Source organism: Arachis ipaensis, chromosome B5, assembly GCF_059453495.1.
Source record: "Arachis ipaensis isolate K30076 ecotype BB chromosome B5, ASM5945349v1, whole genome shotgun sequence".
NCBI classification, from domain to species: domain Eukaryota; kingdom Viridiplantae; phylum Streptophyta; class Magnoliopsida; order Fabales; family Fabaceae; genus Arachis; species Arachis ipaensis.
Window position 1 is genome coordinate 142,916,294 of NC_142440.1, and position 210,830 is coordinate 143,127,123.

The 210,830-nt window shown below is 35.0% G+C and overlaps 13 protein-coding genes, 2 long non-coding RNA genes, 2 other non-coding genes and 5 pseudogenes across 53 annotated transcripts; 14 read left to right on the top strand and 8 right to left on the bottom strand.

The window, feature by feature from the left end:
- The first annotated feature begins 30,742 nt into the window (after positions 1-30,742).
- On the top strand, positions 30,743-38,404 carry LOC107644228 (uncharacterized). Of its 2 annotated transcripts, none has more exons than XM_088488185.1 (19): positions 30,743-30,934; positions 31,518-31,559; positions 31,689-31,763; positions 32,121-32,168; positions 32,328-32,423; positions 33,325-33,436; positions 34,208-34,253; positions 34,367-34,438; positions 34,592-34,654; positions 34,761-34,915; positions 35,058-35,122; positions 35,695-35,845; positions 35,957-36,062; positions 36,214-36,349; positions 36,874-36,938; positions 37,021-37,185; positions 37,411-37,483; positions 37,560-37,620; positions 38,076-38,404. In XM_088488185.1, exons 1-18 carry the CDS (start codon positions 30,931-30,933, stop codon positions 37,595-37,597), a joined length of 1,512 nt encoding a protein of 503 aa, XP_088344311.1. In that variant the 5' UTR covers positions 30,743-30,930; the 3' UTR covers positions 37,598-37,620; positions 38,076-38,404. The 2 variants fall into 2 exon arrangements, with proteins under 2 accessions (XP_088344311.1, XP_088344312.1); XM_088488186.1 differs by having other exon boundaries at positions 30,761-30,934; positions 38,098-38,404.
- A 2,521-nt stretch (positions 38,405-40,925) lies between these two features.
- On the bottom strand, positions 40,926-44,303 carry LOC107644229 (protein PLASTID MOVEMENT IMPAIRED 1 pseudogene; annotated as a pseudogene). Its single transcript, XR_015883786.1, has one exon. The product of XR_015883786.1 is annotated as a protein PLASTID MOVEMENT IMPAIRED 1 pseudogene (transcript).
- An 11,534-nt stretch (positions 44,304-55,837) lies between these two features.
- Positions 55,838-59,141, bottom strand: LOC107644230 (putative glutathione S-transferase). The gene is made up of 2 exons (XM_016348040.3): positions 58,718-59,141; positions 55,838-56,479 (listed from the first exon to the last, which is right to left on the bottom strand). The coding sequence occupies exons 1-2, from the start codon at positions 59,033-59,035 to the stop codon at positions 56,111-56,113; spliced, it is 687 nt and encodes a 228-aa protein (XP_016203526.1). The 5' UTR covers positions 59,036-59,141; the 3' UTR covers positions 55,838-56,110.
- A 9,915-nt stretch (positions 59,142-69,056) lies between these two features.
- On the top strand, positions 69,057-73,517 carry LOC107644231 (cyclin-dependent kinase D-3). Its single transcript, XM_088488187.1, has 7 exons — positions 69,057-69,559; positions 69,857-70,155; positions 70,239-70,347; positions 71,663-71,788; positions 72,267-72,502; positions 72,596-72,910; positions 73,075-73,517. Exons 1-7 carry the CDS (start codon positions 69,455-69,457, stop codon positions 73,133-73,135), a joined length of 1,251 nt encoding a protein of 416 aa, XP_088344313.1. The 5' UTR covers positions 69,057-69,454; the 3' UTR covers positions 73,136-73,517.
- A 1,414-nt stretch (positions 73,518-74,931) lies between these two features.
- On the bottom strand, positions 74,932-79,597 carry LOC107644232 (protein DETOXIFICATION 16). The gene is made up of 8 exons (XM_016348043.3): positions 79,145-79,597; positions 77,886-78,430; positions 77,249-77,335; positions 77,080-77,136; positions 76,652-76,890; positions 75,565-75,683; positions 75,381-75,467; positions 74,932-75,297 (listed from the first exon to the last, which is right to left on the bottom strand). The coding sequence occupies exons 1-8, from the start codon at positions 79,415-79,417 to the stop codon at positions 75,238-75,240; spliced, it is 1,467 nt and encodes a 488-aa protein (XP_016203529.1). The 5' UTR covers positions 79,418-79,597; the 3' UTR covers positions 74,932-75,237.
- A 7,725-nt stretch (positions 79,598-87,322) lies between these two features.
- On the top strand, positions 87,323-88,062 carry LOC148566049 (uncharacterized; annotated as a pseudogene).
- A 1,147-nt stretch (positions 88,063-89,209) lies between these two features.
- Positions 89,210-93,078, bottom strand: LOC148566050 (uncharacterized). Its single transcript, XM_088487348.1, has 6 exons — positions 92,947-93,078; positions 90,427-90,862; positions 90,179-90,203; positions 90,063-90,122; positions 89,672-89,963; positions 89,210-89,581 (listed from the first exon to the last, which is right to left on the bottom strand). The coding sequence occupies exons 1-6, from the start codon at positions 93,076-93,078 to the stop codon at positions 89,210-89,212; spliced, it is 1,317 nt and encodes a 438-aa protein (XP_088343474.1).
- A 6,583-nt stretch (positions 93,079-99,661) lies between these two features.
- On the top strand, positions 99,662-99,857 carry LOC148566051 (U2 spliceosomal RNA). Its single transcript, XR_015885204.1, has one exon. It is a non-coding gene; the product is annotated as a U2 spliceosomal RNA (small nuclear RNA).
- A 14,778-nt stretch (positions 99,858-114,635) lies between these two features.
- Positions 114,636-116,499, top strand: LOC107641167 (phosphopantothenoylcysteine decarboxylase-like). Its single transcript, XM_016344672.3, has 3 exons — positions 114,636-114,759; positions 115,269-115,642; positions 116,176-116,499. The coding sequence occupies exons 2-3, from the start codon at positions 115,289-115,291 to the stop codon at positions 116,425-116,427; spliced, it is 606 nt and encodes a 201-aa protein (XP_016200158.1). The 5' UTR covers positions 114,636-114,759; positions 115,269-115,288; the 3' UTR covers positions 116,428-116,499.
- Positions 116,500-117,728: 1,229 nt separating this feature from the next.
- LOC107644233 (Protein phosphatase 2C family protein) lies at positions 117,729-121,743 on the top strand. Its single transcript, XM_016348044.3, has 10 exons — positions 117,729-118,080; positions 118,292-118,400; positions 119,176-119,212; positions 119,352-119,396; positions 119,727-119,779; positions 119,911-120,072; positions 120,619-120,702; positions 120,826-120,915; positions 121,013-121,060; positions 121,363-121,743. Exons 1-10 carry the CDS (start codon positions 117,833-117,835, stop codon positions 121,471-121,473), a joined length of 987 nt encoding a protein of 328 aa, XP_016203530.1. The 5' UTR covers positions 117,729-117,832; the 3' UTR covers positions 121,474-121,743.
- Positions 121,744-123,772: 2,029 nt separating this feature from the next.
- LOC107642095 (WAT1-related protein At3g18200-like) lies at positions 123,773-125,677 on the top strand. The gene is made up of 7 exons (XM_016345412.3): positions 123,773-123,966; positions 124,050-124,112; positions 124,215-124,331; positions 124,477-124,711; positions 124,795-124,953; positions 125,044-125,195; positions 125,443-125,677. The coding sequence occupies exons 1-7, from the start codon at positions 123,776-123,778 to the stop codon at positions 125,606-125,608; spliced, it is 1,083 nt and encodes a 360-aa protein (XP_016200898.1). The 5' UTR covers positions 123,773-123,775; the 3' UTR covers positions 125,609-125,677.
- Positions 125,678-125,909: 232 nt separating this feature from the next.
- LOC148566052 (U2 spliceosomal RNA) lies at positions 125,910-126,105 on the bottom strand. Its single transcript, XR_015885280.1, has one exon. It is a non-coding gene; the product is annotated as a U2 spliceosomal RNA (small nuclear RNA).
- Positions 126,106-126,165: 60 nt separating this feature from the next.
- On the top strand, positions 126,166-128,619 carry LOC148566053 (uncharacterized). Its single transcript, XR_015883731.1, has 2 exons — positions 126,166-126,586; positions 127,032-128,619. It is a non-coding gene; the product is annotated as an uncharacterized LOC148566053 (long non-coding RNA).
- On the bottom strand, positions 126,308-127,374 carry LOC107641168 (phosphopantothenoylcysteine decarboxylase-like). The gene is made up of 2 exons (XM_016344673.3): positions 127,012-127,374; positions 126,308-126,550 (listed from the first exon to the last, which is right to left on the bottom strand). The coding sequence occupies exons 1-2, from the start codon at positions 127,372-127,374 to the stop codon at positions 126,308-126,310; spliced, it is 606 nt and encodes a 201-aa protein (XP_016200159.1).
- A 6,696-nt stretch (positions 128,620-135,315) lies between the features above and the next one.
- On the bottom strand, positions 135,316-137,042 carry LOC148566054 (uncharacterized; annotated as a pseudogene).
- Positions 137,043-138,727: 1,685 nt separating this feature from the next.
- LOC148566055 (uncharacterized) lies at positions 138,728-141,046 on the top strand. Its single transcript, XR_015883265.1, has 5 exons — positions 138,728-138,817; positions 138,944-139,101; positions 139,232-139,277; positions 140,213-140,271; positions 141,030-141,046. It is a non-coding gene; the product is annotated as an uncharacterized LOC148566055 (long non-coding RNA).
- Positions 141,047-146,148: 5,102 nt separating this feature from the next.
- Positions 146,149-152,087, top strand: LOC107644234 (uncharacterized). 30 transcript variants are annotated; one of them, XR_002347252.2, is made up of 7 exons: positions 146,149-146,396; positions 146,511-146,796; positions 148,770-148,835; positions 149,464-149,531; positions 149,614-149,673; positions 151,395-151,592; positions 151,683-152,083. XR_002347252.2 is itself a non-coding variant. In XM_021102826.2 (7 exons), the coding sequence occupies exons 2-6, from the start codon at positions 146,589-146,591 to the stop codon at positions 151,509-151,511; spliced, it is 519 nt and encodes a 172-aa protein (XP_020958485.1). In that variant the 5' UTR covers positions 146,149-146,396; positions 146,511-146,588; the 3' UTR covers positions 151,512-151,521; positions 151,652-152,082. The 30 variants fall into 30 exon arrangements, 6 of the variants coding, with proteins under 6 accessions (XP_020958485.1, XP_020958486.1, XP_020958491.1 ...); XR_002347257.2 differs by lacking the exon at positions 151,683-152,083 and adding an exon at positions 150,532-150,661 and having other exon boundaries at positions 151,395-151,524; XM_021102826.2 differs by having other exon boundaries at positions 151,395-151,521; positions 151,652-152,082.
- A 7,832-nt stretch (positions 152,088-159,919) lies between these two features.
- LOC148566056 (uncharacterized) lies at positions 159,920-162,700 on the top strand (annotated as a pseudogene). Its single transcript, XR_015883462.1, has 2 exons — positions 159,920-161,747; positions 162,597-162,700. The product of XR_015883462.1 is annotated as an uncharacterized LOC148566056 (transcript).
- Positions 162,701-163,364: 664 nt separating this feature from the next.
- Positions 163,365-164,448, top strand: LOC110262554 (double-stranded RNA-binding protein 3-like). Its single transcript, XM_088487350.1, has 4 exons — positions 163,365-163,610; positions 164,175-164,206; positions 164,311-164,389; positions 164,434-164,448. Exons 1-4 carry the CDS (start codon positions 163,365-163,367, stop codon positions 164,446-164,448), a joined length of 372 nt encoding a protein of 123 aa, XP_088343476.1.
- A 698-nt stretch (positions 164,449-165,146) lies between these two features.
- Positions 165,147-169,450, bottom strand: LOC107644235 (uncharacterized). 5 transcript variants are annotated; one of them, XM_021102834.2, is made up of 10 exons: positions 168,947-169,444; positions 168,580-168,695; positions 168,422-168,481; positions 167,589-167,708; positions 167,205-167,503; positions 166,566-166,627; positions 166,400-166,468; positions 165,899-166,190; positions 165,655-165,809; positions 165,147-165,456 (listed from the first exon to the last, which is right to left on the bottom strand). In XM_021102834.2, exons 2-8 carry the CDS (start codon positions 168,685-168,687, stop codon positions 166,084-166,086), a joined length of 825 nt encoding a protein of 274 aa, XP_020958493.1. In that variant the 5' UTR covers positions 168,688-168,695; positions 168,947-169,444; the 3' UTR covers positions 165,147-165,456; positions 165,655-165,809; positions 165,899-166,083. The 5 variants fall into 5 exon arrangements, with proteins under 5 accessions (XP_020958493.1, XP_016203534.1, XP_020958492.1 ...); XM_016348048.3 differs by having other exon boundaries at positions 165,899-166,203; XM_021102833.2 differs by having other exon boundaries at positions 166,400-166,471.
- Positions 169,451-175,799: 6,349 nt separating this feature from the next.
- On the top strand, positions 175,800-177,849 carry LOC148566057 (pentatricopeptide repeat-containing protein At5g48730, chloroplastic-like; annotated as a pseudogene).
- Positions 177,850-183,755: 5,906 nt separating this feature from the next.
- On the top strand, positions 183,756-187,457 carry LOC148566058 (uncharacterized). Its single transcript, XM_088487351.1, has 4 exons — positions 183,756-184,109; positions 184,564-184,629; positions 185,689-186,133; positions 186,481-187,457. Exons 1-4 carry the CDS (start codon positions 183,756-183,758, stop codon positions 187,455-187,457), a joined length of 1,842 nt encoding a protein of 613 aa, XP_088343477.1.
- The last annotated feature ends 23,373 nt before the right edge of the window (positions 187,458-210,830 follow it).

Below are 210,830 nucleotides of genomic sequence, written 5' to 3' on the forward strand. Positions count from 1 at the left end.
CACAAGCCACCATAACAGAAGAGCTCACCAAACGTCCAACTTAAGGACTTTAACTAAAAGTGCTAGGTGGGAGACAACCCACTATGGTATGATCGTTCATTTTTCATTTTTATTTAAGTTTTATTTGTTTTTGAGTTTTATTTTATTATATTAAACCTGTAGTTTTGCATCACATTCATATTAACACTGCATTCTGCATCTTTTCAGATTAAAAAAAAAAAAGCGACTACGCGACCGCATCAGTGACGCGTCCGCGTTGCAAGGAGATGGGAGATAATATTAATATGAACAGAGAGTTTCACAGGAGCAGCGCTGGAGGCGTGCCAATGGCACAAATCACCCCACGCGACCGCGTCATATGGGAATAATGGCCTCCTACGCGACCGCGTCACCCACGCGGCCGCGTGACCTGAAATCGGCGTAAAAAAGGTTTATGGCAGAAAGTTGAGCTGGAGTTGGGCTGGACCCGTGCTAGTAGCACAAGCCCTGTCATGCGAACGCGTCACCCATGCGTCCGCGTCATATTGGAAATAAGGCCACCCGCGCGATCGCGTCGACCACGCGACCGCGTCACCCTGGATTTTGGCAATACTGAGTTTTGAACAGAGAGTTGTGCGACCGCGAAGCTGCACTCGCGCCACTAGCACAAATCGAGTCACGCGATCGCGTGCCCCACACGTCCGCGTCGCCCAACCTTATCGCGCACCACGCGACCGCGTCACCCACGCGACCGCGTCGCCAGAGTCGCACAACCTATCCAGATTAGTGCCAATTTTCTTATCTTTTCTTCTCCGAATCCTTATTCTTCTTATCTTTTCTTATTTCTTTCTTCTTCCTTTCTTATTTTCTCTCACTTCCATTCTATTTTATTTTAATTATTTGCATACTTCCATTCATTGCATATTTTTTTTATTTTTTTAAAATTATTGGTGTTCAAATGTTCTTATTCAACTGTTACATCTTTTCTGGTATTTTCTTAGTGCTTAGTGACTTGTTTCATTCTTATTGAATAATATTATTTAAATCAATGCCAATATTTTATATCTATATTACTCTTGCATTGACATGAATTTATATTATCTCTCCTTCCCCATTCTCTTCTCCATTGTTGCAAATTTTCGCACCACTGGTATGCCATGTGCTTCTATTGTTTTCTCACTTGCATGTTGTAGCTACCATGTAATTGAGACCCTCATTATTTGGCATCAACCAACCTATGTTTTATTTATTTTCCTATCTTTTTTTTTCTGGGTTACTCGTCTTCCCTTTTTTCTTTTAGGATGGCCACCCGGAATGGAACCGGAAGACGTTTACATGGGGAGACAGACAAGTCCATCTGCACAATCCTTAGAGAAAAGCAACAGTTGAAACAACCCGTCCACCTGCACATCTCAGTATGCACCGAGGACGGTGCAATCTTTAAGTGTGGGGAGGTCGATACCGATCTCCATGGGTTAGTACTTTCCTGTCTCAAACACCAATATTTTATTTTCTTTGTTAATTGTTACATTTGCATATTTAATTGCATGTTTATTTGATTTTATGCATTTAGTTACTACTTGGTTGAAGTAATATTTTCTTTTTCAAGAAATTTTTATAATATTTCACTAATTTAAATTGAAAAATTTTTTTATGTTAGACTTGTTTGGAAGTTGTATTTGGAACATGGTTTTTGAGCTAAAGAACACACAATCTGTGAGATTTTGAGCTTATTTATATGGTTACATTATTTAACCATAAATTTTTATTCTTGTGTGTTTACTTCTCTATGATTGCAATCTTAGCTTTGTTCCATTCTATATGTCCATTATTTAGTATATTTACATGCTTGCATAGGATTGAGGCCATTGTTTGATTTTAGCTCACTTATCCCAAATAAGCCTACCCTTTAAATCACCCTTGTCAGCCACTTTGAGCCTTTTAATCCCTATTTGTTCTATATTTTACCACATCACTAGCCTTAAGCGGAAAATAAATTAATTATCCCAATTGAATCTTTGGTTAGCTTAAGATAGAGATTGTGTATCAAATAAGTGTGGGGAAATTGTGGGAACATGGATTGATAAGGGAATGTAACATGTTTCTAATTTATTTGAATATTAGGAATTTGGGAACCTACTCATGAAAAAAAACCAAAATAGAAAAATAATAGAAAATCCATGTGCATTGATAAGTTATGTTTATTTCTCTACAATATATATATATATATATATATATATATATATATATATATATATATATATATATATAAATAAATAAATAAGGGGACAAAATTACCCCAATGTTAAGTTAATAAAAGATCAATGCACATGTGATAAAAATTAAAGAAAATTTGGTACATGAGTATGGGAATTATACAAAAGTGGGAATTATGGGTAGCTAGGCATGAATTTAAAAGTATATAGAGTATATGTATATTAGGTGAGAGCTTAGGTTAATTGAAGATTCATATTATAGCTCACTTGGCCATACATATATCCTTACCTTTACCTCAGCCCCATTACAACCTTGAAAAGACCTCATGATGTTTGTATTGGTACATTAAATTTTTGTTGATTGGTTAGATGAAGAACAAGGTTTAGAAAGCATGACTAGAGAAGAGTAGAGTGAATAACCCTATACACTTGAAAGATTAGAGTGATATACACTTCCAGTGAGGGTTCAACGCTTAAATTCTATGTTCCCTGCTTTCATGAGCTGTCTTCTTACAAGTTCACTTGCTTTTTATTGTCTGATTTGAATTAGTGAAAATTGGTTTGTATTTGTCTTGGAGAACTTATTTACTCTTAACCAAGTAAGTAAAGGCATTTAGCATGCAGTTGCATTCATAGGTTGCATTTCATACCATTCCTCTTCATCTTTATAACTTCTCTTGAGCTTAGCATGAGGACATGCTAGTGTTTAAGTGTGGGGAGGTTGATAAACCACTATTTTATGGTTTATCTTGTGCTCAATTGAGTGGTTTTTATCTACTCTTTACCCACTTATTCATACTATTTGCATGGTTTTACATTTGCCTTCCTAATTATGTGCTATGATTAAAAACATGCTTCTTTGATCTTATATTTGCTTATTATTAATCCTCTCTTATTACCATTAGATGCCTTGATATGTATGTTAAGTGATTTCAGAGATTACAGGGCAGGAATGACTCAGAGGATGGAAAGGAAGCATGCAAAAGTGGAAGGGATACAATAAGTTGGAGAAATTGCTAAGCTGTCCAGCCTGACCTCTTCGCACTCAAACAGCTATAACTTTAGCTACATAGGTCCAAATGATGCGGTTCCAGTTGCATTAGAAAGCTAACGTCCGGGGCTTCGATTTGATATATAATATGATATAGTTTCCCTGACTCTAGGTGACGCGACCGCGTGATCCATACGGCCGCGTCGCAGTGACGAAAAATCAGCGTGGCAAAATTCGAAACCAGCGAATTCTGGATTGTTTTTGACCCAGTTTGCGGCCCAGAAAATACAGATTAGAGGCTATAAAGTGGGGGAATGTATCCATTCATGAGGAGGCTTTCACAATTCACAATTTTAGGAGTAGATGTAGTTTTTAGAGAGAGAGGTTCTCTCCTCTCTCTTAGGATTAGGATTTAGGATTTCTCTTAGTTTTAGGAGTGCCTCTAAATCCCAGGTTCAATGTTCTTCAGTTATTATTTCTCTTCTACTTTTAGATACTCTAATACTTTTATTTGTTAATTACTTATGTTGCCCATTTGATTCATAAATCTTTCATGTTAGATTGGATTGCTTTTATTAATATAATTTGAGGAATTTTCAGATTTAATTTTGCTTTGCTTTATTTATATTGATGCTATTTAATTTAGATATTTTCTTCCTTTTGGCTTTGGTTAAGTAATTGGTAACGCTTGAGCTGTCAATAAAGCAGTGATTGAAATTGGGAGTTGCTCCAATAACTCTAGTCTTTCCATCGGAATTGACTAGGACCTGAGGATTAAGCTAATTAATCCACTTGATCTACCTTCATAGTTAGAGGTTAACAAAGTGAGATTAAAATCCAAATTTCATCACAATTGATAAGGATAGGACCTCCAGTTCTAATACCTTGCCAAGAGTTTATTTTTATTATTATTATTTTATTTTACTTGTCATATAACATATTCCCACCTTACTTCCTAATAAACCCCAATTTACAAACTCATAACCAATAATAAGAACATACTTCCCTGCAATTCCTTGAGAAGACGACCTGAGGTTTGAATACTCGGTTAACAATTTTTAAAGGGGTTTGTTACTTGTGACAACCACAACTTTTGTAAGAAAGGTTGATTGCTTGGTTTAGTAACTATACTTACAGCGAGAGTTTCTATAACCTCTAAACCATCAATCTTCAGTTCTCATCAGTCGTTTGAGGTATGTTTAGAAACAAAACCTCTGTGATCACTTCATCTTCCTCTTCGTCTTCTGAAAACCAAAACAATGCACCATGAAATCCTGAGTTCTGGCCACTGTATAGGGTTTGAAGGTTGAAAATGTTTGGCTCCGTGGAGTTCACTGCCATTGTGATAGCTTTGTGCGATCGTTGTCGCTGACGGAAGGAGAAGGAGTTCATCGCGAGCACACGAAAGTACGTCTGAACTCGCAAAAAATAATGCTTTTCAACAAAAGATATGCATCAATGTTTGTGTTTGTTGAAAATTTGATTTTGGTTGATGAAAGTTTAAAGTTTTTCATTATTTGTTAGGGTTTTTGTGGGTAGTGGAGAAATTTTTTCCATGCTCTGTTTTTAATACAATCTTAGTTGGGTTGGTCGATGGGTGTTTCTGGTGTTTTGTATGTGGTTGAATGTCAATGTTTGTTTTTGCATGTGTGAATCTGATTGTTTTATTCCTCAATTTGGTTTTTTTTTTTTTTGCATAATGCAGCTGGAGACTTTGATGGATATCATGTTCCATTATGGGAGAACATTTAAAAAAATGATGATGGAATACTAGTGTACTCACCAAAATAACAGAACTTGCTTAGGAGATTTAGATGAGGACACATTGGATGTGTTCTTCGTAAGGAATTATTACAAAGAGCTTGGGTATGACAACATACTTCAGTGTTGGTGGCTGCCTCTGGAGAGGTGCTTAGATGGTGGACTGAGGGCTCTTACATGTGATGGTGAGTTAAGAGAGATGTGTTTTTTTGCACAGAAGAATGATGGAGTTGTTGATGTGTACTTTGAGCATGGGGTGTCCACACCAGAGGTAATTGCAGGGAAGGAAGTTGTAGTATGGCTTGATGATACTTGTGAGGTTGACTTGGTGAGCAAGAAGAACACAAGTGAAGGTCCCAAAGCTGATGGTAACATGTCGAACCCAACTACAGAACTGAATCCTATCCCGAATGCAAACTCAAGCCCCATAAACAAACCTATTCTAACCCCCCTGAAACCAATCCTGTCACTATTCTAAACCCCATTGATGATAACATAACCCCTAATCTAAATCCTACTAGGGCTCATGACAAACCCATTCTGATGCCCAATTCTAATCCAAAGCCCAAGCCTAAGTCAAAGCCCAACACAACATCTATCTCCAAACCCAAACTGGCTGAAAAGCCCATTCAAAAGCCCAACCCAAGCCTGAAAACCAAGTTGAGAGAGACTACCAAGGCATGCTCCACAGCAAAAGGCAAATGCAAATAAAAAATGAAGTCCAAACCTCAGTTCTTACCTAGGAGAATTACAAGATCTCAGGCTGTTAGAACATATAGAAGGTCTGCTAATAAGGGTAAGGAAGCTCTTCATGTTAACTTAACTATAAATGATAACTCCAGTGATGATGATAGTTCAGAGGATAGTTCCTTTAAGCCAATCCAAGAAGACAGCTCTAGCAGTGAAGACAATGCAAGTATATCCAAACCAAGAAATAAGAAACTAAAAGACATCAAGAGAGGTGCATATGCTGCTGCTAAGACAAAGGAGAACATAATACAACCAGATGATGCATTGGTTGAGGATGTGTCATATGGAGAGGTGGACTTAGGGTTTGTGGGAACTCCAGGGATTGTTGATGTATATGAAGCACTTGACGTAGGTGCAGAGTTTGATGGTGCTAATTCTTGGCACTCAGAGGAGATGAAGACTCCTTTTAATTCTGAGGATGAGCTGCAATCTGATAAGGACTCAGATGAATTTCCAATCTTTAGAAATGGGGTAAGATTCGGTGAGCTACAACTACAAGTGGGTATGAAATTCAACACCAAGTATGAGTTCAGAAAGGCTGTGGGAGAGTATACTATCCAAGAGGGGAGGAGAATTAAGTTCAAGAAAAATGACAATATTAGATACAGGGCTGTGTGCAAGGTGAAAGAGTGTGCATGAGTTGTGTATGCCTCAAGAGACTGTGATGACTCATGTTGGAAAATTAAAACTTTCAACGACGATCATACTTGTGCGAGGGAGAACACTAACAGGGATGCTAATAGGGCTTGGGTTGCTAGTAAATTAGTGAACAAGGTAAGGAAATACCCCAATTTCAAGGAATGTGAGGCTGTTGTGTACTTTAGGACAAAGTGTGACCTTATGCTGAATAGGAATTCCATTGCAAGGGCACTGGCAGATGCAAGGAATGTAGTATACGGGGATGAGAAGACACAATATGCGAAAATAAGGGACTATGCTGAAACTTTACTGAAGACGAATTCTGGATCTATGGTTTAGATTTGTGTCGAACCTCAACCAGATGGAGAGGTCATATTTGATAAGATGTACGTCTGTTTGCATGGTTGCAAGATGGGATTTAAGGCATGTTGTTGATAAACCCCAATTTGGTAGTTTATCTTATGCTTAATTTAGGGGATTTTATCAACTTTTCTTATATTTATTCAATGAAATAGCATGGCTTCATAATTCTCCCTTGATTTGTGCTTAAGTGTGAAAACATACTTTTTAGGCCCTTAATTGGTTAATTTTAAATCACCTTTGATTCCACTAGATGCCTTGATGTGTTTGTTAGTGAATTCAGATTGAAAAGGCTAGGAATGAACAAAGGAGTGAAGAGAAAAGCATGCAAAGTGGAGAATTCATGGAAAAATATGGATTTGGAGTGCATACATCGATGTGCACGCGTAAAAGATGCGCACGCGTGGATATGAAGTCGCACGGCGACGCGTACGCATGACATGACGTGTACGCGTGGGAAGTAAAATGCCAAGTGACGCATACGCGTGACCCATGCGTACGCGTCGAAGCTCGCACATGACCTCATTAAAGTGAAAATGTTGGGGTGATTTATGAGCTTCCCAGGCCCAAATTCAACTAATTCCAGAGACTATTTCACGCGGAATTCAAGAAGAGTCAATTGGAGGGGGGAGCAAGGAGTCTAGTCTTCATCATGCTTTAGTTAGTTTCTAGAGAGAGAAACTCTCTCTTCTCTCTAGAATTAGGTTAGATGTAGATTATGATTTCTTTAGATCTAGGTTTAATTCATGCTTTGATTTACTTTTCCTTTCTAATTTTTTGTTCCTTTACCTTTGCTTTCCTAATTTAGTATTTTACTCTTTGTATTTGTTTACCTTATTGTTGATGCACTCTTGTTCCTTTTAATTTCCTTTAATGCAATTTATGTTTGATTTCTTTTATTGTTTAATTGCTTTGTTGTTATTAATTCTTTGTATTTGGTAGTGTTAGATTTTATATTTCTTGTCATTTTATTATACTTCCTGATGAGCGGATATTTTATACGCTTTTTGGGGTTAATTTCATATAGTTTTTAGTATGTTTTAGTTAGTTTTTAGTTTATTTTCATTAGTTTCTAGGAAAAATTTATATTTCTGGACTTTACTATGAGTTTGTGTGTTTTTCTGTAATTTCAGGTATTTTCTAGCTAAAATTGAGGGAGCTGAGCAAAAATCTGATTCAGGCTGAAAAAATACTGCTGATGTTGTTGGATCCTGACCTCTCTGCACTCGAAATGGAATTTCTGGAGCTACAGGAGCCCAATTGACGCGCTTTTAATTGCGTTGGAAAGTAGACATCCAGAGCTTTCCAGCAATATATAATAGTCCATACTTTGCTCAAAGATAGATGACGTAAACTGGCGTTCAACGCCAGTTCCATGTTGCAGTCTGGCGTCCAGCGCCAGAAACACGTTACAAGTTGGAGTTCAACGCCAGAAACAGGTTACAGCCTGGCGTTGAACGCCCAAAACAGCCCAGGCACGTGAGAAGCTTTAGTCTCAGCCCCAGCACACACCAAGTGGGACCCAGAAGTGGATTTCTGCACTATCTATCATAGTTTACTCATTTTCTGTAAACCTAGGTTACTAGTTTAGTATTTAAACAACTTTTAGAGATTTATTTTGTATCTCATGACATTTTAGATCTGAACTTTGTACTCTTTGACGGCATGAGTCTCTAAACTCCATTGTTGGGGTGAGGAGCTCTGCTGTGTCCTGATGAATTAATGCAAGTATTTCTGTTTTCCATTCAAACATGCGTGTTCCTATCTAAGATATACATTCGCACTTCAACATGAATGTGATGAACGTGACAATCATCATCATTCCCCCACGAACGCGTGCCTGACAACCATTTCCGTTCACCGTAGAATGAATGAATATCTCTTGGATCTCTTAATCAGAATCTTCGTGGTATAAGCTAGATTGATGGCAGCATTCAAGAGAATCCGGAAGGTTTAAACCTTGTCTGTGGTATTCCGAGTAGAATTCAGGGATTGAATGACTATGACGAGCTTCAAACTCATGAGTGCTGGGCGTAGTGACAGACGCAAAAGGATAGTAAATCCTATTCTGGTATGATTGAGAACCTGCAGATGATTAGCCGTGCGGTGACAGCGCACCTGGACCCTTTTCACTGGAAGGATGGATGGTAGCCATTGACAACGGTGATCCACCACATACAGCTTGCCATAGGAGGACTTGCGTGCGTGAATCAGAAAACAGAGGAAAGCAAAATTTCAGAAGACAAAGCATCTCCGAAACTCCAACATATTCTCCATCATTGCACAATAAGTATTTATATTTATGCCCTCTCACTTTTTACAATTGAACTAAAAAAACACTGTTATTGGCATCCTGACTAAGAATAATAAGATAACCATAGCTTGCTTCAAACCAACAATCTCTGTGGGATTCGACCCTTACTCACGTAAGGTATTACTTGGACGATCCAGTGCACTTGCTGGTTAGTTGTGCGAAGTTATAAGAGAGTAATGTGAACATTGACATTACAATTTCGTGCACCAAGTTTTTGGCACCGTTGCCAGGGATTGTTCGAGTTTGGACAACTGACGGTTTATTTTGTTGCTTAGATTAGGAAAAATTTTTCTTTTTGGTTTAGAGTCTTCTAATATTGTTTTTGGTTAAAATTTTCTTTTTAAAATCCTTTCTTTTAATTTTTCAAAAATTTTATTCTTAGTTTTTAAAAATACTTTTTCAAAACAAGTGTTACATTTACTGCCCAATTGGCTAGAGCGTTGGTTTGTGTTCTTGGTAATTGGGTACCTTCTTTTTTAAAATTCTTTTTTCAAAAATAATTTTTACATTAAATCTTGTGCCAAACTTTAAGTTTGGTGTTTTCTTGTTGATTTTTCTTTGGTTTTCGAAAATCTTATTTTGGTTTTCTAAAAATTTTAAGTTTGGTGTTCTTTCTTCATGTTCTTGTGTTCTTGTGAGTCTTCAAAGTGTTCTTGAGTTTTCCTTGTGTCTTGATCTTAAAATTTTTAAGTTTGGTGTTCCTTGGTGTTTTCCCTCCAAAATTTTCGAAAACTAGGAGCATTAGATCTAAAAATTTTAAATCTTGTGCTATCTTAGTGTTTTTCTCTCTCCTCTTTAAATTCAAAAATATCTTTTCTCTCTATTTTAAAGCAAATTTTCGAAATTTACTTTTAAAATTCAGTTTTTTATTTCAAAATTTAAAATCTTTTTCAAATCATATCTTTTTCAAAACTTCCTAACCATTTTTTCTCTCTCTCCATTTTTCGAAAATCTTCACCCATTTTTATTTATTTTAATTTAATTTATTTTATTTTCAAAATAAATAAATACTAAATAAATAAATAAAAATATTTTTTCTCTATTTTACATCATCTCCCTTTCTCCATCATGGATCTAAGTGGAAATGAACAGTCCAGAAGGACTCTGGGGTCATATGCTAACCCCTCTACTACTTCATATAGGAGTAGTATCTGCATACCCTCCATTGGAGTCAGTAGCTTTGAGTTGAATCCTCAGCTCATTATCATGGTGCAGCAAAGCTGCCAGTATTCCGGTCTTCCACAGGAAGAACCTACAGAGTTTCTGGCACAATTTTTACAAATTGCTGACACAGTACATGATAAGGAAGTAGATCAGGATGTCTACAGATTGTTACTGTTTCCATTTGCTGTAAAAGACCAAGCCAAGAGATGGTTAAATAACCAACCTAAGGCTAGCATAAAGACATGGAAACAGCTGACAGAGAAATTCCTGAATCAATACTTTCCTCCAAAACGAATGACACAGCTAAGGCTGGACATCCAAGGCTTTAAACAAGGAGATAATGAATCTCTTTATGATGCCTGGGAAAGATACAGAGAGATGCTAAGAAAATGCCCCTCTAAAATGTTTCCAGAGTGAGTTCAGTTAGACATCTTCTATTATGGACTTGCAGAAAGAGCTCAGATGTCTCTAGATTACTCAGCTGGTGGATCTATCCACATGAGAAAGACAATTGAAGAAGCTCAAGAGCTCATTGATACAGTTGCCAGAAATCAGCATCTGTACCTAAGTAGTGACCCTTCCATGAGAGAAGAGGCTAAAACAGTAACTGCTGAACTCAGTCCTGTAAAACAAGCTGCTGAATTCAATCAGCAATTGAACTTTCTAACAAAGCAGTTAGCCGAATTCAATGATAGACTACAAGAGACAAGGATGGCTAATATAAATATGGAAGTACAATTAAAGCAAACAAAGCAGCAGCTGTCAAAACAAATAACAGAAGAATGCCAAGCAGTTCAATTAAGAAGTGGAAAAACATTAAATACCCCACCTCAAGGCAGCAGGAAGCCAAGAAATGAGCAAACCACCCAAAATCCATCTGAGGACAGTAAGAGCCCAGAAAAAAATAATTCTGGCGTTAAAACGCCAAAAATTGGGTGGAAGGCTGGCGCTAAACGCCCAGACCATGCTCAGGACTGGCGTTCAATGCCAGAAACAAGCAAGGAACTGGCGTTGAACGCCCAAAAGAAGCACAGTTTTGGCGTTCAGACGCCAGGAACAGATGAGGAGTTGGCGTCTAACGTCACTCCAGCTTCTAACTCTGGCACTCAATTGCCAGAGAGGGATCAGACACACACAAGTGCTGATGACAACCCATCCAAAAAGGCTTCTTCAACCACTTCTGTAGGAAATAAACCTACAGCAACCAAGGGTGAGGAATATAAAGCCAAGATACCTTATCCTCAAAAACTCCGCCAAGAGGAGCAGGATAAGCAATTTGCTCGCTTTGCAGATTATCTCAGGACTCTTGAAATAAAGATTCCGTTTGCAGAAGCACTTGAGCAAATACCTTCTTACGCCAAGTTCATGAAAGAGATCTTGAGTCATAAGAAGGATTTGAGAGAAACTGAAAGAGTTCTCCTCACTGAAGAATGCAGTGCAGTCATTCTGAAAAGCTTTCCTGAAAAGCTTAAAGATCCCGGAAGCTTTCTGATACCATGCACATTAGAGGGAAATTGCATCAGGACAGCTTTATGCGATCTTGGAGCAAGCATCAACCTAATACCTGCATCCACCATCAGAACGCTTGGTTTAACTGAAGAAGTTAAACCAACCCGGATATGTCTCCAACTTGCTGATGGCTCCATCAAATACCCATCAGGCGTGATTGAGGACATGATTGTCAGGGTTGGGCCATTCGCCTTTCCCACTGACTTTGTTGTGCTGGAAATGGAGGAGCACAAGAGTGCTACTCTCATTCTAGGAAGACCTTTCCTAGCAACTGGACGAACTCTCATTGATGTCCAAAAGGGGGAAGTCACCCTGAGAGTCAATGAGGATGAGTTTAAGTTGAATGCTGTCAATGCCATGCAGCATCCAGACACACCAAAAGACTGCATGAAAGTTGATCTTATTGACTCTCTGGTGGAGGAGATCAACATGGCTGAGAGTCTCGAATCAGAGCTGGAAGACATCTTTAAAGATGTTCCGCCTGATCTAGAGGATTCAGAGGAATTGAAAGAGCCTCTGAAATTTCCTCAGGGAAAGGAAAAACCTCCCAAACCCGAGCTCAAACCATTACCACCATCCCTGAAATATGTATTTCTGGGAGAAGGTGATACTTTTCCAGTGATCATAAGCTCTGCTTTAAATCCACAGGAAGAGGAAGCACTAATCCAAGTGCTAAGGACACACAAGGCAGCTCTTGGGTGGTCCATAAGTGACCTTCGGGGCATAAGCCCAGCTAGATGCATGCACAAAATTCTATTGGAGGATGATGCGAAGCCAGTGGTTCAACCACAGAGGTGGCTAAATCCAGCCATGAAGAAAGTGGTGCAGAAAGAGGTCACTAAATTACTGGAGGCTGGGATTATTTATCCTATTTCTGATAGCCCCTGGGTGAGTCCTTTTCAAGTTGTCCCTAAAAAGGGAGGCATGACAGTGGTTCATAATGAAAAAAATGAACTGGTTCCTACAAGAACAGTTACAGGGTGGCGCATGTGTATTGATTACAGAAGGCTCAATACAGCCACCAGAAAGGATCATTTTCCTTTACCATTCATAGACCAGATGCTAGAAAGACTAGCAGGTCATAATTATTACTGCTTTTTGGATGGTTATTCAGGCTACAACCAAATTGCAGCAGATCCCCAGGATCAAGATAAAAAAGCATTCACATGTCCATCTGGAGTATTTGCTTACAGAAGGATGCCTTTTGGGCTGTGTAATGCGCCTGCAACCTTTCAGAGATGCATGCTCTCTATTTTCTCTGATATGGTGGAAAAATTTCTGGAAGTCTTCATGGATGACTTCTCAGTATATGGAGACTCATTCAGCTCCTGTCTTGATCACCTGACACTGGTTTTGAAAAGATGCCAAGAGACCAACCTGGTTTTAAACTGGGAAAAATGTCACTTTATGGTGACTGAAGGGATTGTCCTTGGACATAAAATTTCAAACAAGAGAATAGAGGTGGATCAAGCTAAAATAGAGGTAATTGAAAAATTACCACCTGTCAATGTTAAGGCAATCAGAAGCTTTCTGGGGCATGCAGGATTCTATAGGAGGTTTATAAAGGATTTTTCAAAAATTGCAAAACCTCTAAGCAACCTGCTAGCTGCTGATACGCCATTTGTGTTTGACACAGAGTGCCTACAGGCGTTTGAAACTCTGAAAGCTAAGCTGGTCACAGCACCAGTTATCTCTGCACTAGACTGGACATTGCCATTCGAATTAATGTGTGATGCCAGTGATCACGCCATTGGTGCAGTACTGGGGCAGAGGCATGACAAGCTTCTGCATGTCATTTATTATGCTAGCCGTGTTCTGAATGATGTCCAGAAAAATTACACAACCACAGAAAAAGAATTGCTTGCAGTGGTTTATGCCATTGACAAGTTTAGATCATACTTAGTAGGATCAAAGGTGATTGTGTACATAGATCATGCTGCTCTTAAATATCTACTTACAAAACAGGATTCAAAACCCAGACTCATAAGATGGGTGTTGCTTCTGCAAGAGTTTGATATAGAAATAAGAGACAGAAAAGGGACAGAGAACCAAGTGGCTGACCATCTGTCCCGGATAGAACCAGTGGAAGGGGCGTCCTCCCCCTCTATTGAGATCTCTGAAACCTTTCCGGATGAGCATTTGTTCGCCATTCAGGAATTACCATGGTTTGCAGACATTGCAAACTACAAAGCTGCAAGGTTCATTCCCAAAGAGTACAGCAGGCAACAAAAGAAAAAATTAATTACTGATGCAAAGTACTACTTATGGGATGAACCCTATCTCTTTAAGAGATGTGCAGACGGCATAATCTGTAGGTGTGTGCCTAAGGAAGAAGCACAAAGGATCTTGTGGCATTGCCATGGGTCACAATATGGAGGTCATTTCGGAGGTGAGCGAACAGCCACCAAGGTCCTCCAATGTGGTTTCTACTGGCCTATACTTTACAGAGATTCCCGAGAGTTTGTACGTAACTGTGACAGTTGCCAGAGAGCTGGTAATTTACCTCTCAGTTACGCCATGCCTCAACAAGAAATCCTGGAGATTTAGCTGTTTGACGTATGGGGTATTGATTTTATGGGGCCTTTCCCACCATCATACTCAAACACTTATATTCTAGTGGCAGTTGACTATGTATCAAAATGGGTTGAGGCCATTGCCACACCCACCAATGATACTAAAACAGTGCTGAAGTTCCTTCAGAAATATATATTCAGCAGGTTTGGTGTCCCTAGAGTACTAATCAGTGATGGGGGCACTCACTTCTGCAACAAACAGCTTTACTCTGCCATGGTCCGGTATGGGATTCGCCACAAGGTGGCAACTCCATATCATCCACAGACAAATGGGCAAGCTGAAGTCTCTAACAGAGAACTTAAAAGAATCCTGGAACGGACTGTAAGTACCCGTAGAAAGGATTGGGCACGAAGCTTGGATGATGCTCTGTGGGCTTACAGAACAGCATTCAAGACTCCTATAGGGACCTCTCCGTACCAACTTGTGTATGGTAAGGCTTGTCACCTGCCCGTGGAACTGGAACATAAGGCCTACTGGGCAACCAGATTCCTAAACTTTGATGCCAAACTAGCTGGAGAAAAAAGATTGCTCCAGCTGAATGAGCTAGAGGAATTCAGATTCACTGCCTTCGAAAATGTCAAGCTGTATAAAGAGAAATAAAAAAGGTGGCATGACAGAAAGCTGTCATCTAGAATCTTTGAACCAGGACAAAAGGTTCTGTTGTTTAACTCTAGGCTCAGGCTATTCCCCGGGAAACTGAAGTCCCGATGGAAGGGACCATATGTGATTACAAGTGTATCACCATATGGTTATGTGGAGCTTTAAGATATTGATTCTGATAAGAAGTTCATTGTTAATGGACAGAGAATCAAGCACTATCTTGAAGGCAATGTTGAGCAAGAGTGCTCAAGGCTGAGGCTAGATTAAAAACTCAGCAAGGTCCAGCTAAAGACAATAAAGAAGCGCTTGCTGGGAGGCAACCCAGCCATGGGGCATCACTTCCTCTAAGCATTTTGCCCTATTCTTGATCTTATTTGTTTATATAAAGTTCATTGATACTAAGGTAAAGAGTCAATTGTATAAGTTTACAGGGTTACAGAAGGATTCTGCACACAAAACAGAGAAAAAGAGCTCACTGGCAAGAAAACGCCAGTAAAAGTCTGTTTTGGGCGTTCAACGCCTAAAAGAAGCATCCATTGGGCGTTGAACGCCAGTAAGGATAGCCATCTGGGCGTTTAACGCCAGATTTACAGCGTCCTGGGCGTTCAGAAAAATGCCCAGTGACAAAGGAGTTCTTGGCGTTCAACGCCAGAAAGAAGCAACAACTGGGCGTTGAACGCCCAGGAGAAGCAGCAGTTGGGCGTTCAAACGCCAAGATGGTGGGGAGGAGGTAAATTCGTTTTTTCTTCATATTTTTCATCTTAATCTTAATTTTCATGTTTCAATTCATGATTTCTTGCATAAACATGTTACAAACCCTGATTTCTAAAATCCCTAATTTCTAAAAATCCTACTTTAAAAATATCAAATGTATCTTAATCCATAAGCACAAATCCTTTTTTTTCAATCTAATTCAACTCTTTTTCAAATTTTCAAAACAAATCTATCTCTTTTCATTCTAAAATCTTTTCAACTAATCAATATCTTTTTTTAAAAAAATCTCCATATTATCTTTTTCAAAAATCCAAATTTATCTTTTTCAAATATCTTTCATATCTCTTCAATTTTAAATTATATCTTTTCTTATCATACTTATTTCTTTTTAAATCATATCTTCTATCTTATCTTTCTCCCTATTTTCGAAAACCCACCCCCCCTCCCTTTTAAAAACACATTCGGCCTCCTTCCTCTCATCCACCATTCAACACTAGCTCTCCTTCTATCCCTCTCCTTTCTTTTCTTTTGCTTGAGGACAAGCAATCCTCTAAGTTTGGTGTGTTTATCCGTGATCACTAAACCATACCCACTAAGATCATGGCTCCTAAAGGAAAACAATCCACTCCAAGAGGCAAGAAAGAGAGTGTTCCAAAACCACTTTGGAATCAAGGGAGGTTCTTAACCAAAGAACATTCAGACCATTACTACAAAATAATGGGTCTAAGATCTGTGATCCCGGAAGTCAAGTTCGATCTGAAAGAAGATGAATATCCGGAGATCCAAGAGCAGATTCGAAACAGGAACTGGGAAGTCCTAGCTAATCCTGAAATGAAAGTGGGAAGGAATATGGTTCAGAAATTCTACGCTAATTTGTGGCAAACAGACAGGCAGAGAATATCTGGAGCTGCCCTCTATGACTATAGGACTGTGGTCAGAGGAAAGATTGTTCACATCCACCCTGACAAAATCAGGGAGATCTTTAAGCTACCCCAGCTGAAAGATGATCCAGACTCCTTCAATAGGAGAATGATGAGAACAAACAAGGGCCTGGATAAGATTCTAGAGGATATATGCATCTCTGGAGCCAGGTGGACCACCAGCACGAAGGGTGTCCCAAATCAACTCAAGAGAGAAGATCTCAAACCAGTTGCCAGAGGATGGCTGGACTTCATTGGGCGTTCTATATTGCCCACCAGCAATCGTTCTGAAGTCAATATTAGAAGAGCAGTGATGATCCATTGCATTATGTTGGGAAAAGAAGTAGAAGTTCATCAACTGATCCCATCTGAATTCTACATACTTGCCAACAAGAACTCCAAGGATGCCAGGTTGGCTTATCCAAGCCTAATCTCTATGCTCTGCAAAGATGCTGGAGTAAAGATGGGAATAACAGAGTATATCTCAGTGGAGCAGCCAATCACTAAAATCACAATGGAAAAACAACAAATGCAGGATGACCCCATCAAGAGGAGGGCGCAAGAATTCCTACCAAAACTCCCTCAATTTGAATACTGGGAGCATATTGAGGCATCTGTCACTAAGTTGCAAGAAACCATGGACCAATTGAAGGAAGAACAGCAAAATCAAAACAGCATACTTTGCAAACTGCTCAGAGAACAAGAGGTGCAAGGGCTTGAATTAAGAGAACTAAAGCGTCAGAAACTATCTCTTGAAGGGCCAAGCACCCCACAGACTAAAGAGGCATCCGCTTCCCAAAGTCAAGGTTGTTGAGTTCTGATCTTAACCTTAACCCTGTGATAACTTTTTTTTATTATTATTATTTGAGTTTTACCTTAGGAGTCATATAGTGGTAATTAGTATTTATATTTTGATTTTATCCCCAATTAAGCTATAATTTATTTTTCTCATCATCATTAAACATGAATAAAATAGAAGATTTTCTTTAGAATAAGGAGGCAATAATTTTCGAGTTTTTAATAAAACAAATTCTAATTGTTTACATGTGGTGGCAATGCTTTCTGCCTTCTGAATGAATGCTTGAACAGTGCATATGTCTTTGGAATTTGATGTTCTTGAATGTTAAATATGTTGGCTCTTGAAAGAATGATAAACATGAGACATGTTATTGGTAATATGAAAAATCATAAAAATGATTCTTGAAACAAGAAAAAGCAGTGAATACAAAGCTTGCAAAAAAAAAAAAAAAAGCAAGCAGAAAAAGCCAATAACCCTTAAAACCAAAAGGCAAGGGTAATAAAAAGGATCCAAGGCTTTGAGCATCAGTGGATAGGAGGGCCTAAGGAAATCAAATCCTGGTCTAAGCGGCTAAACTAAGTTGTCCCTAACCATGTGCTTGTGGCGTGAAGGTGTCAAGTGAAAACTTGAGACTGAGCGGTTAAAGTCAAGGTCCAAAGCAAAGAGAAGAGTGTGCTTAAGAACCCTGGACACCTCTAATTGGGGGCTTTAGCAAAGCTGAGTCACAATCTGAAAAGGTTCACCCAATTATGTGTCTGTGGCATTTATGTATCCGGTGGTAATACGGGAAAACAAAGTGCTTAGGGCCACGGCCAAGACTCATAAAAGTAGCGGTGTTCAAGAATCAACATACTGAACTAGGAGAATCAATAACACTATCTGAATTTTAAGTTCCTATAGATGCCAATCATTCTGAGCTTCAATGGATAAAGTGAGATGCCAAAACTGTTCGGAAGCAAAAAGCTACTAGCCCCGCTCATTTAATTAGAATCTGAGCTTCACTCAAAAACTCTGAGATATTATTGTTTCTTGACTCATTTGTATTCTATATTATTTATCTAGTTGCTTGAGGACAAGCAACATTTTAAGTTTGGTGTTGTGATGAGCGGATATTTTATACGCTTTTGGGGTTAATTTCATATAGTTTTTAGTATGTTTTAGTTAGTTTTTAGTTTATTTTCATTAGTTTCTGGGCAAAATTCATATTTCTGAACTTTACTATAAGTTTGTGTGTTTTTCTGTAATTTCAGGTATTTTTTGGCTGAAATTGAGGGAGCTGAGCAAAAATCTGATTCAGGCTGAAAAAGGACTGCTGATGCTGTTGGATCCTGACCTCACTGCACTCGGAATGGAATTTCTGGAGCTACAAGGACCCAATTGATGCGCTTCCAATTGCGTTGGAAAGTAGACATCTAGGGCTTTCCAGCAATATATAATAGTCCATACTTTGCTCAAGGATAGATGACGTAAACTGGCGTTCAACGCCAGTTCCATGTTGCAGTCTGGCGTCCAGCGCCAGAAACACGTTACAAGTTGGAGTTCAACACCAGAAACAGGTTACAGCCTGGCGTTGAACACCTAAAACAGCCCAGGCACGTGAGAAGCTTTAGTCTCATCCCCAACACACACCAAGTGGGCCCCAGAAGTGGATTTTTGCACTATCTATCATAGTTTACTCATTTTCTGTAAACCTAGGTTACTAGTTTAGTATTTAAACAACTTTTAGAGATTTATTTTGTATCTCATGACATTTTAGATCTGAACTTTGTACTCTTTGACAGCATGAGTCTCTAAACTCCATTGTTGGGGGTGAGGAGCTCTGCTGTGTCCTGATGAATTAATGCAAGTATTTCTGTTTTCCATTCAAACATGCGTGTTCCTATCTAAGATATCCATTCGCACTTCAACATGAATGTGATGAACGTGACAATCATCATCATTCCCCCACGAACGCGTGCCTGACAACCACTTCCGTTCACCGTAGAATGAATGAATATCTCTTGGATCTCTTAATCAGAATCTTCGTGGTATAAGCTAGATTGATGGCAGCATTCAAGAGAATCCGGAAGGTCTAAACCTTGTCTGTGGTATTCCGAGTAGGATTCAGGGATTGAATGACTGTGACGAGCTTCAAACTCATGAGTGCTGGGCATAGTGACAGACACAAAAGGATAGTAAATCCTATTCCGGTACGATTGAGAACCTGCAGATGATTAGCTGTGCGGTGACAGCGCACCTGGACCCTTTTCACTGGAAGGATGGATGGTAGCCATTGACAACGGTGATCCACCACATACAGCTTGCCATAGGAGGACTTGCGTGCGTGAATCAGAAAACAGAGGAAAGCAGAATTTCAGAAGACAAAGCATCTTCAAAACTCCAACATATTTTCCATCATTGCACAATAAGTATTTATATTTATGCCCTCTCACTTTTTACAATTGAACTAAAAAAACACTGTTATTGGCATCCTGACTAAGAATAATAAGATAACCATAGCTTGTTTCAAACCAACAATCTCCGTGGGATTCGACCCTTACTCACGTAAGGTATTACTTGGACGACCCAGTGCACTTGTTGGTTAGTTGTGCGAAGTTGTAAGAGAGTAATGTGAACATTGACCTTACAATTTCGTGCACCACTTCCCTTTTATGCCTTCCAAGCGTTTGATTAAATGTTTGGAGGGATGTTAGAGTATATTTTTATGTTCTTGGATTGGGATGATAACTTAGGTGAACTTGAGTTGCTATTGTCCAAGTAATTGATGATTGGTGTCCATTGACTCTAGCTTCCACTAAGTTAATTAGTGAGATGGCTAGGACTTATGGATTAGGATTGATGTAGCTCATTTGACTTTCCTTCACTTGTTAGAGGATGACTTAATGAGATTGATCCTTGCAATTATCATGTTGTGGTTAATAACAAGGATAAATATCCTTAACCATCATTCCTTGCCAAGACCTTTTTTTATCATTTGAGTTCCATTTACTTTCTTTCCATTCACATTTCTTGTTTCTTATTCAAAACCCCAAAAATACTTGTACCATAACCAATAACAAGAACACTTTTCTGCAATTTCTTGAGAGACGATCCGAGGTTTAAATACTTCGGTTATTTTTATTGAGGTTTGTACTTGTGACAAACAAATTTTTTATTGAGGATTGTTTGTTGGTTTAGAGCTATACTTACAACGAGAATTTATTGTGAAAATCTATACTGACAATTTTTCCTTCATCAAAATGGCGCCGTTGCAAGGGAATTGCAAATGTGTGCCTTGTTATTGGTTATTGTATATATGTGAATATTGTGAATATGTTTGCCTTTTGCTTCTTTGTTAGTTTTTGGTAGTTGTAGGAGTTTGTTCTCTTTATTTGTTACTAGTTTTTGTTTTTATTTTCCCTTGCTACCATGAATTCTCATCTTTTTGGCTATGAGTGTGGTTACAACTATGTTGTAAGAAGTGGAGATTACAATGAGAACATGCATCAAGGATGGAATAATCAAAGGTGGGAGGAGCCTCAAGCATATGCTCAATCTTCTTGGCAACAACCTCCTCCGGTCTCTTATAGGTATAATTCCACTCCTGATGCATATCCATCCAATGGCTATGGTAGACCTCCTTGTGACTATCACCAACCATACTCACAAGTCCCTTTCCACCAAATACCTTCCTACGACCTTCATCCATCATATAACCAATCACTCTTACCTCATTCTTGTGACCATTATGTAAGAAAATTCATAGAGCCACCACAATTCCAGCATCAATACTCCCAAGAACCACACATGTCATATACACCACCTCTATACCCTTACCAAGAAGAACCACCTTCTTATCATGAACCCTTCTTCTAAAATAATGAATCCTCCTATCTACCCCAATCTCTAATAGATGACACCCTTGATCTCATTCTTCAAGGGCAAAGAGAAATGCAAAGGGAGGTAATAGAACTCATAAACTGATTAGCCTCCCAATGCTTGAACACTCAAAGTACTCCCATGGCCACATGTGGAGAATTAAATGAAGAGCATAGCATGAAAGAGAGATTGGAAACTCCGGTGGAAAATGAGGAATGTTGCTTTGTGTTAGAACAATTGGAGGAACCTATGATTATTGAAGAAGAGGAAGAAATGGTTGAAGATTTAGGAGATGCGGAACCTCCATGGGAACCTAGAGTTAAGGAAAATCCCTCCAAGAAGATTGAAGTTGATATTAAGGAGGAAAGTGCACAACCTCCAAAGCATATTCCATATGAAGAATTGGACAGGATAGAGCGAGAATTGAGTTCCCTTGGTGATGAAGATCAATCATCAAACATTCTTGGTGGTGAATCCTTTGAACTTGGAAAACCTTCTCCCGATGAGATAGAAAGCAATGTGGAGGTATACTTCTCTCATCCTCCCATTTATGATTTGAGTGACGGAGAAGAGTTAGACGAAATTGATGAACAAAGGATTGAATTTGAGAAATCTTGTGAAGAGGTGGAAGTCCTTAGAAAAAGAAGGACAGAAGTTGAATACGTTTTGTCAAGATCCTTGGAAGCCTCTTTACCTAGGTTGTCATCTACTCCTACATTTGAGTGGGTAAAAGTCATCTCTATTAGCTTTATTGTCCCACTCGAATATGGCTTTCTTGAAATAGATGGTCAACTTAGGGTGCTTTGTGGGATGAAGCGTAAGAGAAGAATATTTCGTGGTTGGCGTTGCGAATCAAGGCTCATTTTGGTTGATACATCAAAGATGAGATACAAAGGTTGGACTAGTGCTCAATTAGGTGGGTCTAGAAGGAGAATTTGACACTTTATTGAGAATTCATCTTGCTTGGCACCGGGATGAATTAATGATAATCAACTTGAAGACATGTGTAGAAACAAGATATGGGATTCGGGAATATATGAGGATCAATTTTGGGAGCCCTTAGCTTGTGCGGAACTCCATCAAGACTTGGCAATATTAATTTTGAAGAATGGAGCTCATTGGAAGTCCAAGTATTGGTGGTTGTTCAAGGAAGAGTTCAAGCACAAGCCACCTTGATGAGGAGCTCTCCATAAGTCCAACTTAAGGACAATAAACAAAAGTGCTAGGTGGGAGACACCCCACCATGGTAACATCTTTTCACTTTTCTCTTTTGTAAATATTGGTAAAATTAGTTTAATTTCATATTTTGATTGGTTTGTTGAGTTTAGTTAGTAGTCTAGGATGTTAAATAAGGTTTTATGGTGTTTTGGTAGCTGTTTGGAGGTTTGGAATGCTTGGTTTGGTGCAAGAACCTAGAAAAAAAATTTGAAAAACAGAACACCAACCCACGCGTGCCCGTCAATCACGCGTACGCGTGATCCCAAGCTTTTGACCATCCACGCGTGCGCGTCATCCACGCGTACGCGTGGATCCAAAATTCCCACCTCCATACAAATTCCAGAGAGTTGTGCGAGTTTTGGGCTGGAATTGTGCCTTTAGCACAAAATCCACCCACGCGTACGTGTCGCCGCTCTGAATAACCCATCACACGTACGCGTGACCTACGTGTACATGTCACTCCCATTTCACCTTACCACGCGCACGCGTCACACCATGCGTACGTGTGGATTGCCCTGTTTCACCGCTCTTCTTTTCTCATCTTCTTTCCATTTCTTTCCTTCTTCTTTCTTCTCTTCTTTTCTCTCACTTCTTCAACCATCATCCAACACTATCATACACCATCAACCACTAGTTGGTTTAGTTAGTTGGCTATTTAGTTAGTTTTAATTTTTTTTAATTTTTGTTTTCATGATAAGTGTTAGATTATTAATTTTGTTTGCTGTATATTGCTGCTTATTACTAATTGAATGCTATTTTAGCATAATTGTTTTTGGATATTCATTGTTGGATTCTCTTGTTGAGGTTACAATTTATTACTTGGTTTTGAATTTTTCATGCTTACCCTTTGTGAACATCAAGTGCATGAGAATTGCCTTTAACGAATGTTAAATCTTTTTGAATTTCATGATTTGGTCACCATGTGATTTAAACCCTTTTCTTTGGTTCGGCAATTTCTTGATGGATGTTGTGCATTTATCTTAATGCGTTGTATTCTGGATCATATGCATCCATATGTTATGCTTATGCCCTAAATGACATGATTGACCATTAATTGTTTACTTATGTGCTCTACACATATTTGAGACTAGTCATTTTGGCATAATATTTCTCTTGTGAAATTGGATTGGAAGCTCACTTAGGGACATCATTTTGAATTTCTCAAGCTATATGGACCATGCTTGCTATGTGATTGACTTTTCACCTCTAGTTCTCTTTTACTACATTGCATAGCAATCATGTTTTCCATCTTATGTCCACTAGGTGAGGTGAGCCCAAATTCAAAGTGTGTCATTGATTGATGTGTAAGTTTCATATATCACTTGGTCCATTAAGTTCTCTTGCACATCAATCAATATTCATTCATTATCCAATTCATAATTGCTTGTCTTTGCTTGAATGCTTTCATGCTTCTTTATTACTTATTTGGTTGTCTTAACTTACGAGTTTAGAGCATTTCAAGCACACTAGAATGAGTGAAGTGCATATTCCTTTTTGTGTAACTGTGACAGTTTTTTTTATGTTAGTGCGTGTGTTCTAAACAACGCGCAACTTAGAATGCACACTTACTTTTATCCATGTCGCACATTGGGTCACTCACTTCATTCTAGTAATTATTACCTCATTCCAACAATATATGCTTCCTTGCTTTTGCATTTACTTGTTTTCTTATCTGGTTTCTATTTTTCGTGGAGGATGCACCATAAGCAACAAGGGAAGCAGGAGAAAGAACATGCAGCAACCGGTTGACCCACCAGCTGAGACTCGGAGAGTCGCCGTACCCCCTTGTTCATCTTTGAATGCACCGAGGATGATGCAAACTTTTAAGTGTGGGGAGGTTGTCTGACCGAATCGGCATTTTTGGGTGACAAGTTTCTAATCCCAAAACTTGTGCATTTCATTTTTAGGTCTTTTAGGATTTTAGTCGCATTTTCTTATTTTTGCATATATATACATAATAAGCTTAGTCAAAATAATGAAATTTTTCAAGAAATCTATCTATAGGGCATTGACATCCCAATTGATTTGAGTAAAAAAATTTCATTGAAACTTGCTTGAACTATACATTGTGGAACATGTTTTTGAGCTAAGAACACATAAGCATGTGAGATTTGAGCCTAATTGTGTGGTTACATCATATAACCACTTATTTTCATTCTTGTGTGTGATTATTCTCTCTATATGATTGTAATCTTTGATTTGTTTGATTCTTTATTTCCATTATTTTATGTATACATGCACTTATATGATTGAGGTCATTGTTCATTGAGCTCACTTACCCAAATAGCCTACCTTTTATCTTCTATTGTTATCCAATTTTGAGCCTATGATTAACCCTCTTGTTCTTAATTTTAGCACATTACAAGCCTTGAAGCGAAAAACAATAAATATCCTTAATTTGGATCTTTGATTAGCTTAGGCTAGTGAGTGTGTGTATCATTCAAGTGGAGAAAAACTCGGGACATTGGTTGAGATAAAAGTGTATTTTGTAGTTTTGTTGAAAATCATGGAAATTGGGTACATACTCATGTGTTAATTGAATGTTAAACCATATGCATTGATGCTTTGGTATATTTTAGTTTGAAAAGAAAAAAAAAGAAAAAGAAAAAAATAGAAAAAGAAAGAAAAGAAGAAAAGCAATAAAAAGGGGACAAAATGCCCCAAAGTGAAGTTCAATAATAATCAATGCATATGGAATGTGAATTAAACATAATGCATGAGTGTGTGAAAAAGTGAAGAATGGGTAGTTAGGTTAGCATTTAAATTGTATAGGTTATTATATAGGTTAGGTGGGCACTACTAGAAATAGGACTTTTTTGGACGAATTTTGAGACGAAATTGAAATAAATTTCGAACAAATTAGAGACAAATTTTTTCTTTCAAACAAAATTGGGACGAATTTTTTTTGTCCCAAAAAGCCTTGTTGCTAATTTAAATTTTGTCTGAAATTTCGTCCAAAATTTTTTCAGACGATTTTGTGACATATTTCGAATAGGCATTTATCTGCTAGATTTCTAACTATTATGATGTATTTTAGACGAATTTTAGATAGATTAGCCAACATAAAAACAACATATTTCAGACAATTTTCAAATTTTTAGTCTACTTAACCATATACAATCCTACCTTGACCCTAGCCCCATTACAACCCTGTGGAAAGACCTCATAATATTTGTATGCATGCATGAAATAATTGTTGATTGTTAGAAGAAAAACAAATCTTGGAGAGAATGATTATGGGAGAATTGAGTGAATCAACCCTATACACTTGAGTGACGAGAGCGGATACACATCCGGTGAGGGTTCGATTGCTCAATTACATGTTCTCACCTATGATCATCCCTTTCCTTGCAAGTTTGTAAAATCTTTCAATAATTCATTTCAATTATGGATTTGACTTGGTTGTTAATACCTTTAGCCCCTATGCGTATATATGTTTTCTTGGGGATTGATTTATTTTGACAAAGTAATTGCATCCATTAAGATAGATTGCATGTAGGTAGAATGCATCTAGTTAGTTTGCATTTAATAATTGATGATACCCTTTGTCTCTTTCTTGATTTAGCATGAGGACATGCTTGGTTTAAGTGTGGAGAGATTTGATAAACCCCAATTTGGTGGTTTATCTTGTGCTTAATTTAGGGGATTTTATCAACTTTTCTCACATTTATTCAATGAAATAGCATGGTTTCGTAATTCTCCCTTAATTTGTGCTGAAGTGTAAAAACATGCTTTTTAGGCCCTTAATTGGTTAATTTTAATACACCTTTGATTCCACTAGATGTCTTGATGTGTTTGTTAGTGAATTTAGATTAAAAAGGCTAGGAATGGAACAAAGGAGTGAAGAGAAAAGCATACAAAGTGGAGAATTCATGGAAAAATAAGGATTTGGAGTGCATACATCGACGCGCACGTGTAACAGACGTGCACGCGTGGATATGAAGTCGCACGGCGACGCGTACGCGTGACATGACGCGTACGCGTGACCCATGCGTACGCGTCGAAGCTCGCACGTGACCTCATTAAAGTGAAAACGCTGAGGGCAATTTCTGAGCTTCCTAGGCCCAAATCAAACTGATTCCAGAGACTATTTCATGCAAAATTCAAGAAGAGTCAATTGGGGGGGGGGGGAGCAAGGAGTCTAGTCTTCATCATGCTTTAGTTAGTTTCTAGAGAGAGAAGCTCTCTCTTCTCTCTAGAATTAGGTTAGATGTAGATTAGGATTTCTTTAGATCTAGATTTAATTCATGCTTTGATTTACTTTTCCTTTCTAATTTCTTGTTCCTTTACCTTTGCTTTTCTAATTTAGTATTTTACTCTTTGTATTTGTTTACCTTGTTGTTGATGCACTCTTGTTCCTTTTATTTTCCTTTAATGCAATTTATGTTTGATTTCTTTTATTGTTTAATTGCTTTGTTATTGTTAATTCCTTGCATTTGGTAGTGTTAGATTTTATATTTCTCGTCATTTTATTATGCTTCTCTTTTATGCCTTCCAAGTGTTTGATTAAATGTTTAGAGGGATGTTAGAGTAGATTTTTATGTTCTTAGTTTGGGATGGTAACTTAGGTGAACTTGAGTTGCTAATGTCTAAGTGATTGATGATTGGTGTCCATTGACTCTAGCTTCCACTAAGTTAATTAGTGAGGTTGCTAGGACTTATGGATTAGGATTGATGTAGCTCATTTGACTTTCCTTCACTTGTTAGAGGATGACTTAATGAGATTGATCCTTGCAATTATTATGTTGTGGTTAGTAACAAGGATAAAGATCCTTAACCATCATTCCTTGCCAAGACCTTTTTTTATCATTTGAGTTCCATTTACTTTCTTGCCATTCACATTTCTTGTTTCTTATTCAAAACCCCAAAAATACTTGTACCATAACCAATAACAAGAACACTTCCCTGCAATTCCTTGAGAGACGATCCGAGGTTTAAATACTTCGGTTATTTTTATTGGGGTTTGTACTTGTGACAAACAAATTTTTGATTGAGGATTGTTTGTTGGTTTGAGTTATACTTGCAACGAGAATTTATTGTGAAAATCTATACCAACAATTTTTCCTTCATCAGTTGTCGCCCCTTGATTGGGCTTGATGGGGCATTTCTGAAGACACAATTTGGAGGTCAGATCTTGGCTGCTGTGGCACAAGATGCCAATCATCACATTTACATGATTGCCTAGGCTATAGTTGAAATAGAGAATACAGACACTTGGAAATGGTTCCTGGAGCTGCTTCATGCTGATCTTGGAGACTACAAGAATAACGGATGATGCTTTATTTCTGATATGCAGAAGGTAATGTTACCTTTCATGTGTTTTTAACGATCTGAGTCTCTGGATGTAAGTGAACTGATCTTGGAATAATGGTTGTTAAATTTGTATCTTATATATGTCCTTTGGATTTTGTATGCATAAAATTGTATTAAATGAAGGGACTAAATTGTATTAAAATGGAAAAGTCAGGGACTATATTAGGGTCATTAATGTAAACTCAGGGACTATTATGTGGCACGATAAAAGTGTGTACATCACTTTTTGGTTATAATACATAGTGTAATATTGTCTTGCAGGGTTTAATTCATGCTGTCCAGGAGGTGATGCCAAGAGTTCACCACCGTTTCTGCGTTTGGCACCTCTGGAGGAACTTCAACAAATAATGGAAGGACCTTGAGTTGAGGAGACTGCTTTGGAAATGTGCCAGATCAACAACATTCTAGGATTTCATTGATAATCTGAACAAGATTAAGAGGGTGTACGAGGAGGCTTGGGCATATCTCAACAAATGGCCTAGAGAGTCATGGACAAAGTTCCAGTTCAGCCATAGGACAAAACTGGATAACATTTGCAACAACGCCTGTGAGATTTTCAACGCAAGAATCAAAGAGGCCAGAAGCAAACCCATCATCACATTACTTGAGGAGATGAGAATGTTTGTGATGAGAACTATTGCGAAGAATAAGGTAAAACTGGAAAATCATGTTGGCATACTCCCCCCTGTAATTCAAAGTCGCCTAGATAAAATCAGAAAAGAATTAAAGAACTGGATGCCTATCTGGACCGATGATGAAGATTATGAAAAATTTGAGGTTCATGGCCATCCAAGAAATATGGTGGTGGATCTTGGAAAAAGACTATGCACTTGCTAATTCTAGATGCTGACCAGTGACCTTTATCAATCTCTTTAACTTAATTATTAATATTTGTGTACTTTGATGATTGTGATTGTCTTACTCTACATTTGTGTTACTAACTATATGCATTTCATGTGTTCATGCCTGGGCTGCCCTTGCAAGGGTAAACAAGAGGCCAGAAGACTTTTGTCACCAACTGTGTACTATGGAGGCATACAACAAGACTTATGCCCATCACATTAACCCTCTTCTTGGCCAATCATTGTGGAAAAAATCCATGTACACTCAGCCACAGGCCCCTAACATTAGGAGGAGGCCTGGAGCTCTGACAAAGAAAAGGAGAAAAGATGCTGATGAGGGCAACAATGGTAACAAGAAAGTCAAACCAAGTGGACGTTTGAAAAGGCATTTGAAGCCATTCACATGTAGGTATTGTGGGGGTAAAAGGGCATACTAAGAGAGGATGCTCAAAGAAGAGACTGGATGAAGTAGCTGTTGCAGCTGCAAAGGTTGCTGCAGATAAAGCCAAATCAAATGCTGCTGCTTCTACTTCTGAGGCTAGCCCTCAACCTCATACTGCTGCTGCACTAGTTGATAAACCTCCTGCTGTGGAGATTGAGATATCACAACCAAACTACAAAGGATCACAGGTAATACACTTCTTGACGTCACAACATAACAAAATATATTTTTTTTGTTATCTAGGCTCATGTGTTGAACTGTTTTTCTGCTGTAGGACATAGCAGGATCTGCTGCACCTGCACCATCAAGGTCAGAGAAGTTGCCCACCAAAAGGAGGAGCTCACCACCACCTCAATCCATTGGTGTGGATCCAACTCCCGGTTTCAAAGCACCAAGGAAAAAGAACAATTGATGACTTTCACACTAGGATGTTTAGGACAGTACTTCTTTGTTTTGTTAAAGGCAGTTAATAGATAGTAGCTTTGTTTAGAATAATTGTGAAAACTTTTGTATTGCCAGCCTTGATATCTTAGTTATGGCACTTCTTTTGTTCCTTTAATGTTTGCTACTCAAATATGTTTATCTTTGCTACTTTTATATGTTTATCTTTGCTACTTTTGTAATTATGCATTAGGCATTATGCATTATGCTATTATGATGTCAGATGATCTGTAATTATTTCTCTTTATAATAACTAGTCTATTAAAAATAGGGCATATAACTGAAGATAAAAAATCAACTCTTGCTTTCATTCATCCATGAACACATTACATACAACATTGTCAGAACTTCAAAGTCATAACCAATACAACAACTACAGTGAAAAACACCACTATGTCTAAGAATTGTATCATACATTTTTGGGTTCTCACTTCAGCTTCCAATTTTCTAATTCTCTAGGCTAAATTGACTCTCACTTGCTCATTGTCAATTGCAGTTGCATCCACTCTTCCTTCATGTTCCTCTTCTTCTTCTACATCATCAGCCCAGAGAAAAAATCCACACCATGTTTTGCCCCTAGTCTGAATATGAGATATGATAAAAAGTAAAGAAAAGAAAATCACTAAACAATTTTTCTTACCAAAATCTCACATTGTAATTCGGACAACCAAAGAAGGGATTATCTGGGTTGGTATTTGTTCTGGACCAACGAAGCACGGGCCGACAGCCGCACCCACAGCGCTCTGGCACTCGCGACAGTCTATTCTGACTCCGCGTTCTCGCTGTCGATCGTGTAGAGCTTCCTTGACCCTGGCTCGCACACCCAATCATGATTTTCGTTTCAGTTCAACGAGTGACAACAACGAAGCAGGAGAAGAACGTTGCTGGGCAGAGACAAGAAGATGAAGAGGGATAACGAGGTCATCCTAGAAATTATGGTTATAACTAGGTACAGGGATCACATTGGGTCAAACAGTTTCAATTGCCACCTCAGCTAGCCGTTATCTACGCCAGCGTGGCTACTCAGCGCCATGTCACTGCCGACGGCGGTTAATTTGCCCGGAGATGTGGGCAGAGACGACCCTGGTACAATTTTAACAGAATCGGAAATATAACTGGTGCAATTGATAAGTCAAAAATTAAATTAGTAAAATCGTGAATCTCAAAGACCACTTTGGAGTTTAACTCTGCATATTATCACCCCTGTTCTAGAATGTTTTTCCCATAATGACACTTTTGTAGTTTTGTGTATGATCAAGCGAATGTTAATGTATAAATGAAACTTGAGTCGGTTCGACCGATTTTCGGTCCTACAGAAGCCGAACCCCTTTGAAAATTGAAACACGAGTGATTGATGCACGCTGGGTGAGGTTATTCCAATCCAAACACACACACACTAACACACTCACTCACTCGTATTTTCACTTTCACACAACGCGCCGCCTTCCTCTTTCACCTGCGAGCTTCCCCAAACCCTCTGCAACCCTTGTTTCTCTTCACTTTCTCGCTCTCTCTTTTCTTCATCAATGGGTACGTCTTTACAATTCACCTCCAATACATGTTTCTCATTCTCTCCAATTCTTCATTTTATTATGCTTCGGATCCTCCAATCCGTCTTTTTTTCTTTGTTTTTCGATTTGAGAATTATGATCTGTGCCGCGTCATTGTTCAATCCATATAATAGAAATATGCTCACTTTGAGTTATGGATTCCTTCAATTTGTTCTTTTTGTGTTTTAATTTTTAATTTATTATTATTATTTTTGCCATTGTGCTCTTTTAGAATTGCTTTAGAGAGGCGTTGGTTTAGCTTAATTTGTATTTAAAATAAAAATAAATGGCAGTTTTAGCTTTAAAAGTTAGCAAAAACAAAACCTACATTGATCTGTGATTACATTGAGACTGGGGTTGTGAGGTTCCAATTTGTAGTCTTGCATTGTGCTTTTAGTAATTTTGACTTAGATGGTGAAGTAGTAGTCTGTAGTTTGTTTCGACGGTAATAAAAATTGAATGTTTTTCCTAAACTAAGCCAAAGCAATTGTACTATTTTTTTTCCTTTAAAGAAAATCGGGCAATTGATGTTAATGCTCATGTGAATTTTGTTTGAATGCTAGATATCGAGGAGGACATTCGTTCTTTACAACTTGATTCTGCGGGTAACTAAATATCCTTGCAATCTTTTAATGGTTTTCAACTATACAAGAGTGTTTTAGTTCTTATTTGTTATATCACCCCCCCCCCCTCCCCACCAGAAAAAAAAAAAAACTAATCTTTGGTTCATGCAGAAGAGACTAATGGATCAGTAACGCCAGAGGATGTGAAGCCAGAAGAAGTTGATAAATCTGAACATATGGATGAAGGTTGGTGGTAAAGAATTTAGTAATTCCAATTTTGAATGAATGATCTCATTCATAATTCCAATTAGCAGATTACATACATAGTTTGCACATTATTTTATCTACTACCTAATATTTGATTATATTAGAAGAAAATCATTCAATGTCATTCGGTAGATGACACAAATGAACAGACTCACATTTGAGAATAATATTGAAAGTTGAAACAATTTTGTATTTTATAACAATAAAATTATACTCACTTCTTAAGCAAGGAGGAATTCCAATTGCATTAGCTCTACGTTATTTTTATTTACATTACTGTATATTGATTATTGAGCATTGCAATTTTATAGAGAAGTTTTTCCTTGGTGATTGCAGATCCAAAACCAGAAGTTCAAGCAGAACCTATCGATGTTGAACCAAAAGGTAGAAAGAGAATTTTAAATTTCTTTCTTATAGCTGCATATGAATTTAAATTTCCTTTTCAAAATTAGACAGCTCATTTCCAATAATGATGAGAATTGGCAGTGTTCTCTTTTTTTCTTTATCTTTTTTGGGGGCTGATTGCATGACCTTGATTTTTAGCAAAAGAGAAGGAAATTCCTCCTACACAGGATGAAGATGATGAGGCGGAGATGATGAAAAAAAGGCACTTAAATGTTGTGTTTATTGGTCATGTAGGTAAGTTGATGGATTATAAAAGTTCCTTCCTATGTCATTATTTTTTAATCAGGAGTTCCCATGTTTGGTTTTCTACAGTATCATCTATTCGTCAGCTATCAATCATTTAAGTGTATTGTCATCCATGTGTATCGTATGAATTATAGGCTTTGTAGATATTAAGTTATTAACCTTGTGTTCAATTGTCTCACCTATCAAACTCTCTTTAATAAAATGGCGTATAAGCTCTACTGTCACAATCTTGCATCATGAGGGTCTCATGATGGTAAAATTGGCTAGCTATAAATTTTTTTAATTTAAACACTTGAAAAGTAAAGCTAGACTGAGGTATGTGATGTTAAAGTGTGAATATTTCGTAGGCCCTAACGGGTTTGTTTGGCAAGCTTAATAACTGAATCAAATAGTTGGAATCAAATCAATTAAATCTGCAGAAAATTGAAATTTTCTTAAACAGTACAGTGCACATTTGTAATCCGGTGTTGAACCAATGATGTAGCGTCAGTTTTGGTAAATGACTTCTTTGGCGAATATTGGCTTATTCGCACAAATAGCACATGGTTTATACATTAGAATGTCTAAACAAGCTGAATTATGGATTATTAGTGATATAGGATAAAAATTGCATCTCGTGCTTGGACAGTTGAGCGAATAAAGATACAGTTTGTTTTCATAGGATATTGATTTGATCTGAAAGGTGTTTTGCTTATTATAATTGGATAAAACAGAAATTGTTCAATTTATAAACTGCAATGGTTTGGCTAGAAAGGAAATAAATAATTGAGTTTTTCGGCTTGCATACTCTAACATAAGGGATCCTTAGAGAGGCTTAAAATGTTAGATCATATACTATTAGAGAAGTTACATAAGTGTTGTAAGTGTTTTGACTTGCTTCTTGTTCCAGATGCTGGTAAGTCTACAACAGGAGGTCAGATATTGTTTCTAAGTGGCCAGGTTGATGAAAGAACTATCCAAAAATATGAGAAAGAAGCTAAAGACAAAAGTAGAGAAAGCTGGTAAACTTTCACTGATTTATTGATGGAAGATGTTGTAAATATATCTTTTGCCGCTTTGTTGAAATTGGGTCAGGTAGCATAAACTTATTTGGGGCTATAATCATGCTAGCCAGTCCAATTGCCTCCTGCTGAAATTAATTGTGCTGCTTGATCACCTTTTTCATTTTTTTAAAATGCATTTGCCTTTGATCACTTCTTTTTCTGTAATTATCTAAGGAGTTTTATATATTATGTTTCTGTCAGTTTTATGTCCATGACAAGTGTGGACCTTGAGCCTTTCTTTGATCTTCCCTTATGATGGTTTTATTTATTTTTCAACAGCATAACTACAAATATGTATGTGAAATTTAAGGTTAATTTTTAAAAATAGAAGAGAAATTTGTTACAAGCTATTTTTTTAATTTTGAAGTCATCTTGAATTTGTTGGATGACTATTCTATCATAGTTATTGCACTCTTCTAATCAAGTTTGACTATACTGATCTTTTGGCAAGTCTTCTGTTGGTTTGTAACTTTTTTACTAGTTGCTAGTAATTGAAGTTTTATAGATTATAATCTGTTTAGAGATGTAGTCATTATGAGAAGAACTGACAATGAGAAGGACTGGCATTTAAAGAGAAATTGATGTTTGTGTTGCAATTAACACTTAAAAAAAAAGGCTTGGATTCTTTCAATTTTCTGCATATATATACCTTTTTCAAAATTTTGCGGCTTCCAAGGTCTGTGTCCTTGTATATATTTTTAATGATTAATGCTGAAATTTATTTGCTAGGTATATGGCTTATATTATGGACACAAATGAGGAGGAGAGGGTAAAGGTATGAATATATAAGTGATAAAATTAAGAGTATCCCAAATGATTGGCCTTCATTTTTGCATGTTAATTATAGTTATGTGAATGCAGTAATTTGGATATATGTGTTGATTGTAGGGAAAGACAGTTGAAGTTGGAAGAGCACATTTTGAAACAGAGACAACAAGGTTTACAATTTTGGATGCACCTGTAAGTATTGTTATTGCATGATCCATTAACTTCAAGTCTATTCATGATCTACCGTGTCATATCCTTTTTTCTGATGCAAACAAAAATTTGTTAATGAATATGTAATATTTAGTATGAAGTACATTGTTTATATGAATTACAATGTTCCTGCAGGGTCACAAAAGTTATGTACCTAACATGATCAGTGGTGCATCTCAGGCCGATATTGGAGTGTTGGTGAGTTTATCTATGATGTATGGCACTTTCTTTTTTAACTTGCAATAGGTGCTTCTTGACAAGCATTTGATGATATCTTTGTGTTTCTCCATGCCTTATCAATCAGGTAATTTCAGCTCGAAAGGGAGAATTTGAAACAGGATACGAGAGAGGTGGACAAACTCGTGAACATGTCCAGCTCGCAAAAACGTTGGGGGTGGCTAAATTGCTTGTTGTTGTCAATAAAATGGATGAGCCGACTGTGGAATGGTCAAAAGAAAGGTTCTCTCTCTCTCTCTCTCTCACGCACACGCACACACACACACACACACACGCACACGCACACACATGCACATATCTAGTGTTTGATTCTGAACTTCTGTCTACAATTTTAATGAGATTCATCACACTGGTTTGACACTAGGTATGATGAAATTGAGTCCAAAATGACACCATTTCTAAAACAATCAGGATACAATGTGAAAAAAGGTATGCTGGTACTTAGTTTTTCCTCGTTTTTGGGCCTGTATTCGATTCTGGGATGCTGCTATAAGTTAAAGTGTGTGAATTATGTTGCTTAACAGCTTTATACAACGATGAACATGATTGCAAATATTTAAAACATGTTTGTCATGTTTCACTAAGAAATTCTGGTTCTCATTTAGAGTGGTGACTGCTCATGTCTTGCTGCATGCTAGTGGAGGTGTATCGAAGATGGCTGAAGTGTTAGTAGCTTTTTTGGGAAAAAATGTTGACATGTTGGACATGGTTTGACATGTTAGATACGGTCAGGATGATGTTAAGGTTGGAAGTGGAAGGTAGCATGTTTTGTATTAAGAAGGAGGATCAAGTTTTGTGGGTGTTCGGTTTGTGCTGCATAGTTTTTTATTTCACCTGTTCCGTAGGCCATTTCTTTGGAGTAGGTTTGGGGAAGTTTCGTATATGAAAGTGGAAGTGCTAAAAGCCTCTTTACAAACAAGTTCTTATATATTTTCTCATTTTATCTTGTTTGATGGGTGGCATAAGTGAAATTCCTCTACTAAGTCTGTATCTTTTACCAGATGTCATTTTTCTACCAATATCTGGGTTGGTCGGTACAAATATGAAGACAAGAGTGGATAAAAAGATCTGCCCATGGTGGAATGGCCCATGCTTATTTGAAGCACTTGATGCTGTTGAAGTTCCTGAGCGAGACCCCAAAGGCCCTTTTAGGTAATCTGTGGCCTAACATTGTGTTGTATTGCTTCACTTTCTCTCTCAAATGTCAAATATAATAATTTTACTTAGTTTGTTCTAATAAGGGAGAATTTCTTATTGGCACAGGATGCCTATAATTGACAAATTCAAAGACATGGGAACTGTTGTTATGGGAAAAGTGGAATCTGGTACCGTTCGTGAGGGAGATTCCTTGTTGGTTATGCCAAATAAGGTAGTTTATATTTTGGATTTGTATTTGTGATAGTTTTTAAGTTACTCTGAGCCTTTGTTCTTTTTCATCGTCGTCTTCTGCTTTTCTCTCTCTTCTTTTTCTTTTTCATTGTCTTATCCCCTTTTATGGACTACTGCATATAATTTTGTAGGCTCAAGTAAAAGTTGTTGCTATATATATTGATGAGGATAAGGTCAAACGTGCTGGACCTGGTGAAAATTTAAGGATTAGATTATCTGGTGTTGAAGAAGACGACATATCAAGTGGGTTTGTCCTATCAAGTGTTGGTAAGCTTTTGTAAACTTTGAAAGATGTGATGCTTCAGAATACATTTGACAAGAAATTTTAGTGGGGAAAAAAGCTGATCTAGGAAATATAATTTTACTAATAGTTTGAGTATATGTGCAAAGGTTTGTCTCAACTTTCATGGTGTTCATTTGTTGTTTTTGTCTTCCATGTGAAATTGAAAATGCTAGCGGTAGAGTAATGTGTCACGTGATGAGCTGTTATATACCAATAGTAATCTGCTAATGTGCTGCATTTCAATTCTTTTCAAGAAGTTAATTGATTTCGTTCTTCAATTTTATTGAGGCTTTTGGCATGATTACTCAAATTGAAGAGGCTAGGATAATATTGGTAATTGGTTACATTATAAATTATTTATTCTAGAATACTGAGAAAGGAGCTATTCCTGTCCACAAATGTCTAATAATTTTATTTAGTTTCTTTGCTTTTAGATTGTTTGCTTTGACCATATCCTGTTGCACATTTGCTAATTAGCATGTCTGTGTGGTTTTTCTCTTTCTTTCAGCAAATTCAATACCAGCTGTTACTGAGTTTGTTGCTCAATTGGCAATCCTTGAATTGCTGGACAATGTATTTATTCGCTTTCTCTCTGTCTTTGCATTTGAATACTAGCAAAGTTTCCAAGAGCTTATGTATGTTATATAATGTCCAGGCTATTTTTACTGCGGGGTATAAGGCTGTTTTGCATATCCACTCTGTTGTTGAAGAATGTGAGATTATTGAGCTCTTACATCAAATTGATCCAAAAACAAGGAAGCCTATGAAAAAGAAGGTCCTCTTTGTGAAGAACGGGGCTAATGTTGTGTGCCGAATTCAGGTGCATTTATGTCTTTGTAAAATTGGATAGATGTTTGTAATATTATCATATTTATACTTGGGCTTCCAAGGACTTTGAAGGTAACTGCCCAACAATCTTGGGTTATGATTGTTGAGTATTAATAGAGAGGGATTAATTTGTTAATTTTAGTCTAATTGCATTACATTTTCAATCTATTTTAATCTTAATCTGATTTGGATAGTTTTTTTCTTTTCTTTTTTACAGGTTAATAGCATGATATGCATTGAGAAGTTCTCTGATTTTCCACAGCTTGGGAGATTTACTCTTCGCAGTGAAGGTAATATTTAAGAATGCTGTCTTGTGTCGCAAACTGGTATCAACATATGTTGAAACCCTTTTCGTTTATCGTGCAGGGAAAACTGTTGCAGTGGGGAAGGTTACTGCCCTGTAAGTTTGTGACAATTTTGACTTAAGGTAAAAGATATTTTAACTGCATACTGCTTTATTATTTTTGTTTCTCTTGTCAAGCTTCTTTTGATTTTAATGGTCAACGTTGTTGATTTTAGATGTTCTCTGTGTTTCACTATCATGTGTGTGTGTGCTAGTTCTTTTGGGTAAAATATGCTACTTATAATGTCTGTGATTTTTTTCAAAAATGCTCATAACATTTACTTTCATTCAATTTTGCCCCTAATATTTTTGATACGTGTCAAAATTACTCTTGGCTAACACCATCTAAAATGTTGACAAAATTGAAAACATCGAGGGATAGCTTTGACACAAATCGAAAACGGTAAAAAGAAAATTGAATGAAATTAAACATTAGAGGTATTTTTGAAAAAAATTGCAAACGTTAAGGACAAAAGGTATACTTTATCCTAATTCTTTTCTTAATTTAGTTTGACACTTGCATTCCATGTTTCCAACAGATCTTTGTCACTGTGTGAGCAGGACATAATTTGTGCAAAGACAAATGCTGTGGCAGCAGTGAGGCATCAAGTTTGAAATATAATACTCATTTGGGTATTTCTTTTGATTTATTTGGGTACTGAGTTCTAGAAGAGTTCTATGTTGGTGCTGTTTTGCTTGTGTATTCTTCTTATGTGGCCTTGCAAGGCCTTTAGCTGCTTTGTTATTTTGAAATTGATCCACCGATTAGCTGTGGAAATCTGATATTATCAATTCTCTATGCTGTGACCTGTATATTTTAGAGACATGTTTTTGAAAACATTATTGAGATATAGTTGTTTTTTCTTCAGATATGCTGGGGAACTTACGATTATAAATTGGTGGATCTAAAATAAGTAAAATTTACACACATTTAGCCTAAAAGTTGGTTTTTTCCCTTGCTTGGTGGAACACGAGATGTGAAATATTGAGTAATTTAGAGATTTTACGAACTTTTTGAAAACCAAATTGGTTATCGAATCAGTAAATTAGGAGTTTAATAGTTTGAAAGTTTAACTAAAGTTGAACGCATATAATAAAATATATGTATCTTTTAAAAAATTAGTTGTTTTATTTTAGAATAATTGGTTTATTATTTTTTCTGGTTTGTTGACAACCAGTTTTTACTATAAATTAGACCAATTTAGTGGTTGGCTTTTTATTAACCGGATTGAATTAGCCAATTTGATTTGGTTTTTAGAACCATGAACTTTACTTGAGCCTTTTTTGTGAAACAATTTCTATACTAATTACTAATAGACTTTTGTATTTGTGTTGTTATAAATTCCAACTGTTTCTTCACTCAACGATTAGATGTGCTTCACAACACATTTCAGATATGTTGTTCTAAGAATATTCCATCACTATAAACCTTAAATTTTTTTTTTATTTAAATAAGTTAAAAACAAAAAAAAAAAAATAAAGGCTAGAAATTACTTAAATAGGAGGCAGTTTGGTTTTTTCTTGTGACTAAAGCAGTTGCTTTAGCGATACAATTTGTAACACTATTCACATTTTTCTGAATTAAAAGAATAGAGATTTTTCAATTCCAATTTCAATTCATAACTTTCTATATATGTTTTGCCAAATTCCATTCCGGAATATCATTACAAGCATTTTTTGGTTTACCAAGAAAAGGGTTTCTAAACAGTTTGTTTTACAAATAACCTCATGAAATCCACTATTCCAAACTAGAAGTAAACCTCTCCAAATCACATACAATTCAGTAAAAAGAACACTGCACACTTCGACTTTTCCAATGTAACATTTCAACCAACATCCATCAGAATTGTGAACGATACAACCAAAACCAGCATAGCCAAAAGGAGCAAAACAACTAGCATCACAATTCAATTTAACAGAATGAAACCCAATGTAAACAAAGTGAAGGAGGAGACAAAAATTGATGCATAGCAAAAATGGTGTGGAACTCCCTTATTGAACTACAAATCAAACTCATCACTTTACTAGCACTCCAAGAGTCATCTGTATTAAATAAGTCATGATTCATACTCCTTCAAATCCACCAGATGGTCGAGAAGAAAAGAAAAACATATGCATCTTTGCACCTCTATAGAGCCAATCACGTAAATTTGAGTTATCTGAATATAGGCTTAAAAGATTCCAGACTTCTTTGGCACTACGACACTTCCGAAGACAATGAAGCATGGATTTAGAACCACTTTGACACGGATGACAAGTGCTAGATAAAGTTAAGCCATGATCCAATTGAAATTCTGCCGAAGGAATAGCATTATGAAGACTGACCCAAATCAAGAACTTGTACTTCTCAGGAATATGTAGTCACCATACCCACAACCAATTATCACATTCATTCCAATCAAACTTTCTTTTGGCTATCCAACTGTATCCACTCCTAGTTGAGTAGAGTGTAGAAGATGTCACACTCCATGACCAACCCGAACTCTCCCCATCATTCAAATTTGGATTATAAGCATTCAAACGATGTCTGACATCTTCTGGAATGTTAGAGAAAACATCATGGAGATTCTATTGGCTATCTTTTCAAATGTCTCTAATAGTTAAATCTGAGTAAGATATATGAACAAAATAGAAATCTTAAGCAATTGGACCCTCAATACCCTACTTGTCAAACAAAAAAATTTGATCAAGTGATCCAACACATCAAGAGAAAGCATCTTTAAGAGTACCAAAAGCCTTTGAAATACTCTTCCAAACATGAGAAGTATTACAAGAAAAAAGGCCATCTAAAATTTCTTCATTTCTCAAATACTTCGTTATCAATAGAGCAACCCAAAGTTTGCCCTGACAATGAAAAAGTTGCCATACCAATTTACCAAGTAAAGATATATTAGCACACGTAAAATCTTTAACACTCAAGTCACCAAATTTTTTTGAAGTGACTACGATCCTCTAATTAATTATTAAAACTAAAATTAAAATTACAATTTTGAGTAATAGATCAATAAACTTTAAGTTGATAATATTAAGGTTGTTTCAACTAAAATTTGCGGAGTATCTTTTAATGATCGCAGCTTACGAGTTATGACTTATGACACAAGTTTGTGTTCCCACTTCTCAGGACTTAAGTAACACTAACACCTCCTTTCAGGCCATGTTACATGCAGAAGTGGCTATTGTTATAAAATTTGATCCTATAAATAAATATTTTGAAATGATATTTTCAAAAAATAATTTATTGAAAAAGTGAAAAACTCGAACAATATTTAATATTAACTATTTTTTCCCCATATCTTTTCCAATATTGTTGTTTTTTTTTATCTCGTCCTGTTTGGTGTTTCCATTGTAACTTTCTACGATTATTATTTTTTTAAAAAAAGTCCTTGTAATTTTCTAAATTGTAAACTGAGAATTAGATTCTACTAACAGTGGTTATCAAAAACCATATACAACAAATTTTACATCGAGATTCTTAATTGCCTTAATCCATCTAAATAATACATAAATAAGTGCATGCTTTTGAATCAACAGAAATCTAACCAAATAACTAACACATTGACAGGCCTAATAAAAGGGTTTCACTAATATTGAAAATCATAAGGACGAATGAAACTTGCATAGTTCTAGTATTCCTTTATCTGCAAGCTCAAGCCACTCCTCTTGGAAGATCTGCAAAACTTTCGGACAAAGATTTGATTTGACATGCTTATTGGTTCACCACAAGTTTGATATCTGGGTTCCTCATGGTGTTGAGCCACATGTCACCCATGATGTTTGATGAAATGCTCCACAGAGAATCTTGTCCTTTGATCAATGCATTATTCTTGATTTTCTTCCCTGCCTTTCCCAATCCATATTCCACCAGCCATTGCATTGCAGTTAGTCTTTGCTTCTGTCCGTCCCATGCATAATTCTTTACACCACTCCTAACCTTGAAGCCCCCAACATCCATGTTAGTTACCTTAAACTTTTGCTCCTCACCATCTTCATGATCATAATTATATTCATTCCTCTTTGTGTCTGCAGTTGCATGAACTAGTACCATCATAGGACCCCCAACCGCCTCATAGCGCCTTTTTGGATCCCTCAATTGGACAACAAATATCAGTGTGATATGTGATGCTTCTTTGTAAGAACTTGCACTGGTTTCATTGTAGCTTTGATCTTTGACCCAGTCCTCAAGTGAAATAGCAGAACTCAACAGATCTTTGTCATTGTTTTCTTCCTTTGAGGTGGTCACAGAAACATCAAATGGAGCTTCTTCCTCGGCCATATCGGCTTGAATTTTCAGCGCCTCAATCGCCATGGACTCAATCTTCTGCATTGTGAATGCAAGGATTTGCTCTGCAGTGAGTGGATTTTCATCTATATTCCAAAGCCCTGTTGAAATCCTTTCCTTCCTTCCTGAACTCATAGCATTCGCCATACTATTCAGGGCAGAAACTATGCGTGCAGCACTTGAACTCGCTCCTTCCTTGTTCCTACCTTGTATGATGGCAGAAGCAATGCCTTCAAAAGCAACCTGTTCTGCACTTTTGCCTATCATTTCATCTATTGGCATCAAGGAGAGAACTTCAGAGCTGAAATCTTCAATACCATTGGCAACCAGTTTCTGAAACAACTCTAACCCCATTGAGAATTGATGTGATTGCAACACAAAAGGCTTTGACATCTGCATTGCTAGCTTTGGAGTATCATTTCTGGCCACAACACTGTCCAAAGGATTCATGGATGCCAAGTAGCCCCCATCTTTTGTTTGAATCACACAACCCAAGCCCTTGCCAAGATGAGGAAGATAAACTTTGGATTCCTCCTTCTCAGAAGAATCTTCATTTCCATGTTCACGTGCATGCCCTTCAAGTTGGAAAGGTGGAATTTCAGATTGGTTTATTTTGTATCTTCTGGTCACTTTATCCTCAAGAATCTGAAGAAACTCTCTTGTCACTGTTTCTTCATCAGAATCCAATCTTTGTGAGTCTGTATCCCTTGCTTTTATCAAGTTGATATCCTCCCCTATCATGGTCTCAAGAGCCTTTAACTGCTGTGCAATCGAATCAAGCTCGGTTAATCTAGTGAGGTGCAATTGGTCATGTACTATCTCCTTGACCACCTCACTTGAAGCTGATTTCACTTCCACAGACCTCTCAGATTCTTCTCCATCACCTTTTTTCTGCTTTTGAACCTCAACACCTTTATCAACGATATCAAAATCCAGAAGATGGAAATCATCTACCTTCTCCTTGCCATCATCAAGTTTTTGGACAGAAGCTGAGGAATCCTGGACCGAAATTGTGTCATCAAGACTCAAATCATGCAATCCATGAAAATCCCCTATTGACCTTATATCTGAAGGAGTCCAAGCATCATTTCTGCTTGTTATTCTTGCACTAGGAACACTGAAGGATCTCTTGGATTGTTTGCGAAACGAAGATGCCAGGCTTATGAACCTGCTGGACTTGGAATTCAAGTTCTCGTCCTGATTGTAAATTGCAATCCCTGCACCATCTTTCTCCATGATTTGGAAACCGAATTTCAGAACCAGCTCACCTCCTTTTGCCTTGCCACACAAGGAAAAGCTTGTCTCCCATTGCCGAACCCGGGTGCCTTGCCAGCTTTTCTCAATGGATTCTTGAACCAACCGGCTCAAGTCCACCGAGGTTCTTCCAAAGTTAAGCTCTTTAGCATCAACCGCAACAAGGTATATATAAAATGGCCTCGGCTCGAACTTAAGCTGCTTTCCACTGCCATGGTTGCAATAAACATGGCACCTGATGAAAAGAGTCTCTTCAAAATCTGCAGCTCCTTGAACAACCCTTGATGGCATTGTTTGGACAGCACCATCTTTTGTTTCCTTCTTTCTAACACAGACAGAAAGCCTTAGTCCATTCATTGATGAAGGAAGGTTTTGAGCAGTTACAACTTCAACAGAAAACAAACAACTTAGTTTCTGCATTGTAATGTGAGAAAGAGCCCTCATAGGCTTCCAGCTCCAAATCCCTCTCTTCTCAACCAAATTCTCTGTTTGTTGTGGCTTTGAGGGGGGTGCCTTGTTATCCTCTCGCTTCGGCCTTGATCTCCACGGCGACAAGGACAACCTGCGTGTGCGAGGTTTGTTACTGCTTTGGATATCAATTTTAGCACTGGCATTGTCATCTTCAACAGATTTGACAGGAGGAGGAGCTGAATCTCTTGGCAAAGCAAGGGAAGCTGTTCTTCTAGCTGTGTGTGATTGGTAAAGGGATTTGCTTAGAGCCTCTAACTCTTCAAGAAGCCTAGCATTGGAATTTCTTTTGGGAGAGTAAGAATAATTACCAGTTTCCATATCTCTAGTGAATGAAGAACAAGAAGAAGTTGTTTGTTGTTGCAACAAAATCTTGATATGATGAATGACAAAAGTGTTTGGAACTGGAAGAGGAAGAAAGAAGTTAGTTAAATTGAGGTGGGAAAAGACTAAGCTATTTAATGCAGAGGAAAATACTCAAGTTGCTGGTTCTTTCTGAACCAAGAAAATTCTGATGGAATATGTTTGTGGTGGATTAAACATGAACGATGGCATTGCATTGTACCTTGTGGAGCAAGAACATACAAAAATTGAAAATTAGGTGTAACTGTGTAGGTGGTCCCAACAAATTGAATGCTGATTGCTTTTCCCTTTGTTAGAAGTAAATGTTAACTGCCATATGTGACAATCTTATACTACCTAGGTGGGGGAAACGTGTAATGACAAACAACATTCAAAGATATCAATATGAAAAAGGCTTCTTAATGTACCATTCTGCGCCATTTAGAATAAAGAACAGTCATAGAATGACTTATTTTTCTTGTATTCATTATGTATTTCTGATTCTCTTAATCATAAGATGACTTGTGAGAATGGAATGATGAGTATATAACGAGTATTAAAAAAAATGAGTCATATAAACATTTCTTGTCTCGTCATTGAGTTTGACACTTTTTATTTTTTATATTAGATTGAAAATAGTGTTTTTTTGGATTATGAACTGTTGGGATGTTAAAAGATCAGACTCTCTAATTTCTGGGAGGTACAGAAATATAAAAATCGAACATTCCAATTTTCTGAAATTAGACTGTCTAATATTTTGTTTCAAAAAAATTAAAAAATTTGAAGTACAAATATCAGATTCACTTTTGATTTGTTGACTTTCCACAATTTTAAAAACGCAAACAATTATAATGTTTGAGTTTATGATTCATCTCACTTCCATGCAAAAAAAAAAAATAGCCTGAATTTGATAAAGTTGGAAATGATCGGGTGACGTGGCACAAGTAGAGGAGGCTGCCACCCTATACTTGTTCCATACTTATAGGCAAATATAGCTGTTGAAATGATTAACTTAATTATGTAGAGTAGTTATATAATTCAAAGTTAATTATGTTCAAATTATGCACATAACTGTGCTCATTATTTCTCTTTGATCTTTTAGTTTTCTCAATGATTAGCCTAGAAATATATATAATCTAGGAAAAAGTGTTTAGATTTAAGCTAGATTTAGGTTAGAGCTGCAGCTAAAAATCTTCTTCCATCAATGTCAAGTTTCATTGAGAAGTTGCCAACATAATGGTTGGATTAATTAAGTTGCTACAAGTGATTTGCATGGTCACGGTGCAACCATGTATATAAGCAAGTAACCATTTGTTACCAAAGAAGTCATCATAGGATGTTTTTAAAGAGAAATTCTTTCACAATTAAGAACCAAGAGTGTAGTGTGGCCCATAATGTATTAACGTGTACACTTAAATGTTGGCCTCACAAGAGTATGCATAGTGTGTTTTCTGGACCTTAAAGAGGTAATAAATGAGGATGAAGATTGGAAAAGTATGAAGTCTTTTTCCTTTGTTATCTGGCTTACCTTTCTTTTTTTTTTTTTTTGGTCCGCCTAGTGTTTGGAGTTTTAGATCCAAACTCAATTCAAATTGTGCATCTGGCTCCCGTGGATGAGTCTTCCAATGAGAATAGTTGTATAGACTAAAGGTCCGTTTGAGAAGTTTCAAAAGTAACTTTTTGAACTTTTGACTTATAAAAAGTATTAGTATTAATGTATGGTATAATTTTCAAAACCAAATTGCAGCTTTCTAAGAAGTTATTTAAGAGCTTATAGAGAAGTTAAAAAAAAAGACTTCTCTCATAATACTGCTACCTTTTATCACATTTTTATAAAATAAGCACTTTTAAAACTAAAAATCTAAACACAAAATAACTTATAAGTTACTTTTGATATAGTCATTTATTGTTTAAGTTATTTTTCCAAAAGTAGCTTAATTAAAATGGACAGCCTTAAACTCGAGACCCGTTTAAGCGAATTCGAGGTGTTTACCATTCACACCAATTCTATTATTGGTTTACCTACTTTTATTATAGAGTGCAATTTAGTTGATGAAGGGTACAATTTAATTATTGTAATTTAATAAAAAAATCAACATTTTAAGAATTTATTATGTAGGTTTGGAAGAGCATGTCAAGGCCATTATTCTATCTTTATACATTTTATTCTTTAGTTTCGTGTTTAAATTTGAAATTAATCTAGACAAAGTCAAACTCTAATTATCTTTACGTGTACTATGCTTGTGGGTAGATTATGTACTTTCGGCTTCAAGTTCAAACAGTTTACCAATCACTTTTCATTACATCCTGAACTCAACATGCTACTCATATATGTGCATTAAGTTCAGTTTATTCTTCAATATTTTTCTGTTCAAATGTGAATATAATGAAAATAACAATCTGCCTCTTAATTATTTTTATAAAAGAGCTGGTGTGTTTAATGAAAAAGAAGAATAAGGAGTAAATTGTCATTTTTCAATCGATAAGATGTGAGTAGTCTAAATTGAAAAAGAATAAAAGCCGAAAAGAGATTTTACTTAATAAATGTTGAAAAAACTCAATAAAGATTTAAATAAGAATATGTCTAACCGTAGAAGTACCAAAAATAATTTTTTCACAACCTGTGCGATTAAATAGACAATACCAAAGATACTCCAAATAACAAATATAATGGCAGAATTTAAATAATCAGACATCAGAATTTTAACATGGAAAAACTCCCCCAAAAAGAGGGACAAAAAATTCATAGAACCTAGTGTAGTAAAAATTTCCACTATCAAAATAATGGGTACATAAACAGTCTTTCTAGTAGTATTAGAGCATCTCAACAATCAACAAAATACATCATCAAAATTGATGGAATCAATATAAATCTTCCACAAAGTGGATATCTCAAATCAGACAAAAGAGAAGGCAATACAACTAACAAGTTATATCCTAATGTTCATCTCTACACCAATAATAACATACTAAAATTTCATAAGAAATGGAGCAAATTTACGGGTTCAATCGCATAAAAAATGACTTGCCCTTTTCCCCCAAATTTTCTTCTTCTCCCTCGATGTCGAAGCAGGGCTTCGTTTTTCTTTTCATTCAAAAAGAGAATCTTCTTTCTCTCTCATGGCGTTTGCCACTTTCTTTATTTACTTATTTATTTTGTTTTAAGTTGTGTGGGCCCTACTTAAGATTGGGGACCCACCAATAAATATTTTCCTCATCAATTCAAGTGGGGTAGGCTGCTCCACCAAGCCCGTCTTCTCTTTGCAGGAATTAAACTTCACTACAGGTAAACTATTAGTCATCATATCTGAACCATTATTATCAGTATGGATCTTCTCAAGTTCATATGACTCATCTCAAGCGCTTGACGTATCCAATGATACCTCACCTCTATGTGCTTCAATCTGGAATGAAACATCGGATTCTTGCTGCGATGGATAGCACTCTGACTGTCATAGAATAACACAAACTTCTCTTGATTGATGCCTAACTCTTATAGAAACTTCTTCATCCACAAGAGTTCCTTAGAAGCTTCAACAACAGCAATGTATTCTGCCTCTGTAGTAGACAAAGCAACACATTTTTGAAGTCAAGATTGGCATGACACAACTTCCCCTACAAAAGTCATCATATAACTAGAAGTAGACTTTCTTGAATCAAGATCTCCAGCCATATCCGCATCTGTGTAACCATCCAACACAAGTTGGTCACCCCCAAAGTATAAACAAACTCTGGAAGTACCATTAAGGTATCTGAGAATCCACTTCACTGCTTGTCAGTGTTTCTTGTCAGGATTAGAGAGAAACCGACTAACAACTCCAACGGCATGAGCAATATCCGGCTTGATGCAAACCATAGTATACATCAAACTGCCAACTGCAAATGCATATGGAATCTTCTTCATTTTTGCTTTTTCTTCCTCACTTGTAGGACATTGCCGTGAACTCGGCTTGAAATGACTAGCAAGTGGAGTACTAACAGGTTTGGAATTACTCATGGTAAACCTTTCTAAAACCTTCTCAATGTACTTCTGCTGTGACAACCACAGTTTTTCATTCTTCCTGTCACGAGTGATACTCATGCCAAGAATTTTCTTTGCAAGACCTAGATCTTTCATAGCAAAAGATATGTTCAAGTCTTTCTTAAGACTTTCAATCTTCTTAGTGTCATGACCAACAATCAACATGTCATCAACATAAAGCAAGAGAATTATAAAATCACCATCAGAGAATTTCTTAACATACACACAATGATCAGAAGAAGTCTTACTATACCTATGACCTTCCATGAAGGAATTAAAGTTCGTGTACCACTGTCTTGGCGCTTGCTTCAGCCCATATAAGTTCTTCTTCAACTTGTATACAAAATGCTCCTTTTCTTTAACCTCAAAACTCTTTGGTTGCTCCATATAAATTTCTTTATCTATGTCACCGTGAAGGAATGCAGTCTTCACATCAAGCTGCTCAACCTCTAAATTCAAGCTAGCCACTAATCCAAGCATAACTCGAATAGAGGATATCTTCACAACTAGAGAGAAAATCTCCTCAAAATTAATACCTTTCTTTTGCTCAAAACCTTTCACAACCAATCAAGCTTTGTACCTTAGCCGTAAGACATTTTCATCCGCTTTCAGTTTGAACACCCATTTATTCTTGAATGCTCTCTTACCTTTCCGTAGCATCACCAATTCAAACGTATAATTCTCATGCAAGGATTTCATTTCTTCTTGCATGGCCTTCAACCAATCTTCTTTATGCTCATTAGACATAGCTTCCTGGAAGCTCTCTGCCTTCCCAATCTCAGTGTTCATCACATATTCATGAGGAGAGTATTTTTGAGAAGGATGACGCTCTCTAGTAGATCTTCTCAATTCAGGCTCAACTGGTAGTTCAGATGGGACTTCAACATCTGGTGGAACTTCTACATCTGGCACCTTAGATTGAGGTGTAGGTTCATCATGAAAATCATCACCATCATGATCAACTTATACATCTCCCCCATCAACAGGTCTAGTTGAAGGACCAGGTTCATCATCAGCAAAACGTCTAACAGTTATTGTTGACTTATCTGTCTTCTCAAGGTCTTCAATACTTTGGTCTTCAAGAAAAATCACATCTCGACTTCTAATTATCTTCTTGTTCACCGGGTCCCATAATCTGTAACCAAAGTCTTCGTAACCATAACCCATGAAGATACACTGCTTTGACTTTTCATCAAGTTTAGACCTTTCATCTCTTGGAATTTGAACAAAAGACCTACAGCCAAACACTCGCAAATGACTATAGGAGACATCTTTCTCTCTCTAAACTTTCTCTGGAACATCACTATTTAGTGGAGTTAAAGGACAAAGGTTGATCAAATCTATCGCAGTCCTCATTGCTTCACCCAAAAGGATTTAGGCAACTTTGCATGAGAAAGCATACACCTGACTCTATCATTGCCCAAAACAATTTAGGCAACTTTCTTTATTTATTGATATGATTCCGATGAGTTGGAACATCAAAAAGGAAAATAATTGGATGGGCACCTTTGTCTTTCCACATGGTGTGTCAAAAGTGAACCTGATTTTTGAACTTCGTGAACCAAGAATGGTATGAACCATAACAATGCACTGAGAATTTAGAAGAGTATCAGAGAATACTAAGAGAAGAAGAGAACACTAATATCAATATTAGAGAAAGAATTTTACAATGACTCGCATATCAAGTAACTACAGTATGCTACCAAATATATAGTACTAAGTTATAACAAACTTCGAAAACTAACTTTGCACACACACCAATTAAGTGTAACAAACTTTCAAAAATTAAACTAGGACTCAAACTTCTTAATTTCAGCTCTATCATCAATATCCTCCCTCAAAATGAGATTTGGTCTATGGACAACTCTCAATTTGCACCTCAATCTTTCGAAAGCACAGTTGAAAATGGCTTAGTCAAAGCATCAGCAATTTGCTCATTCCCAACGATATGCACCACTTGAAGTGCTTGCTACTTGAATTTGTCCCTGATGGATTGGATATCAATTTGAAAATTTTTGGTCTTGTCATGCAAAATTGGATTTGCTGTTAGAAGAACGGTGCTAAGATTGTCACAAAATATTGTAGGGAGGTTGCCAAAGCTACTTTTAATTCTGCTAGCATATTACTAAACCAAACAATTTCAGCTTCATAATTTGCTAAGCTCCTGAATTTAGCTTCTGGTAAGGATCTACTAATGGTGGTTTGCTTCCTATAAGACCAAGAAAGAAGATTAGTTCCAAGAAAAATGCAAAAGCCAGACACAGACCTTCGATCCTCAAGATCCGAAGACCAGTCTGAGTCTGAAAATCTATATAACTGAAATCTTAACACTTGTGAAAGATTAATCCATATTCTTTTGTCCCTTGAAGATATTGCAAAATTCGTTTCACTGCCTTCCAATGAGACAGCCTGGGATCATGCATATATTGGCTCACTTTACACACTGCAAAAGCTAAATCAAGGTGAGTTATAGTTGTATAATGAAGAGAGCCAACAACAGATCTATATAACTTGGGATCTTCAAAAGATTTTGAGCCACTACTAGTTAGTTGAAGTGATGAGAGCATAGGTGTTAGCATTGGTGCAACATCTTGCATGCCTACTTTTGAGAGAAGATCATTAATGTATTTAGTTTGTGTTAAATATAGATGACCACTACTTGTTCTCAACACTTCAATTCCAAGAAAATATCACAATTCACTTAAGTCTTTCAATGAAAAAATTTTATCAAAATTTTTTTTATCATCATATCAATCTCAATGGAATTATTTCCTGTAATTATTATATCATCAACATATCATAGGATAAAAATAATAGATTTAACACCACACTTAATACAGAGAGACATGCTAGATTTGGAACCTTGAAAACTAAAAGATTGAAGAGTGGTGCTCAATTTGAGAAACCACTCTCTTGGGACTTGTTTAAGTCCATAAAGAGACTTGTTCAACATGCAAATTTAACTATCTGAGTTAGTTTCAAATTCAATAGGTTGTGCTATAAAGATAGTCACATGCAAATTTCATTGAGAAAAGCATTGTTAAAGTCGAATTGTCTTACCACCCAATCTCTAGAGAGCAATGCTAAGTATTAACCTCATAGTAGCTGGCCTAATCACAGGACTAAATACCTAATCAAAATCAAAACCTACACTTTGATAAAAGTCTTGTTCCACCAATCTTGCTTTGAACTTCTGAATCTTACCATTTGGCAATTTCTTGACAGCAAACACTCACTTGCAACCTATGATTTTAACATCTTTTGGTGGTTGCACCAATGGTCAAATCTGATTCCTCATCAAAGCCCTATATTCTTCCTCCATTGCCTATTTTTAATGAGGGATAGTAAGAGCTACAACTGCTGTGTTAGATAATTCTAGCTCAATTTTATTGTCTGACTTAGTTGTAATTAGAGCTTTTGGCTTAATTATGCCAGGCTTTGCTCTAATAACCATAGGATGTTAATTTTTTGGTAAGGGATTAGTAGAAGTAGGGGGAGGGGGAGTTGTGTTTCAATTCTATAATTTGGAATAGAATTTGGAGACACTGAGCTAGATGTGGCCTCAGAAGATATGTTAGTAGTGTTAATATTGGAATGAAGAGGTATGAGGCAGTGTGTGAGGCTTCATTAAAATTAATTGTAGGGTGAGGGCTATTTGAGACTAAACTTCTATTAATAAAAGGCATAGAGTTAGTAAAAGAGGGGTAGGTGACATATTCATGAACATTTTGTTGAGATATTTGAGAGTTAGCATTAGTGCAAAGTTTAGGAACATTCTAATAAAAAAACAACAATTGATAAATGGTGTCATCTGTGATGGCTTGGGAAAAGTCATGGCTATGGTGGCTAAGAGTGATAAACCTGTAATAACATGACACGTGGTGGTTTGACTCTCACGAGAAAATTTGGAAAAATAGTAACTTTCATAATCAGGACGGTAATTGTTAGATGTGGGTAATCGGTTTTTTCTTGTCTTTTTTGTTTTTGGCTTTTAGCTAACAAGCTGGTCCTTACTGAAACAGATCGGGTTTCAACCCGAAATGAGAAAACTTACCTAATCCCAACCCATTTCTCTACTGAACTATCATGGATATGCTCCACCTTCTTTGTCGGACTTTCCTCTACACTTGCTACAAGAATATATCTGGCCATTTCATCCCGCCACCGCTGATGCACCTGGATCCAACATAGTCCGCCTCAGCAGAAGGTGCTGCTGCACGTATCTATGCTACTTGTCGCCACCGCTTGATTTCTGGTGCACACTCGAGTTTTTTGGCTTTGTTGGTATTTTTGACCGCTACTGCGCTGACGAGGTGCTCAAGCCTCCTTGCTGCAACCCTCGAGCTTTATTTGCAGCGCTTGGTATTCTCTTCAAATGAAAAGCTTTGCTGTCTCCATCATTCATATGCTTCACGTGCTTGATGTCCTTGAAGAACGGAGATGCTGCTGCTAAAGTGATTAAGCCCACAAGATTCAATACCGAAACCACGTGGCCTTCTTTCACCGCACTGATTTTCTCTAACAATATCTACCGCACATCTCGTCTATTTCCGATGGTTGCTGGCCACGCCCTCAATCACCGACAGGCCATTCCACTAAATGACATTTATATCCCTTGGCACATCACTTATTTACACTATTAGCCATGCGGTAACGAACCACGATTTACCGTAGTTAGCAAATTAATACAAGGCTTAAGGACAATATACCACACTCCAGCTGTCAGTTCTTCATTCGTTGGTCAACCTATAGCTACCATTAGCCACCGAAACCATAGCCACCAGAGACACCACCTTGATAAATCACCATTAGAAGATGTAATAAGTAAAGAAAATAAAGTAGTAAAGAAGAAAATATGTTCATCAAAAAGCACATTTCTGAATATATAAAATTTTCCAAAAGGGGATAAGCACTTATATCCCTTGTAATTTTGTTCATAATCGATAAAAATGCATTGATGTGATCTGTAATTGAATTTATTGTTGTTATATGGTCTCAAGTGTGGATAACAGAAACTACCAAAGACCTTCAAATAATTATAATCTGGAGGTTGTTTAAACAAAATCTCAAACGATGACTTGCCATCCAAGATAGTTGTAGGCAGTCTATTAATTAGAAAAGCTGAAGTTAAAATAGCCTCATCCCAGTAAATTAAGGGCATTTTAGTAGTAGAGAGCATAACTAGAGACTAAAGCCATTTTTGCGAGGTGGCGATGCTTCCTCTTAGCGCTGCCATTCTGTTCATGAACATATGGGCAAGAGAATCTATACTCTATGCTATATTGTTGTAAAAAAGATGTAAAAGCATTTGATACGTATTTCTTTTTATTATCTACAAGTATTTCATAGTATATCTTGTAAAGTTCTTAATTTATGCTTTATATTGCACAAAAGCATGAAAAACTTTAGATTTGTTAACCAAAAGGGAAAGGCAAGTATATCTTGAATATGCATCAATAAAAATGACATAGTAGCTATAGCCTAGATGTGAAATCATTGGAGAAGGCCCTAAACATCACTATATACTAGCTATAATGGTTTCTCATATATAGTAGTGGAAGGAGAAAAAAAATAATTTGTGCATTTTGGCACATGCACAGTTATCACAAATTGAAGGAATGCTAGTATTATTAGATTCTGAAACTGAAAACATTTATTTAAGACAACTTTTACAATAGTTGAATTACCATGACCTAAATATTTATGCCAAGTCTGAAAATCATCAATAGAGACAAAATATAGAATGGGAGAAAAAGAAACAGATTCTGGTCTAGATACCGTAAAGGATCAAAAACGGAAGAAGGTATGGCCATGTATGCTAAGGGATTATGAAAAGAGGGTGGTGGTGGTGGGGGTGTAGACTGGATAGTAGATGTATTGGATGATGATGATGCTCAGAAGAGAATGATGATGAAGAAGGTGAAAAACGAGAAGCTTGAGAGGGAGGTGGTTGATCTTGATTAAAGCATTGGAAACAGCTTCATGCAATATGTCTCAAACGTCCACATACCTGGCATTGAGGATGAGAATTACTAAAAAAATGATCCTCTACCTCGTGAGAATATTCCTCCACGTCCTATATGGCCACCAAATCCTCTTCTAGAAAAATTTGTAGAGAGTAAAACAGCCTGTGCCACATGAGCTTGAGAAAGAAAATTATCTAATTTGCGAAATTTCTCCAACATATCATCTTGAGAGAGGATAGAATTTTCTACTTCATGCAAAGAATATGATCATCTTCGTTTAGACCTTCTAAGAGAGCCTCAATGTGTTCCTCAGCTGTAAGAGGACTATCCAAAGTTGCCAAAGAATTCACAATCTTCTTTATCTTCGAAACATAATCAGATGCAGAGGTAATTTGCTTCTTGGTGAGTTTTAATTAAGATTTCAATTGCTTGATCTGATATTTGGTTGATTTGGAGAAGTAATCTTCAATCTTGTCCCATATATTATGAGCATATGTGCAACCAACCATCTTACTCGTTAGAAACAAGAGACTAAATTGGAGAAAGAATTTGTGTATTATTGAGTGTATTCAAGTTGTCTGAAATGATACAATATAAAACTGCCGCTATCTGAAGGAAGCGAAGACAGAACTGCCGCTGTTTGAAGGGAGTGCAAAAGGAACTGCCACAAAAAATGTTGACGGAAATGGCATATAAAAACACAGACAGAATTGGCGGAAGAGTGGCCGACGGCCAAAAAACTGTTGAAAAGATGGCAAATTGTCGGAAAACTGCTGAAAAAGTTACAGTGTAAAGAAATGGTAAATTATCGAAAGGTGATGGAAACATATGCTTTCTCTTTGAGAATAAGTAAGTAGTGAATGAGCTAATCAGTGAGGTGAAAAAATATTAAAGTATTGACAAAAGAGAAAGAAAAAAAAAATACGGTGATTTCAACCCAAGAAAAACAACCTATCCTCCTCAAGGAGGATACCATGGCTCTGATACTATGTTAGAAACAAGAGACTAATCTGGAGAAAGGATTTATGTAGTATTGAGTGTATTCAAGTTATTTGGAATGATACAATATAAAAGGGTATTTATAGGTACTAAGAGAATCGTAATAATAAAGACTTAATATTCTATAATAAATATTCAAATATACTAAATAATTCTAATGAATGCTAATTGATCCTATTATATTCTAACATTACTCTTGAAAGACTCATCCATTGAAGGAAGTAACCAAGAGATGATGTTATAATCCTCTTGTCTCAATCTTCTGTAAATTGTTGAAAGATCTTCATCATTTTAAAACTGTAATAAAACTTTTTCTAGATCTAGATGATCTTAAAGATCTTGTCCAAAGATAGCTGCTAATGCTTGTTGCTGCTAGGTCTTATGATTCTTTTCATTGAATTTGTTTCCAATTAGATTATCAAAAGAACATAGGTTGAAAACAGCAAGTGAGGACGATGAAGAGAGAGATGAGTTTGAATTTGCAATACTTAAAACCATGGATCATCAAAATAACAAGACTCTTGATACCATGAACTAAGAATGGTATGAACCATAACAATGTACTGAGAATTTAGAACAGTAGCACAGAATACTAAGAGAAGAGAATACTGATATCAATATTAGAAAAAGAATTTTACAATAACTCACATATCAAGTAACCACACTATGCTATCAAATATATAGTACTCCCAGTGAAAAAATTATATCAAACTTTCAAAATCAACTCTGCACATACACCAATTAAGTGTAACAAATCTTTAAAAATTAAACTAGAATTCAGACTTTTTAATTTCAGCTCTATCATCAATTTTTTTTTTTTTTTTTGCAGATATCTACTCTCTTTTTTACATATAAGAACAAGTTAGATGCGTGATTTCAATTTCTTCTAAATTATCATATTTTTGTGTAAATGTATGTCCACCTCATCATACTTAAATTTTAGTAGAAAATTGCTAGATAGCGCAAACTAACTACCAGAATTTATGCATTGCTTAGTATTAAACAAGTAAACAGCATTACCAAAGAAAGAAAAAGTGGCACATTAGTCTGGGACATTGTAATTTCTTAGTACAATCATACTCCATCCAACTCTCAAATTTAATAACACTGAATCACACCTTGGTGGAATTGAACAATAATCTACCCATCGTCATAGCATACAACTTTTACTACTATTACAATACATAATATCAACAAAACCATACGATCAAATCAATGCATTATTTCTTCAAAAGTTTTATACCATCATGCTTTATTGGCTGCCATGGAACGCACATAATTGATGCCAAAGCTGAAATAAGCAATCACATCTTCTCTGGGTGGAATGCAATCTTTGATAGGTGAAGTGTTAATGAAATTCTTTCCCCATTCATGAAGACATGGGAACCTCTCAGCATTAACAAGTTCAATTTCTCCAAGTTCTTCAAGAACACTTAGCCAATAGGATAACCAACCAGCTACAATATCAAGGTACCCTATCTTCTCTCCACCAAAGAACTTCTTCCCTTTGATTTGCTTCTCAAGATGTGAAAGTGTCTCAATGGCACCTTCTACAGCTTTCTCTTTCTCTTCTCCTTCTTGGGCCACACAAGCTCCCCATACACTTATCACACACTGTTTTTAAGCAAAATAATAACAAGCTTATATATTAAGGCCAATTCTCTTGTGTCTTATTATTTGTGTGTCAAATTTGTCCAACTTATCTTTTAAAATAAATATTAAATATTTAAAATTTATTAGTTTTGTATTTTTGAATTAAACATTACTATTTAACCTTTTTTAATAAATTAAGCACTATATCTTTAGGGATCATAACAAACACCAAATATTAATTTCACATAATAAGCTAAAGTCATGCATGCATCATATAGTTTATATAACAAAATTTTTAATAATTTTTTGTTTAATTATTCTCTTCATTTTTATAATTTCACTGAATTATTTATTAATTAAGTACTTATCAGTAATTATCTTTGAGAAAAAAAAAACGCAAAAAAATATTAGAGTATTCACTTCTAAAATATTTTGTGATCTATTACATCAAATACAAAAACGATTAACAAGAAGCTAATAATAAAAAGTTTTATCTATATAAAGATTTAATTACAAACTTTAAACAATCAAATAAAGCTAATAATTAAACCTAATTTATCATCATGATGTTGTGACCAAACAATCAAATAAAAATAAAAGTTAAAAATTCACATACAGATATTTTTTGTGTGAAATTAATAGTTAAAAATTATTAGATAATTTAACATATTTAACTAAATTATCATTTAATAATTCTAAATCATTAACTCCACATTAAAATTCACGTGAGTTTTTACCAAAATAAAATTAAAATACTAACAGACATTTATGTATTATAGAAGTAGAAATAAGGGAAGTTCTATATATGATTTCTTATGGCAAATCCATATATAGGGTGGCAACACCACCCGAACTCGCGGGTACCCACCCTGTTCCTATCCGTTTGGGGCGGGTAATTACTCGCCTCCTGCACCGGGGCGGATTCTTGGGCGGGGCGGGACAGGGTCAGGTTTAGAGTAAACCCGTCCCTACCTGCCCCGGTATATATAATATATATAACATATATAAAATAATTAATAAATGATTAATAATATTATATCATATATAAATTTTTACTTTAATTTATGTTATGTATGTAAATGGTGGTTATATAATTTTTAAAATTTTATTTTATTTGTTGGATTTAATAATTATAATGGCGGATAGGAGCGGAGCGGATACCCGCAGGAGCGGGTTAGGATTTAACATTTTACTACCGGCGAGTAGGACGGGGCGGGTTTCATGCAGATTTTTTGTCGGACGGGGCAAGATCGGGTAGAATAAAAACCCGCCCCTACCCGCCCCATTGCCACCCCTATCCATATATATTGTAATATCAAAATTTGACATTAAATTATTTGGTTTGCCATTATATACAGAAGGGGAAAGAAAATGACTAGTTATTGATTTCTTCAGAGCTTATGTTTTGGAGGACGTCTCTGGTTTGCTCTAAATGAAAAACTGGAAATAAAACATTATAAACATCTACTGATTTATGATTTAATTACTTTAATAGTATATAATTAATTAAGGATAAAGTATATTTTTTGTTTATGAAGTTTGGCAAAAATTTTAAAAATATCCCTAAGTTTTATTTTGTTTCAATTTTATCCCAAAAGTTTTTTATTTGCATCAAATAGATCCTCAACGACTAAATTTTCAAAAAATTTAAGATCAATCTAACAATAATGCATAAAAAGCATGCTTGATTTGCTTGTGTTGAGGAATTATTCTTATGAAATTGTTGTTGAATCGGTCTTAAATTTTTTGAAAAATTAGCCGTCAAGAGTATATTTGATGCAAATAAAAAACTTTTGAAATAAAATAAAACTTAGAGGTATTTTTAAAACTTTTGTCAAATTCTAGATAAAAAAATATATTTTATCCATTAATTAATTATATATTTTTATTTAAGAAGCAAGCAATCAAATTTCATTCAAGTAAAAACTTCTTTTTCTTATTAATTAGAGAAAAAATCATTGAAAAAGAAAATCCATATATAAGAAATATTGTATGATAAATGAAAATCATCTATTAAATCAACTATTATATATGTCATAATAAACAAAATAAATAATTTTTTTATAATAGATAATATCAAATATATATCATTAAACCAATTATTAATACATAATATATATTAAAATATAAAATATACATTAAAAATAAATAAAATAATATATTTATTTATACACAAATATTTAACGACAAATTTAGTAATTAATTAATTTTGAGTGACACAATAGCTAGTTAACAATTGATTTGTGTGTGAGAGATTACCTTCTCATCAATAAAGCGAGCCCAGAAGCGTGCGAGTGCTCTCTCATAAGGGTCCTGTGGTAGCAAACAGTGGCCGTTGTTGTCCTTCCATGTTTCATCTATGTACTCAAGAATCACAAGTGATTCAGCAATTGGCTTTCCCCTGTGAATAAGAACAGGGACTTTCTTGTGAACAGGATTTGACTGAATAAGCAAATCACTCTTATTAGACAGATCCTCTTTTAAGTACTCATATTCTACGCCCTTTATCTTCAGACCCCATTCTATTCTTGCACATGGGAAGCTTTGGTGTGTGCCAATCAGCTTCACTTCTCCCATTATTGTGTTTCAGATACATGTACCTTTGTCATTCACTTCTCCGTTGACTTTTTATAGGGATTATTTCTCTTGGGGATTAGTTATTCATTGAGAAGCAGTCAAAGATGGTAAGATTAGAATCATTTTTTTATTATAAATATATAATTATTTTGTTAGCAAGGAGATTTAGAATCTATTTATTGAGGTAAATTTGAGTTTATACTAAATAAGTCTCTAAGAAATTTTTTATTGGATGTTTTCAACTTTTGTTTTTAAAATTTTTTTATTACATTGATGTTTTTATCTATAAAAAATAAGTCTTATTTTTATAAAATTTAAAGATCTCAATGTAATAATTTTTTTTAGAACGAAAATATTTAATGCCCAAACTTTATAGGAACCTATTTAAATATATACTCTAGATTAAATGTGTTTTCTTTAACGGATGATATTTATCTTTTTAAATTTTAGTGATTTTCAATAAGAAAAATTTTAAGTAAATAATTATATTTATGAATCTAAATAATTTTGGTTATATAGCAAAAATATATAAAGATAATTTTGTTTAGTATACATATATTTAAAATTTGAAACTAAAACTATATAAATAAAATTTTTGAAAATTTATTATTAACATAATTAAATATTATTTTTTATATATACCCTCAAATGAAGCAAATGAAGAGGATAAATGGCTAGATTTCGTTTTTTGAAAAAAAGAAAATTGAATAGTATTAATTTAAATATAAAATAAAAAAATATTAGTTATTTAATCGATTTAAGTGATAAATAGATGCAATACCATCATTGCAATTATAAAAGTATTCATAGTTGCAATAATATATATTTTTTATTTTTTATTAATAATTAGTTAATAATATTAAAATGTATTAACTAATAATATGGCTTTTTTATGAAAATAAATACAGAATCATTTTTATTTTTCAAAATATGCATAAATCAAGTCACCAAAAAAATACGCATAAATCAAAACCTTTTTTAAAATGTGCAGCATTAAATAATGGAAATCACCTACGAATTAGAAATAGCCTATATTTTAATATTGGCGCCCATGAAATGGTGGCAGAAATTTATCTTGTATATTTTGATTCCTGCCACTATTTTATGGACACCAGCGTTGAGATGGAAACTATTTTCAATTTGTGGATGCTTCTCATGATTTAGTGCTGCGCATTTTAAAAAAAAAAAATTAATCCATGCGATTTAGAGAAATAATGATTTTTCTATATTTATTTTAATAAAAAATCCTAAAAATATAATATTAAATTATTAATTAAAAATATTGATTAGTATAAATTAAATTTGCTGTACTTAAAGTAGATATATATATTAAAATCAAGCTAGCTAATTAATTCCAATTTCCAACCAAAGTTGGTCGTTGAAATGTTCTCTGCATACGCAAATGAAATAATCAACAATGATAAAATATCTTTGAAGTTTTCCGCTGACTTCTAAATAACACATCAAATTGTAGTTGTAAAAATCGAATTGATTTAGTTAGTCACATTAAAAAATTAGTGAATTAATTAAAAATGTTTAAATTTAAATTAAATTATTTATCCAATTCAATTCAAATTTAAAATCGATTAAAATGGTATTAGTTTGGATTTGATTGTATTATATTTTTTACAAATCGCATAAATTAAATTGAATTTCGGATCTATTTTTCAAAATCGATCCAATCTAATCTAAACCGCACAATGTGTTATAATATTATCATTTTATTATTATATTTACAATTTTGTTTATAATATGTTAAATTTATTATACATTTTTATATTATTCATATATTATTATTTAATAACTATTTTGTGTTCAAAATATTTTTATTTATTTATTTTAATTAACTTATACTTTTATTTTTATTGTTATATTATTGTTGATTTTTCAAGATATTGTTAAGATTTATTATGTTATTATTGAATTAAGCCTTAAAGTGGTCTTTGAAATTGCACTCGAACCTTAAAGTGGTCCTTGAAGTTAATAATTACTCAATTTTGTCCTCAAATTTGCACTCTGAAACTCATATTAGCCCCTAAAACACTTTCCGTTCATGGAAACACTGAAAACGACGTCGTTTTGTATTTATTAAAAAAAAAAAAGTGGTCCCCTTCCCCAACCCGAGGCCCTTCTCCTTTCTCTTTCCCTTCCCCTTTTCCTTTTCCTTCCCCAACTTGAGGCCCTTCCCTTCCCCTTTCCCTTCTCCTTCCCTAACCTGAGACTTTTGCCACTGCCTTTCGCTGGCTTCCGTTACGGTGCCACGCTACTCCCCCCCCCCCTTTTCAACCTAGTCTCTCTTCTCTGTCTTTTCTCTTGTATGGGTTCTTTTTTTCAATTTTTTTTACTGCAATAGAGTTTATTCTGTCACTGGTTGCATAAAATTTTGAACTTGATAAATGAATTTTGTGATTTTAGTGGAAGATGATTTTGAATTGAGTTTGTTGAAATGGTGTGTATTGATGAATAATGAAAATGTTTAGTTAATTCATCTGTGAAAATTGATAGTTGGTTATGTATAAAGAAAAATAAAATGGGGTAATGGAAAAATTAATTTTGGGATCAGGGAGGCAGAGGGAGACAGAGAGGAGACAAGAGAAGAGGGAGAGGCAGAAAGAGATAGAGAGGAGACAAGAGTGTAAGAGACTAGGTTGAGGAAGGGGGCATGCGGCACGGCGCCGTGACAGAGGCCGCAAGAAGCGGCAATAGAGAAAAAGGGGAAGGGAAGGGGAATGGGCTTGGGTTGGCAAAGGAAAAGGGGAGACTCAGGTTTTTTTTATAAATATAAAACGACGTCGTTTCAGTGTTCCGATGAACGAAAAGCACATTAGGGACTAGTATGAGTCCCAAAGTGCAAGTTCGAGGACAAAATTGAGTAATTATTAACTTCAATTACCACTTTTAGGCTCGAGTGCAACTTCAGGAACTATTTTGAGACTTAACTCATTATTGTTGGTTATTTAAAATTTAATATTGAGACTTGTTATATATATTTAACTTTTTTTTAATTTACAAAACAGCAAATCAAATCCAATCCAATCCAAATTGCTTGAAAATTGGATCGGATTTCTTTAAAAAAACATCCAATCCAAATCGCACTGTAAGTAAAATTAGTATTCGGATCGGATGAGTTTTTGATTCAAAATCGATTCAAACCGCACCACGAACACCCCTAAAACTAATCATAAAATCAGTCTGAGTAGAGTATAAAATCGGATAAAGAGAAGAACCAGTTTATTGGTTTGATCCAGCCAATTTTGATAAAAATCGGTGAACCGACGGGTTAAAAAATTTGAACCGATTCAATTTCTTTTTAAAACTCCCTTCAAAACGACATCGTTTTGAATTTAAAAAAAATAAAAAGTAATTACCCAAATCAGTTCCTGAGATTTTTAGAATCAGATACTTTAGTCCCCCAACTTTTAAAATACACAAAAAAATTCTCCCACTTTTAATTTCGGTAGATAAATCAGTCCCTAACTTTATTTTTCCATCGATAACAAATGAAAAAAACTAACATGGAGGTTTGGATTAGCACACGTGGCAGTCAATTGTCCACATGTGCCAAGAGGACAAATTAGTCCATGTGCCTTGAAACCCTCAAAACACAGGTGAAGGTGAAAGATGGATTCCTTTTTCGCATGCCTCCAAAACACTATTGTTTACTCACCATGATTTCTAGATAATTCTAAAATATAGAGAGGACATTATGGTCACAATGTACCAAGTATCTCCCTCCTAAAAATGCATATTCTAGTTCTTCACCCTTTCACCTATGTTTCAATTTTTTCCGTTCACACTCAATCCTCGCCAATTCCAATTTTCAATCCCAAATCCCTAATTTCTTGAAGCCCATATATTCCATTCGCATCACGTAGTAGCTTCTCCAATTTTCATTTAGTGTGAATCCATAACCGCTGGAACAATGGCCACTTTCGTCGGAGCTGTGATGCTCATGTACCTCGTGCTCAGCAAAAAGCTCATTACTAAAAGAAAGAAAAAGGAGGAGAAGGAAGAGGAGGAGGAGACATGGATTTGTTGAGACCGAGTAGATCGATAAGGAGGATGTTTTCTTGGAGGCCAGCTCAAGTACCAATGAATCTCTTGGAGTCGATCGTGACGCTGTCAGAAACTCTGAGGTTCACGTACTCAGAGACTCTCGAAAAGTGTATATGGAGGGAGTACTATGTGGAACTGAAAGAGCGTGAGATAATTGAGTTGAATGTGGGTGACGTCGGAGGTGACACGGTTGAATGTGGGTGACCAGGGGGGTTTGAAGGTGACACGGATGAAAGTGGTTGATGGTGATGATGTGGTTAATGAAGTGGGGGTTTAACGTTGCAAGTTGTTAGGGAAGTCTGTAAAATGAAGAAGATAGAACAAGGTTTTGTATACATGGTGGGTAGTGCATATATACAGAGCATTCTTAAAACGCTGCGTTTTGAGGGTTTTAGGGCAAAGAGACTAATTTGTTCTCTTGGCACAAGTGGATAACTGACTGCCACATGTGCTAATCCAGGCCTCCATGTCAGCATTTTTCATTTGTCATTGACGAAGAAAAAAGTTCAGGGACTAATTTGTCTACCAGAGTTAAAAGTGAGGGAGCTTTTTGTGTATTTCAAAAACTAGGGGACTAAAGTGTATTGTACTGAAAATCTCAAGGACTAATTTGGGTAATTACTCAAAACCAAAACACCCCCTAATCCCAGCCTAGGATCCCCCTCCCCACCCACTCTCACTCTGAAAGTTTGAAACGGGTAAGGTTGGCAAGAGCACCCGAATTCGTGGGTATCCGACCCGCCCTACCCAGTGTAGAATGGGTACTAACCCGACCCAGTGCGGGATGGGTTTTGTTCAGGACAGGTGTTCGAGCGAGACGGCATGGGGTCGGGTTTATGGTGTACTTGCCCCTAAGGTTTGACTCATTTGTGCCTCCATTGCAGATCATAGCCTCCCCTGAGTCCATACCTGGAACCAAAGTCTCCTTCTTCTCCGCAGCCCAGTCTGGTCACCGTCGCTTAGCCCCTTGCCAGTTGTTGTTCAGCCCCTCGCCGTTGCTGTAGTGAGCCCATTTCCTCTAACTGTGTCTATGTCTTCCTCCGCGGCTGAGCCCCTTGACTTCGCTACTGAGCTCGTCACTGGTCCTTGTCGCTGTTGCTGTTGAGCCCCTTGCCATCATCATCTGTAAGTCCCCCTCTTTCTCTCTCTCTTTCTCCCCCACACTCGTTCACTCTCTCCATGAGTCTGTAACTCCCCTTTTCTCTTCTTCTTCCAAAGAGTCGCCGTGGCTGTGTTGTTGCAACTTCTTGTGTCACCATCACCGAGGCTCCTTTCCTCTGAGCACATCTTTGTCTTCCTCCTCTCTCTCTCTCTCTCTGTCTGTGAGTAAGTAAGTTCCCCCTCTCTCTTACATTATGAATGACACTTCACTGAATTTGCACTTTGTGATTTTGCTTGGTTTATATAATTGCCGATGTTGGGAGTTTGCAATAGTTTATATATATTGATTGAGAATTCTTTATTATTTTTCTTGGTTTATATATGTTAATATGTGCAGTGTCGATGTTGGGAGTTTGTAGTAGTTTATATGTGTTGATTGAGAATTAGAGTCTTTGTGATTTTGCTTGGTTTATATATGTTAATATGTACAGTGCTGATGTTAGGAGTTTATGATAGTTTATACATGTTGATTGAGAATCAGGGTCTTTATGATTTTGTTTGGTTCATATATGTTAATATGTGTCGTGGGTCTAATTGCTTGTTGATGTTGCAATGATTTGCTCAGTTTTTTTAATAGGTGATTTATATATAGTTTGCTTAGTTTTCTCAATTTTTTCAATATAGATCCTTTAAGATTATTTCATGACTAGTAGTGTTAGAGAAGACGCACAAAACAACAATGTTGCTTCTAATGATAATGGGATTGAAATTGAGAATAATGCTAATCCAACTTCAGAAATTCCACAAGCAACGGATATATTATCTTATCTTCATTTACGTTAACTTTTTACACAATACTTTAAATTGTTTTTTCTTTTGATTTTCAAGTTTAAATCTTAACTCTTTGACTTTTAATGATGACAAAGAGTTGGAAAGTTAAGAATAAGGATTGAAAACTTATTTATATCTAATGTTGTATTTTTTTTTATTATATATGGTGTTAAATTTCTAGTGATGAGACATTAGTTTTTATTTTAATTTCATGTTATTTGATATGGTATGAATTTTATGTTTGTATCTTAAATTATATATGAATTTTACATGTTTATCTTAATTTATGTATGAATATGCAAATTTTAATGTGTTATTTAATTTTATAGGGGAGGGTAGGGATAGAGTATTCTACTACCCGGGGATAGAAGTGGGGTGGATAGTAAAGAAGATGAATGAGGGCGGGGCAAGGGTCGGGTTGGGCGAAAAATCGCCTCTACCGACCCCACTGCCAACCCTAGAAACGGGTAAAGGGGAGAACGCGACGCTTCGACCTTCTCCCTCTCGCCGCACGGTTGCCATCTCGTCGCCGACTCTTCTGTTTCCGCCAGCTCCTACGCCTTCAGCTTTACTGATATCACGTTGTCTGTATCTCTGTTTGCGTCGCGTCGTCCTTGTGCCTTCATTACGTCTGCCAGCTCTCGTGCCTTCACTGCAACCGGATCCAGAAGCGATTCAAGATGGAATAAGAAGATGGCCAAGCAAGCAAAAACGAAAAGGATTAGCATGAAGTCAATGGCCTCGACTTCCCCTGTTTTCGAGGTCAGTTCCCCTTCTTTATTCAATTGAGGTTTGAGGCATGCTCCTGATTGCTATATTATAAAGAAATCATCATAAACATAACCATTTGAGACTGGAAAATAAATGATTTTATGGTTTGAAAGCTTAATTTGTTCCTTTATTTGTTATCAGGCTATTACTAATTGCAATTTTTTAACTCTTTCAATTTGTTGTCTCATGTTTCTGATTCTTTTTTTTTTTTATGATTGTCACTGTTTAGGGTTGATTGATGTTGTTTAGGGTTGATTTGTTTTAAGTAGTTGCTATTTTGTGGCCTTGTAAAAATATTGACTATTGATTGATACTTTTTTTTAGAGATGTTAATTTATATCTTACTTGATTGGAATATGCGATGGTTAGATAAGCTATGAATTGTTTATTTACATGAGATCGAGTCAATCGATTCAACCCATGATTTACCAGTTGAACTAATAACCTAGTGATCCAGTAGCCTAACCTATTCAATTATCAGTTTGATTCTGACAATTATGCATAAAATATATATTTTCATTAATAGTAAGTAAGAAATATTATAAAAACAAAATAATAAAAGAGATGGCGAATTTTGATTTTAGTTGTATAAATAAATCACATTTCTTTTATACAAATTCGCTCTTGATGAAATTATATTATTTATAGTTTTCCAAAGGAACATTTTAATTTATTGTGGAGCTACCAATTCCTAAATTCTTGCCCTAAAATCCTTTCTGGATGATAGTATATTTTGATTGTGTCTTTACCATATATGCTGCCATATTAAAATACTCTAGTATGACCTTTTACTTTGTGTTTGCAAAACTTTTATAAATTATTGAGAATAAAATAGCATTTCAAATTGTTTAAATTCTAAGATTTATCCTCATGATTTTAGCAGCTCTCGGACCTTGATATGCATTCTAATTGCTTACCGTTCATTTCTCTAGCAAATTAGTTATCTTGTCATACCTTAATTTTTTTTATTGTCTATACTCTATGGCCTATTCCTCCTTAAAAATTCTTTTTCTAGATCAAACTTAACTATACTTACTAATAAATTGTTGCTCAAATGTCATATATCCTTCTTTTTTAATAAGAGATTTTGAATTTGAGTATTTTCTAATGTAATTTGACCTCCAAAAAGAAAAAAACTATGCCAATGATAAAATGCTTACTGGCATGGCGATGGAGATAGGGAATGGGAGGAGTACCCTGTTTTGGAAAGATGACTGGCTGCAAGGTGGTCCATTGAAGGTGACATTTCTAAGACTTTTCTCAATTTCTACTCAGCAAGGATCGAAGGTAGGGGTGTGGATTTTGGGATGGACTTGAGTGGATATGGAACTTCCAGTGGCGGAGAGAGTTGTTCCAATGGGAGCTGGAACTCGTCCACCAACTTCATGAGCGGCTTAGGCAGGTGAAATTGTCAGAGGATAAACATGATAATTTGGTTTGGAAGTTTGATGGTAAAGGGGTATTTTCTACCAAATATGTTGTGCAGGTACTACAATCGGAGACTCTGTCGGATGAGATAACGAGCTACAGTTTCACAAGTTCTATTTGGAGGGGAGTGGTACCGCCGAGGATTGAGCTTTTTGGGTGGTTTGTACTTATTGGCAGAGTAAATACAAAGGAGAGATTGATTAGACTAGGCGTTCTTAGGCCCAGTGATAATATCTGTGTTCTTTGTAATAAGGAGGTAGAGTCGGTGGAGCATTTATTTCTTAGGTGTGAGCTAACATGGAAGGTGTGGTGTAGTTGTTTGAGGTATGTTGGGGAGGTGTGGTCTATGCCTGGAACCATAAAGGAACTGTTTGAGCAGTGGGCCGGTAGGCATAAGCGGAAACATGATAAGAAGAAATGGCTGCCGGGGTTCTTTGCAGTTATTTGGAACATTTGGGTGGAACGCAATGCGCGGATCTTCAATAAGCAGAACACAGATGTGGAGGTCGTAATAAGAAAGACGATTCTGAGCTACAACGAATGGACTACGAGTGTTCCGTAGGGGTTGATGGCATGGCTGGAAGTTAAAAAGTTTTATGTAATTTTTTAAGTACTTATTATTTCTACTGTTGCTCCACTTCAGTGTGTTGAACTTACTTTATTTAAAAAAAAATGATCTTTTTCTATTCTTTATTCTAAAATGAATTGTTTAAAAAGTGAATATCCAATATAGTTTACAACCAATGATCTTTTTTTATTATTTTTTTTTGGATTTTCCACAGTATTTACAACCAACTCGACAGGTCAAAAGGTTGCTGCATGCACAAGGCGAGATTCAAATCCCCGTTACTTGCTTAAGTGGATAAATGAGTTGACCACTCGACCAACCCAAGTTGGTTGATATTTTTGTTATAATTTTAAATCCTAACTAATGGATTAATAACCCTTTAGTGGGCCTAGTACAAATAAAAAATTGGGCTTTGAGTTGCATCAATCAAATATTCAACGTAGATTCAAGAAATTCGAAAAAAAAAAAAAAAAAAAACGTAGATTCAAGCCGCGGAGCGTTGTTAAAGTGGAAGAGGAGCTTACTTGAAAAGTGAGTTGTTTTAAAGTTTAAACATATATGCCCTATTAAACGGATAAGATTATATTCTTAATTAATTAAATATTAGATATTACTTTTCTAAAATTAGCGTGATTCTTTTGAAAATTTATACAACCTGTATCATCCACACATAATAAAGTTATATGCCATAGTGTTTACTATAAAATTATTTTATTCACCACATGCATATCGATGGTTATGGCGAACATCACGAAAGCTGAGAAGTGAAGGCAAATTTGATGATTTTCGGGGAAAATAAAAGTCTGTAATTAATAACAAAAAGCCGAAACCAAAATAATGCATGTGGAAACCCAAGTGGATCACATCAATTAATGGCTAATAATAAAAGGACCGAACCCAACCTCATGATAACAAAAAAAAAAGTTAACTCATGCCATGGACCACAATTTTCAGTGGTCAACATTAACATTATTGATCAAACAACATTTAATCTAATACTAATAGAATATGGAGGATTAGATTCTTAGAATAAACACCCAAATCTTTATCCATGTTAAATTGTTAACTCTATAATTATTCACCATTATTATTTAGTTTTTCAATCTTCCTTTTCAAAAATCTTAAATTCTTAATTACATTGAGACTTAATTGACTAATTAAGTTTGACTCATATTGTGAATAATAAACATACTCCAACCTTGATACTATGATAAGCGTTAGACCTACTTAAATTTGTAATAAAAAATACAAAAAATAATAACACCAAAAGCAATTTTGTGAACCCAGAAAAGAAAAAGAGGAAAACAGTGTTATTAAGGTTGTGGGCTTCTATAATTCTAGCCGTTGCGTTTCTCTCTCTCTCTCTCTCTCTCTCTCATTGGAGCATACGCTCCCTGTTCCGCTTTCTCTCTCTACCCCCACACTCAGATTAGAGCACAAATCTCTCCTTTTTGATGAAGCATTCCAAATCCCAACCCCTTTTATAAACCCTAATTGGTCCCGTAATACTCCACTTGCGTGAAGTCTCAATCTTTCTGTTGAAAGACTAAACCCTAACCGTTTTTTTTCACATGGAAAAATGGTAAATTTCCCAATTCTTTGAGCTGAATTTCAGCAGTCAATAATTGATTGGTAACATCACAGTATCAAAATTTCGGAAGAAAATGGCAGAGCTTGATCCATCCAAGAAAGTAGCTGATAGGTATCTCAAGCGTGAGGTTCTTGGTGAAGGTACCTATGGAGTCGTTTACAAAGCCATTGATACACAGGTAGGTGCCCCCCAACTTTTTCTAATTATACTGTGTACTTGTTCTGGTTTCTACATGTGTGTATTTCAATTGTCAACAGAATCTTGTGAAAAAATGCTTCTTTTTTTTTGGGTATATTTTCTGGGTTTTTGAGAATTGAGTCTGTAACTAAAATATGAAACTTGGAAGACTAGTTTCAATGTTAAAGAAAGTAAGTTATAGGATATAAATTTAGCTTCATAATTTTCATGCTTGAGTATATTCCTTGATGATATTGCTCTAGTGGTTGTAATAAAGATGTGTTCTTTGCTTGGACAGACGGGGCAGACGGTTGCGATTAAGAAGATTCGGCTTGGTAAGCAGAAAGAAGGGGTGAATTTTACAGCACTTCGAGAAATAAAATTGCTCAAAGAGCTCAAAGATCCAAATATTATTGAGTTGATTGATGCATTCCCACACAAAGGGAACTTGCATCTTGTGTTTGAGTTCATGGAGACTGACCTTGAAGCTGTGATACGGGACAGAAATATTTTTCTTTCGCCGGGGGATATAAAATCTTACCTTCAGATGACACTAAAAGGTCTTGCAGTTTGCCACAAGAAATGGGTTTTGCATAGGTAGAGTTGCTGAAATTATCAATATCCCTTTGTTATTTGCATTATGTTCTGACTGCTGAGCAAGTTTACTTCTATGCTTTCAGGGATATGAAACCAAATAACTTGTTGATAGGGTCTAATGGACAGCTAAAACTTGCAGATTTTGGCTTAGCACGGATATTTGGAAGCCCAGATCGCAGGTTCACACATCAGGTTTGCTTTGTTCTGTAGAATTCTTCTAGGTATGTGGGAGCTAGCGCTTTGATTTAGAGGGCGTCCAGAAATGAACTCATTTATTTTGATAAGCATTCGGATTAGGCTGCGAGTGCTCATTAGGTTCCTTTCCAATAAAGTGAGCAAACTTTCCTACAAGTTTGATTGTTGGATTGCAGTCTGAAAGACTAAACATGGACGTACCATGGTACCCTAAATTCTTTTATTGTCAGTTTTTCTCACACAATGGATGTCTAACAAACTAAGTGGATGAAATGGAGAGTGCCTCCGGTGTTATTTGTGATAAAAGAATACCATTTAAGCTTAAGAGAAATCTTTATTGCATGGCTATAAGACCAACAATTTGTCTAAAGACCAGATGGTAGTGATAAAAGGCCAATAAAAATGTTAGCTCAATGTTGCGGATAATGATGATGTTGCATTGGATAAGTGGACACATTAGACAAGATATGATTAGGAATGAAAACATTGTGAGAAAATTGTAAATGTCCCTACTCCCTATTGTGGAAAGCGTAATGTATCTTGCATTAAATGGTTTGGTAATGTCTAATGTGTAAAGAAGAAGGTCTATAAAATTAAAACTCCCAGTAAGGAAACTAGATCAGGTGAATGGTAGCCCAATAGTTAGAGGCAGAGGGAAATGCTGGAAAACCATTATAAAGAATTAAGTTTTAATGGTTCCATGTAGACATGGCTTACAAGAGGATATTATGGTATTGCCTAAGCCACACATTTGGTACAAGGCTTGGTTGTTGTTGTTGACTTACTAGGTTTTAGCTTCAAATATTTGTTGTTGTTTCCTGATCCTGTGCCAAGCCTAATGAGAACAAGGAAGAAAAGAAAATTTTGTAGTACATACTTGAGATTGAAATAGAACTCCGCCGAGGTTGAGTGTGTGTGGACTGTGGTTCTCTATGATAACCACGTATTATAATGACTCGGGAGTATATTACAATCTGTTGAACCACTTGCAGCTTACTTAGGACTTAGAAGTCTTTCCTCCCTTTCAGTTGAATAGTCTCTTCTAGAAGTTGGCTTCTGCATATTACTGAACACGAATGTTTAATCTTTGTGTTTTGCATTTTGCACTGTTAGTTGATCTACACCGTTGACACTTGCTAATACATGAGTAGGTATTTGCTCGGTGGTACAGAGCACCCGAGTTATTATTTGAAATAGTCTCTTCTAGAAGTTGGCTTCTGCATATTACTGAACACGAATGTTTAATCTTTGTGTTTTGCATTTTGCACTGTTAGTTGATCTACACCGTTGACACTTGCTAATACATGAGTAGGTATTTGCTCGGTGGTACAGAGCACCCGAGTTATTATTTGGTACCAAGCAGTATGGGGCAGGGGTAGATGTTTGGGCTGCAGCTTGTATTTTTGCTGAACTACTTCTTCGTCGTCCCTTCCTCCAGGTAATCAAGATTGTCATGGTGACTAAGTTACACATGGATATAATTATAACTGTGGCAAATTGTGGAAAGTGGTTTTAATTCTGAAATAGACAAGATCTCCCCCCGCCCCCCCAAAAAAAAAACCACCAACGAAAATAAATGACCATTTATTTGGAATTTTAACCATTTAATCCCCCCAAACTCCTTTTCTTTGTTGACTTTGTGAATGAAACCATTTATTTCATTTATCTAATCCACCCTTCAAATCTGTTTATAGAGCCAGATGAACACTTCAGAGGTGTTGACATTATTAGCCATCGATTTTTTTTTTCCTCTTCCATATTAAACCTGCCCTGGCCCTGATATGTTTTTGTGTAGCTGTATTTGTTTTATAATTTCTAGCAGTTTAGATGCTATCTATTGCATTGGTTATTCATTTGTTTGAGTGCTGAGACTTTATTCTTCTGGTGTTTTATTGACTGTTGTTCACATTTTGTAGGGTTCAAGTGATATTGATCAATTAGGGAAGATTTTTGCAGCATTTGGAACCCCATCACCTGCTCAGTGGCCTGATATGGTATATCTTCCTGACTATGTTGAATACCAACATGTTCCTGCTCCACCTTTGCGTTCTTTATTTCCAATGGCAAGTGATGATGCTTTAGATTTGTTGTCAAAGATGTTTACATATGATCCGAATGCTAGAATTTCAGCTCAGCAGGCATTAGAACATAGGTATGTTGCTTCGGCATTCCATTCAGAAAGGGGGGGGGGGATGCTATTTTTTATTCCTTTCTCCCGCATTGAATCTCTGCTATTCCTCTTCAGGTATTTCTCTTCCGCACCTCTGCCTACAGTTCCAGAGAAGCTTCCACGACCTGCCCCTAAGAAGGAATCTAAAGCTTCAGATGTCGATTCACAGGATGGTCCTACTGTGTTATCACCTCCGAGAAAGTCGAGGAGAATTATGCCGGGGCGTGATGGATTTGAAGGAAATTCTTTGCAGGAAGATAAGTTTGATGACAATGCCGGTAATTTCCGGCAAACAGTAGCTGATAATACAGGAAAGAATGGGCCAGCACCGATGTCACTAGATTTTTCTCTCTTCGGATTAAAACCTCCTAATAGACCTACAATTACAAGGTAAAATGAGGATATTGAACCAACTCATCTTTTCATATAGCCACAGTTTCCAATAATGGCCAATTTGACAATAAAATATACAAGTTTGCATATTGATAACCTTACCAAATATTAAAATTCTGTTTGTAAATCATGTTAATTTAGTTCTTGATTTTGCTACGCAGTGCTGACAGATCGCATTTAAAAAGAAAATTAGATTTGGAATTCGGCAACCAGAATGACTAATCCAACTTGACCAACATAACGAGTGGTCCGATGAATTTGAGGACATGCGGCGAATGTGAATCTTTTGATTGTGTTGTTCTTCCTCGAATCTGCCTACTCCATATGAAGCTACTACCGATGTGTAGATGTTTCCGAGAGTGAAGAAGTAGTAGTGGCAACACAGAAGATTAGCATCTCACTATTGTAGTTCAAAGACAAAATAACTATTATAGGGGAAAAAATGATTGTTTTATAATAACCATAATCTCTCTGTATTTTAGTTCTTAATTCTTTTGTCCACGGAAGGCCTTGAATGTGAGGGCATTTTCTTGAGCCCTTGCTTTATCTGAATGGAAAACACTAATTTGTTATATTCAACATAAATGAAACTATTGTTGTTTCACACACTTTTTGTATTGATATGTAATACTTTAAGGAGTGATTCAATTCTAGATGTTTTAGTATATACTTGATATTGTCCTTGTTTCATTGAATATTTGGTCTGCAAGTTGGTATTTTTTTTTTCTCTTCCTTTGCATAGTGTTTGCCGAGCAGTTCCTTTTTTTGGTGTGTGTCAAATTTTTGGTATTTCTTTTTGGGTAATTCACAAAAACAAATTAAATAACCCTCAATATTACACCAACTTCCTGAAAAAAGATTTGCCCCCTAAACTAGATTGGTCTAGTGGTTAGCTCACTAACCCGCTTAAACAAGTGTTGGGAGTTTGAATTCCGTCTTATGCATGCAGCAACTCATTAGGGGTTTGAATTCCGTCTTGTGCATGCAGCAACTCATTGGCCAGCGACAAACCCTTAAATGGAGCTCAATATCGCGGCGAATTAGTTTTTGACCTGTCGGGCTAAGAAATACCATGAGAAATCAAAACAAGATTTGCCCCCTAAATAAATCGGGTCTATGATTCGATTTACCTTGAAAACGAGCCAACCATACAATTTAAATTTAACCAATTGGATTTACCTAATTCATTCATTCATTTTGTATTCAAATATTGTTATAATTTTTAATTATACAAATAAAAAAATGATTTAATTAACATATGTTCTTAATGACTTGCATCATTTGCTGGAAAATATGAATCTATAAAAAATACACTGCATTTTTATAAAGTTTAAAAATTTTTATTATATAATAGATACGTAACAAAAAAATTTTATAGACTCATTTAAACTATAATGAAAATTTTTTAAACTTTATAAAATGCAATGTATTTTTTATAGACTCATATTTTCTATCAAATGATGCGAGTCATTAAGAACATATTAACTAAATCGTGTTATTTTATTTGTATAATTAAAAATTATAACAATATATGAATACAAAATGAATGAACGAATTAGGGGACAACACGTTCAGTAAATCGAAACAACTTGTTTCGAATGACATGGTGTATGATTCTCCTTTAGTTAATCGAATTTGCTAACTTCGATTTACTACTGCTTCAGCTAAATTGAATTCGATATACATAGAGTTAGTTTAAATCGAGTTTCATTCATTCGATATACATAGAAACCATTTCGGACATGCAATCTCATTTCGAACATTGGTGTAATATTGAGGGCCACTTAATTTATTTGTGTGAATTACCTATCTTTTCTAGGATAAAATGTTTTTTATCCCTAAAACTTTTTTTAAAACTAAACATTTAATTCAATTCTGTTTCTGACAATATTTGAATAAATTTTAATTTTAATTTTATCATTTAATTTTTTTTTTAAATTCTAACTTTGCCCTTATCTTCATCTGTGTCTTTTTTTTTTTTTTTTTCAATTCTGGAGCAATGAAGAAAATCAAGAACGTTGCTAAATATAATAGGTCATAGATGTATATAACCCTTGTTTTTAGCCAAAACTACAAACCATTAATCCATTGGAATAAAATTCTCTAGAGTGAGAAGGTTGATATATAAGAAAATAAAATCTAATAATTTATTTGATTATTTTATTAATCTTTCACTTTGGAGAATTTTTTTCCAACTCAACCATATATAATTGCATAGTGAAGCTAGAATTTTCTTTTCTAAGAATGGTAACAAAGTTTGCTTTGCTTTCTTCCAAAAAATAGAACCTACAGAGAGTGTGCGTGGATATGACATTATTGCAGCTTCATGAGACTATACTGTCTGGTGTGATTGAATCAAAGACTCTATCTGTAGCCTTCTTTGCCTATAACAAATAGTTATATAGCCACATCAGCACCCATCATAAAATAAATAAATAAAAAATGAAAGGATGAAAAACTACTTAACCTCTTGGTCCCAATCAGTTCTTATAGTAATGGTCAGTAGAGAAAGTACTTGAACAATTAGTGCACATATGATCCCTAGCCATAACCCCTACACAGTATAATAAAAATCAGGTGATTAACTGATTATACATATGTGTGACAAAGGAATGAAACTTGGGTTTTTTTTTTTTTAATTTTTTTTTCACCTTGCCGCCAATATGAAACGTAAAAGCCAAGAGAATAGCTGATGGAATCCCAACTAAGTAGTATGATCCCAGATTCACATATGCGCCAATTTTCTGCCAACCACATCCTCTAGCAGTGCCTGCAATTATACAAGTTGGCACAATGAATCATTCTCCTAACTCAGGCAGTTATCATAGACTCTGTCGATTCTCTTCTAGGTAAAGACTCACGTGCAGTTGTTTTTATGTGAAGTTGATAGTTGAAAACTGTTAGATGATAATTTAGTCAAATTTGTCAAATCATCTAAAGTTCTCAAATATCAACTTCATATAAAAACATTTGAGTTTTCACCTCTCTTTATGATTTTATCTATCATTATCATTTTTTGGTATATCATTGGATCATTTATCTTGATATCTTCTATTTAGATGCATTCATCTAAGGATGTACAAAAAAAAGGGAATGCTGATAGAGCACAGTCTCACTAAAGTTGCATTCTTAATTAACATTTCACTGTAAGTTTCTTTTCAAGACTTCCTTTTTAGAAAAAATTAGATCCATTAATTTCCATTTTCTTTTTTCATAGGGAATAGAATGTGATGCCATTCATATATTTTATGCAAAATTGATTACAGAATCAAAAGAAGATCAAGTCCTAGGATTGTAGTTGGTGTTATCATCTTGTGTATTACAAAAATGATTTCGTATACCAAAATCAGCCATTAAAATTAGCCACCAATGTATTTGTGTATAAATACATGTGTGATATAATTTATTTTCAATGTGTATTCATATTCCAACATGTATTTTATACTGGTGGCTGATTTTGGTGTACACGTAGCATAGTCATGTTTATTAAAATACAAAATCACTGTAGTTTACATCTTCCTTTCTAGAATTGGTTGTTTCAAATCAAAACTTCCTTGTCCTGTTTCATTACTGAAATATGCCTCGGATTAAAAAGAAAAAAATAAAAAAATCCTAAGTGAAAATGTAAACTAGCACATGGTGCAGAATATTACTTCTTTCTTGCAATTTTCTCTTAAAAAATGTTGGGAGTCATTGACTTGTATCAACAAGATTTGGCCAAAAGAATGAGAAAAAAACCTGAAAGAACACATTGGAGCCCATCAAGAAAGTTGGATGTTGCAAGAATTGGCAGCATAACTGCAACATAATCGACCACTTCGCCTTCGTTACTATACGCATAGCCCCAAACGTGGCGAATTAATATTAGTACTAATCCAACTATGAGTCCCTCAATGATGGCCATTACTAACACAACACACACTGCTAAGCGTGCAGTCCTGGGATTACCAGCTCCAAGTTCATTCGAGACGCGAGTGCTGAAACAATCACACAACCATTACCAGGAATACATAATATGTCACGAAACTAAAAAGCTTAAGCTGATAGGAAGAGGCAAACGAAGAGTTATATCTGTAACAGTATATTAGTAAGTTGAAAGATGAGTATTTGAATATTAGTAAGTTGCAATTATCATGTGACTGTGAGATTTCATAAGAAATACTAACCTTACAGCTCCACTGAGTCCAAAGGGTATCATCCAAACTGCTGCTGCTGTATTCAAGCTAAGAAAACAAACAATGGGGTGGTCAAAACAATAATTGTTACAATAGTTAATGCAAGTTATGTGTAGTACTGTAGTATGATTGAGAAAAGTATCTGAAATGAGAAACCAACCAAATAGAAAGAACTGATGTCTCCAATTGTGGATTTGGAAGAAGACCGGAAAGGAGAACCATCATTTCAAATGACCACATTTCCAAGCTGTTCACCATAACAATGGTAACAAAAAATTGGAGTCAATAAGATCTCATCAAGAGTCAAAACTTTAATGTTTTGAAAAGGTAACAAAAAATGCATTTGGTTTTGATTTAAAAGTGTATTGTTAGAAAACTAACTTTTTCCGGTCTATCTCAGTCAATTATTTTAAAATTATTATATCTATCTTAAATTCTAAATCATAAATCATAAATACTTAATCATAATTCTAAATTATAAACCTAAATACTAAAGTCGACTAATGTTTGCTAACTAGAAGTTAGTTCTTGTATTTTTTCCTTAAAAAAATTATAAGGAATCAACTTTTAAATAGTCAACATTAGTCAACTTTTTTTCTTTTTATTGTAAATTATTTTTTTTAATCTTTGTGTTTAGAGAATTTAAGATTTAGAGTTAGAATTTAAGATATAAAATTTAAAATTTAAATTTTATGATTAAAAAATGTTGACTGATGTTAACCTAAAAAAGTTGGTTCCTTAATTGAACTACATTGAGTTATGAATGTACACAAATTCTAAAGAGTTGGATATTTTACCAAACCATAACAGCTGAAGGAATTGCAAGCCTAAGAAATGAGGGAATATTTTGAAATGCCTCTTTAGAAAACCCTGACCAAGTCCTTGCACAAGAAGGAGAAAGCTTGACATAAAGTGAGAGCAATAAAACATTGATCCAATAAGATATAGAATTTGCTATGGCAGCTCCTCTACTCCCCAATCCAGATTTGAACACCATAATCCAACAAATAAGGACATGTAGCAAAGTAGTGATTCCAGAGCAGAACACCATTGGAAACACTATGTTCTGTGTTTGCAAGAATCTGTTTAGGCACTGAAGAAGGCCATAAGCAAACAGGCTTGGAACCATTAACTGAGCATAGCTTCCTGCTTCTGTAGAAATCTCAGGATCTTGGCCAAGAAACATCAGAATTGATCTTGTGTTGATCCAAATAACCGCGAGCGGAACGCTGACAATCATGAGAATCAGCATTGCTCTCTGCATGTGTATGCCTAACATTCTGTGCTGTTTTGCTCCATATGATTGCCCACATAAGGTGTCCAAGGCACTAGCCATTCCCACCTGTTTAAAACACAAAACCAACTATGATCCATTCTCTATCTTCATTACCATCCGCAAATTTCATCCGTTTACATATAACTATCAATTTAGATAAAATATTACCTTAAATTCCTCTATCAGTCTATATAGTTTTAATAGATTTGTAATTACAAATAAGTCCTTTAGTTTAAAAATTAATCCTTAGCCTTATGCTATTTAAATTTTGTAGTTAGGTCTTTGCCGTGCTAAAAATATTAAGAGTTATCAGAAAGGAAAGGGCGTTCAACTTAGCCCGGGACAAAACGGCATAGAAACTCGATTGAAAGCTTTTAAATTAAAGGAATGCTAGGAGACAGTAACTTTTGTGATTTGTAGCCATCAAATAGCCATCAATGATGGTTTTAATGGTGTGAAATTAGTATGAGATTTCATCCAATGACTCACTTTTCTTTGCTGGTTGCACGCTGGCCAGATTTTAACAAAGTTGCTGGCCCATAAACTTTTCCTTTAAATTACAGAGACTTATTACAAATTTGGTGAAATTACAGGAAAGGACAGAGTAATTTAACCTTAATTTGCTAATGTACCATTTTGTAACAGTACTTGATAGACTAAGTTTGTAACACTTGACAATGTTTCTGCTTCATATTGAATCAATTTATGATCAACCAATAAAAACATAGGATCCAATTGAATATATCATGATATCAAAGATGAAAGGGAAAGAAGACTAACCAATAAGCTAAAACCTGTGACAGAGGCAAAAGAAGTGGCCATTGAAGCGCCGGAAAGCGGCAACTCGCCGAGATGACCAACAAACATGACAGATATGACTTGCAGGCAATAATTGAGCAAGCTCACAGATACCAAAGGCCCTGATAGCCATAGCTGCTTCTTCACTTCTTCAAGTACCTCACTCTTTTCTATTGATTTTGTTTTGTCCTGCTCTCCCCAATCTTGAACCAAAGGAGAATGGAGAGACGCCTTTTGGTGTTCTTCTCTCTCCATTTCCCTTTCTTGTGTCTGATGACTTGGTTACTCACTTACTTGTGAACTCAATTATATTTTCATAGAAAATCTTTGATTTTTAGAGACATTTAATTTATAGTTGGAAACATCATGGGTCCAAATGTCACATGTGGCAGAGAATAACTTTGCAGAAGATCATCATACACATGCACAAGTTTCGGTAATAGTTTACTACTAGTACATAAAAATACAAAAGTGATTATATGCTTTATTGAAAATTAAAATTCATATAAAGGACCTTACACTTTTTTTCTATGTACTTAGAAAATCTGCTCAGGTCATTAATAAAAAGTTATTTCTCAACGATTCAGAATAAAATCAATAAATGAGTCGTCATAATTTAAATTTGGGTTGTCTATTTTATATGTTAAAGATACATGTTAATATTATAAATTGAGAATATTTTTATTAAAAATATAAAAATATAAATTTTTAATGTATTTATTAAATAAAAAATTTTAAAATATTTTATTAATAATATATTTATCATGTATTTTTAAGACATATTAGCTAAATATTTTAATTTAAATTTAAATTTGGAATTTAATTTGTTTAATCTTAGTTTATTATAATCATTTTAATTTTTAAGTGAGTTAGCTAAATTCTAATTATTATTATAAGTTAGGAAAAGTTGACTTGACTGTACGTGATTTTGAAACATTTAACTAGGAATTTGTATCCACGGAAAAAATTCTCAATGCATCCATATATACTTCATAAATATTCTTTCAGCCTTTGATATTTGTTTGTCATGTTTCCTTGATGTAACCTACGCAGTAGTCAACAAAAGAGAAATGTCTATGGTATCTTGTAGAAAGAAAGATCGTTAATAGTATAAATAAATAGTATAAATGTGTAATGTTGTATGGCTGGCGTGGATTTGTGTTACATGGATGTGCCTAATACGACAAATGTGGATTAGGAAAGCCAAGTCATAGACGTATCTGTGTCGAAATGAAAAGGGAGATAATCATAAAACAAGGCATGCTTTTATTGATTAAAAAGAACCATACAAAAAAGTCCAGCACTTGGAGTAAACAAACTTGGATTTGGGTATTCGTCATTTTATTGAGAATCAGAGTGCTGACCAGATACCCTTTGTAATACGACATCTTTTGTTACTCTAAATTCAACCAAATTCAATATAATACGTTAATTCTTGGGTAAGCTATGTTAATAAACTAAATGACTCCCAAAATTAAAGATGTAGTTTGAGATTACGAGTCAACTAAGACATTATGTAGTGATAGGTATAATATGAATTTTATTAAAAAGTGTCGGGAGAATGTTGGTGAGGAGTTCAATGCAGTTGTGATGGAATTTTTTCAGTCAGATATTTTACCTAGGAATGTAAATGTTACTTGGGTTAAGGATAGAGTTAGATAAAATATTAGAGAGGGACAAAAAATATTTACACACTAAAATAAGACTAAAATAAAATTTTAAGGGTGACTAAACTGAAATTTACATATAAGTTACATGTAAAAAATTAAAATTAAGGGGGCATTGCCCTCCTTTCCTACAATGTAGCTCCGCCTCTACTTGGGTGGCTTTGGCACTAAAGTTTGTCGGAGCTAAAGATATCGAAGACTTTAGGCAAATTAGTATGGTGGGTTGTGTTTATAAGGTTATATCAAAGATCCTGGTACGGAGGATGCGGAAGATAATGCCAGGGTTGGTAGGAGAAACACATAGTGCGTTTGTGCAGGATAGGAAGATACATAATGGAGCTTTGATTGCATGTGAAACTGTGCGTGTCTGAAGTTGAGGAAAAAGAGCTCGGCAATTAGTAAACTAGACTTCCAAAAGGCTTATGATCGAGTCAAGTGGAGTTTTGTGAATATTGTTTTGCATAAGATGAGGTTTGGCCGTAGATGGAGGGAGTGGATAAAGGAGTGTGTGTGTGTTCTGAGTCTATGTCGATCCTAATAAATGGCTCTCCCTCTAAGCCCTTCAAAATGGAAAGGGGTTTACGACAAGGGGATCCTCTTTCTCCCTTTCTATTTGTTCTTGTTGTGGATGTTCTACATAGGATGATTAGAGATGTGGTGTGGAATGGACGTATTACTCCATTGTTGGTTGGAAGGGATAACATTGAATTGTCACATTTGCAGTTTGCAGATGATACTATATTTTTTTGCCCTTCTGAAAAAGACACGATCAGAAACTATAAGCGGTTGCTGCGCTGCTTTGAGATGATGTCAGATTTGAGTATCAATTTTGACAAGTACAGCTTAATCCCAGTTGATTGTGAGCAAAGTTGGGCACGACAGAAGTGTCGATTGTTGGGGTGTAAAGAGGCGTATTTACCTGTCAGATATCTTGGCATTTCTCTGGAAGCGAATTTGAGGCTGGTCAAGACATGAAAATCAGTAATTGATAAGGTAGAGGAAAAGTTAAGTCTATGAAAAGCAAAGTCTCTGAATAAAGCGGGTAAGTTGGTTCTCATTAAATCTATTCTTAATAGCCTGCCTATTTACTATCTCAACTTGTACAAAATGTCGAAGGCAGTAGCAGACAAAATAATATCCTTACAGAGACGCTTTTTGTGGAGCAAGGAGGAGGGGAGGGACGAGATGCCTCTAGTGAAATGAAAAGTTATACAGGCCCTAAAAAGGCAGGAGGTTTGGGAGTTGGTGACGCAGTAATTTGGAATACAGCGCTTCTGTTCAAGTGGTGGTGGAGATTTTCGAAAGAGGATTGTCCACTTTGGAAGAAAATTGTATGTTCTTGTAATAACATGAATCCTTCTAAAATGATTTGTGATAAGCTTGTACCTACAAGAGGGGGTCCTTAGAAGGATATTTGTCAACTATAAATCAGGGAGTCACAAGTGAGAGAGAAGATGATCAGAGGCTTGGCTATGGAACTAGGGGATGACAGGATAATCCACTTCTGGGAGGATAGCTGGTTACCTTGTGGTGTTCTGAAAGTTACTTTTTAAAGATTTTTTTTGGTCTCAAATCTTCAAGGATCTGTCATCGGAGATTGTGGGTTCTGGGATGGGTTAGAGTGGATTTAGAATTTCTAGTGGCGATGAGAGTTATTTCAGTGGGAGATAGAACTAGTAAACCAGTTTCATGCGGTTATACAATCAGTGAAACTAACAACTGAGAGAGAGGACAGAGTGATTTGGAAATTTGATAAAAAAAAAAGGTGGTTATTCTACTATCTCCTTTGTGGAGGTATTGCAGGCAGAGGTACTTCTGGCAGATATCACAAGCTATAGCTTTACTAGTACTATTTGGAGAGAATTTGTCCCACCAAGGGTTGAGTTGTTTACTTGATTTGCACTGGTTGGTAGGGTGAATACAAGGAAAAGACTGTGGAGATTAGGTGTTATTGACCAGAATGATAACATGTGTGTTTTATGTCATAAATATGTTGAAACTGCTTTTCACTAGTTCATTAGTTGTGAGCTCACTTGGCAGATGTGGTGTGCTTGATTGTTCACTCTTGAAAGGATGTGGACTATTCCAGGTACGCTCAAGCAACACTATAAAAGTTGAACGGATATATCAACAAGAAAGATGGAATGGAAGCGGTGGTTAGTTGATTTTTGTGCGGTCATCTGAACAATTTGGCTAGAAAGAAATGATAGAATCTTCAAAAATCAAGGTTCAAGTGTGGTGAATATTATTAATAGGCCAATTCTATGGTGCCTTTTGTTTGGTGCCTAACTTTTGCCTAAATTACTTTTTATAGTAACTTTAAAATATTTAAAAATTTTTAAATTTTATACTTTTAAATTTAAAATTAATTATCTTACCTATTTTAGTAATTAGGCCATACTTTTTAGGCACTATAGCAAACACCTTATTAATATATCCTTTACAAGTTATGATGAGTGGATTGGTGGTGAACCCTGTGATCGTTGATGGCAATGGCGGAGATGGCTAGGGGTTGTTATTTTTAGCGTTATGAGTTTTTGTTTCTTTTCTTTTATTTCACCTTGTTTTGAGCTTTTTTACTTCAAAAAAAAATTACTCAAATTCCCAAAATGAAAAAGGTTACCTGAATGTCCCAAGTTGTATTTTTATATAAATTGAATTGATTAAATTCGATTTATATAAAATGGTACTAAATCGAACCCGTTAGATTCGAATTACATGCAAACGCAAATTATCTATCATCGAAGCTAATGGCTTCGAATTCTATACAAGCACTAAATCGAAACAATGAGATTCGATTTTTCTTTGCATGTAAATCGAACCAATTCAGTTCGATTTACACACGTAAACAGCAGACCATACTAAATCAAAGCCAATTTAATGGTTTATGTAAATCGAAACCCACGATTTACCATACTAAATCAAAGCCAATTTAATGGTTTATGTAAATCGAAACCCACGATTTACAAGCAACATCTCCCTCAATAATTTTCAATAAGCATAACTAATAATCATTATATTTAATAAATAATTTTTTAATTTTAAAATATTATAATAAATATAAATATATAAATTTTAAATAAATTTATATATTTATTAATATATAAAATTATATTAAATTTTTTTATTTTAATTAAAACAAATTATATATTTATTAATGACTTAGTCACTCAACATATTCTTTTAATACTTTTTTTAAATATTCTCAATATTATTATTATTATTATTATTATTATTATTATTATTATTATTATTATTATTATTATTATATATGATCAATTTTTTATTTACTTTGTCCAAAAAGAATCAATAATTCATACATAATAATCTTATTATTGAGAGTACCTAAAAAAAATACTAAAATATATTATTTTATATGTTAATTTTAATTTAATAAATAAATATTAATTTAAAAAAATTTCGTAATTAAATATTTTGTTAGTTTATTTTTTTTAAGGCATGGAATAAAATATTTTTTAATTTTTAAATTATTATTGATTAGAAAAGTATTGTATTTGAAAATTGAGTAAATATATTTTTTAATAAATTTATTTATATTATACCACAAGAAAATATTTTATTTCATGCAAAATAATTTTAAAAAAATGACTTAAGAGATGTTAGTACTATAAAAGACTTAGGTAAATATACTTTTCTGGACAAAATAAATAAAATATTTAATTATGAGATTTTTTTAAAATTAATATTTATTTATTAAATTAAAAATAACATATAAAATAATATATTTTAGTATTTTTTTTAAGTACTTTCAATAATAAGATTATTAGGGTAAAAAACAGAAATAAGCTAAGGGATGCCAGAAATTACCCAAATTCGCCAAACTGGAAATTGCTTCAAGAATGAGCCAAAGCACATTACTATATAATTCGAACCAAGGTAGCTCGAATAATGATGGAACAAGTGATGAATGTAATTCGAACCTAGTTGCCTCGAATAGTAATTCGAATTGGGCTGGTTCGAATTACACAGGTCTCCGCTATATAAGGAGTTCGAATCAGCCTCATTCGAACCACGTTTCTATTCTCATACCCCACCAAATCCCAGAGAAAACGACCCAGATTTGATCCGACAAAGACTCGAACAGAATACTCAGCCGATGGGGGACGATCCGGAAAGGCTATATCGGTTGGACGGAGTTGCTCATATAGCCGGGGTCATCAATGACGAGGTTAGTTGATAGAAAATTTTGTGGTAGTGGTTTATCTAAGTTAGTGATTTTGCATGCGGTTTTAGTAGCGGTTTATCCTAGTGGTATTGCTAGTGGTTTATTTGAGAGGTTTTGTATACGGTTTAGTTGGTGGTTTAGTCGGTGGTTTATGTTAGTGGTTTTTGTTAGTTGTTTAGCATGCGGTTTTAGTTGGTAGTTTAGTTGGTGGTTTATGTTAGTGGTTTTTGTTAGTTGTTTAGCATGCGGTTTTAGTTGGTAGTTTACTTGGTGGTTTATGTTAGTGGTTTTTGTTAGTGATTTTGTTTGCGATTTTGTTGATGGTTTATGTTGGCGGTTTATTTTGGTGGTATTAGAAGTGGTTTATTATGTGATTTTGTGTGCGGTTTATGTTAGTGGTTTTTGTTAGTGGTTTTGTTTGCGGTTTTGTTGATGGTTTATGTTGGCGGTTTATTTTGGTGGTATTAGAAGTGGTTTATTATGTGATTTTGTGTGCGGTTTATGATAGTGGTTTTGCATGTGGTTTTCGTAAGTGGATTAGTATGCGGTTTATGTTAGCGGTTTGGGCATGTGGTTTTGCAGCTAGTTTGTTATATTGGTTTTGCATGTAGATTCTGTTAGTGGTTTTCATTAGTGGTTTCTGTTGTTGGTTATTTTTGTCACTGGTGTTCTACGTGGTTCTAATAATGCGGTGCATGTAATGCGCAGCCACAGCGATGCATCAGGAGCATGCGGCGGCAGCAGGGCATGCGACTCGATGAGCGGTATGTTCCGTACTTGCAGATGGCCGGATTATACCATCTTGCGAGGCTGAACGATAGATGGTTCCGGTTAGATGAGCCCCCTTGTCAGTGCCTTCGTCGAGCGGTGGCGTCCAGAGACGCACACCTTCCATATGCCGTTCGGAGAGTGCACGATCACACTTCAGGACGTGGCGTACCAGTTGGGGTTGCCAGTAGACGGGCGTTATGTCAGCGGTTGCCTTACAGATTTCCAGATATACATCCAGGGGGCTGTCTAGCTTGGGTGTGGTTCCAGGAGTTGCTTGGAGTGATTCCTCCTCCGAGCCAGGTTCAGAAGTTCGCAGTAAACTGCACCTGGTTCCAGGAGACTTTTGGAGAGTGCCCTGAGGGAGCCGATGAGGAGACTATGCGACGCTTTGCACGTGCCTACATCATGATGTTGTTGGGCACTCAGCTGTTTGCTGACAAGTCCGGGAACCGCATTCACATCAGATGGCTTCCCTACGTAGCTAGGCTTGAGGAGATGGGGACCTACAATTGGGGGTCTGCAGCACTGGCATGATTGTACCGGTGCATGTGCCGAGTGGCGAACAGACATGTGGTCAAGTTAGCAGGCCCACTTCAGCTACTTCAGTCTTGGATCTTCTAGCGCTTTCCTAGGTTTAGGCCTGCTGGGCATGATACATGCAGCTAGCCGTTGGCCTCGAGGTACTTTAGTCATGCTTCTCTGTTTCAATTTAACATAGTTAAATCCATGTACGCTTCTAATGTATTACAAATCTGTCACACTTTTAATTAGCCGTAACACCCATGTGAGATGTAGGTGGTCAGGTTACAACCCTTCCGGTAGTGAGAAGGGTCCTAGAGTGCAGAAGTGGAGACTGAGGATAGACATGTTACAGGACAGGGATGTGAGTATACTACTGCCTAAGTTTGTCTAGTAAACCAAACTTTATGAATTTGTTGCATGAGTTAGCCTGACAATGTTTAGTTCTTTGTGCAGTTTATCTGGATGCCGTATAACTTCCCCGAGGTACTGCAGGTTGTGCATCCGGAGGCGTTGGAGCCTTGGCATACGGCGTTGTGGCGGTCTGTGACGTCATTGATATACTTTGCCGTCATAGAGTGGTATCAGATAGATAGGGTTCTACCGCAGTTCGGCGGAGTCCAGCCCCGTCCGCATCCCGCCCTGAACATCGACTTTCTGATGTTGAAGGATGGCAGAGGCGGTGATCGTTGGTTCCCGTACGCTTTGCAGTCATGGCATCTCCATTGGGAGACTCGTGCGGACCACGTGCTCAGGTTCGATGTTGTTGCAGACCCTGGACCGTCACATGAGTTCCTGGAGTGGTGGGGTCAGCATAGAAAGAGGTTCTTGTATCCAGAGATGTATTTGGGAGATCTGAGGGCCGTTCCTATTCCTGTGGAGGCGTCACAGACGGGTGCTAGGTGAGTTCCTGACATGGATCGTGTTGACGACGTGCCGGACAAGCATCGGGTCGAGAGGAGAGCTCGTGTGGGAACACGACGGAGCCAGCGTGAGTGGAGGTGGCTGGACTAGGCTATGGACGAGGCTGACGGGGGTGGTCGACGTGGAGGTGGACGACGAGGGCATGGAGGGAGACGGAGAGGGCGTGCTGCGGCAGACGAGCATGGTGATCATGGTGACGATGACGACGATCAGCACGGGCCCGCGGGGAGGGTTGCTGCAGGGCATGTTGCAGTTGGTGGTGTTAGTCCCCATGATGGCGGACATGGAGGCAAGTGGTATGGGTCAGACATGGGTGACGGGGCTGACTCTAGTGATGGTTGACTTGGTTCAGGGCCGCTTGGAGATTACTTCGTTGGAGTACCAGCCCATGACCAGACCCTTCAGGAGAGTACGCCATGGCTTAGTCTGGGGACGATGTTTTTAGACTTCCTTGCATTAGATGGGCTTGATGCGGACTTCGGCGGGTCACACTTTCTAGACGAGATTACTGCCATCATGCAGGAGGATGTGGCAGCCCGTAGGCGTGGTCAGAGCTCCGGCACACAGGCACCTTTAGATGTCGATCTGCACGAGCCTCCAACGATACCTGTTGCTGACCATTTTGCATTGGGGGTACCCCTCCTTCCACATTCACTGCTGCGTCACATTCAGTTGCCGAGCCGTCTGCGGCCCCCGTCCAGCTTAGGCCACCTGCACAGCCTGTCCCAGATGATGAGGAGGATGAGATCGAGGACGAGGAGCCGCTTATCCGCAGAGGTCAGAGGACACGGGTACCCCGTCGTTGCTTCACCGGCTCGCATCTGTTTAGATGATTCATGTCTCATGTATGTTGTTTGTTCATGTTCATTGTTGTATGTTAGCCAGGTTTACTTTTGTAGTTGATGTACTCTTACGATCGAACATGTAGGAAGGTTATTTATGTTTCAGTTTGTTGTTCCGAATAATGATATTGTACTTTGAAAACGGCTGTTTAGTTTCCGCATCATGTATCTATTTAATATGTAAATTTTTGTATTACCGTTTACATTCAACGGACTTTTCGGTCAAAACTCCGGAAACAGAAAATATTCATTAATTCATGCACCATGCATAGTACAACTCATTAACATTAACAAATTAAATGACTTATCAACTACAAGTTCAGAAAGGCGTAACAATGGAATCTAAACTCGAAAGTTAAATAAACTAAGTACCAAACCTAAGAATAAACCTACTCATGGCCCGCTGTGTGTGCTGCTCCTCCGACCTGTGGGCAACTCTGACGTGTGTGTCCGGGTTGACGACAGAGGCCACATCTCTTTGGCCGGTTCGGATCTGCTTCGTCCATATTGGTCCGTATCCTAGTGGACCTCGGACGACCCTCTCTCGCACGCCTCTTGTTAGGATCCGGGATCACAGTCGACCCGTCATATGGTGGTCAGAAACCCTCCGGAATGGGTGGTGTGAATCCCATCCGATACACATTGAACACCGTACTAAGACGATACACCCGGTGGACGTAAGCGGTCCAGGTAACCCGTGAGTAGGCACAACATGCCAATGCGTGCGGACACGGGAAATGAAGTGCCTGGAAGTATCCGCAGTCACATGTCTGAGACGCAAGCGATACTCTGTAGCTACCCAATGAGAAAGAACCAGTCGGAGTGGTCTCTGCTACGGTGAACTCGGAGTTATCCCTGTCGTACAAAGTCACCGTGAAGCACCTCGCCGTCTTCAAGTTGGCCTCAATACACTTCACCAAGTACTGACTAAATTCTTGTCCGGTTCCCAACTGAGCCTCAGCCTCTCTCCCCTTGCGAACAAACAGTTCGGCAAGCCTTCCATATGTTGCCTTCACCAGCGAGCACACAGGAAGGTTTCTGACACCTTTGAGGATTGAGTTCACACACTCGGAGATATTCGTCGTCATGTGCCCAAATCTCCGCCCCTCATCACAATGCTGAGTCCACAAGGAATACTCTATCCGATTCGCCCACTCACAATCGCCAAGTCTTCAGACCGCAGAATATCAAACCAGTAATCAAACTCCACCTCGGTCTTAGCGTACGCCGCGTTAACAAGAAGCCTCCGTGCGTCTTTGCCCTTGAAGGTTAGGGTGAAATTTGCCGCCACATGTCGAATGCAGAATGCCTGGTATGCAGAAGGAGGTAACCAGCCTCTGTTAAGAGCCTCAAGCGCGGCCTTGATTCCGTTATGCCTGTCCGATATCACCAGTAGACCCGGCTGCGGTGTCACGTGCTGACGCAAGTGGGAGAGAAAGAATGACAAAGACACAGCATTCTCACCCTCGACTAGTGCAAATGCAACAGGGAGTATGTTGGAATTGCCGTCCTGTGCAATCACGACAAGCAACGTTCCCCCATACTTGCCATACAGATGGGTGCCGTCAATACTAACCAGCGGCTTGCAATGACGGAATGCCTTGATACACGGTGGAAACGTCCAGAACAGTCTGTGAAAATAAGCTTGAGACTCGTCTAGCTGTCCACCAACTCGAACAGGGCTCGTCCTAAGGACTGCAACAGTACCAGGCATCGTCAACTGGACTCCCAACACCCACATGGGGATCTCGTTGTACGACTCATCCCATTCACCATAGATGAGGGCAATAGCCTTCTGCTTCGCCAACCAGGCCCTCCTGTACGTCGGCCTAAACCTAAAGTGTGCGGCCGTGGCATTAAGGAGCACCTTGATGATGACGGAAGCATCATCCCTAACCATTGGCATAATGAATGCCGATATCACATGATAATCCAAACTTATGTGGTCGCTGGAGATGGAGGTGGCAAGATAGGTATGAGGTCCATTATACCGTTTGACCTCCCAAATGCCCTTGCGCTGCCGGAGACTCAGCCGAATCAACCATCTGCACCTATTCCCGAACTCAGAACACTTGCCCATATACCGGCGATAGTCAGACTCCACTACCTTGTACTGTACCCTTCGGCGAATGCTGTAAGTCTTCACACTTAACAGGGCCTCATCTTTATCCTGAAATTGCTGACCAACCTGAAACTCTGTCAGACCGGCAGTCCCTTCCGCATGTCTAGCTCCAAATCCAGCAGGCTACCCAGAAACCCCCTCCTGCCTCATGGCATCCAAGTCCAAAGAGGAAAAATGTGGTGGATACTGCTGTGTGCCAGAGCTAGAACCACCTCCCATCCCGGCAGGCTCACTCGCTCCAATATCATCGCCACTGTCATCATCAATCATATCCGGTTCGACATCATCGTCCTCTGGATCACCCAACAATCCCTCTCCAACCCCAGGCGGTGCAACACACTGTAAAGAGGTCGGCAGAAATTCCCCTGTTCCGACCTCATCCCCTATATTGCCATTGAGATCAACAGCGAATGAAGGGGAGGCGACAGGTTGGACGGGTGGCTCGTACGCAGGGACGGAAGAAGAAGCAACGGCAGATCTGGAGCTAGAACCGGCTGCCGTGGCTAAAGTGGTGGTATTTCGGTTCAAACCCCCTGAGATGGATACCACATCAGCCAACTTTGCCAATAGTTCTGGTGTCCTCACTTCTGGAAACTGCCGGTGACAATGAAACATAACCTGCAAGTCCTTATCACTCCCGATCGTGAAACAATCATACTTCACAGTTTCCTAGAGCACCGTGATTAGAATGCGATAGAAAAATTTTTTAACCCGCTTCACACCATCTAGACCAAGTTTCTGCAATATAGAGCTAACAAGGTCATCATAGCTCGTCGTAGGCCTCACGATAATACAGAGAGAATCCTTATCGGTGAACTTCACACCGGAACGAGTTTTCCTCTTAATCGATCCTCTGTAGTGAACCAACACTACAAAACTCTCCTCACTAGCCATCTTACCCCCTCTAATGAGAGCAACTCACGTTTACAACCATATATATACAGGTCTGGTGCTCACTAATTCGAACCAGCCTGGTTCGAAATATGGTTTGTGTAATTCGAACCAACCTGGTTCGAATTACTTTGGGAAGCTTCCACCTATATAATTCGAACTCATCTAGTTCGAATTATGTATGCTTTTAGTTCGAACCAAGCTGGTTCGAATTAGTTAGAATTTCGCTGAACAATTCGAGCTAATTCGGTTCAAATTATATACAAATGCAATTTGAACTAAGCTGGTTCGAATTGCATAGAGAAGTGCTTTGGTTGATTGATGAAGCAATTTTCAACTTGGCGGATTTGCGTAATTTCTGGCCTCCCTTGTCTTATTTCTGTTTTTTACCCAGATTATTATGTATGAATTGTTGACCTTTTTAGACAAAGTAAATAAAAAATTGATCATATATAATAATAAGATTATTAAGAGTATTTAAAGAATATGTGGAGTGACTAAGTCATTCATAAATATATAATTTGTTCTATCTTTTTTTTTGAAACAAAAAGCTCAACACAATAAGGTGGAGTATCAATGAAAAAGTACTAAACAGATAAAATAAACTAATTTCTAATTATCTTCGGCAAAAGCCATCAATAACCCAAAAGATCAAATATCACTCTACTCTTTGTAACTCCTAATCGACCTGATGACTACTCCTGCCACACCTATTTCTTGATTTATGAAGATTCTGACATTCTTTTTAACCAAGTGCTCCAAATGATAACAATAAAACCAAATTCACCAACATTCTATCAATTCGACTACACGATTGACCCATAACCCAGGATTTAGAAAGTTGTGATAGTGAGGGAAAAATATATATAAAATAATAATAATTATTTGGGTTTAAGTAACATGTGTCCTAAGGGCACATGACAAGTTTACCATTAACGGAAGGTTTTAAAATTTTATTTAATAACTGCAAAATAAATACATTAAAAATTTAAATTATTTGTATTTTCAATAAAAATATTCTCCATTTATAATTTTAATATGTGTCTTTAGGACACGAGATAGATAAGCTCTAATAATTTTTTAATAAAAATATTATATGTGCATAAAAATCAGTTATCAAATTATTCATTAATCATTATGTATTTGTGTATAAATATATTTATTGTTTAATTCATTTTCAATGTGTATTTTGTATTTCAATATATATTCTATACGAGTACTCGAGTAGTTACTTTTTATGTACATATAGCATAATTATTGCTATAATTATATTTTATTATTCTAAAATATGATTAGTCTTTAAAATATATAATTTATAAATTAAAATACTAAAATATTAATTTCAATAATAATATATAATTTAGAATTTTATTTTTTAGGTTCCATATTTTTTAAAAAAATGGAGTAATCTTTTTTTAAACAATACAATCAAAATGTCTCTCTTTCTATATATATCACTAAATAATTATTTAAAAATTCTCTTCTCACACAATCAAAAGTCAACTCTCAGTGATATTCATAGTTAAAAAAATTCTTTCAGTTGATGTAGTTGTTATAGAAAAAAATAAAACTAATTTTAGAAAAAGATAAACAATATCTTTTGAGTTTATTTTTAAGAAAGAACACCAATTTCATTTAAATTGAGAATTGATCATTCTAATAAACATCTAATATGAAATTCTTAAATTGACTATTAAGTACAAAAAATTGAGTAAAAAATTATTGTGGGGTCAAATTCAATAATTTAATATGGGCAAACAAATATTATTATCATATACTACTCAAAAAAATTTTAAATTGTAGTGGGGGCATTTGATTGCTTCGTTACCGATTGTTTGACATCCCATAGATTATGCACTCACCATAACTGCCGGATACACCAAAGGATTATCCATTCGTGTTTTCAAAAAATTCTCATGCCACTCAACCAAATCCTCAACAGCAATTACCTTTTTATCCTTGTCATGCTCTGCCTCCCGTAGCCCTTGTGGCATCATTACCACCGCATTCCATCCCAACTCCAACGGTTTCCTCTGAGCTTCTAGTTCTTCACTTCTATAGTGTTTCAAGACAATCCCTTTCTCGTTCACCTCAATATCTTTTTCTTTAATTTTTTTTATTTTGCATCAGGAGACACCTGGCACCTTCATCGTGCCTAGTGATTTTTTCTCGAACATCAATCCTCTTATATTTAGCCTCACTCACAAGTGATTCTTTTTCGGACATCAATCCTCCTATACTTAGCCTCACCCACAAAGATCTCTTTACTCCTTAATCACATTCCATTCATCTTCTTGATGGCCTTTAATGCCCCTCCTTTTGTAGTATATCTGATAAAAACAAACAGATGGATCCGGTCATACTTCTCCTTATGTGCCAAATAGATGTCATTTATCCTTCCTATCTACTTGAACATATAAAACAATTCATTCTTTGAAACATTGCCTGGTAAATTATCCACAAAAATGGTGAATGATTCACTCTCCAATCGGAGATACGCTTTCCAATTCCAAATCTGTGATCTTTCTCAACATGGGACTATCTAACTTTATCCCACTTTACATTAGATATAATTTGTTCAAATTAAAATAAAAAAATTTAATATAACTTTATATATTAATAAATATATAAATTTATTTAAAAGTTATATATTTATATTTATTATAATATTTTAAAATTAAAAAATTATTTATTAAACATAATTATTATTAATTATGCTTATTAAAAATTATTGAGGGAGATGTTGCTTGTAAATCGAATCTATGGGTTTGAATTGACATAAACTATTAAATCGAAACAATTGGCTTCGATTTACCATGAACTGCTATTCACGTGTCTAATAAATCGAAGTGAATTAGTTCAATTTACATGCAAATAAAATTCGAATCTCATTGTTTCGATTTAGTTCTTATATAGAATTCGAAGCCATTAGCTTCGATTTATAAACAATTTGCGTTTGCATGCAATTCGAATCTAATGGATTCGATTTAGTACCATTTTGCACAAATCGAATTTAATCAATTCGATTTATATAGAAATGCAACTTGAGACATTCAGGTAGCCTTTTTCGTTTTGGGAGATTTGGATAATTTTAAAAGCTAATTGGTTTATTATAATAATTTATCCTTAATTTTTTGTTTTGTATAATAATAATAATAATAATAATAATAATAATAATAATAATAATAATAATAATAATAATAATATGAACTTCATAAAGAAGTGTTGGGGGGAGATTGGTCAGGAGTTTACTGCAGCTGTATTGGGCTTCTTTCAGACTGCTAGGTTACCAACAGATGCTAATGTCACGTGGGTGGCGCTAGCTCCAAAATTTGTGGGGGCTAAGGAAATCAAAGACCTTAGACCGATTAGTATGGTTGGCTGTGTTTATAAGGTGATATCCAAGGTGCTGGTAAGAAGAATGCGGTTAGTGATGCCATAGTTAGTGGAGGAGACCCAGTCTGCGTTTGTTAAGGGCCGCAAAATACATGATGGTGCTCTCATTGCTTGTGAAACGGTCCAATGGCTGAAGTTGAGAAAGAAGCATGCGGCTATTGTTAAACTAGACTTCTAGAAAGCATACGACAGAGTGAGATGGAGTTTTGTGGATATAGTGCTGCAGAAGATGGGGTTTGGTATTACATGGAGGACTTGGGTGAAAGAATGTGTGACTACAACGTCTATGTCGGTGTTGATCAATGGTTCACCATCCAAGCCTTTCAAGATGGAGAGAGGACTCAGACAAGGAGACCCCCTATCGCCTTTCCTATTTGTTCTTGTTGTTGATGTGCTACACAGGATGGTGGGTGAGGCGGTAAGAAATGGAAGAATTTTCCCACTGTTGGTGGGAAGGGACAATATAGAACTGTCGCATCTTCAGTTTGCAGATGATACGATATTGTTTTGTCCACAGGACACGGAGACGCTTGTGAATTATAAGAGGCTATTGAGGTTCTTTGAGTTAATGTCTGGCCTGAGTATCAACTTTGATAAGTCGAGCATAATTCCAATCAACTGTGAGAAGGAATGGGTGACGAATGTGTGTGGTTTGTTGGGATGTGCCGAAGCTGTGTTACCTGTCAGGTACTTAGGAATTTCTCTTGGTGCTAATCCTCGGCTGGTAAGGACTTGGAAACCAATCATAGACAAGGTGGAAGAGAAGCTGAGTTTATGGAAAGCTAGATCTCTTAATAAAGCGGGTAAGTTGGTCCTCATAAAATCTGTTCTCAATAGCCTACCGATTTACTACTTAAGCTTGTATAAGATGCCAAAGGCGGTTGCAGAAAAGATAATTGGACTGCAGAGAAGATTCTTGTGGTGTAAAGAGGATGGGAATAACGGTTTACCCCTGGTGAAATGGGAGGTAGTTCAAGCTCCAAAAAAGCTAGGTGGCTTGGGGGTGGGAGATGCTTTACTTAGAAATGCGGCGCTTCTGTTTAAGTGGTGGTGGCGCTTCTCAAAGGAGGAATGCCCACTGTGGAATAAAGTTGTATGCTCTTGTAATCAGTTGGACCCAACTGTAGTGCTGTCAAACCAAACTTTGCCATCAAGAGGGGGCCCGTGGAAAGATATCTGCCAGCTTAATATAAAGGAGCAACGTGTCAGAGATATGATGATTAGTGGTTTGTCTATGGAGGTGGGTAATGGTAGAAGAACTCGTTTTTGGGAGGATACTTGGTTACAAGGTGGTTCATTGAGAGATAGTTTTCCGAGACTCTTCTCTGTTTCAAATCAACAAGGGTGTGTAATAGGGGACTGTGGGTTCTGGGATGGGTTAGAGTGGGTATGGAACCTCCAGTGGAGGAGAGAACTGTTCCAATGGGAGTTAGAGTTACTCACCCAGCTTCATGATCGACTTCGTGTTGTGAGATTGTCGAGTGATAGAGAGGATTCAGTTATTTAGAAGTTTGACAAAAAAAAGGTGTTTTTTCTACTAATTCCTTTGTGCATGTGTTGCAGCAAGAGACTCTCTCACAGGACATCATGGATTATAGCTTCACTAGCTCCATTTGGAGAGGCTTGGTGCCTCCAAGAATTGAACTTTTTGCATGGTTTGTTCTAATAGGCAGGGTCAACACCAAGGAGAGGCTAAGTAGGCTCGGCATTATTAACCATAATGACAATATATGTGTTTTGTGTAAAAAGGATATAGAATTTGTGCATCATCTCTTTTTTGCCTGTGAGTTTACGTGGCAGGTGTGGTGTGCTTGGTTAAAGTATGCTGATAGAGCTTGGGCCATTCCGGGGACCGTTAAAGAGTTCTTTGAGAGTTGGACTAGTGTACGAAGATGCAAGTCTGAGCAAAAGAAATGGCTGGTAGGCTTCTTTGCGGTTACTTGGAACATTTGGTTGGAGCGGAATAGCAGAATGTTTCAGAACTTAGAGACAAGTGTTGAAGGAGTAAAGATTAGATCGTTTTTGAGTTACAGGGAATGGTGTGGAGTTGATCCGTTTGGTTGTTGATGGCAATGCCGGAGATGACTACGGATTATACCGTTTGTGCTTCTGTCGTCCTTTTTATGCTTTCTTTTGCTCTACTTTATTGTGTTGAGCTCCATTTGTTCAAAAAAAAAAAAATAATAATAATAATAGTTTTTTTATATTTATAATCTTAATTAATTAATTAATTTTTATACGTCTAATTAGTGGATTTATAGTAACAATATTCCCGTTAAAATAATTTTATCCTCAAAATTAATAAAAATAAAAATAAATAATTAAATTTTTAATTATATTTATCAAAAAATAATTATTCAAATCGATCATTAAAATTTTTAAAAGCGAATGCTATAATTTTGTAGTTTTAAAATATATAAAATTTTTTAAATATTTACTTTCATTAGACAATATTGTCTTTTTTTATTAATCATTAACGGTAATTACTGACATAAAACATTAACTCGCATACATAATTGATAAATATTCATGTGTGAGTTAGACAAATCAATTCCAAGTAAAATATAAAACCTTACTCGAAAAATTTATAAAATTTCAAAACAGTTTCTTAAAAATTTAAAAAAAAATTAAAAAAGGTCTATTATAATATTTTTAATCTTTTTCAAAAGGCAACACTTATAATATTTTTATTAATCAAATTAATAAAATATTATTAAAAAATATATAATAAATAATATATATATATATATATATATATATATATATATATATACTATAAAATAATTTTATTTATTAACACTAAAATATCATAAAAAATAATATTATTTAATAATTAACTTATAATACCTACACTGAGATGATGTAGAAACCATAATAATAACAACTAAATTTAAGAGGTCATTGCATGATAGAGGCCATTATATACCTAAACTCCTAAAATATTGACACCAAATAAACTTAAAAAAATATTTTTAAGTTAAAAAAAATCTTTTTTTTGATATAATTATTAATTATGGTACCACAAACAACTGAACTACAAGACTTTGTGCGATATTACAACTAGTGAATCCAAAATTTTTCTAAAAAATATGAATAAAACACTTAAATTTGTTAAGACATTTATTCTTCATGTGTTTCGAAGTATTAAGAGCTTCATATTGGAATTTTGTAAATGATCCACATTGATTTTGTGGTTGACTAAAATTTACAAATTTAACTTCATAGATGACTTATTTTGCATTGTATACAAGTTTCAAAGTGTTATCTTCATAAGTATTTATACAAATATTCTCGATTGTTTATGTGAAAAATTTTATGTTAACTGAGAGCTCTCTTATCTCTTTAAACAACATTAACTTATTCTCTTCTTTATTATTAAAAAATGACAATAGAATATGATATCTACAAATTAAATTAAATTAAACTAGTATCTTGCATAGTAAAAAATAAATACGGGTCCATTTGTTTTAAAAAAAAATTTTGAAAAAAAATAGTGCCTTTTCAAAATTAATTTATAATTTATTTTGAAATTACATAGAAAATTTTTGTGTATATAAATAATCAAATTTGAGATAAATAGACCAAAAGTTTTGAGAAATTAAAATTTATTACTTTAAAAATAATTATATATAAAAATTCTAAAAAGACTACTTTAAAATTTTGAAAAATGTTCAGAAATTATTTTGAGATATTTTAAATTTTTTGGAGACTGTTTTATACTTCATTATGGATATTGATTTGTCTAACTCGTATATATAGACACTTAACTACTAAGTGTGCTAGTTAACATTCTATGTCAATAGTTATTATTAGTGACTAATGAAAGGAAATGATATTGTCTAATAGAAGTAAATGTTAAAAATTATTTTGTATATTTTTAAATTTAAAGGACTAAAATGTCCAATTTTAAAAACTTTATAAACTAATTTAAATAATTACCTTTATTAAATTTTTAGAATATAAATGAGACAACTAAGTAATCTATTCTAAAACATATTTTTACTAAAAATCCCATTGATAACGTTTTTTGTGATGGGCAGGGCCTGGAGACCCGACCCGATCCGGGAATAGACTCGAGATCACCCACAAAATTCAAACAAAAAAGCAAAAACCAACTCCCTCCCAAAAATCCCAACCACGCCTAATCATAGTCATCGCGCACGAAGAACTTCTACCTATACCACTTGCTGTAGCTGCCATTCCGGCGAGGACAGAGACGCTAAGGTCGCCGGAGTTGATGCCAGCCTTCATGACCGCTTCGATGGTGACTTGTCTCATATGATTCTCCTCGAACGATCTTCTACCGGGAAAGGGGAGCGGCTGACTGACGCTTCTGAGCACTCCTTTCCGTCGTCAGCGACCAATCCTGGCCTTCCCTAGGTGCTGACCAATCTTTCTGAGTTTTGACTATATTAAAAATAATTTATAAATAAGTTTTGAAATAACGACAATACCAAATCTACCATTAAAAAAAAAAACTTTTGAAAACAATGACAATACCGAATCTAACGTAACTCTCGCATATGCAAAATGTAATTCTTCCATATGCGAAATGTAATTCTATATCATAATTTGAGTGCAACTTTATTATTTAACTTTGTAAGCATAATTTAATTTATTTTAGTGACCAATTTATTTTTGAAAATGAATATATATTTATGTTGTCCATGAAAGTACACTTCTTGTTATAATTTTGTTTGCTCAATCCATATATAGAGAGTTTATTCGTGAAACTTTACTCACATTTCATTTCAGTTAACATGAAGGAAAAGTTTAATTTAGTTTACCCTTTTGCCTCCCATTATGACCAAAACATAAGAAAAAAGTAACTGCAGCACGTTCAAGCGCCACGGGGTCTATAAATATTAATTTAGTGTTCTTGGATATAAAGTTCTATCTTCATGGATAATTTCTTCTTCCTCAGATCAATCAAGGCTTCATAATGAGGTGTTTTTAGTTACAAGTGCCTCACCAAATATCTTGATTTTCTTCATTGCATAAATTTCAGATCCAAAAGAATGAACGATGTTGTAGATTCTTCTTCGGTTCACACATATGTATGTGTATATGAATGAAATAAGTTTTGAAGTTAGTTTAATGATAGAGTCTCACATCGATGGGTCAAGGAAGCAGTGTTGCGCAAACTGAATATAAAAGGCTAAGTAAGCAACGTTAATAAGCATACCTTTCTCGGCCTTTTGGCTAAGATCAAGTGTAGTATCTGTTCTTATCAGTTTAATATCTGATATGTGGGCCATTGGCCCACACGATATTAAATTTATTTTTTGAGGGGGATGGGCCATCACGGTAGCTTGCTACTGGGCCTGTCAAGCGTCGCCCAAGCCTTACACTGTTGCATGGGCCTGGCGCACCCCACCAAATTAAGTCTAAAATTTTTCCGTAATTCTTAATTAATTAAATGATTTAGCTTTTTTTCCTACTAAGTCATCGTTTAAAATTACTTATATTTGTATTTACTAAAAAAAATTTAATGTATGTGTGTAGAGTTCATACATATTTTAAAGAAATAGTTTTTATATTTAATTTATAAAATTAAATGATAATTTTGTGGCCTAGTTCGAACTCTGACGCACACACCCAACAGTAATTACAACTGACCAGATTCGAATGAATTACTCCCAACTGATTCGAATTTCACTGATTCGAATTTCATAGGCCAGATTCGAAAGAATTCGAATTACGGTAATTCGAATCTCTTACACACAGTAATGCTCATTTTTTTATTAAAAAATTAATAATTGATTAAAAAATTTTAAAAAATATATATTTTATTTCATACATTAAAAAAAAGTTAATAAGATTTTTTTAAAATATTAATGAACTATTAATTTAAATTTTATACAATATTTTTTTCTTCATTTTTAATAGTTCAATAGTTCATTAGTTCATGAATATTTTTCTTAAAATTTTTTAAATAAATTTATTTAAATTATACCACAAAAAAATATTTTTTTCTATATAAAATAATTAAAAAAATAGTTTAAAAGATGTTAGGAGTACTATAAAAATTTGTAATGTAGGACACTAAAGAAATACTCTACATAGTCAATAATAATTTAGAAATTAAAAAAAATATAGTTATAACCAGTATTTACCTAAATTACTAGAATATTATAAACTTTTATAGTACTCCTAACATTTTTTAAACTTTTTTTAAAAAAAAATTATTTTGCATAGAAGATGGCTTAAAATGACTTAAAATGCCTTTTATTTGCGTAAATTTTTCCCCTTGGCTTAATTGAGTGTTTTGCCCAAAAATGGGCAAAAGAGTATTGTATAAAATTCGAATTGAAAGCTCATTAATATTTTAAAGAAGTCGTAATTAAATATTTTATTAGCTTTTTTAATGTATGAAATAAAATATATATTTTTTATTTTTAAATTATTAATTTTTTTAATCAATTATTAATTTTTTAATAAAAAAAATGGGCAAAATTAAATCATGAGTAATTCGAATCTGGCCAATTCGAATTACTATGTGCAGCGTGTATGAGTGTAATTCGAATCATCCTGATTCGAATTACTGTGGGTGTAATTCGAATCAGGTTTATTCGAATTAGTAGGTGTGTGCGTGTGTGAGTAGTTCGAATCAGTGTGATTCGAATTACATGTAATTAGAGTTCAAATTAGGCTGATTCGAACTATATATAAATGACTCTTAATTGATTCATGAACCAATTTTTGGTTTGGCAGATTTCTGTAATTTTTTTCTCCCATTGACTTAATATAGTGATTTGTCCTAATTTTGTTGATATAGTATTTTAATTAGAACAAAAACCCAAATTAAATCAAATGGGCCAAAAGTCAAAGCTAAATTATTCGTGACATGGATCACCAAGCATAATTCAAACTAAGAGCTAATAAACCAATAGTAATTCGAATTATTGGTCAATTAGTTTCGAAACCAATTATTGGTCAATTCAAACTAAGAACTAAAAAACTAATAGTAATTCGAATTAACTCAACTCATTTATTTTGGAAACCAATAATTCGAATTAAGTTTGGAAGTGTAATGCATTTGAATTAGAGGAGTGCTAGGGGCCAGCAAGTTTTGTGTTTTATAACCATCAATTGGCCATCGATAGTATTTTTAATGGTGTGAGATTATATCTAATGGTGAGAGATCACTCACTTTTCTTTTGATGGTTAAGTGCTGGCCAGATTATTAAAATAGTGCTGGCCCCCTAGACTTTTCCTTTGAATTAACCCAATTCAAATTTATTTTGGAAACCAATAATTCGAATTAAGGTTGGAAGTGTAATTGAATTATGCATGCATTATGTCCCAGGTAATTCGAAGGGATAATTACTTTTTTCGTCCCCAAAGTCTGGGGTCAAAATCAAAATCGTCCCCAAACTTTTTTTTTTATTAAAATCATCCTCAACGTTCAAAAACACTTTAAAATCGTCCTTTTCTATTTTTTGGACCAAATTACCCTTAACTATTAATAAAAATTAAAAATAATATTAAAAAAAATAAAACCCCACCCCCACCCACACCCATTTCTTCGTCTCTCTCCTCTTCCCCTGACCCCAATTTCCCTTCCTCCTACACCCACCCCCAAACCCTCACTCCATCACTCCATCACACCCTCACCCCCGCCGCCCCGCGTCCATCCCGCCCCTGCCCCGCGTCCATCCCGCCGCCGCTTCTGCTTTTCTGCTTTTGCTTTCTGCCTTCTCCTTCTTCTTCTTCTTCTTCTTCTTTTTCTTCTTCTGTGAACTGGATTTTTGATGAAATTTGTTGTTGTTGATGAAATTTGTTGTTGCTGAAATTTGAATTTCTAAATTTTTGATGAAATTTGTTGTTGTTGATGAAATCTGTTGATGATGATGATGATGACCATGAAGAGAAGGGCATGAGGAAGGGAGTTGGAGGTTACGGTGAGGGAGTGGGGTGAGGGGGTGGGGGGTTACGATGACGGGGTGAGGGGGTGAGGGGTGGGGAGGGTTACGGTGAGGGAGGGGGTGAGGGGTGGGGGGGGTTACGGTGAGGGAGTGGGTGAGGGTGTTGTTGCTGTTTGTTGGTGTTGGTGTTGGTGGTGGTAGTGGTGGTGATGGTGATGGTGTTGGTGTTAATGGTGGTGTTGATGGTAGTGTTGGTATTGATGGTGGTTGTGGTGGTAATGTTGGTGAGGAAGGTGAAGAAGAGAATGATGATGAGGGTATTTTGGTCCAAAAATTCGGGAAAGGATGATTTTAAAGCGTTTTTGAACGTTGAGGATGATTTTAATAAAAAAAAAAGGTTGGGGACGATTTTGATTTCGACCCCAGACCTTGGGGACGAAAAAAGTACTTATTCCTAATTCGAATTATACATGCATCTTACGTTAATGTAGTTTGAATCATACTGATTCGAATTATGCAGCAATCATATCTAATAGTTTGAACCCGGTTGATTTGAAATATGTATATATATAGTTCAAAATTGGTTGGTTTGAATTATGAAGCCCCAAACGTGTATAAGTATGGTGTGAATGTGAATTCCTCTCATTAGAGTGAAACGCAATGGCTAGTGAGGAGAGTATTTTAGTGTTGGTGCATTATAGAGGGTCAATTAAGAAAAAAACACGTTCTGGCATTAAGTTACTGATAAGGATCCCCTCAGTATTTTTTTGAAACCTACGAATTTTGCTGACTTCCTGAATTCCATAATACGAAAACTTGGACTACAAGGTGTGAAACGGGTTGAGAAGTTATTCTATCGCATTCCGATCTCAGTGCTGCGAGATGACGTGAAGTACGATTCGTTTGTTATAGGAAGTGACAAGGATTTAGAGGTCCTCTTCCATTGTCGTCGGCAGTTTCCCGAGGTCAGGACTCTTGAGCTGTTGGCAAATCTGGTTGATGTGGTCTCTAGCTCAGGTGGTTCGAACATGAATACCTAAACTGCAGGAACGGTAGCCTGTTCTAGTTCGAGACCTGTTGGTGCATCGTCATCCGTGCCTGTGATTGCACCTTAGGATGAGAATGTGACCTCCCCGTCGTTCGCCATTGATCTCAACCGCAGTGGTGGTGGTGGAGACGTCGGTATCATTGAGAGGGCGCCGATGTCATTGCATTGTGGGGCATCGACCGGTGTGGATGATGCATTGCCGGATGATGATGTCGCTGATGATGTGGAGCCGGACATCATTGCTGATGACGTGGAGCCGGACATCATTGCTGATGACAATGGTGATGACATAGCAGCGAGTGGTCCAGCTGGGGCTAGCGGTGGTTCCAACTCAGGGACTTAGCAATACCCCCCGCACTTTTCATCTCTGGACTTGGATGCGATGAGACAGGAGGGGGTTCCTGGGGAACCTATTGGATTTGGTGCCAGAGATACCCAGGGTATCAGAAGTCTATCAGAGTTTCAGGTTGGTCAACAGTTTCAGGATAAAGAGGAGGCTGTGTTGAGCGTGAAGACGTATAGCATCCGACGCGGGGTACGATACAAAGTGGTGGAGTCCGATTATCGCAAGTATCTTGGAAAGTGTATTGAATTTGGCAACGGGTGCACATGGTTGATTAGGATCAGTCTCCGCCAGCGCATGGGTATTTGGGAGGTGAAACGGTATAACGGACCTCATACTTTTCTGGCCACGTCGATCTTGAGCGATTACAGGAGTCTTGATTATCACGTGATCTCGGCATTCGTCATGCCAATGGTTAGAGCTGATGCATCCATCTGTATCAAGGTACTGCTGAATGCGACAGAAGCACATTTCGGGTTTAGGCCGACTTATAGGAGGGTTTGGTTGGCTAAGCAGAAGGCCGTGGCACAAATTTACAGAGACTGGGATGAGTCATACAACGAGCTGCCGCGGTGAGTCTTAGGTGTGCAGTTGACGATGCCTGGTAGTGTTGCAGTGTTGAGGACGAGTCCTGTTCGTGTTGGTGGTCAGGTGGATGACTCGCATGCCTAGTTTCATCGACTTTTCTGGACATTTCCACCGTGTATAGAGGCATTCCGTCATTGCAAGTTGTTGGTGAGTATTGACGGGACCCACCTGTATGGTGAATACGGGGGTACGCTTCTTGTTACGATTGCACAAGACGAAAACTCGAACATCCTGGCTGTTGCCTTTGCACTCGTGAAAGGTGAGAATGCTGAGTCCTGATCATTTTTTCTATCCTATCTCCGTCAGCACGTGACCCCGCAGCCCGGTATCCTGGTGATATTAGATAGGCACAACGGCATCAAGGCCGCACTTGAGGCTCCTGACGGAGGTTGGCTACCACCTACTGCATTCCGTACATCCTGTATTCGACATGTAGCTGCAAATTTTGCTCTCACTTTTAAGGGGAAGGATGCACGGAGACTTCTTGTGAATGCGGTATATGCCAAGACTGAGGTTGAATTCGATTACTGGTTTGATATTCTACGAACTGAAGACCCTGCCGTGTTTGACCCAGGTTGGGTGACCACCCTCGATGTACGTCTTAAAATCTATAAGGCAACCCCTAACATAATGTCCATCGATCGATAGCCTTAACTGGTACGCCATGTCCTACAATGTGATCGTGCACTCCCCGAACAGCATATGAAACGTGTGCATCTCCGGGCGCCAGCGCTCCACGAATGCACTAACCAGGGGCTCATCCAGCCTAAACCATCTCTCGTTAAGCCTCGCTAGATGGTATACGCCGGGCATCTGCAAGTACGGAACGTACCTCTCGTCCAGGCGCATGCCCTGCTGCCGTCGCATGCTCGAAATACATCGGTGGGCTGCATAAAGAATGTATCAGATTGTGTCTCGGCATCGGAACATATTGACACAACATCATTCACTAATGCATATTGTATAGCAGAACATACAACTTGTATTCTACCAAATCATGTTACACATCAAACTCTGACTAATGAGAAAATATTTTTAAAACATTTTCGTAAAAAGAGTGTACTTAATTACGATAAAAAAATTTATCCTACGAGGACTAGTCAAGTAAGCAAAAAAACATTTTCTCTAGATAACTTTTTCTACTTATTTGTGTTCACCCATAAACCACTAATATAACCACTTAACAACAATATATAATGACTACCATTATAACATACAAAAGGTCAAAATATAAAAAATAACACATTAATTCCTACTTTAAAAGGAAAAATCACACTAACCTGTTCATTGATGACACCAGCTATATGTGCGACCCCATCCAAACGATAGAGTCGATCCGGGTCATCCCCCATCAGCTGAATATTCTATTGAACACTTAGTTGGGGTCATTTTCTCTAAGATTTGGTGGGGCAGAGAGTTTGGAATAGTGGTTCGAATGAGCTTGACTCGAACTCTATTTATAGGGCAAGCCTTTGTAATTCGAATTGGGTTGTTTCAAATTACTAGGGATAGCCAAACAAGGGGTAATTTGTACCATGTTAATTCGAATTACTAGGGGCTTCAATTCGGTGTGCTAGTTCGAAACAAGCTTATTCGAACTAGTATGCATCTTATTTGTATGTAATTCGAATCTAGTTGATTCGAATTACCTTAGGAGCTCATGCAGGCACAATTCAAGTCATATTGATTCAAATTACTAGGGGTTTCTATTGCTTTGTGTAATTCGAATTAATTTGATTCGAATTACTATTGATTTGTTTAATTCAAATTTGGTTGATTCGAATTACAGAGTATATTGTTCTTGGGAGATTCACGTTGCAGTTTTGGTTTTTGTTGAATTGTGTAATTTTTTTCTCCCCTTGGTTTAGTTACATGATTTGCCCTTTTAATTATTTAATTATAATCTTGTATAAATATAATTGGTTATTTATATTATTTTAAAAAATTTTAATTTAAATTCTTATGTTATCTGTGAGAATTATATTTTATATTAAATTTTAATTTTAAAAATTCTGATAATGAATTTTTGGAGGCTAATGAATTAAAAGATGATTTTTAATGAATTTTTAGAAATTATTTATTATTCTTTTTTAAATTCAAGATCAAAAGATGATTTTTGAAGGGCTATTTACCTATATAAAATGAATGGAAGAAAAGTTTACTCAAATACAACAAATGAGAATCCCTTATCTCTTCGTGTCCTTTTTCATTTTTATGTAATCCGTGGTAACATGCCACATTTTCTCAATTGTACATAAACCGTGGAAAGTAATCACGGATTAGGCATTGAATATTATGGGTGAAAATCGTGCTAAGTTATCACGGTTTAAGAAGGAATTTTGGTCATAAAACCTGGTAAGCTACCACGGTATATGAGAGCCTATATATATACATAATCCTCGTGAACTCTTGACAAATTTCATTGTGGGTGGGCAAAAATTTTTGTGGTGAGGAGCTGAGAGAGAATCCGGGGCCATCAAGACTCTAGCGCGGTGGAGCCATGGAAGACGAAGCTCACATGTACCGATTGAATGGCGTTGCGCACTTGGCTGGAAACATCGACCAAGAGGTTAGTGAACCATTTTTTATTCTAATTTGAGATGTGTTGAATTAATTTTTTCGGAAATAAATTCTATATTTTTAAAATTTCATTAGTGTTGACATAATGTTGTCTTCCACATTTGCAGCCGACTAGGGTTATTTCATGTGTTAGGAGACAACAAAATATGCCTCGCACGAACAGATTATACCGTATTTGGAGACTGTGGGTTTGTATCACTTGGATAGGCTGAACAGTCAGTGGTTCTGGGTTGATGAGGCTCTAGTTAGCGCATTCGTTGAGAGGTGGTGTCCTGAGACGCACATATTTCACATGCCGTTTGGAGAGTGCACTATCACTTTGTAGGATGTGGCATATCAACTGGGTTTGCCCATTGATGGAGAGGCCGTTAGTGGGTGCCTCATTGACTTTGAGAATCTGACGGACAACGGAAGACCAGCATGGGAGTGGTTTCCGGAATTGTTTGGCGAGCTACCGCCACCGAATAAAGTCAAGCAGATGAAGTTTCACTTCACATGGTTCCATGAGAGGTTTCGGGTTCTCCCAGCAGATGCTAATGAAGAGACAGTGCATATATACGCGCGTGCTTACATTATGATATTGCTGTCGTCTCAGCTATTTGGGGACAAGAACGCGAACCGGGTTCACCTTCGTTGGTTGTCATATCTGGCATCGATGGACAAGTTGGGAAAATATAGCTGGGGCTCGGCTGCACTGGCCTGGTTGTATAGATTTCTGTGTCGTACGATAAACAGAAACATTGTTAACTTGGCCGGACCACTTCAACTACTACAGTTTTAGATTTTCTGGAGGTTTTCCACTCTCAGACCTAGTGGTTTTGATGTGTTTGGATTTCCGCTGGCCTCCAGGTATGGATTATTATTTTGTATGGATTACATGTGTATTTTGATGTGGAATCGTTTCTATTGAAATGCTCACAACGACATTTGTAGGTGTGCAACATATCTACCTACAACCAATGTCGGGGAGCAAAGAGTGGTGTCAGCACGCCTTTCATTGGATAGATTGCGTGATTGCGACGTGAGTCATTTCTAATTTGATCTTTGTTTAATTCAGTGCTCATACGATGCTTACATTGATGGTGTTATCTAACATTAGCTTGTCCATCACAGTTTCTATGGGAGCCTTATTCTGCCCTCGATGTGGCAGCTATTGTTCATCCGGAGATACTTGTTGTGGAGCACAGTAGGCTATGGAGGGCGGTCACATGCTTGATATATTTTGCCCCGATAGAGTGGCATCAGGTGCATAGAGTGGTACCGCAGTTTGGCGGGGTTCAGCATCTCTCCCAGCTGGCTCTGAACATAGATTGGCTCCATGCGAAGGATAGTAGGGGTGGAGATCGATGGTTTTCCAGTTATTATCAGGAAGGGCATCTGCACTGGAACAACAGGCTTTATTCAGTCATCCAGGTCGATAGAGTAGCTGATCCAGGTCCATTAGTGGAGTACCTGGACTAGTGGCATCGTGTGGCCCACAGATTGCTGTCCCCAAATGCTGCATTTCATGATCCTAGGCCGATGGTTGTGTCGGAGGAGGCTCGTCACAGAGGATCGTCCCAGGCACCTCCCAGGGTGCAAGTACCGGACAGACCTGACAACAGGCGTGTTGAGAGGCGTCAGCGAATCGGCACACGTGCCACCGACCGAGAGTGGCGATGGCTCGACGTCCTTATGGATGAAGACGAAGGGTGTACTTATGATGGAGGCCAGGTGGATCATCGTGTTCCTCGACGTCGAGCCGGACGGTATGGTCGGAGGGATGGTCGTGGACGAGCTAGAGGTAGAGGTATCCCCACTGGTGATGAGCAAGTTGAAATTTCTGCGGGTGAGGGTGCCGAAGGTTTAAACACAGGGATAGCTCATGCCACCTACGAAGTTGGTGGTAGCTCTCAGTTGTTCAGGGATGTCGGGACACATGTATTCACTGATTTGCCTACCGCGGACGTTGGCATGGACATCGGGGATCATGTCAGTGAGTCACATTTCTATATGGACATAGCAGACATGCTGAGGGACGACGATGCTACCATTATAGGCCACAGATGTCAGATGGACAGTCCCAGGTTGCCGAGTACCAGCCACAAATGCAGGATGTTCAGCCACAGATGCAGGGTGTTCAGGCTTAGTTTGGGGTGGATCTCAATAAGTCTGCAGCATCTCCATATGACCCATGGTTCACTATGGGTGGGACTCCTGCATCAACATTTAATGCCGTTTTGCCACATACATCCCCAGCAGGGCATGGTCAGCGACCGACGAGGGTGCAGCATCCTGCTAGATATGGCACCGGGTCTCACCTAATCGGTGGTTTCGACGTTGATGATGATGATACCATCGAGGATTTGGAATAGCATTCGGATTATGTATGTGTGTCTTATTATATTGTGGTATTGTGTGTGTGTGTGTGTGTGTTACATATATTTTATGATATTTGCTTATGAACACCTTTGTAACAACTTTTTAGCTCTTTTATGAATCTGTCATCATGCTTTAATTAAACATCATATAAAATTAAACGACTTAAACATACGTAATACAATGAACTCAACAACAACAACAACCATGAAGTCAACATCTAATATTAAACAACTTAAGCATTCGTAATATAATGAACTCAACATTAACCGTGGTAAGTCACCAAGGTTTATGTTCGCAAAGCTCTCTTGAATAAACCGTGATATGTTACCATGATTTATGTTCAAAAAGCCCCTTTATAAACCGTGTCATGTTATCACAGTTTACGTGTAATTCACTAAAACGTGGTAAGTTACCACGGATTACATAAAAATGAAACAGGATATGAAAGTAAAGGATTCTCAATTGTTGCATTTGAGTAAACATTTCCTCAATCTATTTCATTTAGGTAAATTGCCCACTTTTGAATTTTTAGAAATCCTTTATTGTCCCGTTTTAAATTTATTAGATTTTCTAGAATTTGAACTAATTTTTTTTTTGATATTTTATTTGAGTCCAAATAAGGATATTACTTTATTGACATTTATGTTTTAAAGTTAATATAGAATAAATAAATAATTAAGGTCAATTCACTTAAATAAAATATTTGTTGGAGAAGAATATTACTCAAATACAAGTGAAGGTAAGTCAAGTGAGCAATTCAACTTGAGTTCACAAGTCCTAATCAAAGACTAGAGTTAGTGAAGCTCAACCTAACTAGCAACTTTCAATCACAAACCAACAAGAGACTTTGACAATTCAAGAGTTTCCAATTTACTCAATCTAAACTAAGAACATAAAAATCTAATGTAAAATCCAACCAAACATTTTATCAAACACTTGGAAGGTATAAAATAAAAACATGGAAACTAACAAGATATAGCAAAATCTAAGACTAACAATTGCAAGAGGAAACAATAACAACAAAGTAAAGGAAGCAATCATAAACATAAAAACATAAATTGCATTAATATGGATTAAAGGAAACAGAAGAGTTCATAAACTAAATTGGCAACATAAAGGAATCAATGATAGAAGTAGACAAACCAAAGTACTAGAACAAATAAAAGTAGAAGAAAACTAAATAAAAGTAAGGTAGAAATCTGAATTTGAGAAAACTACATCTAAACCTAACTAATGTGAAAGAATGTGAAGTAAATGATTGATTCCCTTCTTCCAGCTTCACTCTACAGCCTCTAATAAGTATTCTCGGGCCTGAAACTGGGTCCAAAGGAGCCCAAAAACCGCCCTCAGTATTTTTTGTAAGTTGTAGCACGTGACGCTCTGTTACGCGTACGCATCGCTGGTCTTTTTTCCTATCCACGCGTAGGCGTCAGCCACGCGTGCGCTCGTATGCCTGCTGCGCTGGTCATGCGTACGCGTCACCCATGCGTGCGCGTCGCTACCAGATTCTGAAATACTTCAATTCTTGTATTCTTTCTACTTTTGCATGCTTCCTTTCCATCCTCTAAACCATTCCTGTCCTATAAATCCTAAAAATACTTAACAAACATATCACGTCATCGAATGGTAATAAGAGAGGATCAAAATTAGCAAATTTGAGGCCAAATAAGCATGTTTTCAATCATAACACAAAATTAGGAAGGAAAATGTAAAATATGCGAATTATATACATAAGTGTGAGAATAATGGATAAAATCCGCTCAATTCAATACAAAATAAGCCGTAAAATAGCGGTTTATCAAAGCCAGCCGCGGATTCCTCATTTGGTGTGGAGTTAGAATTTTGTTAGAGAGAGGAAATTCTAGAGAGGGAGGAGCACTTTGAGAGTGGATTCAGATTTTCTCAGCACTGACCTTCAATTGGACATCATGGCAGACAAACAGAGCTTGTACCGACTGAACGGTGTTGCCCATATTACCGGTGCCATTGTCGACGAGGTTAGCTTTGTTTTATTTTTCTGAGTAATAGAATTTTTTAAATAGAATATAGTATGGAGGGTATACTAGAATTTATAATTTAACCTTTATAGTTGAGTATTAGACTTTGCAATTTAGGATGTAGAATGTAGTAGGGGTATACATCCAAAAACCAAAATATCGTTAACTGGTTAAAATATCATAACCACATTTTGGTTAACTAACACAACAAAACAAATTTAAAACTGTATCCATGTTTTTCAAAATTGGTTAATCAGAATCAAATTTAAAAAAATCGTTTTTTAACCGATTAAACAAAACCAGAACCAAATTTTAAAAAATTTTGATTTCAAACTTTTATTTTAAATATTCGATTTTTAAAAAAGGTTTTTTTTTTAAGAAACTGGTTTTTTGATCTAGAAACCGGTTTTTGTCCAAAACGGGTTTATTTTTTATAACTGATTAAAAACCGATTTTTAAATTTTATCACCGATTGATAAGTAGTTTTTAAATTTAACAATTTGATTTCTTAATTAAATAATAATTAAATTTTTTAATTATTTCATTGTTTAGTTATGGTATTATTTATTTATTTGGTGTAATTAGTTAGGATTTTTCCGTGTATCAAGTAGAATTTAATTGTTTTGTGTATATCTTTTCTGCATGGTGCAGCCAAGTAGGTGTATCTATAGCATTCGGCAGAAACAAAATATGTCTATGCTTGAATAGATCATATCTTATTTAGAGAGGGCTACTTTGTACCACTTGGCCACGCTAAACAGTCGTTGGTTCTGGTTGGATGAGCCTATGGTCAGTGTGTTCATTGAGAGGTGGCGTCTCGAGACGCACACTTTTCACATGTCTTTTGGAGTGTACATGGTGACGCTGCAAGATGTGGCGTTTCAGCTTGGGTTGCCTGTCGACGGGAAGGCCGTGAGTGGGTGCCTGGCAGAGTTTGAAAAATTTATGGAGGATGGCCGACCAACTTGAGAATGGTTTCAGGAGTTATTCGCTATAAGACTCATTCCAATCGCCGTAGATCTATGCTACTGCCTTCTTCTTGGCCATCCAGACCTTCCTGTAGCTAGGCGTAAAACCATAGGTTGCTTCAGTTGCTACCTGCAACACCTTAATCGTAACTGACGCATTGGCTCTGACCAACAAAAAGATCCTCGTATGTATGACATGAAGCAGAATAAGTAATAAATTGAATCAAGCTGATTCAATTTACTATATATATGCTGCAGAAGTAGTAAATCAAATAAACTTGATTCGATTTACATGTAAATAACATAATATAGAGATGTTCTAGGACATGCGTGTAATAAAAATTGATTTAAGACATTTGTGTAATTTTGAACCTCGTTCAGTTTATTAATGTAAATGACCCTAGTAAATATAAGAGGTAAATATAAATCAGTATTCAAAAGATTCTGGCACTGATAAAATAGTACCTAACTTTTGTTATTAACAAAATAGTCTCTGAATGATTTTAAAATTTGACAAGCGTGTCCCTGAACTCGCCAGAGTACATCTTTGATGAGAATGCTGTTAAGCTAGCCACTATATTTTGCTGAGATAGCAACCTTGTTAATGTTAATGTATATACTTAATTGAAATTTTTAATTAAACACCCTAATCCAACCTGAAAAATCAAAACATCAAAATCCCATTTTTTTTGAAACCTTAATCCGCTCCCTCCCCAATGCACTCACTATGAGTTGCCCAAACCTAAAAAATCCAGCGAAGGATTCCCCTCTCCAACACACTAAGTTTACCTTAATTTTTCCAAATCTCTCTCCCAACGCACTCATTTATAACCATAAACCATACTGATAACCACAAACATAACAATATAAAAATTCATATTCCAATCAGGTCATCAATCTTGGTATCAAAATCACAACATTCATTAAAAAAATTAGAGAAAGAGAATGAAAAATGGAGAAAGATAGATTGATTCTCTAAGAGAATGAAAATCAGAGAAAGACGGAATGAAAATAGATAATGAAAATTTATGAATTGGACACCACAATAAAGCTTCAAGAAGAGGACGGTAGAGATGCTGGCTAGACAAAGGTGGCGAAACACGAGAAAAAGACAAATTGATTCAGTGAGAGAAACGGAGTCACGGAAACAATTCGACAACACCAGAGAGACAGACCCACAAAGACGAACTCAAGGCGGAAGAGAAGCGGCACGTAGAAGCAGAGGCGGAGGCCGAGAAGGCGAGTCACGTCGGAGCCAAGACGACAGCTTTAACACTGGCAAAGGAGGCACGGAGATGTGGTGCAGGGATGGCGCTGAGAAGACATTAGCGAAGATGCAGGGATGACGCGACGCAGAAGACCCGGCGATGAGTCGGCGACCGTGCAGTGTCGGCGACAGAGAGTGAGAAGGTTGAGGCGCCATTTCAAAGTGAGAGAGCGAGAGAGTACGTTGGGGAGGAAGAGAATTAGGGTTTTAGAAAAGGGGGTCGGTGTTTTGATTTTTCAGGGTGGAATTTTTAATTAATTATCTACGTATTTCACATTAATAAGGTTGCCATATCATCAAAATATGATGGCCTTCGAAATGAGGCGGTTTTAGAAATGAAAAGATATGTAATGCGATTGAAGCTATTAGAGAATTCTACACCCATTTACCTTAGCATCGTTCTCGTCAGAGATGTACTCCAGCGAGCTCAGGGGTACACTAGTTAAATTTTAAAATTATTTAGGGACTATTTTATCAATAACAAAAATCAGATACTATTTCATCAATTTTAGAATCTTTCGAATACTAATTTGATATTTACTTCTAAATATAAAGTTGAAGCTTTTAATTATTCTTTTAAAATTTGATCGAGTTAAAACTCAACATTCTTTTGTGCAAGCTCATAACTTTTTTTTTTTTTGGTGGATTGATCTTGTTATTATTAACAAAAATTCTCCACTAAAAAATCAGCACCCACAAAGACATTGATTTCTAATCAAAAAATAATTTAGCTTTAGCATATGCAGCACCACAAACTTCCTTGATTCACATCACCGTAGCAAAGTCTTCTTTAAGTTTTTTATTGTAATTTTCTTTTAAAATCTAAGCAAGGTACAAACCTGTAAAGTAATCATACGACAAAACAAATTTAGAATTTAAATAAGGGAATATAAACATTTTTTAACAAGGTAAAATTGATACCCGAAATGGAGTATCCATTTGGGGTTAAAATTTCTTTCTTGTGATTAAAATTTCTTTCTTGTGATTAAAATTTCTTTTTAAGGTTAATTGAATTTAGTTTTGTAAACAAAAACGTTTCTTCTTGTTTAATAAAATAAGGACCATAGTTAAATTTTTATTGTGAATTCAGCAAGCAAAGAACCCTCTATATAAACCCAACTAACTCACCATCATTTCTAATTTCTCTGTTACGAGAAAAAATATTCAAGAAGCTTATGCTGGCGGGTTTTCAATTCTCTGTTCTGTGTTGTGTTGCTTCTGATATTCAATCACCATTCCCCAACGAGAAAGCTCGGAAGGTGATGCAACTAATTCTATTATTCCTTTCTTAGTTTCATTGTTTTGAAAACTTCTTTCTTTTTCCCCCGTTTTTCTTCCGTTTGATTTTTGCATCATTTGGTGATGAATTCTCAGAGCACCCCATCAACAATGAAGCCTAAAGTTTGAGTCTTTTTATGTGAATTTTCAATCTTTTTGTATGTTGAATCGTAGGTCATCCATTTCTTGCAACGTTTGAGAGAATACGTGCCTTCTGTTTCAAGATTCAGTTATCTTTCTATTCTTCTTGTGAAGTGATCCTGAAACAGTTCATCACTTCTTTTAGCTCTGAAGTGAAGCAACTACTATTGTGTAACTAAATTTGCCTTGATTCCTTCTTATGCAAATCGAACTTTGACTTCAAATAATTTTCATCCCCCCCCCCCCCCCCTCTTCGAAATATTCCATTTGATTATCATAAGGCCGTGCTCATGAACTTGTTACAAGAATCAATAAAATCTGATATTGGAAAAGATATTGTGCCTTGCAGAACAAGACTCAGATAGTGTGATGGCCTCATCATATACTGTAAGGGGAAAAACATACGCAGATGTGGTGGCACTGCCTCCAGTGGCACCGCCAAAGAAGAAGCAAATCCTACTTGCCATTTGTGGATGCCAGAGTGCTGCGAATTTTGGACAATTGATCCAAGCTTTCTTGACATGGGCCAAGGTAAAAGTCATTGTCACAAAATCAGCAAAGAAATTTGTTAGACTACCAATCCAATACGAGGTGGACGTGTATATGGACGATGATCAGTGGATCTTGTGGGAGAAAAAAGAGGATCTATGCCTTCATGCTGCGCTTTGTATATGGGCTGATGCCATGGTCATTGCTCCATTATCTGTACATGCCCTTGCAAAGGTATCAATAAGCTGCTCAATTTTTCAGATTTTATATGTAATTTAGATGAATGTGGATGTGCTATATGTGTTCTCCTAGTGTTTTGGTTGGATTTTGGTTTCGACTTCAACAGGAATGTCGATCAATCTTGTATCAAGATCTCGATTCGGAGACACGCTTCATGCTGTCCCCTAGTTGCTAGCATTCTAATTTGCTTTGACTATCTGTGTTTGGTCGAAATAATTTTCACCTCTACACCTAGTTACTAAGAATCATGTAATGTTAAGTTGGTATATATGTTTGTGTGTAAAGTTATCGTCATGTGTAGTTGATAGTTAAAAACTATTAGATGATAATTTAGTCAAACATATCAAATTATCTAACATTCTCATGAATCTTTACCATTAGTTATTTGCATGTTCTATCTTTATTACTTGTATAAAGTTGAGTTGTTATGTTAATTGTATGCATCTTACAAAGAGTTATTTGCATAATTGCATGTTTCATTTTTAACTTCTATATATAAAAGATGTGTGATATTGCTGTTGTTGTAGATTGCAGAAGGGTTTTGTGACACTTTGCTAACAAGTGTTGTGAGAGCATGGGACTGCGTAAGAAAGCCATTGTTTGTAGTACCATCCATGGATCCTTTGTGGAAGGAAAATTATACCACATTGAGAAACTATATTTTCCTTCACGAACTTGGGATCCTTATAATCACACTGTTAATTCAGAAGCAAGATGGGAAACTGCCTGAACCTGATGAGATTTCCAAATTTGTGAGAGATAATATATGGTGCATTTGAAGAATGTGAGAGTCAAATTTCAGATATATGTACTTAGAGACAAATCTAATGGATTTAGATTTGAAAACTGTAACACGTGATATGCATGTAAGCAAGGTAGCTGAATTCAATTGTTTGATGCATGGTGGATAACACATTGTTTGGGAAAGTTTTTCAACTTTCTAGATTTTACTTTGTTAATACTTCCTAGAACACATGTTTTGAACTTCCTAATCGATGTTTTTATTTCTTTGGTTGTAATCGATTCTCTTCTTATTCATTAGTGACAAGGGGATTTAAATCTAGAATTTTGCACATGTTGCCCAAAACTTTTATGACCAAATTACTTTTTAGAGGACACGTTGAACTTTTTTCTTAAAAAGAGTTTCAAATAAGGACAATAACAATAATATATTGTCTATCAACCATGCAATTAATTACTATAATTCTACCAAATTTTTAGTTAGATTATATATTTGGAGATTTATAATTAAATTCTTGGTTTTGATAAAAAAAAATTTAATTAAATCGTTATTAAAAATATTTATGCACTATAAGAATTCAATTACAAAATTTTAAATAATAAAAATTTAATTAAAAATTTGATAAAATTATAATTAAATCTTATTTTTTGTATTTTATTTTTTTAACAAAAAAAAAGAAAATTTTAAGAAAATTTTATTTTAAATGGATTCTCTTCAATTTTTCTCTCCATTGTTATTATAAAGTATGATCCTTTATTACATATTTTTTAAGTAAAACTAAAAAAAATATATAAAAAATATTAAATGATAAAAAAATCATATTTAATAAAATAATTAAAACAATTGAGAGATCCATTTTCAAATGTTATAATTTTTTTAGGATAATCCTCGAATATTATGGAGCCATCCAAACAAAAAAATCTAATAAAAGCATTTAAACTTTTAGGAAAAAAATAATATTTTCTAATTAAGTTCTAAATTATTTTTAATATCAAAATGCTTCATTCAAGAAAATATTAGAGGCTAGACTCTTTTTAGTCATTATTTTAGAATAGAAATATAAAAAAGAAAAAGTCTAGGGCCAGCAATTTTATCAAATTCTGGCTAGCATGTAACCATCAAAGAAGAGTGAGCCATTGGATGAAATTTCATATTAATCTCACACCATTAAAAGCTTTATTGATGGCTATTTGATGGCTATAAATTCCAAATGTTGCTGCCCCCTAGCATTCCTCTATAAAAAAATTGAAAGACAAAAACAAAATTTTAGAAGAGATAAATATTATTTAAAATTAAATAAATTTTAGTATTTATTTATTAATTATTACTACTGTAGACTATAGGTGAGTAGGAGAGATTGGAGATCATTGTAGTAGGCTTAGGGTTTTCACTTTTCAACGATTTTAACCTTCAAGTCGTGATTGGAATTTGTAAGAGCGAAAATGGACGAAACCACAGAGGGCAAAACCGTCACGGTGGAAGTTGAACCCAAAAAGCGCGAAGCTGATTCGGAAAGCGACGATCTTGTTGATGTTCCCTCGAAGAAGCCAAAGACGGAAGATTCTTCGGTTGTCGAAGCTTCTTTCGAAATTGATGCTGATGCAGCTGAGGATAAGGGTTCTAGGCACACAATGGAAGATGCTTCGGTTGTTCTCTTAGACGCAACTTTAGATTACCCTGGAAAATTAAGGTTATTATGATTATTATTATTATTATAGATGATGAATAATCATTTTGATTTATCACTAGTGTTTGTTCCTCTTTTATTTTCTAACAAATAAATGGTGTGATTTGTGGAAATAGGGTTGTGGATAATTTGTTGCCTGTTCCTGAAGTCAAATTCATTTCTTGATTTTTTGCTTTCTGTTCTCTACTAATGATTATGAGAGCTTGGTTTTCAGGTGTGCACATTTTGCAATTTATGATGGGCATGGAGGACGGTTGGCTGCAGAATATGCACAGAAGCATTTGCATGGGAATGTTATCTCAGCTGGATTACCACGTGAGTTGGTGTGTTTTGCTTGGTCTAATTTTATGCATACTGTAGCAAAATAATAGTTGTTCTGTATTTACTTTCTAGACAGTTAAATTAGTTACTATATGTACAGATACTAGAATCTATTAGTTCACTTAGTTAGGCTCAGTTTCTTAGATAGAGTTAACACTACATTACACACAGGGTAACTCAAACTCTTCTATTCATTTATTACAAACTTCTATGATCCTCATCAGGCCTCTGTTCTTTCTCGATTGTCATATGAGATACAGTTGAAGTTAACTACAGTTAAGGGAAACTATGCAACTGCAACCATTCTTATTGTTGGTTGACTGAATCATCAAGGAAGATGGTTATGAAGTAACAAAAATATCAGTATCATTTTGCAAAGTTTTGTTGAAAGCTGTTGAACCGTAGGGTGTGTACCCTTGTTCTAACTGAGATTTTATTTTGAAGAACATGAGGGGGCACGAGAGGAATCCATATATTGTCTGTTAGGCCTTTTACAGCAGATTTGTATAGTGAGTTGATGAGATGAGTCTCCATAGTCAATAAAACAATTAATGGAAACATGAAAGCCAGTTTTCTTGATCATAAGCTCATAAGTAAAATGGAAGTTTCTATCAAAATGAATTCTTCTGGTCTCCTTGGGAGATTTCTTTTTCTTCTTTTTCAAAATAAAAAATATATTCCTTTCAACTTCCGTATTCTTTGATATCTTTGCCCTCTATTGCTCTCAGTTTTATGTACTTTTGCCTCTAATATCTTGGTTGCTTTGCTTTGTTTCAGTTGGATGTAAAGGCAGCTAAAAGAGCTATACTTGATGGTAAGCATTCAAGTTTATGATTTTCGTTATTCAATCCCTCATTTGTATATTGCGAAACTGAATTGTGGATGAATACTTATATTCATCTATTTTTTTTGGTTACAGAATGTTCTCATATGATGTTTTTATTCTGATTTAGGTTTTCGTAAAACCGATGAGTCTCTTCTTCAAGAAAGTTCTGAAGGTACAGTTTGATTGCTTCGATTTGTTAATCTCTTGTTATAGGTGGCTGAATTGTGCTTAAATTTTGATGTTAATCAAGTTTTTACTGGGGTTTTAAAGTTTATTGGTTTGAAGTCCATGTGATTTTTTGTTTTATAATTGGTTAACAGTACAATGTACTTTTTCCCCCTTGGTATTAAAAAAAGGAAATGTATCACACTATGCTGCAGGCCACTTGCCTAGGTTTTTGAATTATAGATTTCGATACAAGTTAATTAATAATAATTAATATAATCTTTAGAGATTTCTTTCATGTTATTTATATCTTTATGAGTCTATGTACTGCTACCAGGGGGATGGCAGGATGGTGCCACAGCTGTCTGTGTCTGGGTATTGGGACAAAAAGTAAGCTTGTGTTTACTTATTCTCTATTTGCCATCCAAATAGGGTCTGCTCGTGGTTTCTCAGTATTCTGCCAAGTCATTCATAACCTGTTTTTCCCCAATTTTTTAACACTGTTTGACGACTGTTTTTAGGTTTTCGTTGCAAACATAGGAGATGCCAAAGCAGTTTTGGCTCGGTCAGCTATAAGTGATGGATCCCAAGGTAATTCTGATGGAGCCCATGCACTAAAGGCCATTGTTTTGACGAGAGAGCACAAACCTATCTTCCCACAGGAACGTGCACGCATTCAGAAGGTTCAAAATGCTTCAATGATGATTGGTTAGATCTTTGGATTTATATATAACTGTTACTTGACAGTTCTCAGGACGTGCAGTTGATCTATAACTTTTGGCTCTATGCAAAAAAACTTAAGTTACCATTTCCATCTCTTTATATAAAACTTTCCACACACTTCCAACTAATGTACCTTTTCACACATAATTGGACACAGCAACATTCTGGTATAAAGTTAAGCATCCATAATAAGAATTTTGATTTAGCATTCAGTCTTATGTTGCCAGAAGCTTTAATAACTCATGATTCACAATCTTATTAGGACCAGCTTATCTAGTAAGGTGTCAAATTCAAACTAGTTCGAAAATTGAATTAATGAGAAGCCCATGACTGTATGTCTATGTGTCTGTATATAGCTGTGCTTTGAAGAACTTTCATTAGTCCCTTGAAGCATTCATTATCTGTGATGCATTACATTTAGAATTGTTGGTTACGTGACTTATCTATGTAGGCCTGGTGTTGAGTTTCATCAATTGGTTCTCTATTCTGATCACTTCAATTTGCAGGCTGGTGGTGTTGTAAGCTCAAATGGGCGATTGCAAGGGCGTCTAGAAATTTCTAGGGGTTTTGGAGACCGGCAGTTCAAAAAGGTTTGCTGCTAACTTAGAAAGGCTTCCTTGTTCTCTTTGTCAGTTAGGCAATAAAATTTATCCATACCATGAAATAGGCCTAAAACAGGAGTTTAACGTTAAAGAAAAAAATACCATTTGCAGGTGGGTTGTAGTGCAACCCCAGATATCCATTCTTTTGATCTTACTGAGAGAGAGCATTTCATCATTCTTGGCTGTGATGGCTTGTGGGGGGTATGTTTTCTAGGATCCATCATTGTCCTATTTAGTTGTTTTGCTGGTTTGATTAACTGTTATGAAATGAAATGAAATGAGATTTTCCGGATGTCAGGTATTTGGTCCCAGTGATGCTGTTGATTTTGTTCAGAAGTTATTGAATGTAAGGAGTTTCTTGTTTGTTCTGACAACTTGCAATCTTGTACTAGTTATAACTTATACGTTTACATTTTAACTGGTCAAACTATTTCCATTAATATATGTGCCTTGCTGTATACCTGATTCTTAACATAGAGGTGTTTTAATTTTAACGTTTATCGCAGTGGTGCTTGTCTAATGTCTAATACACACAACACAAATAAGCTGGGTCACAATCTTTAGTTTCCACAATGTTCTTATTACTGCTTTTATATTTGATAAGGATTTTGTCTTACCTGAGGAAAACATTGAATTGAGCCTTTGTAGGAGGGGCTTAGTGCTGCAGCTGTGAGCCGCCGTCTTGTAAGGGAAGCTGTACGTGAGCGTCGCTGCAAAGATAACTGCACCGCAATTGTTATTGTATTCAAGCGCAGTTAACTTACTGATGACACCATCTCCATGTGTTACAATAGCTGAGGCTCAAATGGAATCGCGGTTTGTTTAGCTAATAGCTACAGCTTGAGAGTGTACAATGTGTGAATTGCCTACCACAATGCATAAGTGGTGGCTCACAAGGCATAAGTGTGCAATGTTTTTAGCTTATGCTTATGAAACTGATGCATGATTGTTGTAGTTGTGGTCATGTTTGAAGCAATGGATAATTGTGATATACATGGTTGAGTAATGGTAGTTAGTTTCTTTGTTGAACATCATTTTGTTTTGGACTCAAATGAGATCTTCACACTATGAATTTTCAAGTTTGAAGCTGATAAGTAATTTTTTGTGCAGAAGTCCATGACCATCATCACTGAAGTTACTCAAACCAAGTACAATTCAGCATGCTGAGCTTGGGAAAAATAATTGCATTAAAAATGCGTTTACAATTTATTTTTTTTTTTAAAAATGTTTAAATTAAATAGGAGAATGTGTCTCTATAAACCCCCTATCAATCAGTGAATTTATAATTTAGCAAATAAAAAATGTTTCCCCAACTGCACACAATGTATCTTCCACAAGCAGCCACTTAACTACGAATATTCTCACTTGCTAAATTTCATCTTTGCCATTTTCGTAAATTTATTTAAGACTCGTGAAACAATCTAAGGTTCATGCATATGCACATTGAGTCAATAATTTTCCTGTCACTGAGGCACTAAGATATTCCTTTCATGTTTTTTAGGTGAGCTAAGATATTCCTTTGGATGAATGTAAGATATAAATTATAATTAATATATAGTACACATGTTAAGGTTTATAATTCAAGATTAGCTTAATGATTTACTATCAAATTTACAAAGTAACATTTTGGCTCTTGAATTTGAAGTTATATCTTATTGAGCTATATTATCGTTATTGATGAGCATTTATTAAGTGGCATTTTAAGAGTTGAGAGTTGAGACCTTGAGGGGGGAAAAAGAAAAGAAAAAGAACACATTTCTCTTTCTGAATCGGTCAAAACAAAGAAATAACTAGACTTAAAAAAAAAAAAAAACTCACTTGCAAATAAATGGCAATAACCTTTTTTTTTTTTTTATGGCAATCACTTTGCATGTGCTAATGTGCTATACGCCATTTTCACTTCTAGAGCATACCCGATTTCTTTATGAATCATAAAATATGCAAAAATTATAAAGTCTTGCCTGTTTGATTCATGTTTTTATTGAATGCATTCAAAATAATTATTTGAGTCCGAAGCAGACAATGTCATTATATTATCATAAATATGTGGATTAGATTTGTGGAAAAGTAATCAAATATTCTTCTATAATGATTATTAATTTATTATGTACAGAGACTGAAAATTGTGACAACGGTCGCATTAGACATAAAGTCAGAAGTGAGATAAAGGGCTAATGGGAACATGGTAATACAAATGATGAAGGTTGGTCACTCTCTAACTGCCTGGCTAACATGATCTACCTATAATTTGTCTCCCTAAATTATTCAATCTAAGGTCAACGAGAAAAATATGAAAAAATAAAAAATTTTATGTATGCCAAAGTAAATATCAATAACTTAGGACATAAGTTTTTCTATAATTTTTTATTAAAATAATGTTCACACAATTCTTTGTGTATCTTACATATTTTTTTATGGTTCAAAAGATAAATTTTCATGGTATAAAATAGAAAATATACAAAAAAAGGTGTGTATAAAAGTAATGCATCATGTAACGTTTCTCATTTTTAAAAAAACTTTGTAAATTGCTTTTAGGCAAGTTTAGTTAGGAAAATAGAATAAAAATATAGAGATACACAAAAAGAGTGTGTTAAGTGTTAGTGATATGAGAAAATTAATAAAATAATAAAATAGATGTTAATGACTCTTGAATTTATAATGTTTATAATATGTAAGCTTCATTATCTTAATTCAATGATAATTAGATATTTATTTTTTTTATTTTACCAATTTTCTCACTTTAAAAAAATTTGATCCGACAAGATGCATTATGGGACAAATCATATTTATATATACAAATTTATGAAATGTGGATAAAATACTAAAAGATTATTGTATTGTTTTTTCGTTTCTTTTTATTTATTTTGTCTTATCTAAAAGGTCTAATTTAGACACAATCTTACTAATTGCTATTCTAATCATCAAATAACGTGCCTAACTACTTACACTAAAAACTTAAAATAAAAAACTGTATAATTTTAATATTCCTTCAAGATTTCAATCTATATATAGACAACTGCTCTATATTGTTGCCCCCATAACAAGTCTAAAGCAGAGAAAAATGGGAAGCAATATTGTAAGAGAGAAAGTGAAGCTTCTTGTGGCATTACTTGCACTGCAATTCTGCTTTGCAGGATTTCACATTGTATCAAGACTTGCACTAAACATTGGTGTTAGCAAAGTTGTTTACCCTGTATATAGAAATCTAATTGCTTTGATTTTGTTGACCCCATTTGCCTATCTATTAGAGAAGTGAGTTTCTTCCAATTTTCCTGCCATAATATTCTTTATGTTAATCATTTTTCTGACTCTTGTTACATATGTTTTGTAATTAGGAATCAAAGACCATCTCTTACACTATCTCTATTGGTTCAGTTCTTCCTATTAGCATTATTGGGGTAAGCATGTATAGATATAAGATTATATATAGTCATGATTGTTGGATTCCTATTAGTTCCAATAGTTCCTTCTGTTCTGTGATTTTTCATTGGATGTTGTAGGATCACTGCAAACCAAGGCTTTTACTTGTTGGGATTATATTATGCTTCTCCAACTTTTGCCTCTGCAATGCAAAACTCAGTTCCTGCTATCACTTTTATCTTGGCCTTAACTTTAAGGTAATCAAATCAAATCACCTCATCACATTTTACGATTAGCCTCCTCTATAGGGAGGTCAATGTAAGCGTGACGAATCAAGAGGATGCTGTGTGTAAGATCAGCTAAGCTTCTCAAAACCTTTATAGCTGTTGATTTCTTTGCCAGGCTTGAGAAAGTGAACATGGCAAGGAGAAATGGATTAGCAAAAGTTATAGGAACCATTGCAAGTGTTGGTGGTGCTACTATTATTACTCTATACAAAGGTCCTCCTCTTCTTCAGTTACAAAGCCATCAAACACTTGGAGATCATAATTCCGAAGAAATGCAACAAAATTGGAGATGGGGTTGCATATACTTGCTTGGACATTGTTTTTCATGGGCTGGTTGGATGGTTTTTCAGGTCAGATCATAATGATCATGGTTTTTTATTGGTTGGACATTTGTTTTATATATCTCATAAATGCAATAAGAATTTCTGTGCAGGCTCCTGTGGTGAAGAAGTATCCGGCGAAACTTTCGCTCACCGCGTTCACATGCTTCTTCGGATTGATCCAATTCTTGATCATAGCAGCCTTTGTAGAAACTGACTTGAGAAATTGGAAGATAGTATCATTACAAGAGCTTTTCCTCATTCTATATGCTGTAATCAATATTCCTTAACTTCCAACTCTCAAATATTAAGTACTTCTATCTATAAAATGTGAAAAGTTAATTTCAATTTTGATTACTTAGGGAATTGTATCATCTGCAATTGTCATCTTTCTTCAAACATGGTGTATCCAAAAGGGTGGCCCTGTGTTTGTTGCTGCCTTTCAGCCGTTGCAAACAGTCCTAGTAGCTCTCATGGCAGCAATAATTCTTGGTGATCAGTTATACTCTGGAGGGTATGAACAAAATTTAATTTGTTGCACCAAATTTTATTTTTATATGAAGGAAAAAAAGCTACATAAAATCTAGCTCTAATTGTAACATTTAATTCTGTGTTTATGAAAAATTTAAAATCGAATAATATTAATGAATGAAAATGGAGTGATGTGAATATTTTGAGAGTACCAATTAAATGTGTTCTAAGATTATATAAATGTTTCTGTTGAAAAGGAATGATTCATTCAAGTTTTTATTTGATTACAGGGTTATTGGTGCAATCCTCATTGTGCTTGGTCTCTACTTAGTCCTATGGGGAAAAACCAGTGAAAAGAACATTACTGAACCACCATCATCATTAACAAAGCCCTTGTTGCTGAATGAAGAGGAAGAGATTAAAGTTGATGATGCAGCTTCAAAAGACATACCATGAGAATGAGAGAGAGGGGTATCTGAACCACCAAATCAATGGTTATTTGGTTAACAACTTAGCATCAACAATATTGTTATCACATAATTATATTTATTTATGCGTAGCTGGCTAAGCTGGATTATTAATAATAGCACTTAACGTGATGATGACATTACATTCACATGTATATATATTATGAGCTTTATATATGAAAAGCAAATTTCCTACATTATTTGTTCATGTTTTGATACCATTAAATATAAACAAAGAAAAACAATTAAAAAATCTGGTAAACAATTAAAAAGATTTTAGACTTAATTTGGTGGGGTGCGCCAGGCCCATGCAGCAGTGTAAGGCTTGGGCGACGCTTGACAGGCCCAGTAGCAAGCTACTGTAATGGCCCATCCCCCTCAAAAAATAAATTTAATATCGTGTGGACCAATGGCCCACATATCAGATATTAAACTGATAAGAACAGATACTACACTTGATCTTAGCCAAAAGGCCGAGAAAGGTATGCTTATTAACGCGGCTTACTTGGCCTTTTATATTGATTCACAGAACATCACTTTTCACTGTCCAATGATGTGGTACTCTTCTTATACAACAAACAGCACAATATCAGTCACTCTTTTTTCTTGTTGATTCACCAAACAAAATGAACTCAGCTTACTGCATACCACAATTATAGACGCGTAATCTTTCATTCTTCTCAGTCTTTCACTTGATATTTATTTTCACAAATTCAGAAATGATTTCAGGATCAGGCATTTGCTTATGAGCGTTGTCTCCAGCTAGTGTGATTACATAGGGACCAAGTACACGAAGGGAATGAAGCTGTCTCTCTGTTAAAGGATTTGCCCCCATCAAAGGGTCCATCGATGGCACGAGATAGAGCCTCTTTTCGTAGTCCCATACTCTTATGATAGTTGTTAGCAAATTGTCGCACATCCTTCCAAGAATCTGCAACCATAAACATGCAAATGAAACAACTCTTATGTAAGATGCAACTTAATAACAGAACATTACATTTCTTAGCAATAAGTAGGAATATAAACTAAATAGCATGATGTAGATTTATTTGAATTATTACAAAAACATCCTTAAAATTGAGTTGTTTAGTAAACAAACAAAAGGGGCATTGTTGTAAGCAAGATATGAGTTCTTGTACACATTAGTTTTGATCATATAACGCAGCATATGATTGTTTTATACACAAGTCAGGTTCCAATCATGCGAGTAATGCAAAAGTAGAACATGTAAATCACTCTAAATAAGATGCAAACATACCGATCGAAACATTACATGATTTTTAGGAAGCAGGAAAACACATATATAGTACATATAAACTCTGATAAGCAAGATCTAATTCTTCTTAGTACAAAGTAATGTTTCTAATCCTATCATGTGAGTTTATTGATTACCTTTGCAATGGTATTTGCAGAAATTGGAGCAACGACCATGACATCAGCCCATTTAGAAAGAGCAGAGGGTAAAGGCGAACCGAGTAGAGGACCTGATTCTGACCAAACCCTCCCTTGATCTACATCGGAAAACATTTGCACATTATGTGGAAATGATGATTTATCAAGAAAAACCCGTGCATTTTCTGTGACCACAGTATTTATATCTGCCCATGTCAAGAAACATTGGCAAATCTGTCCGAATTTCGCAGCCGATAGGCATCCACAAGCAGCGAGGAGAACGCGAGGCTTCCTTGGAGGAGGACAAGGCTTCGGCCATGTAAAATTTTGCCCTACACTTTCCTCAGGTAATAATGAAGCCATCACAGTTTTGTTCTACAGGTACAGTATCTGTAAATATCAGAATTGCTATTAGACTTAATAAACAAAATGCATAATAGGAAAGAGGATTATTGATTCCTATAAAAATATCATAAGCACAGCCTCATAAATATGAAAAAGAATGATCAAATGGAAAATTTCTAATGGGTGGGAATGGGAATTACTTCAAGTCAAAGTTCAATATCACATTTCCAGCACCAAAACAAGAAGAGAAAGAAGCTTGAAAAGAGACATATATCAGAAATTGTAGCATAAGCCTGTTTCTAGTTTCAAATCTTCATGCAAGAAAGAAGACAAAAGACACAAACAAATGCACGATGAGAGAGAGAGAGAGACGTTGATAGCATAATGAAGCTAAAAGAAACCAAAAAACCAAACCAAATTTGGTTACACAATGCTACGTTATAGTAGTTGCTTCCATTCAGAGCAGAAAGAAGTGATGAACCGTTTCATGATGACTTAACAAGAAGAAGAAGAGAATAACTGAATCTTGAATCAGAACGCGCTATTCTCTCAAACATTGCAAGAAACGCATGACCCATGATTGAAGATACAATAAAAAATGAAAATTCCCACAATAATAATAAAAAGCCTCAATAATGATAATCAGAGATATCATCACCAAACCAAAGGGAAGAAAGCAGAAAGAAGAAGCAAAGAAAAGAATGAATTTAGAAGGAACAGTTGTATCACCTTCTGAGATTTTTTTTTTTTTCTCTGGTGAATGAATATACAGTGAGTAGAAAACCCGCCAGAATAAGCTTTTTGAGTTTTGGCAATGGTGATGGCTGATGGGTTTACACTTTACACACTGAGTTGGTTTTATATGGTAGTGGGGTTCAAGCTTTTCATGATGAATATGAACCTTGAAACAATAACCTTTTAATTTGGAAAATTGGATTAAATTCACAGTGAAATTAACTGAATCTTATATTTATTACCTTTTACCGGATCGTCATTTTCATCGTGTCAAAAGTTTTACATTATAAACTTAAAAAAGCATTTTAATTAAAAAAGAATAATCCATTTTCATTGATCAATTTTAGCTAGTTGCAAAGGGGAAAAAACTTGTAGAATTTAATCATACTCGCTACATAATCATTCTATTAAAATTTTACTTTTGTCACCCTTACAAATTTATCTTGTCATTTTGAGATATAATTTTGGGATTTTATCAGAAATAATTATTTTTCTATATCTGATTTTGTAAACCTAAATTTAGTAATGTGATTTGTCATGGTTAATAAGTATTTGCTTCTAATTAATCTTGGTGTCTTTTTGAATATATGTGTAGCTGTCTCTGATTGTTTATGATCATTTAAATTCTGTTGATTGGCTTTAAAAATGAATTACTTATGGTTCTGCTTATGAGTTGCTGTGGTTTTGTTCTGCATATATATGGCTGCGTATAATTAAAAATGCTAATTTTTCATAAGCTGCTTATGAGTTGTTGTAGTTTTGTTGCTGGAAACAAAACTATTGGTGCTTATGAGCTGTTGTGGTTTTGTTTGCTTGTGACTTCTTCTCAATATTTTCATGAGTTTTGTAAGATTTTGCGAGTGTTCAAGGCTTCTTGTGGTAGTCGAGATCCATTACTTGGGAGTATGGCTGAGAGGATGAAGCTTAAGTATGAAAAGTACTGGGGTAACATAAAAAATATCAATATGATGATTTTTGTTGCTGTGGTTCTTGATCCTAGATACAAGTTGAAGTTTGTGAACTTTAGCTTTGAAAAGCTATATGATAAGGATGATGCTGATTTTTTGGGTGCAAAAGTGAAAGAGACCTTCTCCAAGATGTTCGAATGCTATGTGAATGCAAATAATGGGGGTAGATCTTTTACTTCAGCAACAATAGATGGTGCATCAGATGTGGGAGTACCTGATGGTGACATGGCTGGTGATTTTTTCAAGGAGGTGCATTTTCATGAGATCATCAACAAGAATGAGGTGGATTTGTATTTGATGGATGGTTTAGAGAAGCCTCGTGATCAAAATACTTTTGACATATTGAATTAGTGGAAGGTAAATTCTAGCAAGTATCCTATCTTATCACAAATAGCTAGAGATGTCTTAGCAATGCCGGTCTCGATTGTTGCTTCAGAATCAGCTTTTAGCACTGGTGGAAGAGTGCTTAACAACTATAGGAGTTCTTTAACTCCAAAGACAGTTGAGGCATTGATATGCACACAAAATTGGCTTCGTGCTTCTCCAATGACAACCGATTTTGAGGAGCTTATTGAAGAGTTTGAGAAACTTGAATTAGGTGTGCAAAAAAGAAATTTGTAGTTCCTTTCATGGTTTATGTTTATAATTTATAATCTATATTATGTTTATCATCTATATTGATTTTCTTGTTTTATTTTTGTAGAAATTGCACCAACCGGAGAAGATGAGGATGAGTCTGGTGTGGATTCAGATTAAGCATGGTGGCTGTTTGGTTTTTATTTGTTTTAAAGTGACTGTTTCGGTTTAAAGTGTGTTTATTTTTGTTTTTCTGCTAAACATTTTTAATTGTCTTTGTTTTATCTTTAATTAAGTTGAATTTGTATTGGATTTGGATGTGATATACTCTTGTTATTCTAGTTTATTAAAGGTTTTAAACTTTATTTTATGGTATTTTAAATTCTGATTATTAGGTGTAAGAAAATCGAAAAAATCGACCAAACCAAACTGCTATTGGTTCGGTTCGGTTGTTCAAACAGCAGCCAACTGAATGGTTGGTATCCTTGTAGAACCGATCAGGTCGATTCGGTTAGTTTTCGGTCCAAAACCGAACCGAACCGAACCGAGCCGATTACACCCCTAATATCGGAGAATATAGACAACAAAAGAAATTTGGGAGGCACTCACTAAGTTGTACGAGGCAAAATCACTTCATAATAGGGTATTTATGAAAAAAGGCTCTATACTTTTCGTATAAGTGAATCCACATCAGTGACGGATCACGTCAACATTCTTAATACCTTATTTTCACAATTAATAGTCATAGAGTGTCAGATTGTAGAAAATGAACATGATGAACTTTTTCTCCAAAGTTTACCAGACTTGTATGATCAACTCATCATCAACATCACAAATAACAATATTGCTGATCAACTTTGATTTGATGATGTTGCTACCGTTATTCTTGAAGAAGAAAGTAAGCGCAAAAATAAAGATGATCAAACAAAAAATTCAAATCAAGCAAAAGCTTTGTCGGTGATGAGAGGTAGATCAACAGAACGTATCTCTAGTGAGAGTCAAAGTCGTGGTAGATCAAAGTTTCGAAAGAAGAATATTATTGTTTACAATTATGGCCAAAAAGGGCAGTTGAAGAAAGATTGTTGGTTCAACAAGAAAAGCATACAAAAAACTCCTGATGCAATTACCTCACATGGTTGTGTTGCAAACACCTCTAATGATCGAGATGTTTTGTGTGTCGAAGCTGCAATTGGTCATGAAGGAAATAAACCCTAGCTAATGTCTGGCTATTGGATTGTGTAGCAACATATCACATTAATCTACATCATGAGTGATTTAGCACTTATGAAACTGTTTCAAAGGGATTTGTACTCATGGAAGATGATCATGCCTTTGAAATTGTGAAAATTGATATCATTAAAATTTAGACGTTTGATGATTTCATCCATAAAGTTCAAGGTGTAAGATATGTGAACGGCCTGAGAAAAAATTTGTTGTCCGTTGGACTGTTGGATTCTCAATGGTACAAGATCAACATTGAAAGTGGATCGTTGAAGGTGACTAATGGTGCTTGTGTGATCATGAAGGTAAAATGACTAACAGCTAATCTATACTTGCTCTTTGGAGATATAGGTCGGGACGCAGCCGCAGAGGCATTAGTAGAATTTGCAAATCAAGAAGATACAATGATGTTGTGATATCAGAAATTAGGCCACATGTCAGAACGAGATATACAAGTTTTACAGAACATAATCTCTTTCCAGGGATCAAAATGATGAATCTACCTTTTTGTGAGCATTGTGTGACAAGCAAGCAGCATAGATTGAAGTTTGAAAGATCAACTGCTAGAAGCAAACACATACTAGACTTGATTTATTTTGATGTGTGAAAAATCACCAGAATTATCACTAGGAAGAGCAAAATATTTTGTTTTCCTTTATAGATGATTACTCACGAAGAGTGTGGATGGGTATTCCCTATTAAGAAGAAGTCAAATGTGTTTCCAGTATTCAAGGAGTTTAAAGCATGAATAAAGTTTAAAACTGCGAAGAAAATAAAATGCTTGAGGATAGATAACAAAGGAGAATATATTCATGGTGATATTATTGCATTTTGCAAGCTCAAGGGTATCTAGAGACAATTCACAGTTGCATATACACCTCAACAAAATAGTGTAGCAGAACGGATGAACATAACTCTTCTAGAAAGAACCTGAGATATGTTGCGATATGCAGAATTAGCCAAGTATTTTTGTGTAGAAGCAGTTAAAACAGCCTACTACGTGATTAACTGATCGCCATCAACAACAATTGGATTAAAAATACCAATGGAGATGTAGCAAGGTAAGCCACCCGATTATTCTTCTCTACATGTGTTTGGATGTCTTGTTTATGTGATGCTCAATTTCTAAGAAAGAACAAAGCTTGATCCTAAATCAAGGAAGCGTATCTTTTTGGGATATGTTGATAACATAAAGGGGAATCGTTTGTGGGATCTCACTGCCCACAAAACTATTGTAAGTAGAGATGTTATATTCGTTGAAAATCAATTGCAAAAGGAGCATGAAACTAATAGCAGCATTGAAGAAACTACTACAATATACATGAATGACAATTCTGGAGAAAAAAGACTCTTCTAAAGCAGAACCAGAGCAAGTTGAACAAAAACCAACTGAAACTCACAGAATAACATGCGAATTAAGAAGACCATCATGGCATGCCGACTATGTCATGACTTGCCACGATGTATTTTATTTTGTTACTGAAAGTGGATAACCATCAACCTCTAAAGAGGCCATAGATGGTTCAAATTCTTCTTTATGAATGACAGTCATGCAAGAAAAAAATGGAAGCACTACACATAAAACAAGACGTGAGAGCTTGTCCCACTCCCAAATAGAAGGAAAGCCATTGGTAACAAATGGGTCTACAAAATCAAGCGTGACATTCATAACCAGATAGAACATTATTGTGAAAGATTAGTGGTGAAGGAATTTGCTTAGAAAGAATGTATTGATTTCAATGAAATATTTTCTCCTATAGTCAAGATTTCTACAATCAGAGTAGTTCTTGTTATATGTGTTATATAGGATTTACATCTAGAGCAACCACATGTAAAGACTACTTTTCTTCATGGTGAAGTTGAAGAAGAAATAACCAAAAGGCTTTGAAGAACTAAGAAAAGAAATCTTGGTTTGCAGGTTAACCAAATCTCTATACGTTTAAAGTAAGTGCCGAAATGTTGGTACAAGAGATTTGATTCTTTCATTATTATTCTTGAGTACAATAGAGTTCAGTCAGACTATTGTACTTATTACAAAAGGTCTAGTAATGATAATTTCATCATTCTATTATTGTACATAGATGACATGTTAGTGATAGGTTCCAACAGTGATCATGGCCAAGAATCAAATGCTCTTGACGAAAACAAAACCTAGAAATTGACCTCTTTTCCAGTTGGTAAGAAGGTAATAGGGTGCAAGTGGAGTTTTTGAGTAAAATACCATCCTAATGGAAGTGTTGGAAGGCATTAATAAAGCATGTCTTATGGCAAAGGAATTCGCTCAAGTTCCTGGAGTCGATTACAAATATACATGCAGCCTGATTATCAAGTTAGGTACCTTGCAAGTTGTTTTGGCGCTTGCAGCGATAATAGGTTGGCATTTAAAGCAAATAGATGTAAATATAATATTTTTGCATGGCGAGCTTGATGAGGAGGTCTATATGGGAATGCCACAAGGGTTGGAAGCAAAACCAAGACAAATATGCAAGCTTGAAAATTCATTGTATGGTTTAAAATAAGCAAGTAGACAATAGAATTGAAAACTAAAATCTGTTCTTGTAAAGTTGGAATTCAAACAATGCAAGTTATATTAAAGCTTATTCACAAAGATAACTACAATGGAATTTACTAGAATTTTAGTTTATGTTGATGATTTAGTCTTGGCAGGAAATGACCTTAGTGAAATTGACAATTTAAAAAGGACACTTGATGAAAGGTTCTGAAGTAAAGACATTAGAGATCTTAAATATTTTCTTGGGTTGGAGGTAGCAGGATCAAAGAAAGGGATTGCTGTATATTAGCAGAAATATGTTCTTGATCTTTTCAAGGAAACATGATTTAAAAATTGCAAGTCTGTTTCAACTCCAATGGAGTATGGAGTGAAGCTGAGCAAGGATGATGGGAAGCTATTGCCAATTACGACTCAATATAGGAAGATCATAGGAAAATTACTCTATCTCTCAAATACTAGACCTGATATCATCTATGTCATAGAAAAATTAAGCCAATTTCTAGATTGCCACTATTGAGCACATGCGAGCATTACAAAGAATTTTGAGATATATCAAAGATTCGCCAGCTGCTGGATTTTTTCTGCAAAGTCAAATTTGAACATCACAGGATTTTCATATTCTAATTGTACAAGTTGTCCCGATTCTAGAAGATTTATCTCCGCATATTGTTTCTATCTAATAACATTACTTGTTAGTTGGAAGAACAAAAAACAATTAACCGTCACAACATTATCCTCCGAAGCAGAGTATCGTCCACTGGCCATAGCAACTATAAAAGTGCAATGGTTAAGCTATGTTCTTCAAAATCTTGGAGCATCCATTCAAAAGGTTGCAAGCATTTATTGTGACAACAAATTAATTATGTATATTGCCACCAATCTTATTTTCTATGAGTAAATTAAGTATATTGAGGCAAATTGTCACATTGTGGAAGACAAACTACTTGAGGGATTAATTCATTGGTTGTTAATATCAACTCATCATTTGGTTTAAGACATTCTAATCAAGTCTTTAGCACCTAGTTCCTTTAAGAATATCCATAGTAAGTTTAGATTGTTGGATATTTTCATAGCCAAACTCCAAACTTAAAAAAGAGTATTTCGTGATATCCAATTTTTGTTAATTTTTAGTTAGTTGGTAGTAGTAGTTAGTTAGTAAATAGATATTTATGATACCATCATAAATATTTTCTGTATTTAATAGCTATAGCAACTAGTACTAGTTGAGTATAAATATGAAAAGTTATTAGCGTAATAGTTGAGGCTCATCATGCAATGCAAGTTTTTCATCAATTGCTCATTCTTTTTTCTAATTCTTTTCTGGTTTCTACACTTTTCGAGCACTCACATGCAATCTTCAACAATAATTATTCTTAAATTAAAAATTTAGGGTAAAAAACACAAATAAACCATGGGAGGAAACTTGTTACATGAATAAGCCAAATGAAAAAGTGACTCACGAATCAGCCAAAGCCTATTTTTATATAATTCGAACCTATTTGGTTCGAACTCCATTTGAACATAAAACGAACCTATTTGGTTCGAACTTCACAGTTATAATTCGAACCTAATTGGTTCGAATTACTCTTGATTTCGTGCCTCAACTAATTCGAACCTAATAGGTTCGAATTACTTTAAATGCAAATTGAACCAAGATGGTTCGAATTAGTAAGGAACAGAGCTGAATATGTTACGTGCATGAGATCGGAATTGATGAATATGTTTCGTTTAAGGAGTTTTAAACGAAATGTATGTTGAACACGCATGGGAATAAATTAGTCTACGAGTTAAATTAATCAAGACATGATGCGGCAATTAAATAACATCAAAATGCAAAGTACAGATGTGTTCAGAGTAACACACACATACATCTAAAGGTGGATACGAAGTAACACTGGTAACAAAATACATAGACGAACATAGGTAACATACGACTCGGCACAGAAATCATCTAAAAAGGTGCAACCCCGTGAAGCAACGACGTGGAACCCGTGTCCTCTGACCTCTCCGGATAAACGGCTCCTGATCCTCGATCTCCTCGTCCTCGTCCTCGTCCTGCGGGGCTGGCTGTGTAGGCATCCTAGGCTAGACATATACCGGTCGGGATGAGGACGGCCCAGCAACTGAATGTGACCCAGCAGTATGTGCCGAAGCTGGGGTACCACCCAAAGCGAAGTACTCAGGAGGAGGCACGGAGGGCGGCTCATTCAGATCGACATCTAACGGTGTCTGTGTCCCCGTCGTCTGACTCCGCCCAGGGACAGCCTCATCATCATGCATGATGGCACTGATGTCATCAAAGAAGGGGGATCCAAGATCCCATCAAACCCAACACCGGCAAGTAAGTCTGAAAACGTGCTGCCTGGACTCACCCATGGCCTACTCTCCTGATGTGTGTGGTCGTCAGGGGGAACTCCAACAAAGTAATCTCCAAGCGGCCCCTCCCCAAGTCCAGCCTCAGCATGGGTAGTGGGATCTCCGGTGGCGTACCCCTGTCCACTAAGGCCACCAGCCTCACCATCATCCTGGCCTGCAACGGGTGCCCTCCGTCTGCCTCCACGCCCTCGTCCTCGACGACCACCCCTACCCGCGTCATCAGCCTCGTCGATAGCCTGCTCTAGCCACCTCCACTCACGCTGGCTCCGTCGTGTCCCGACACGAGCTCTCCTCTCAACCCGACGCCTATCAGGGACGTTGTCGACTCGATCCATGTCAGGAACTCGCCCAGGACCCCTCTGTGACGCCTCGACAGGAATAGGAACGCCCCTCGGATCCCCCAGATAAAACTCGGGTGACAAGAACCTCTTTCCATGCTGACTCCACCAGTCTAGGTAGGCGTGCGAAGGTCCAGGATCGGCAACAACATCGAACCGGAGGACGTGGTTCGCACGGGTCTCCCAAAGAATATGCCAATCCGGTAAAGCGGACGGGAACCAACGATCACTGCCTCTCCCGTCCTTCGACATCAAAAAGTCGATGTTCAGGGCGGGACGCGGGAGGGGCTGCACACCACCGAACTGCGGTAGCACCCTATCTACCTGATGCCACTCTACGACGACAAAGTATATCAGTGACATGACAGACTGCCACACCGCCATGTGTCGAGGCTCCAACGCCTCCGGATGCACAACCTGAAGTACCTCGGGGGAGCTATACGGCATCCAGATAAACTGCACAAAAAAATACCGATGTTATCACGCCAACTCCCTCTACAGAAACATCTGATGTCTAGTTATTCAAATAAAAGTAACCGGAATAACACTCACATCCCTGGCCTGTAGACCCCAACTGTAGGAACCCATCTCCTCAAGCCTAGCTACGTAGGGAAGCCATCTGATGTGAATGCGGTTGCCGGACTTGTCGGCAAACAGCTGAGTGCCCAACAACATCATGATATAGGCACGAGCAAAGTGCCGCACAATCTCCTCATCGGCTCCCTCAGGACACTCTCCGAAAGTCTCCTGGAACCAGGTGCAGTTTACTGCGAACTTCTGAACCTGGCTCGGAGGAGGAATCACTCCAAGCAACTCCTCGAACCACACCCAACCTGGACGTCCACCCTCGATATACACATGGAAGTCTGTAAGGCAACCGTTGACATAACGCCCGTCCACTGCCAACCCCAACTGGTACGCCACGTCCTGAAGCGTGATCGTGCACTCTCCGAAGGGCATATGGAAGGTGTGCGTCTCAGGACGTCACCTCTCGACGAAGGCGCTGACAAGGGGCTCATCTAACCAGAACCATCTATCGTTCAGCCTAGCCAGATGGTATAACCCGGCCATCTGCAAGTAGGGAACATAACGCTCATCAAGTGGCATGCCTTGTTGCCGCCGCATGCTCCTGATGCATCGCTGTGGCTGCGTATTAAACGGACCGCATTATTAGAACCACATACAATACTGCTAACCAAAAAATAAACTAACACAATAAACCAATTACATAAACCACTTACATAAACCATCAACACAACCGCATATAAAACCACGTACAAAAAACCACTTACGCTAAACCACCAACTAAACCGCATGCAAAACCACTAAAATAAACTATTTGCAATACCACTACAACCAACCACTAACAATACCACCTAACATAAACCACTTACATAAATCATTAATAGAAGCGCATATAAAACCACTACAACAAACCACTAACAATACCACCACGATAAACCACTAACATAAACTGCCACTAAAACCACATGCAAAACCACTAACTCAGATAAACCGTGTGCACAAAGTTTTCTATCTACTAACCTCGTCATTGATGACCCCGGCTATATGAGCAACCCCGTCCAACCGGTACAGCCTTGCAGGATCGTCCCCCATCAGCTGAGTCTTCAGTTCTACTATTTCTCGAATCGAATCTGGGTCGTTTTCTCTGGGATTTGGTGGGGTATGGAAAAGGATAAGTGGTTCGAATTTGCTTGATTCGAACTCCTTATATAACCCAATTGTTCATAATTCGAACCAATTAGGTTCGAATTATTGGAGGCAAGTAATCAAGAGTAATTCGAACCAATTAGGTTCGAATTAGTTGAGGCACAAAATCAAGAGTATTTCGAACCAATTAGGCTTGAATTATAACTATGAAGTTCGAACCAAATAGGTTCGATTTATGTTCAAATGGAGTTCGAATCAAATATGTTCGAATTATATAAAAATAGACTTTGGCTGATTCGTGAGTCACTTTTTCATTTGATTTATTCATGTAACAACTTTCCTCCCATGGTTTATTTGTGTTTTTTACCCAAAAATTTATATTGAAAACTAAATTGAAATCTTTCTATATCTATTAATATATAATAAGAGAATAGTAGTAGGTTCAGTGCTTGACAAGTGTATAGGCTAAGAGAATAGTAGTAGGTTCAGTGCTTGACAAGTGTATAGGCTGATTGATCAACAAGTGTCTTATTTAAATAATTGACAAGTGTCTTACTAATTCAAAATACAAACATAAAATATAATAAATAATAAATATAAACAAAAAGCAAGCAACACAGCAACTTCTTCACGCAACTCTCACCTGCAAAGCTGCAAAAGTAATAGAAGTAGATTTGTAAATCCAAATCAGATGCATGTTGAGTGCGTTTTTTCCTTTTTAGGATTAAAATTTGAACTTGCATTGAAACCAGAGCAAGAGTAAACAAATTTCAAATCAGGATTTTAAAAATCAAATCTTTCCTTGATTCTCTCTCTCTCTTCTTTTTCGCGCTCTCTCTCGGATTTGTTTTTTCTATCATCTTCTTCGTCTGTATCGAGGAAGCTATCGAGCAGTGGTAGAAAGTATTGATTAAGTGAGAGTGTTAAAACAAACGAAGAAAATGAGAGCAAGATCTGAGAGAAGAGGAGACAGACAAAGAGAATCGAGCTTCAGGAGCAGAGGCGAAGAGAACTTTCACAGTGGAAAAGAAGCTCTCATGCCAATGTCAAATATGGTTACTGCGGTATGTGTTTCTTCTACTGCTGTTCGGTCATCGTTCTCTTTTACTATGTTATTCTTATTTAGAAGGCTCAACCAATTTGGATATAACTATTTAGGTTTCTTTTTTCCTGACCGTTGTCGATTTCAGATGCACTAAATCTTGCTGCTATCAGCCAAGAGGCAGCAGTTCGGTAGCAAAGTGGTGACGCCAGAAAGCTAACCGGTGGATATTCACCGTTGGAGATGGGAGAGAAGAATGGTGATGGATATCTTGCCATTGAAGATGTTATCGGCTGTGAGGCAAAGGTAAGCCTTTTTTTTTTTTAATTTCAAAATAAAAAACTACTGTATTTTTTTCTAATCTTCTTCTGTTTTTATTTCAAAACATTTGTTTCCCTTCTTTTAGTTTGTTTCGTGTATGTGTTTTTGGGTTTAGGTTAGATCAAAGCAAGAGCTCTTTGCAGAGGCAAGCCACTAGAGAAGTATATCTATGTCTTTTTCTTATTTCTTATGCTGATGGGATATAATGCACTGTTATTTCTTCACCTAAAATTTTATTTTGACTTTTTAAAGCTTATTTGCTTCATTTTATCTTTTCGTTTTAATTTAATTGTTGTTTTTGTTCTGAGAACGTTGCATATGGTTATGTTGTTTGCTTGCTTTATTAGTTGGTTAAACTATAAATTGTAGATCTAGCATCATATGGTTATGTTACCTTAGCTTCCTGATAATTGTGGTTAACGGATTATAGTTGTGTCCTACTTATTGATGGAGGGAAAGAACTTTTAAGATTTTCAATTAAAAGATAAAAGAACTTCTCAATGTGTGGAAGAAAGATGCTCTTTTTATTCTGTGTTTTGCGTTTTCTATCTACATGGTCGTTTTTTGTGCGAGGAAGAGATTCTTTTAGGATTTATGAGTGAATTTTGCACATGGATGATTTGAATAAACTGTGAACTATAATCTTGCAATCGTTGGGGTTTTGACCACTTCCTTTTTTGTGTATTTTGTGTATCTCTATCTGTAATTTCGTGATCACATGATTCTATTATCATTATTAAAATGATTCACTTTGAGCTTCTCATTAATAGAATAGGAAAAGTAAAGCTTGATGTACTATTAGATTTTCAAGTAAAGAAAAACCTATTGGTAGAGAGAATATTGGAGAAAAGATATTATTTGACATTGAAACTTTGTTTGTTGAAGAGATTGCTTTTGTGGTAAGTTCATTACTTTTTTAGATCCAACAATGTGTGAGCTTCTTTTTCAATCTTTGAATATTGATATATAAAAAATTCATTTTATCATTGTACAATTTCTGTAGGACGCAAATACTCAGATGTTGCATATTCAATTAGTAGAAAGTGTTTCTTGGAAAGATCTAGCATTTTTTAAGTTCTTCCATTTCTTCATGCAGAACATATTGGTGATATATCGAAAGGACTGAAGGCATATCGCAAGATTATTTTTAAAGAGGTATTATTCAAATTTTCTTCTGAACTATGGATGTTGAAAGGGTTAGACTGATATTCATTATTATCTTTATTTAAGATTAGATGTATTCGATAAAGATAATTGCACTATAATTCACTCTTCAAAAGTGAGGATCACAAAGTGGTACTTCCCCGTACTCTCAAAAGAAAGTATCTAAGAGACACACTTACCTTAAAGTATTTTTTTATTTCCTCTGCACCACTTCAGTTTATGAATGTAAACATGTAATACCTGAATCTTAATTTAAAAGAATTAAAAAAACTCAAACTACAAGTATGCATATGCAGTGAATTAATTATTCTTTTATCTTTAAATATGCATTATTTAATTAATTTCATTCAAAGAATATACACAGATAGTGATCAATAGTGAATTGCTTTATATTATGGCATTTTCAAAGAATTAGCTATTAATAAATTTTTTGCAAAGTTACCATTACAAATAAATCATTCCAATAGGCAATAATATTGATGTTTCTTAAGGTCCTTTAATGATTTGCTTTAATAAGCATTCCATACTTTGTTTGCTCTTAGCGTAATTCTAAAATTATTATTGAGAAGTTTGACTAAAGGAAACACATACACGTTTCTGTTGTTCAATCTGGAATTTCGATTTAATAGATTACTTAGATTTATACATGGTCATGTGGGAACTTCATCATGATTCGGAAAAGGCTTTATCTTTATTTGAGCAAGTGATTTAGTGTGTTTGTTGCTGTTTACTGTTTTTGTTGTTGGCAGTAGTCGCATCTCCAAACATGTTCTTGACATAAAGAAGTCAGTATTTTGGCTTGGTTGTGAAGAAGAACTTACGACAGTGATGAAAGGAAGCTCCATGGAAGGAGAAGAGGGCGGCGATGATGGAAACTGATGGAAACTCAGCTAACGCTGTCCAGTCAAATGCAATTGAATATAAATCATATAAAAAGCTCCCCATAGTATTGTACCCAAACAGAGGTATTATTCTATAACAGAGGTACTCCTGATTATTCTATTTATTTAGGTTTGATGCATGTAATCAGCAGCCCTTATTTTATAACATATAGAGAATAAATAATTTTCTATGTGACTGTTGATGCAGCTGCAAGGAGAAAGAATAGTGCCACGGTGAGTGGTGTTACGACCGTCACTAAAGAAGGAGCAGTTGGCAACAAGTTGAAACACCGGTCAAAAGAATGGAGAGTTCTGAGATCCTGTCATCCGATCCGCAGTGTGGGTAACTTTTCTTTTTTAAAAGTAGAAATTTATTTTTATTTTTCTTTCTTTTAAAAAAACGTTACAGAAAATACCATTAGGGTTCGAGATTCAAGCAGAGAGAAATCTATAACTATAACAATTTGACAATTGTATAGATTTTTTTTCACTCATTTTGTAAAACAAATAATTTTTTCCCTTTTTTTAACTTCAGAATGGGATATTGATTATGTGATGGTGCTCAATCAAGTCCTTCAAAATGATTTTTGCAGCTTATGAGTGCTCTTCCAATACTCTCATTATCCTCCAACATAAGTCTATTGTAGTTAAAGTTTCACTTTATCAGTTTGAGACACTATTTGTTCTGTTTTTTTTCTTTTTCTTTATCTGACATTGCATATCTGAGTTTGATGTGATGATATTGGGTTATTGTCAAGGTATTTTCTTTACTTTTCATGTGAGTTGTTCTTCTTTCAGAGACTAATTTTTTTCTTTTGCAACCAATATGCATATATTGACTTTGATTGCTTCAGTAGTGCAACTATACTTAACTCTAGGCATTGATTCATATTTTGACTGTGATAATTTGAGATTCTAGCATTATGAAGTGTTAAAAATGCATGAATTAGAGTATGTATTATAAGACATATATTCTTATACTGTTATACAGTGTCATGATTTATTTGTCCTTAGAAAATTGGTTTTATTTTTGTGTAATATGTTTGGGATATTAGTGTACTTTTTTTTTATGGATAATTTTTTATAACTTGGAAGTTGAAATTGTCATTCTAAGAAATAGTTGCCAATATTGAACCTAGCTGTAAGTGATGGCATGCAGAAAAATTATTAAGAAATCAAATTCAATTTTAAAATACATTTCTCAAAATTTACAATTGAGGGATTAATTTCATGTTCCTTTAAAAATTGAAATGAAAAATTCGGTAATAAACTTTATGTAAAAAAATCATCCAATTAAATATTCATTACCAAGATTTAAAGGGATAGCTGACTTTATTATTAGCTTTTTACTTCTGCCAAGATAGCTATTTTTATTTGTGATTCTTTAGTGTGTGGTTTTAAAATTATGAAGTGTAGAATATGGAGGAGGGCAGCAGTTTAAGGGTCATTTGTTTTACGACGAAGGGTTTTAGTGTGGATCACTTTTTGTAGGTAAGTTTAAGTTTCACCAGTTCTGTTTAATTTTTAAAGGTTAGTTTTTAGGACTTGTTTTTTGGCTTTGCTCATTTTGGTTTTTTCTGGCGTTTTGTTCCAATTAAAGGATTAGTTTGTCTATATGAAATGTTCACTGTTTTTTATTCATATTTTCTAAAAGGATTTATTATGTTATTCTTCACCATTCAAGAATTAGGTTGAATAAGTTTTGTAGGTTGGGAATTCATAGTTATGCATGTGTCGGATGTAGATTAGATGAAATATTGTTGTGTTTCTTTTTTGTTTCACCTTTTGTTTATGTATTTTTGGTATCTTAAACATGTATTGTGGAAGCATTTTTATGAGGTGACACTTTGTTTGATATCGATTTTTATTGGTTTAAAGTTGATCAATTAAGTTATTGTAGCATATTAGGGATTGGTAATTGATCTGTAAATTTAATAATATTTAATGTCTATGACCAATTTGAGTCTAAGAAAATAATCTCACTTCATATTATAAGCATTAGAACTAATAATATTGTCATAGATAATTGGGTATTAGGTAAGAAAGATGTTATATTTTTGCTCCATTTACATTCAATTTTGAAATTGGGTTACTATCTTTTATTGCGTTTATTGAACTTAATTTTAATACTTTTAAATAGTTATCTTGGATGTGTCTGCATATTTTAGCTACCCATAAACCTTTTGAGCTTGATTTTCACATGTCTTGCAGTTTTCTTTATTGGTGGTAAATAAAAAGATTCTACTAGCTGTATTGTATTATCGGTTGTTATTTAATTTTATTGTTTTCGTCTATATTGGCTGAATTGATTATGCTGCACAAGTGTATAACTCATAACTTTTAGACAATTAAATACCATTATATTCATCATTAATTTTTGTTCTTTTTTAGATCTATATTTCAATTTGTGTCTTTTCTTTGTGGTATATTGATCTTTTGTAACAAAAATGATTTTATTGAAATGGTAGTTTATTTAAAACTGCTGTGAACATTTTTTAGATCTTCTTAGGATTTATTTATTGTTGCTTTGTCTTTTTAATAGGCAAAAAATTGACATATTCACGTGGGTGGTTGAAATAATTTTGGATAGAAAAATTATAAAGGCAAGTTGTTGTTTTATTAAAATTGATATTCACGTGGGTGAAATTTTACTACCAGTTATTCTTTTATTTAGATTTGTTAATAATTTTTTTATAATTCCTATTCTTTACAAATTCTTTACAAAAAAGTAAATTGTTCAACTTGCAAAAAGTTTATTTTTTGTACACTCATGATAGAATGTTTAGACTTTATAAGATGCATTACTTATTTTGATTTATCACTACTCGATATTTGCAAGTTCTGTTATCTATTTTTTCTATCTATCACCATACCATTTTCATAAGGGTAGTTGTCATATTTCTTCAAAGTTCCAGATAGTCGTTCAATTTTAAATGGAAAGCATATTCATATCATAAGATAAATAATTATTTTTGTGATATTTTCAGTTACATTGGATCTGAGCAACCTCCGGTGAAGTATCTAGAGCTAAGCAACAATGGAGAATTTAAAAATATGAATGTTACCGAGTTTCCAAGTTATTGAAGTGGGTGTCATACATTGTTATTGTGCTTTCTTTTCTTTTTTAGTTTTTATTCAAAATATGAGAATTCAAAGCATTGTGGTATTAGAATGTGTAACATCTTTTAGGATTCTTCTTTTCTCAATATTTTTATGTTCAAATATCTTATGTGAAACTAAATAAACCCTTTTTAAATAAGAAAAAAAAATCATATTTGTGCCATTTAAGTTGGCATTTCATTTTAATATCAAATGGTTGAATCAAATAAATATCAATTTAAATATGCGATTGAGAAAGACTATATATTGAAGTGAACTGATAAATTTATAAAACAGCAAACCAAAAAATTTGATTTGTTGCATTGTGTTTTGAGAAGGTATTAGTCTTTAAAAGATGATATCTCAATTTTATTGTTTTCTGATACAGATGAATTGTTTTATATTATGAAGTAGAGCAATTGAAAAGAAATGTCTATTTCACATAAGAATTTGTCTCTTTTATGTTATGTTATTTTATCAATTGCTATTCTTTATCATCTTTTTCATAAAATTGACACTCCTATATTAAGTTTCTCTTTGCCTATGACTTTAGACTCTAGCTGAGTAATTTTACTTCTTTATCATGTTCTAAAATAATTAACATAAATCACATTCATAGATCGTCAATCTAATTAATATAATAACTTAAAATTTTATTGAAGATCACTTAACATCAAATAAATAATGTGACTATGCTCCTATTTTATATAGATATTTTTTTAAGATGGTACAAATGGTAAGTGTTTCTCATGTGGTATTAATTAAAGGATAAAATTTTAAGATTTTATTTTTAAAAAATAAAAACTATTTTAGGTTGGTAAAATAAATAAATAATTATATCTCATTTAACTCACAAAATACTTACCATATAATAGTAATAAAAAATATTAACTATCAAATAGGTAAAAACTCAAAATATATTTTTCAAGTAAAAATCCTTTGTTGAATAATTAAACAAATAAATAAAATTTATTGTCTTAACTTATTATGGTAAATAACAAATCAAATATATTTTTTATTTTATTCAAAATTTAGGTGGTGGAGGATATATTACAATAAAAAACAAGATATATTTATGAATTTATTAGTAATAAATATTAAAAAAAATAATTTAAGTGATTAATTTTTGTTATTTTCAATATATATACATCTTTATAATAAATACTATTTTGACACCAGTATTTTCTTAACAATTATACATATATTTTCTTTGTTTTGTTAATTAAAAATAATTTAATTATGTGATTAATTAATTATAAATATATTGTTGTACAGGTATAAAAAATATTTAGTATATAAGTAATATTTTTTATGTATTTATATTTTAATTAATATAATTATTTTTCTTTCATCATTAAAATAGAAACCTCTTTAAAATGATATACAATTTATTATATTTGTTGTTTGTGTGATTAGAATATAAACTATTTTGATTAAAGTTTTACTTTTTTTAGATAGTATAACAGGAACTATGTAACCATATTTATTTAAATACTCAAACACAGACTTTTATATTTAAGTGAAGTTTACTAATATAAATAAAAAATAACAAAATTATTTTAACTTTTATAAATATAGAATAAAATAGTTTTGTACACTACATAATAAATTTTTATATATGAAAACTTTTTTTAAGTTAAAAATAATAACTATTAATATTAATAGTTTAGTATCAATAAATTTTTATAATAAAATAACATTTGTCCCGGGCGTAGCCCGGGTTGTACACTAGTTCTATATATAATAGGAGAGCAGTACATGGCTGGTTAGCTGACAAGTGTTAGGTTTCATTATGTGACAAGTGGCACTTGACTTTGATATCAAAGTGTTGAGATAAATTGGTTGGGCGGAATATTTGAATTTTAAATCTATAATGTAATATATAATTAAGTGTTGATATTTTGTGTTTTCTCTTTCTCCTCTCTCTTACTCACACTCTATCGCTCTCTGATTGAGAAAGTAAACACAGCAAAGATGAAGAATAATATCGGTAGCTGTTGATGCAGCATTGAAGAGGAAGAATAGCGACAGTGGTAAGTGATGTTGCTACCGTCAGTGAAACAGTAGCAGCTGGCAGCAAGTTGACGACACCGGTGAATAGAATGGAGATCTCCTGCCATCGGTGCTGTCGCGGAGGTAATTCTTTTAAAATTAAAAAAAATCATTTATTTGTATTTAATCTGCTGCTTCTTTTCTTTTTGGTGATTGCGACGAAGATCTTAGGACTGATTTCGAAGTTTCATGCGCCAGTGAACCGGTGCCGGAGCTTACTCGGGTTTCGAGAGTGAGTGACGGCGCCGGATGGGAGGCTTTTGGCAGGGAAAGTGAATGAGACAGAGACACATGTGGTGGTGGTGCAGGACGGAAGCGGGGACTACACCCCCACCATGGCGGAGGTGTGAAGCCATGAAGGCCTCGGAGAAGAAGAGCTTGAAGAGGACAGAATTGGAAAGATTGGAACAAATTGTGGAATTGTACCTTCAGCAGCGAAACCTGCACAGCTTAAACATTTATGGAAGGCACCTCACAACTCAGGGTATGGCAAATATTTTCATTGATTTTTTGACATTATATTAGGGATGATAATTTCAGTGTTATTTTTTAAAGTTTGATTAGTTTAAAATCATATGCATCTTTTTGAACCTTAAAATCATATGTCTATCTAATTGCCCATTATATATTAAATTGCGGTGATATTTTGAAAGGGAACTATTTTACAATAGTTTTGCTTGCATTTTTCAATAGATGTTGCATAAAAGGGCACTGTTTGGGGATTTATAAATCTGGATACAATTATGTTAGTATGAAGCTTAAGCCATTACCCAAATTCCAACCTGCAATTTAAAGTAGGAATAAATTCAATTAAGGGGATTTGGATTTGTGTAGACACGGACCAGTATTAGTTGCTACATTGTTATTATTAACTGATTTAGAGTTTCCACTAGCATTGAAGTAAGAAGTGTAGAGTGAGTAATTTTGAATATTTGAGACTCGAGAGAAGTTGAAACTGTTGATATCTTTTATCTAAGGTTTTTAGTATATAGTAAGTAGCTGCAAAATGGGACATGAGACAGTGCATTATTGGTTATACTTTGAGCTCAGAAGAGAAGCATTTTCCAAATAATTGATAGATTGAATAGTTGCGTCAAATAAAAAGTTTCTGCTATACACAGGTTGCTTTATGTATAAAATATCAGTCTATCAATTTTGGAGTGGTAATATAGCCCAATCTAATAAATTTAAAATTATGATTTTGACTTTTTGATAGCCATTTGTTCAACTTTTGTCTATTTGTTAGGAATCTCTTATTGAATCTGTGACCAGTACCAAGAATGAAACTCTATCCATAACAGCTAATGAAGGTTATTGTTGATTTAGGATAGAATTTTAAATCAGTTGTTCATAATTAACTTTGCACAACTAAGAGTATTAGAGGTACAAAGGAAGGAAAAAGTGCAGGTTAGTGGGAGTGCATATGAATGACTTCTTAAAAATGTGTTTGAAGTTGTAAAATTCATTCATCATATCTCTAAAGCAATCAAAGTAGTTTTGCTATCTTATGATCAAATATATGCTTCAAGTGGATCCTTTGTTAAGTTACTGCACCATTTGAAACTGCTTTATTACAAATATCAAAATTTTGGTATTTAGTTAATGGAAAAAATGGTCTTCAAATAGAATTTTAGTATTACGCATTATACCATCAATAAAATAGAAAGCAGACTATATATATAAAAGCCCCAACATGATCAATGTACAGTATTTGTAATACTAAAATTTTTGTAATACTATTCTTAATAAAGTATCTTGCCTGATATAAAAGTCCCAACATGATGTTAGAATAAAACTGATGTAAGAATAAAACTGTTGGATCCGCAGAACCATAAATTTCCCTTTTTTTTGTTATACTTTTTTCGCATTTGGAGTTGAATGTTGCTGTCTTTCCTGCAGTCGTGCATCATACTAGGGGCTGATGAAAATTGATAAAATAGGACGGATTCTATAGTTTGTAGAAAAGTCAAAGGGATCTGATCCGAAGAAATTGGTATGTTAATGGTATCAAAAACCTCAAACTTCTAACATGTTTCTTTACAACTGCAGTAAGTTGACACTACTGTCCTAGGGTTATCTACAGAAGAAGCAAAGAAACATCCTTAGATTGCGTCAATGAGTGGGTTAATAATAAAGTCCAAAAATGAAAGATTATCATAAATTAGTTTTATTTTCAGTAATTAATTGTAGGTTTAATTTTTTTTTCCTTTCAAATGATCATAGGTAAAATCACCTAAGAAGTGAATTTTTTTATGGTAGACTGTTTGGATTGTGTTAAAAAAAATTCAAATTACTATCATCATGTTTATCAGTATAAGAATTTAAATTTTCGTTCTTTTCCTTTTGTTTTATTAATCTGATTTGTGTAGTGTGTTTTTCTAAATTTTTTTGTCGTGGATGCAACCCATATCCTTTGCAATTACTGTTCTGGATTTTCTTTGGTTTGATGATTTACAGGTATTGATGACATCCTTTATGCTTACAGTTCTGGATTGTCAGCTAAAATTGCAAGGAATATTATTGGTACCAGATTTTTAATTTTAGAGGTTTTCATTCATGTAAGGAAGCAAAGTTTCTTTTTGACATTTTTGGGAATAACATTACTTATTTGGCATACTTTTGATGCTGCACATGCTCTGACCAATGGTGTTCTTCTAACTGATATTTAAAGGGATTGAGATGCATTCTTACAGGGTTTAGCCCTATATATCATGGCTTTACTCTTCCATATTTGAAGGGATATTTTATCCCAATTTAGTTTTAATATTTCTATACATGTCAAAAGTTTTTTCTTCTTTTCTAAACAAAAAGTTCTCTCTTCATTCATGTGATGGTAATGTGTCTTTGTTGAGGAAATTCTAGCTTACATATGCTTTTTCTTTCTTTGGATGCATGCAGTATTTTTACTTTTATGTTGAAATGTGCTATATATTTAAGTTAAGACGTTATAAGTTTGTTGGTGCATGCATTATAGGCACAATTTTAAAATGGTATTCTAGGCTAAGAAACAATGATGCATTCAATCATGTGCAGGACCTTGACATTATGGTAATGAAATATGATATATATGTTTTTTTTCTGATACATAGTTTCAAAAGTTTGCTACAAGATACTACACAATACTTTCCTATACTTAACTCTCTTTTTGCAGGGACTTCAGGCGAGCCAGGGTTCAGGAGGAGGAGATCTTCTCCCTTTGGGAACAAGTTGATATTGCCTGTATGAATGTATGGAATATACAGATATCAAATATGTATCTAAATTTAACTCCATGAAATTAAATGATTTTATTTGGATGTAGGAACTGCAGATGTTGAATGAGAAATGCAATCTGGAGAGACAATTCTCTGAACTAAGAATGGTTGGTTGAAGTCTTTGTTATTTATAGTTTAATTTCAGCAGTTTGTTGAATTAGAAGAAATTTAAAATTAGTATAGCTGATCGATTTTCAATCTTTTGAATTTGTTCTTTATTGATTATAATTTGTCCGGAATTCTAAAATATTGGTTAATCTACCATAATTTATTTTTTCTTTTAAACGAATGAAGTGGCTTTAGAATTAAAGAAATAACTAATGAGAATTGTAAATAATTTAAGGTGTCTTCTTTAGGAAGTTAAATGAGGTGTTAGTGTGTTACTTTATTTAGTTTCAATATATGTGAGGCTTTCCAAAATAAAAGGATATCTATTTAGTATTTTAGGGGTTTTAAATTCTTTTATTGCAAGCTTTAAATTGCATATGTGAATAGTGCTTTTGATGATTTTGAAGTTTAATTCTGCAAACTAAGATTAAGGCATGAGTTTTGCATATTAACATAGGAAAAATCTAGAGCTGATTTACTCTCCGAGACAATCGTTGAGTAAGAGACCAAGGTTAGTGCCTACATCAAAATTTATTAGTTATTTTACTTTGATTTGCACTAATCTTAGACTACTCATTATTTAGTGTGCTTGATTAGCTTATTTCTATTTATTTGAGATTGGCCATTAGATGAAATAATATAAATGTAACTTATCATCAATTCATAAGTCGTATAATAATTGCATAATAACATTTTGAATTTGATCGGGTATTTTTTGTTTTCTGTGAATTTTTGTGATATTAGATAGTTAACTCAAATGATTATTTAATAGTTACAAAAAAGTTAAATGGGAACTATACAAGAAAAAAAAAAGAAACAGCGTTTACAAGATACTATTTTTGTGATATTATTTTCAGATACATTGGAGCTGAGCAACTTCCCAGTGAAGTATAGAGAGCTAAGCAATGATGGAAAATTCGGAAATATGAATGATGTTACTGTGTGTTCCAGTTACTGAAGTGGATTTAATGCATTATTATATAACAGGTGGAAAGTAATACAATACCCCATAGAATATTAAACTATGAATAGTCATTTAATATAGTAAGCAAAGGATTTGCAATCATGAAAAATACAATAAACTTCTTTAACATTATTAGCATGTTTAAGTTTTGCATTTTTATAGAGTTGAAGCTTGGAATATGAGCTCAAGTCTAAAAGACGAAGAGTAAAAACTAAAAAGTAAGATCAAATTCAGTTGAACTATACTAAAAATGTTTTACTTAGCATATGTTAATTTTTAATACTAACTTTACTCAATTATTTACACTATATTTATGGTGAGGTTTGTTATTATTTATTTATGTTGAGTTGTTCTTGATTTTGTAATTCTTCTTTCATAAAGGCTGTTCTGTTTTTTTTATCTACACCTTTCTCCAATAAAAATGTTCTTATTAGTACCCAGATGAGCAGCACATATGAACAAGGTAACATGACTGATATATATACAATGGATCATATGAGCAGCTCGTGCGAAGCGCGGGAAATACTAGACAAATGGGGTTTACAAACTCTCTATCTCTCTATATATATAATAGGAGAGCAATACATGATTAATTGATTGACAAGTGGTGGTCCTTATTGTATGACAAGTGACATTCTAACAAAATAAGTTGAATTTTGAACCACAACATTGGGCGTAAATTTTATCTCCATTTCCTTTCAAATCAGTTCAAAACCATTCACACTATCTCTTATGCTCAACTTTTTTTTTTGTCAGGTATATGAAGCATTCAAAATACAAATAAAGAGAAAACATTTTGTCACTATATCAGTATATCGTCTAATTCGGGTCAAAGGTTCCTCCTCTGAAATCCTCTCATTATTGGAGACGTGATACTTACACGGTATATTGTTCACTATATCTTCGAATTTGCGCAGTCAGAATTATTTGGTATTTTTTACATTCTCTGATCGTGTGAGTTCCAATTTCCTCTAATCTAACTGTATATTCTTGCACGTTTGATAAATCTACAGTCTATGTGATGTATTTTGGTCGGTGATGTAGTTGCAGCGGTGGAGTTGCTATTAAATAAGCGACGGTAAGGGTGGCTACAGGTTACAGCGAGTTCTGTGCCTCCTAGCTCACTTGGAGTTATCTCTGTGCCTTTAAAAGCTAGATCCATGGCTAAAAGAAAGACAACTTAGGGTAAATTCCTCCCCAGCTTACTTTTTGTGCACCTGGATTCCATATCTTCGTTTAAGAGTTCAATTAGTGTGGTTATAGTGACCTACATTTGGAACCAGATTGTATCTTAATGCTGCAAGTTAGAAATAGAGACTTTGATTTAGCACACTTAATTCTTGTCAATTGTTTTTCCTGAGATTAATGATTGTGAAGGTTGGAATTACCAAATTCGATTATTTTGTGTAGGCTCCTGATTATGCTATGTCATCTATTATGGTTTCTATTCCTGTCTCATCTCTTTTTTTCTTCCATCTTTTTGGCTAAGACTTTTTTTTCTTTTTGCTTTTAATGTGTAATTATGATTTGAAAGTAATTGTAAAAATTTGGTAATTTGAATACTATTGAATTTCTATTAAGTATGTATGATTTTAAATGGTGATGATATTATTCATCATTAAGTGGGAGTGTATAGTATTGGACAAATATATGTGTATTTGTGTGTTCATAGAGGATACAAGACAAGGGTAAGAAATTTGGTTCATATGTGAAATCTGAAAAGCTAAAATGGTTTGTGAGAAAAATTGGTAATTGTCATTTTTCTTGCTGAGAAATCTTTTCAATTGTCATATTTTGAAAATCATATTTTGTCAATTTTAAAATACTTTAAATTGAGTTATTTCTTTATAAAAAGTTTAAATTTGTATATATTCATATACATTTAATTATCTTTGTTCAAGCTTAAATTTTTTGTTAAGTATAGTCATTATTATCTACAAAAAGTCAAAAATTATGATTTTTGTAGGAAAGTTGTGAATCATTTCGAATTGAATCATTATTTTGTAAAAATAGTATTCAAATAATAATAAGAGTTAAAATGTGTTGTTCTTTTAATAAGAAGTTATCAATTTAGCATGTATTATCTATTTGAAATTAGATGTAATTAAAAAAATTTAATTAATGTGTTGGACCTTTTATCTAACCAATCCTAATTAATAGTTTTATAATTAATTTTTTATTGTGATTCAATTGTATTAATATTATATTATTTTATCCTTTATATGATCAATTTTTTGAATTTTGGAGACATAATTATTAAATTTAAACTTTATTCCAATTGATTAAAGGAAACTCGTGTGTAGCGCGGGTTTTACAATAGTATCCTATAAAATTAAGTTCCCCTTTCCCCACGTGTCGTTTCCTGCTTTCCCTTCTTCTTATTCCCTTTCACGTTCCTTTACTTACCACTCATTAAACGCTAGTACATACATACATCCATCAATCAATCTATCCCAATGGCTCATACATATAATACATCTATACATCTATCAACCTATTCTGATATCGCTTTTCCTGTGTCTACTGACCCTACTCTCATCCTTCTGCCGAACATGTGTTTCTTATATTGTTCTTTATTATCTACCTATAAATTCTATTATTTTACTCATCTATACAACTCTTAATAATCTAATATTTTTTAGTCAATTTTTCTCAATTATCAATCAGTTAAATTTTAGGGGTTACGGTTTATTAATTTTTTATATTTTTGTATCTCAATTAACAATCATTTAAGTTTAGGGTATAAAGATTAGAATTTAGGGTTTATTACTTTTTTTATATTTTTATTTTATTTTACCAATAATTTATGATCTAAAATTTAATATTTAAGATTTAGAATTTAGGAAAGGTTTATGAATTTAATGTTTAAGGTTTGGTTTGTTAATCGTATATAAATTTCAATTTATAATTGATGGTTAAAGGTTTATGGTTTAAGATGTAGAATCTAGGATTTATGATCTATTAATATTTGTATATAAATTTTAACTTATAATTGAGAGTTTAGAGTTTAAAATTTAGTAACTTTTGTATATAATTTTCATTTTTTTTTCTCAATGTTGCATACAATTTTTTATTAATCTATGTATATTTTAGTAATTATTATGAACGGTTTAAGGTTTGCCATTTAAGGTGTAAAGTTTAGTCATCTTTGTATATAAATTTTATTATTTTTTCTCATCCCTCCATGCAATTTTTATTAATGTATGTATAGTTTAGTAAGTATTATCAATTGTTTATATAATAGGGTTTAGAATTTAGGGTTTATTAATTATTATATATAAATCTCAACGTATAGTTGAGGGTTTATGATTCAGAATTTAGTATTTAGGGGGTAAGATTTAGAATTTAGTAATTTTTTTATATAATTTTTATTATTTTTTTCAGTGTTGCATACCATTTTTATTAATTTATGTATATTTTAGTAATTATTATCAATGGTTTAGAGTTTATAATTTAAGAGTTAGGGTTTAGTAATCTTTGTATATAAATTTTAGGGTAAAATACTAAAATAAAATATTTGGACTCCAAAATTATGAAAATACAATTTTTGCAGTTTGGATAAAAAAATACAACTTTTTACAAAACTATATAAACCATTGATGGGTCCCACAGCTTCTAAATACATGTAAACCGTGGTACGGTTCTCCGGTTTACGTTCAAAAAGAATTTGCAAAGAAACCGTGGTAGGGGTTCCACGGTTTCCATGTGAAGGATTTTGTGAAAAAATCGTGGTAGGAGTTCCACGTTTCTGTGTGTATAGCAATGTGCATAAACGAAGGGTTCCAGCGGTTTATACTGGAGAAGTCTTCAACTATGGGTCTGCGTTCACGTTGGGGAAGGTTAATTATCTTTGAGAAATTAGGTGAAAAATTTATTCTATTTCTATCAATTCTACCCTTTATTTTCTTCTATAAAAAGAATGCAAGTAACCATATAACTTTTACAGTAGTTCTTTGTGTATGTTCTTGGTTCCAATTTTTTTTTTCATCAAAATTTTTTAGATTTATTTCAATCATTGCCAATATAAATATTTTAATTTTTTTATTATTTTTAGTATTTTTTTTCATATTTTTATTTTTATATTTTTTATTATATTTTTTATTTATATGATAAATATTTTTTATATTATATTTTTAGTATTCTAATATTATTTTTTTAGTGTTCTGATGTTATATTTTTATTATATTTTTTTATTCATATGACAACTATTGTTGATATAATTTTATTTTTATTAATTTTTATGATATTTTAATTATTTTTTGTTTATATAAATTCTTTTTCTCTATCTTTTATTGTACTATATTTATGTTGTGTATAAAATTTTTTTATTTTTTTATTTGGTTTTATTTATATGAATTTTATTTACTTCTTATTATAATTTTTTTATATGATATATGCTATTGGTTGTAATTATTATATACTATGTTTGTATAAAATTTATTTTCGTTTTTATTGTACTTTTTACTGTACTTTATTTTCATTTCTATTATATACTAAGTATAAGTAACAAAAGACTTATAAATAATAAAAATTTATAGTCTAAAATGATACTAAATTAAAGAGTACTAACAATACTAAAAAAATTATAGAATATTTTCTTTTTATTTGACATTATAAAATGTATAATACTTTCTTTCATATTTTTATTTTTTATTGTATTTATTTTATTTATATGATAAATATTTTTTATATTATTTTTTTTAGTGTTCTACTTCTTCATGTATATTATTATTTCTTATTAGTTTTTAGTTCATAAAAAAAAAAAAAAAAGAAAACCATGGAACCCTTCCACGGTTTATGCCTATTTTTCATCCTCACAGAAATCCTGGAACCCCTACCACGATTTCTGGCCAACCAAATGCTTCCTTAACGTAAACCGTTGAATCCCATTAGCAGATTCTGTGTATTTGAAAATCGTAGAACCCCTTCAGTGATTTACATAATTTTGTAGAAAATTACATTTTCGTATCTAAACTGTAAAAGTTGTATTTCGGTAAATTTGATATTCAAATATTTTATTTTAATAATTTACCCTAAATTTTATTATTTTTTCCCATCGCTCCATACAATTTTTATTAATGTATGTATAGTTTAGTAATTATTACCAATTATTTTTGTAATATGATTTATTGTTTAGGGTTTATGGTTTAGGTTTAGAGTTTAGCGTTTATTAATTGTTGTATATAAATTTCAACTTATATTTGAGGGATTAGGCTTTAGGATTTAGTAAATTTTGTATATAATTTTTATTATTATTCTTTTTCAGTGTTGCATACAATTTTTATTAATCTATGTTTATTTTAAAAATTATTATCAATGATTTTGAGTTTACGATTTAGAGTTTACGATTTAGCAATCTTTGTATATAAATTTTATTATTTTTTCATCGCTCCATACAATTTTTATTAATGTATGTATAGTTTAGTAATTATTATCAATTATTTATGTAATAGGATTTATGATTTAGGGTTTAGAATTTATTAATTATTGTATATAAATTTCAACTTACATTTGAGAATTTAGACGATAGAATTTAGGGTTTAGTAATTTTTGTATATAAATTTCATTATTTTTTCTTATTGTTGCATACAATTCTTAATAATCTATGTATATTTTAGTAATTATTATCAATGGTTTAGAATTTGCGATTTAAGGTTTAGATTTTGGGGTTTGGAATTTAGGGTTTGAGATTTAGGGTTTATGATTTGGAGTTTATGATTTAGGGTGTAGGATTTAGAATTTAGAATTTATTAATATTTATATATAAATTTCATCTTATAGTTGAAGATTTAGGGTTTAGTAATTTTTGTATATAATTTTTATTTTTTCCTCATGTTGCATACAATTTTTATTAATCTATCTATATTTTAGTAATTATTATCAATGATTTACAATTTGCAATTTAGGGTGTTGGGTTTAGTAATCTTTGTATATAAATTTTATTATTTTTTTCTCATCACTCCATGCAATTTTTATTAATGTATGTATAGTTTAGTAATTATTACCAATTATTTATGTAATAGGATTTAGGGTTTAGGATTTATTAATTGTTTCATATAAATTTGAACATATAATTACGGGTTTAGAATTTAGAATTTAGTGTTTAGAGTATAGGATTTAGAATTTAGTAATTTTTGTATATAATTTTTATTATTTTTTATGTGTTGCATATAATTTTTATTAATTTATATGTATTAGTAATTATTATTAATGGTTTAAGGTTAGCCATTTAGGGTTTAGTAATCTTTGTATATAAATTTTATTATTTTTTTCATCACTCCATATAATTTTTATTCTTGTATGTATAGTTAATAATTATTACCAATTATTTATGTAATATGGTTTATGATTTAGGATATATGGTTTAGGGTTTATTAATTATTATATATAAATTTCAACTTATATTTGAGGGTTTAGAGGTTATGGTGTAGGGTGTATGACTTAGGGTTTAATAATTTTTGTATATAATTTTCATGATTTTTTTAAAGTATTGCATACAATCTTTATTAATCTATGTATATTTTAATAATTATTATCAATGGTTTAGGGTATGTGATTTAAGAGTTTAAGATTTAGTAATCTTTGTATATAAATTTTATTATTTTTTTCATTGCTCCATACAATTTTTATTAATGTATGTATAGTAATGGACAAATGACTTGATTAAACCTAATGTATTTTAATATGTCCTGAATGTCCCAAACCAAAAAATGTAATGTTAAAGTCCCAAACCACATTTCTATATAAATCGAATTGAGTGAATTTGATTTAGCGTAACACGTAGTAAATCGAATCTAATTGATTCGAATTAAGTAAAAAACGCAGTTAAAATGTAATCGAATCAAATCAATTCAATTTGACGTTCTCCTACTAAATCAAAACAAATGGCTTCGATTTACAGATGAACCTAAATCGAATGTAATAGATTCGATTTATAAACGAACGTAAATCGAATGGATTAAATTCGATTTACACATGCACCAATGTTAGGGTAAATCGAAACTAAATGTTTTGATTTACAAAGCAATGGAGTATATAAAAACGAGCTTATACACGAAATTTTATAGAAGAGTGAGATTCAAAATGGCTAGTGATGAGAGTTTTGAAGCTTTTGTGCACTATAGAGGGTCAATTAAGAAGAAAACGCGATCAGGAATTAAGTTCACTGACAAGGACCCGATGAGTGTTTTTCTCAAACCTTCGACCAGTTTCGCTGAGTTTAAAAATACTATACTCCAGAGACTAGGACTGCATGGCGTGAAACGGGTGGAGAAGTTATTCTATAGAATTTCAAGCAAATCGAACCAACTAGATTCGAATTATGCTCAACCCCAAGTACATGTAAATCGAAACAAGTAACTTCGATTTACAAAATCATCAAATTGAATCAACTGATTTCGATTTTCGTTGGGCTTGAATTCCGTTGACTAAATCGAACCGTGTTAATTCGATTTACATGTATTTAAAAATCGAATTCACTAAATTCGATTTATTCAATTTCTTACCATGAACGTAATTCGAATTGATTTGATTCGATTTTCATTCAAGTTCCTTTTTCACTTAATTCGAATTAATTGGATTCGATTTACTACGTGTTAGGCTATATAGAAATCTTCTTTAAGACTTTGATGTTGCATTTTTTGGTTTGGGACATTCAGGACATATTAAAATGCATTGGGTTTATTCAAGTCATTTGTCCTATAGTAATTATTAAATTTAATAAATAAATATTAATTTTTATTATAAAAAAAGTATTTAAAATGTATATAAATTTATAAGTTTATAAGTTTTAAATTAAATCAATTCGATTTATATAAATATATGTATCGAGGCATCTACGTGACGTTTTTTTATTTTGGGACTATTGAGTAATGGTTTATTTAGATGTTTTACCCTTAAAATAATTTAATATATAATACAATTTTTTTTAAAAAAAATAATAAGTCAACCTTATATTAGTTTTGTTATTGCTACCTTTAATTTTGTTAAAAATAATAATTAAATCATTTTTGTTTTTCAAATTTCATCATATATTAATAACTTTATATTTATTTTATTTTATTTTTAATTTCCTCAAAAGAATAATAGCAAACAGATAAATCTATTTTTCTCCAATCCACTCTACCAAAAATTCGTAAAAATTTTCTTAAAAAGGTGCATTTTTGTTATAGTAGCAAACATATAAATATTGCATAGTGCCTTATATTTTAAAATATGTATTTACAACTTCAATTATTTAACAAGGAAACAAATAGTGACATCAATTTCCAAAATATTTTTATCATATCAAATATCAATAGATAAAGCAAAGGAAATAAATAGTGATATCAATTTCAAAATTTTGAGCCTGGATATATTTTTAAATTAATTGACAATCCAAATCGAATATACATCAGACAAAGTGCCACAAGAATAAAAATTAAAAAAAAAAAAAAAATTAATAGAGAGTAAAATATTACCTTCCATGCATTGCCATTCTTGCCCATATAACATTAGGGCTCTTAGAAACAAAATATACTCTATTAAAAGATAGTCCAAAGTTAGTTAGTTTAGTTATGACTTATGAGTCTATAACTAATAGATTTTTGTTTAATTAGTTTTGTGTTTTGGTTAGTTAGTTAAAGCTTGCTCTTCTTGGTTATATTTTAGAACAGTCAGGCTCTGAATCATGTGTATATATAACAGTTGTATTTGTCATTAGTGTGAAAAAATAATTATGATTTTCATTCAGCTCATTTTCATTTTCTTCTCTAAATAAGTAACCAACTTTGTTCTTAATTTTCTATATTACTTTATTTAACTATTAATTTAATTTATTTAGTCTAATTTTTATAGTTTAATAATTTAATAATATACTTCATTCCATACTTTTAAATTAATAATTAATTAATAATAAAAAATAATAAATTTTGATAATTTTCTAACATTTTTCACATTTAATTAAGAAAACATTTTACAACATATAAATTATACTAATTTATACTTTATATATAATCAGTCATAATCTTAATCTATTTATATATTTATAAGAATATTATGTTTTTTTTTTTAATTTAGTGGCTCTTGAAAAAAAAATTATATTTTACTATTTTTTATCCTTCTGATTACTCAAGAATTTAATTAAATTTTTGAATTTAAAATACAATTTAATTTTAACATATTTTATAAAATTAGCTTTTACTTAGAATGAGTTAGACACAATAGTCCAATAAGAAAAATCACCACCTCCTTAACCTTCTTTTTCCATTGACCATTCAGACAACAAAAAATACAAAATTATCTCCAATTTCATTAACATGGTTCTTTGCTTTGGTTTCAACTTTCAACTATCAAGTCTCAACCTTTGTTTCATGACAGTGATTGTTTCCACCATTGAATTCACTCTTTTCTCTTCCAACTCCTTCTCATTTGATCGGATTTTATTTTACACAAACATGTTGCGTGCAGCATCATTCTCCAGGTTCAGCTTCTCTCTTCATATTGTGCCCTATGTTTTCCCTTTTCGCTTTCCTTCCTGTTCATGTTCAATGTCACACCTTCACTCTCATTCTCAGCTCACATCCCCTCGCCATGTTGATGAAGCTGTTGATTCCTTCACTCGCATGCTCTCTATGCGTTGCACTCCATCCATCATCCAATTTAACCAGATTTTGGGGTCTCTTGCCAAGACGCACCATTTCCCCACCGCCATTTCCCTTTTTCAGCAATTTCAAGCCAGGGGAATTGCGCCCAGCATAGTTACTCTGAATATTTTAATCAATTGTTGCTGTGGCATGGGTCGGATCACTCCCGCTTTCTCTACATTGGCCAAGATTTTCAGGATGGGTTTTCAGCCTGATACCATAACGTTGAATACACTCGTTAAAGGTCTCTGTCTATGCGGTAATGTTGAAAAAGCACTGCACTTTCATGACAGAGTGTTGGCTCATGGATTTCAATTCGACCAAGTCACTTATGGGATCTTGATTAATGGACTCTGTAAGACCGGACACACATCTGCTGCTATTCAACTGTTGAGAAAGATCCCACAGTATGGGATTGCTCCTGATGTCGTCATGTACAGCGCAATTATTGATAGCCTCTGCAAGGTTACACTTGTAAGTGATGCTTTTCATTTATACTCTGAAATGCTTGCTAAGGGAATCTCTCCCAATGTTATCACGTACAACACTCTAATTTATGGATTGTGCCTTGCGGGACAACTTCAGGAAGCCATTGATTTACTAAATCATATGATGCTGAAAAACATTACTCCAAATGTTCGTACCTATAATACTTTGATTGATGGACTATGTAAGGAAGGAAATATCAAAGATGCTAAGAGTGTGTTGGCTGTGATGACAAAAGATGGTGTGAAAACAGATGTGGTTACTTATAATTGTTTAATGGATGGGTATTGCTTGGTTAACGAATTAAACAAGGCAAAATGTATATTTGACACAATGGCCCAGATAGGAATGGCTCCTGATATCCAAAGTTACAGTATTGTTATTAATGGCTTGTGCAAAAGTAAATTGATTGATGATGCCTTGAATCTCTTTGAAGAGATGCGTCGCAAGAACTTGGTTCCTAACAGCGGTAACTTACAATATTCTAATTGATGGCTTGGGAAAATCAAGGAGAATCTCTTGTGCTTCAAAGCTTCTTGTTGAGATGCATAATAAAGGTCAACCTGCTAATGTAATCACTTACAATTCCTTGTTGGATGGGATGTTCAATATCAAACAAGTTGACAAGGCACTTATGTTATTTAATCAAATGAAAGAGAGTGGCGTTGATCCAGATATATGCACGTATAATATACTTATTGATGGCCTATGCAAAGGTGGAAGACTTACAGATGCAAAAGAGATTTTTCAAGATCTTTCCATTAAAAGCTATCGTCCAAATGTGAGGACATATACTATTATGATCAATGGGCTCTGCAAAGAGGGCTTATCTAAAGAAGCATTGGCCCTGCTGTCGGAAATGGAAGACAACAATTGCTTACCAAATGCTATGACTTTTGAAATCGTTATTCGTGCTTTGTTTGGAAAAGGTGAGAATGACATGGCGGAGAAACTTCTTCGGAAAATGATTGCTAGAGGCTTATTGAATGGATGAAAGAAAGTAAGATACATCAACTCAAATTGAAATCACATCTCTATTGTTGCTGAATATGTATCATAGTTCTGTAAATTCTGTATCTGTTGGGTCAGAGAACTTTGGCAATGTCATAACATCAATACCACTGATGTCTTGATTTTCTCATTTTTATTCAGTTAATTTTGAACTTTCAATTTTTGCAATTGCTATCATCCTTTTTAATTCCACTATGCTTTATTGATTCTTTTAGAGGATATTCCTAGTTGTAGCTTACAGTTTAGTGTTTAAGATCTCTTTATAGTAATTAATTGTTCTTTACTGTTATCCTATGAGATCATGTAGATAACTATTATCATGCTACAAACTAAGAAAAACAAAAGAGTGTTATATAAACATTTGCAAATCCATGGCATTCTGTATAAGGAAAATTACATTATTATGAAAAATATGTGGTTCTAAAATATGAGTGTGTTAATATTTCGGTTATGGTTTCCCAACTTCAAATTTTATTGTTAGTTTGCTTGTTGATCAATGACTTCTCTATGGAGATTGCCAAGATTTGCTTTTCACTGGATTTTGACCTTCTTAAATGAGTGTGTGGTTTGGCCACCTAAGTATTTCAAAGCAGATATATTTCTGCATCGATATTTCTCTTGCCTTGTTTTTATTTTGTAGTTTTGTACATCTAAACTTGTGTCCTCTCAACAATTGGATGCTTTTTTTTTTGTCCAGGTGTCTAACACTAATTTGGTGCTTAAAGTTTAGTTTGTTTTTTTGTAGTAGGCTGAAAATAAAGTTTTAATAATAACTAAAAATGAACCGTTGGATGGTCTATCCATAATCATGACCATCATTTTTTTTTGGTACGATCAGATCATGCAGAACATTCTTCAGCTTTGGCTTCTTTAATCATTACATGTGGTGTTTGGTCAAAGTTTGACTGTTCAGACAACAACAGAGTCATAGACAAGAAGAAATAGAGTGAATAAGAAAAGAGCAGTTTTCTTGTAAGTGATAATAATAATAACAATAATAATCAAGGCCAAGAAAGTGTGGGGTGAAAACTGAAAACAAACTGATAGCTTGAACCACTCAAGAGTTCAGGGAGAAAGGTGAACTATCCTTTTTATCATTTTCTCTTTTCCTTTCTTGAAAAATTTTAAGAAACGTGCATATAATTTATAATCCATATTCCTGTATGGGAAGTTTTAATATTTTGAAACAATGAAATGTTACAACTCTTCTGCTGGGAAACAAAAAGTCCTAGTTAATAAGCTCAGTAGAAGGTTGTGTTTTTCTTTATTTGTTTTATTTAATTTTTTCTAATTTAACATCAGTGTATTCTAAACTTCTGATGTAAAGGATAATGATTTGAGAAAAAAATTTCCAATTTCATGATGCATGAGTTCTCATGAACGAAGCCATAGACAACTCTTGTACATTAATTGCTAAGGAGAGGACTTGACTAATTCCTCACTAATATATGGAAATGTATTCACTTCCTTTTTTTATTTTTTATGATTTATTTTGAACTGATAAGCTAATAAGTAATGTTTCTGAGTTCTACATGGAAAACTTCAGTTATATTCCTTTAGCCCTTGTAACTTTTTATATTTTTCTTCAGGCATATAAGTAGTAGTGATGCACAAAAACAAATTACAAGAGTATCTTCAGAAATCTGGTTTTCCATATCCCGTTTATCGAACAGACAACGAAGGATTTGCGCATGCACCGAAGTTCAGGTCGACAGTAGTGGTGAATGGAAGGGAGTTCAAGTCGAGGCTCACATATTCACATCGAAAAGAACCAGAGCAGGATGCTGCAGAACTTGCACTTAAGATAATTATCTATGACACAAACAATATTGAAGAATGTACTGTTCTTCCTGTAAGTTACAATTAAGGTGGTTCCATAAATTTTATGGACAAATTTATCAACTTAGGTTTGAATTTGTATATAGCTCAATGCATAGTAATTCGAATCAGTCTGATTCGAATTATATAAGAACAAAATCAGGGATAAATCGAAACAGCTTGTTTCGAATTATTAGGGACTTTACATGCATCCATAAATCAACTCATGCTGCTTTGAAATTACATAAATCTGACCAATTCGATTTGTGTGTATCTCTAGTAATTCGAATTGGTCTGATTCGAATTAGTGTTGGAATGGAAAATTTGAATGAGGCTGATTCGAATTACATAAAACTGTGCTTCTGGTAGAATGATGTAATTTTGAACTACATCTAGTTTATATGTGTGATTTATCCTTGTATATAAGATGTAGAGAGGCCCTCATCACCGCTGTGTCTAGTATGATTCTTATTCTACAGTTTCACTATATATTTCACTACAACTTCCTTACTACCTTTTATCCTTTCCATACCAGTAAATCGTCTTTTTTCTTCCAACTTAATACATACATCAAATGGCTCCTTCCATTTTTTCCAAGGTTTTTACTCCATGCTTCGGTGATTTTGGCAGGTATTGTCTTTTTACCCCATGTTTTATTCTCTGTGGTTATTATCCATACAGTTCATCTTTTGCTGTTTATTTGACTTTTTCATTTTTTTTTTATTTTTTTTCAGGAGATTATTCGATGAAACTGTTACCGTGGATAACTTGGATCTCGATCAGATTTTTTATATATTCATTGATATCAATGTTGTGAGTTTCTTTTTTTTTTTTTTTTTTTTTTTTTTTTTTTTCAGTTTGCTTATTTATAATGTTTGTTGGTGATTCATTATTTTCTTCTGATATAGTTCCTTTTGCATGCACAAGTGCACTGAATGATGAAAGTGATATTATTTATAGGGGCACATTTTTTCCATATTTAATAATGTGTTTTCCATTTTTATAGCTATAGATACATTTATTGTCTTATTTATAAAATAGGAGTTAATAGGGTGTACAAATATTCATCTTTATCCACTACAAGAAAACAGCTCTATTGCCACGCTTTTAAAGTGTGGCGAAAAGCTGAAAAAAGCGTGGCGATAGCTTTTTGCCACGCTTTTTGAGCTATCGCCACGCTTTTGAAAGGGTGGCCTATCAAAGGGTGGCGGTTGCTCTATCGCCACGCTTTTGGTGACCTATCGCCACGCTTTTGCAAATTGCCCCGCTTAAAAAGCGTGGCCATATGCGAGAGTTACAGCCACGCTTTTAAAGCGTGGCCATAGAGAGATACGGCCACGCTTTTAAAGCGTGGGATAGCGGGAGATGCGGCCACGCTTTTAAAGCGTGGGGATAGCGGGAGATGCGGCCACGCTTTTAAAGCGTGGCGATAGCAAGAGATACGGCCACGCTTTAAAAGCGTGGCAATAGCCTTGTCAAATTTAAAAAAAAAATCTTTTTTTTTTTATTTTCAATCCTTTTTTATTACCAAACCTATAAATATAATATGCAATTTTTATTACAAGATAAATTAAACAGTAATTAGTGACAATTTTTGGTATAATTATTTTATACATTAATCCTTATACAAAACTTTCCAGGTTTTTTCAGTAACAAAAAACCCTTCAACCTCCTATCCAGCCGAAATTCACTAACTAAGCAAAACGCATGTATAATTACAAAAGCAATGAAAAATTAATAGCAGTTCTGGGGTCTCAAGATCACGTCAGGGTCCCTCATTTTCTGTATTTTATATTTTTCTTACAACCTTGTGCCCAACAAGTACATGACCGAGCTCAATATCCCCTTCTCAGAATGATTCCCAGCAATGTTTGGTGGAGCTGAAAAATATAACACCAACATCAACAAAATGATTTCATTTCCTTTTCACAGAACATAATAATGAAAATGCTGACAATCACCGACCAAAGACATAACAATGAAGAAACAAGGAATAACCCCATTGGCAAGCAAGCTTAGTGCTTTTTTTCCTTTTGCAAAAAAGAAACAAAAAAAGGCAAAAGGAACCATTGAATTACCATTAACAGATTTCTTCAGCACATGCTGTTGTTGAACCATCTTTCTGGAATGCAGGCTTTAGCTTTGCTAGATCCATCAAAGTTGAGTTAGGCCGGATACCATCATCAGCCAAAACTATAATTTGCTTCTCCTCTCCAGTTTTTGGATCCACAATCTACAGAAAAATCCATTAATAGTTTAGTACAATAGTACTATAACATTTCAAAATCTGCAATGAAACTTACATTGGAAGTTAGAACTTACCTTGGTAGAAACTGGTATAATTTCATCTTTGAATTTACAAGATATTCAAAGGCCAATGCAGACGGATTCATCAGCCAATTTGACATGAAGTGCATCCTTGTCTATGGTTGAGTACACAGCCACACAAGGTATTCCCAATTCATGAGCAGTGCGAATAGCACGAATCGGGATTTCGCCTCTGTTAGCTACCAGGATCTTGTCACCCTGGCAGGTAGCATGGAGTGCCCCAGAAATTTTACCTTAGTTGCACCTAAGAAACTGCATTGTGAATTCTTGATTCCTCTACTTGTCCCTGCATACATGCCCTTTATTTTTGTTTCCCATTCAAGAACAGATTCAGATTTAGAAGGACGCAAAACATGAAAATTAAATCTAAGTAATCAAACAATGATGCATTTAGTTCAAGTAATTGGAATTTAGAAGCATGGAGAAGTGGGTGCTTACTGGGATATGGTAAAGAACAAAAAAAGAAAGGATGTGAAGATAGGGGCAACCACTTACCATACCACTTGGCGAGTTCATCATTGGCAGGAGTGACAGCAGTAGCAGCTTTCTTTGAAGGAGGAGCTTCTTCTTACCAAAGAGAGCCAGTGGAGAGTATAAGTACTCAAAACTCGAAAGAATTCCTATCTTACCACTGAGAAAGATAAGAGAGAAAAAAACAAACCTTGCCCTTCAATATCACGACATTGAAATTGCTGCCGGTCCTCCTCAAAGGAAGCGGTAAAGCTGATCATGTTACACCAAATCAAAACCGACCAAATCCATAATTTGATAAAGAACAAATAAATCTCTAAAACAGGTCAAAATTTGCACAATTAAAATCAGAACCAAATAAGGATAACAAATCAGCAATAATCAGAACATGTTTCAATTAAAATTAGAATAAATAAAAAACAAACAAAGAGAACAAAGCAACAATAATCAGAACATGTTTTAATTAAATTCAGAACAAATCAGACCCAAACTTGGAGAACAAATTCAAAAAAAAATCACACCACAAAATCTTCTCAACAATATGAAGAAAAATTCTGGTCTTGATCAGCTTCCAGATGGTGTTTGTGTGTTAGGGAAAAATCTGAAAAGAAAAAGACAATGAAATATTGAAACTTTTGGGAAATCTATCTATCTCATTACAGCATATTTTTTCAACTTAGTTCACAACATTTATATTGTTAGCTTCTAAAATAGTTTCATTGCTTCTAATATTATAGCATAGTAACTACACATGTTAAATCACGAATGGGATTTCAATGAAAGAAATATGCAAAGAAAGCAACAAACGTTTGCGGAGAAGAAATGGTACCTGATGAAGAGGAGGCGGTGGAGATGGAGGTGAGGCCCGCACCAGGGAATGAGGTCATCAAAGGAGAGGTGATTGGGAACGGTGAGAATGAAGACAAGAGAAGAGCGAAAGCTAGGGCTTGGGATCGAGGATTGAGACGAGCTCCGGAACAAATGGAGAACCCCGCTTCGCTCCCTGAATTTAGGGCTCGAATCTTCATCGTTCTCGGAGAAGAGAGAGAGAGAGAGTACTTGGGTGAATTTTGACTTGTAGTTATTCAAAATAGTCCTTTGAAATGATCTCACTAGAACATCAAATACCTAATTAAGAATTTAATGAACATATAGAAGTTAAGTATATAGTACAAAGTAATCAAAGCAAATATATGCAATGTCTGAAAAATACCTCAGACAACCTCAGACAACAGGACTCAAGATGCAAAAAAGTCAGCTCAATCAAGCTATCTAATTTCTCAGCAATTGTGTTTCTCTCCAAACTTTTCCTATTTAAATATTCTGCAGCAGGCTGTAATAAAATAAAAAACAACCATGAGATAGCATATAAGATATGTGAAACACACGAAAGTGAAGACAAAATATAGACCACATATTTCTGTTGATAAGATGATATATAGACTGGCAACTAACATACTTAGTAAATTTGAAGAATTACATAATGAATAAAGGTTGGAAATATATTGCTCATAGATGAGCCAATAGCCTAATAGAACCTAACTATATTCATCTTTCAAAACCTGCAACTAATTCTCATAGAAGTTGGCTGAAAAATTAACAGTAAGCTGACTGCAGAACAAGGATTCAAATATAATGCATGAGCAAGGCTTTGCCATGACAGGAAAGGAGTTTCATCCATGATCACTGCTAAAAGAAAAATGATGAACCGGCCAAACTCTAATTATAAGTGAGCCAATATAATAAGAGTGTGTTAACATTTCAAGAAAAACTCAATATAATCAGTGAGCCAATATAATATATAAGTGAATCAAGCAAGAATCAGTGAGCCAATATAATAAGTAAGACTTTATTCTTTATTACTTAATCAACTATCTTGATACATAAACTCGTGTTGACAAGTGAATCAAGCAAGAATCAGTGAGCCAATATAATATATAAGTGTGTGTTGCTGCTAGACAAAAATATATCAAACCTGCTGCAACAATTCTAAAACTTAATTTGACCAAACATTGAACAAGGTCAAACTAAATATTAAATAGTTACCTTCAATGGCTCAGGGGAACCCTCTGCAACAGGAAGATTTTGACGGCCTGCGATCTCACACTATCCTTTTTGCGTAGTGAAAACACAAATCAAGAACATGTTCAAGAAACATTAAAAAAAGGTGTTATTATCATGGAAAAACTGGAAGCGACACATACCAAAGACAAAGCATTCTGGATGGCATCTGTGGTAGCAACATTACCAAAAATGGTGGTAAAACCCAGCAACTCCACCTCAGGGCATTGAAATGGCATCATAATCGCCATGCCATCATCTGCATAACGATCAAAAGACTAATTCCTTTTCTAATTTTTCACTTCATAAGAATTATTAAACGCACATATATCCTTCAGCACACCAGATTGAAGAACATTAAAAATTAATTTTCATACTTCCAATCTAAAGCATGATAATAACGTAATCTATAATCTAAATTACGTCAAAAACTAATTAGCGTTAGAAAATTAAAAAGAACAAATTAAAAAATTCTAGCAACAAATTAAAAAGAAAGTAAAATTTTGTTACCAGTTTTTGTTGTTCGCGTAGGTTATCAGCATCAGACTAGCGATCTTCCATGTACTCCCTCCTCCCTCTCTTGCAATAAACTGAGAAGGCATCACGCTCCTCCTCCACAACATCACGCGACGCCGCAGCAGAGGGTGTGGGCGGAATCCTAAATGCCTCTTCCACTTCAAAACGGTGCCGTTTGGTAACGTAGCGGAAGCGGAAACGGCAGCAACACCGGAAAGTGAGGCGGGAATAGGTGGCTTGGGAAGACGAAGACGCAACGGCGAAGAAGGAGAAGAAGGAGAAGGAGAAGAAGAAAAAGCGGGAGAAGAGCAAGGCAACGCCGTAGATGGGACTCGCGAAGGCGCCATGAGAGGGACGACGAACTCACCACCGCTGCTGCCGTCCTGAGTGTCTGCGTGAGAAGGATGGAGGAGGAGTGCTCCAACGAAGAAAACGAGCGAGAGAGCGAGGCGCTGCTGCTGCGTGAATTAGGGTTAGGGGAATGGGGGAACAAGGGTTTTTAGTCCGTTCTCACTCATACACGCCAAAATTTTTTTTTTTTCTTTTGAAACCTTTTGGCCACGCTTTTGAAGCGTGCCAAAAAAATTACAAGAAACGGCCACGTTTTTAAAACGTCACTATAATAAAATTCTATCGCCGCTTTAAAAGCGTGCCTGTTTCTCTCTATAGCCACGCTTTTTAAGCGTGACAAAAAAAAACGTGGCTACATCTCGAATCAATTGCCACTCTAATAAAAGCGTGGCCATAGACCCTTTTTGCCACGCTTTTTAAGTGTAACAAAAAAAAACGTGGCTAAATCTGTAATTAATCGCCACCCTCATAAAAGCGTGGCCGTTGACCACTTTTGGCCATCCCTTTTCTTTTGAAAAAAAACTCAACTCATCTTTGTATAATCACGAAGGGAGATATCTAATCACAATAAATTGCAATGTTCCTTCATATTTCTCTTTTCACCAACCTAATTTTGATATAATCTTTAGTGTTTATATAAGATGCACAATGCTCAACACCAAAGATATATATATATATATATATATATATATATATATATATATATATATATATATATATATATATTGTCGCACCTAAAAAATTTGAAGAGTGGAGCCAAAAATATATATTCTAAAATAAATTTTGTTGAATATTATTAATTATATTAAAATATAATAGAGATATAAAAATTAAAAAGAGTTAGTAAACACTTTTATTCTTAAAATACTATTTATTATATATAATTTATAAAAAATATTATTTTATTTTTAAAATTTGAATTTAAAAGATTTTAATTAAATTATAGATAATTTATCATTCTAATTAATTTTATTTTTATTTATTTTTATATACATTTACTAATAAAAAACTAAATCAACTAGCACGTTAGCACTTATTAATATACTAGCTTTTATAATTTAAAACTATACCATAAAAAAATAAACCTATATATGAAAAATATGTTTATATCAAATAATAAAAATTTAATTTACAATTATATTACTCTCTTTTTTTTAAAATAATAAATTTTTATATATTTTTAATTTAATTTTAATATACTGTTAGATTAAAGAATTTATGCATCTATTTAATTATGTATTGTAATTAAAAAATACATTTTACATTCATCATGTAAATAATTATCTAAAAAAATAAATATAATCAAATGACTATGTAAAAAAAATATACATATTTTAATATATCAAAATTAACTTGTATGCTTCTAAATAATTATTCTACTATCCATTATAATTTTTAAATATTAATTATCTCATATTCAATTAGAAATTTTATTTGTTATAATATTTATGACATAAAATACTTTTTAATCCAAAATAATTATTACAAGCAAGATTATTTAAGAAATAAAATTAAAAAATATTATATAATTTTAAAATAAAAAATATTAATTAATAGATAAATAATATTTTTTTATCTCAACTAATTTTTTAAGGCAAAAAAAAAATACTGATAATTTTACGTATATTTAGAAAATTGAGATTTAGTTTGGTAATTAATTAGTTGATTAGATTTAAAAAAATATATTATCACTGTTTATTAATTTTTTTAGAGTTAATTTATTTATTTATTTTTAATTTTGATATTAAATTAAATTTAATAAAATAAATATTGTTACACATTAAATTTAATAAAAAAAATATTTTTAACATGAATCTCAAAATAAAATTTTGTATATTTTTATAGGCAAAAATATAATTATATTAGAATAAATATATTGATTTATATAAAATTATTACTTTTTTTTTTTTTTAATTTAGTGGGGGGGGGGGGGGGGGGGTAAGTGCCCCCTCTTCTTATACCTGGGTCTGTCCCTGGCTATCATCCTTTGTAATTCCACTGCTTTGTTGATTCTTTAGATGATATTCCTAGTTATAGCTTACAGGTTTAGTGTTTAAGATCTCTTTATAGCAATTGAATGTTGGCCATGTTGTTTCCCCTCTCCCCTCCCATTCTTCGTTATTATTGTGGATATCTGTGTTTTCCCACCATATAGGCCTTTTTATTGTTACTTATTTTTGTTTTTTACATCAAACCGACTCATGTCTTTCCACTGTTGGGTTGTGCACACTGCATCCAACAATTGAGTAGTTGAGACACTTTTGTAGATACACAGTGCTTAACAAGTATACACATAATTTTCTCAAATATACTTGACAGAGCGAGTGTAAGAAGTGTATGAAGTGAAAGATTCAAGATACTTGGGCCTTTTAAAAAGATTTAGTCTTGTTTATACCCTGAGATTGTCACATTCCTTTGTGAGTGTAGTATTGTTGGAGGATCTTTTCCTTCCATCATAATTGAATTGAAGGGTTGAGTTTTAAACTTTTAATTATTACTAATGACTCGACTTTGATTAAAATAATCAAAAAAATAAAAAATTATCTATTTGACATCTGAAAATAATTAACATGAATAAAGCACTCGGCGTATATAAATGGAAGACTTTCAGCTCCAATTAATATATGTGAAAACCTAAAGTTGAGATAGTTGACTGTTCATCATCTGAATAGCCAACTATCTGTTGCATAACGGTAGAATTTTTAATTTTGGGAACAACCAACGAATCTGAAAATTTGGAGCCTTTGAGATTGAGGGCCACTTATTTGGTTTATTTATCACTCAAGTTATAAGTTTATCACCATTATACAAATTAGTAGTTACATTTTTCACCTTTTTTAAGAAATAAACTGCAGAAATTAAAAATTCCACGTTAATAATGCTCCTATCTATATTTTAGAAGAGATGAGTTCAAGCAAGTTGTGTACTTGTGTTCGAGTGATGGTTATGTAATGCCAACTAGCTAGGCCTAACTATTCACTACGTTGTGGTGTCAAAATGCTATTAGAAAACATTATGCACCTAAATTCCCCAAAAGATTTCGAAACAGTTGACAGATTTTTCTAGAAAAAAAAAATTCCTACAAAAAGTCAAAAATAAAACACTTAACTTTGTCCTTATTAGTGTGTGTTTGGATTACAGTTTGTAAACGGGAGTTTGCATAAAATTGATTTTGCAAACTTAATTTTGATAAAAAGTAAGTTTGTGTTAAAGTGATTTATGTTTGGTAATTTTTGTATCAAAATTGATTATAGTAAAATAAATGTTGTTTGGCTTATACCATTTAAAATCACTTTTAGATAAAAAATTACTAAAATAGACCTCAACTTAAATAATTTTTTTATATTATCTTATCATTCTAATTTAGATATTTAAATAGATCTTATTAATTAATTTTATAATAAAATTAATATTTACTTACTAAAATAAAAATAACATATAAAAATAGATAAAATATATTTTTAAATAAAAATAAAACAATATATATATATATATAAAAGAATATTTAATCAAATATGTTATATTTTTTTTAAGTATTAACTAAGAATGTTACTTTAGTATTTTTTTACATCGTACTCTTATTCTAGTACTCTCAATAATCTTATTCTTAATATTAATTTGGAATCCAACGTTTATGATTTTATTATTATCTACGATTAATTTTTTATTTAATTTATTTTTTTAATAGAATCATAATTTATGTTATAAAAAATTACACTAAAACATAGTATATGAGAATTACAATTATAACAGAGAATACTAAAAATAATAAAAAAATTAAATATTTACTTTATAGTAATTAAAACAAATCTGAAAATTTTTTATGATCTTTTTATATAGTATATTTTTAGTATTTTTAGTACTCTTTTTTTAGTATGCTATAATTTTTTACTATTATTATTATTTATAGTTAATTTTTTGTTTAATTTACTTTACCTAATAGAATCAATAAATCATATTATAAAAAGATAATAACAAACATAATACACAAGAATCACAATTATAAAAGTGTATAATATCAAACAAACAGTTGAAAAAAATAAAAATAATAGATAATAGAAAAATAGAGCTCATATAAATAGAAATAACAAGAATTTTATAAATAATATAATAACATACATGAAGGATAAAGTTGGTAAAAGATAAATAAATTGTTAGTATCCATGGCTAAAAGCTCGTTAGGAAAACGCAGAAGTTAAAAATAGTTGCTTCTTGTAAACGTTGGTTTTGGTAGTAAAATCACTTCTGCGTTCATCAAAAAAAAATTTGTCAAACCAAAAGTTAAAACTTTTAAGAAGTCTAAACGTGCTTCTTCTCTTCCAACGAGTTTCCAAACACACCCTTAATAATTATATTTTTAGGAGTTACCAACATTTTTGGCCTTGTAAGATTTAGTTTTCGATAGAAATTGCTTTCTAAAGAAATACATCATATTATTGTATCCTAAAAATAAACTTCATCCGACAAAAATACCCTTCTTTTCATGAATGGCATATGATTTATGTACTTAATCAATTTTTTGTTAGAACATTTGAATAATTGTTTATTGAGCAATTTATTTAAATAAATTATTTGAAAGCAAATTTTATTCAAATACAACTTTTGATATGGAAATACGTAAATGCAATTTTTCATATCTCTATAGAAATCGCTATTGGTAGTAGCGACTGAGGAATATAAATCGCTACTGGTAGTCACAGTTTTCGTGGGTTAGGATTTTACACAGAAACCGCTATAAGCAGCAGCAGTTTCTATTGAGAGTGACATGTGCATAAACTGCTAGAAGCAATAGCAGTGTACGTTGATTCGCATTATAAAACCATGGAAGGCAGCTGCGGATTCCTCATTTGGTGTGGTTTTTGAGTTTGGCTAGAGAGAGAAAATTATGGAGAGAGGGAAGAGCACCTTGAGAGCGGATCCGGAATATCTCAGCATCGACCTTCAACTGGATATCATGACAAACGAACAAAGTTTGTACCGACTGAAGGGTGTTGCCCATATTGCCGGTGCCATTGTCGACGAGGTTAATTTTATTTTTTTTCCTTAGCATTTGTTAATTAGAATATGGTATGCATAATAGAGGAACTATAATTTATAGTTTAACTCTTATAGTTAAGTAAATAACTTTGCATGTTAGAATGTCGAATGTAGTGAGGGTGTACATCTTAATTGGCAAAAGAAAATGAAAATGGTTTGAAAATCGATTGTTGTATGGTTAAACAGATTCACAACCAAATTTTGAAATATTTTATTTTAAAAGATTTTATTTTAAAAGTCTATTTTCAAATAATCAATTTTTATCAAAGGTTTCTTTTAAGAAACCGGTTCTTTGAATAAGAAAATCGATTTTTGTCGAAAACGTGTTTAATTGTTATAATCGATTAAAAATCGTTTATTTAATCTTATAACTGGTTTTTTAATTAATTAATAAAATAAGTATTTAACAATTTGATTTGATAATTGAATAATAGTTTAATTGTTTAATTATTTCATTGTTTGGTGATGGTATAAGTTATTTAGTTGGTGTAACTAAATAGGATTTTTTGTTATAGAAAATAGAATTTAACTGCTTCGTGTATATCTTTTATGTTGGGTGCAGCCAAGTAGGTGTATCTACAGTATGAGGCGGCAACAAAATATGTATATGCATGACAGGATCATCCCTTATTTAGAGAGCACTGGACTCCATCACCATGTACTCAACTCCACACCAGATGCTGTAATTTTTTACACTCAACACAACTTCCTCCTTACTCTACAAAGATTGGCCAATCTGATATTCCGTCAAAGCAGTCGCATCATGTAGACCCTGGCCTGCAAAGGTTGCCTCTACATTCCGCTGTTAGCCGACGACTTCCAAGTTCAAGGTTGACAAGTGTAGAGGATACTGTTGTGTGCCGGAACCAGAAGCTCTGTGGGGTGTATGTGTACTGCTCGGAATAACATCATCACTGTTCCCACCATCGTTGACCGACTCATCGTCCCGCATTGCATTCTCAACTCGATCCGGTCCGGCCTCAACTTCAAAATCAGGAAGACCATGAGGCACACCATCAGTACCAGTCGCAACACGTGGAGGATCAAGGATCGGACCTGACGCTGTTACCACATGCATCGACGTCGATGCCCCGGAGCTGTCGACACCATCTTTCAACTTCGCAAGCAGCTCGGATATTCTAACCTCTGGAAAACTCCGCCGATAGTGAAATAAGACCTGCATGTCTTTATTGGACCCTATCACAAAGATCTCATACTTCACACCAGTTGACAAACGGCAATGGAAATCTTGTAGAACAATTTTTTTACCTACTTTGTCCCGCACACCCAACTTCTATAATATGCTGTGTTTTATCTCTGCTAACATACTCGACGACTGAATAAAAACACTGAGTGATTCTCTATTTGTAAATTTCACACCATGCCTTTTGGGTTTTTGAATTTTTCTGGAGCAACGCACTAGAGCTACAAAACTCTCCTCACCATCCATTTGTAAGAAATGACACTCTTCTTCGATCTCAATGCCTTTGAAGGGTATATATAGCCAACCATGCGCACACACACTCAACATAAACCGCTACTGTCTCTAGCGATTTACGTACATGCCCCCAAACACATAAACTGCTACTCTCTTTAGCGGTTTATGCATATGCCACTCTCAACAGAAACTGCTGTTGTCTATAGCAGTTTTTGTGTAAAATCCTAACCCACGTAAATCACGGCTGCCAGTAGCGGTTTACTTTTTAAGTAAACCGCTACTCAGTAGCGATTTCTATAGAAATCTGAAAAATTACATTTGATTATTCCCATTTCAAAATTTGTATTTGGGTAAAATTTGCTTCTAAATAATTTATTTAAGTAAATTGCCCCTGTTTTAAATTTCGAAAGTATTTTAAAATTTATATTAGAGTATAATTATATTTTAGAATGTTTATTTATAATTTATTTATGGAAAAGTCTAGGGGCCAGCAACTTTGTGAAATTCTGGCCAGCATGTAACCAGCAAAAAAAATTGAGCCATTGGATGAAATCTCACATCCATCTCACACCATTAAAACCATTATTGATGGCTATTTGATGACTACAAATCACAAAGTTACTGGCCCCTTAACATTCCTTTTTATTTATTATTCTATTTTAAAATGATTTGTTCCGTTGAACTATCGGTTAGACTAATTAGACTAATAAACTAGAATAATTTAATGACCGATCCGATTCTTAAAACCTTACTAAAGACTAAGATATGGAAAAGTGAGAGAAGAACCCAATAGAAACGAGAAAGGAAGAGTGGGGTGGGTGTTGCAGTGTAATTCTCATTCACAATAATCATTTCTTTGTCTCATGCCTTCTTCAATTTCTCTAATTCTCACTGCATTCATTCTTAATTATGTGTTTGTGAATTCATCTCTTGATTGCAAGAACGTTGTCATTGTTCTCATTCTCACTCTCTCGAATCATGTTAAAGTACTCTCCTTATTCTGTTCCCCACTCCACTTTCGCTTCCCTTCAACTTAAATTTCTACACTTTCGCTCTCACTCTCACTCCCGATCACTTGATAAATATGTTGATTTCTTCACTCGCTTGCTCCCTATGCGTCCTCCTCTATGCATCAACTTCTTTAACATGATTTTGGGGGTTCTTGCCAAGAGGAACGATTTCCCCACCGTCCTACCCCGTGTTCAGCTGTTGGAAGCCCGATTTCCCCACCGTCCTACCCCGTGTTCAGCTGTTGGAAGCCCGGGGATTTCAGTTTAATGAAGTGACTTATGTGACCTTGATTCAGGGACTCTGTAAGACCAGACACACATCAGCTGCTATTCAAGTGTTGAGAAAGATCCCAATGCATGGGATTGTTCCTAATGTCGTCATGTACAGCGCAATTATTGATAGCCTATGCAAGGTAGGACTTGTGAATCTTGCTTTTCGTGTATTCTCTGACATGCTTGCTAAGGGAATTTCTATTGATGTTCAAAGTTACAATATCATGATTAATGGCTTAAAAGTAAAATGCTCGATCAAGCCTTGAATCTCTTTAAAAAAGATGCTTCATAACTACTTGGTTCCAAACCCAGTAACTTACTCCATTTTTATTGATAGCTTGTGCAAATCAAAGAGAATCTCTTGTGCTTTGGAACTTTTTGTCAAGATGCATGATAGAGGTTAAACCGCTAATATAGTCACTTACAATTCCTTGTTGAATGGGATGTTCAAAAACAAACGACTTGACAAAGAGTGGCATTGATCCAAATATACACATACAGAGTACTTATTGATGGCTTATACAATGCAGAAGAGATTTTTCAAGATTTTTCCCTTATAGGCTGTCCTCCAAATGTGAGGGGATACAATATTAAGATTGATGGACTCTGCAAAAAGGGCTTATTTGAAGAAGCATTGACCCACGCTGTTGGAAATGGAACACAATGGTTGCTTACCAAATGCTGTGACTTTTGTAATTGTTATTCATGCTCTATTTGAAAAAGATGAGAACGACACGGCGGAAAAACTTGTTCGGGAAATGATTGTTAGAGGCTTATTGAATTTATAAAAGAAGGTAAGATACATCAACTAAAATTGAAATTACATCTCTATTCTTTAATTCGAATTCGAATTAGGAAAACGAATAATAATTCGAATCAGATCAATTTAAATTAGTAGTGATACTTGTAATTCGAATTTGACCAATTCGAATTATGCATGCATGTGGTCTTAGGATAATTTGAATTAGCTTGATTCGAATTATACATACATGAGTGTTAAAGTAGTTTAAATCAAATGTATATAGTGTTAGGGTAGTTTGAATCAGAATGACATAATTTAAATAAATTTATTAAAAAAATTAATAATTTAAAAATAAAAAATATATATTTTATTCCATGCATTAAAAATAAAGTTAACAAAATATTTAATTACGAGACTTCTTCAAAATATTTATGAACTACCAATTCGAATTCATACGATACTCTTTTGTCCATTCTTGATAGCTCATGAATATTTTGAAAAGTATCATAATTAAATATTTTGTTAGGTTTTTTTAATGTATGGAATTAAATATATATTTTTTAATTTTTAAATTATTAATTTTTTAAATAAATTTATTTAAATTATATCACAAAAAAATATTTTATTCCATACAAAATAATTTTAAAAAATGGTTTAAAAGATGTTAGAAGTATTATAAATATTTGTAATGTCCCAATGACTTAAGTAAATACATGATAATTTTTTTTTATTTCTAAATTATTATTGACTATGTAGGATATTTATTTAAAATTTGAGTACATGCATGCTTACCTAAATCACTAGTACATTACAAATTTTTATAATACTCCTAACATTTATTTAAGCAATTTTTTTAAGCAATTTTTTTAAAATTATTTTGCTTGGAATAAAATATTTTTTTGTGACATAATTTAAATAAATTTATTAAAAATATTAATAATTTAAAAATTACAAAATATATATTTTATTTCATGCATTAAAAAAAAGCTAACAAAATATTTAATTATGAGACTTTTTCAAAATATTCATGAGCTATCAAAAATGGGCAGAACCGCAAAAACGTATTGTATCGAATTGATAGCTCATAAATATTTTGAAGAAGTTTCGTAATTAAATATTTTGTTAGTTTTATTTTTAATGTATAGAATAAAATATATATTTTTAATTTTTAAATTATTAATTTTTTAATAAATTTATTTAAATTATGTCACAAAAAAATATTTTATTTCATGCAAAATAATTTTAAAAAAATGACTTAAAAAATGTTAGGAATATTATAAAAATTTGTAATGTCCTACTTAGGAGTACATGCATATATTTACCTAAGAGTACATACATGTATTTATCTAAGTCATTAGGATTTTACAAATTTTTATAGTACTCTTAACATCTTTTAAACTATTTTTTAAAAATTGTTTTGCATAAAATAAAATATTTTTTTATGATATAATTTAAATAAATTTATTTAAAAAATTAATAATTTAAAAATTAATATATATATATTTTATTCCATGTATTAAAAAAATAAGTGGCGTTGATTTAAGTATACGCAATTCAAATGTAAGAGTAATTTTTCAAGATGTCTTTGTTAAAGGCTGTCCTTCAAATATGAGGAGGATTTCGGTCTCCAATGTACCAAAGCCGCCTCAGCAACGCCTTCCCATCAGAGAAAATGTACGCTTTCTTTTTTAATGATTTAACATAGATAATTTTTGGGTTGAGAAAATTCTAACAAGTGGTATCAGAGCCATCTATGATTAAATCATTAAGAAATTATAATTTTTTTTATTTTATTTGAATTTGAATCTTAATTTGAGTTTGTGAAATTAGATTCAAATCTGTACTGCTTTTAGATTGTGTAGCACATGTTAATAAAACTGAAAGAGTACATAAGAAGTACATAAAGAATACATAAATAATACATGAAGAGCAAACTTACTATAAATAAGTTTTTTTGTTTGTTTATCTTTTTTTTATATCAGTCTATATGGATTCATTCTTTTGGTAAAATTATTGTTTTTTTGTTTTACATAGATTGAATTATAATGATTGATTTTAATCTTAACGGATCAAAAATTTTTGGCACATGAATTATAATCATGTTTTTCTTTAAGGTCTCAAAAGATACCATTAAGATTTAATTTTTTTTTAGGATTTAAGTATTTTTTTGTTGTTACATAAGAAAACTAGTAACAATTTGGATTATTATACCCATCTATTTTGTAAAGATTTGGTTTTGAAATAAATGAGTAAAGTATAGTTTTTGTCCCCAACGTTTGGGGTAAGTCTCAAAGTTGTCCCTAACGTTTCAATCGTCCTATTTAAGTCCCTAACGTTTCAAAATTGACTCAATGTTGTCCTACCGTTAGGGATCCGTTAATAAAATTGACGGCGGGACAAAATTGAGATGATTTTGAAACGTTAGGGACTTAAACAGGACGAAAACGTTGGGGACAAAAACGATATATAAAAATAAATTTTAATTTTATTCTTCAATAATATCAATTTTTTACTGTACATAGAATTCAATTATTTTTAATTACATTTACACTTAATCACATTACTTTAATTCTAAATAATTTTTTTTTTTTACTTTACATTTAAAGTAATGTAATTTTTTTATAAATAAATAAATTTTACACTTTCATTCTAAATAAATAATGTAATGTGATTAGAATGAAAGTGTAAAATTAAAAAAATATAAGTAATGTGATTAAGTAATGAAAGTAAAATTACATTATTTATTTAGAATGAAAGTATAAAATTTATTTATTTATAAAAAAATTAGATTACTTTAAGCGTAAAATTATAAAAAAATTAATTTATTTATAATGAAAGTGTAAAATTATAAAAAAAATATAAGTAATGTGATTAAGTAATGAAAGTAAAATTACATTATTTAGAATGAAAGTGTAAAAGTATAAAAAAAAAATTAATTTATTTTGAATGAAAGTATAAAATTATAAAAAAAAAATTATAAGTAATGCGATTAAGTAATGAAAGTAAAATTACATTATTTAAAATGAAAGTATAAAATTTATTTATTTATAAAAAAATTACATTACTTAAGCATAAAATTATAAAAAAAAATTAATTTATTTAGAATGAAAGTGTAAAATTATAAAAAAAATATAAGTAATGTGATTAAGTAATGAAAGTAAAATTACATTATTTAGAATGAAAGTGTAAAAGTTATTTATTTATAAAAAAAATTACATTACTTTAAATGTAAAATTATAAAAAAAATTAATTTATTTAGAATAAAAGTATAAAATTATTAAAAAAAATTATGAGTAATGTGATTAAGTAATGAAAGTAAAATTACATTATTAAGAATAAAAATGTAAAATTTATTTATTTATAAAAAAAATTACATTACTTTAAGAATAAAATTATAAAAATATTAATTTATTTAGAATGAAAGTAATGTGATTAACTGTAATTTAAAAAATAATCGAATATTATGTACAGTAAAAATTAATATTATTGAAGGATAAAATTAAAATTTATTTCTATGTATCGTTTTTGTCCTCAACGTTTTCGTCCTATTTAAGTCTCTAACGTTTCGAAATCGTCTCAATTTTGTCCCGCCGTCAATTCTGTTAACGGATCCCTAACGGTAGGACAACATTGAGTCAATTTTAAAACGTTAGAGACTTAAATAGGACGATTGAAACGTTAGGGACAACTTTAGGACTTACCCCAAACGTTGGGGACAAAAACGATACTTTACTCTGAAATAAATTGATTGAACATTATACTGCCAAAGTAGCCTCTTTTGTGAAAATTAATTTATTTAAAACATTAAGAATACAGTGATATATAATTCATATCAATATTGGTCGGCCCAAGAGAAGGTCTATATTTAGGGGTGGCAACGGGGCGGCAACGGGGCGGGTTTTTTCTCTACCCGACCCTGCCCCGCCATACAATAACCCGCATAGAACCCGCCCGCTTCTACCTGCGGGTAGTAAAACGTTGAACCCTAACCCGCCCCTACGAGTATCCGTCCCTATAATTATTAAAATCTAATAAATAAAATTAAATTTCAAAATTTATATAACCATCATCACATACATAACATAAATTAAAGTAAAAATTTAAATATGATACAATATTATTAACCATTTACTAATTATTTTACATATATTATACATATTATATATTAAAATTATATATATTATATATATAGCGGGGCGGGTATTACCTAAACCCGATCCCGCCCCGCCCCGGTGCGGGACGGGTAATTATCCACCCCGAGCCGGTAGGGGCGGGGTGGATACCCGCGGGTTCAGGTGGTATTGCCATCCCTATCTATATTTGGCCGAATTACATATGGTAAATACATGTTTTGGTAGCTAATTAAGAATAAAGTAATGCTTATTATTTATGCGGACAATAATCGGCCCAAAGGAAGTTTATTGTTTGGCCAAATAATAAGCATTGCACACTTTTGTTTATTTTCTATTAATTATGCGATCAATAATTGTCCAAAGGAATGTTATTATTTGGCCAATTAATAGAAAATATATGCGGTAATAAATAGGTTGCGAAGTTTAATTTTCCATGTGCGCATTCAGTTGGTTCAAAGAAAGGCTTAATGTGTGACAGAAATTTTGACAATATTTGATTACTGTGATGAGAGTATTACTTACAGTTAAGATGAACAAAGAAAGTTAAGATGAACGAGGAAGGACACGCGAACTATCACATGGAAGAGAAGAAGACCCTTCCAGAAATGTAGAAGAACAATGTGGTAGCAACACAAGATATGCAAGATGCTGATATGGTTTCAGAAACGTTTCTTCAGCAACCTCAGAAAGCTTCTTATAGAGATAGGTTGATGAATGATGGTTTTGAAAAATTAAATCCTGAAGAAATTGTTGAAATGGTGGCTGAAGAGTACCTTTCTGAAGATGATGTGATGGATCATGAGGAGGTTTCTAAAGTTCCTTTCAATCCAAAGCCAAATATTGAAGTTACCCTGGAAGAATATGATGAGTGGTGCAGGCCTTAGAAGCAATCTCTGATAGTAAAATCATTGGAAAAGAAGCTCAGCCTCCAAACTATGGAGAGATGGGCTAATCGAAGGTGGACAAAGAATGGCACGATCAGAGTTATGGATTTGGAAGGTGGTTTTTTTCTGATTCGTTTTTCAGATCAGGGGGACTATGGATATGCGCTTTTTGAAGGACCATGGATGATTGCAGATCACTACCTGCTGATACAGCGATGGTGCCCTCTTTTTCTTCCGCATGAGACTGAAGTCCAAAAGGTGGCAGTTTGGGGAAAAGGTAGCAGTTTGGGTGAGAATACCAAACCTTCCAACAGAGTTATATAATAAGTATTTCTTATGGAAGGTGGGGAAAAGTATTGGAACCATGCTCAAGGTGGATGAACACACCTCCATACACTCTAGAAGCAAGTTTGCACGAATTTGTGTGGAGGTTGACCTAAGGAAACAATTGGTACCGTCCTTCTCAGCACTAGGAAAGGATTTCTATTTGGTGTATGAAGGACTCCATCAAATTTGCTTCAATTGTGGCCGATATGGCCATCGGCTTGAAGGGTGTCCAGAAAAGGAGAATGAAGTGGATGCTACTAGAGGAAGAAAGGAAATGGTGAATGAACTGAACTACCATGAAGGGGTGGCAGCAGCCATCATCCAGAACCAGCCGGAATCTTGTGTTCCGACAAACCAAAAAGGGAAAGAAGTAATTACGGAAGAAGATCAAGGAAAGGATCAGCAGAATATGACCGTTGCAAATGCAAGAATTAATCAAACTCCAATTGGCGCAGAAAATTAGGACTTTGGAATTAATACGGAAGAGGGTCCATTTAGACCATGGATGATAGTCAAGAAGAACCAAAAAAGAAACAAACAGAATTTTGGAAAAGTGAATGGTGAGTGAAAAATCAGCACAAATGCTAACAGATTTGATGTGCTAATCAATGAGGAATCAAATGAAAAAGGAAAGAATCCTGAAAAAGGAAATAAATCAACAAGATAAGTCAAAGGAAGCAAGGATTACGGCTAAAGATATGCATTATTATGCTAGAACAGCTAACAGTGTGAAAGGCCAATCATCTGGAGTAAGAAAGAATCAAATGCTCAGATCCCAAAATGGAAAATCTATTGAAGTACTCAAGAAGAATAGTGCTGGCAAACGATATATGGAGAAGAAAGAATCAACTCAACAAGAGGGAGACTTAAAGGAAACTCAAAATCATAAAAACAATGACGAAAATGGAGATCAAAATGGAAAACATCATGAATATTGGGAACAGTTCAGCAGATTGTTGAAGGCATTCACCAAAGTTACCACCAAGGAAATTACCTTAACTTAAATAATCCTTTGGATCCCAAGATTAGTGAGCTTATCGCCGTAACTATGGGAGGAGGAATAGTGGAAGAAAAGAACAAAGATAATGGCAAGGATAAACCTCCAGAAAGAGATCTTTCTCGTATAAAAGATACTACCATGCTGGACAAAGAAAATAGCCAATCTTTACTTACTCCTAATGGAGGCGACATAGAGGAAGGGACTCCAAAGCCTATGGAGACCTAATCAGTTTTTTCTGAACAGACCAGGGAGTTCTTATCCTTAACTCATGATCCTTTATTATTTTATTTTAATTATGAATATTATTACATGGAATTGTAGAGGAGCTTCATCAAAAGGGCTTCAATCTATTATTAAATACATAACTCAAAAATACAGAAGTTACTTTTGTATCCTTCTTGAGACTCATATTTCAGGTCCTAAAGCAGAATCAACTATCAAAAGGTTTGGTTTCAATGGCTGGTGCATTAGCAAGGCGACAGGTTTTTCCGGAGGAATTTGGTGCTTGTGGGAAAAGGATGAATGGAATATTAAACCTCTCCACATACATAAGCAATTTATTCACCTTGAGGTGAAATGGAGGGATGAAGCTTGTTGGAACTTCACTGCCATTTATGGTAGTCCACAAGTTAGTAAAAGAATGGAGCTCTGGCAATGCTTGGAGGATATAGCTGAAAGCATAAATGGACCTTGGTGTTGTGGAGGAGATTTCAACTCTATTATCAATCTTAATGAAACAGGGGGTTCTTCTAACCTTTCTCAAGATACAAATAATTTTATAAATTGTCTTAACACTTGTAATTTACATGATTTAAATTTTTGTGGCCCTCCCTTTACTTGGCAAAGAGGGAATGTTAAAAGACATTTAGACTGTTACGTTGGCAACCTAGAATTCTCTGCGAAATTTTTAGATGTGGGAGTTAAACACTTACCTAAACTCAAGTCTGATCACTTACCTATTCTCCTTGATTTTCAAATGGCCGAAACCGAGGTTGGTCCAAAGCCTTTTAGATTCTTGGCACCTTGGATCCTCCACCAAGATTACAATAATATGGTGAACTAGTGTTGGGACAAAAACAGCTGTCTTTTGCAAAACATCCAGAGCTTCACTGACAATGCTAGAATCTGGAATAAGGAAGTTTTCGGTCACATTTTCCGAAAAAAAAAAACAGAAAATTTTAAATAGAATGGAAGGCATTAATAACAAGCTATCTTTCACTGTTAACCCTTTCCTTGAAAAACTGCAGAGGTAGCTCTGGAAGGAGTATGAAGCTATAAATATTCAAGAAGAGGCTTACTGGATCCAAATGTCAAGATGTAACGATATAAAGTTTGGAGACAAAAATTCTAAATATTTTCATCAAAAAGCCAATGGAAGAAAGAAGAGGAATAAGATTGTGGCTTTAAAAACAGAGCAAGGAGAATGGGTGGAAGATATAGTTTCTCTGAAAAATTAGGGAATTACTTTCTTTAAGGATCTCTACTCAGCAGACTCGAATGTCTCTGCTTTTCCTATTACTGGTTGCTTTGCAAAATTATAGGAAATAAATTACATGGATATTTCCAGAAATGTTACAGATGAGGAAATTAAGGATGCGGTTTTCAGTTTAGGAAGTTGGAAAGCACCGGGCAGCGACGGACTACCAGCAAAATTCTACCAACATTCATGGAATACTGTTGCAAACTCCATAATCGACTGGGTTAAGAAGATTTTTCGGGAACCGGATAACATTGCTGAGGCTAATAGGACTCTGATTGCTATTATTCCAAAAATTCTCTCCCCTGAGAACTTTGGACATTTCAGGCCTATTAGCCTCTGCGATGTGTGCTATAAATTTGTGACAAAAATTTTAGCGTCTCGATTGAAAAAATATATGCCTACTCTTTTCTCCAATACACAAGCTAGCTTTGTGCCTGGCAGGATTAGCGCAGACAATATCCTAGTAGCTCAAGAGGTGGTTCATACAATGAGATACAGGAGTCATGGTAAAAAATGATGGCTATCAAAATTGACCTAGAGAAAGCTTATGACAGATTGAATTGGAGTTTCATTATAGCAACTTTGGAGGATATAGGCATCCCGAAAAATATCATTAACATCATAAAATATTGTATCACAACTTCCACCATGAGCCTCCTGTGGAATGGCTCACCATCAGACGTTTTCTCCCCCACTAGGGGCATCAGACAGGGAGACCCTCTTTCTCTGTATCTCTTTGTTCTATGTATTGAAAGATTATCTCATCTCATAAATAAATTAATAGAAGAGAAAAAGTGGGAGCCTATTTCTCTCACACGAAATGGTCCTAAGATTTCTCATTTATTCTTTGCAGATGATATTGTTTTGTTTGCTAAAGCTGACAAGGGACAGGTGAAAGTAATAAAAGAAGCACTCCGTCTGTTTTGTGACAGCTCTGGTCAAAGGATCAGTTTCAACAAATCATGCGTCTATTTCTCAAAGAATGTAAACCACAACGTCATAAACCAACTTAGTCAAGACCTAGGTATTTCCTCAACAGCTAACTTAGGGAAGTACTTGGGGGTTCCTCTTATCCATGAAAGGTGTAGCCAACATCACTTCCAGCACATTATTGATAAGATGCAATTGAAGCTCTCAAACTGGAAGAAAAAGTATCTCTCCTTGGCAGGAAGATGCACTCTTGTTCAATCCGTCCTATCAACTATTCCGAGTTATTGTATGCAAACTATGAAAATTCCAACTGTTGTCTCCAACAAGATTGACAAGGTTTGTAGAGACTTCCTCTGGGGTAACAGTGAAGGAGAGAGAAAAATTCATCTGATGAACTGGGACAAAATTTGTCAAACAAAAGAAAAAGGAAGTTTAGGTATTCGAAAAGCACAGGAGACAAACCAGTTGTTTCTCATGAAGTTAGCTTGGGGGCTCACCCATAAGAGGCAATCGCTTTGGGTGCAAATTATGAGGGCCAAGTATGGTCGCGGAGAAGATATTATCCCGAAGGTTCGTATGAAAGCAAATAATTCAAATGCTTGGAATGGAATTGTTAAAGTTTGGGAGAATTTTAGTAGGAATATCATCTGGAGGATTGGTAATGGTCACAGGGTCTTGTTTTGGAAGGATCTATGGGTGCCAGGAATAGGTAAGCTGGAAGACTTAGCTATATCTCACCTGGATGAGGAAAGACTGAATGAGAATGTTGCTACCTATGTCACGGAGCAAGGAACCTGGGATTGGGACACTATTCGACAATATCTTCCTGAAAAAATTATTGATCATTTGCATATTCTTAAAGCGCCGAATGCCTACACTGGGGAAGTGATGAGCGGATAATTTATACGCTTTTTGGCATTATTTTTACATAGTTTTTAGTATATTTTTATTAGTTTTTAAATAAAAATCACATTTCTGGACTTTACTATGAGTTTGTGTGTTTTTCTGTGATTTCAGGTATTTTCTGGCTGAAATTGAGGGACTTGAGCAAAAATCTGATTCAGAGGCTGAAGAAGGACTGCAGATGCTGTTGGATTCTGACCTCCCTGCACTTGAAGTGGATTTTCTGGAGCTACAGAAACCCAAATGGCGCGCTATCAATTGTGTTGGAAAGTAGACATCCAGGGATTTCTAGAAATATATAATAGTCCATACTTTGCACGAGTTTAGATGACACAAACTGGCGTTTAAAGCCAGCTTTCTGCCCTATTCTGGCGTTAAACGCTAGAAATAAGTTGCAAAGCAGAGTCAAACGCCAGAAACAAGTTACAAACTGGCGTTCAACTCTAAGGAAGACCTCTACACGTGAAAGCTTCAATGCTCAACTCAAGCACACACCAAGTGGGCCCGGAAGTGGATTTCTGCATCATTTACTTAATTCTGTAACCCTAGTAACTAGTTTAGTATAAAAAGAACTTTTTACTATTGTACTAGGGGTCTCTTTTCCCTATTTTCGAATTCATATGCCATTGGGGGAGGCTGGCCATTCGGCCATGCCTGGACCTTGTTCTTATGTATTTTCAAAGGTAGAGTTTCTATACACCATAGATTAAGGTGTGGAGCTCTGCTGTTCCTCATGAATTAATGCAAAGTACTATTGTTTTTCTATTCAACTCAAGCCTATTTCTTCTCTAAGATATTCATTCCCACACAAGAACATGATGAATGTGATGAGTATGTGACGCTCATCACCATTCTCACTTATGAACGCGTGCTTGACAAACACTTCCGTTCTACATGAAAACAAGCTTGAATGCATATCTCTTAGCCTCCTGATTTACGATCAGAGTCTTCGTGGTATAGGCTAGAATTATTGGCGACCATTCTTGAGATCCAGAAAGTCTAAACCTTGTCTGTGGTATTCTGAGTAGGATCTGGGAAGGGATGGTTGTGACGAGCTTCAAACTCGTGAGTGTTAGGCGTAGTGACAGACGCAAAAGGATCACTGGATCCTATTCCAACATGATCGAGAACCGACAGATGATTAGCCATGCGGTGACAGCGCATTTGGACCATTTTCACTGAGAGGACGGGGTGTAGCCATTGACAACAGTGATGCCCAACATACAGCTTGCCATGGAAAGGAGTAAGGAGGATTGAATGAAGGCAATAGGAAACCAGATATTCAGAAGGAACAACGCATCTCCATACGCTTATCTGAAAGTCCTACCAATGAATCACATAAGTATCTCTATCCTATTTTATATTTTAATTATCTTTTAATTATCAAAATCCCATAACCATTTGAATCTGCCTGACTGAGATTTGTAAGAGGACCATAGCTTGCTTCATACCACAATCTCCGTGGGATCGACCCTTACTTACGTAAGGTTTATTACTTGGACGACCCAGTGCACTTGCTGGTTAGTTGTGCGAAGTTGTGAAGAAGAATTAAGATTATGAACGTTCGTACCAAGTTTTTGGCACCGTTACCAAGGAAAGAAACAATCACGATTTCGTGCACCAAATTTTTGGCGCCGTTGCCGGGGATTGTTCGAGTTTGGACAACTGACGGTTCATCTTGTTGCTCAGATTAGGTAATTTTATTTTAATTTTTAAGCTTTTTGTTTTTATTATTATTATTTTCGAAAAAATTTTTCAAAAAAAAATAAATAAAAATAAATAAATTATTCTATGACTTCAGAATTTTTAAGAATGAATTTTAGAGTTTCATGGTGATATGTTGAATCCTGGCTGGCTGTTAAGCCATGTCTAATCTTTTGGACCGAAGTTTCAACCATCCTTAGAAGAGCTTCTTTGTCTTTCTCAGCAAATTAGCTGTTGTATGCAATGATCTGCTAAAGCTTGGCTGGCCATTGGCCATGTCTAGTGTTTTGGACCGGAGCTTTCACTGAAAGCTTGGCTGGCTAGTAAGGCATGTCTAATTCCTGGACTGGGGCTTTAGACTAACATTGCATGATCCTTGGAATTCTCATTAAAAATTTTGAAATCCTTATTTTTCTTTTTCCAAATAATTATCGAAAAATACAAAAAAATTAATAAAATCATAAAAACCAAAAATAATTTGATGTTTCTTGTTTGAGTCTAGTGTCAAATTGTAAGTTTGGTGTCAATTGCATATTTTTTATTTTCACTAAAATTTTCGAAAACTCATGTGTTCTTCATAATCTTCAAGTTGTTCTTGATGATTTTCCCTGTTTGATCTTTAATTCTTCTTGTTTTGTGTCTTTTCTTGTTTTACATATGCATTTTTGAATTATTAGTGTCTATAGAGTAAAATTTTTTTTAAGTTTGGTGTCTTGCATGTTTTTTTTTTCTTAAAAATTTTCAAAAACATGTTCTTGATGTTCATCTTGATCTTCAAAGTGTTCTTGGTGTTCATCTTGACATTCAAAGTGTTCTTGCATGCATTGTGTGTTTTGATTCATAATTTCCATGTTTTGAGTCTTTTTATTGTTTTTCTCTCTCTTCCTTAAAAATTCAAAAATAAAAAAAAATATCTTTCCCTTATTTACAAATAAATTTCGAAAATTTGGTTTGACTTAGTCAAAAAATTTTAAAATTTAGTTGTTTCTTATGAGTCAAGTCAAATTTTCAATTTAAAAATCTTATCTTTTTCATATCTTTCTCAAAGATCAAATCTTTTTCATTTTTTTCTTTCATATTTTCGAAAAATTTAAAAATGATTTCCAAAATCTTTTTCTCAATTTCATTTCATAATCTCAAATTCTTTACTAACAATTAATGTGATTGATTCAAAAAATTTTAAAGTTTGTTACTTGCCTATTAAGAAAGGTTCAATCTTTAAATTTTAGAATCATATCTTTTAGTTTCTTGTTAGTCAAGTAATCAACTTCAATTTTCAAAATCAAATCTTTTTAAATTTTTTTAAATCTTTTTCAAAATAAATTTCAAATCACATCTTTTTCAAAATCAATTTCAAAATCTTTTCTAACTTCTTATCTTTTCAAAATTGATTTTCAAATCTTTTTCAATTAATCTTATCTTTTTGTTTGACTCTTATCTTTTTCAAAACTACCTAACTAATTTTCTCTCTCTAATTTTCGAAAACTCCTCATTTTTAAAAAAAATCTTTTTAATTAAGTAATTTATTTCAATTTTTAATTTTAATTTTATTTATCTTTTTAATTTTCGAATACTAACCAATATTTAAAATAAAAATAAAAATATTTTTATTTCATTTTAATTAATTTTCGAATTCTCCCCCCTCTTCTCTTCCCCTTCTTCTATTCTCCTCTTCTTCTACTTACATAAGGAATCTCTATACTATGACATAGAGGATTCCATACTTTCTTTGTTCTCTTCTTTTTCATATGAGCAGGAACAAGGACAAAAACATTCTTGTTGAAGTTGATCCTGAACCTGAAAGGACTCTGAAGAGGAAGCTAAGGGAAGCTAAAGCACAACTCTCTGGAGAAAACCTGACAGAAATTCTCGAAAAAGAAGGAGACATGACCGAAAATAATAACAATGATGGAGATGCAAGGAAGATGCTTGGTGACTATATTGCACCCTCTTCTAACTTCTATGGAAGAAGCATCTCAATTCCTGCAATTGGAGCAAACAATTTTGAGCTTAAGCCTCAATTGGTTTCTCTAATGTAGCAGAATTGCAAGTTTCATGGACTTCCAATGGAAGATCCTCATCAGTTTTTAGCTGAATTCTTGCAAATCTGTGACACTGTCAAGACCAATGGAGTTGATCGCGAGGTCTACAGACTTCTGCTTTTCCCTTTTGCTGTAAGAGACAGAGCTAGAACATGGTTGGATTCACAACCTAAGGAAAGCCTGAACTCTTAGGATAAGCTGGTCAGTGCTTTCCTAGCCAAATTCTTTTCTCCTCAAAAGATGAGCAAGCTTAGAGTGGAAATCCAAACCTTTAGATAGAAGGAAGGAGAGTCCCTCTACGAAGCTTGGGAAAGATATAAGCAACTGATAAAAAGGTGTCTTACTAACATGCTTCCAGAATGGAGCATCATATGTATATTCTATGATGGTCTGTCTGAGTTGTCAAAAATGTCATTGGACCATTCTGCAGGAGGATCTCTTCACATGAAAACCCCTGCAGAAGCTCAAGAACTCATTGAAATGGTTGCAAATAACCAGTTCATGTACACCTCTGAGAAGAATCCTTTGAATAATGGGACGCCTCAGAAAAAGGAAGTTCTTGAAATTGATACTCTGAATGCCATACTGGCTCAGAATAAAATATTGACTCAGCAAGTCAATATGATTTCTCAGAGTCTGAATGGATTGCAAGCTGCATCCAACAGTACTAAAGAAGCATCTTCTGAAGAAGAAGCTTATGATCCTGAGAACCCTGCAATAGCAGAGGTGAATTACATGGGAGAACCCTATGGAAACACTTATAATCCTTCATGGAGAAATCATCCAAATTTCTCATGGAAGGGACAACAGAAGCCTCAACAAGTCTTCAATAACAATGGTGGAAGAAATAGGTCTAGCAATAGCAAGCCTTTTCCATCATCTTCTCAGCAACAGACAGAGAATTTTGAACAGAGCCATTCTGGCCTGGCAACCATGGTCTCTGATCTATCTAAGACCACACTAAGTTTTATGAATGAAACAAGGTCCTCCATTAGAAGTTTGGAGGCACAGGTGGGTTAGCTGAGTAAGAAGATTACTGAAACTCCTCCCAGTACTCTCCCAAGCAATACAGAAGAAAATCCCAAGAGAGAGTGCAAGGCCATAACCTTACTTGGTGTTGCCAAATACCCAGAAGAGGAGGAGGACGTGAATCCCAGTGAGGAAGACCTCTTGGGACGTCCTCTGGATAGAAAGGAGTTTTCCTTTGAGGAACCAAAGGAATCTGAGGCTCATACAGAGACCCTAGAGATTCTATTGAACCTCCTTCTGCCATTCATGAGCTCGGATGAATATTCTTCCTCTGAAGAGGATGAAGACACCATTGCAGAGCAAGTTGCTAAGTATCTAGGAGCAATCATGAAGTTGAATGCCAGTTTATTTGGTAATGAGACTTGGGAAGATGAACCCCCCTTGTTCACCAATGAACTAAGTGCATTGATGAGGCAGACATTGCCTCAGAAAAAACCGGATCCCAGAAAGTTCTTCATACCTTGTACCATAGGCACCATGACCTTTGAGAAAGCTCTGTGTAACCTTGGGTCAGGGATAAACCTCATGCCACTCTCTGTAATGGAGAAACTGGGAATCTTTGAGGTACAAGCTGTAAGAATCTCATTAGAGATGGTAGACAAATCCATGAAAAGGGCTTATGGACAAGTAGAGGACGTGTTAGTAAAGGTCAAAGGCCTTTACATCCCTGCTGATTTCATAATCCTAGACACTGAAAAGGATGAGGATGAATCCATCATCCTGGGAAGATCCTTCCTAGCCACAGCAAAGGCTGTGATTGATGTTGACAGAGGAGAGTTGGTCCTTCAGTTGAATAAAGACTACCTTGTATTTAAGACTCAAGGTTCTCCTTCTGTAACCATGGAGAGGAAGCATGAAAAGCTTCTCTCAGAACAGAGTCAAACAACACCCCCACATCCAAACTCTAAGTTTGGTGTTGGGAGGCCACAACCAAACTCTAAGTTTGGTGTTGAGAGGCCCCAACATCGCTCTGATTTTCTGTGAGGCTCCATGAGAGCTCACTGTCAAGCTATTGACATTAAAGAAGCGCTTGTTGGGAGGCAACCCAATGTTATTTAATTATATCTATTTCTTTTCCATTGCTATTTTATGTTTTCTTTAGGTTGATGATCATGTGAAGTCACAAAAACTACTGAAAAATCAAAAACAGAATAAAAAATAGCATCAAAAATAGCTCACCCTGGAGGAAGAGCTTACTGGCGTTTAAACGCCAGTAAGAGGCATCAAACTGGCGTTTAACGCCAGAAAGAAGCATCAAGCTGGTGTTAAACGCCAGAAACAAGCACCAGACTGGCGTTTAACGCCGGAATAGAGCATGGAATTGGCGTTTAGCGCCAAGAATGGGAGAAAAGCTGGCGTTAAACGCCAAAAACAAGCAGCAAGCTGGCGTTTAACGCTAGACATACATTCTAAGGGCGTTTTGCACGCCTAAATGGAGCAGGGATGCTAAGTCCTTGACCCCTCAGGATCTGTGGGCCCCACAGAATCTCCACCTACCCCACCTCTTCTTCTCTCCTCTTCACACCTTCTCATAACACTTTTCCCCAAATACCCTTCACCAATCACCTCCATATCTCTTCCCCATAAACCCCACCTACCTCCAAATTCAAAATTCTTTTCCCTCCCACACCCAACCCTAATGGCCGAAACCTACCCTAACCCCCACCCCTATATAAACCCCTTAACACTACTCCATTTTCACACATCACAAACACCACTTCTCCCCCTTGGCCGAATACACTCTCTCACTCCATCTCTTCCATTTTCTTCTTTTTCTACTATTTTCCTTCCTTTTTTGCTCGAGGACGAGCAAACCTTTTAAGTTTGGTGTGGTAAAAGTGTAGCTTTTTGTTTTTCCATAACCATTAATGGCATCTAAGGCCAGAGAAACCTCAAGAAAGAGGAAAGGGAAGGCAATTGCTTCCACCTCTGAGTCATGGGAGATGGAAAGATTCATCTCAGAGGTCCATCAAGACCACTTCTATGAAGTGGTGGCCAAGAAAAAGGTGATCCCTGAGGTCCCTTTTAAGCTCAAAAAGAGCGAGTATCCGGAGATCCGACAAGAGATTAGAAGAAGAGGATGGGAAGTTCTCTCTAATAATCCTATTCAACAAGTCGGAATCTTAATGGTTCAAGAGTTCTATGCAAATGCATGGATCACTAGGAACCATGATCAAAGTATGAACCCAAACCCAAATAATTGGCTTACAATGGTTCGGGGGAAATACTTAGATTTCAGTCCGGAGAATGTAAGGTTGGCGTTGAACTTGCCAATGATGCAAAAAAACGCACGCCCCTACACTAGAATGGTCAACTTTGATCAAAGGTTGGACCAAGTTCTCATGGACATATGTGTGGAAGGAGCTCAATGGAAAGTTGACTCAAGAGGCAAGCCGGTTCAATTGAGAAGACCGGAGCTTAAGCCTGTAGCTAGAGGATGGTTGGAGTTCATCCAACGCTCAATCATTTCCACTAGCAACCGGTCTGAAGTTACTATAGACCGGGCCATCATGATCCATAGTATCATGATTGGGGAGGAAGTGGAAGTTCATGAGATTATACCTCAAGAACTCTACAAGGTGGCTGACAAGTCCTCCACTTTGGCAAGGCTAGCCTTTCCTCACCTCATTTACCACCTCTGCAATTCGGCTGGGATTGACATAGAGGGAGACATCCTCATTGATAAGGACAAGCCCATCACTAAGAAAAGGATGGAGCAAACAAGAGATCATGGACCTCAACAAGAGCATGAGGAAATTCCTCATCATGAAATCCCTGAAATGCCTCAAGGGATGCACTTCCCTCCACAAAACTATTGGGAGCAAATCAATACCTCCCTAGGAGAATTAAGTTCCAACATGGGATAACTAAGGATGGAGCACCAAGAGCACTCCATTATCCTCCATGAAATTAGAGAAGATCAAAGAGCTATGAGGGAGGAGCAACAAAGACAAGGAAGAGACATAGAGGAGCTCAAGAACACCATTGGTTCTTCAAGAGGAAGAAGGTGCCACCCCCACTAAGGTGGACCCGTTCCTTAATCTCCTTGTCTATTTATTTTTCTGTTTTCATTCTCTATGCTTTATGTTTGTGTCTTACTACATGATCATTAGTGTTTAAGTGTCTATGTCTTAAAGCTATGGATGTCCTATGAATCCATCACCTTTCTTAAATGAAAAATGTTTTTAATCACAAAAGAACAAGAAGTACATGATTTTGAATTCATCCTTGAAACTAGTTTAATTATTTTGATGTGGTGACAATACTTTTTGTTTTCTGAATGAATGCTTGAACAGTGCATATGTCTTTTGAATTTGTTGTTTATGAATGTTAAAATTGTTGGCTCTTGAAAGAATGATAAAAAAGGAGAAATGTTATTTGATGATCTGAAAAATCATAAAAAATTTGATTCTTGAAGCAAGAAAAAGCAGTGAATACAAAAGCTTGCAGAAAAAAAAAAAGAGAAAAATGTGAAAAAAAAAACAACAAAGAAAGAAAAAGAAAAAGCAAGCAGAAAAACCCAATAGCCCTTTAAACCAAAAGGCAAAGGTAAAATAAAAAGGATCCAAGGCTTTGAGCATCAGTGGATAGGAGGGCCTAAAGGAATAAAATCCTGACCTAAGCGGCTAAACCAAGCTGTCCCTTACCATGTGCTTGTGGCGTGAAGGTGTCAAGTGAAAACTTGAGACTGAGCGGTTAAAGTCGAGGTCCAAAGCAAAAAAAGAGTGTGCTTAAGAACCCTGGACACCTCTAATTGGGGACTTTAGCAAAGCTGAGTCACAATCTGGAAAGGTTCACCCAGTTATGTGTCTGTGGCATTTATGTATCCGGTGGTAATACTGGAAAACAAAGTGCTTAGGGCCACGACCAAGACTCATAAAGTAGCTGTGTTCAAGAATCAACATACTGAATTAGGAGAATTAATAACACTATCTGAATTTTGAGTTCCTATAGATGCCAATCATTCTGAACTTCAAAGGATAAAGTGAGATGCCAAAACTTTTCAGAGGCAAAAAGGTACTAGTCCCGCTCATCTAATTGGAGCTAAGTCTCATTGATATTTTGGAATTTATAGTATATTCTCTTCTTTTTATCCTATTTGATTTTCAGTTGCTTGGGGACAAGCAACAATTTAAGTTTGGTTTTGTGATGAGCGGATAATTTATACGCTTTTTGGCATTGTTTTTACATAGTTTTTAGTATGATTTAGTTAGTTTTTAGTATATTTTTATTAGTTTTTAAATAAAAATCACATTTCTGGACTTTACTATGAGTTTGTGTATTTTTCTATGATTTCAGGTATTTTCTGGCTGAAATTGAGGGACTTGAGAAAAAATCTGATTCAGAGGCTGAAGAAGGACTGCAGATGTTGTTGGATTCTGACCTCCCTGCACTCGAAGTGGGTTTTTTGGAGCTACAGAAACCCAAATGGCATGCTCTCAATTGAGTTGGAAAGTAGACATCCAGGGATTTCTAGAAATATATAATAGTCCATACTTTACACGAGTTTAGACGACACAAACTGGCGTTTAACGCCAGCTTTCTGCCTTATTCTGGCGTTAAACGCCAGAAACAAGTTGCAAAGCAGAGTCAAATGCCAAAAACAAGTTATAAACTGGCGTTCAACTCCAAGGAAGACCTCTACACGTGAAAGCTTCAATGCTCAGCCCAAGCACACACCAAGTGGGCCCGAAAGTGAATTTCTGCATCATTTACTTAATTCTGTAACCCTAGTAACTAGTTTAGTATAAATAGAACTTTTTACTATTGTACTAGGGGTCTCTTTTTCCTCTTTTCGAATTCATATGCCATTGGGAGAGGCTGGCCATTCGGCCATGCCTGGACCTTGTTCTTATGTATTTTCAACGGTAGAGTTTCTACACACCATAGATTAAGGTGTGGAGCTCAGCTGTTTCTCATGAATTAATGCAAAGTACTATTGTTTTTCTATTCAACTCAAAGCCTATTTCTTCTCTAAGATATTCATTCGCACACAAGAACATGATGAATGTGATGATTATGTGACGCTCATCACCATTCTCACTTATGAACACGTGCCTGACAAACACTTCCGTTCTACATGAAAACAAGCTTGAATGCATATCTCTTAGCCTCCTGATTTACGATCAGAGTCTTCGTGGTATAGGCTAGAATTATTGGCGGCCATTCTTGAGATCCAAAAAGTCTAAACCTTGTCTGTGGTATTCTGAGTAGGATCTGGGAAGGGATGGCTGTGACGAGCTTCAAACTCGCGAGTGTTGGGCGTAGTGACAGACGCAAAAGGATCACTAGATCCTATTCCAACATGATCGAGAACCGACAGATGATTAGCCATGCGGTGACAGCGCATTTGGACCATTTTCACTGAGAGGACGGGATGTAGCCATTGACAACGGTGATGCCCAACATACAGCTTGCCATGGAAAGGAGTAAGGAGGATTGAATGAAGGCAATAGGGAAGCAGAGATTCAGAAGGAACAACGCATCTCCATACGCTTATCTGAAATTCCTACCAATAAATCACATAAGTATCTCTATCCTATTTTATATTTTAATTATGTTTTAATTATCAAAATCCCATAACCATTTGAATCCGCCTGACTGAGATTTGCAAGATGACCATAGCTTGCTTCATACCGACAATCTCCGTGGGATCGACCCTTACTCACGTAAGGTTTATTACTTGGACGACCCAGTGCACTTGCTGGTTAGTTGTGCGAAGTTGTGAAGAAGAATTAAGATTATGAACATGCGTACCAAGTTTTTGGCGTCGTTACCAAGGAAAGAAACAATCACGATTTCGTGCACCAGGAAGACATGGTGGGGTGGCTGCCTACCCCAAGCGGGGAGTTCTCTATCAAGTCAGCTTATGAGACATACTTTAGCGGAGGTGGAGAAACTAAATATATTCACAAACAGGTATTGAAGATTAAAATCCCTCAGAGACTAAAAGCTTTCAGCTGGCTCCTAAGTCATGAAGCTCTCCTAAAAAATTCTAATAGAAGGAGAAGAGGGCTTACAGATGATGATAGATGTCCGAGGTGCAATGAAGAAGAGGAAACCATGCTCCATGTTTTGCGGGATTGTCCTTATGCTCGCAATACCTGGACCAGCATGGTAAATAGAGCTAATCAGACTAGATTCTTTAATCAGCCTTACCAAGAATGGTTAGAGAATAACTTGTTCAATGGCTCTCACCACCAAAATGGTTAGTCTTGGACCATTACTTTCGTAACCGCGTGTAACACCCTTTGGAGGTGTAGGAATGATTTAATTTTCAACAACCTAAATCTGCAGTACAACCAGGTTCCGTTCTTAGTGAATAGACTTGCAGAAAACTACAATTCAACGTTTTCAATTGTTAAAAAGAGTAGAAGGGTTCTGAGACATACCAGAGACGAGCAAGTGGGGTGGGAACCACCAGAGGAGAATTGGGTGAAGCTCAATGTCGACGGCTCGGTCCTTCAACCGGGTAGTCAAGGTTCTTGCGACGGCATCTTGAGGAACTCTGAAGGAGACTACATCGCAGGGTTTAGCATGAACATTGGACAGTGTAGCATCACGATGGCAGAACTTTGGGGCATATATGTCGGAGTTAAGCTTGCTGTGGATTTGGGTATCACCAATCTGATGGTAGAATCAGACTCTATGTGTGCTGTGAACCTTATAGGAAAGCCCTCAATTGATCTCTGATAAACCACTATTTCATGGTTTATCTTGTGCTCAATTGAGTGGCTTTTATTATCTCTTTACCCACTTATTCATACTATTCGCATGTTTTACGTTTTCCTTCCGGATTTTGTGCTATGATCGAAAACATGCTTCTTTGGCCTTTAAATTTGCTAATATTAATTCTCTATTATTATCATTCGATGCCGTGATATGTGTGTTAAGTGTTTTCAGGGATTACACGGCAGGAATGGCTTAGAGGATGGAAAGGAAGCATGCAAAAATAGAAGGAATACAAGAAGTTGAAGAAATTGCTAAGCTGTCCAGCCTGACCTCTTCGCACTCAAACGATCATAACTTAAACTACAGAGGTCCAAATGATGCGGTTTCAATTGCGTTGGAAAGCTAACGTCTGGGGCTTATATTTGATATATAATTTGCTATAGTGGCCGTACCACTAGGTGACGTGAACGCGTGCTCCACGCGGACGCGACGCAGTGACAAAAATCAGCGTGGCAGATTTCTTCTCCAACGATTTCTGGGCTGTTTTCGACCCAGTTTTCGGCCCAGAAAACACAGATTAGAGGCTATAAAGTGGGGGAATGCATCCATACTAGGGAGATCATACATTCATAATTTATAATTTTAGGATTAGATATAGTTTTTTAAAGAGAGAGGCTCTCTCCTCTCTCTTAGGATTTAAGATTTTAGGATTTCTATTAGTTTAGTTCATTTCATCTTCAGTCACAGGTTCAATATTCCTTTTACTTTATATTTCTCTTCTACTTTTAGATACTTTAATGCTTTTATTTGTTAATTACTTATGTTTCCAAATTGACTTATGAACCATTCATGTTAGGATTTTCTTTATTCAATATAAACTGAGGTATTTCAGATTTATGATTCTTATTTGGCTTTTTATATTCTTGGCTTTAATTGATTAATTGGAGACTCTTGAGTTATCAAACTCATCGTGATTGATAATTATTATTTCTGCTAATTGAATTGAATTCCAATAACTCTAGTCCTTTCTTAGGAATTGGCTAAGACCTCAAGATCAAACTAATTAGTCTACTTGACTTTCCTTTGCTTTAGTAAAGGTTAACTAAGTGGGATTAAAACTCAATTCTCATCACCATCGATAAGGATAACCAGGATATGACTTCCAAATTCTTATATCTTGCCAAGAGTTCTTTTTTTATATAATTATTAATTTATTTTTCTCGTCGTTTAAGCTACTTGTTCCTTATTTTAAAAACCCAAAAATTCTACCTTTTCCATAGCTAATGATAAGTCATACTTCCCTGCAATTCCTTGAGAAGACGACCCGAGGTTTCAATACTTCGGTTATCAATTTTATTGGGTTTGCTTTAGTGACAAACAAAACTTTTGTAAGAAAGGAATTCTTGTCGGTCTAGAAGCTATACTTACAACGGGAATTTATTTATGAAAATTCTAGATCGCGCGAGAGTTTCGCTCTTTCAAAATGGCGCCGTTGCCGGGGAATTGCAAACGTGTGCCTTATTATTGGTTATTGTAAATATTTTCTTTTACCTGTTTATTTGTTTTTATTTTTTTTTATTTATTTACTATGAATTCTCACCCCTCTCGCTTTGAGTTTGGTTCTAATATTGTTGAAGGGAATGGAAGCTATAGCAGGAACATGCATCAAGGTCAGAACAGTCAAAGATGGATGGAGCCACGAGGACTTGATCAATCCTTTAGGTAACAACACCCTCCACAGTACCACAGACGACGACCATTCTACAATGCATGTCAAGGCAATGGCTATGGTGACCGCTCTTTTGACTATCAACAACTACCACCATATGCCTATGAACCCTCTCCTCAACATGACTTTGGACCACCATACTCACAAGCCCCTTTCCACCATTCACCTTCATATGACCCTAACCCGTATCCACCATACCAACCACCTTATGAGCCAAATGAACCATACACAGAACCACCCCCATTCCAACACAACTACTCTCATGAACTACCACCTCAATATACACCATCTCCTTATCATTATCAAGATGAACCACCTTCCTACCATGAACCCTTTCTCCCAACAAATGAACCCTCCTATCCACCCCAAACCTCCATGGAGAAAGCACTTACCGATCTAAACTCTACTATACAAGCTCTCGTCGCCCAAATCGGACCACCAAATACCTTCAACAATCAACCCTCCAGCTCTAGTACACTTCCTTTTCAACCACAGAATGATCTCTCCATCCCATCACCACCATCCATGGAAGAGCACCCACATCCATCAATCCAAGAGCAACATGATCCCAATGATGCTATTGACATGGAACAAGAGAGAAGGGATCATTTTCGCGAATCCATACTTCATAAGGAGCTAGAGGAGGCCCTAAAGGTGAAGGTAGTAAAGACCCTTGAAGTCGAAGGAGTGGTTGAAGAATTAGTGAAGGAAGACATCAAGGAGGAGTCTAATTTTGTCTTAGAGCAAGAGGAGGCCCAAAATGTGGAGATAGGAGAGACCCTTGAAGATGAAAGAATAGTTGAAATGAGTTGTCATGGAAAGAAAATCATTAAGGATGAGTATGATTTTATATTAAAACTACTGGACAAAGCAGTAATTATTGAAGAGGAAGAAGTGGTTGAAGACTTGGGAGATGCTGAACCTCCATGGGAAAGTCAAGACATAGAGCCTCCTTCCAAGACGGTTGCATTTGATGTTGAGAAGGGTGTACAACCTCCAAGGCATATCATGGCTAAAGACTTTGAAGAGGTTAATCAAGAGATGGAGATTAAAGAAGAAGAAGCACAACCTCCCATGCCCTTGGAAAGCAATGAAGAGGAGATTGAATTGGAAGGAAGCTACCAAGAGGAAGAGGTTGAAATTGAAGATGCTTACAATGAGGTGGAAGTTGTCAAAGAAGAGCACACGGGAGTAAGGCCTGCAATTACCTTACCAAAGTTGTTGGAGACCCCTCCCCCTAAGTTGCCATCATCCTTCACAACATTCAAGTGGGTAAAATTCATATCCCTTAGCTTTCTAATTCCACTTGAATATGGGCTACTGGAGACGGATGGTCAACTTAGAGCTCTTTTTGGCATTAAGAGTAAGAGGAAGATGGTTAGTGGTTGGAGTTGTCAAGCAAGGTTCAACATGGTTGTGTGCTCAAAGTTTAAATGCAAGGGTTGGTGTAAAGCTCAACTGAATGGGTCTAGGAAGTTGTTTGGCCGCTTTAGTGAGAATTCAGATTGCTTGCTACCCGGATGGAATAATAATGATCAACAAGAATACGGGTGCAAAAATAAGATTTGGGATCCGAGAATATATGAGAATCAATTTTGGGAGCTCAAAGCTTGTGAAGAACTCCATCAAAGCTTGAGGAATTTACTTGGTATTGATAGAGCTTATTGGAAGTCCAAGCATTGGTGGAAGTTTCAAGACGAGTTCAAGCACAAGCCACCATAACAGGGAGCTCATCAAATGTCCAACTTAAGGACTTTAACTAAAAGTGCTAGGTGGGAGACAACCCACCATAGTATGATTGTCCCTTTTTCAGTTTTAATTCTAGTCTGTTTTGTTTGTTTTTGAGTTTTGATTGAACCTGAAATCATGCATAACATTCATATTAGCATTGCATTCTGTATTTTGCATATTTAAAAAAAAAAAACGCACGCGACGCAACAGCGTTGCTGACGCGTCCGCGTTAAATGTACGTTGGGAAGAAAATAAGATTGAACAGAGAGTCACACGAAAATGCGGCTGGCGGCGTGCCTTTGGCACAATTTGACCCACGCGACCGCATCGCTGACGCGTCTGCGTCATGTGGGAAAAATGCCTCCCACGCGTCTGCGTCACCCACGCGAACGCGTGGCGCTGTAAAATCAACGTAAACGGGTGTATGGCAGCAAGTTGTGATGGATTGGGGCTGGAATGGTGCTAGAAGCACAAACCCCATCACGAGAACGCGTCGCCCACGCGTCCGCGTCACTTACAAATCGCGCCAACCGCGCGAACGCGTTCTCCACGCGTCCGCGTCACCTACGCCGCACAGCTTATTGGTGCACGAAATCGTGATTGTTTCTTTCCGTGGTAACGGCGCCAAAAACTTGGTACGCACGTTCATAATCTTAATTCTTCTTCACAACTTTGCACAACTAACCAGCAAGTGCACTGAGTTGTCCAAGTAATAAACCTTACGTGAGTAAGGGTCGATCCCACGGAGATTGTCGGTATGAAGCAAGCTATGGTCATCTTGCAAATCTCAGTCAGGCGGATTCAAATGGTTATGGGATTTTGATAATTAAAACATAATTAAAATATAAAATAGGATAGAGATACTTATGTGATTCATTGGTAGGAATTTCAGATAAGCGTATGGAGATGCTTTGTTCCTTCTGAATCTCTGCTTTCCTATTGCCTTCATTCAATCTTTCTTACTCATTTCCATGGCAAGCTGTATGTTGGGCATCACCGTTGTCAATGGCTACATCCCGTCCTCTCAATGAAAATGGTCCAAATGCGCTGTCACCGCACAGCTAATCATCTGTCAGTTCTCAATCATGTTGGAATAGGATCCAGTGATCCTTTTGCGACTGTCACTACGCCCAACACTCATGAGTTTGAAGCTCATCACAGCCATCCCTTCCCAGATCCTACTCGGAATACCACAGACAAGGTTTAGACTTTCCGGATCTTAAGAATGGCCGCCAATAATTCTAGCCTATACCACGAAGACTCTGATCATAAATCAGGAGGCTAAGAGATATGCATTCAAGCTTGTTTTCATGTAGAACGGAAGTGTTTCTTAGGCACGCGTTCATAAGTGAGAATGGTGATGAGCGTCACATAATCATCACATTCATCATCTTCTTGTGTACGAATGAATATCTTAGAGAAGAAATAGACTTGAGTTGAATAGAAAAATGATAGTACTTTGTATTGATTCATGAGGAACAGCAGAGCTCCACACCTTAATCTATGGTGTGTGGAAACTCTACCGTTGAAAATACAAAAGAACAAGGTCCACGCATGGCCGAATGGCCAGCCCCCTAAACGTGATCTCAGAACACCAAATTATTCAAAAGATTATCTAGAGATATAAAATAAATCACTAAAAGTAGTTTTTATACTAAACTAGTAGCTAAGGTTACAGAAAATAAGTAAATGATGCAGAAATCCACTTCCGGGCCCACTTGGTGTGTGCTTGGGCTGAACATTGAGCTTTCATGTGTAGAGACTTCTTTTGGAGTTAAACGCTAGGTTGTAACCTGTTTCTGGCGTTTAACTCTGATTTGCAACTTGTTTCTGGCGTTTAACGCTATAATAGGGCAGAAAGTTGGAGTTTGAATGCCAGTTTGCGTCATCAAAACCCATGCAAAGTATGGACTGTTATATATTTCTGGAAAGCCCTGGATGTCTACTTTCCAACACAATTGAGAGCGCACCATTTGAGTTTCTGTAGCTCCAAAAAATCTATTTTGAGTGCAGGGAGGTCAGAATCCAACAGCATCTGCAGTCCTTCTTCAGCCTCTGAATCAGATTTTTGCTCAAGTCCCTCAATTTCAGCCAGAAAATACCTGAAATCACAGAAAAACACACAAACTCATAGTAAAGTCCAAAAATGTGATTTTTATTTAAAAATTAATAAAAATATACTAAAAACTAACTAAATCATACTAAAAACTATGTAAAAACAATGCCAAAAAGCGTATAAATTATCCGCTCATCACAACACCAAACTTAAATTGTTGCTTGTCCCCAAGCAACTGAAAATCAAATAGGATAAAAAGAAGAGAATATACTATAAATTCCAAACTATCAATGAAACTTAGCTCCAATCAGATGAGCGGGACTAGTAGCTTTATGCCTCTGAATAGTTTTGGCATCTCACTTCATCCTTTGGAGTTCAGAATGATTGGCATCTATAGGAACTTAGAATTTAGATAGTGTTATTGATTCTCCTAGTTCAGTATGTTGATTCTTGAACACAGCTACTTTATGAGTCTTGGCCGTGGCCCTAAGCACTTTGTTTTCCAGTATTACCACTGGATACATAAATGCCACAGACACATAACTGGGTGAACCTTTTCAGATTGTGACTCAACTTTGCTAGAGTCCCCAATTAGAGGTGTCCAGGGTTCTTAAGCACACTCTTTTTTTTTTTTGCTTTGGACTTCGACTTTAACCGCTCAGTCTCAAGTTTTCACTTGACACCTTCACGCCACAAGCACATGGTAAGGGACAGCTTGGTTTAGCCGCTTAGGCCAGGATTTTATTCCTTTGGGCCCTCCTATCCACTGATGCTCAAAGCCTTGGATCCTTTTTACCCTTGCCTTTTGGTTTAAAGGGCTATTGGCTTTTTCTGCTTGCTTTTTCTTTTTCTTTCTTTGTTTTTTTTTCCCTTTTTTTTGCAAGCTTTTGTATTCACTGTTTTTTCTTGCTTCAAGAATCAAATTTATGATTTTTCAGATTATCAATAACATTTCTCCTTTTTCATTATTCTTTCAAGAGCCAACAAATTTAACATTCATAAACAACAAATTCAAAAATATGCACTGTTCAAGCATTCATTCAGAAAACAAAAAGTATTGCCACCACATCAATATAATTAAACTAATTTCAAGGATAAATTCAAAATTCATGTACTTCTTGTTCTTTTGTAATTAAAAATATTTTTCATTTAAGAGAGGTGATGGATTCATAGGACACTTATAGCTTTAAGGCATAGACACTAGACACTAATGATCATGTAATAAGACATAAACATAAAGCATAGAGAATGAAAATAGGAAAATATATAGACAAGGAGATTAAGGAACGGGTCCACCTTAGTGGGGGTGGCGCCTTCTTCCTCTTGAAGAACCAATGGTGTTCTTGAGCTCCTCTATGTCTCTTCCTTGTCTTTGTTGCTCCTCCCTCATAGCACTTTGATCTTCTCTAATTTCATGGAGGATAATGGAGTGCTCTTGGTGCTCCATCCTTAGTTGTCCCATGTTGGAACTTAATTCTCCTAGGGAGGTATTGATTTGCTCCCAATAGTTTTGTGGAGGGAAGTGCATCCCTTGAGGCATCTCAAGGATTTCATGATGAGGAATTTCCTCATGCTCTTGTTGAGGTCCATGATCTCTTGTTTGCTCCATCCTTTTCTTAGTGATGGGCTTGTCCTCATCAATGAGGATGTCTTCCTCTATGTCAATCCCAGCCGAATTGCAGAGGTGGCAAATGAGGTGATGAAAGGCTAGCCTTGTCAAAGTGGAGGACTTGTCAGCCACCTTGTAGAGTTCTTGAGGTATAATCTCATGAACTTCCACTTCCTCCCTAATCATGATACTATGGATCATGATGGCCCGGTCTATAGGAACTTCAGACCGGTTGCTAGTGGGGATGATTGGACGTTGGATGAACTCCAACCATCCTCTAGCTACAGACTTAAGGTCTGGTCTTCTCAATGAAGCGGTTTGCCTCTTGAGTCAACTTTCCATTGAGCTCCTTCCACACATATGTCCATGAGAACTTGGTCCAACCTTTGATCAAAGTTGACCCTTCTAGTGTAGGGGCGTGCGTTTTCTTGCATCATTGGCAAGTTGAACGCCAACCTTACATTCTCCAGACTGAAATCTAAGTATTTTCCCCGAATCATTGTAAGCCAATTCTTTGGGTTTGGGTTCATACTTTGATCATGGTTCCTAGTGATCCATGCATTTGCATAGAACTCTTGAACCATTAAGATTTCGACTTGTTGAATAGGATTAGAGAGAACTTTCCATCCTTTTCTTCTAATCTCTTGTTGGATCTCCAGATACTCGCTCTTTTTGAGCTTAAAAGGGACCTCAGAGATCACCTTTTTCTTGGCCACCACTTCATAGAAGTGGTCTTGATGGACCTTTGAGATGAATCTCTCCATCTCCCATGACTCAGAGGTGGAAGCAATTGCCTTCCCTTTCCTCTTTCTTGAGGTTTCTTTGGCCTTAGGTGCCATTAATGGTTATGGAAAAACAAAAAGCAATGCTTTTACCACACCAAACTTAAAAGGTTTGCTCGTCCTCGAGCAAAAGAAGAAGGAAAATAGTAGAAGAAGAAGAAAATGGAGGAGATGGAGTGAGAGAGTGTATTCGGCCAAGGGGAGAAGTGGTGTTTGTGATGTGTGAAATTGGAGTAGTGTTAAGGGGTTTATATAGGGGTGGGGGTAGGGTAGGTTTCGGCCATTAGGGTTGGGTGTGGGAGGGAAAAGAATTTTGAATTTGGAGGTAGGTGGGGTTTTTCGGGGAAGAGTGTTATGAGAAGGTGTGAAGAGGAGAGAAGAAGAGGTGGGATAGGTGGGGATCCTGTGGCACCCACAGATCCTGAGGGGTCAAGGATTTAGCATCCCTGCTCCATTTAGGCGTGCAAAACGCCCTTAGAATGCATATCTGGCGTTGAACGCCAACTTGCTGCTTGTTTTTGGCGTTTAACACCATCTTTTCTCCCATTCTTGGCGTTAAACGCCAATTTCATGCTCTGTTCTGGCGTTAAACACCAGTCTGGTGCTTGTTTATGGCGTTTAACGCCAGCTTGATGCTTCTTTCTGGCGTTAAACGCCAGTTTGATGCCTCTTACTGGAGTTTAAACGCCAGTAAGTTCTTCCTCCAGGGTGAGCTTTTTTTAATGCTGTTTTTCATTCTGTTTTTGATTTTTCAGTAGTTTTTGTGACTTCACATGATCATCAACCTAAAGAAAACATAAAATAGCAATGGAAAAGAAATAAATATAATTAAATAACATTGGGTTGCCTCCCAACAAGCACTTCTTTAATGTCAATAGCTTGACAGTGAGCTCTCATGGAGCCTCACAGAGAATCAGAGCAATGTTGGGGCCTCTCAACACCAAACTTAGAGTTTGATTGTGGCCTCCCAACACTAAACTTAGAGTTTGAATGTGGGGGTGTTGTTTGACTCTGTTCTGAGAGAAGCTTTTCATGCTTCCTCTCCATGGTTACAGAAGGAAAACCTTGAGTCTTAAATACAAGGTAGTCTTCATTCAACTGAAGGACCAACTCTCCTCTGTCAACATCAATCACAGCCTTTACTGTGGCTAGGAAGGGTCTTCCAAGAATGATGGATTCATCCTCATCCTTTCCAGTGTCTAGGATTATGAAATCAGCAGGGATGTAAAGGCCTTTGACCTTTACTAACACGTCCTCTACCTGTCCATAAGCCTTTTTCATGGATTTGTCTGCCATCTCTAATGAGATTCTTGTAGCTTGTACCTCAAAGATTCCCAGTTTCTCCATTACAGAGAGTGGCATGAGGTTTATCCCTGACCCAAGGTCACACAGAGCCTTCTCAAAGGTCATGGTGCCCATGGTACAAGGTATGAAGAACTTTCCGGGATCCGGTTTCTTCTGAGGCAATGTCTGCCTCATTAATGTACTCCGTTCATTGGTGAACAGGGGGGTTCATCCTCCCAAGTCTCATTACCAAATAAACTGGCATTCAACTTCATGATTGCTCCTAGATACTTAGCAACTTGCTCTGCAATGGTGTCTTCATCCTCTTCATAGGAAGAATATTCATCAGAGCTCATGAATGACAGAAGGAAGTTTAATGGAATCTCTATGGTCTCTGTATGAGTCTCAGATTCTTTTGGTTCCTCAAAGGGAAGCTCCTTTCTGTCCAGAGGACGTCCCAAGAGGTCTTCCTTACTGAGATTCACATCCTCCTCCTCCTCTGAGCATTCGGCCACACCAAGTAAGGTTATGGCCTTGCACTCTCTCTTGGGATTTTCTTCTGTATTGCTTAGGAGAGTACTGAGGGGGAGTTTCAGTAATCTTCTTACTCAGCTGACCCACCTGTGCCTCCAAATTTTTAATGGAGGACCTTGTTTCATTCATGAAACTTAGTGTGGTCTTGGATAGATCAGAGACTATAGTTGCCAGGCCAGAATGGCTCTGTTCAGAATTCTTTGTCTGTTGCTGAGAAGATGATGGAAAGGGTTTGCTATTGCTAAACCTATTTCTTCCACCATTATTATTGAAGCCTTGTTGAGGCTTCTGTTGGTCCTTCCATGAGAAATTTAGATGATTTCTCCATGAAAGATTATAAGTGTTTCCATAGGGTTCTCCCATGTAATTTACCTCTACTATTGCAGGGTTCTCAGGATCATAAGCTTCTTCTTCAGAAGATGCTTCTTTAGTACTGTTGGATGCAGCTTGCAATCCATTCAGACTCTGAGAAATCATATTGACTTGATGATTCAATATTTTATTCTGAGCCAGTATGGCATTCAGAGTATCAATTTCAAGAACTCCTTTTTTCTGAGGCGTCCCATTGTTCACAAGATTCCTCTCAAAGGTGTACATGAACTGGTTATTTGCAACCATTTCAATGAGTTCCTGAGCTTCTGTAGGGGTTTTCACGTGAAGAGATCCTCCTGCAGAATGGTTCAATGACATTTTTGACAACTCAGACAGACCATCATAGAATATACATATGATGCTCCATTCTGGAAGCATGTCAGTAGGATACCTTTTTATCAGTTGCTTATATCTTTCCCAAGCTTCATAAAGGGACTCTCCTTCCTTCTGTCTAAAGGTTTGGATTTTCACTCTAAGCTTGCTCAACTTTTGATGAGGAAAGAATTTGGCCAGAAAAGCACTGACCAGCTTATCCCAAGAGTTCAGGCTATTCTTAGGTTGTGAATCCAACCATGTTCTAGCTCTATCTCTTACAACAAAAGGGAAAAGCATGAGCCTGTAGGCCTCAGAATCAACTCCATTGGTCTTGACAGTGTCACAGATTTGCAAGAATTCAGCTAAAAACTGATGAGTATCTTCCATTGGAAGTCCATGAAACTTGCAGTTCTGCTGCATTAGAGAAACTAATTGAGGCTTAAGCTCAAAATTGTTTGCTCCAATTGCAGGAAGTGAGATGCTTCTTCCATAGAAGTTAGAAGATGGTGCAATAAAGTCACCAAGCATCTTCCTTGCATCTCCACCATTGTTATTATTTTCGGCTATGTCTCCTTTTTTTTCGAAAATTTCTGTCAGGTTTTCTCCAGAGAGTTGTGCTTTAGCTTCCCTTAGCTTCCTCTTCAGAGTCCTTTCAGGTTCCGGATCATCTTCAACAAGAATATTCTTATCCTTGTTCCTGCTCATATGAAAAAGAAGAGAATAAAAAAAATATGGAATCCTCTATGTCACAGTATAGAGATTCTTTATGTAAGTAGGAGAAGAGGAGAATAGAAGAAAGGGGAAGAGAAAAATTCGAACACAAAGAAGAAGATGGGGTTCAAATTTTGGGTAGAAGATAAGTGTTAGTAGATGAATAAATAAATAGAAGGAGATGAGAGAGAGAAGAATTCGAATTTAATTAAAATAAATTAAAAGTATTTTTATTTTTATTTTAAATATTAGTTGTAATTCGAAATTTAAGAAGGAAAATAAAATTAAATTAAATTAAAATTTAAAAAAAATAGTTAATTAAAAAGGAATTTTGAAAAAGTGGGAAAGAGTTTTCGAAAATTAGAGAGAGAAAGTTAGTTAGGTGGTTTTGAAAAAGATAAGAATCAAACAAAAAGATTTGATTAATTGAAAAAGATTTGAAAATCAATTTTGTAAAGATAAGAAGTTAGAAAAGATTTTGAAATTGATTTTGAAAAAGATATGATTGAAATTTATTTTGAAAAATATTTGAAATTTTTTTTTTTAAAAATTTGATTTTGAAAATTAAAGTTGATTACTTGACTAATAAGAAACTAAAAGATATGATTCTAAAATTTAAAGATTGAACCTTTCTTGATAGGCAAGTAACAAACTTTAAAATTTTTGAATCAATCACATTAATTGTTAGTAAAGATTTTGAAATTATGAAATGAAATTAAGAAAAAGATTTTGAAAATCATTTTTAAAAAGCTTTCGAAAATATGTAAAGATAATTGAAAAAGATTTGATTTTTGAAAAGG

What these genes read in the sequence shown, in the direction of transcription:
- LOC107644228 (XM_088488185.1), top strand. An exon ending in GTGGAATGGTCAAAAGAAAG is followed by an intron (nt 34,916 to 35,057) that starts GTTCTCTCTCTC and finishes GTTTGACACTAG; the next exon opens with GTATGATGAAATTGAGTCCA. An exon ending in GACCCCAAAGGCCCTTTTAG is followed by an intron (nt 35,846 to 35,956) that starts GTAATCTGTGGC and finishes TTATTGGCACAG; the next exon opens with GATGCCTATAATTGACAAAT.
- LOC107644230 (XM_016348040.3), bottom strand. Translation starts at nt 59,035, where the DNA reads ATGGGAGAAGTGAAGCTGATTGGCACACACCAAAGCTTCCCATGTGCA. An exon ending in CTCGCTTTATTGATGAGAAG is followed by an intron (nt 56,480 to 58,717) that starts GTAATCTCTCAC and finishes GCTTAAAAACAG; the next exon opens with TGTGTGATAAGTGTATGGGG.
- LOC107644231 (XM_088488187.1), top strand. Translation starts at nt 69,455, where the DNA reads ATGGCAGAGCTTGATCCATCCAAGAAAGTAGCTGATAGGTATCTCAAG. An exon ending in AAGAAATGGGTTTTGCATAG is followed by an intron (nt 70,156 to 70,238) that starts GTAGAGTTGCTG and finishes CTATGCTTTCAG; the next exon opens with GGATATGAAACCAAATAACT. An exon ending in AATAGACCTACAATTACAAG is followed by an intron (nt 72,911 to 73,074) that starts GTAAAATGAGGA and finishes TTTGCTACGCAG; the next exon opens with TGCTGACAGATCGCATTTAA.
- LOC107644232 (XM_016348043.3), bottom strand. Translation starts at nt 79,417, where the DNA reads ATGGAGAGAGAAGAACACCAAAAGGCGTCTCTCCATTCTCCTTTGGTT. An exon ending in ACATCAGTTCTTTCTATTTG is followed by an intron (nt 77,137 to 77,248) that starts GTTGGTTTCTCA and finishes TTGTTTTCTTAG; the next exon opens with CTTGAATACAGCAGCAGCAG. An exon ending in GGACTCAGTGGAGCTGTAAG is followed by an intron (nt 76,891 to 77,079) that starts GTTAGTATTTCT and finishes TGATTGTTTCAG; the next exon opens with CACTCGCGTCTCGAATGAAC.
- LOC148566050 (XM_088487348.1), bottom strand. Translation starts at nt 93,078, where the DNA reads ATGCCACAAGGGCTACGGGAGGCAGAGCATGACAAGGATAAAAAGGTA. An exon ending in TGGTGTATCCGGCAGTTATG is followed by an intron (nt 90,863 to 92,946) that starts GTGAGTGCATAA and finishes ACGGTGCTCTAG; the next exon opens with GAAACTGTGAAGTATGATTG. An exon ending in TGGCGATGATATTGGAGCGA is followed by an intron (nt 90,204 to 90,426) that starts GTGAGCCTGCCG and finishes GAAGACTTACAG; the next exon opens with CATTCGCCGAAGGGTACAGT.
- LOC107641167 (XM_016344672.3), top strand. Translation starts at nt 115,289, where the DNA reads ATGGCCTCATCATATACTGTAAGGGGAAAAACATACGCAGATGTGGTG. An exon ending in CTGTACATGCCCTTGCAAAG is followed by an intron (nt 115,643 to 116,175) that starts GTATCAATAAGC and finishes CTGTTGTTGTAG; the next exon opens with ATTGCAGAAGGGTTTTGTGA.
- LOC107644233 (XM_016348044.3), top strand. Translation starts at nt 117,833, where the DNA reads ATGGACGAAACCACAGAGGGCAAAACCGTCACGGTGGAAGTTGAACCC. An exon ending in TCTGGGTATTGGGACAAAAA is followed by an intron (nt 119,780 to 119,910) that starts GTAAGCTTGTGT and finishes GACTGTTTTTAG; the next exon opens with GTTTTCGTTGCAAACATAGG. An exon ending in GCTGTGATGGCTTGTGGGGG is followed by an intron (nt 120,916 to 121,012) that starts GTATGTTTTCTA and finishes TCCGGATGTCAG; the next exon opens with GTATTTGGTCCCAGTGATGC.
- LOC107642095 (XM_016345412.3), top strand. Translation starts at nt 123,776, where the DNA reads ATGGGAAGCAATATTGTAAGAGAGAAAGTGAAGCTTCTTGTGGCATTA. An exon ending in CTGGTTGGATGGTTTTTCAG is followed by an intron (nt 124,712 to 124,794) that starts GTCAGATCATAA and finishes ATTTCTGTGCAG; the next exon opens with GCTCCTGTGGTGAAGAAGTA. An exon ending in TTTTCCTCATTCTATATGCT is followed by an intron (nt 124,954 to 125,043) that starts GTAATCAATATT and finishes TTGATTACTTAG; the next exon opens with GGAATTGTATCATCTGCAAT.
- LOC107641168 (XM_016344673.3), bottom strand. Translation starts at nt 127,374, where the DNA reads ATGGCTTCATTATTACCTGAGGAAAGTGTAGGGCAAAATTTTACATGG. An exon ending in CTGCAAATACCATTGCAAAG is followed by an intron (nt 126,551 to 127,011) that starts GTAATCAATAAA and finishes TTATGGTTGCAG; the next exon opens with ATTCTTGGAAGGATGTGCGA.
- LOC107644234 (XM_021102825.2), top strand. Translation starts at nt 146,589, where the DNA reads ATGAGACAGAGACACATGTGGTGGTGGTGCAGGACGGAAGCGGGGACT. An exon ending in AAGGCACCTCACAACTCAGG is followed by an intron (nt 146,797 to 148,769) that starts GTATGGCAAATA and finishes GATGATTTACAG; the next exon opens with GTATTGATGACATCCTTTAT. An exon ending in AATTCTCTGAACTAAGAATG is followed by an intron (nt 149,674 to 151,394) that starts GTTGGTTGAAGT and finishes TTTTTTTGTCAG; the next exon opens with GTATATGAAGCATTCAAAAT.
- LOC110262554 (XM_088487350.1), top strand. Translation starts at nt 163,365, where the DNA reads ATGCACAAAAACAAATTACAAGAGTATCTTCAGAAATCTGGTTTTCCA. An exon ending in AAGAATGTACTGTTCTTCCT is followed by an intron (nt 163,611 to 164,174) that starts GTAAGTTACAAT and finishes ATTTTTTCCAAG; the next exon opens with GTTTTTACTCCATGCTTCGG. An exon ending in TGCTTCGGTGATTTTGGCAG is followed by an intron (nt 164,207 to 164,310) that starts GTATTGTCTTTT and finishes ATTTTTTTTCAG; the next exon opens with GAGATTATTCGATGAAACTG.
- LOC107644235 (XM_021102833.2), bottom strand. Translation starts at nt 168,687, where the DNA reads ATGGCGATTATGATGCCATTTCAATGCCCTGAGGTGGAGTTGCTGGGT. An exon ending in TCCAGAATGCTTTGTCTTTG is followed by an intron (nt 168,482 to 168,579) that starts GTATGTGTCGCT and finishes CAAAAAGGATAG; the next exon opens with TGTGAGATCGCAGGCCGTCA. An exon ending in TGAACTCGCCAAGTGGTATG is followed by an intron (nt 166,191 to 166,399) that starts GTAAGTGGTTGC and finishes GCATGTATGCAG; the next exon opens with GGACAAGTAGAGGAATCAAG.
- LOC148566058 (XM_088487351.1), top strand. Translation starts at nt 183,756, where the DNA reads ATGAGGAATCAAATGAAAAAGGAAAGAATCCTGAAAAAGGAAATAAAT. An exon ending in AGTTCAGCAGATTGTTGAAG is followed by an intron (nt 184,110 to 184,563) that starts GCATTCACCAAA and finishes CTCATATTTCAG; the next exon opens with GTCCTAAAGCAGAATCAACT. An exon ending in AATGAGATACAGGAGTCATG is followed by an intron (nt 186,134 to 186,480) that starts GTAAAAAATGAT and finishes TATTCTTTGCAG; the next exon opens with ATGATATTGTTTTGTTTGCT.